This window comes from Phocoena sinus, chromosome 8, assembly GCF_008692025.1.
Source record: "Phocoena sinus isolate mPhoSin1 chromosome 8, mPhoSin1.pri, whole genome shotgun sequence".
Lineage (NCBI taxonomy): Eukaryota > Metazoa > Chordata > Mammalia > Artiodactyla > Phocoenidae > Phocoena > Phocoena sinus.
The window spans coordinates 109,257,978-109,518,002 of NC_045770.1; the positions used below are offsets into that span (position 1 = coordinate 109,257,978).

Sequence of the window (260,025 nt, forward strand, 5' to 3'; positions counted from 1 at the left end):
CTTACTTCACTCTGTATGACAGACTCTAGGTCCATCCACCTCACTACAAATAACTCAGTTTTGTTTCTTTTTACGACTGAGTAATATTCCATTGTATATATGTGTCCACGTGTCAATATGTATCTTATTTATCCATTCGCCTGTCGATGGACACTTAGGTTGCTTCCATGTCCTGGCTATTGTAAACAGAGCTGCAATGAGCATTGTGGTACGTGACTCTTTTTGAATGATGGTTTTCTCAGGGTATATGCCCAGTAGTGGGACTGCTGGGTCGTATGGTAGTTCTATTTTTACTTTTTTAAGGAACCTCCGTACTGTTCTCCATAGTGGCTGTATCAATTTACATTCCCACCAACAGTGCAAGAGGGTTCCCTTTTCTCTATACCCTTTCCAGCATGAAATGTATTCTTTAAATGTAAGAAACTGTCCATGACCTGAAGGAAAATCTGCAAGCTGAGCCCCAAAGAGTATCACATGTCCCAGGGGAGAATGGATACAAAATGCTCAAGACGAAGATGTAAATGACTACGTTGCAGAATTCCACGGTTTCAAAAAATGTTGAAAAACAACAATTCCCCGGTCCCCATGCCATGGGTTCGGGAGGGTGTGGACATCCGGCCGACATCAGACCTCCTTCGAAAACATCCTAAACCCAAAGGTACATGAGCAATACCTTCAAAAACCTGGTGAAAACAAAGTCTGACGCAAGAAGAGTACATGTGGACACAACATCGTTCAAGTAAAAGAAAACAGACAAACAGTCCCAAACAGGACAGAAGTCCAGAACTACAGCACCCCAGGCCCCTTGACAAAACGATAACAAGGTCCCTCCCATCAGGACTGACTCACATCAAAGAAGAGTGATAGGAGACGCACTGGTGGGAACCCAGTAAGACGGGGATTAATATTGAGTAATTCACAAATGATGATCACAGCAGAGCCCGTCAACAGACGCCTTGAGTGGAAGCTGTAAACCGCACAACCTTCTCCTCCCCAGCTAATTCTTCTCGTATCTTCCAAGGGAGCGAGGAGATCAGCCATGAAAGCTGGAATCACAAAATTGCTTTTGAAACTTGTTTCTCCTTTCCTTGGTCTACATTACTCCCATCCTGTCTCCCTGTTAAGGAGGGGCCGGACCCCCTCCTGATTTTCCCTTCTTCCCCAAGAAAGAACCCACGCGGATGCACTTCCAAGACACCCATGCCTGTGTGTATGTCCTGGAAACTCACGGTGCGGCTTCTGATGTTTTTATTTTAGATTCACATGCATGTTGCGCTAAACATTTTATTTCATTCCTTTCACTTGCCGAATCTTATATTGTGAAAATTCAGCCACGCTTCTTTGTATAAACCCAGTTCATCTTCCCGCTGGTCCGTAGTTTGCCGGCCTCAGCCTGTACCCCCCTCACTGACTGTCTTGGTTGTGGACTCCGGCAGTGACCCCACTTGCCTCTCCAGGACCCGGGGCCCCCAGAGAACCCTGCTGCGTGGTCGTGGCTCTGAGTTCCCGCCCAGGACGGCCGTGATTCCGTCACCTGTAAAGGGGCTTGGAGCCACTACCCGTCCCGGGGACCTGTGGCGAGCATCAATGAGGCACTTCTAAAGGACACTTAGAGCAGCCCCGACACATAAGAAATGTCACCTGTGTGAGACCCGCCAGCATTATTGTCCCCGATTTGTAAGGCTCTCGGGGGCCGTGTCCCCACTGTCTCTGGCCTCCGCGCCTGCCCCGCCCTGACCCAGCCCTGCCTTCCAGGGCCCAGGCCCCACATCTGGGAGGCTGACTCTCCTTCCACTGTGATCCCTGGGACTTTATGCTTCCATATCATTTCAGAATTGCTTGTTCAGCTCCTCACAGAGCCTTCGGGGAGTTGTTGGAATCGGCTGTGGAGGTCAGTTTGGAGAGAAGGGCATCCTTCTGTCCATCACCACGTTGTACCGATGCAAGTGTTCGCAGTGGCCGGGAGTTTAGTAGAGGACGAGCCTCGCTGGGGGCGATCCTCGTAGCTGACACTTGTTCTGCATGGGGTGTTCACCGCAAGCACAGCCCTGTCCTGAACATTCTCCCTTGTCAGCCTCTCTACAAGTCTGCAAGTTTCCTTGCTCAGCAACATCCGTTAGCATTTTACTATCTTAAAAAAAATGTTCCTTTGCTGTCATTGTTATTTGGTTCCAGGTGATAGAGGAGTGAAAACCCACGTGATCCCCCGACCAAGTCCCGTAGGATGCCCACAGCAAACGTGAACGGGAAGTGCCTTTCTGTCCCTCTTCCTTGGTGCCTCTGCTTCTAGTAAGTTGTCAATCTGGAGCCTGCGGACCATGGATGGATATCGGGTCTGATGTGGAGTCTTTAAACTTCTATGCAAGGATTTCCCTGGTGGTCCAGTGGTAAAGAATCTTCCTTCCAATGCGGGGTACGTGGGTTCGATCCCTGGTTGGGGAACTAAGATCCCACATGCCACAGGGCAACTAAGCCGGCACGTCACAACTACTGAGGTGGCGTGCCTCAACCAGAGAGCCTGCGTCCCGCAAAGTACAGAGCCCACGCGCTCAGGAGACCGCAGGCCACAACTAGAGAGAAGCCTGCACGCCGCAACCAAATTTCCCACATGCTGCAACTAAGACCCGATGCGGCTAAATAAATATGTAAAATGAATAAATAAATAAATAAAACAAATATTTTTTAAAATAAAATAAAATATACTTCTATGTAAAATTGTGAGCTTATATGCAGATCTGAACACTTGTGTGGAGAGAAGCTATTAGAATTTCAAAGAGGGGTACATGCACCGAAAGTACTCAAGAAAGGGTCTACAGGCGTGGTCCCTGGCATGGAACAGGAAAAGGATTTTAAAGCACGTTTCACCTTCACAAAGATGAGAAGTCACTAACATGTAGTACGTGACTGTACAGGAGCATTTGTACGGTACGGAAATGCACGTCTTCCGGGGTGCGGCTCAGAAGCTCTTTACCGATGGCTGACCCTCAGTTGGGCAGAGGCCACTGCTGTGTCGATGGCTCACCCGACGCCCCAGGAGCCCCCTCCTCACCTGCTCAGGCCTGAGACCCACTCTGCAGGACTCAGTGAACTGAGCAGTAATCAAAGGACCGAAGCTAATGAAGGCCTTCTCTAAAGACCCCCCGCCAAGTAGTAATAAGTCCTCCCCCACCCTGGGGAGGGCGCTCACCCAGGGGACGTTATAGGGGTCCGCTGGACGGGTCAATACATTGTTTCCTGCACTGGATACAAAATGTTCTATGTAACTTCCTCAAGGAGGAGAAGCTGCCTCTGCCTGGGGGTGAGCTGCCTCCCATCCTGTGGTCCAGCTCTTGGGAGGTCCTGGGGCGACATCGTGTGGCCGCAGGAAGAACAGCACAGCGTCTGTCCCCGCCTGAGCACAGACGCGGTATTTACACCCATGTTACATGTGGGACAGCCTTGTTCTTAAAAAGCGTTTGTCCGTGGGAAACCCAGGCTCCGCTGGCATCCTGAATTTTACCTGTCACCCTGCCACCCAGGAGATGGGCTGAGTAGAGACGTCTGAAAGGGCTGGGACCAATATCTTTGTTATCTCAAGCAGCAGCCTTCCTGCATGGACCACGTGGCAAAATTCTGGGGTAAGCACCTTAATCCATTATTTCAGCCAACACTCCGAATCTCCCATGGAGTCTTACACAGACGAGAAACCTGAAGGCCAGAAATAGCCCCTGGCCAGGCACTCCCTGTGGACAAGGAAGGTGAGGCTCCAGGCTCCTCTAAGGCAGGAGAAGCGGCTGCAAAGATGACATCAAACAGGAACGATCCAGGCCACGAGCTCAATGTCAGAGCCCAAGGCTGGGCTCTGAGTCCGCTGCTGCCTTTGCTGAGAAGACAGGAATACATCCAATCACACAGGAAGGCAGGGAGGGAGAAAGAGCAAAAATACAAAACAGCCAGAAAACAGTTAACAAGAGGACAAGAGTAAGCCCCTGCCAATCGATGGTTAATTTAAATGTAAACGGATTAAATTCTCAAGCCGAAAGACATGCAGAGGGTAATGAAGAAAAAGACAAGTCAGTCTAATTTAAAACAAAAGCCAGGAGACAAAAGTCATTTCCTAGAGATGGTGGAATTTTACACCAAATTAGAATATGGCAAAATCATTTGAATAGGACTCAGAGATGAAATGATAAAACTATAGAAAAGGTTGAAAAGGGACACCTGGAGACCTTAGACAAAACTTGACCATCAGAGATCATAATAGACAGAATCAGTGAAACAGAAAAGCACGGAGCAGGACAGAGATGACTAGAAACTGAATAGTTGACATTAAAAACATAATAATAATAAGGCTTTAGAGGTCCACGGCGTAGGTGACACGGCAAAGGTACCACATCACCAGAGAGAGGTAAACAGATGTGTGAGGTGGGGGGCAGTGAGGGCCCAGCCATAGTGCAAGTGGTGAAGGCCGCAGTAAGGGGAACTGGAATGTATTCTTTAAATGTAAGAATCGCTATGACCTGAAGGAAAATCTGCAAGCTGAGCCCCAAAGAGTATCACATGTTGCCCAGCGGAAAAAGGATCCAAAATGCTCCCGAATGAGACATACGGTGATTACGCTTTAGAATTCCAAAGGTTTTTTTAATGTTGAACAACAGCAATTCCCAGTCCCCGTGCCATGGGGTGGGGAAGGTGTGGACACCTGACCGACTCCAGCCCTCCTTCAAAAACATCCTAAACCCAAAGGTACACGAGCAATGCCTTCACAAACCTGGTGAAAACAAAGTCTGACCCAAGAACAGTAAGGTGGACACGACATCGTTCAAGTACAAGAAAACAGGCAAACAGTCCCAAACAGGACAGAAGTGCAGGACTACAGCACCCCAGGCCCCTTGACAAAAACGATAACAAGGTCCCTCCCATCAGGACTGACTCACATCAAAGAAGAGTGATAGGAGACGCACTGGTGGGAACCCAGTAAGACGGGGATTAATATTGAGTAATTCACAAATGATGATCACAGCAGAGCCCGTCAACAGACGCCTTGAGTGGAAGCTGTAAACCGCACAACCTTCTCCTCCCCAGCTAATTCTTCTCGTATCTTCCAAGGGAGCGAGGAGATCAGCCATGAAAGCTGGAATCACAAAATTGCTTTTGAAACTTGTTTCTCCTTTCCTTGGTCTACATTACTCCCATCCTGTCTCCCTGTTAAGGAGGGGCCGGACCCCCTCCTGATTTTCCCTTCTTCCCCAAGAAAGAACCCACGCGGATGCACTTCCAAGAGACCCATGCCTGCGTGTATGTCCTGGAAACTCACGGTGCGGCTTCTGATGTTTTTATTTTAGATTCACATGCATGTTGCGCTAAACATTTTATTTCATTCCTTTCACTTGCCGAATCTTATATTGTGAAAATTCAGCCACGCTTCTTTGTATAAACCCAGTTCATCTTCCCGCTGGTCCGTAGTTTGCCGGCCTCAGCCTGTACTCCCCTCACTGACTGTCTTGGTTGTGGACTCCGGCAGTGACCCCACTTGCCTCTACAGGACCCGGGGCCCCCAGAGATCCTGCTGCGTGGTCGTGGCTCTGAGTTCCCGCCCAGGACGGCCGTGATTCCGTCACCTGTAAAGGGGCTTGGAGCCACTACCCGTCCCGGGGACCTGTGGCGAGCATCAATGAGGCACTTCTAAAGGACACTTAGAGCAGCCCCGACACATAAGAAATGTCACCTGTGTGAGACCCGCCAGCATTATTGTCCCCGATTTGTAAGGCTCTCGGGGGCCGTGTCCCCACTGTCTCTGGCCTCCGCGCCTGCCCCGCCCTGACCCAGCCCTGCCTTCCAGGGCCCAGGCCCCACATCTGGGAGGCTGACTCTCCTTCCACTGTGATCCCTGGGACTTTATGCTTCCATATCATTTCAGAATTGCTTGTTCAGCTCCTCACAGAGCCTTCGGGGAGTTGTTGGAATCGGCTGTGGAGGTCAGTTTGGAGAGAAGGGCATCCTTCTGTCCATCACCACGTTGTACCGATGCAAGTGTTCGCAGTGGCCGGGAGTTTAGTAGAGGACGAGCCTCGCTGGGGGCGATCCTCGTAGCTGACACTTGTTCTGCATGGGGTGTTCACCGCAAGCACAGCCCTGTCCTGAACATTCTCCCTTGTCAGCCTCTCTACAAGCCTGCAAGTTTCCTTGCTCAGCAACATCCGTTAGCATTTTACTATCTTAAAAAAAATGTTCCTTTGCTGTCATTGTTATTTGGTTCCAGGTGATAGAGGAGTGAAAACCCACGTGATCCCCCGACCAAGTCCCGTAGGATGCCCACAGCAAACGTGAACGGGAAGTGCCTTTCTGTCCCTCTTCCTTGGTGCCTCTGCTTCTAGTAAGTTGTCAATCTGGAGCCTGCGGACCATGGATGGATATCGGGTCTGATGTGGAGTCTTTAAACTTCTATGCAAGGATTTCCCTGGTGGTCCAGTGGTAAAGAATCTTCCTTCCAATGCGGGGTACGTGGGTTCGATCCCTGGTTGGGGAACTAAGATCCCACATGCCACAGGGCAACTAAGCCGGCACGTCACAACTACTGAGGTGGCGTGCCTCAACCAGAGAGCCTGCGTCCCGCAAAGTACAGAGCCCACGCGCTCAGGAGACCGCAGGCCACAACTAGAGAGAAGCCTGCACGCCGCAACCAAATTTCCCACATGCTGCAACTAAGACCCGATGCGGCTAAATAAATATGTAAAATGAATAAATAAATAAATAAAACAAATATTTTTTAAAATAAAATAAAATATACTTCTATGTAAAATTGTGAGCTTATATGCAGATCTGAACACTTGTGTGGAGAGAAGCTATTAGAATTTCAAAGAGGGGTACATGCACCGAAAGTACTCAAGAAAGGGTCTACAGGCGTGGTCCCTGGCATGGAACAGGAAAAGGATTTTAAAGCACGTTTCACCTTCACAAAGATGAGAAGTCACTAACATGTAGTACGTGACTGTACAGGAGCATTTGTACGGTACGGAAATGCACGTCTTCCTGGGTGCGGCTCAGAAGCTCTTTACCGATGGCTGACCCTCAGTTGGGCAGAGGCCACTGCTGTGTCGATGGCTCACCCGACGCCCCAGGAGCCCCCTCCTCACCTGCTCAGGCCTGAGACCCACTCTGCAGGACTCAGTGAACTGAGCAGTAATCAAAGGACCGAAGCTAATGAAGGCCTTCTCTAAAGACCCCCCGCCAAGTAGTAATAAGTCCTCCCCCACCCTGGGGAGGGCGCTCACCCAGGGGACGTTATAGGGGTCCGCTGGACGGGTCAATACATTGTTTCCTGCACTGGATACAAAATGTTCTATGTAACTTCCTCAAGGAGAAGAAGCTGCCTCTGCCTGGGGGTGAGCTGCCTCCCATCCTGTGGTCCAGCTCTTGGGAGGTCCTGGGGCGACATCGTGTGGCCGCAGGAAGAACAGCACAGCGTCTGTCCCCGCCTGAGCACAGACGCGGTATTTACACCCATGTTACATGTGGGACAGCCTTGTTCTTAAAAAGCGTTTGTCCGTGGGAAACCCAGGCTCCGCTGGCATCCTGAATTTTACCTGTCACCCTGCCACCCAGGAGATGGGCTGAGTAGAGACGTCTGAAAGGGCTGGGACCAATATCTTTGTTATCTCAAGCAGCAGCCTTCCTGCATGGACCACGTGGCAAAATTCTGGGGTAAGCACCTTAATCCATTATTTCAGCCAACACTCCGAATCTCCCATGGAGTCTTACACAGACGAGAAACCTGAAGGCCAGAAATAGCCCCTGGCCAGGCACTCCCTGTGGACAAGGAAGGTGAGGCTCCAGGCTCCTCTAAGGCAGGAGAAGCGGCTGCAAAGATGACATCAAACAGGAACGATCCAGGCCACGAGCTCAATGTCAGAGCCCAAGGCTGGGCTCTGAGTCCGCTGCTGCCTTTGCTGAGAAGACAGGAATACATCCAATCACACAGGAAGGCAGGGAGGGAGAAAGAGCAAAAATACAAAACAGCCAGAAAACAGTTAACAAGAGGACAAGAGTAAGCCCCTGCCAATCGATGGTTAATTTAAATGTAAACGGATTAAATTCTCAAGCCGAAAGACATGCAGAGGGTAATGAAGAAAAAGACAAGTCAGTCTAATTTAAAACAAAAGCCAGGAGACAAAAGTCATTTCCTAGAGATGGTGGAATTTTACACCAAATTAGAATATGGCAAAATCATTTGAATAGGACTCAGAGATGAAATGATAAAACTATAGAAAAGGTTGAAAAGGGACACCTGGAGACCTTAGACAAAACTTGACCATCAGAGATCATAATAGACAGAATCAGTGAAACAGAAAAGCACGGAGCAGGACAGAGATGACTAGAAACTGAATAGTTGACATTAAAAACATAATAATAATAAGGCTTTAGAGGTCCACGGCGTAGGTGACACGGCAAAGGTACCACATCACCAGAGAGAGGTAAACAGATGTGTGAGGTGGGGGGCAGTGAGGGCCCAGCCATAGTGCAAGTGGTGAAGGCCGCAGTAAGGGGAACTGGAATGTATTCTTTAAATGTAAGAATCGCTATGACCTGAAGGAAAATCTGCAAGCTGAGCCCCAAAGAGTATCACATGTTGCCCAGCGGAAAAAGGATCCAAAATGCTCCCGAATGAGACATACGGTGATTACGCTTTAGAATTCCAAAGGTTTTTTTAATGTTGAACAACAGCAATTCCCAGTCCCCGTGCCATGGGGTGGGGAAGGTGTGGACACCTGACCGACTCCAGCCCTCCTTCAAAAACATCCTAAACCCAAAGGTACACGAGCAATGCCTTCACAAACCTGGTGAAAACAAAGTCTGACCCAAGAACAGTAAGGTGGACACGACATCGTTCAAGTACAAGAAAACAGGCAAACAGTCCCAAACAGGACAGAAGTGCAGGACTACAGCACCCCAGGCCCCTTGACAAAAACGATAACAAGGTCCCTCCCATCAGGACTGACTCACATCAAAGAAGAGTGATAGGAGACGCACTGGTGGGAACCCAGTAAGACGGGGATTAATATTGAGTAATTCACAAATGATGATCACAGCAGAGCCCGTCAACAGACGCCTTGAGTGGAAGCTGTAAACCGCACAACCTTCTCCTCCCCAGCTAATTCTTCTCGTATCTTCCAAGGGAGCGAGGAGATCAGCCATGAAAGCTGGAATCACAAAATTGCTTTTGAAACTTGTTTCTCCTTTCCTTGGTCTACATTACTCCCATCCTGTCTCCCTGTTAAGGAGGGGCCGGACCCCCTCCTGATTTTCCCTTCTTCCCCAAGAAAGAACCCACGCGGATGCACTTCCAAGAGACCCATGCCTGCGTGTATGTCCTGGAAACTCACGGTGCGGCTTCTGATGTTTTTATTTTAGATTCACATGCATGTTGCGCTAAACATTTTATTTCATTCCTTTCACTTGCCGAATCTTATATTGTGAAAATTCAGCCACGCTTCTTTGTATAAACCCAGTTCATCTTCCCGCTGGTCCGTAGTTTGCCGGCCTCAGCCTGTACTCCCCTCACTGACTGTCTTGGTTGTGGACTCCGGCAGTGACCCCACTTGCCTCTACAGGACCCGGGGCCCCCAGAGATCCTGCTGCGTGGTCGTGGCTCTGAGTTCCCGCCCAGGACGGCCGTGATTCCGTCACCTGTAAAGGGGCTTGGAGCCACTACCCGTCTCAGGGATCTGTGGCGAGCATCAATGAGGCACTTCTAAAGGACACATAAGAAATGTCACCTGTGTGACCCGCCAGCATTATTGTCCCAGATTTGTAAGGCTCTCGGGGGCCGTGTCCCCACTGTCTCTGGCCTCCGCGCCTGCCCCGCCCTGACTCAGCCCTGCCTTCCAGGGCCCAGGCTCCACATCTGGGAGGCTGACTCTCCTTCCACTGTGATCCCTGGGACTTTATGCTTCCATATCATTTCAGAGTTGCTTGTTCAGCTCCTCACAGAGCCTTCGGGGAGTTGTTAGAATCGGCTGTGGGGGTCAGTTTGGAGAGAAGGGCATCCTTCTGTCCATCACCACGTTGTACCGATGCAAGTGTTCGCAGTGGCCGGTAGTTTAGTAGAGGACGAGCCTCGCTGGGGGCGATCCTCGTAGCTGACACTTGTTCTGCATGGGGTGTTCACCGCAAGCACAGCCCTGTCCTGAACATTCTCCCTTGTCAGCCTCTCTACAAGCCTGCAAGTTTCCTTGCTCAGCAACATCCGTTAGCATTTTACTATCTTAAAAAAAATGTTCCTTTGCTGTCATTGTTATTTGGTTCCAGGTGATAGAGGAGTGAAAACCCACGTGATCCCCCGACCAAGTCCCGTAGGATGCCCACAGCAAACGTGAACGGGAAGTGCCTTTCTGTCCCTCTTCCTTGGTGCCTCTGCTTCTAGTAAGTTCTCAATCTGGAGCCTGCGGACCATGGATGGATATCGGGTCTGATGTGGAGTCTTTAGACCTCTATGCCACATTGTGTGTTGATGTGCATATATGTATACTTGTCTGAAGAGAAGCTATTAGAATTTCAAAGAGGGTTATATTCACCGAAAGTACTTAAGAAAGGGTCTACAGGCGTGTTCCCTAACATGGAGCATGAAAAGGATTTTAAAACATGTTTAGGGCTTCCTTCGTGGCGCAGTGGTTGAGTCCGCCTGCCGATGCAGGGGACACGGGTTCGTGCCCTGGTCCGGGAGGATCCCACATGTCGCGGAGCAGCCGGGCCCGTGAGCCATGGCCGCTGAGCCGGCGCGTCCGGAGCCTGTGCTTCGCAACGGGGGAGGCCACAGCATTGAAAGGCCCGCGTACCGCAAAAAGAGATAAAACACGTTTCACCTTCACAAAGATGAGAAGTCACTAACATGCAGTACGTGACTGTACAGGAGCATTTGTACGGTACGGAAATGCACGTCTTCCGGGGTGCGGCTCAGAAGCTCTTTACCGATGGCTGACCCTCAGGAGGGCAGAGGTCACTGCTGTGTCGATGGCTCACCCGACGCCCCAGGAGCCCCCTCCTCACCTGCTCAGGCCTGAGACCCACTCTGCAGGACTCAGTGAACTGAGCAGTAATCAAAGGACCGGAGCTAATGAAGGCCTTCTCTAAAGACCCCCCGCCAAGTAGTAATAAGTCCTCCCCCACCCTGGGGAGGGAGCTCACCCAGGGGACGTTATAGGGGGTCCGTTGGACGGGTCAATACATTGTTTCCTGCACTGGATACAAAATGTTCTATGTAACTTCCTCAAGGAGGAGAAGCTGCCTCTGCCTGGGGGTGAGCTGCCTCCCATCCTGTGGTCCAGCTCTTGGGAGGTCCTGGGGCGACATCGTGTGGCCGCAGGAAGAACAGCACAGCGTCTGTTCCGGCCTGAGCACAGACGCGGTATTTACACCCATGTTACATGTGGGACAGCCTTGTTCTTAAAAAGCGTTTGTCTATGGGAAACCCAGGCTCCGCTGGCATCCTGAATTTTACCTGTCAGCCCTGCCACCTTAACCCTAGACACAGAGTGCCTGAGTGGTTTTTTTTAAGAGTCAACTCTATGATGCTTCCTACAGGGACTCATTTCAGATTCAAGGACACACATAACCTGAAAATGAAGGGAAAGAAAAAGATACTCCATGCAAATGAGTAGGGGTAGATATACTTATATCAGAAAAAATAGATTTTATGTCAAAAACTGTAACAAGTGGGATTTTCCTGGTGGTGCAGTGTTTAAGGATCCTCTTGCCAATGCAGGGGACACGGGTTCGAGCCCTGGTCCGAGAATATCCCACATGCTGGAGAGCAACTAATCCTGTGTGCCACAACTACTGATCCCGCGCGCCTAGAGCCTGTTCTCTGCAACAAGAGAAGCCACCGCAATGAGAAGCCCGCGCATCGCAACGAAGAGTAGCCCCTGCTCGCTGCAACTAGAGAAAGCCCGTGCACAGCAACCAGGACTCAATGCAGCCAGAAATAAATAAATGAATTAATTTTAAAGAAAAGACCAAAAAAAACTGTAACAAGAGACAAAAAGGTTATTATATAATGGCAAAAGGGTGAATTTATCAAGAGGATATAACAATTGTAAATACAGATGCACCCAACTTCAGAGCACCTAAATATATTAAGGAAATATTAACAAATCTGAAGTCAGAAATAGACAGAAATGCAATATATTAATGAAATTCTATGCCCCACTTTCAGCAATGGATAGATCATCCAGACAGAAAATCAATAAGAAAACATTGGACTTGAATTACACATTATATCAGATGAACTTAATAGATATCTACTGAACGCTTCATCCACAGGAGCGGAATACACACTTTTCTGAAGTGCATGTGGAACATTCTCCAGGGTAGATCATATGTTGGGTCACAGTAAAAGCCTGAACAAACTTAAGATTGAAATCATATCAAGTACCTATTCTGACCACAACAATATGAAACTAGCAATCAATAACAAGAAAATGGAAAAATTCACAGATATGTGGAAATTAAATAAGACACTTCTGAACAAGCAATGGGTCAAGGAAAAAACCAACAGGGAAATCAAACAGTATCTTGAAACAAACAAAAATGGAAACACGACACAGCAAAACTTCTGGGATGCAGCAAAAGCAGTTCTAAGAGAGCAATTGCTGTGGTCTGAATGTTCTCACCCTCCCCAACCCCCGAGGTCCTTTTCTGAAATCCTAGCATCCAGTGTGATGGTATCTGACAGTGGGGTCTTTGGAATATGCTTAGGTTATAAGAGTGAGGCACTCATGAATGGGATTAGTTTTCTCATAAAGAGACCCCACAGAACTCCCTCACCCCTTTCATCATGTGAGGACACAGCAAGAAGGTGTCGCCTATGAACCAGGAAGTGGGCCCTCACCACCACCACACCAAATCCTCCAGCACTATGATCTTGGACGTCCCAGTCTCCATAACTGTGAGAAATACATTTCTGTTGTCAGTAGTATTTTGTTAGAGCAGCCCAAATGGCCTGATAGCAATAAACTCCTAAATATATTAAGCAAAATATATCTTCCTATGTTAGGAAAAAGAAAGATCTCAAGTAAACAACCTTTACATCTCAAGGAACTAGAAAAAGAAGAACCAACAAAAGCCCAAAGTTAGCAAAAGGAAAAAAATAACAAAGATCGGAGTAGAAATAAATGAAATGGAGGCTAGAAAGCAACAGAAAAGATCAACCAGACCAGGAGTTAGGCTCTGGAAAAGAAACAGAATTGACAACTATTTAGTGATATTAACCAAGAAAAACGTAGAGAAGACTCAAATAAAATCAGAAACAGAAGAGGGGCCGTTACAACAGATACCACAGAAATAAACAGATCATAAGAGACTACTGTGAGCAGTCACACACCTAGGCCGACCGAAGAAACATGCACAAGGTGAGAGCTGTGAGTTAAGTTTCTTTTGGTGCAAGATGAGGACCACGGCTCAGGAGACAGCCTCCCAGTAGCTCCGAGGAACTTTCCAAAGCAGTAGGCGGACAGGTCGGTATATATGCGATTTTTGTGAAGGGGGCACATGCGACCAAGTACACATTTTGGCAGAAGTCCGCTGCTACTTGTGAGGAGCCGAGGTCTCAGTTAATAATTTTAGTGCTTTTCTAGATAGGAGAAGATGCAAGAAATTGGGCTCGTAAGATCTTCTCCCGGAAAGTCTCTAACTCTGAAGGCCTGTCCTGCCAGTTTTTCCCAGAGCACGGAGGGCCTCATTCTTGATCTCCACCCTAAACTCCTTTCAGGGGGTGTTGAAGGTCAGTGACTACAGTGGCCAGTGATTTCATTCGTGTAGAACCAGATGGGGAGTGACTGTTTTTCATTGGCACCAACAAATTGGAAAACTCCAATGTGTATTTTTTCAATACCACCAAACAAGTCTATAGTTCTCAGTGGTCACTGACTGGGTATCCCACAAATTTAACTCACTTTCATTCCGACACTATCTATCTGGAGTTAGTGTCAGATGCCAGAGGCCAAGGGCTCAGTCCTACCAACTGCCCACTTTCAACTTCAGACACCAATATCAAGTCCAGGTTATCACCTGTGCTTCTAACTGATTGGTTACCGAGCAGAAGTTCAGCAGACCTCTCCTTGATGGATTGACGGATTGATTTGCTACAGCAGCTCACAGAGTTCAAAGAGACATGTTACTGACTAGATTATTGATCTCTCATAAAAGGGTATAACTCAGGAACAGCCAGATGGAAGAGATGCACAGGGCAAGGCGTGTGAAGGGCTGCATAGCTTCCATGCCCTCTCCAGTTGCCCACTCTCCCTGAATCTCCCTGTGTTCATCAACCTGGAAACTCACTAACCCTCGCTGTTGAAGTTTTTATAGAGCTTAGTCCGTAGCTCCCCTCTCCCCCTTCCCGGAGGCCAGCGGGTGGGCCTGCAAGTCCCCTCTGATCGCTAGACTCCCTGACAACTGGCCCCATCCTGAGGCTCTCTAGGGGTCCCATCTGAGTAACCTCGTTAGCACACACGCAGGTGCTAATGAAGGACAAACACTCCCATCCCCCAGGAAATTCCAAGGGTTTCAGGGGCTCTGTGCCAGGAACCAGGGACAGAGACCAGATGTACATGGCAATGAGGGCGGTAAAAGTCAGACCCCAAATATCTGTCAACAGCAGGACCAGCGGGGGCTGGCGTCACGGAAGGAAAACCCAGAGCCTGCGGCGTCCTGGCTCCGTCCCTAGCTGCCCCCTCCTCTCAGGAGTGGCTCCCCCACCTCTGAAATTCCTTCAAGAGCTGAGACGCGGGCCCCCCGTGCTCCCTCCCCATCCACCCCTCTGCCCCGCCCAGATGGTCCAGGTTTGATCCCACGGGTCTCCTTACCCCAGGGGCGAGGAAGGGCCATCAGCTCCTGGAAGTATTCACTGGCCAGCTGACCATTTCTAAGATGATTCCCCACCCAGACAGCTCACCTGCCCGGCGATGCACTTTGTACCCCACGCCTGCCGGGTCTCTGTAGGTCCAGATGCTGAGGCAATTGGATGAGCGTGTGGGGAATGAGCTCCTGCCTCACACTCACCAAACACAAATTGAGTTTGAGATCCATCATAGAACTGAATGTAAAAACAAAAACTAACGCTCCTATAAGGAAAGCTAGATTTTTTCAGAGGGGGCAGAAGAAGGCACTAACCCTCAAAGATAAAAGTGTTAAATTGGATCATGAAAGTAAAAAACATTTTCCTGTCAAAGGATGCTATTAAGATATCAAGACAATGATGAAGTAAACCAGATACTAGGAGAAAATTGATAGATAGATAAATAGATAGATAGATAGATGATAGGTGGGTAGATAGATACATATATGATGGATATAGTAGATAATAGAATAGGTAGATCGATAGATGATAGATAGATAATAGATAGATAGATGAGAGACAGATGAGAGATGGATAGATTGATAGATTGTTGATAGATAGATGAGAGATAGATGAGAGGTAGATAGATAGATAATAGGTAAATGGATAATAGATGATAGATACTAGATAGATAATAGATTAGATAGATAGATGATAGATAATAGATAGCTAGATATAGATATATACACACACAGTTTATTTAGCTGGAATTTATGAAGAATTTCAATAAATTAATCACAAAAAAAGAAAAGCAAAAAAAAACACAACACAATAAAATTGGCCCCCCAAAATTGAACATTTTTCCAAGAAAGTATAGAAATGGCCAATAGACACATGAAATGGTGCTCAACAACCCTAGTCACCCGAGAAACACAAATCAAGGCAAACATGAGACACCATGGCACACCACGAGAATGCCGAAGATTGTTTAAACCTGGAACTACTAGGGAAGATGGGGAACCACTGGTGCTCTCAGGCACGGCCGGCAAGGATGAAAATGGCGTGAGCGCTGCGGAAACTGTCAGTTTCTTATAAAATTAAACCTCCCCCCGCCTACGCCCCAGCAAGCCCACTCCTACATGCATAAGCCAAAGAAACAAGACACATGTTCACAAAAGACTCGTAAATGTGAATTATGTCAGTTGACTTGTGGAGTTTTTATAAAAACTGACTGAATAAACTAAAAAGCATAGGAAGAGTAATAGGAATTTGTGAAGCCGGGTCCCATGAAGAGAAAGAATACCGGATCTAATTCCTGTTTCGGGGGTGGTTAGCCAAGAGGAGGCGGCGGGCAGGAAATGAGAAAAGGGGGAAAAGTCAGGACACCCTGAAAGCGAAGTGCTTCAAATCTTGCTTTTCCAATTCAACAAAATATTAAGACTGGTGGTTTGGATGCAGGAACTATAAGTAGTCTTATTTTGCTGCTCAATACTTTTATTTACAGAAATGACACCAACTGATTTTTAAGTAGAGAAACATAAACATTAGAGCCAGGGACAGAGGATCTTTATCAATGAGCAGAAACTGGAAAAGCCGAAGATGGTGACTCACTGCCTACGGGTGACCGGATCTCAGGGGCTCCCTGAGCCGGGAGCTCAGGCTCTGTTTACGAAGAGAAATACCTTGAGGAAGAGGCCGCATTTAGAAACCAGAGAAGCAGACCTCAGCCTGAGCTACTGGGAGCTCATGGGACTGCAAAGAATTTAAAAATAACACTTGTGGGGCTTCCCTGGTGGCACAGTGGTTGAGAGTCCGCCTGCCGATGCAGGGGACGCGGGTTCGTGCCCCGGTCCGGGAGGATCCCACATGCCGCGGGGCAGCTGGGCCCGTGAGCCATGGCCACTGAGCCTGCGCGTCCGGAGCCTGTGTCCATAACGGGAGAGGCCACAGCAGTGAGAGGCCCGTGTACCACAAAAAATAATAATAATAAATAAATAAAAATAACACTTGTGCATTTGAAATAAGTAAACACATAAGAGGAAGTCGTCGTGTGTTGGGTATAAACACTGGCAGGTATACAGAGGCTCCTAACCCAGGAGGCTTCACACCTGAGCACCTGCCCTCTGTCCCCACCTGCCCCTCTGAACTACTCCACCCTCCACCCACCAGAACATGGGCTGCTGTGGCTCCAGCTGCTGTGTGCCCGTGTGCTGCTGTGTGCCAGCCTGTTCCTGCTCCAGCAAAAGGGGCTGTGGCTCCTGTGGGGGCTCCCAGTCCAGCTGCTGTGTCCCCATTTGCTGCCAGTGCAAGATCTGGGATGCTGACCACAGACCTCAGGTGGTTCCAGCCAATCCAGCCTCCCTGGCCATGAGTGGCGACACATCCCATACCCCCAGCGCACGCTTCTCGGTCCATCCTCTCCAGGAGTGATGCGGTCTGAATCTTCAGGACCAGAGATCCTGAGGGAGAAGGGGGTCCCCCTCACGCTCTCTGAGCCATCTGGGGATTCACTGCCACACGCGTAACTCAGAAGAATCTTCCTCCTGCCCGCTGAGCTTTACCATCTGCAGGCTCTTTAGGGGCTAAGCCACAGAAAACCCACCCATCATGCTCCGAATGGGGCACAGAGCTGTTCTAACCAGCTCCTTCCTGGCCTCTTACTGCTGGGTCCTGATTCTCATATAACCTCAGGGCTGGCGCTCACCGCCCGGAGCCTGAGGGCCCAGACCCATAAATACCCCTCCTCTCTTCCCTGACCCCAGCCCATTCTGATTCTTGGTCTAGGAAATTCTATTCTGGACTTTGTGAAGCCTCTAAATAAATTCTCAGCAACAAGCCTTGTCTCACTGTGATTCTTATCTTACAGCCTTTCTCAGAAGAAACATTTCTGAATGTCTGGTGCGCCATCAGTGGTAGCAGAAACCAGGGTGTGTTGGCAATATTTACTAAAATTTAGTACATGTACACCTTTTTATTCTGTACCTTGACTTCTCAGTATTTATCCAGAGGAAAGGATACTGGATGTTCACAAATTTTGTGGGCCAGGTCAGTTAACACAAAATTATTTTTAAGATGATGAAATTAGCAACCACCTAAAATTGAATGACTGAGACTTGTTTATATGACTTATGATATATTCTTTGGGTGGTTGTACAGACAACCAGTACAAATGCCTGTGGGATCTTTATAACCTGGGGATGTGGTTTTGTTATTAAGTAATGAAAAAAAGTCACAAAATGTTATAAGCATGTGATCACATCCATGCGTGCCCAACCCAAGAGAGATGGATGAGGTAAAGTTTCCTTAATCTTTTTTTTTTTGGCTGTGTTGGGTCTTAGCTGCAGGATCTTCATTGTGGCTTCTCTCTAGTTGTGGTGTGCAGGTTTTCTCTCTCTAGTTGAGGCGTACGGGGTCAGTAGTTGTGGCACGTGGGCTTAGTTGCCCCACGGCATGTGCGATCTTAGTTCCCTGACCAGGGGTCAAACCCATGACCCTTGCATTGGAAGGCGGATTCTTTACCACTGGACCACGAAGGAAGTCCCTAATCTTTTTATTTTTCATTTTAAAAATTAATAAACTTTTTAAAAATACACAAATTTGGGACACTATGAACATTCTTTTTTTTTTTTTTTTTTTTTTTTTTTTTTGCGGTACGCAGGCTTCTCACTGTTGTGGCCTCTCCCGTTGCGGAGCACAGGCTCCGGACGCGCAGGCTCAGCGGCCATGGCTCACGGGCCCAGCCGCTCCGTGGCATGTGGGATCTTCCCAAACCGGGGCACGAACCCGTGTCCCCTGCATCGGCAGGCGGACTCTCAACCACTGCGCCACCAGGGAAGCCCTATGAGCATTCTTTATTCTGGAATGGGTGGTGGTTACATGGTACAAAAATTCAGTGAGCTGTAAACTTTTAAGGTAGGTACACTTTCCCACCTCAAATCAAAAGCAAAACACAAAAATGAAAATAAATTATGCAGATGTTCTTAAGTCACATGAAGAAATAGATCACATCAAGCCCAATGTTGGATGTCAGAGAAAAATCCCTTGCCTGGTTTTGCCAGATACAACACCATGCGATGAGCAGGCACCTCTGGCCCTAAGCAAAGCGCTCGCCTCTACATTTAGTTTTCCAAATACGCTGCTTCTCCAGGAACTGCTGGCATTGTCAACACCAAAGAAGAGTGGGAAACTTTTCATGAGGAGCCTGAAACCTTTTGTGAGACCCAATCCTGTCTTCCACAAACTCAAAGTTACAAAAATCTTTGGAGGGACAAGAGTGGCACAGACCAAGAACACTGCAGGAAACACAAAGACTGCACAGCCAATCACCAAAAGGGAAGTAGGTGTCAGGGAGGGCTCTGCAGACAGGATCGGTGTGTTCCACGGGCAAGGAACACCGAGCCCAGTTGCCTCTGGGCTCGGGAACACTGACCCAGCATCATTTACTGGTGATCGCCATCAGCCAAGTAAACTTGTGGGGAGGGATCTATCTCATGGGGAAAGAAGAGTCTTTCAACAAATTGTACTGGGACAACTGGATACCCACATGCCAAAGTATCAAGTTGGGCCCTTATTTCACACCATACACAAAAATTAACTAAAAATAGACCCAAATTTAAGTGCTAACACTATGGAACTCTTAGAAGAAAACAGAGGTGTAAATATCCATGACCTTGGATTTGGCAAAGCATTCTTAGATATGACACCAAAAGCATAAGCAACAAAAGAAAAATGGATAAATTGGACTTTATCAAAATTAAAAACACTTGTGCTTCAAAGAATATCACTATGAAAGTGAAAAGACAACACAGACTGGGAAAAAATGTTTGCAAATTGTGTATCTGAAATGGGCTTTTATCTGAAATATACAAACTTAACTTTGCCTGATGGTGATTGCCAACAATTTCCTCTCAGGAAATTGGAAATAGAGGGAAACTTCCTCAACTTGATAAAGAACATCTACAAAAACCTACAGGTAACATAATACTTAATGGTAAGAAACTCAAAGCTTTCCCACGAAGATCAGAAACAAGGCAGAGATGTACTACTGTCTCACCACTGCTTTCCAGCATCATACTGGAAGTGCTAGCTAATGCAAGGAGACAAGAAAAGGAAATAAAAGGTATACAGACTTGGGAGGAAGAAATAAAACTGTATTTGCTCACAGATGACGTGATCACATGTGTAGAAAATCCAAAATAATCAATAACAACAACTCCCAAGGACAGACCCCCCCCCCCATCTCATGTCCCCTGCCTCTTGTCTGTAGAAAAGTTTTAGCCTCCTAGGCCTTCCCTAAGTTCCAAAGAGCTAATTTAATCAGAGAGGTGAGAAAATGCAGAAAAAAAGGAAAACAGTCAAGCAAGACAAAATAAGAGTTTAGCCATAAAACAAAGTCAAGAACTTCCGTTCTTCCTTAAGGGCTATAGATAATATCCTGAGCCATATCTCTGAGCTGTTTTGCAGATACTGAAACCCCCACCAGGTGGGAAAAGTTAACTGCATGCTGACCACCAGCACAGAAGCCCCAGACCAGCTGGAACTAAAAGGCTGATGATTGAGAGTCTCAAAACATCACCCTGTTACGTCACCATCAACCAATCAGAGACTTGTGCGTGAGCTGATCACCCACCCTGTGACCCCCTCCCTCACAGAGTCTTTAAAGACCCTTCCCCCAGGAATTCCCTGGCAGTCCAGTTGTTAGGACTCCACGTTTTCACTGCTGAGGGTGTGGGTTCAAACACGGGTCGGGGAGATAAGATCCTGCAAGCCATGGCCCAAAATAATTAACTAATTAATTAATTAATTAATTAATTTTTTAAAGAAAAGACCCTTCCTGAAAGCCATGGGGGACTTCAGGTCTTTTGAACACGAGCTGCCCATTCTCCTTCCTCGGTGCCCTGCAGTTAACGCTGCACTTTTCCTCATCACAACCCAGTGTCAGTAGACTTGCATTGCTGTGTGTTGGGTAAGTGGACTCAAGTTTGGTTCGGTAACCAATACAGAATTACCATGTGACTCATCAATTCTACACCTAGGTATATACCCAAAAGAATTGAAAGTAGGAACTCAAACAGGTATTTGTACACTCTCATTCTGGCAGCATATTCACAATTGCCAAAAGGTGGAAATAACCCAAGTGTTCAACAGGTAAATGGGTTAAAAAAAAAAGTGATCTATACACACAATGGAATATTATTCAGCCATAAGAAGCAATGCCGTTCTGATATATGCTACACCATGGATGAACCTCGAACACACTATACTTAATGAAATCAGCCAGACACAAAATGACAAATATTGTTATTATTCCATTGTTGTGAAATGTCTAGAATGGGCAAATTCATAGAGACAGAAATCAGACTCCAAACCACCAGGCCTGGTGGGAGAGGGAATGAGAGTTATTGCTTAATGGGGACAGAGTTTCTGTTTGGAGTGAAGAAAAAAATCTGGAAATGGATGGTGGTGATGATTACACAACATTATGACTGTACTTAATGCCACTGAATTGTATACTTAAAAATGGTTAAAATGGTAGATTTTATGCTATGTGTGTTTAATCACAATTTTAAAATTACTTTAAGATGACAGATGAATAATAAAGTAAACCAGAAAGTTTATTTAGAAATTAAGATTCTCTACGTAATCCCTAAAAGAGGGGATCCTAGAATCGGGAGTGAACAGGGGCTGTCTCCCCTCTACCCTGAGCTACATGGTGATGGAGACTCCTGGGGAGAGAAAGGGCATCAAAGGCACCTTCAGGTAAGTGAGGGTCTGGGCTTCATTGGGGACTCAGTAGAGAGAACAGCACACACCTAAGAACTGCAAGTGTCCCATTCCTAGAAAATTCCAGAAAAGCTAAAAGTTCTGGAAATTACTTTCCATTAATAACTGCAAAACAACCAAAAAAAAAATAATAATAGCTGCAAAACAAAATGGCAAGAGGTTAAACTTAGAAACATGAGAAAGAGGATGGTGGGCAGAGCCAATGAGAGGCCAGGGACAAGAATCATGCATGTGCACCAACGCTCGATGTGCCCTGGAGAAGTGGCACAAACAGGAAGTAGGAAGCCAGCATGTGGTCAGCTTGACCCTGGCAAGTACGTAAAGACTCCTAGCCCAGAAGGCTCCACACCTGAGCATCCACCCTCTCTCTCCACCTGCTCCTCTGACCTACTCCACGCTCCACCCACCAGAACACGGGCTGCTGTGGCTGTTCCAGAGGCTGTGGCTCTAGCTGCTGTGTGCCTGTCTGCTGCTGCAAGCCTGTGTGCTGCTGTGTGCCAGCCTGTTCCTGCTCCAGCTGTGGCAAAGGGGGCTGTGGCTCTTGTGGGGGTTCCAAGGGGGGCTGTGGCTCTTGTGGAGGCTCCCAGCCCAGCTGCTGTGTCCCCATTTGCTGCCAGTCCAAGATCTGGGGCTCTGACCTCGGACCCCCCCTACAAGTGGCTCCAGCCTGAGCCCCCATGGCCATGACCAGTGAGAAACCCCATATCCTCAGAGCCCAGAGCCTTGTCCATCTTTATTAGGAAAGGCAGCACCTGAGACTCTGGATCCTGACAGAGCCAAAGGGCCACCTCATGCTCTGTCCCCATCTTGGAGTCCCTCCCCCACTCCTTGTCTCTGCACTTCTGTCTGCTGCTTATCGGGGTTTGAACCAGAAACACCCACCGCTTTCCTCACTGAACTCCAAGGATCAGCTAGTGCTGTTACTGCCAGAGACCTACCTATCTCCCTGTCTCCATCACCTCTTTTCTGCTCGACCTGTAATACCTGAGCTGTGCTGGGTCAGGGCCCCCAGGAGGTAGCTAATGCCCCCCCTGCCCTGGGGCCGCCAGGTACCCCCAAACCATCTCTCCTCTTCCCTGGGCCTTGCCCCCCCAACACCTCTCACTGTCCTCTGTCTGCCAAGGTCTGCTCCAGACCCTGAAGAGCCCCTAAATAAACACATTCTCCAACACAAGCCTTGGGCTCACTGTGATTCTTTTTTACATTCTTTGTAGATGCAAAACCTAGCAAACACCCAGTGGGAGTGAAAACTGATGAAGTTTCATGATATTTACAAATGTTTAACTGGCATAGCCTTTTTGAGAGACACGTTTTCTCAGAATGTGTCCTAAGGAACAATTCCTGGCTGTCCCCCAGACAAAAACATAATAAGGCTGTGAGTCAGATCATTATTTATAGAAGCAAGAACTCAGGAGGTACCTAAAAGTACAGCCAGTGTGACTTGGTGATGTGAGAAAGTCTTCCACCCACAGGGTGGGCGGCAGGTGGAGGGCACAGACACCTGTGCATCCTTGCCACCTGAAAGGACGATTCTGTTGTCAGGAAGGACCTGCCAGGACACAGCCTTTTCTCAGCTTCTGTGCACTCGGGACCTTGAGTAATATTTCTGTTTCTCTGTTTGGCTGGGGCTCCTTCCTGCTCTGACACAGTCAGGACCAGTCTCTCAGGAGAATCTGAGCTTATCTCATTTGCCTTTTTAAACTACACGTTTTTTATGTTGATTCAAAAACATGGTTTAAAATAACATACAGGAGGCGGAATCAAGATGGCAGTGTGGGAAGACGCAGAGTTAGTATCTCCCCACAACTAGGGCACCTGCCAGCCTCTGGTGGGGGACTCTGATGCCCAAGAAGATGGGAGGAACCCTAAAAGTGAACCAGTAGGACATAGGGGGACTGAGTGGGGGAGGAGAAGTGGAGGCCAGACAGGATCGGCACCCCTGGGGCAGGGGAGATCAGGAGAGGCAGGTGGGAGGGACTCTCTGGGAAGAGAGGGGTAAGAGTGGAGGGCAATCGTCTGGCCCATTCGGGCTGGGGAGCCTGCTGAGCTCCCAGGCTGGTCCCCTGCCTTCCAAGGCCACCCCCCTCCCAAAGCTTCACTGGTCCTGGGGGCATAAGAGTGAGACCGAGGAGATCAGGTGAGGCAGGCAGGAGGGGCCCTCCCAGATCGGAGGAGCAGGAGAGGAGACGGGGTGTTTGCCCCATGCACTTAAGCCCAGGAAGCCTGCTGGGTTCCCAGGTGAGGTCCCTGCCCTCTGAGACCAGGGGTGGGGGGCACGCCTAGGCCCCTTCTGTTCCTTGAGCCTAAGCCCCACCCCCCACAGCCCCCAGGGCCTTTCCCAGCTCTGCGGGTCCTGAGCATAGATCCCACCCACCACCCAAACCTCACTCTTGCTTAGGCCCTGCCCCTCACAGCCAAGGCCTTTTCACCCCGCTTTTTCTTTTTTTTCTTTTCCTTCCTCCTCTTTTTTACTACTGTGGTACTGACGTACCTTCCGGTTGTTGATTCATCTGTATTTTTATATTCTTTCTAACATATCTGTTAGTTTCCTACTCTAATTTTATTTTTTATTTTGTTATTGTTCTTTTTTTTTTGCCACCCGACATGGCTTGCAGGATCTTGGCTCATGAGCCCAGGGTCAGGCCAAAGCTCCTGTGGTGGGAGCTCTGAGTCCAAACCACTGGACAAACAGAGAACCTCAGACCCCAGGGACTATTCATTGGAGTGAGTTCTCACAGGGTTCCTCATCTCAGCACAAAGACCCAGCTCTACCCAACAGCCTACAACCTCCAGTGTTGGAAGCCTCAGGCCAAACAAACAGTAAGACAGGACACAATCCCACTCATGAAAAAAAAAAAAAAGAGACAGCAAAAATATATGTCACAGATGAAGGAGCAAGGTAAAACCTACAAGACCAAATAAATGAAGAGGAAATAGGCACTCTACCTGAAAAAGAATTCAAAGTAATGATAGTAAAGATGGTCCAGAATCTCAGAAATAGAATGAAGGCATGGATTGAGAAAATACAAAAATGTTTAACAAGGATCTAGAAGAACTAAAGAGCAAACAAACAACACAATAACTGAACAACACAATAACTGAAATGAAAAATACACTAGAAGGAATCAATAACAGAATAACTGAGGCAGAAGAACAAATAAGTGACCTGGAGGACAGAATGGTGGAAATAACTGCCGAGGAGCAGGATAAAGAAAAAAGAATGAAAAGAATTGAAGACAATCTCAGAGACCTCTGGCACAACACTAAACGCACCAACATTCGAATTATAGGGGTCCCAGAAGAAGAAGAGAAAAAGAAAGGGTCTGAGAAAATATTTGAAGAGATTATATTTGAAAACTTCCCTAACATGGACAAGGAAATAGTCATCCAAGTCCAGGAAGCACAGAGAGTCTCATACAGGATAAACCCTAGGAAAAACACACCAAGACACATATTAATCAAACTAACAAAAATTAAATTCAAAGAAAAAATATTAAAAGCAGCAAGGGAAAAACAAAAGATAACATACAAAGGAATCCCCATAAGGTTATCAGCTGATTTTTCAGTGAAAACTCTGCAGGCCAGAAGGGAGTGGCAGTATATACTTAAAGTGATGAAAGAGAAAAACCTACAACCAAGATTACTCTACCCAGCAAGGATCTCATTCAGATTCGATGGAGAAGTCAAAAGCTTTTCAGACAAGCAAAAGCTAAGACAAATAAACACCATCAAACCAGCTTTACAGCAAATGCTAAAGAAACTTCTCTAAGCGGGAAACACAAGAGAAGAAAAAGACCCACAAAAACAAACCCAAAACAATTAAGAAAATGGTAATAGGAACATACATATAAATAATAACCTTGAATGTAAATGGATTAAATGCCCCAACCAAAAGACACAGACTGGCTGAATGGATACAAAAAGAAGACCCATATATACGCTGTCTACAAGAGACCCACTTCAGACCTAGGGACACATACAGACTGAAAGTGAAGGGATGGAAAAAGATATTCCATGCAAATGGAAATCAAAATCAAGCTGGAGGGCTTCCCTGGTGGCACAGTGGTTGAGAGTCCGCCTGCCAATGCAGGGGACACGGGTTCATGCCCCGGTCCGGGAGGATCCCACATGCTGCAGAGCGGCTGGGCCCGCGAGCCATGGCTGCTGAACCTGCACATCTGGAGCCTGTGCTCCGCAACGGAAGAGGCCACAACAGTGAGAGGCCCGTGTACCGCAAAAAAAAAAAAAAAAAAAAAAAAATCAAGCTGGAGTAGCAATACTCGTATCAGATAAAATAGACTTTAAAATAAAGACTGTTACAAGAGATAAGTAGGGACACTACATAATGATCAAAGGATCAATCCAAGAAGAAGATATAGCAATTATAAATGTTTATGCCCCCGGCATAGGAGCACCTCAATATATAAGGCAAATGCTAACAACCATGAAAGGAGAAATCTATAGTAACACAATAATAGTAGGGGACTTTGACACCCCACATACACCAATGGACAGATCATCCAAACAGAAAATAAATGAGGAAACACAAGATTTAAATGACACAATACACCAGATGGATCTAATTGACATTTATAGAACATTCCACCCAAAAGTGGCAGAATACACTTTCTTCTCAAGTGCACACAGAACACTCTCCAGATGTCATTTGTGGCATCTTGGGTCACAAATAAAGCCTCAGAAATTTAAGAAAATTGATGTTGTATCAAGCATCTTTTCTGACCACAACGCTATGAGATTGGAAATCAATTACAGGAAAAAAAACTGGAACAAGCACAACTACATAGAAGCTAAACAGTGTGCTACTAAATAACCAAGAGATCACTGAAGAAATCAAAGAAGAAATTTAAAAATACATAGAAACAAATGACAATGAAAATACAATGGGATGCAGTAAAAGCAATTCTAAGAGGGAAGTTTATAGCAATTCAATTTCACCTCAAGAAACAAGAAAAATCTCAAATAAACAATCTAACCCTACACTTAAAACGACTAGAGAAAGAAGAACAAAGAAAACCCAAAGTCAGTAGAAGGAAAGAAGTCATAACGATCAGAGCAGAAATAAATTAAATAGAAATGAAGAAAACAACAGCAAAGATCAATAAAACTAAAAGGTGGTTCTTTGAGAAGATAAACAAAATTGATAAACCCTTAGCCAGACTCATCAAGAAAAAAAGGGAGAGGATGCAAATCAATAAAATTAGAAATGAAAAAGGAGAAATCACAACTGACACTGCAGAAATACAAAGGATTATAAGAGACTACTACAAACAACTATATGCCAATAAAATGGACAACCATGAAGATATGGATAAGTTCTTGGAAAGGTACAATTTTCCAAGACTGAACCAGGAAGAATTAGAAAATATAAACAGACCTATCACAAGTAATGAAATTGAAACCGTAATTTAAAATCTTGCAACAAACAGAAGTCCAGGACCAGATGGCTTCAGAGGCAAATTCTATCAAACATTCAGAGAAGAGCTAACACTGATCCTTCTCAAACTCTTCCAAAAATTTGCAGAGGGAGGAACACTCCCAAATTCATTCTACGAAGCCACCATCACCCTGCTACCAAAACCAGAAAAAGATATCACAAAAAAAGAAAATTATAGACCAATATCACCGATGAACATAGATGCAAAAATACTGAACAAAATACTAGTAAACAGAATCCAATAGCACATTAAAAGAATCATACACCATGGTCAAGTGGGATTTATCCCAGGGATGCAAGGATTCTTCAATATACGCAAATCAATCAATGTGAAACACCACATTAACAAATTAAGGAATAAAAACCATATGATCATCTCAATAGATGCAGAAAAAGCTTTTGACAAAATTCAACACCCATTTATGATAAACACTCTCCAGAAAATGGGCATAGAGGGAACCTACCTCAACATAATAAAGGCCATATATGACAAACCCACAGCAAACATCATACTCAATGGTGAAAACCGAAAGCATTTCCACTAAGATCAGGAACAAGACAAGGATGTCCACTCTCACCACTCCTTTTCAACATAGTTTGGAAGTCCTAGCCACAGCAATCAGAGAAGAAAAAGAAATAAAAGGAATACAAATTGGAAAAGAAGAAGTAAAACTGTCACTGTTTGCCGATGACATGATACTATACATAGAGAATCCTAAAGATGACACCAGAAAACTATTAGAACTATTCGATGAATTGGGTAAAGTTGCAGGATACAAAATTAATGCACAGAAATTTCTGGCATTCCTATACACCAACAACAAAAAATCAGAAAGAGAAATTAAAGAAACACTCCCATTTACCATTGCAACGAAAAGAATAAAATACCTAGGAATAAACCTGGTTAAGGAGCAAAAGACTTGTACTCAGAAAACTATAAAACACTGATGAAAGAAATCAAAGATGACATAAACAGTTGGAGAAATATACCATGTTCTTAGATTGGAAGAATCAATATTGTGAAAATGACTATACTACCCAAAGCAATCTACAGATTCAGTGCAATCCCTATCAAACTACCAATGGCATTTTTCATAGAAGTAGAACAAAAAATTTCACAATTTGTATGGAAACACAAAAGACCCCGAATAGCCAAAGCAATCTTGAGAAAGAAAAACGGAGCTGGAGGAATCAGGCTCCCTGACTTCAGACTATACCACAAAGCTACAGTAATCAAGACAGTATGGTACTGGCACAGAAAAAGAAATATAGATCAATGGAACAGGATAGAAAGCCCAGAGATAAACCCATGCACATATGGTCACCTTATCTTTGGTAACGGAGGCAAGAATATACAATGGAGAAAAGACAGGCTCTTCAATAAGTGGTGCTGGGAAAACTGGACAGCTACATGTAAAAGAATGAAATTAGAACACTTCCTAACACCCTACACAAAAATAAACTCAAAATGGATTAAATACCTAAATGTAAGGCCAGATACTATAAAACTCTTAGAGGAAAACATAGGCAGAACATTTCATGACATAAATCACAGCAAGATCCTTTTTGACTTACCTCCTAGAGAAATGGAAATAAAAACAAAAATAAACAAATGGGACCAAATGACACTGAAAAGCTTTTGCACAGCAAAGGAAACCGTAAACAAGATGAAAAGACAACCCTCAGAATGGGAGAAAATATTTGCAAATGAAGCAACTGACAAAGGATTAATCTCCAAAATATAAAAGCAGCTCATGCAGCTCAATATCAAAGAAACAAACAACCCAATCCAAAAATGGGCAGAAGACCTAAATAGACATTTCTCCAAAGAACATACAGATTGCCAACAAACACATGAAAGAATGTTCAACATCACTAATCATCTGAGAAATGCCAATCAAAACTACAATAATGTATCACCTCCCACCGGTCAGAATGGCCATCATCAAAAAATCTACAAACAATAAATGCTGGAGCGGGTGTGGAGGAAAGGGAACACTCTTGCACTGTTGGTGGGAATGTAAATTGATGCAGCCACTATGGAGAACAGCATGGAGGTTCCTCAAAAAACTAAAAATAGAACTACCATACGGACCAGCAATCCCACTACTGGGCATATACCCTGAGAAAACCATAATTCAAAAAGAGTCATGTACCACAATGTTCACTGCAGCTCTATTTACAATAGCCAGGACATGGAAGCAACCTAAGTGGCCATGGACAGATGAACAGATAAAGAAGATGTGGCACATATATACAATGGAATATTACTCAGCCATAAAGAGAAATGAAATTGCATTATTTGTAGTGAGGTGGATGGTCCTAGAGTCTGTCATACAGAGTGAAGTAAGTCAGAAAGAGAAAAACAAATACCGTATGCTAACACATATATATGGAATCTAAAAACAAAAAATGGTTCCGAAGAACCTAGGGGCAGGACAGGAATAAAGACGCAGACGTAGAGAATGGACTTGAGGACACTGGGCGGGGGAAGGGTAAGCTGGGACGGAGTGAGAGTGGCATGGACATATATACACTACGAAATGTAAAATAGATAGCTAGTGGGAAGCAGCCGCATAGCACAGGGAGATCAGCTCAGTGCTTTGTGACCACCTAGAGGGGTGGGATAGGGAGGGTGGGAGGGAGGGAGACGCAAGAGGGAGGAGATATGGGGATATATGTAAATGTATAGCTGATTCACTTTGTTTTACAGCAGAAACTAACACAACATTGTAAAGCAATTATACTCCAATAAAGATCTATTTAAAAAATAAAATAAAATAACATATAAATGATAAAATGATCCAGATATTCCAAATAATTCCTAAAGGAAGACATTCTAGACATTGGGACCCATGGTCTCTCAGGAGAGAAGCATCTCAGGTTCTCAGAAAAGGCTGCAAACCTTCACTGACTCCACGAGCTCTTATTCAACACCTGCTGGATACCAGGCCCTGTTCTGACTCAGGAAACAGCAGCAAACAGCGTAAAGGACCTGCTCTCCAGGTCCTGACCGTCCAGTCGAGAGAGGCAGACAGGAAACATGTGAGCAGCCAGTGGGTGATGCCAGGCGCTGAGAAGGTGCCGTGGAAAAGGGAGGGAAGGCTGGAAGGACGAGCGTGCAGCCCGGGGCCACAGCATCGCGATGCTGAACCCAGATGCCACGTAGAAGACCACTAGGCACGTGGGGACGCAAATGAGGATGGCGGTCTTTCTCCACCTCAGTCTAGAGCAGCGATGCTCCCCAAGGGCAGAGGCAGACGGGCTCCAGTTCATGACAAAACTCTCCCCACGCACAGAATAATGAGGAAAAGTTTGTTTTTCATGAAGTTAAAAAAGGTTCAATGCAAAAAGCTAAACTTGACACTGAGATTCTACCTTTGCTCGTGATCAATGCTAAAATCTCCCTGCCTGACGCTGATGTCAGTGGTGGGTGCTTTTCCAAGTCCTTTGTCAGCAAAGTCAAAAGTTGTCAACAGAGGCTTCCCTGGCGGCGCAGTGGTTGAGAGTCCGCCTGCCGCTGCAGGGACACGGGTTCATGCCCCGGTCCGGGAATATCCCACATGCCGTGGAGTGGCTGGGCCCGTGAGTCATGGCCACTGAGCCTGCGCGTCCGGAGCCTGTGCTCCACAACGGGAGAGGCCGCAACAGTGAGAGGCCCGCGTACCGCAAAAAAAAAAAAAGTTGTCAACAGTAAGCCGGTCCTTAGCACCGTTTTGTAAAATTTTATAGACCCATGAAATTCAGAACCCTGGGAACCATTCTCTTGGGCCTAATAAGATATTAACTGTACCCCTGATGCAAAAACCTCTCAAATAATGTAGTGGGTTTCTTGATTTACTGGTGTGTCCACTTTGAAATAGGAAAATACCCTGTGGATATCCACAGAAAAGCATACAAGCTCTCAAATCAAACACTGCTGATGGGTGCATTTTAACTACCCTCTACATATACCAGTTCTTGGTTTGGCCAAGAAGTTCGTTCGGGTTTTTCCGTAACATCTTAACGGAATAGAATAGAATTATACTATTCACGTTTCTTTGTAAGCAACTTGATTTTTTTCACCAAAACATGTAGCATGGATGTCCGTCCTAGGAAGCAGGTGTAGGTCTGACTCTTTCGTGGTTTTTATGCCTATACATGCACACCTTTCACATAGCAGGAGCACATAACACACACAGGACTCACTTCTATATTGTCCTCTTCTTGGCCTGCCTCCTACCATTCCCCTAACCCATCCAACCACCATGCTAACCCTCCCCCACCCAGGGACATACCCAAAATACACGTGAGATATTTTGTATTGTTTGTAACAAAACCAGGATCCTATTATGCTCATTTCTCTGCATCTGCATTTATCACTAACCAGTGCCTAGGGTAAATGTCTCCCATTGAACTGGTATGGCTTAATCTAATCTTCGTACAGGGAATTATTATTGGTTTCCAATTTGGTGGTACTTTTTCTGCCAATGCTGACATAAATATAAAATATATATGTGGGGCTTCCCTGGTGGCACAGTGGTTGAGAGTCCGCCTGCCGATGCAGGGGACACGGGTCTGGGAAGATCCTACATGCCGCAGAACAGCTGGGCCCGTGAGCCACGGCCACTGAGCCTGCGCGTCCGGAGCCTGTGCTCCACAGTGGGAGAGGCCACAACAGTGAGAGGCCCGCGTACCGCAGAAAAAAAAAAAAAATATATATATATATATATATGTGTGTGTGTGTGTGTGTGTGTGTGTGTGTGTATGCTTATATTTGCTTTTATTTTTAGCAATTTCAAGGCTAATTGTGTTGCTATTACCTAATTGTATTAATTGATGCTTTCAAAAACAGTAAGCTGTAACAATCTGTATTCCCAGGCAAAATGTATACACGTACCCTTTTCCCCAGTTTCACCAGCAACAGGTGCTATCATTCTCGTTAATTTTTTCCAGACTGGTAGATATAAAATATCTCATTCTTACTTTAATTTGCTTTTATCTGACTACCAGGGAATTTGATCTACTTTTCATATTTTTATTGAACATTTCTCTTCAGTGAATTGCCTATTTTCTACCCAATTGTTTGTATTCTACTGGTGAATTTTTAAGAGCTGTTAATGTTCTACAGATCTTAGAACCGATGAAAGACCCCAGCAAGTTTTCAGGATACAAGATCCACCTACAAACCTTGACTGCATGTCTATCCACTCACAATAAACAATCTGAAATTGAGCAGGCAATTCCACAGTCCCACAAAGAGTACATTATTTCAGTGTAAATTTAACAAAGGAGCAAGCACTCTGAAAATGATGAAACATCATGGAAAGAAATTAAAGAAGATCTAAATACATTGAAAGACAGCACACGTTTTGTTATGTTTATGTGCCCCCGACAGTCATACGTTGAAGCCCTAACCCCCAGTATGGCTGTATTTGGAAGTGGGGCCTCTGAGGAAGTACTTAAGGTTAACTGAGGTCACAAGGGTGGGCGTTGATCCTATAGGATTACTGTCCTTATGAAAAGAGGCAGCAGAGAGCCCTCTCTCCCCCCTCCCTCCCCTCCCCTCCCCCTCCCTCTCCCTCTGTCTCTCTCTCCCCCCACCCCCAGGCATGCACATGCTAAGGAAAGGCTGTGTGGGAAACACAGTGAGAAGACAGCCATCTGCAACCTATGGGGAGAGCTCTCACCAGAAACTGAATCAGCAGGCACCTTGATCTTGGACCCTGGCCTCCAGAACTGTGAGAAAACAAATTTCTGTTGTTTAAGTCACTGAGTCTATGGTATTTTGTTATGGCGGCTCGAGCTGACAAACACAAAGACTTGATATTATTATTATTATTATTATATATATATATTTTTTGTGGTATGTGGGCCTCTCACTGCTGTGGCCTCTCCCGTTGCGGAGCACAGGCTCCGGACGCGCAGGACCAATGGCCATGGCTCACGGGCCCAGCCGCTCCATGGCACGTGGGATCCTCCCGGACCGGGGCACGAACCTGTGTCCCCTGCATCGGCAGGTGGACTCTCAACCACTGCGCCACCAGGGAAGCCCAAGACTTGATATTATTAAGATGGCAATACTTCCCAAATTGATCTACAGATTCAATGAAACCTCTATCAGAATCCCAGCTGGCTTCTTTGAAGAAACTGACAAGCTGATTTTAAAGTCCCTATGGGAATTTAGGGGATCCAGAACAGCCAAAACAATCTTTAAAAAGAAGAACAAAGTTGAGGACTCGCACTTGCTGATTTCAGAACTTACTACAAAGCTACTTTATTTTTTTTTTTTTTTTTATAAATGTTTAACTAACACACTTTTTTTTTTTTTTTTTTTTTTTTAAATTTATTTATTCATTTATTTATTTTTGGCTGTGTTGGGTCTTCGTTTCTGTGCGAGGGCTTTCTCTAGTTGTGGCAAGCGGGGGCCACTCTTCATCGCGGTGCGCGGGCCTCTCACTGTCGCGGCCTCTCTTGCTGCAGAGCACAGGCTCCATACGCGCAGAGCTCAGTATTTGTAGCTCACGGGCCCAGCTGCTCCGTGGCACGTGGGATCTTCCCAGACCAGGGCTTGAACCCATGTCCCCTGCATTGGCAGGCAGACTCTCAACCACTGCGCCACCAGGGAAGCCCTACAAAGCTACTTTAGTCAAGACAGTGTGGTACTGGCATAAGGACAGACACATAGACCAATGGAACAGAACCGAAAGAAAGCCCAGAAATAAATCCTCATATATTGGGTTGGCCAAAGTTTCATTCGGTTTTTTTCCATAAGATGTTGCTCTAGTAGCACTTAGTTATCTTTAATTTCATTTGAGACAATTTTGTTAGATCGTATTGTGACAGCTGTCATATCAGCGTTCATTTTTTTTAATACTTTCATTTTATCTTTTCCCTCTCCCCTTTTATTTTATTACTTTTATTTATTTGTTTATTTATTTATTTTTGGCTGTGTTGGGTCTTCATTGCTGCGCGCAGGCTTTCTCTAGTTGTGGTGAGTGCGGGCTACTCTTCATTGTGGTGCACGGGCTTCTCATTGCGGTGGTTTCTCTTGTTGCAGAGCATGGGCTCTAGGCGTGCAGGCTTCAGTAGTTGTGGCTCGCGGGCTCTAGAGTACAGGCTCCGTAGTTATGGTGCATGGGCTTAGTCGCTCCACAGCATGTGGGATCTTCCCGGACCGGGGCTCGAACCCGTGTCCCCTGCATTGGCAGGCAGATTCTTAACCATGGCGCCACCAGGGAAGTCCCTCAGCATTCATTTTTTAAAAACTTCAAATTTGGTGAATTATTGTGTAGCCATTTTAATATTGATGATGGAAGAAAATATCAACATTTTCAGCATATTATGTTTTATTATTTCAAGAAAGGTAAAAACAGAACTGAAATGCAAAAAAAGATTTGTGCAATGTATGGAGAAGGTGCTGTGACTGATCGAACGTGTCAAAAGTGGTTTGTGAAGTTTCGTGCTGGAGATTTCTCGCTGGACAATGTTCCACGGTCAGGTGGACCAGCTGAAGTTCGTAGCGATCAAATCGAGACATTAATTTAGAAAATCAACGTTATACCACGAGGGAGATCGCCGACATACTCAAAATATCCAAATTAATCACTGAAAATCATTTGCACCAGCTTGGTTATGTTCATCACTTTGATGTTTGGGTTCCACATAAGTGAGGCAAAAAAAACCTTCTTGACCGTATTTCCACATGCCATTCTCTACCTAAATGTAGTGAAAACATTTCATTTATAAAACAAATTGTGACAGGCGATGAAAAGTGGATACTGTATGATAATGTGGAACAGAAGAGAGATCGTGGGGCAAGCGAAATGAACCACCACCAACCACACTAAGGGCCAGTCTTCATCCAAAGAAAGTGATGTTGTGTATATGGTGGGATTGGAAGGGAGTTCTCTATTATGAGCTCCTTCTGGAAAACCAAACGATTAATTCCAACAAGTACTGCTCCCAATTAGACCAACTGAAAGCAGCACTAAATGAAAAGTGTCCAGAATTAGTCAACAGAAAACGCATAATCTTCCATCAGGATAATGCAATACCGCATGTTTCTTTGATGACAAGGCAAAAAATGTTACAGCTTGGCTGGGATGTTCTGATTCATCCTCCATATTCACCAGACATTGCACCTTCGGATTTTCATTTATTTCAGTCTTTACAAAATTCTCTTAATGGAAAAAAATTCCATTCCCTGGAAGACTGTAAAAGGCACCTGGAACAGTTCTTTGCTCAAAAAGACGAAAAGTTTTGGGAAGATGGAATCATGAAGTTGCCTGAAAAATGGCAGAAGGTAGTAGAACAAAATGGTGAATACGTTGTTCAATAAGGTTCTGGGTGAAAATGAAAAATGTGTCTTTTACTTATAAACTGAAGGAACTTGGGCTTCCCTGGTGGCGCAGTGGTTGAGAGTTCGCCTGCCAATGCAGGGGACATGGCTTTGAGCCCTGGTCTGGGAAGATCCCACATGCCGCAGAGCAACTAAGCCCATGTACCGCAACTACTGAAGCCTGTGCGCCTAGAGCCCGTGCTCAGCAACAAGAGAAGCCACTGCAATGAGAAGCCCGCGCACTGCTACTAAGGGTAGACCCCGCTCACCAGAACTAGAGAAAGCCTGCGTGCAGCAACAAAAACCCAATGCAGCCAAGAATAAAAAAAATTAATTTTTTTTAAGTGGGCAAATGATCTTCATAGATATTTCTCTGAAGAAGATATAGAAATGGCCAAGAAGCACATGAAAAGATTTGCAGCATCATTAGTCATCAGGGAAATTTAAATCAAAGCCAGAATGAGACACTACTGCACACCCACGGGATGGCCGTAATAAAGAAGGTCAGTGTGGTAACGACGTGGAAGAATTGGACCCTCCATACACTGCTGCTGGGAATGTAACTGGATCAGAACAATCCGGCCGTTCCTTGAAGAGCTGAACATCAGGCCATCATATGGCCCAGGAATTCTTCTCCTGGGTTTATAACTAAGAGAAATGAAAACATATGTCCACACAAAAGCTTGTACACAAATGCTCACAGCAGAAAAGAAAATGGATATAGACACAGAACTCACACCTTTCACAAAAATTAACTCAAAATGGATCATAGACCTAAATAGAAACCACAAAACTATAAAACTCCTAAAAGATAAGCAGAGAAATCTGGTGACCTTGGGTTGAGTGAGGACTTCTTAGACACAACATCAGAAATATGATCTGTAAAGAAATAAGCTGTACTTTGTTAAAATTAAAAACATCTGCTCTGCAAAAACACTATTAAGAGAATGAAAAGACAAGCCACAGCCTGGGGGGAAAATTAAAAACCTTTCCAAAACACATCTCAGATACAGGACTGGTGTCCAAAATATACAAAGAGAGACTTGCCTGCTAGCACAATGGATAAGGATCCACCTGCCACTCTCTCACTTTGTCCCAGCGTGAGAGAGCGGCATGGACATATATACACTACCAAATGTAAAATAGATAGCTAGTGGGAAGCAGCCACGTAGCACAGGGAGATCAGCTCGGTGCTTTGTGACCACCTAGTGGGATGGGTAGGGAGGGTGGGAGGGAGGGAGACGCAAGAGGGAAGAGATATGGGGATATATGTATATGTATGGCTGATTCACTTTGTTATAAAGCAGAAACTAAGACACCATTGTAAAGCAATTATACTCCAATAAAGATGTTTCAAAAAAAAGAATCCCCCTGCCAATGCAGGGGACAAAGTTCCGATCCCTGATCTGGGAAGATCCCACGTGCCACGGAGCAACTAAGCCTGTGTGTCACAACTACTGAGCCCACGTGCCACAACTACTGAAGCCCGCGCACCTAGAGCCCGTGCTCCGTAACAAGAGAAGCCACCGTAACGAGAAGCCCGCACACCGCAACGAAGACGAGCCCTTGCTCGCTGCAACTAGAGAAAGCCCTCGCGCAGCAACGAGGACCCAACGCAACCAATAAATAAATAAATAACAAAAGATACAAAGAATTCTTAAAACTCAACAGTAGAAAACAAACAACTCAATTTAAAAGCGGGCCAAAGATCTGAAAGTACACATCACCAAAGAGGATGTTCAGATGATAAATAATTACATGAAAAGATGCCCCATGTCATAGAGCGCTCAGGAGTTGCACATTTAAATGACAGTGAGATACCTCTCTATACACCCTGGTGGGGATACACAATAGTGCAGTCCCTTTGGAAACTAAACATGCTCTTACCATACTATTCAGCAATCACATTCCTTGGTATTTACCCAAAGGAGCGGAAAACGTATGTCTACACAAAAACCTGCACATGGTTGCTCATGGTAGCATTATTTATAATGACCAGAAATTGGAAGCCACCATGATACCCTTCAGTAGGTGATAAATAAACTGTGGTCCATCCAGACAATGAAATGTTATTCAGTGCTAAAAAGAAATGATCAAATAACTAATAAGGATCCACTGTATAGCACAGGGAACTCTACTCACTACTCTGTAATGGCCTATATGGGGAAAGAATCTTAAAAAAAGAGTGGATATGTGTATATGTATAACTGATTCACTTCGCTGTACACCTGAAACTAACACAACATTGTTAATCAACTATACTCCAATAAAAATGTTTTAAAAAAGAAAGAAAGAAATGAACTATCAAGCCATGAAAAGACAGAGAGGAGCCTTAAAAGCATGTCACTAAGTGAAAGAAGCCAATCTGAAAAGTTGACGTACTGTGTGATACCAACCACATGACATTCTGGAAAAGACAAAGCTGTGGAGACAGTAAAAAGATCAGGGTTTTGCAGGCGGGGGGCGAGGCAGTAAGGAGGTGAGATGAATAAATGGAGCACAGGGAATATTTAGGGCAGTGAAGCTATTATTCTGTATGATACCGTAACGATGGATACGTGTCGCTACACTTTTCTCAAAACCCACAGAGTGTACAACACAAAGAGTGAACTCTAAAGTTCAGGGGACTTCCCTGGAGGTCCAGTGGGTAAGACTCTGCGTTTCCAATGCAGGGGACACGGGTTCGATCCCTGGTCAGGGAACTAAGATCCCACATGCTGCAGGGCAACAAAGTCTGCGCGCCACAACTACTGAGCCCTCATGCCTCAACTGAGACCCAACGCAGCCAAAAATAAATTAATTGATTTTTTTGAATACATTAAAAGATAAGTTAAAAAAATAAACTATTGACTTTAGTTAAATGATAATACATCAGTGTTGGCTCACCAATTGTAACAAATGTACCACACTAATGCAAAATGCTAAAACTATGGGAAATTGGGTAAGTAAAGGGTGTATACAGGAATCCTCTGTACTCTTCACTCCATTTCTTCTGTAAACCTAAAACTGTTCCAAAAAAATAAAGCCTATTAAATGTTTTTAAATCTGTGTGTGTGTGAGCACATCAGACTCACCTAAGCTACTCTTCATTCTGTTTTGTTTACTTGTCATTCAACTCCACCAGAAACTCCATTCTAGTAGGAGCTGGTGCCCAATCTCCTCATTCCTCCAACTCCGTCGCCCCTTAAGTGTGATGTAAGACTTCTTGCTGCCCCGTGGTGCCCACTCCACCTGCTAGGGCATCTGTGCTGGCTGCACCCTCCCAAGATGGGGGAGGCAACCTGGGCTCTGGCCCCCGTGGACCATCACGCAGTACAAGGCAAGGGTCAGACGCCGTCAGGCCGTCAGGTGGAATCCACTCTGCTTCCCAGTGTGTCCACTGCTCTTCCAGGAGAAGAGAGGACCCATCCCTCCTTTTTCTTACCTCCTTGGGGACTAAGAGCGAGGACACTTGACTTGACTCCCCCTCTACTCTGTGGTTCTCTGTGGTCCAAGTCCTTCTCCAGACCCACTACACACCAATCCTTCCCCAGGCCAGGGTTTCTGACTCTTTCCCAGGTTCTCATTAAGCCCAGAGTTTCAGGGAAAGCCTGAAGCTTCATCTGAAACCCCATGCATGAGATCCCTCCCCGCCAACCCTCACATGGCTTGGAATCAAAGTTGGCAGTCGAGGAAAGGCACTACAACTCAAGCTGCCATCTTCATAGAATCCCCTCCAAATTTTACTTCTGAAGAGAGATGCAAATTTTCTAAATATTAATCAACAGGATCCAACAGTGTATCAAAATAAAACACACACTGTGACCAACCTGGGTTTATTCCAGGCATGCAAGGATGGTTCGATATCAGGAAATCTAGTCAAACCAGATGGATGTAGCGATCACCACCTGACCATTTACTAGGAAGCCCTGAGATAAGGGCACAACCAAACACAGTGTTGCAGACTGGTTAGTGACCTTCACTGTGTAATCGAGTAAAAGGCTAATTTCATGAGGAGAAAGGTGCAGTTCTACCAAGATCATCATGTAATTCGCAGGATCCCTTGTCAGGGCCAGAATCAGAGATAGAGACTGAAAAGAAAGGGAAGGAAAGGAGGGGAATTCCCATGCAAAAGGGAAGATGTCCAGCCAAGGGCAGCTGGGTTGGCGGCCCAAGGAGGAAGGTGGCCAGCAGGAGCAGGGGCCCGAGAGGATTCAGGAGCTGTGACATCTGGGACTCAGGCTTAAGTCTTCCTTTTCAGTAAAGTAATCCTCTTATGTCCTCTTCAGGGCTTAGAACCATCCCTTCAACAAAGTAGCCTTGTATCAGCAACAACTTGGTGTTTAAAGCTTTTTTTAAAATTTTTATTTATTGATTGATTTTTGGCTGCGTTGGGTCTTCGTTGCTGCGTGCAAGCTTTCTCTAGTTGTGGCGAGCGGAGGCTACTCTTCATTGTGGTGCGCAGGCTTCTCATTGTGGTGGCTTCTCTTGTTGTGGAGCATGGCTCTAGGCATGTGGGCTTCAGTAGTTGTGGCACGTGGTTTCAGTAGTTGCAGTGTGCGGGGCTCAGTAGTTGTGGTGCATGGGCTTAGTTGCTCTGCGGCACGTGGACCTTCCCGGACCAGGGCTCGAACCCGTGTCCCCTGCATTGGCAGGCAGATTCTCAACCACTGCACCACCAGGGAAGCCCCCAGCTTGGTGTTTAGAGAGGAACCTTCTTTCTCTCACGGAGCAAGGCTGAGGAGGGAGACAGACCAGCAGCTGAAAGAAGTACCCTCAGGAGGAATTGGCGTGAGTGGAGAAAGGAAAGAACAGGAACCAGAGGCGCCTGTGAGGTTCAGAAATACTCAAGGAGGGGAAGGGATTTTCTTCTAAATACGAGGATGGGAACTAGACCATTCTTATTTGGATATTAAAGGAAAGGGTACCCCCAGAAAGTTGACAAAGTCTCAGGTAAAATGAGGCAAAAATACCGACATACTTATTCGTGCCTAGAAATCAACCAAAAAGTCATCTTCAGGCGACTGGATGATGGGCAATCTGTTTTCTTCTCTAGCTCTTATTGTTTCCAGGAAGGATCATGCATGACCTTTAAACTCCACCCATGTAAGATTAACACTGTCAGGGAGAAGCGAGTGCAGCAAAGGTAAGAGCCCCTGGGCGGACCATGTCATCCTTAGGTCACCTGAGGTCAGCAGAGAGACCAGGTGACCAGCGCCCTGGGGCTCCTGCGGAGCCCTGGCAGCCTAGAGCTGAGGTCCTAATTACGGGGGCCAAAACAAAGGGGAAGAGAAAGGACAGACAGGAAACAAAGAAAGTGGAAGTGCACCTTGTGCACTCGGCATCTGGCCCTGGCAGGTATATAAGGGCTCCTGACCCAGGAGGCTCCACACCTGAGCACCTGCCCTCTCTCTCCACCTGTTCCTCTGACCTACTCCACCCTCCACCCACCACCCACCAGAACATGGGCTGCTGTGGCTCCAGCTGCTGTGTGCCCATCGTGTGCTGCTGCGTGCCAGCCTGTTCCTGCTCCAGCTGTGGCAAAGGGGGCTGTGGCTCCTTCCAGTCCAGCTGCTGTGTCCCCATTTGCTGCCAGTGCCAGATCTAAAGCTCGGGACCCAGACGTTGGGTGTCTCACCGTTTGGTGAAACCCGTATTCTTGTGGTTTCCCTGAATCAGCTCCTTTGCACACACCCTCCCTGATAAACCCACAACCTTCTACTTCTCACTTGTGTACATATCTTGCTCCATGGCTCAGCTCTCCCTCTGGGACCTGTCTCTACCTTCCTCACTCAGGAGATGTGTATTTTCTAGTCACTGGAGATGCATCTCCTTAGAATCAGGTGCCGCTGACCACTACGATTGGCCTTTCTGACTCATGTGCGTGTCAGTTTCTGCTCTTCCCGGGCCGGCTGAGATCTGCAGGGTCAGGTCCGTGTTTGGAGTGATGGCCGAGGACCCTGTGTCCCGCTGGGCCGCGTCCCCTTTCCCTGGAACCCTCCTCTCCCTACAAGAGCTTCCTTCCTTCCTCTGCCTCCAACTTCATCTGTTTATAAAAATAACAACCAACTTTCCCTCCAATAAAACTTCTGCCTCTTACGCCAACTGTATACTTGGTTTGACTCCTTCCTCGTAGCCTCTTTCACGTGTGGTGATGATTAGCATCTTCCTAGTAAATGTGCTTTGGATCCGTCAACTGTGCTGGGAGATCCAAGCCGGAATGCCCAGCGTGTTCACATACCGTCCACGGGCTTCTGTCTTTCCAGAAGCCACCAAATATCCTCACCCTCTCTGCTTCCAGGACAAGAGGCTCGGCCCCAGGGGGGTGGCAGTGGGTGCCCGCACAGGAGGTACCGATGGGCAGACGGTCGTGAGTGCTGACAGCCATCGGAGCAGGGACTTGGTGTGTACACCCAGTTGAGTAAGAGATGCCTGGCCTCCCGCCTCCCTGTCCTCCCAGGTCCCAGTACAGGAACGGTGGTCCTTGGAAGGACCCCAGAGCCAGCCACATTCAGGAGGGGAGGTGTAAAACACCCGGATCCCCTGCCCATCAAGCCACAGTCCACCTTTTTTTTTTTATCGAATGAAAGATTCTTTGAATTCTATAGAGTGCTTTACAATTTTCAAAAGTTTCACGCATAGGTCAACGTAACAGGATAGAGAGCCCAGAAATAAACCCATGCACCTATGGTCAATAAATCTATGACAAAGGAGGCAAGAATATACAGTGGAGAAAAGACAGTCCCTTCAATAAGTGGTCTGGGAAATCTGGACAGCTACATGTAGAAGAATGAAATTAGAACATCCTTTAACATCATATACAAAAATAAACTCAAAATGGATTAAAGACCTACATGAGACTTGATACTATAGAACTCCTAGAAGAAAACATAGGCAGAACACTCTGACATAAATCGCAGCCATATTTTTTGGATCCATCCCCCAAAGTAAAGGAAATAAAAGCAAAAATAAACAAATGGGATCTAATTAAACTTAAAAGCTTTTGCATAGCAAAGGAAACCATTGACAAAATGAAAAGACAACCTACTGAATGGGAGAAAGTATTTGCAAGTGATATGACTGAAGGGGTTCCAACATATACAAACATATCCAACATATATAACATATATATCCAACATATATAAGCAGCTCACACAACTCAACATCAAAAAAACCAAACAACCCAATTAAAAAATGGGCAGCAGAACTGAATAGACATTTTTCCAAAGAGGAAATGCAGATGGCCAACAGGCATATGAAAAGACACACAACAACGCTAATCCTCAGGGAAATGCAAATAAGAACCACAATGAGATGTCACCTCACACCTGTCAGAACGGCCGTCGTCAGAAAGAACACAAATAACAGATGCTGGCGAGGCTGTGGAGACAAGGGAAGCCTTGTGCACTGTTGGCGGGGATGTAAATTGGTGCAGCCGCTATGGAAAACAGTATAGAGGTTCCTCCAAAAACTAAAAATAGAGCTACCATAAGATCCAGCAATTCTACGCTTGGCATATCATCTGAAAGATACAAAAACACTAATTCAAATAGATACATGGCACCCCAATATTCATAGCAGCGTTATTGACAATTGCCAAGGTATGGAAGCAACCTAAGTGTCCATCAACAGATGAATGGACAAAGAAGATGATATATTGGGCTGGCCAAAAAGTTCGTTCGGGTTTTTCCGTAAGGAAAACCCAGTATACACAATGGAATACTACTCCCATCCTGGGGAGAGGGGGCAATATAGGGGTGCAGGAGTGGGAGGTACAAAATATTGGTTGCAAGATGGGCTCAAGGGTATACTGTACAATGTGGGGAAAATAGTCAATATTTTGTAATAACTGTATATGGAAAGTAACCTTTAAAATTGTATAAAAAATAATATTTAATTTAATTTTTTAAAAAAGAAAAAGTTTCACACAGATGATTTCATATAATCCCTTAATAACCCTTTTTTTCTCCTACCCCTATCTTGCCTCTCCCCCCTCCCTCTCCCCACTGGTAACCACTAGTTTGTTCTCTATATCTGTGAGTCTGCTTTTTTTGTTTTAGCTACTAGTTTGTTATATTTTTTAGATTCCACATATAAGTGATGTCATATGGTATTTGTCTTTCTCTGACTTATTTCACTGAGCATAATGCCCTCCAAGTCCATCCATGTTGCTGCAAATGGCAAAATTTTGTTCTTTTTTATAACTAACATTCCATTGTACATATACACCATATCTTCCTTATCCATCCATCTGTTGATGGACATGGGTTGTCTCCATACCTTGGCAAGTGTAAATAATGTTGCTCTGGGGGACTTCCCTGGTGGTCCAGTGGATAAGACTCCGAGCTCCCAATGCAGGGGGCCCAGGTTCAATCCCTGGTTGGGGAACTGGATCCCATATGCCGTAACTAAGAGTTCGCATGCCACAACTAAAGATCCCGCATGCCACAACTAAAAGACCCCCATGCCTCAACTAAAGATCCCGCATGCTGCAACCAAGACCCAGCGCAGCCAAATAATTAAGTAAATATTTTTTAAAAACCAAACACAATTGTACACAGTAAACTTACGCAACGTCATATGTCAATTGCATTCAATAAAAATAATTTAAAAATAACAATTAAAAAAAAAAAAAACAATAATGCTGCTGTGAACATTGGGGTGCATGCGTCGTTTTGAATTAGCGTTTTTGTTTCTTTCGGATATACGTCCAGTAGTGGAATTGCTGGGTCGTGTGGTAGTTCTAGTTTTAGTTCTTAGAGGAGCCTCCATACTATTCTCTCAGTGGCAGAGCCTTTGACTGCACAGTCCACCTTTGATTCAAATACAAAATTAAAATTTTAGAATTTAAACTGAAGAGTGACCAGAAAGTTACAGCACTGCTCACAGCACCACAAGAGACCCATCTCCCCACAGGAAAGGCAAGTTCAGTGTGGCACATTTGGGGGAAAATCTGAAGAAAGTAAAATTGTCTTGTGTTGGCATGCCATTCTCAAAACAGTTTACATGTACAAGGTTTTAGAAATTATGTCATTTCTGGGGAGGAGGGGACATGAGTTACTCAGGAAAGTTCTCCAACGAAATGAACACTGAATGAAAAGAGAGAGGAAAATACAACAGCCGGAAACATTGGCGAGCAATGAGTTCCAATAAAACATGCAGTAAGATCTAAATAACTGTTGATAATTAGGGGGAGAAATCTAATGTAATTTTGAAGAAAGGAATTCTGAGATAAAGGAGAGATGATGTGAGGGAGAAAAATAATCTAGAAATAAAATCTTAGAATTTTCAACATCATTGAGGAGGTGAGGGGAGGGAATAAAAGAATGCCAAAGATCTCATCTCACTAGGGAACATGGTCGTTGTTTATCCGATGATGTTTAAAGAAAATGCTGTTTAACATATTTTGGTCAAGAATTCAAATTTGGGGAAAAATAGAATTCAAATAGAGGAATTCTAGAAAGGTGCCATCAGTAGTGGACACATAGTTTTTGTATATTCCTATATCCCCACGTAAAAAAACAGACAAAGCAACTAGACAGGAAAACAAAAATTCATAGCTGAAATTTATAACACAGTGAGGTGAACCCCAAAGTACAAAATTCCAAGAGCCACAGGTCCTCACGGTATCAGTAGCCATGCAGGAGAAACAAAGGGACAGCTGACAGACCCAAAGACAGGAAACCATCAAAACAACCAACAGGTATTCATCAGAAAAGCACAGCACTGAGCATGTGAAACCACAAGGGTTTTTCTCACTCCAGCAGACAATGGGAGCAAGGACCCTCAGCAAGTCCTGACGGGCAAGGGACACAGAGCAGAGAGGCCATAAAACAGACAGAAATGCAGCCTGCTCATGAACAGTGGAAAGAAAGTACACGAGACACGGATGGACAACATAAATCAGAAACAGAACATTTGAGAAATGAGGTGACGGCACTCAAGGGAAAATTAGAGACCAAAGGAAAAGCATTTTAGAAATAACGACTAAGGGACTTCCCTGGTGGAGCAGTGGTTAAGAATCTGCCTGCTAATGCAGGGGACATGGGTTCAATTCCTGGTCGGGGAACTAAGATCCCACATGCTGCGGGGCAACTAAGTCCGCGTGCCACAACTACTGAGCCCACGCACCACAACTATGGAGACCACACACTCTGGAGCCCACATGCCACAACTAGAGAGAAGCCTGTGCACTGCAATGAAGAGCCTGCACGCTGCAACTAAGACCCAACACAGCCAAAAATAAATAAATAAACATTGGGGGAAAAAAAAGAAATAAAGGCTAAAATGAAAGGGACACAAGAGCAAACAAGCACAACAAACTTTAAAAGCCAAAAGGCAATGAAGAAAGATAAAAGAAGGATTCAAGAGAGAGGGATCGAAAAGAGGAAAAGAAGATCCAACACATAAATAGTAGGGGTCGTTGGAGACGAAAACCAAAGCTGAGTATAACAGTACCTACTACGGGGAGAAAAGAGAATAAGGGAAAAGCATTAATCAACCCAAGGAATGTAAGAGAAGTGAGAAGAATATAGATCAATTGACACAATATTAAATACAAGATAAGAAGGTGGATTTAAGCCCAAATGTGACAGAAATTACTTTTAAAGGAAATGAACAAAATGCACTAGTTTGAATACAAAGATTGCTAGACTTGATTTTTAAAAATCCAACTACATGCAATTTCAAAAGTGACATTTAACCATAAGGATATAGAAAGGTTAAAAATAAAAGGATTGAAAAAGACATGACAGGCAAAGAAACCTATCCCGATACTCAGTAAAAATGAAATAAAAGCCAAAATGAATTACTAGGGAAAGAGAATCACTTCAATAAACTAAGAGTTCTAACCATTTAAAATCTATGTGTACATAATGACATAGTCTTTGTTTAAAAAGTAAAGCAAAATTTGACAAACTACAGGGTGAAAAAAGATAAAACCATAATCATAGTGGAAGATTTTAGCATTCCTATCTTAGTAATTTATACACAATCAGACAAAAAAAATATCAGGGCAGATCTGGAGTATGTGAACCTCAAAATTAACAACCTGACCCACCGACTTAGAACACACATGCTTTTTAAGCACACATAGAACATTTTCAAAATTTAACAGGGCTGGCCATAAAGTAAGTCCACAAATCGCAAAGGGCTGAAGCCGTATAGGGCCCCATCTCCACCATGGAAATAAACCAGAAGCCAGTGACAGAAAGGCAACTGTGAGTTTTCCTAATGGTTAGAAATGAAGAAACAAGCACTTTGACTGATTCAGCATCTCACTGTAGGAAGAGAATGAAAATGGGGCGAAAGCGTCACGAAAACAGGCGAGTTACATGAGATATGCAGTGTGGTCCCATTTCGGGACGGGGCAGAGAAATAGATACATCTTCAAACCGTGAACCATGGTTACCTCTTCCATTTGGACAAGGTGAGAAGGGAGAAAGCAAGACGTTCGCTCTTTTCTCTGTATGGTTTTCACATTTTACACTGAGTACATAGTTTATCTCTGTAGTTGTAAAGGGCTTGTATCTTTTTTTTGTATGACCCAATTAAAATATGCATCTATAGAACATCCAAATGCACACATTTATGCATCGTATATGTGCCGAGAATCGTATGGAACCTAAAGATAACTTAATGAATCTCCCTGTTTCCTTATTTAACTTTTTTCTCCTTCCTCATCATCCCATCACCCCCAATCCCATCACCCTCTCCACCAACAGGCACCCAAAGTGTGCACGTCTTTCTAATCTGTCTTCCATAAGTTTATATATGTGCGTACAGTCATGACAAGTACATAGTATTTTTTCAGCATGTATCTTTATAAAGCTTGTCCTGTTTCTCACTTTTTAAAAGCAAATCTGGGGAATTCCCTGGGGGTCCAGTGGTTAGGACTCTGCCCTCTCACTGCTGGAGCCCGGGTTCAATCCTGGTCAGGGAACTAAGAACTCACAACTGAGTGGCGCAGCAAAAAAAAAAGGCAAACCTGGTGTTTTTGAGATTTATTTGTATTGGCACATGAAAACACAGGGTGTGGGGACTTCCCCAGTGGCGCAGTGGTTAAGAACCCGCCTGCCAATGCAGGGGCCAATGGTTCAATCCCTGGTCTGGGAAGATCCCACATGCCGCAGAGCAACTAAGCCCGTGAGCCACAACTACTGAGCCGACACGCCACAACTACTGAAGGCTGAGCACCTAGAGCCCTTGCTTCACAACAAGAGAAGCCACCGCAATGAGAAGCCTGCACACCACAACAAAGACCCAATGCAGCCGGAAGGAAGGAAGGAAGGAAGAAAGAAAAAAGAAAACACAGGGTGTGATTTCTGGCCACTCAAGAGTGTTCCCCGTTGCACTGGTACCCACATTGCAGGCATCCACCACCCTTTGGGGCGGCTCTTTGCAACCACAGAAAACACCACGATTAACACTCTTGACCTTAGCGTCTGCCTGAGGGCTTCTCGGGGTGTGTACCCGGGAGGAAGCCACCTGTCAAGGGTACGTGAATACTCAATCTCACTAAATACCTGCAGGGTGCCCTTGATCGGGACTGTGAGAGTGTTCCCTCTCTCCAACACTCAAGTGGGGTTTTGTTTCAATTTGCTTTACTCTAATTAAAAATGAGGGCAGGGCTTCCCTGGTGGCGCAGTGGTTGAGAGTCCGCCTGCCGTTGCAGGGGACACGGGTTCGAGCCCTGGTCCGGGAAGATCCCACATGCCGCGGAGCGGCTGGGCCCGTGAGCCATGGCCGCTGAGCCTGCGCGTCCGGAGCCTGTGCTCCGCAACAGGCGAGGCCACAGCAGTGAGAGGCCGGCGTACCGGAAAAAAAAAAAAAAAAAATGAGGGCAAAGATCTCCTCATGTCCTTGAGAGCCACACGTGGGTAGCCCTCCTGTTGATTTGCAGGGGTTACCACTACAGTCTAGACATTAACCCTTTAGTGGTTATAAACACAGCCAATATCTTCGCCCAGATATCTAACCATCCTTGGATGCTGTGCTGCGGTGACCTCCACTGAGCTGACATACATCTGTGGTTTTGATGTGGTTAGATCCAGCATTTTCCAAACTATTACTTACGCTCTGGGATCATGTTTAAGAATTCCTTTCCTACCCCGAAGAGGATAGACATGACCTCCGACTTTATCCTCTACTCTTTTTTACGTTTTCCCTTTCACTTTTACATATGCTTTTAGATCTTCAATCCATCTGGATTTAGGGGGTGTGAAGTAAGTATCTAATTTTAACTTCCTGTATGGAGTGAACCATCGTCCATGTTCAGTTTATTAAAAATTAAGTTTCCCAACGCACAGTCTTTTCTGGGTTCCTATTCTGTCCCTTCATCTACTTATCTGTTCCAGTGCCAGTAGCAAACTATTAGTAACTGAGAGTTTACTGAGTGGCCTAATATCTGCAGAGGGTCCCCTGCTGCCCGTTATTCATAATTGCCTCAGTTATTCATGAACTTTACACGTAAGTTTTACATCTATGGAGAAATTCCAAAATTAAATCCTTCTGGGATTTCTATTGGAATTGAACTGAATATATAGAGTAATGTGGGGAAATTAACATTTTATAATGTTAACTCTTTCTACCCAAGAACATGGTCTATTTCTCCATTTATTCAGTTCTTCTAGGTTCTTTAAAAAAAAAAAAAAAAAGATTTTTACAATTTCCCCTTGGAGGTCTCAGGCATTCTTTATAGATTATTTCTTAGATACATAAGATGTATCGGTATTTTAAATAATGGCTTACTTTCCATTAGATTCTCTAGTTATTTATGGTGAAAAGGAATGATTTGTTTTTGTTTCTTGATCTGGAAACCTTGAAAACATGAATTTGCTACCTGTTGGTTCTTTGAGGTTTTGATGTAAATTATCACATTCTCTTCAAGAATATAACGATTTTCTCTCCTCCCCATCGTACCTCGACAGCAGCCAGCCCCTTCTTGCTACCAGGCTTCGGTAGACGGTTTCCAGTTTCTGCCCTGAGTGTTACGTTTGCTGCCAGCTTTCAGTGGACAGGCTTTATCTGGTAACGGAGTCTTCTATTTTCTTAGTTTTCTAAGAGCAGTTATCACAGATATTCGCCTCTGGTCTTTCCAGCCCCCACAGGGACCAGAATTGCCTTGAGGATCCAGACTCTGGGTTCCCAGCCCTGGTCCAGGCCTGGCAGGTGCCCAGAGTCCCCCGTCCCTTCCCTTACCTCATTTCTGAGAATCCACCGCTCGACCATGGTCCCCAACAGCCTGATCTGCGTGGCTGCTCCAAGCATCAGCGCCTTCAAAATATGCTCTGGACACCAGGCAACCAGCCTCCTGCCAGGGCGGGAGGGCCCCCAGGCCACTGCATGGTGGGCAATTAGTAAATGACCCAACAACAAGTGCCCCTCCCCTGCCCCCACCAGGGAGCATCCTTCTCTTCCAGTCTCCACTCTGCTCAGCTCCACTGGAGTAAGAGCCATTCTCCAAGATCAAAATCAATGAGGAAGTGAAAGCAGACAGGTGACTGAGGGGGCAGCTTCTGATGAGAGAAGGGCGGTGGGTGGGGGAGCAGGCCAAGGTGGCAGTAGCTTGGCCAAACTCAGACCCACCCCAGACGGGGCTGTGCGGGAATAGGGACTGCTGACCTGCACAAACCCGGACCTTCACTCGCGGGTGTTAAAAACAAGGCAACAGGCCAAAAATCAAGTTGCTGATGCTACCCCCACGTCACCAAACCGAGACAAGACTTAATTACAGTTTCAGCTTCTCCCAGAAATGGAATCTTAAACCAGTCCATCAGGAATGGGCTGGTCACTCTGGTGAGGTCATCCACCTGACTGACCCCTGCCAGCCCCTAAAGGAAAGTGACCTTGACACACCCAGACACTCTTGGCTACTATAACTGCCTTGTCCCACAGCCTTCGGCCTAGAAAAGCCTTTCATTTTGTGCAGCTCCTTGGAGCCCCTTTCCGTCTGCTGGAGGGGATGCTGCCTGATTTATGAATTGCTGAATAAGGTGAATAAGATCGCTAAAATGTAGCAGAATTTTGTTTTTAATACAAGGAAAAGGTGGGCCAGAAAAAACCCAAACACCAGCAAAGGCGGCTGACAAAGAAACCTATGTGACTCAGCCTGGCACCTGGGGGGAACACGGGCCTGCCCTCATGTGGAGTGCACAGCAGTACCCCCTGTGGAGCCACGGGGCCCCCAGAAGTGGTCCCATGTCGGGAAGTAAGAGAAGGTCTCTCGAGGAATCCACCCCCAGCTCCGGCTTCACAGGACAATTCCCACGGGTTCAGCACAGATGAACGTGCAGTCACAACCCAAAATTAGACACCATAGGAAAACCCAAACCACCTGGGACAGGTGTTGTATCGGCCAAAACAACAAGCAGCAGATTTAGAACCCTGGAACCTCTGAGATAGGCGTTCTCAGTTGAAGGATAGAATGTGCCTGAAATATTTCAGCATTAAAAATTGGAAAGGTATCAGAATAGTTTCAAAAAGACCTGGCATCTTTGGGAAAAGACAAAGTCGAACTTCTGACATTTAAAACTCAAAGTAGCCTTCCGTGAGCTACAGCTGAAGGGGAAGCTGAATCCAGAGAAAATACCCAGAATGTTGCCCAGGAGGCGAAAGACAGTGACTGAGAAAGTCACCTCGGACACACAGGGACAGGTTGGCAGGTCCTTAAAGGTTCAACCATACGACCAACAATTCTACTCCCGGCATCTATCCAAGAGACATGAAAACACACGTCCACACAAAACCTTTAACGCACGTGTGTAGCGGTATTACCCAAAATAACCAAAAGATGGAAACAACCCAAGTATCCATCGACGGATGGATTCGTAAATATAAGGTGGTCTATCCACATGATGGAATAACATTCAGTGATAAGGAGTGAAGTATTGATGAAGTACTGAAACACCGACAGCATGGAGGATCCCTAGATACGACGTGCTGAGGGAAAGAAGCCAGTCACAAAAGACTTCATGGTATGCGGTTTCATTTCTGTGAAATATCCGGAACAGGCAAATCTAGAGACAGAAAGTAGCCTAGGATGGGGGGCTGGGGGTGTAGGGTTGGGGAGTAACAGGGAGTGACTATAATGGGCATGGGACTCTTTTGGGGGAAGATGAAAATGTTCTCAAATTGATTGTGGTGATGGTTGCACGCCATCACCATCGAATTGTGTGATTTTTTTTTTGCCACGCAGCTGGCGGGATCTTAGTTTCCCGACCAGGGATCGAACCCGCACCCTCGGCAGTGAAAGCACAGAGTCCTAACCACTGGGCCACCAGGGAATTCCCTGAATTGTGTGTTTTAAACGGATGAACTGTATGATATGTGAATTTTATGTCCGTAAAGCTGGGCGGTTTTTTTTTTAAGTCACGTGGGGACAGAACAGCAGGTTTGACATTTGTCCAATTAGAGATTAGAGAGTCCAAGGGAGGCCATTTCCAAAGAGAATCTCCCAAAATGGTGAAAAGCAAGAATGCTCAGGTTCGTGAAGCACACGGCACATAAAGCAGGTTAAACAATCAGACCCTCAGCAAAGCTCTTAGCAAAAGCGAACACAGAATGGCAGGTGCCCAGAGAGGAGGGGCCCCCAGATGGACCCCAGCAACAGCAGCAGAAACAGTAGGTTGGCCTCTTTAAAGCACTGAGCAAAATAACAGCCAACCTGGAAGCTTGTCCCCAGTGAAAACAGTACCAAGAGTGAGGCGGAAAATCCAGCCACGCTCATGGAAAATGGAGTCTGCTAAGAGATGCTCAGTGAGGGAGCTTGCCCAGGATGGGCTTCGGGAAGGAGGAAGGACTCAGGTGCAGGAAAGAATGGGGAACAGAGCTACTGGCAAACACGTGGGTGAGTTTAATCAAACACTGACTGTAAAAATAAACAAAAATGAGCCCAGAGGCAACAGGAAAACAGATGGCGCTCGGACACTGGACGCACCCCCACGCAGGACGGGAAAGGGAGCAGGGGCGAAGTTTCCTGAGTTCCTGCACTGCTCTTGGAGGCTGGTAGAAGGCCAATCGCATTTAGACAATGTGTTGTTTAAAAATACGTAGGGAGGGGCCTCCCTGGCCATCCAGTGGTTAGGACTCTGCCTTCCAGTGCAGGGGGTGTGGGTTCGAGCCCTGGTCGGGGAGCTTAGATCCCACGGGCCTCGAGCCCCCCAAAACCAAAACATAAACCAGAAGCAATATCGTAACAAATTCAATACAGACTTTTTAAATGGTCCACATCAAAAAAAAAAAAATCTTTAAAAACCAAGTAGGTATGAAATGAATAGGGTTGTCAGTAACACAGGGAATACGGTAAACAACTTCTAAATCAATCAACGCAAAAAGAAAAGATCTTTAAAACCCCATACACACAAGGAGAAGTGAAAACATAGGACAGTTAAGTGCAAAGAATGTAGGAACAAATGTAAATGTGTCAGAAATCACACCAAGCCACATGGATTCGGCTCATGGGTTAAAGGACACAAGCCCCTGAGTACGGGAGCTTTCCGAGTAGCTTTACACTAGTCAGAAGAGACACACATAAAACGTAAGCACACAGAAAGTTGGAAAGAAACTGGATGGGAGAAGGTACACCTGCCCCAATCAGCACAGCTCTGGCTCCGTGGGTACCTGCTAACGGGGCCTCCAGTTCTACCGGGGGGAAACCGGAAGCACCACGAGCAGAAATTTAAAACTCCAGAATCAAGTGGGAGGCTTTCAACGCACTTTTTTAGTCATTGGTAATCAAGCAAGCAAAGAGTTAGCTAAGGATGCAGAATATTTACAGCACCGTAGGTTGATGTAAAGGATTTACTGAGCCTGGAGAACACAGAGGATCCTTCAACACGTTTGGGCCTTTTAGGAAACATTCCCACGTGCCTGCCGAGGGCGTCCCCACAAAGACCAGATGGCCGGGACCCTGTGCTCTGGCCGCCTCACGTATCCAGCAGAAATGAGTCTGTGGCATCAGCCACAAAACCCTGGTCATTAGGAACATTTCGACCATTTCTAGATAATGCATGGGCCAAAGAGAAAATCAAAAGAGGAATTAAAAAATAGAACTGACTAATAATGAAAATAGTATGGATCAAAACTCGGGTTATGGGCTTCCCTGGTGGCGCAGTGGTTGAGAGTCCGCCTGCCGATGCAGGGGACACGGGTTCGTGCCCCGGTCCAGGAAGGTCCCACGTGCCACGGAGCGGCTGGGCCCGTGAGCCATGGCCGCTGAGCCTGCGCGTCCGGAACCTGTGCTCCGCAACGGGAGAGGCCACAACAGTGAGAGGCCCGCGTACCACAAAAAAAAAAAAAAGAATACAAAAGAAGGCAAGAAAGAAGGAACAGAGAAGAAATGAAAGAAATAAAAACAGCAATTTAGGGTTTCCCTGATGGCGCAGTGGTTAAGAATGTGTCTGCCAGTGCAGGGGACGCTGGTTCGAGCCCTTGTCCGGGCAGATCCCACATGCCGTGGGGCAGCTAAGCCCATGCGCCACAACTACTGAGCCTGCGTTCTAGAGCCCACGAGTCACAACTACTGAGCCCACGTGCCACAGCTACTGAAGCCCACACGCCTAGAACCTGTGCTCCGCAACAAGAGAAGCCACCGCAATGAGAAGCCCACACACCGCAGTGAAGAGTAGCCCCTGCTCGCCACATCTAGAGGAAGCCCACGCACAGCAACAAAGACCCAACACAGCCAAAAATAAATAAAAATTTTAAAAAACAGCAACTTAAGCCCAACAATATCAGCAATTACAGCAAAAACACAAATAATCTGAACACTCAAAGAAACGTCAAATGTCAGATAGGAAAAGTAAAAGTAAACTCAACTACATGTTATTTACAAAAGGCACACTTTACATATTGGGACCCAGAAAGGTAGAAGGTGAAAAGGTGGGAAAAGCATATACCATGTAAACACTAATTTTATAGAAAACTAATGGAGCTATATTAATACCAAACAAGGTAGACCTTAAGATAAAACTATTACCAGAGATAACAAAGAGCATTTCATGATGCTGAAGGAGTCAATGAGGCCAAAAAGAAAACCACCCTAAATGTCTATGAACCAAATAACAGCTTCAAAATATATGAAGCAAATGCTGACGAAACTAAAAGAAGAAATATACAAATCCACAAATAGGATTGAGAATTTTAATTTATATCATCTCATTAAAATTAAAAATTTTGGGCTTCCCTGGTGGCGCAGTGGTTGAGAGTCCGCCTGCCGATGCAGGGGACACGGGTTCGTGCCCCGGTCTGGGAGGATCCCACATGCCGCGGAGCGGCTGGGCCCGTGAGCCATGGCCGCTGAGCCTGCGCGTCCGGAGCCTGTCCTCCGCAACGGGAGAGGCCACAACAGTGAGAGGCCCGCGTAACGCATAAAAAAAAAAAAAAAAAAAAAAAAAAAATTAAAAATTTTAATTTTTATATCTCAGATACAACAAGGAGATAAAACAAATCAGTAAGGATATAGGCGATCTGAACAATGTGATTAGCCAATCTGACCTAACTGACATCTACTGAAATGTTACAGAGTATGTTCTTTGACAGAGAGGGATCAAACATGTATGCAATAGGAGAAAGATATCTTTTTTCAATCCCCAAATGTTTGAAAATTAAATCTCAGACTTCAAAATAACCCATAAGCATAAGAAATCACAGTGGAAATTAGAAGATATTTTGGACAGCAGTGCTTAAGGAAAAATCTATAGCTCAAAACGCATGTTTTAGAAAAGAAGAGTAGGTGAAAATCAAATAAATTTCCATCTCAAGAAGCTGGAAAAAGAAAAGCAGACTGAATGTGAAATAAAGTAGAAGAAAAGAAATAGTAAAAGTAGGAGCATAACTCAATGAAATTGAAATCAGATGTAAAATAGAGAAACTGAACATAGTCAAATGTTTGCTCTTCATAAAGACGAACAAAATTTACAGGGAATTCCCTGGCGGTCCAGTGATTAGGACTCCATGCTTTCACTGCTGAGGGCCTGGGTGCAATCCCTTCTCAGGGAACTAAGATCCCACAAGCCATGGGGCACAGCCAAAACAAAACAAAAACAAACAAACAAAAAAACCAACAACAACAAAAAACAAAATTTACACACCACCAGCAATACTGATCAAAAAAATAGAGAAAAAGATAAATTACAAATAACAGACATAAAAAGGTGACGTCACTACATATCCTACACCCGATAAAAACATAATAACTAGGTATGAGAACAAATTTACATGAATAATTTCAAAATTTAGATGAAATAGGCAAATTCCTTGAAAAACACAGTTTTATCACAACTGACATGAGAAGAAATAGAAAGTGTGAATAGTCCTGTATCTGTTAAAGAAAATGAGTCTGTAACTGAAAATTTTCCCATGAAGAAAGCGGAAGACCAACGTCTTCAACAATGAATACTTCCAGATACTTAAGGAAGATATCATGCCAACTGTGGGAGACAGAATGATGGACACCCAAAGATGTTCACGTTCTACTCCTCAGAGCCAGTGAATATATTACCTTACATGGCAAAAGAAACTTTGCAGATATGACTTAGTTCAGAACCTTGAAATGAGGAGATTGTCCTGGGTTATCAAGGTGGGCCCACTGTGGCTATCAGGATCCCTGTGAGCACAAGGGAGAATCTTAGGAGAACTGGTCTGTATCCTGACTATGACGATGGTACATGAACCTACACATGTGTTAAAAGTCACAGAACTACACATGTGTTAAAATTCGAGTCAATTTTGTCGAGGATGTTGAGAAATTGGAACCCTCATGAGCTGCTGTTGGGAATGTAAAACGGTGCACCGGGCCTTCCCTGGTGGTCCAGTGGTAAAGAATCTGCTTTACAATGCGGGAGATGGAGTTTCAATTCCCGGTCCAGGGAGCTAGGATCCCACATGCCACGGGGCAACTAAACCCTCGCACCACAACACTGAGCCCACATGCCTCAACTAGAGAGCCCACGTGCCACAGACTATAGAGCCCACACACCCTGGAGCCTGCGTGCCACAACTAGAGAGAAACCCACACGCCACAATGAAAGATCCTGCATGCTGCAACGAAGATCCCGCAAGCCACAACTAAGATCTAACGTAGCCAAGAATAAAATAAAATAAAGAAATAAAGCAAAACGGTGCACCTGCTGTGAAAAACAATTTATTGGTTCCTCAAAAGTTAAACACAAAATTGTCATATGATCCAGCAATCCCACTTCTGGGTATATCCCCCAAATAATTCAAAGCAGGATCTCAAATAAATACTTACACACCCATGTCGATAGAAGCACTATGCACGGTAGCCAAAAGGTAGAAACAACCCAAGTGTCCATCGACGGATGAATGGATACACAATGTGGTCCATCCATACAATGGAATATTAGTCAGTTATAAGAAGGAAAGAGGGACATTCCTGGTGGTCCAGTGGTAAAGAATCCGCCATCCAATGCAGGGGACTTGGGTTCGATCCCCGGTCTGGAACTAAGATCCCACATGCTGCGGAACAACTAAGCCCACGTGCCACAACTAGAGAGTCTGCGTGCCGCAAAGTACAGAGCCCATGCACCCTGGAGCCCACACACCACAACTAGAGAGAAGCCCACACACCGCAACAAAAGATCCCGCAGTGCTGTAACGAAGATCCCGTGAGCCACAACTAAGACCCAACAGAGCCAAAAATAAAAATTAATTAATTAATTAGATTAAATGAAAAAAATAAGGAATGAAATTCTGACACATGTTACCACAGGGTAATCTTGAAAACATCATGTTAAGGGAAATAAGCCAGTCATAAAAGGACAAATCTGTGGTATAGCACAGGGGACTACGTTCAATATCTTGTAATAACCTATAATGGAAAATAATCTGAAGAATTATATATATATAAATATATATATATATATACACATATATATAACCGAATCCCTTTGCTGTACACCTGAAACTAACACAATATTGTAAATCAACTATAGTTCACTTTAAAAATAAATAGCTTTTTAAAGGACAAATCCGTATAATCCCACTTACATGAGGTCCCTAGTGGAGTCAAATCCGTAGAGACAGAAAGTAGGACGGGGGGGGGGGGGGGCAGGGGTTGGGGGAGGGCAGGGAAGTGAGGGTTTAGTCGGGACAGAGTGTCGGTTTGGGAGGATGAACAAGTTCTGGGGACGATGGTGGTGATGGTTGCCCAACAATGTGAACGTGCTCCATGCCATCAAATTGTGCACTTAGACACGGCCAAGATGGTAAGTTTTACGTTACGTATATTTTACCACAATAAAGAGTCAACAAAAAAGTCAATTTTATGGCACAATGATTGTAACCATTAACTAAAATGGTGCAAAAAAGAAAAGCAAAAAGTCAAATGTGGGGGCTTCCCTGGTGGCGCAGTGGTTAAGAATCTGCCTGCCAATGCAGGGGGCACAGGTTCAAGCCCTGGTCCGGGAAGATCCCACTTGCTGCGGAGCAACTAAGCCCGTGCGCCACAACTACTGAGCCTGCGCTCTAGAGCCCACGAGCCACAACTACTGAGCCCGCCTGCCACAACTACTGAGGCTGCGCGCCTATAGCCTGTGCTCCGCAACAAGAGAAGCCACCGCAATGAGAAGCCCATGCATCGCAACGAAGAGCTGCCCCCGCTCGCCACAACTAAAGCAAGCTTGCGCGCAGCAACAAAGACCTAACGCAGCCAAAAATAAATAAATAAATATTTTAAAAAATCAAATGTGCCTATGAATCTCCCAGAGTTGTTAAAACACAGATTCTGGCTCAGCAGGCTTGGGGTGGGCTCTGAGGGTCTGCGTTTCAACAGGCTCACAGGTGAGGCTGACACAGCTGGTCCGGGATGACTATGAGTTACGAGTTAGGTGGCGCTAGGAGATATCTACTAGAATGTTCCTCGCAGCACTGCTTCATGTAGGAAAACAAGCCAAACGTCGACAGAGGGAATCTATTCATCAACGGAAACCTGCACAACAGCTACAATGGACGGACGAGCCTCAACTGCATCAACAAAGATGAACAGACTACAACGTGAAAAAAAGCAAACCGAAAAAGAACAGTTACTACGATTCTTACATGTAAATATCTTAAAGCGTGCAAGATAATACCATGTGGTGTACATGGGACTTAAACATGCAGCAAAATGATAAAGACAGAGCCAGGAAGACACTTGCCATCACGAGTGGAGGCCGTCTCTGGACAGAGGGGCAGGAGAGGTCCAGGGAGCCCGCGGGGGTCTGCACTGTTGCTTTCTAACCTGAAGCAAAATGGGAAAATGCTGACATGTTTGGGTCTCGGGGTTATAGGTGTTTGTTATATCATTCTCTGTATTTACTTGTACATTCTAAAAATGTCATAAGATACTAGGAAAGAAAATAATCTGAAATGTGTTAGTAAAAGCATAAGAAGGAGGACTTCCCTGGTGGTCCAGTGGTTAAGACTCCTCGCTTCCGCTGCAGGGTCACTGGTTGGATCCCTGGTCAGGGAACTAAGATCCTGCAGGCCCTGAGGAGTGGCAAAAAAAAGCATATAGAAGGATGCTGCTTCACTGCGCTGCTTTTAATAGCCAAGGTATGGAAAGAATCTAACGCATAAAAATGGAGAATTGGTTCAAGGATCACCGCACACCCACAAAATACAATACCACAGACATTTACAATCAGGTTGTGGGACACGGAAACGTGGATGAGCCTCAAAAGTATTGCCTTGAGTGAAAAAAGCCAGACACAAAAGAATACACACCTCCTGTCTCCGTGTCTATGAAGTTCAAGAACAGGCAACATTAACTGATGGGGATCTTCAGGAGGGCAGGGGAGAACGGGCTGGGAAGGGTCGCGAGGGAACTTTCTATGACTTGTTACGCCACGGATACAGGTATACTTATTTGTTGAAACACTGAGTTGGGAGTCAGCAGGAAAAAAGGAACCCCGCTTTTCCTTTGCCCGGAAAGCAACTTTAAGAAATGCCCGGGAGGGCGCGGTCCCGCGGCGAGGCGGGCGCAGGCGGCCGGCAGGGGGCGCGCACGGACCGCGCGGACGACCGCGCTCGCACCTGCCGGCCGGGGGCGCGGGTCCCTCGGGGGCTGCGGGCTGCGAGCGCGCAGGGCAGGCCTGGCCGGACCTGAGCCCTCGCGGCCGCGGCTCCTCCCCGGCCCCGTGCAGGGCCCTGCTCCACCCTGGGGACCCTGAGGCGGCGGCCGCGATCACCTGCCCGGCTTGGACTTTGACCCGCCTGGCGCGGCTGCCCCAGCCGGAGGCCGGGCCCCGCTGGGGAGACGTAACCCCCGCGAGGCGTTCCTGCCCCTCCACAGCCGCGCCCCGCGGAGATGCTGGCTCCCCGCGCTGACCTGGGCAGGTCTGGGGGCGTGAGCGGCAGGGACCACCGCCCAGACAAGGCGCCTAGACCGCTGGCCCTCCGCCTGGGCGGAGTAGGGTGGGGTGGCGAAGGGAGAAGGGATAGAGTCTAGCCCCGGACTGCAGAGAACCCAGGGCCAGAGCTGGTGGCCTTGGAAGTCACTGTCCTCACCAGAGTGGGTACCACTGCCCCATCGTTTTGCACGAGAAATGACCCTTAGGATTATAAAATAATCCTGGCCTGGGAATTCCCTGGGGGTCCAGCGGTTAGGACTCCGCGCTTTCACTGCTGAGGGTGCGGGTTCAATCCCTGGTCGGTGGAACTAAGATCCCTCAAGACGCGAGGTGAAGCCAAAAAACTGAAATGAAATGAAATAAAATAATCCTGGCCCAAACACACTCCCCTGGCCAAGCGCAGGAGGGGGAAGCTGCAGGCCACCGCCACCCCCCAGAAGGGGCACTAGGACACCATCCCCTTCCCTCAGTTTACTGCTGCCTGCTCAGGCCTAGAGCCAGAAGCTGCCCCTGGGGCCACATGCAGGAGCTAACCACATCTGGGCCGGGAAAAGAGCAGCCCACCCGGACGGCCCTCCCTTCTCCTCTCCACTGTGCTCACCCTGGGCCTGGCCCCGGGAGCAAGCCGAGCTGGGCATCCTCCCACCCCAGGCAACAGCTCCTCTATCCTCCCACTCCTGCGGGTCCCCGGGCCTTTGGGGGTCTGTCCATGCTTCCCCAAGGGCCTCAGTTACCGGCTCAGGCTACCAGGCCAGCTGGGGTGCTGAGTCTGAATCCTCCTACCCCCTCCCAGGACCCAGCCTCCTCCGCTTTTCAGACATGGAGTGAGCCCAAAGGTAGCAAGGCCACTGCCACACCCCACACTCCATCGCGGACCTGACCTGGCCATGCATGGGGGCTGGGCATCTCCCTGAGCTCAGGTTCCACCTCCAGCCAGGGCTTCTCCCCTAGGCAGGACCTTCCTCCTTTGGGGCCCACCTGGGGCAGGGAAAGAGGAAGGACCTGATCCCAGCTGCAGCCCCACCCCCCCTCCACCCCCCACGGATGTTTGTTATTCCTACGTGCTGGCTCTGAGCCAGGAACACATTCTTCCCCCCCCCACACACACACACCCCATATACTCAAAGTTACCTGGGCACTCCTCAGGCTTGCAAGGGAGGGGCCCCAAGCACTTACTAAGCACCTACTGTGTGCAAAGCTCTGAGACCAGAGATCCAGAGAACTGAACATGGGAAAGCTGAGAGGCCCTCCAGAGCCCTACCCATCCCCCTCCTGCTGCCCTCTCCCAGTCCCACTCAGAGCTCTAGGGTCCTGAGTGCCCACCTGTCCCAGGACGGTGCAGGAAGCAGTCCCCTGCAACGTTTTTTTGTGAACCTTCATTCAAACAGCCTCTCAGATCCCTCCCTCCATGGGAAGGGGCTGCACTCCCCGGGGGCCAAAGCCTCTCTCGGAGCCCTAGGGTGGCCCCCCCCCCCGGGGACCTGCCATGGCTGGGGGTTCCAGGCTGGAGGAGGAACTGCCCTCGCTCTCCACCTGGTAGCCCTGGGGGAGGAGTTTTAGGAATGCTTAGGCCGTCTGGTCACATCTCCCCCCAAAAATAATTACCTTCAAAGACTCCCAGGGCTCCTTGGCTCCCTGGGCAGGGGTCTTTTCCCCTTTCCCAGAGCTAAGCCCCCAGTGTCCGACACAGGAGCTCAGTACACATTTGGCCCATCGTAGATGCATGATAGCATGTCCCCTTCCGCCTCACCCCCTCCCCCTCAGCTGCTCTGGCACCCGGCGGAGAGAAAAGGCCTTTCCAGCCTGGGGTGGTCCCTGCTGCACCAGGGCGCTTACTTGGCCTCCAGTCACTGCTGGAGATGTCCCATCTTGGGGTGACCTCCCGGACGCCCACCGGCTCCAGGGTGTTCCCGCTCGACACTTGCCCAAGGTGTAATTACCTATGTTTGTTCCCGCTCTCGACAACCAGCGTCCAAGCGCCCAGTGGTTGTGTTCCAACCGCGGCCGGCTAGGGGCGGACCCTCAACTGCCTTTACGGAGCGGTGGGGGTCACACTGTCAGGGCGGGTCCCCTAGAGCGCTGCTTAGGGACCACTTTTCACTGTAAGCGACAAAGTCTGGAGGTCATCGGTGGGGCTGGGGGAACAGCGCTGCACTGGGGACCGCCCCCCACGCACACCACAGTTCATGAGACATGTGACCTGAGGCAAACTTTCTCGCCTCTGAGCTTCTCATTTCCTCCCAAGTAAAATGCAGACCCAGGTTCCCACCTCCAGGGGTCGTGGAGAGGGGAAGCGCGGATGCCGCAGGTAAAGCGCCGCGCAGGGCCGGGCTCGCAGTGCGCGCTCGTGCCGGGCCCCGGGCTAAGCAAGGCTCTCCCCGCGGCAGGCCCCGCACGAACAAAGGCTGCGGGGAGAGGAGGGGGCGCCAGCTCCGGCCAGGCCGGCGGGGAGAGGACCCTCGTGCTCGGAACCCGGACAACTGGACCCTCCGTGGGTGTGTGTGCGACGAGTCTTAGGGTCTCCGGGTGGGGCCGAGGGCTGGGACTGAGAGGTCTTCCAGGAGGTGGGGTCCCGGTCGGACACCGCGCGGCCCCTTTAAGAGCCGGTGCCGGGGTGAGGGGTGAGGGCAGAGGGCGCAGGGCGGCGGCGGTGAGCCTGGCCCCCCCGCCCCCTGCCGCCGCCGCCTTTAATCTGCACCCGAAGCCCGGGCTCCGGCTGACGTCACCTGCCCCCGAGCCGTGCACGCTGATTGGCTGCAGGTGACGTCAGGGGCTTTTTTCGCTCGGCATGACCTCATCCCCGCCGGCGGCCCCGCCCTCCGCCCCGGGCCTGTCACTCGCATCTGAGCGCGGCGGCCGAGCCGGCTCCGCGGCCCCCCCGCCGGACGCCGGAGCCCGAGCCCGAGCCCGAGCCGGAGCCTCACCGGCCGCGCCCGCCGAGACGCGGGGTGGGATGCGCGCCGCGAGCGCGCGTGCCCGCCCGCAGTGCGCGCGCCCGGGCCCGTGCGAGCGCTCCCCGCGGCGGCGGCGACGGCGGCGGCGGCGACGCGGCCCGCGCGCTCCCCCGGCCCCTGCCCCGGCTGCGCGGGCCCCCGCCGGGCCCATGGGCTGCGCGGCCGAGCGGGCGCTCTGAGCGCGGCGCGGGTCCCCGGGGCGGCCCGGAGGCGAGCGTGAACGAGGTGAGCGGGGGCGCCGGGCGGGGGCCGCGGGGACGCACGGGGCGCCGGCGGGGTGGGGGTTAACCGGCGCGCGGCCGGAGCGCCCTGCCCGGCCGGGGGGGCGCCAAGTAGGGAGCGCTCGGGGGGCTGCGCCGGGCGGGCACCCGGGTGGAGGAGACCGCCTGGAGGTGAGCGGCGCCGGCCCGCGGGGCGCTGGCCCCCAACCCGGCTTGCGGGGACACCGCTGACCGGGCCGAGAAGTCCTTCCCCCGCCTACCGCGGCGCCCAGTGGACCCCGGCCCGGCCCACACCCGGCCACCGCTTCGCCACCTTTCTCCGCGCAATTCCTTCTTTTTCTGGTGGGGGAGGGGCATGAATTAAGGACGAGGAGGACCATTTCGATCCAGCGTGGATCTTGTACGAGCCTCTGCGCAAGCCCCAAACGCCCCCGGACGGCCCCCTGCTGGGGCCAGAATTGGAGAAGATCGTCCTTTCCCGGGCTGGGCTGGAAGATGCGGAGGCCTGGGCCATAGGAGCAGAGGGTCTTTGGCCGGTGGGAGCCTCAGGACAGAGCTCGTTCCGCGTCCGGCGGGGAAGGACTAAAGATCCATCTCCCCGGTCTGGCCAAGCTACCATGGGCTCCCCCACCTCGGGGTGCTCAGCTGGCCTCTGCGGAATAAAGGCCATCCGCCAGCCTGCTGCAGACGCGGCGGGTGCTGGGGGAGGGGCTGGCACTGCCAGGCTGAGTGCAACCATTCTCGTTCAGCCTATGCGCCCACCTTGGGGTGGGGGGTATGTAATAGTCTGGCCTGGAGGGGAGGGAGGGGGCAACAGTGGGCCCAGCCCCCACCAGGTCATCCCTTCTGGGAGAATTTGCCTTCTAATTTCCTGCTGCAAAAATGCACTGGCTTCTGCAAAGTGGAGCGCTGGGGCCTGGGCTCCGCAGTAATGAGGGGGCGGGGGTAGGCGGTTCCATAGGATGGAGGAGAGAGGTGACAGGATCTAGTGTGGCGTCTGCAGTTTTCTTGTGCAGCTTGTGGGGGGTGGGGGGGATGCTGGAGGCCAGGGGAGCGGTGTTCTTCCTGCCCTGTGCCCCTGCTCCTGGGGGTCTGCGGAGGTCTGAGGGTCTGTGCACTCCCCATCATCTCCCTGAGACCTTCTTGCTCCCAGGGCAGCCCCGGGAATGAGTGTAGCATCCAGCGCCCTGTCCTGCTCAAGGAGGACAGATGTCCCATGTGTTCGCTCCTCAGATGGTCGGTAAGCACCTGCCAAAGATGGCCAGATCATGTGACCAGGAGCTGGGAGTTCATCTTGAAGTCTGACTGGAACACCTCCTGCTGTAGTCAGCCTAGGGCCCCAGAAGAGTTGCTGGGCAGGTTCTGGTCCCCTGCTGCCCACAGCCCTTGGGAAGGCTCCTGGGCCCCAGAGGCTGCCTCTGGGAAAAGCAGGTTCCATGCACAAAGATGCAGAAAGATGCCTGAAGTCACCTTCTGCTCCAGGACCCTTCCCAGCATCACCTCTCTTCTCAGGCTGAGACTGACCTTGGGGCCCAGAAGCTTCAACCAGGCAGAGAGCTCAGGGGACCATGGGCTGGGGGTGGAGGAAGCCAGAGAGTGTCTGCACATGTCCTAGATGTGCAGCTCATAGGGAAAGGAGAGGAAGGGGCCAAACCCACAGCAAGAGTGATGTGGGTCAGACTCTGACCATCGGGACTGTATAGGCTGAGGCCGCCTCTGCCTGAACCCCTCGGGACAATGACGGGTAGATGCTGGCGCAGGTATTTAACATGGCGGGGGGTGTGGGGGGGAATGGTGACCAGCAGAAGTTTTGCAGATCAGTGGGGCTAAAACAAGCCAGGCAGGAACAGAGGAAACCTAGATTCGTAGGGTCCCGAGCCTGCCTTTCCAAGGACCCACATGCCATGCCAAGCCCTCCTATCCCAGTTCAGCCCCGATCCCCGGGAACTGAGCGGGTAGGGCCTCCTCCCCACTGTCTCCAAAGTCCATAGCCTCCCCAGGACAGGCTGGCTCTGCTTGGCCTTGCCAAGCCCAACCGGGACAGATGAAGGCCAGCTTGGGTCCTGTGCCACTCACCCCAGAGAGCTGAGGGGGAGCAGAGAGCGGGGGCGAGAACATCTGGTAACATAAAGGGTCAAGCGAGCTGACCTGGTCTGTGCACGTGGGCCCCCTGCCGCTGGGAGGTCACCCCCTACCAGTCTCTCTCCTGGCCTTCTGAGTGTAGCAGTTTCTGCCTCCAAACCTTCCCCTGGGTCAGAGTGAGCTGACACCCAGCATCTTGGGTCCGTCCACCGTCAGCTCTTCCTGAGGCCCGCCTATGTGACCAGGCTCCGCAGGGGCTGGAGATACACTGTGAGTGAGAGCTGCAGTCTCTGTTCGCCCATCTCTGGGGGTCATGGATCCCTAGACGCTGAGCGCAAAGTACTCTGGTGAAGATGCCCTCGACTGGGAGTTTCCTGGTCGTGCATGTGCTCAGGGACGCGGATGTGCCACGTGGAGGATGTGGGAGCCCGTGTGAGGAGATGCTCTAGCTGCACCTGGGGTTCAGGCACCCTGGGATCTTGGGGCATTCAGCATACAGAATGCGAGAAAGCACGCGTCCAGGGCCCACGTGAATGTACACACGCGCTGTCATGGGAGTACTTGCACACAGAGCTGGGCTGGACTCGGGGAATGGGGTAAGTACCAGGCCCTGAGCTCAGCCAGTGTGCCGAGGGGCGTGTCCAGCCTGCATGTGGCACAGGGGCCAGGCAGCGCTGTGTCTGTGTACCTTCAGGGAGCCCGGGTACTGCCTGTGGCCTCCTAGGCCATGCCCAGCCAGGGCAGGGAGGGGGAGGGGCCTCCTTCTGCTGTTGGACTAGGAACTGCTGTCTCCTTGGCCCTGGGCCCTCTGATAGGGATGTGTGGGGCTGTGCCTCCCTCACACCTGACCCAGGCTCTAGGTACTCTCTCCCCAGGGAAGGGGTCTCGGCTGAGCCTGGGGTGGGTCTTAAAAGCGGGGAGGCCCAAGCCCCTACCATGTCTGTTGCCTCTGTACCCACCTGGCCTATTCTAGCCCCGCTGCTCTGCTCAAGGCTGCCCTGAGCATCTCCACCCCTCCCACCCTGCTGCCCAGCTCCAGGCCCTGATCCGTGTGTTGTACCTCAGGAGGTGAAGGGTCTACGCCGCAGGAGCTCCAGGTCCAAGGAGGCCCTGTGGGTGCGAGTGCCCACCCAGGAGGCCAGCTCGGTGTAGGTCTCTCAAAGGAGGGTGCTCTGGCCAGACCTTGGTCTTTCAGAGAAGGCCTCCCAGGGGTGGGAGGGAGGGAGCCTGTGCACGTGGCTGCTGGAAGGTGAGGAAGGTTAGGACCCGGTGGAGCAGGATGGAGAGCGGCTGGCCTGGCTGGGGGTGGTCCAGGCCCAGCTACTGGGCACCTGCGGGGGTGGAGCGGGGGTGGGAGCCAGCGAACGAGGAGGGGACCTGGCTCTGCAGAGCCAGCTGCTCCGTGCTGCTGCCACGGGAGCAGCGGTTGCCTGGCACCTCTGCTGTTGCCATGGAGACGATGGAGGTGCCAACTTGCTAATGAGTCCCCCTCGGCTGCAAATAACAATACTACACTGGTTAATAGGGCTGAGCCGGAGGGTTCCTTGGGAGGCGGCGGCCGGGCGGGGACCAGGTACCGGGCCTGGGATCAAGCTGCCCACCCCTCCAGCCTTGCCCCCACTCTCCTCCCTGGGTCTCCAACCTCACCTCCCTGCCCCTCCTCTAGCCTCCTTTCCCATCTGTGGAGTGGGCAACTCTCCACGTCCCTCCATTCATTTAAGGACTAGAGGGCGGGAGGCGCACCGGCTGGCCACGGGGAGAGCGAAGGCCTCTCCCCCTCCCTCACCCTCCCTTGTCCCCGCACCAAAGTTCCATTTGGCTTCTGTTGTTTTCAGTGGGAGGTAGCGCACCCCCACCTAACCCATGAGGATAGGACCCTCTGGCCCACGGTGTCCCCAGCCCACTGCATCCCTGTCAGGGTCCTGGGCCTCTGAACTGGGCTGTGGTCCACATCAAAGGGTGGGAAGCTCTGCCCAGGCCTGCAGGAGCAGTGTGTAAAAGGGGACCTGGTGGCCACGGCCTGCCACAGCCTTGACAAGATTCAGGTTAGAACTCAGGAAAAGCGTCTCAGAACAGCTCAGACAGGAATCGAATTGGGGACCCCTTGGCACACAGGCAGGGACCCCCTTAGTAGGCAGGCCCTGTGGCTGTGGAACTTGCTTGGCGTGGCCTTCAGGAGGGCAGCAGCCCCAGCTGCACCCCCAGGCCTTGCCCCGCAGTTGAGCTGGAGCGCCTGAGGAGTGGGGTGTCTGTGAACGGGACCCCAAGGCGCCAGCACTGTCCAGGGCCATCCTGGCAACCCCCTTGTCAGCAGCTCCGGTGGCCCAGCCTGGGGCTGCCCACACCACACGGGCCCGGTCCCCACCTGCCTTGCACCTCTGTGACCTTCGCCATCCCCCTCCCCAGCCTAGGAGCTCGCCCAAGGGGGTGGTCCAGAGATGGTGGCAGCTGTCCCCAGTGTCATCATTGCTGTTTGAAAGGTGACGAGGGTCCTCAGGTGCCGCACCCCAACCCTCTCTGCAGCTACAGGCTGGGGGCTTGCCGAGGGGGTTCCCTCTCTGTGGTCCCTGGAGGGAGCATCTGTCTCCCGGCCTCCCCCACCCCCAAGCTGGCTGGGGATGTGGCAGAGGGAAGACCCTGAGTGAATGGCAGCCGTGGACGCCCCGGGTTCTGTCCAGTCTCATTAATCGGGTCGATCCCACCCCTTCCCTGAGCCTCAGTTTCCGCAGTTTTAAAGCAAACTCATCGTCCTGATGCTGCATGCCTCCGGGGGGCACTCTGAGGCTTGGGGGTGCCTAGAGAAAGGCCAGGCCTGGCAGGTGACAGGGAAGATGGGTCTGGCAGGTAGGACGGGGGTGGCAGAGGCTTGGCACAAATTGTGGGAGGGGCCTTCCGCCCAGGCTCTGGAGCCCCCGTGTGCCCACCCACCTCCTGCTCCCTCTGGGCACCCCTGAGCAGGGGGTCCTACATGCGGGTCACCCACACTGACCTTTGTCCTCGGGTGCCCCCCACCACACCCCATCCTTGGACCTACTGGTCCCCAAAAGGGGCCCCCTAGACCCCCGGCCATTGCTGTGCCTGGGGTGTCCCGCTGCACTGTCACCCCTGCAGGAGAGGACGCTGGCCCGTGGCATGCCTAAACCTTGGCCTACAGAACTCCACTCCTGAACCCCCTCCAGCGCCCCGCCCTGGCCTCTGCCTCCATCGCCTCGTGGAGGCAGCCCCTCCCCCCCCCCCACCCATCCGGATTATCAGCTTATGCCGCGATCGGGCTGCGGGGGCTGGAGACGGAGGGTGTGCCAGGGACAGACGGGAGGGCTTGGCAGTGGGGGAGGGTGGGGGCATGTTCCGGACCCTGCCTTGCCCTGGGTGCGGGGAATTGGGAAGATGTGGAGGCCGGACTGGGGAGAGGTCTGCATCCCAGGGGTGGGATGACAGGAGATGCAGGGGCAGAATGAGGTGTTCTGGAACGAGTGAGGGTCCGTGGACCCAAGGGCCCAGGAGAGGGACCCTCAGGCCTCGTCCTGCCTTTCCAGCCCAGCCTGAGCCCCGAGGCCCTTCCCTCCGTGAGCCCCCCACTTGCCTTGCCGTGTCCTGCTGAGAGGCTGGCGCCCTGACCGGGAGGGTGCAGCAGTGGACGGGCCACTCCCGAGCACCCTTCCGTGGGTCACAGACTCCCGAGTCGAGACCAGAGGGGTCAGGGAGCTCAACCTGCACAGAGGAGCCAGAGGGAGGGAGGGCCCCACGGGCATACGTCAGGCCCAAACGCTCCGGTGCCCCTGGATCCGTTCCACCGCCAGACCCTCTGAGGCCGGCCCTGCCGATGCCCACCCCCGGGGCCTGCAGCGCCGCTCACAGTCTGCCTGTCCTTACAGGTCTGGCGCCATGCCCAGGCACTCGGAGCCCTAGGCCACACCCGGGCAGTGGGAGCGGCCCCTGCTCACTCCCGGGCTCACCCCTCCCCACTGCCCACTGCCACGCCATGGCCGGGGACCGTCTCCCTCGGAAGGTGATGGATGCCAAGAAACTGGCCAGCCTGCTGCGGGGTGGGCCCGGGGGCCCACTGGTCATTGACAGCCGCTCCTTCGTGGAGTACAACAGCTGGCATGTGCTCAGCTCTGTCAACATCTGCTGCTCCAAGCTGGTGAAGCGGCGACTGCAGCAGGGCAAGGTGACCATCGCGGAGCTGATCCAGCCCACCTGTCGCAGCCAGGTACCGCCTCGTGCCCGCCCATCCCCTCCAGGGTCCTCCGGGGCCTGGGCTGGGGCAGCTCCCCTTCCTCTGCCTTCGAACCTAAACTGGGCTCCTAAGGGTTGGAATCTGAGCCGTTGTAGAGCAGTTCCCCGCTCCCTCTTAGGGCTACAAGAAGGCCCCTCCCCCCAGGGAGGCCCTCCGCTGACAGGTTCAACACCCGTCCCCCCTTCCTTCCCTCCCAGAGCCACTGACCCCGTCTGGGTCCCCACTCGGCCCGCACTCTGATGGCTGGGTGGACTTGGAAGAGGACGGGCCCGGTGGCCGAGGGTCTCACGCAGACAGCTCATGTCCGCAGCCCCCTGTTCTTTCCCCTCCGAAGTCTTGAGGACCCGGAATTCTCTCTGTGGCCCCCAAGAATGTCTCAGGTCACCTGCAGAGAACAATCCTGTCTCTATTCCCAAGGAGTGTTGAGTCCGCACTGGGGAGGGACTGGGACCGCTGGGCCATGACCTGGGAAGGCAGTGGCACCTCCAGTGGGGGAGGGGTGGCCCGCCAGGCAGCCCAGAGCCTGAGGGAGGGGTCTTGGTCTCAGGCCCTAACCCCGTGCAGAGCTGGGATGTGAGAGGACCCAGATGGGAGTCCCCCCACCCCAAGGGCAGAACCGGCTCCCTATGGCTCCCGTGAGGAGAATCCAGTGATTAATAACCCCTAGCGAGGACTCCCGGCCAGGGCGCTCTCCCATTGGCTGCCGGTGACATCATCTGTCCCAGGGTTGGCAGCTCAGCTGGCTTAAGGGCTGAGTGTGCCTGGGGGGCGGGGCATCAGCTGCCATCTGAGCGGGAGCTGCTCCACATCTGGGCCCCGGTGGCATCCGAGGGGCGGGGGCAGCTGGAACCCCCGCTTCCTGCTGCTGCTGCCTGGATCACTGGGGGGAGGGGTCTTGCTGTAGCCCTCAGTTTCCCCATCACTGGCTGGGGAGGAAAGGAGAGCCCAGACCCAAAGGCCCCCCCAACTTAAGAACCCCCGAAGTGTGCCTCCCGGGTCCCTGAGGAAGAGTTGATTTCCCTCAGCCTCCCTGCGCGCCTGCCACCTGGCCCCTGTGTGCACCCGCCGGGAGCCCCACTGCCGTCCCCGTGTCTCCTCCACGCGGGCCTGGCCCACGTGTCTGTCACCTTCACTCGTGTGAGTGCGCACGCCGGGCTCGGCCGCGTCGGGGATGCGTGTCCCCCTGGCCCTCCCCGCTCCGAGGGTCTGTCCGTGTGGCTGTGGGCATTTACACCTGTCCAGGTGTGAACTGTGGCTGGGTGCCTGCCCCCACTCCCCTTGGGGCACCCAAGCGGCAGCCCCTCCCTTCCATCGCCCGACCAGGGGCAGCAGGGGGTGGGGCAGCTGGCGGGTGCCCGGCCACCCTGACCTCTGCCCTCTTGGCCCCCAGGTGGAGGCCACGGAGCCGCAGGACGTGGTGGTCTATGACCAGAGCACAAGGGACGCCAGCGTGCTGGCCGCAGACAGCTTCCTCTCCATCCTGCTCAGCAAGCTGGACGGCTGCTTCGACAGCGTGGCCATCCTCACAGGTGCGTCTGGAGGCCTCTCTCCCCGCCGCCGGCAGCTTGGCGGGGGCGGGGGGGGGGTCTGTCTCAGGAGTCGTGTTCTGGCTCTGCCTCTGCTCTCCTCTCTGAGCCCGGAGACCAGTGTGTGCTGGGGCAGTGGGGGCCTGGTGGGGATGAACCTCCGTAGCTCTGGAGTTCTCAGGGGCTCCAGGGACCCCTCTTCTGGGCCACCACACTTCAGAGCCCCCTCCAGCACAGGCCCATCCCCACCACCAGCAGGTGAAGAGGGGGACAGGAGGGAACCCCCGACACAGGCCTGGGGCAGGGGAGGTGGGGGAGGAATCTAGGCCAAGACCCGGTCTGCCTTGGAAACCACCCCCACCCCACCACACGCCACACACACACACACACACACGCACACACGGCACTGAGCCAGAACTTGTCCCACACGGGGAGGGGGGGTCCCCTGAACACTCCAGCTGGCACAGGTGGCCTCGCGACAGCCTGCTCGATCATGACTGCTGTCTGGTGGGCGAGTGGAAGTCCCCACAGGGCCTCCCATTCCCCAGAAGCAGCCTGGCCAGCCCCCCATACACACACACACACGCATGCAGGCTGCACTGTGGTTCTTACCCACTCCTTCCTCCTGCAGGCAGTGGCTAACATACTTCTGCAGAATCCACCCCCTGCCCAGGTGGCCCAGGGCCTGTCCCAGGGGCATGTGGCCTCCCTGCCTGGGTGCCCCTGGCATCTGGTTGCCCAGGGCCATAGCAGGCGGGGTGGGGGGGCACCCTGGCGTCACCCCCACCACCACACAGCTGGTGGGATGCTCCGGTTCACTCAGCACACCTGCCCTGAGCATCTACTGCGCACAGACGGGGGTGCTGGTCGGTGGGCACCAGGCTGGCCTTCATGTGCGGGGAGAGGGGCGGCTGCAGGCGGGCTCCATCGGCTGCAGGAGCCAGGCAGCTCTGGGCAGACCTCTCAGAGGAGGGGCTGCACGAGTGCGTGCTGCCCCCTACACGTGCGTCGTGTCCGGGACGGAGGGCTCTGCATGCCCGGTTCTGCGAGGTCAGAGGGTGTCTGCATCTGGCTGTGTGTGTGTGTGTGTGTGTGTGTGAACTCTGGGAACGAGAAGCCACAGAAATGCAGATCCTCTGATTTAGCCACTGCCGCTGGGCTCAGTTTGGGGACCAAGCAGGGGGGCAGTTTTACAGGGGTCCTGGGCAGAACGGGAACCCTCCCAGGGCCCAGATGGGAGCCCCTGTGTATGTATGTGTATGTGTGTGTGTGTGTGGACGCACGTGTGCCTCAGCCAGAAGTGACAACCAGAGGCCCTTCTGGGAGTCTGAGAAGAGGGTACTGGAGCAGCGCCCTCCCTTACCCCTGGGCTGTCCAGGGAAAGCCCAGAGCCTCTCATGGTCTGTCTCCCTGGGGCGCTGAGGGGGGTCACCTGGGACCCGGCCGTGCCCCACCTGGCTCACTCAGCCTTAGCAAGCACTGCCTTACCCTGCAGGGTTAGAGTATTCGCTCCCATTTCTCTGAGGGCCGAGCCAGGGAGAAGCCATGACCCCCCACAATATGAGGAAGGCTCACAGTGACACCAAATCAGGACCCGGACTTGGGGACGGCCTCCTGGCCTGGCCCACGGTGCCCACCTGAACCAGTGAGAACGGCAGGGCAAGGCTGAGGGGGTTAGAGGGATGCCGCCCGCCCACAAAGGGGAAGGGAGTCTCTTCTCGGGGGTCACCAGCACTGCAGAAGCCAGAAGGGAGGACCAGGCCCCCTCCGTGGGTGGGGCACAGCCAGAGAGAAGGCAGCTCCAGGACATCGAGGTTTGCTGGAGAGGGCCGTGGGGGCGGGCCGTGCCGGGGTCCAGAACCGGCTGCCGTGACCGCTGCCGCGCCCCTCCCCCCACAGCTGCTCCGCTGGTGACGTCCGGTGGGGGCGGGCATGGGAAAGGGAGCCCTAGCCCTTTAAGCGGCGGGCGGTCCTGCCCAAGCCGGCTGCGCCCCGGTGCGCGTCCCTGCGGAATGCGGGCTGGTGATGTCGCCGCAGGCGGCTCAGCCCGCGCGCGCCGCCCTCGGACCCTGGTCGGAGACGGCGGAGGGAGCAGCCCCTGCGCGGAGGGTGGGTGCGGCCCCAGCCTGGGACCGCGGCGGGGCGGTGGGGGCTCCCGGGCGCGCCGCCCCGGTCCGAGCAGGAGCGCGCGGTGCGAGAGGCGCGCGGTGGGAGAGGCGGGCGGGGCCGGGAGTCCTCCCAGGACGTGCGCTTTTGTGCGGATTCGGGGTTTCATTGTGAAGCCTGGGAGCTGCGTGTGGCTTCCCCCGACCTGCAAGGCAGAGAGAGCAGGGGGCTGGGGGTGGGTCCCTCCGGAAGGAAGGTGCCCTGGAGAGCCCTCGGCGAGGCCCTGAGAGTCCGGGCTGGGGGACCTGCAGAGGGTCCAGGGCTGCTGGCACCCTCCCTTGTCATCCATCCCCGGAACCTGGGGTGGCCCTGAAATCGCGGAAGGACTGGAGTCTCAGGCCCTACCAGACCTGGTGTCTACAGGGGGTTTGTAGGGGGCACCCCAAGCTGCCTGGCTCTTCCTGGAGGGGGTTCCTGGGGGTTCCAGGAATTGCAGCAAAGGTTGGCAGGTCTCTGCACCTGCCCTGAGACTCTCTTTAGGTGGGAGGCTCCTGATGGAATTCCCCCACCTCCATACTTGTCTGTGTTCGACGCTGAGCGCGCAGAGAGTAGGGGAACCGAGACATAGGAGTCTTGGGAGAGACGGTGCAGACCCTGCCCGTCCCCAGCGGGCGCTGTCCTCCAGCAGGAGTATCCAAGGGGCCCCTGGCTCTGGACTGTGAGTTGGGGCCCACCCTGGCACCCAGCTAAGCCCACCTCCCCTCCTGGGGACCTGAGAGCCACGGCATTGCCAGTCACCTGCCTCTCCCTGTCCAGCCAGCAGGTTTCTGAGGAAGGGACCCCTTTCCCTCCAAGGCTTATACCTCCACACCCCTAGCCTGGAGGTCCCCCACCTCTGTGGCCCCCCCCAAGGTCAAGCCTTTGTTGGGGGCACAGGGAGTGCACACGTCAGGCATTCTAGTTGGGTACCGAGCTGGACCAGGGCGAAGGCTGAGGCCACCAGGCATCTCTGTCCTCCGGAATCAGCCAGGTCTCTGGTACCAGCTGTGTCTGTGGGGCAGGGCAGGAAAGCACAGGGCACCTGCCTGGCTCCCCTGCCTCCTCCGCGGGATGGGGTAGGCCTTGGCCCAGTGGTTTCTTGGTCCTCTTCCCTGAGCCTCACAACAATGCCTGGGGCGCACAGGACCAGGACACCGAGGCCCGCGGTCACTCGCAGAGTCAGACGTGTGCCCGTGGGCCCCCCTCAGCCCTTTCTGGCCAGCGGAGGGTCTCCCTCCACCAATCTGGCCCAGCGCACACGTGCGGGAAAGGCTGCAGGACACGTGCCAGCCACGTGTATAGCGCGTGGCCTGCGCGCTGCCGGTCCCCAGCGTTCCCAGCTCTCAGCCGAGCCTCTGCTCCTCCGTAGTCCCCTGCTGGGTGGAATGGAGCCGTAACCTGAGCGCAAATGCCCCTGCTGGCTGTGCCAGCTCCAGTGGGTGATGTCATGCCCAGTGTGGGGGGGCGAGCTGGCCCTCAGAAGCCCTTGCCTCCCGGTCCTGGCATCCAAGCCTGGCCCGGGGCTCCCGGCCAATTGGAGGCAGGGAGGGATTGCATCAGCCCAGGAGGAGAGGCAGGAAGGCCCAGCCTGGCCCAGGCCACAGTGTGAAGGGGCTGGTGATACCCCCGCAGGAAGACCCCCGTGGCCTCTGAGCCCGCCCCTCTGTGGGCCCTGCGCGTGCAGGGCCCATCATTTTTATGGGCCCTGACTTTTATGGGCATCACAGCGGCGTCCTCAGCGAGGCCAGCCCCTGATTGGCGTGAGGAGGAATTAGCGCAGGGGCAGGTGATGTAAATGTGCCGGCCCACGCCCCCGCTGCGATGAGAATGGCCTTCCAGTACCAGCACGGAGACCAGGTGCTCAGGCCAGAGGCTCGCCGATTGGGCTGGGCGTCCGGGTGGGTGTGGCTGAGCCGCGGTGGTGGGTGGGTGGCCTGGCTCCCCTGCCCCAGCCGGCCCACCCCATGACGCACGTCTCTCCGCTTCTCCTCCTGCAGGGGGCTTTGCCACCTTCTCCTCCTGCTTCCCCGGCCTCTGTGAGGGCAAGCCTGCTGCCCTGCTGCCCATGAGCCTCTCCCAGCCCTGCCTGCCCGTGCCCAGCGTGGGCCTGACCCGCATCCTGCCTCACCTCTACCTGGGCTCCCAGAAGGATGTCCTGAACAAGGTGCGTGCACCGCCGGAGCCCGAAGCAGCTCCTAGGCTGGTCTGGGGGAATGACGGATGCACACAGGTGTGGGGGAAGCACGGGTTGGGGGCGCGGGAGGACCCAAGGGGGCCTGGCAGGACCAGAGCAGGGCTCGGGCAGGGCCTGGCCAGGCTGGGTGGAGAGGCAACTCCCTGCCCCTTTGGCAGTGCAGCCCACATGCCAAACTGCTGATGTCACTGGGCCTCTGGCCAGCCCTGAAAGAACCCCGTGTTTTAAAAATGGTGACGAGGGAAGAGGGTAAAGCCACCGCCCAGGCAGCCCAGCCGTAAAATTCCTGGGAGCCTACAGCAGGCCAGGCCGCAGGTGGGGCTCTCAGGGCCCGCCAGCCTCCTCACCACCCCCTCCCCAACTCTCCCCTCCTCCCCGCATGGGGCCTGCAGGCTCCCGAGCCCAAGGCTCCAGGAGCCAGGCTCCCACCACGAGAGCATCCTAGCTTTCGGGCCTCCTGTCCAGCTGCACCCCCTTGCAACCTGTTCTCCCACCCTCCCAGGACCTGATGACCCAAAACGGAATAAGCTACGTCCTCAACGCCAGCAACTCCTGCCCCAAGCCTGACTTCATCTGTGAGAGCCGCTTCCTGCGCATTCCCATCAATGACAACTACTGTGAAAAGCTGCTGCCCTGGCTGGACAAGTCCATCGAGTTCATCGGTGAGGTGGACAGCACCCTCCTGCCCAGCCCCGGGGGAGGGCTGGAAGCAGGGGGCCAGGAGGGCAGAAGTGCTGTGTCCCAGGGTTCCTGAACCTGGGGTCAGGGAAGGACTGCAGCCCCAGCCCTCACCTGGTCTCCCTGCCCTCAGATAAAGCCAAGCTGTCCAGCTGCCAAGTCATCGTCCACTGTCTGGCCGGCATCTCCCGCTCTGCTACCATCGCCATCGCTTACATCATGAAGACCATGGGCATGTCCTCCGATGATGCCTACAGGTAGCCCCTCCTTCCCTCCTGGGCCTGGTCCCTCCCCTCTCGACCACTAGCCACTGGATGGGCCCAGCAGTGAAGGGCACCCACCTTTGGCTGCCCCAGCTGCGGATGGGGGCCTGAGCCTAGCCCCGGCACACTTGGGTCTGCACATCAGCTCTGTGCCCCGGAGTGGGCAGTGGGGGCAGGGGAGAGTCAGGTGGGCAGCCTGGCCTGGTGGGAGCCCTGCCCCCACTGAGCGGCTCTCGCCCCAGGTTCGTGAAGGACCGTCGCCCGTCCATTTCGCCCAACTTCAATTTCCTGGGCCAGCTGCTGGAGTACGAACGCAGCCTGAAGCTGCTGGCCGCCCTGCAGGGCGACGGGGCGTCCCACCCTGGGACCCCGGAGCCCCTCCCGGGCCCTGCCGCCCCACTGCCGCCGCTGCCACCACCTACCTCAGAGAGTGCTGCCACCGGGAGCGCAGCGGCCACCACCACCAGGGAGGGCGCACAGGTGGGGGGTGGGGAGACCCCCACCCCCGCCCCCGCCCCGGCCACCAGCGCGCTGCAGCAGGGCCTGCGTGGCCTGCACCTCTCCTCTGACCGCCTCCAGGACACCAACCGCCTCAAGCGCTCCTTCTCGCTGGACATCAAGTCGGCCTACGCGCCGAGCCGGCAGCCCGAAGACCCCGGGCCCCCCGACCCCGGGGAGGCCTCCAAACTCTGCAAACTGGACAGCCCATCGGGGGGCGTGCTGAGCCTGCCCTCCCCCAGCCCCGACAGCCCGGACGCGCCGCCTGAGCCACGCCCCAGGCTCCGCCGGCGGCCCCGGCCCCTAGCCGGCTCCCCGGCGCCCGGCCTCGGCCTGAACTTCGGTGACGCCGCCCGGCAGACTCCGCGGCTCGGCCTCTCAGCCCTGTCGGCGCCCGGGCTGCCCGGCCCTAGCCAGCCGGCCGGCCCTGGCGGCTGGGCGCCACCGCTCGACTCCCCGGGCACACCGTCCCCCGACGGGCCCTGGTGCTGCAGCCCCGAGGGCGCGCAGGGCGCGGGCGGTGCGCGGTTCGCACCCTTCGGCCGGGCCAGCGGGCCGGGCGCGGGAGGCGGCGACCTGCGGCGGCGGGAGACGGCGAGGCCCGAGGCCCGGGACGCGCGGACCGGCTGGCCCGACGAGCCGGCCCCGGAGACACAGTTCAAGCGCCGCAGCTGCCAGATGGAGTTTGAGGAGGGCATGGTGGAGGGGCGCGCGCGCGGCGAGGAACGGGCCGCCCTGGGCAAGCAGGCCAGCTTCTCGGGCAGTGCGGAGGTCATCGAGGTGTCCTGACCGCGGCCGGGAGCGGCCCCTCCGCGGGGACCCGGCGCCCCCAGCCCTTCCGCTGCCCTCCCTCGGCTGGGCCCGCTATAAATACATATTATATATAATGCAATGAAAGGTAAATGGTTTTACTGCGATTTTTATCGAGAAGTAAATATTTCCATTTTTTATTTATTGAAGCTGTTCATTCTGGCAATGACTTGGTAACAGTGCGGGCGGTCCTCGGAGCTCTATTTTTACTGTCTGGTATTTAAACTGAAGCCCACGTTTCTAAGCAATATGAAGCCACCTGCAGTTGCAAGCTGGGGTGCCAGGCCTGGGGGTCCCCCCTCCCCCCTCCCCCAGGAAACACTGCTGACCGTTGCAAAGAGGCTGCTGAGCTTTCGTGCACTTTTTACATAAGGGGAAAAAAAGATGAAAAAACCTTTGCCACAAACTGAGCCGCAGACCCTCCCCGCCTCTCCCCCGCCCCACGACCTCCTCTCCTCCCTCTTCCTTCTCTGCTCCTTTCTGGGCCCTTCACCAAAGCCATGGGTGGGAGGAGGTGTCCCGGGAGCGGAGGAGGCACGGCCAGCTCCAGGCGCCACGTCTCAGTGCCCTAGAGGGCACCCCCACCGCCCATGGCCCCGGGCCCGTTGCCTGGCAGGTGTTGGGGGCCCAGGGTGTTCAGAGGACTGGGGTCTGGAAGAGGGGAGGAGCGCGGTGAAGGGGGCTCCCGAGTGTCAGATGACGTGGGTCCACGGGGCAGGGACTGCAAGTGGAATGCCCCCACCCCTGCCCGAGGGGAGGCTGCTGCCCTCTCCTCTGCTTTGGGGGTGCCCCCTAGCGCCAGCTGCCAGTGGGAGAGCCAGCAGGAGGGGCAGCTTGGCCCCAGGGGGTGGCAGGCTGGAGGGGCTGGGCCGCCAGTGCTGGCTCGGCTGGTCAGAGGGGCCAGATAGATTTAGGGGCTTTTTCTGCAGGTGGAGGTCCCTCCAGGAGGAGTGGCTGCCTTGCAGAGGGAGGGGGCAGTCAGCGCCTGGCAGACCCATATGCCTCCGGGGGTGGGGGCCTTAGCTTGGGAGGGCCGCCTCCACGTAAATATCCCTGATGTGAGCAGATGCAGGAGGTGTCCCCCACGTCTGCCCAACCTCCATGGGGACCTCGGAGGAGAGAGACCCCTGTACACCCCTCTCCTCTCCTCTGAAGCCTCCCCGGTATCTTCAAGGTGACATGCCAGTCCCTACTCCCAGGTGGCTTTTTGGCCCAGGTGGGCCAGCCTGGGGGTGAGGGCAGGAGAAAAGCCCCAGCTACCCCTCCTCGGTCAGTGGGACCCAAGGCTTTGGGAGGCAGGAGTGGGTGTCCCCCAACCTTCAGATGTCCTAGAGTGTCCAGGAGTGGGGGCTGGTCACCTTGGGGAGAGGCCAGGGGCTTGGCAGAAGGGGTGGCCTGGGCAGGACTGAGTCCTCAGGCAGGCGTTGTGGGGCGGGGGGGGGGGGGGCGTGCCTGCCCCCAGCTGCCCTCTAGCTGTTTCTTCTACTTGTTCTTCTTTTGACCCCCGCCTTATGTCCCATCATCCCCCCTTTGAACAAAATTTCTGTTCCTGTTCCCTCTGTCCCCACCCCGTCCCCCAAGAACATAAGCTATCATTGTTGTATTTGCAATCTATGGACTAGAGGTTTAACTATTTATTACTATTGGTTAATTATTATTATTATTATTGATTATGTAAATTTGCCTCCTGTCTGTCTATCGCGTTGTGTTTCTGAGGTGACCCCGGGTGTGGAGGATGCACTGGTCCTCGCTCCGCGCCCTACCCCTAAGCTGTCCAGGAGACAGTGCTCAGGGCCACTGGTTGGGCCCCACCACCCTGGGGGCAGGTCCCACGGCCCGTTCTCCCCTCCCTCCGTCCTTGTCCAGGGCTGAAGCCCCTGTGGCTTCTGTCCTGGGGCGCGTGGAGGCTGTTGCTCTTGAGATGCTGGTCGAAGTGAGCAGCTGTGATGAGAGAAGGTCCTGTCTCGGCCGCCGACCCCTGCCCCCCGTGCTGGCGGCACTGGGCACCGGGCAAGAGCCCCTCCCTGGTCACTTCCACCCACTGTCCCAGGCAGGGAGGGGAGGGGGCAGGGCCCCAGCTCTCTCCAAGTCTCTCTTGGCCCTCCCACCCCTCCTGCCGGCCCAGTGCCCCGGCATCAGGGGTCCCCCAGAATGGACCCGGCCCCCTCCTATTATTTGCTGGAAAGTCCAGCGGAGGAGAGATGGCAGGTCCCCCCGCATGGCTCCCGGTCCCTCTGGACGGGGCCGCCCCACCTCAGAACCCCTTCCCAGTGCGGCCGCTCTCTCATCCCTGTCCTGTCCCCTTCTTTTGTATTTGGAAACGACGTGTTGTAATAAATCCTGAGATGGATGTTTTCTCCACGCCTCCGGCTGCCTCCTTCTTTGGGCTGGTGGGCGGTGGTGTAGAGGGGCTTCCTGGGGCCAGGAGGCTGGGGTGTGGGGCCTGGAGAGTCAGACTGCCCCCGACTCACTGCTCAGAGCCCCGAACCCAGAACCCAGTTGGCCTGCTGTGGCGGAGGGGCAGGTGTACGACGTAGCATGGCCTTTTTTGCTGTTTCAGGCTGCTGACAATTTAAATAACTTAGAACTGTATAAAATGGAGACTCAGTTTTGCCCCTCAGCTGCCCCCACCCCACCCTCCAGAAATAACCACGGGGAATAGTTCCACAGCTCCCTGCACACCTCCGTGTGTGTGCATGCGTGAGCTGTGTGTGGGTACACGCACGTATGTACCACACCACAGCTTGCCTTCCCAACAGAAATGGGGGTCTAGCTATACAGAGTGTCTACAACTGGCTTTTACGCTATTGTTTAAATTACTTATTGAAGGTTCAAGGCCCGAAGGCACACAAGGGTACCTGGTGGGAAGTACTGATGTGTGTCCCCAGCCACCGGCTTCCTCTCCCTGGCACCAGCGCCCCCCTGCAGGCCTCCCTCCCTCACTGCCAGGGCTGTAGAGACTGCAGTGTCAGTGCGGCGGGGCTGAGGCTCCCCGGCCCACGTGTGTTTACAGCTGCAGCTCCGAGCATCCGTGCAGTGCTCTCACGGGACACGTTTTAGACCTGACTCCTCTGGGCCATTCCAAAGTTTGCCCGGCCGTTACTATAACAACGGCTCTGACATGCTGAGCGCTTGCTCTGTGCCAGGCGCCCACTCTCAGCATTTCCGGGGACCCTCACCTCCCAAGTCTCTGGGCAGCCTCCCCAGCAGGTCTGTGCCCTCAGCCCCAGCGTCCTCTAGCTAATGCAGTGCAACCTCCCCGCAGGGGGTCTGACCCTTCTGGAGGTTTGGCCTGCTTATCCTGGGGACCCTCCCCCTCTGCAAGCAGGCAGGTGGCCCAAACCAGTGACACCGGCCAGACCTGTGACCACACACACGCGTGTGTAGTAAATGTGTGATTTCAAGAAGCAAGCGAATGTGAAAGGGCCAGGCCGGGAGGGCCGGGGCTGCCGAGGAGGTAGGGTCCTTGAAGCCTGCATCTGCAGGAGTCCTCAAAGAGGCCGAAAGCTAGAAACACCGACTGCCTCTCTGGCAAGGCTATTTTTAGCTCGAGAACATCTATTTATAACTCTGGCAGCCCCCTGGAGTCAATGAAAGGAGGACTGGAAAAAGCTGACGGCCATTTGGAGCAGTACCTAACCCTGAGGGAGGTGGGGTACCCAGCAGGGGCCCTGGGGCCAGCGGAAGACTCTGAATCCCCCAGGCTCCCAGGGCTCAACTTGCCCAAGCGCTGAACAAGCCAGGTAGTGAGGCTAGATCTGAACCCTGGGGGCTGGCCTCCCCCCTGCTCTCGGCCACCACAGTCTGGTCCCCACCACACCAGGTCTCCTAGATGCTAGGCACCCCTGCTTCTGCCTCTGTGTCTCCCCCCTAGGCCAAGGGCTTTAGGCACTTGATGGCTTTGGGATGCGGGGGTGGGGGTAGATGGGTGGCATGGGATTGTGTGCGGTTGGCCTCAGCTTATAGACAGCGATGCCATGGGCTACGGATGCCCACGGCCCCTGCCTGGGCCTGTCTTACTTGTGGACGCCCCCATAAGTAGGACACACATTTGGTGGCACACATCTCGGCAGCGACCATCAGGGAACTTTGAAAAAACAAGGTTAACTACCGGGCCTGAAGGTACACAGTACGCCTGGGGTCACACAGAGAGGTCACCGGTAGAGAGAGACAGAGTGTGGGCCTGGGGTTCTGCTTGTATTGGGTTCGAGCGGGGGGTGCCTAGGGTTTCGCGGGTTCACTCTTTATTGGTAAATTAAGACATAAGAGTGGGAATAAGGGAAGGGAAACACGGGGTCACACAAGGGGTCAGTTATCTGGGTCACCCAGGGCTTTCTTCATGGGGACCCTCACGGGTGGGGCGGCCTGGCTTTTTAGCTGTGTAGTTGGCATTGTGTTTATTCCAGATACATGCCCTTTTTTTTTTTTTTTTTTTGTGCGGCACGCAGGCCACTGTTGTGGCCTCTCCCGTTGTGGAGCACAGGCTCCGGACGCGCAGGGTCAGCGGCCATGGCTCACGGGCCCAGCCGCTCCACGGCATGTGGGATCCTCCCGGACCGGGGCGCGAACCCGCGTCCCCTGCATCGGCAGGCGGACTCCCGACCACTGCGCCACCAGGGAAGCCCCAGATAGATGTCATTGAAATGAATGCCTTAGCAATCAAAAGCTTAGTGTCAGGCACTAACTTTACAATCAAAAAAGCTAATTATCAGGCATTTACACTACAGGGGTGGGTGGATGGGTGAGTGGGTAGATAAATGAGTGGTGAGTGGATGGGAGGGAGAGTGGATGGATGGATGGATGGATGGATGGGTGACTGGTTGCATGGATGGGTGATTAAGGAGTGGATGGGTGAATAGGGGTATATGAATGGCTGGGTAGGGGGTAGAGGGATGGGTAAATGGGAGGAAGGCAGGGAGGGAGGGGAAGAAGGCGGGTGAGTAGTAACCCTCCATCACACCTAGTGCACCTCTATTAGTCGGCCGTATATTAAAGCTGTGTGCTTACCTCCATCCTCCCACCGGACCATAGGCATCCTGTCCTTGCTAAAGAAGGTGCCCAGTGGGGCTTCTCTGGTGGCGCAGTGGTTGAGAGTCCGCCTGCCGGTCTGGGAAGATCCCACGTGCCGCGGAGCGGCTGGGCCTGTGAGCCATGGCCGCTGAGCCTGCGTGTCTGGAGCCTGTGCTCCGCAACGGGAGAGGCCACAGCAGTGAACGTTCAATGAATAAACCATAAACTACCAGTGTCGGAGCTGCACACCTCTGTAGAGACCCAGTCAACCCTCTTCAAGGCCCAACTTCTCCAATGTCCCCCAGAGGGTCAGGGTCAGCCTCAGTGGCCCCTGAGGCCCAGTCTAGCTCAGACCCTGCTTCTGTGGATGGATCTGTTTAGGCACTCCTGAGGCTCAGAACTGCTGGGGCTCAGAGCAGGGCAAGAGTGAAGAGGATCGGTTCTCAGTAAGGCTGTGGGTGGTGGTTTGGCCTCCGGAGGCCAAGCTGCATGTGGAGAGGCTGGGGCATGTGTAGGGAGAGGGCAGAGGTGGGACTGTGCCCTGCTGGGAAGCTGACCACCTCTGGCCAAGGGATGGGAAGGGACGCATGGCTCTGCGTGGCTCTGGACGGCAGGTAGGCTGGGGGTGGGGTTCATCTCTTCTGGAGAAAAGTGGTCCATCCTGAGCAGGGGAGAGGCCCTCTGCCATCCAGGAGAAGCCATGGAGACTTCGAGGTCTGAAGAATGGAAATGGGGAGTTGGTGTCCCATTCTCCCAGAAAGGAAGGGGGCTGGGTGCTGGGCAGATAATTGGGGGTGGGGCTGACTCCCAGCAGGGCTTCTTGTGGGTGCCTAGCCCACCCAGTCAGTGGGGGCTCATGAGGCTGAGCCCCCAGAGAAACCTCATCGTTTTTGGCAGGGGCAGGGGTGTCGAGACTAGTAAAAGGCAGTCCCAGGACCTGCTTCTGGCCCAAGGGTTGGGGGTCTCCAGACATGGGGTCTTTTTGAAAGAGTGGTGGGGCCCTGATTATGTGATGATGGTTTTAGAAAGGGAGAAGGGGTTGGGGGCAAGAAAGAAGTGGCTCCCCCTGAGGACGGGACCAAAGTTGGTCTTGGGCAGAAGGGAGGGAAAGAGGCTGCCATAGGCGACCAGTTCCCAGAGCAAGAGCTGGGGAGGGGGACGGGGAGGACAAGTGAACCCCCTCCCCCCCCCTCCAGAGACAGAAAAGCTGCGGGTCAGGGTAATGCCAGGGCCAGGCTTGGCCAATTCTAGGCAGGTCCCTGGGGGAGCTCCCTCCAGGCTTTCAAACTTCCCGGCCTGGGGAACTGCGGGGGGGGGGGGGGGGGGAGGGGCTGAGGAGGGGGGGAGGCTGCGGCAGGCGGAGCTCGGTTTCTCAGTCTCTGTGCAAACACCACATATGAGACCAGAGCTGCGAAGGCCTTTCCTCAGGGCAGCCCAGCCGGGCAACTCTGGGAACAGAGGGAAAGCTGCCCCTTTCGCCGTCAATTAAGCGGGGTACCCCGCCCACCCGCCGCAGCACGTGCGCTCCCGGGACTCCTCGCCGGCGCCTCAACCCCAACCAGGGCGCTCTCCCTGCTTGCACACCTGGGGCCTCCGCGGGGGCCCAGCAGGGCAGGTGACTGTCCGGGATGGCGGTGTTGGCACCATGGGCATCCGGGCGGGCGGAAGCCAGACTCAGCCTGACGCAATTGGCGGACGTAGCTATAAATAGCCAAGGAGAGCTTGAAATAGACGTGGGGGGAAGGGAGAGGGTGGGTGGTGAGGGGCCGGAGTCCTGGAGAGCGGCGGGAGGAGAAAGGGTCTGAGCGCCAGACACCAAGGGAGGAAACAAAGCCCCACTTTAGAGCGCGCCCGTCCGGTGGGTGTTCACACCCGGAAACATTTGCGGAAGCAGGGTGAAGTCCAGCCAGCCCAATGCCCACATTGGCGGGGGAGGGCGGGGTGGGGGGTGGGGGTCTGGGACAGGATGGTGACCAGTGTCGGCCACAGCTCACGGCCTGGCTCTCAGCCTTCGGCTCCCAGGTGACCTGAGGGCAGAGCGGCCCCTCCTCCCTATGCCTCCCAGGACCGGCAGAAATGAGATTTCGTTCCTCTGCCCCTTCCCCAGTCAAGCCCCTGGCGCTGGAGACCCCTCCAACACCACCACCCCCCCCCCCCACACACACACACTCCGCAGGGACCCGGCATCAAGGGAAACTAGGCCTGGCAGGAAGGAGGCTCCGCCCCCTGCACCTTTACCTGAACCGTCTACCAGAACCTCCCTGGCTCAGCGGCATTGCCCACCTGCCCCAGGACACGCTGCAGCTTATGGGGGTCCCACGTATCTCGGGCTCTGGACATCTAGGCCAATACTGGGCAACCACAGGCCTGCAGGACTAAGACCCCACGTGGGCCCAGAGGTGGAAGAGAGAACCCCAGCCTCCCTCCCCGAGTATGTCCCCCCCACCCCCGCCCCTGCAAGTGATTTCACACCTAGTTTCAGACCGCACTCTCTCTGAGGTTCCCCACCCAGGCGCCAGTCCCTCCGCTCCTGGCCTCTGCTGGAGGTCTGCCGTGGGGAGCTGGGCGGCAGGCGTTAGGGCAGATCAGGAACAAGAGGGCGGCGCGGGAGCCGCTGATAAGGCCCTTCCCCGTGAGGCAACCCTAACAGGAAACTCCAGGAAGGGCAGGATTTGGGGTCGAAGGACGGGCTCGGGGAGGGTACGGTCAGGGGCCTCACCTCACCCATCCGGTGGCTGGCTGCCCTGCTCCTCCCCGAGGGGAAGGATGCGGCTGCACCGCCAGTGGGGGGACCGTGGGCGCGGCCCCACCGGCCAGTGCGGGGCTGTCCCGCTGGGCGGCGACGTCAGCCCAGGTGTAGGGGCGCCCAGAGCCTCTTGGCTGGGGCGGGAGCAGCCGGCCTCTGGGCCCTCCGGAAGCGCCCCCATCACACTCCAGCCCCTGGGGTCCCCCTCCTGGGAGCCCAGACCCCACCCTACCGGCGCGCACAGCCGGGCCAGCCCCGGGCTCCCGGGACCGGGAGGCTGGGTGTGGTGGGTGCTCCGCGCGCTCGCACTGAGCTCACGCCGGGAAGGCCGCGCCCACCCCCGGACGCCGCCAGCCGGGCCCGCCGCGGCGTCCTTCATCCTCAAAGCGCCGCTGCCCCTGGGCTCCCGCCCCTCCGCGCGCCCCGGGCCGCGAGTGGAGGGGGGCGCCGTGAGCACCTGCTTCGCGCCAAGCCCGAGGGCATCGCGCCCCAGCCCCCGGTCCGGCCCCAGGTGGGCAAACACCTGCCGGGCGGGGACGAGGCGAGCGCCCTTCCCTGCGTCCCGGGCCGAGCCACACGAGAGTAGGCCTGCCCACTCAGGGGGCGCACGGTGAGCTCCTCTCCGGCCTCGGGCTCCCACCCCCGCGCTCCCGGAGCCGGGCGAGCAGCCCGGCAGCGCCACCTGCTGCCCGCGCTCGGGGAGGGGCGGCCGGTTCGCGGGCCGGGACCCCCAGCCTCCACACATCCCGGGAGCCCTGCTGGCTGGGAGGAAAGCGTGGCTTGGGAGTTCGGGTCTTCAGCGGTCTCCAGCACCACGGCTCCCTGCCTCCACCCTCCTTCTGAGGCCTCGCCTTTGGCCCATCTGCAGCCTCACCTGCTCCGGGCCTCCCAGCCCCACGGCCACACCCTCAGAGACACCTCTGCAGTCAACAGCCACGGCTGTGTCTCCGGCCAGATTTCATCCTTGGCCTTCAGACCTGGAAAGGCCCAGGTGCTGGGTGCCACCTACAGTCTGGCTGGCATCGCGTCTCCCTCCCCTGCCCCTTGCCCACACCCCCTCCCCTCCCTTCCCCACCCTCACCCCACGGCCCTCCAGTAAGCAGCACAGGCTATGGCTCTTGACTGTTACTTCAGTTCCACTCCCTGCACCCCTCATCTGGATGGTGACGCCCACGTCCAGGCCTCCAGTCTCTGGTCTCCTCCAGCAGCCCCCACCCGCACTCACCTCCACTGAGCGGCCTACCAAGCACCCTCCTTCTGCAAGTCCTTCTCTCTCCCTGGAAGGTGCCCCTGCCCTGGTCTGCAAGTGTGTCCATGGCTCCCCCAGTCTTAGGTGCATGGCCTCACTCAAATCCCCCCCATTGCTGAGAAGATATACACACTTGTCCCCCTCCGTTGGGGGTCTGCCTCTGCCCCCACTGCCCAGCAGGGCGTGGCACTGAGAGTCCCTGATCTCTGCCTTCATGTTAGCGTGACATTCTCCTGTGTGTGTGTCTGTGTCCAAATATCCCGCTTATAAGGACACCAGTCATATTGGACTAGGGCCCACCCTCATGGCCTTATCATAACTAATTTCATTTGGAAAGACCCTATTGCCAAGTAAGGTCACCTTCTGGGGCACTGGGGGTCAGGACTTTGCCATATCATTTTGGGCGGGACACAGTGCAGCCCGTGGCGGGTGTCAGCAGGTAGACGCGCACACTTCAGGATGACCAGGAAGCCCCTCAGACCTTGCTCACGGCACTGCTCAGCAACCTGCTCTGGGAACAAGGCTTTATGGCCGCAGAGCCGGCCTCCCCTGCTGACTAAATGGGGTCTTCACAGATCAGAGCAGGCACCAGGTTGATCAGTAAAAGCCACTAGGTGGGGCTTCCCTGGTGGCGCAGTGGTTGAGAGTCTGCCTGCCGATGCAGGGGACACGGGTTCGTGCCCCGGTCTGGGAAGATCCCACGTGCCGCGGAGCGGCTGGGCCCGTGAGCCATGGCCGCTGAGCCTGCGCGTCCGGAGCCTGTGCTCTGCAACGGGAGAGACCACAGCAGTGAGAGGCCCACGTACCGCAAAAAAAAAAAAAAAAAAGAAAAGCCACTAGGCGCCTGCAGACTAGGAGATCTAGCATTTGGAGACCCCCGATCTCGTAGCCCCCTCCCATTGGATGGAGAAGGGTGAGCCAAAGCAGGCTCGCGGCAGGGCTGGGAGGACGGCCCAGTCTCCTGGCTCTTTCCTGGGCCTGCTCGTTTCACGGCTACCAGCCAGGGGCCATGGGTTAGGGGTGCTTAGACTGTCCTGCCCCAGCCAATCCAGGGACTCGAGCTGGGGAAGGCTGGATGGAACAGGGCAGAGGCTGGGGGGGAGGGGAGAGGCCAGGGGCCACCGGCATTAAGCATTAGCATGGCCCCTGGCCAGTGGTAAGTGCCCCAGAAGTAATCCCAGGTGACAGTGATTCCTGTTGTCTCTATGGATACCTGGCCCTGAGCAGCAGTGCCCACCCCCTCAGGGCCTAAGCCAAATGCCCCACAGAGGGGGCAGGGGGAGGGGCACTGGAGCCTGAAGCTCTCCCAAGGCAGCTCAGCCCTCCTGCCACCGCCAGACAGAAGGGCCGCGGAGCGGGCTGCTCCCACGGGTGACGTCCTCCACCGTTCTCAAGTCCCAGGGAGGAGAGCCCCTCTGTGAGGCAGAATGTAGTGGGAAGACGGTGGGCTTAGGAACAGAGGGTTCTGGAATCCCAGCTCTCCACTTGCTCACTGGGGGACCTTGGACAAGTTCCTATCCCTCTAGGAGCCCTGGTCTCCTTCCTGCAATCACTGCCCAGAAGGGCGTGAGGCTGAAGTGAAGAAGTGTGTGTAGGGCAGCCAGCCCGGCAGCACCGGTCTGCAGGATTGGCTGAAGGCTTGGAAGGACCGATGCCTTGGGAGGACCTTGCAGCTCCCAGGGGATTGGCTTTCTGAGGTGCCTTCCCCAAAGCAGACCCCCAGGCTTGTCTGAGACAAGCAATGCTGACCCTTTGCACCACGAGGCCAGCCCTCTCTGCTGCCCTCGTGCTGCTGTCACCCTCAGCCTCACTGGGGACTGTCCCACACGCGAGAACCAGCTCAGGAGGCAAGAGGGAGCCACTGTTCTCCAGCCTCCGAGGTGTAGGAGAAAGTGTATCCTTCTGGCCAGGCAGCCCGGCACTGGGAAGGATGCTCTGGACCTCCGACTGGCCACGTCCCCCATCGGCTGTCGGACACAAGGGAAGTCAGCCAGAGGCGGGCCCTCTGCCCACAGCATGGGCAGTGAGTGGGCCCATGGGATGGACAGACAGGGTCAGGCCAGAGACAGTGAAAGCAAAGGAGGACCCAGCAGGGCGCGGCTTGCGCCCGGGGTCACTGTTGAGAGTCAGCTTTCTCCGCGAAGACTTGCCATGTGGTCACTGTTATCCTGGAAGCCTCATCCTCCGCCCCACAATGGAAGACAACTCCTTCTGGAGGATTCCTGCAGGTCCCCAGTCTACAGCAAAGCATAACTGGGAAAACCAAGCCCCTCGTTTCCCTGCCCAGGAACTCCCTGCTGGCACACAGCTCCAGGCGCCCCTCTGGGCAGAATCTGGGCAGAAGGCGGGTGGCTGGTGGAAAGGACAAGGTTGAGGGTTGGCGTCTGCATCAGTGTCCTGTGACTGCTGTAACAAAGGACCACAAACTGAGTGGCCTACGGCAACAGAAATTTGTTGTCTCACCGTTCTGGAGGCCGGAAACCAAAATCTTTGGTGTCAGCGGGGCTGGTTCCTTCTTAGGGCTTTGAGGGAAGGCTCTGGCCCACGCCTCTCCTTGGCCTGTGTCTCTTCACACCACCTTCCCTCTGTGATCAAATCGCCCCTTTTTATAAGGACACTGTTGGACTAGGTGCCCATGCTATTTCCATTACGACCTTATCTTAACTAATTCAATCTGCAATTTCTCCGTTTCCAAGTAAGGTCCCATTCTGAGGTACTGGGGGGTTATGACTTCAACATACCTCTTTCGAGGGGTTGGGGGGGCACAGTTCAACCTGTAACAGCCAGAACGCCTTGTCCCCGTCGTTGGCGTCATCATTCTCCAGAGCGCTTAGCACTGCCTAAAGTATTATATGCCTTGATTTTTTTCATTGGCCGTGTACTCCCATTAGTCTGTAAGCTCTATGGGGGTTACTTCTTGTCCGTCTTGTCTGCCGTTGCATTCCGAGCACCTACGGAGGGCCTGGCACACGGTTGGCACACAATACTTATTTGCCAAGTAGATGGATGAATGGAAAGAGGGCTGAGTGGAAAACCTTGCAGTTCCACCTCCCTGCCAAAGTAGTAAGACCACAAGCAGAACTGAACCTCCAGGAAAGTCACAGAGGTTGGTGCCACCGCCAGAGAACTGCAAGGCGCAGAGGTCCTGTCACGTTCTAGTTTCACTCGTACGTGTCGTCTGTGCAGGAGATGGAGGCCTGTCGGTGACTGACAGTGGGTTATTGCAAGTTTAAGGCCCTGATTATGTGGACAGCGACAGCTGTCCTTCCAGATGTGGTATCCTTCCTGGAGCCAGTCAGTACAACAGTCCCCACCCTACCCCCACACCAAGAGCACCAGGAACGGTGAGCTGTCCTTTGCCAGGGTTAGGGGTGCACCACCACCATCTCACTGCAGGGTCACATCAGTGCTTACGCCCTCCACCATGGTTTAGTCCACGCAGAGTCTGATTATGTCAGGATGCCACATCGTTCCGTCATATGGACAATGTCCCGTTGATAGGCTGCAGAACCCAGGACTTAGTGATATTCTAGACACTAAAATAACGTACGTGGTTGCCAAGGGGATAGATCCCATGAAAATTTAGGAACTTGCCACACCTAAGTGAAATTTTAGAGGTTCAGTAATCTGGACATCCCCTCCAAAGTGAAGGACACCTTGAGCACCTCAACACTGGGAAGAACACACACATTTTGATGGATATATCAATCAGGCAATTGTCTTTAACTTCAAGTAACAGAAACTGGAAAGAACAGCGACTTGAGATTTTTTCAATTAAAGAAGTCCAGAGGTAAGAAGTTCAGGATCGCCGCGGAGGTTCCAGAGTTTCAGCAAGAACTCAAATTCTTTCCATCTTTCTGCTCTGCCGTCGTTAGCATGCCTCATGGTCCCAGATGGCTGCAGAAGCTCTAGCTGTCATTTTCCTATTATTGGCAGGAGCTAGGAGACTGGGCCAGGTTGGGGTGGGGAGGAAAGACAAAAAGGATTTCCTGGAAGCCACCCAACAACTTCCACTTCCATCTCATTGGCCACCCTGTCTACATGGGAAGCTGGGAAAAAGAAGGAGGAGGGGGAGGAGGAAGGGAGAAGAAAAGCTATGAACATTGGGCAGCTAACATATCATCTCTGACCAGTGCTCACTGAGGGTGCTAGTCTCATCTAGTTCGCAAGAGACCTGAGGGTTTGCCAGCTTTGAATATGCTCCAGACTGAGGAGAAGATATAGCTGAGGCTGCAGTACATGCAGTTCTACCAGTTGGCACTTATGACTCAATGGATCCAGTGGTGCTTGGTGGAGATCGTGGAGCTCTAGCGGGTGAACGAGATAGAAGGGCCCCAGGGTCTTGGAGCAAAGCCACATCCTCTTACAAAATAAACCATGATTCTTTGAGATGTGAGTTTTGACTTGCCACTGGGCTCCACTTCAGACCGTACATAAGACCACGGGACGTCTCATGACTATGTGATCTGAATGGCCCATTATGGACTGGGTGACACAAAGCCATAAAGTGGGGTGTACCCAGTGGTAAACCACCATCGGGGGAAGGGGGATGGACCTTCAGCACAGGTAAGCAGCCTGTGCAGGGGGATCACACTCCCGATACGCTGAGTCATAGCTCCCTGCTTCCCCATCTTCAGCCTACACCTGTGACCTTATGAAGTTTCTTAGGGCACTATTATTCCCATTCCACTAATAAAGAAGTTGAGTCACAGGGACATTAAACAATTTCTCCAAGTCACCCAGCCAGTAAGTGGAAGAGCAGGGATCCGAGGCCCAGGCTACCGCGGCGACGTGGGATGGGGGACTGGGGGGGGGGGGCGGGTCGCGGGGCAGGAAGCTGGATGCAACCTGGGGGGTGGCCCGAAGCTTGGGTAACAGTTTAGGGAAGATTACAGCAGCCGGAGGCAGGCAGGGTCCCCAGGGGCTCATACTCCTCGGGGAAGAATGGTCTGGGTCACTGTCCTAGGTAGAGATGCAACCTGCAGATGGCCGGCCGCAGGCAAAGTCCTAACTACCCTGGCCACTTGTCCAGCTGTGGAGACGAAGGCCCTGGCCCATATCTGCGTGCTTTTCCTCCCTGAGATGGGACATGCGACAGGACTTCCCCTCGTCCCTCTGTCTTTCCTCATTATTTCTTCTCAGGTGGCTGGTGGTCAAGTGCGCAATTTCCCCCCACAAGCTTCATGATCGGCAAGGCACCAGAGGGAGAGAGGCAACCTCCGCACAGCTGGCGGCAGCTGAGGAGACTCGGGTGGGGCCGTAGGGTGGGGCGGGACCAGGGCCAAGGGCAGCGCACTGGGCGGGGGGCGGGGGTGGGGTGGGGTGGGGACGCAGCGTGTCATCCGTCCCAAGCGTCCCATGTGTCCCAAGCACCGTCTCCTCCATTCTTGATCTCAGCCAGCGGCTTCCACCACCGATGTGGTCCCTGGACAGGCACCCGTCCCTCCAGGCATCTGCCCTGTAGGGCAGCCAAAGCCCAGCGCCTGCCCCAGGCTCTCTCCTTCCTTGGGGAAGGAGCCGCCCCACAGACCTCTGTTTGTCTCGTTGACCGTCCCCGCGTCCAGGGCCCCATGGCTGCCAGGAGGCTGGATGGAGGGGTGTCGCGGGCTGGTCTCCGCCGCCGGGACGGGCAGAGAGTGGGGCTCAGGTCACGGGAAAGGCCGCCGGGATGCGAGGGCGCGGGGCTCAGAGGGTCTCGCTCCCTTGGCCGAGCCGGGAGCGCCCAACACCGTGCCGGTCCTGTCCCCGAAAACTTCCCCTGCTGCCAGCTGACGGCTCAGCCTGACATGCGAAGCTTACTGAGCCTGGAGAGAAGCCAGTGGCCGAGGGGACCCGAGGAGGGGGGAGGGGCTGCGGCGTTCTGGCGACATGAGGCGGCCAGGGCGTAGGGGGCAGTATGGGGAGCAGGGGGACAGCGAGATGGAGGGGGACATCCCGGACGTGGGGAGACATCCAGGGTGTGAGGGGACAGTGGGGTGTGAGGGGACATCCCGGGGTGTGAGGGGACAGCGGCTTGTGTGGGGACATCCTGGGGTGTGAGGGGACATACCGGGGTGTCAGGGGACATCCCCGCGCAGGCTCCAGTAGGTGGGTGGGGGACAGGGCTGCAGGGGCGGCCCGGACTACGTTTCCCAGCAGGCAGCGCGCTCACGTCACTTCCTGCGGCGCCCGCGGCGCGCGTGTGGGAGTGAGCGAGCGAGTGTTTACTTCCGGCCGCCGCCGCCGCGAGCTGAGGGCCGAGAGAGTCGGGCGGCGGGCGCGGCGGTCCCCGCGCAGCCATGGACTGGCTCATGGGGTGAGTCGGGCGGCGGGGCGGCGGGGTGGCGAGGCTGGCGGGCCGGGCCACGGGAGGGGCCGCGGGGCGCGCCGCGGGCGGCACCGGTCAAGGGCGGCGGGCCGGGCGGCGCGGGCCGGGCCGGCGAGGGGCGTCCCCGGGTTGGGCGCGGGGCCGGGGCTCCCCGGAGCGGGGTCGGGGCCGGACCGGGAGCGGGGCCGCGTCCGGCCTGCAGTCGGCGCCCGCGCGGCGCGGCGCGTCCCGGGAGCCGACCCCGGGCAGGCGGCCACACCTCGCCTCTGGGTTTCGGGCGGCGGGGGAGGTCGGACGGAGGCTGCTCGCGCCGGTCGCCGCGGCGAACTTGCTTCGGGAAGAGATAACTTTGACGCCGGCAGAGAACAGCCCCTTGATAAACGAGGGAAAAGAAGCAAAACAACCCAACTCTGCCAGCGTCCGCCGGGGCGAGGTCGGCGGGGCCGGGGTGCGATCGGCGTCTCCGCGGGCGGCTGCCGCAGGGCGGGGTAGGAAGGAAGCATCAGCACCGGAGCTTGGGCTGGGCTCTCCCTCTCGTCGGCGTGTGTGTTGGGTTTGCTGGAAGTTAGATAAACGTATAGAACGTCACGTCGTCTTCAATAAGTCATTCTCCCTAAAAACATCATTTTTTTTCCTGTCCTTTCTCTCTTTTTTTTTACTTTTTGAGGATCGAGAAGGGCTGGCACTTTTCACCCAGTAACGTGGTCCTCCATCCGATCTGTGCCCAGCTCTGGTTTGTATAGCACCCCTCCGGGAGCTTGGGGTGGGAGTGAGGGAGCGGTTGCTGGGTCCTTGGCCTCGACCGGTGGAAGGGCTTGTCTGGACACTGAAGTCCGGGAAGGGAGGTGAAAGGTCCGATGTACGTTTCGTGTCAGTGTCTGTCAGGCCCTAACGGGGTGTAGGCAGAGTGGAGGGTGCTGTCGGCGTAGTCAGGGACATGAATGAGACCCACCCTTGCTGGCAGGTTGGGTGGAGTTTAGTGAAGGGGGAGACCAGACAGCGTGAAGGGTGAATAAAGAGGCCAGAGAGTTGCTGAGTGCGACGGGGTAGACCTGGAGCCAGAGTGCAGGGCTGAGGGCGGCATGTGGGTGATGCAGGCGGCTAGCCGCGGGGCAGGGCCGCTCACCTGGCTTCTTGCAGAGGCAGCACTGCCGTCCCAGCCCCACTGCTTGTTAGCTGTGTGACTCTAGGTGGTTACTGATTCTCCAGACCTGCGTTTAAAAAGTCATCTGTAAGGTGGGAATCATGGTCCTTGCAGCATGGTGTCGTGGAAGGGTTCACTAAAGCGTTTGCCACAGTGCCCGGCATTGGTGGATGCTGGTTACCGTTAGTAAGGAGAGATGCTTGTCGGAGGCCTTCGTAACCCACGGGCACCAAGACTTGAGGGCAGACAGCTGTGTTTGCTTTATTTTGAACCATAGATGCGTGCTTTCTGTGTTTATCAGGAGGGACTGCTTTGGAGGCTGCCTGGCCTCCCGTGAGTCGGTTTCAGGGGAGTAGGCTGTTGATTGGCTGAGTTGAGTTAACAGGGCTTAGGGTCGGAGGGACCAGCCCGATCAGCTGGGTTGCCGAGGGGGCAGCTGATTGTATTTTGTCTGTGTGTGGTTATTATGTGCTCGTGTCCATAAGAAGCAGGTACTCTGTGCCTGGAAACTGACCAGCAGTCCGTTTTTTTTAACTGCCTGAGGTCTGTGCTTTATGGACTGTATTGTCATCATTGTGAACAACCAGAAGTTTACCACAGCTAGGCTTAGAAGGGTCTGGTTCTCCAGGCGCTTGTCAGGACTGTCTGGGTAAGATCAGCGGAGCACTTACCTCCCTGTGGGCGGGGGAGGCCGGGCCCAGTGTTGGAGGAAGACAGCTTTGAAAGGGACAGGCTTGGAGCTGCTGCTTCTGTGGTCTCTGGGGAGGGAAGGAGCCGACTGGATGTAAAGCAGGCAGTAGGCAGTTCTGAAAGGGAACTAGAGATCTACAGAAAGGGGTTAGGATGGAGTTTGCTTATCTTCGTGCATGTGTTTTTAAACTTGGAGGATTGCATCTCAGACTTGGTGAATCATGAATTCTTTAACATTTCCTTAACTATGAAGCACCCCCCCTTAAAAAAAAAAAAGTGGAACAGTCTCAGTAGTCAAGTTCTGATCTTCTCGAGAGCATGTTTCCAGGGTGGTGTCTGAGTATGCTAGAGCTGGGAGGGCCCGGGTGGCCCTCTGTCCCTCCCACAAGTTTACTGAGCATCTGCTGTGAAGTATGGGGATGCAGAGGCCCGGACTTCACAGCTGCAGAGGGAGAGAGCGGCAGAGATCCCAGCTCTCCCACCCTGGTCCACCTGCCACTCCACCTGGCCCCTCTCGTGAGGAGAGCCAGCTGGCGGCGCGTGAAGGGCCTGGCTCCTGCCCGACGCCCTTTACATGCTTAATGCTAGGACTTCAGTTAATCCTTTAGCCAGGTTTCAGCCTGGAAGAATTGAGGAAATGTGTGATTTTTTTTTTTACTGTTTCTTGATATTTTTATTAATTCACATCATTCCGTGTCAACCGGTTTGTTTGGAATAGAGTTCTCATGTTTTTAATGTTTTTTGTTCTTTTGAGAAGCAGTTTCTCTGCATTTGTCCATCACGGGGACAAAGTATGGACTCAGCTGTAGGCAAACGGTGCGTCCTCCTCCTCGTCTTCTGATCACTGTTATGACCGGAAGAGTGGGTTACAGATGTTCGAGTGAGACCACACCTTCCCTGTCACTGAAAGGGCCTTGCTGAGTAATGCTGGCAGCCTTATCTTCAGCTCTCCCTGCCGTGTGTGAGGAAAGGGAGGCCTGCAGGAAACTTGCTCAGGGAAGCTAGAAAGAAAGCCAGCATGTTACAACTTGCTGCTGGACTTTGCCGGGGCTCACTTGCAGGAGAGTTTTGTGACGAGCAGCTCGCATCCGTCGTCTTACTGTATGTTTCCTCTGCTTGGCATTGAGCGCCGAGGTGTGTGGTAATTTTTTTCCTCTTTTTTTACAAAAGTAATTTCTAACTTGAAAAGGGTTGCGCTTCTTGTGTAGGTCACCTCTGGGGTCCTTGGCTCTACCCGTTCTGGACAGCAGCTGACAGGGTGGCACCCTTGCCCAGAGCAGAAGCTGCATGAGCTGGGGCAGCGAGGGAGCCACCCCGCAAGTGTGACAGTTTGGAGAGAACTTCTGTCCTGCCCTCAGCTGGCAGTGGCAGCCATCTGTGAGTGGACGATAGGCGTGTGGTTTACATTTTACCCGACAAGGCTGGGTCCAGGAGCTTCCCAGCCAGCATCTGGGAATATAGAAGAGGAAGCACACTTCCTCTGCTCCTGACTGGTGGGGGCCTACGGGGTGAAGTTGGCAGGGACCTGCCCACCCGCGCCCTCTGGCCCAGCCCGCACCCTGCGAGCCCCTTGCTGGGGCCGCTCGGGCCTTGACGTCAGCACCTCCTTTCCTCCCCGGCGGCAGACTGAGGTGGGGTGAGGCGCAGGGTAGGGCTTCCTGGCTCTGGCCGGAGGAGACAGGCCTCCCGGCCTGGCGATTCACTCCACAGGGCGGTGGAGTTGGCGCTCCCGGGCAGCACCCAGGGTGTGCTATACGGTCGGGGGCTTTCGGGCCTGATGGGTCTGCCGGCAGGGATCTTGCACTCAGGTGAAGGGGATCCACCCGTGGATGCCACCTCTGCGGGCATTTGAACCGGATGTTGATGACTTTCCCTTGGCACTTGGCCTCTGGGGAGGGTGTCGCGGTGGCTGGCAGTCAGATCCCATATGAGGGCACCCAGGCTGAGCTTGCTCGATTCTCTAGGGTTTGGGTTTTTTTTTTAACAGTCTCCTTGAGGTATAATTTACCTACCATAAAGTTTACTTGCTTTAAGCGTACAATTAAGTAGTTTTTAGTAAAATTACAGAGTTGACCATCACCACAGTTTAGTTTGAGAATGTTCACCTCACCCTCGAAAGAAATCTCGTGTTCAGGGTGCCCCGTTCCCTCCCTGACCCTAGGCAATCACTGATTTACTTTCCATCTCTACAGATTTGCCTACTCTGGGCATTTCGTGTGGAAATGGAACGGAATCACAACACGTGGTCTTCTGTGACAGTTCACTTAGCTTAATGTCGCGAAAGTTCATCGGTGGTGTTGCTGGTGTCAGCTGTCCTTTTTGTGGCCAAATGATATTCCATGGTGTGGAGATATGCATGTGTTGCCTCTCCACGGACACCTGGATTGTTCCTGCTTTTTGCTGATCCTGAAAGATGCTGCTGTGACCCAGCCTCTTCCAGCCGTGAGCCGGACCACTTCCTGCCGCGAGACCTCCAGTCCCGACTGCGTTCACCGTCTGTCCTGGGCCAGACCCCGAGCTCAGGATCAGTGTCGCCGACGGAGAAGACAGTCCCCGCTCTGTCAGGCTGGGCAGCAGGAGCAAATGATGTGGCGGCAGAGGGCGGGCCGGGAGGGCGGCTCGGGAGGGTGCACAGGAGTTTTCCAAGCAGAAAGGAGGAAAGGTCACGGCCCAGGAAGGAGGAACGGCACGTGCAAAGGCATAGAGGCACGAGGAGAAAAACTGCGGCCAGTGGGCCCCGGAACCTGTGGTTGCAGGGCACACGCAGGAGCAGCTGCTTTCCAGGCAGGCAGTCACTGTGGCCTGGGCGTGTGGCAGTGCTCGCCTGGGGCTAGGGTGCGTTCAGATTCCTCTAAAGAGGGCCACGGTCACACGGAGCCCTTGCAGAATGAGCCCCACGTGCCTGGACACTCTTGGCAACGCGTCATTTCTCATTTGTCCTCCTGCTTGGGGTGTCTGCAGGGAACCCTGCACAAGTGTCCCCGGGGACCCATCTGAGCACTGCAGGGAGGCTCTGCGGGGTGGGCAGGGCCCGGGGCAGCCACAGTGCCCTGTTCCAGCCTCCGTCCTGGCTTCTCACCCCCGGGCGTCGCTGTCTGCTGGGCTCACCGAGGCCTCTTCTCAGGACGCTGGGAAGGCCGGGCGGCACTGGGGCGCTGGCTGCTGGACTTGTTGTCCAGACCTCATGGTGGCCTGGGAGGGGTTCGCTCGAGTGGGTGCTGGAGGCTGCCTCTGTGGGGATGCCTGTGTCGATGTTCTCACTGTCCCAGCCTGTCCCACATTGTCCTTGCTGTGGTCCTGGAAACTTAGACGCACCCAAGCACACGTTCTTGATTTTGTCAGGGACGGGCCTACGTGGCCTGGGAGGGAGGCCGAGCCCAGGCATAGGTGTGCTCGGCGGGGCACCCTCCGTGCCTGTGTTGGGCGCGTCGGCCCCGCAGGCTGGTCTGGGAGCTGGTCTCAGTGCCCAGCGGTGACTTCTGTGCGTGTCCCCCGCCAGCAGTGGCCGTGTCCGGAAGAGGCGGTGGCGCGGGCCGTTCCCAGCTGACTTGGCTGGAGGGCCTGCCGTTCTTTGTCTTCCTCGTGTTTGTTTTTCTTTCTGCACAGGATTCCTCCCGGCCCCGGGTACCCCCGGTGGTGTGCAGGGCTGTTCTATGGGACGGAGCCTGGGGACGTGGGACTAGGAACAGTTGGAACCGGAGGATAGAATGCGGATACTTAAGGAGAAGACAAGGAGATCGTTGGTGGGTGGCTGGGCCACGTGTGACCCGTGGTCCTGTTTGAGCGGAGCCGTGTGGCTTTGGGCCGTGGCCACGTTCTCCTTGTCACCCGGTTTTCTTCTCTTTGAAGAAGTTTCCTTTGCCGGTGGGAAAGAGGTGCTGTGCACGGTCACCTGCGGTGGAATATGCATGCGTCCTCCCTGCAGTGGTTGGCGTGTGTGTCCCGGGGACGATGCCGCACGGAGGCGCAGAGCTCCCACGGAGGGGTCCTGGCCATGCTGGGAAGCAGGGTGGAATCCGGTGGGTGCGTGCTCGAGAGCCATTTTAGTAGGGCTTCTGGAGTGTCTTTGAAAAGGTGCCATTTGAGCTAAGACCTGGGGAGGTGCGAGATGGGAACAGGGCTCGGGGGCTGGATGGTGTGGGTTTGAACCCCGACTGCAGCTTCACGAGTCATGCTGTTTCACCTCCCCAAGCCTCAGTTTCATTGTCTGTGAAATGGGCATAGTAGTAACCTTCCCAGCGGGTGGTGGTGGGATTTTATGAGGTGTCCACCGTGGAGAAGGCCCTCTGTCCCCTCAGAGTGAGGTGGGGCTTACCTGGCAAGGCGGCGCCTGCATGAAAATGAGTGCAAGGGCTCCGCACCCTGCGACCCCCGGCCGCCTTGTCACTGTCACCTCTGCCCTGCCCTTGGGAGTGCTGCTGTGGCAAGGACCCAGCCCTGTGTCCCGATGCACCGCTGCCCTTAGCCCCGCAGCCCAGGCTTATGCAGTAGGTCTGGCTCTCGGGGTGACTTGTGCGGAAGGCGAGGGGTCGAGGGGTCAGGGGCTTGGCGCCCTGGAGGCCGCTTGACCCCATTCCCTGCCGATGGCGCCTTCCATCTGTAACCTGCCCGCTCCCGGTCCCCTGGTCGTGCCACACCCCCCTTCCCCCGCCAGGTGCCAGTGCTGAGTGTCGCTCTGGGGCTGATCCCCGGGTGGCGGGAAGGGAGCGGCCTGAACTGGCTCACCCGGTCCGCTCTCCCGCCCCCGGGGTGCTGCGGGAGCTCCCCGGCCACCCCTCGCGTCTCCCCTCCCGCCGAGATGGCGAAGCTCGGTATGGAAGGTGGAAGGTGCTGTGGTGGCCTGCTGTCGGTCCACGCCTTCTGCACTGAGAGTCTGTCCTGGGCTGCTAGAGGGCCATGTGCAGAGGGCGCAGGCCTGGCCTGGCCTGCCAGGCTGGCTCTCCAGCAGCTCTGTCCTCCTCAGATCCCGCACTCGTATCCCCTTGTTGGTGCGGTCCAGCTCTGGTCGTGACAGGCCCCTTTGGCCTGTTCCCCGGGTTCCTTAGGACTGAGGGTTGCAGAGGGGCGTAGAGGAAGCGGTTATCACCTGTCCCAGCTGCTCATTAGTGAGACGCTTCCAAAACAGATAGGCCTCTGGGCTGTGGCAGTTTTTATTCCACGGGGTGGGGCTGCCTCCCTCTTCCTGCCAGCCTGCAGGCTGATGGGAGCCGCAGACCCCCGGGCAGAGACTCTTCCTGCAGGCTTCTCAGAAGTGATGCTGGGGGCTTCTCCCACGGGGAGTGATGTCTCCCACGGGGAGGGCGTTCTCGGGGCGCGCCGGGGGCTGCAGAGGAGGCCTCCACGCTGGGTTCTCCAGCTGAGTGTGGACTCCTTCCCTACTTCCAGGCTGGCTCAGCAGGTGTCACGGCCCGAGCAGGTCCTCAGCGTGGCCCGGGGGACACCCTCGGGGAGGAAAAGTGTCTGGAGGCGTGGGGCTGCACCCACTCTGGCCCTCACCGCTCAGCCAAGGCTTCTGAGTGGAAGGAAAATGTGGAACCCTTACGACAGGGGCTTCGGAGTGGCCGACCTGCTTCCACAGGCCGGGGCTCGCTGCACCTCCAGAGCGCTCACCGCCCGCTCAGAGACCTTCGTGCTTTTCGGTGGTTTGGGCCAGGCCTCTCGTCGGGGCAGCTCTCCCCGCCGGGCCCTTTCTCTGCACCCCTGTGGGCTGCTTAACCCGGCTTGGCTTCCTTGGCTGCTCATCAAAACAGCCCCGTGACTTGTTTACAAGGACTCTTCTGATTCAACGGATGGAGACGCCGGCCCAGTGGCCCCCGGGCAGGGAGGGGGACGGAGGTGATGTTTACTGAGTGGGGTCCCCCCAGCCCAGCAGGCGGACGGGAGACAGCCGGGCGCCCCCACCGCTGCAGCTTTATCTCGGCGGGGCCTTCCTAACGGCTGCGGGGGGCTGGGAGCGGAGGCGTGTTGAGTGGGGTGGACAGGAGGACCCAGCTCGTGGCCTTCACAAGGTCCCTCACCCTGCCACCCATGCCCCGTAGGAGTGGGAGGGAGCCAGTTTCCTTGCCGCGGCGGGTGGAGGGCATGGCCCCACACGATCCAGAGGCCACTGACACAGGCTGGGGGGGCCGCCAGTGAGGACAGGTGAGATTGGCGTTCTTCGTATGTCCCCGTGTGCATTAGTGCTGGTTGGGACCGGAGGAGAGGTGGGCGTAGCGGGCACTCGGCCTCTGCACTCTGCTGGCCTCGGCGGGCAGGGGGAAGACGGCGCTCTCGGGGTGTCGTCAGCCCGCTGGAAACTGTCTCTGGCTGCTCAGAGAGGGGGACCTGAGGCGTTGAGTTCTCTTCTCAGACTGTTTCCTGTGGCCCTGCGTTGATGCCGCGAAGGGACCCAGAGACACTGAGCCTGGCGGCACCGAGTTGCTTTCCTTGCCTACCCGGCTGTGCCCGTGAAGGGCCAGTGCTGACTCGTGCCCACTTCTGGCTCCAGGGCCTGGTGCGTTGGCAGCTCGGGACCCGGTCCCTACGTCAGGTGAGGGACCCTCCCGTTGCCCTCCCCACGAGCGGGCTGCTGCCAGTGGGTCTCCACCTGGAGTGGCCTCACCTTCCAGGGACGCTGGGCAGGGCCTGGAGGCGTGGTGGGGCATTGCTGCTGGCCCCTCGTGGGTGGGGGCCAGGGATGCTGCCCGGCATCCTGCAGTGCAGTTGAGGAAGGCTGCCGGGTCAGTCTGCGTCTCCTCGCGGGAGGGCTGGGGCGGGAGCTGCTCGTGAGCGCGGGCCATGCGTGCTTCCGTCGTGCGTCGTCGGCCTGCTCTTGGCTCAGTGGTCTAGCTTCTTAGGACTGGGGTGAGTTCTTTCTACTTTAACGGTATTAAATCCCAAGTATTAAGAGGATAGAACGTGTTCTTAAAGAGACAGCTAAGAGGAGAGAGAGGAACTGGGAGTTGCTAGAACCCAGTCAGGGGGGCTGTCTCACCGGCCCCTCCCGGCTAGCTGTGCTTCCCTTGGGCATGTGTTCTGCTGGCAGATGAGGGCACGGTAGGTGCAGCTGTGCTGGGAACCTGACCAGGGAACCCAGACGGGTCGGCGCTGTCTGCGCAGCAGGAGGCCCGAGTGAGCAGTGGGACAGCGAGTTGCATGTGTGTGTGTCTGGGCCAGGAGAGCCCCGGGACCTGTGTGTGCGCCTCTGGGCTGCGGCCTGGGCAGGGCCGTAGGGACAGACCAGAGCTTGTGCGCCCTGCCCTTTTCCTTCCTGGCCGCGTGTGAGCCCACACACGTGCACACACACACACACACAAGCATGGGGACTGTGCGCGCCATTTAGTTGATTCTGTCGGGAAAGGCATTCCATCTATGCTGCCATCACGACGTGTTCAGGAGGCCCTTGCTGGTCGGGGCCGTGTGTGGTTCCCGAGGCCGTGGAGAAGATGGCAGGCGGTGGGCGCAGGGGTGACACGGAGAGCTTGGAGCAGTGTCGTACTCCAAGGAGCCCAGGTGAGCTTGGGATGCCCCCAGGCCCCTCTCGGGAGCTCTGCGCGGCAGTTCAGGGCTGAGCCGTCCCGAGTGAGCGAGCAGCTGTAGCCTGGCGCCCGCCGACCCTGCAGGACACTCACCCGCACCACCCCCTTCACAGTCCCACTGCGCTTGTTCTCTCTTAGCTGTTGAAGGTGATGATTGAACAGAAAAGGAGTCACAAGAAGGAGATCCAGGCCTTGGATCACCCCCTGGGCTGCCCCGCCTTTCACTCCCCCCCGCAGGGCTGGCGTCCTCTCAGAGGAACTTCTTGCTGAGAGTGTGGGGCGGGTCGTGCTTGGTGACTTTCCTTCTGTGTCCTGGATGAGCTGCGTGGCATCCAGGGGCCGGAGGGGCTTCAGCGGGCGTGCAGGGCTGAGCCTGCCCATCTTCCTGAGAATCACTGACACGGGGTGTGCACTGGGGACCACTGGGGCCGCGGCTTTTTCGCAGGACAGGGCTCACTCCCTGCCACGAGAGGAGTGTTTTCTGTTGGCCGAGGGCCCTGTGCCCTGCTCGCCTGACGAAGCATGTGGCAGGTGCTTCCCTTTTGGGGTGTTCGTCTTCTCTCCCAGACCCACAGGTAGCTTCGCTCCCTCGGCACGGGAGCAGGCAGGCAGGCACCAGGGCACCCCGAGCCAGGCTGTGGGCAGCTGGCCGCGGGGCATCAGCCCTGCAGGGTCCGGTCCCAGGAGGGGGTGCCGGCGAGGAGGGCTGAGCACCCACTCCGTGTGCCGTCTGCAGGTCAGGTGATCTTGGGGTCACGATTGCTTTTTGAGCCCGGGCACCCGGATCAGGGGAGGGGGCTCCCAGCCCCTGCCCTGCGGACTGGTTTTGGCTGGGATGTGTTTTCTGGGAGATGCCTGCTGTGTGGCAGGTGTTCTTGTGACCGCGGTCAGGTTTACTAGCTTCAGGGACGCAGACGTGCTCACGCCCCACAGAGCGTTAAAAGCACCGAGGGCATGCGTTGGTGGTCTCGCGGGTCGCACCTGTCATCACGCAGGCTGTCCTTGCTGCCTCCCTGCCCGGCCTGCTCCCTGCCTCCGAAGCAGGGCGTCGGATTGGGTCTGGGTTGCCACCTGCAGCGGGCCCTGGGTCTCGGGGTGCTGTTTGCAGAGCGCTGCACCGCCCCACATCCGCTCTGCGCTGTCCGAGTGAGACCCCGGCGCTTCCCTGGACGTGGGCACTGCAGCAGCGACTGAGAAATGCCTTGTGATAAAAACCCTTGTTTTCTAGTACATTCTCGTGTTCCTGCTGGAAGGCCTCCTACCTTTTTGGCTGAAGAAGTGCAGGGCTCAGCTGAGTTCTGTCAGGGGCTCCCGGCATTTATAATTCATGTGAAAATAAATGTGTCCTCTTGTCATGACCTTGCTGGCTTTCATGCACTTCCTCCCAGGCCAGCCTAGTGCAGCTGAGTTTTAAGGATGCGTGATTGTCAGCCCCACGAGGCAGGAACGATCCGTACATCCTTGCTCGTGTGAAGCCGTGGCGGGGTTGGGGGGGAGCTGTGCTTCCTCTTGGGGTGCTTTGTTCTTTTCTTGTGTGTCACCTCCTCATGGGACTTGTGGTTGTAGGTGGGAGCGTCGGTGGTTTGCCGGCCCCTAAGTCTGAACTGTCACCAGGACAGCAGTGGGGCCTGTTGTTCACGGCAGATGTCCCCTCTCTCCTGAGATGGCTCCACGCCAGGGCGCAGCGCCGCCACCCTGATGGTGGAGCCCGTGCCCCTGGGGGCGTCAGTGGAGCTCATGTCCCATTCACGCAAGATCCAGGGCCTGCCCAGACACCAAGCTGGAGTCCCTCCCCGCCTCGCTCCACCGGGGCCCCGCGTGGCCGTCCACACAGCACGGGGTTGGGGGGACGTGCACAGCGCCAACCTGGAAGCAGGTCTGTGCCCCCCGGAAGCCCTCCCTTCTCTGCTCTGCTCGGGGACTGGGGCGATTCCAGTTTACCTCCCAGCTGGAGACCTCCCTGGGCTGCACGTGTGCTCCGTGGGACCTGCGTGGTCGTTTTCTGGATGGAGCAGCTCTGCTGTGTGCCGGGGGTGTGGGGTTGCAGTGGCAGGGGCCCGAGGGGTCTGCTGTCGGTATCCGCCCTGCCTCGGGTCCACCTCCTCCTGCGTGCGGGTCCTCCCTGCTCCCATCAGCACAGGCAGGACCCGTGGGGACAGGGCTGGCCGAGGGCCGGTGTTGGTGGCAGTGCATGTGGTGGTCAGAGACACTGCCTCTGCCATCTCACAGACTGGCCTCTGGTCCCCCGTCCACCACCAGCTGTGTGACCTTGGCTGCTGTGTCAGGTCTCCAAGCCTCAGGCGATCCCCTTGTGTGGGGGCCTTGGCACCTCGCTGGCGGGCGGCGGTGTCCTGGTGTCTGTTCCTGTCGTGCCTGCCGCGGTGACTGTGTGGTGGGAACAGGCACTGCTGTGAGGGACATGGTGGCTGCGTCTCCATGGTTCCCTCGCCCTGCGTTTACCCGTGGTGGGGGGATGTCAGGGCTGGGCACACAGCTGTGCTTCCACAGCATCCGTGGACCTTCAGGAATCAGCGCCTGTGGCGCTACAGGGGGACGATGATGGTGCTGGGCTTGGGCTGGCTGTCCCCAGGGGAGGGAGGCCACGGGACTGGACGGTGGGGTGGGGGTGTAGTGAGGGAGCTGCCCCACCCTGTGACTCTTCCCAGAGCCGGGGAACTATGGGACCACAGGTCACTGGTCTTTGAGTCGGCTCTGATAGTTCAGGTGTAGGATCAGGACACTGCACCTGCAGATGTCCCCAGCTTTCTGCTGATTCGCAGTAGTTGGGGTCACAGGATCCTCCTGGTCACACAGCAGATGGGAGAGCAGTGGTAATCACGGGCCCCTGCTGGCCTCCGGGAGCTGCGTGTACCTGCCAGGAGCAGTTCACAGGCACCACTGCACTGCGCTTTTCCATCTCTCGTCTCTTTCCCAGAAGTCTGGGTCACTTGGTTTCTAACAAAAACAATAAAATGTCCCCTAAAATGACGTTTGGAGGATCTGGGGTGGAGACCGCACTGTTTGGCCTGTGCGCCTGGTCCTAGAGCCTGACTGCTCACACACCCCACGGTCCTGGCTGCAGGGCCTGATTCAGAAGCCAGTTGTGGGTGGTGTGACCACATGAGGGTCACAACTTCACTGGGCTCCCTCCAGGCAGGCCCATGGTTCCCTGGGCTGACCCAGCTCCAGGGCCACAGGCTCTTCTAGACCCGGGCACCTGTGGGTGGAGTTGGGGAGTGTGTCTTTGTCTTTGACTCAGATCTTCCGCAAACCACCAGAGTACTGACCGTGCTGTACTCCTGCTTAAAAGACCCTCTGGACCTCCTTGCCTAAGGGATGAAGTCCCCATTTCCTTCCATCCCTGACCCCCAACCCATGGGTGCCCGTTGCACTGCAGCCTGGTCAGGCCTGTGATGTATCCTCTTCAGCCAAGACCCCTGGCCTGTGCTCACGCTGTCTCCTTGGCCTGGAGAGCCTCCCGTCTGCCTGCCTGACTCCTGTGTGGCTTTCTGGCCATGGGCTCCTAGAACATTTGACCTCCACCTTCAGGGCCCAGTCACAAATGGGGGCAAGGATGGAGCTTCCCAGCTATCTTCTTAAAGATGCTTGCCCTGTCTGTTAGAAAGAGAAATTGAGAAAATGATCCCATTTGCAATAACATCAAAAAGAATAAAATATTTATGAATAAACTAAGCAGGTGAAAGATCTGTATGCTGAAAACTATTAAGACATTGATGAAAGAAATTGAAGAAGACATAAAAGATATTTTATGTTCATGGATTGGAAGAATTAATATTGTTAAAATGTCCATACTACTCGAAGCACAATCTACAGATTCAGTGTAATCACTATCAAAATTCCAATGGCATTTTTCACAGAAATTTAAAAAATAATTCTAAAATTTGTATGGAGCCACAAAAGACCCCAAAGCAATCTTGAGAGAGAAGAACAAAATTGGAGGGATCACCGTCAGTTATTTCAAGCTACATTATAAAGCTACAATAATCAAAACAGTATGGTATTAGCATAAGAACAGACATAAAGATCAATGGAACAGAAGACAGAGCCCAGAAATGAACCCATGTGTATATGGTCAACTAATTTACAACAAAGGAGCCAAGAATATACAGTGGGGAGAGGACAGTCTCTTTAATAAACGGTACTGGGAAAACTTGACATCCACATTGAAAAGAACTAAACTGGACCACTTTCTTAGGCCACACACAAAAATGAACTCAAAATGGATTAAAGATTTGAACATAAGACCTGAAACCATAATACTTATAGAAGAAAACATAGGCAGTATGTTGACATTGGTCTTTGTGAGGATTTTTTTTGCATCTGACACCAAAAGTAAAGGCAAGAAAAGCAAAAATAAACAAGTGGCACTACATCAAACTAAAACCATCTGCATGGCAAAGGAGACCATCAACAAATGAAAAGACAGCCTAGGGAATGGGAGAAAATATTGGCAAACCATACATGTGATAAGAAGTTAATGTCCAAAATATACAAGGAGCTAAAATGTACAAAAGACCCAAATAGACATTTCTCCAAAGAAGATACACAGATGGCCAAGAGGTATATGAAAAGATGCTCAACATCACCAGTCATCAGGAGAACGCAAATCAAAACCACAAAGTGATACTACCTCACAGCTGTCAGAATGGCCGTCATCAGAAAGAGAAGAGGCATCAAGAGTTGGCGTGGATGTAGAGAGAGGGGAAGCCTTGTGCACTGCTGGTGGGAGTGTGAATTGGTGCAGCCACTGTGGAAAACAGCATGGAGGCTCCTCAGGAAACTGAAAATGGAATTACTCCATGATGCAGCAGTCTCACTTCTGGGAGTATTTCTGAAGGAAATCATTACCTGGAAGAGATTTCTGTACTTCTACATGCATTGCAGCACTATTCACAATTGCCGAGGTATGGAAATAACCTACGTGTCCATCGATGGATGAACGGATAAAGAAAACATGGTACGTGTGTATGTATATGTAGATCCTTCAAGAGGGAAAAGGCCGGCCACCTGGGGACACACAGTGCCCACGTCACTGACAGAAGGCACATCCAGACCCTGTCAGATGACAGAGAAATGGGCAAGAGGCTCCGCGAACGGACAGCTCCCAGGAGAGGACACGGTCTCGCCCTGGTCAGAGGAAGGGGCCCGGCCACGCTGCTCTTCGCCGCGGGCGAGGGGCTGCCCAGGGCTCAGGGTCACCTGTCGCTGCTGACTTCACGTAACTGGGCAACCAGACCTACGTAGATAGTCTTTCCTTTTAGCGCTTTTACACTTAGTGTGCTCACGCTTAGGTCCCACCCCTCCCGAGCTGTGGGCCGAAGCCCCGCTCACGTTCAGGCACACGTGCGCCCTCAGCTCCTGAGGCGCCGGGCGGTGTGGACACAAGGGGGAGAGCACGGTGCCAGGGGAGGCCCGGCCGCCGCCTCTGGGGCCAGAGGCAGAGAAGCTGCAAAACAAGAGGGGCCCCAGATAAGCGTCGGCTGAGTGACTGGCATGGCCCACGTCTCTTACAGAAGGATTTTGAAAGCAGCCTTCGTTAATGAAGATCAGCAAGACCCTTCCTTTTCATCTCTGCTGATTCTGGAGCATTTAGTTGAAGTTGCCTAAAAAGAAGGCCCACTCTCCCCGCTGCTGTCTGCAGGCTCTGCCCTTGCTCCGTGTCGCTGGCCGGTCATGTCAGAGCCCCTTTGCCTGGTTGTGATGTCGGGGCTGCCAGCATCCACTGGGATCTCTGCACAGGCTTTGCTCCAGTGAGTGTCCTTTTCCATCAGACCTCGCGTGAACACCTGGGCTCTGGTGGCCCTCCCGATAGAAATCTGCTCTGTGTCATGGTGGGGCCCACACTAGTGCCTGTGGCGTCCCCCTCACAGATTCCAGAATGTGCTGGGCCCCACTTGTAGCTTCTCCCTCTGTTCCATGTCTAGTGTCTTCTTGGTGCCCCAGTCTGTCTTCGTCCACTCCTCCACTGGGGTGGCTGGAAGCCGCCCAGAAAGGCCCCCGTCCCCAGTCTCCTGTGCTACCGCAGTGTTCTGGCCTCCCTCCAGCCTCTGTTCCTTCTGTCGGCTCCCCTTGCTGGCCATCCCTTTGGAGGCAGGGCAGCAAGGTCTTGGGTCTGTGAACCAGGGTCTCCTGTGGCCGGCCTCGGGGGGGGCCTCTCCTGGCCTCTTGCTAGCATCCCAGAGAGGCGGCGGGGCCCTTCCTGCACGCCAGCCTGCCCGTGGCCAGAGTGCCCGGCAAGACAGGTCTGCCTGGCCACCTGCCTTGGAGGAGCCCCTGCGAGGCACCTTGTGAGGCGAGTAGCTGGACACCCAGCGCGAGGTTCCTGGGTCAGGTGTTAGAGGGGATCCCCAGGCTGCCTTCTTTGTGTATCCCGTGTGGCTGTAAGGACCCAGCACTGCAGAGCTTCTTGTGAGCCAGTGGGGTCTGAGGGCATGAAAGCAGCCACTTTGTAAAGGGGACCGTGGCATGTAGTGGGCACTATGGCAGCTCAGGACACTGCGACCCTGCCCCCTCTCGCTCGCTTACCCACACTGGGTAACTGGGGATTCTGGGGAGAGGGAAATAAACCCTTAGTCCCATCAGAGCTGACGGACAGATGAGCAAGGCCCCATGGGACAGCTGACCACTTCCTCTTGCGCTCCAAGCATCCTCTGGGCCCGCAGAGGGCCCATCCTCGCACATGGCCCATTCTCTGCCCACAGAGGTGATGGGAGAGAGGTGATGCCAGGCTCTCACAGTGGCCATAGGCAGGCCGGGAGCTTGGTCTAGGAGACATCTGACACAGACCTCTCTGTGTGCTAGCCAGGAAACCTCCCTTCTCAGAGCTCACAGTCTTTGTGTGGTCCCCACTCGCCTCCAAGGTCAGAGCTGGGCACTTACTTTTGTTTACTTTGTGTCTCATTTTCTCTTCATTGGGTGAGAGGGAGAGAATAGGTGTGAGCCTTCACCTTTCTGAGGTGTAGACGCACTGATGAAGGCTGCGTGCCAGTGTAACCCGTGTGAGTGTATCATAGTTTACCTGAGATGGTTGTTTCCTGTGAGGTGGTCATAAACACCGTTGTGGGTCCATCTCTCTTTGCTACTTGTTTTTTTTTTTTTTTTTTTTTGCGGTATGCGGGCCTCTCACTGTTGCGGCCTCTCCCGTTGCGGAGCACAGGCTCCGGACGCGCAGGCTCAGCAGCCACGGCTCACGGGCCCGGCCGCTCCGCGGCGTGTGGGATCTTCCCGGACCGGGGCACGAACCCGCGTCCCCTGCATCGGCAGGCGGACTCTCAACCACTGCGCCACCAGGGAAGCCCGCTATTTGTTTTGTAGGAAGCCCGTTGGGGGCCCTCCCTTGATGCTACATCTTGTCACACGCTTTGTTACCGGCTGCCTGCTGGGTGGCCCAGGCCCTGCCCTGGCTGGCGCTGTCTGTCCTTTATGGTCCTCCATTTGATGGGTGACGTGTCAGTCCATTCTCACCGTGTTTCTTCTTAGTGGGGCTGAGCCTGTTTGATGTCTTTTATTACCTTTTATGAGCTTTCCTCTGTGAACTGCTCGGCAGAGTCTCGGGATGCTGTTCAGGTTCGCGTGCTGCGCTCACTGCCGGGAAAGGGATTTTTTCTTGCCCGTGCTTCCCGCGCAGAGGGACTTCCCTCCGGTGCCAGGAGCTGGTGCCACACTCAGATGTAGTAAGACCTCGGAAGCAGCTGGGCTTGGCGCCTTCTCTTTGCACAGCAGGGAGATTTCACTTTTCTACCCGCAGACACGCTTGCCGGGGCTCTTCTTTCTCTCACCGCGTCAGTTCCGTTCATTTGGAAAATGCTCCCTCCCATCGTGTGCCCGAGGCTCCCGTGCTCTCCTGGCCAGGCCCAGGGTGCCCAGGAGCCAGTCGGCCTCCGGCCCGAGCCCCACGCTCTGCGAGTGGGGACACGCTGGACTGGTGGGCAGCTGCCATTTCACAGACGGAAGGAGGCACAGAGTCGGGCAGCTGCCCCGTCCCGAGGCCGGGAAGTGACGGCCCCCTCTCTGCTCGGAGCCCACCGAGCCTTCTCTCGAGGCCTCTGGGCTGTGTCTAGGGGCCCCCAGGAGGAGGACCGACCCACCTCTCGGCCCTGGGCTCTCTCTCCAACACAGGCTCTGGGCCGGGGGTGGGGGGCGGTGGGGGGCACGTGGAGCAGCTTGCCGGACTTGCTGGAGGAGAGAGGGGGGCTCCGCAGGTTGAAAGCGCCGCTTTTTCTCCCCGCGTGTGGCTCCTTCGTCCACCAGAGGGCGCGCCGGAGGCCGCCAGCGGGGCCTGGGGCCCGGGGCGGGGCTTGCGGCCACTGGCCACGGGGAGAGAGGAGAGGCGCGAGCTGGAGCGAGCTGGAGCGAGCGGGCGCTGAGTGGTCCCTCCTACTGCCTGCCGCCCCTCACGTCCGCGCGGGCTGCTGGCTGCTGCCGGTCCGCTGGGTGGCCCGTATCATATGGCGGACCGGCAGCGGCCGGTGGGCTTGGCTGGAACCGTCCGATCGCCTGGGAAGGTGGGAGCCGCGGGCGGACGCCGGGCCTGCACGTGATTCCCACTCCCACCTGCGCGGGGGCGGGGGGGCGCCCCGCCTCATCCCCTCAGGTGCTGGGCGGCCTCAGTGTTTCAATCTCTGAGTGTCTGGAAGGTGAAACAGGTGTTTTGTCGTCTCAGGCGGTCCGCCGCCGGCCTGTTCATTTTACCCTGCTTCCCGCTCCCCCGCCCCATGCTGGGATTTTGTTTGAGGGATTCTAGACAGCCTGTGCCCACTCCGTCTGGTGGCACCCGTCAGGGTGGCGGACTTCAGGGGAATGTGTCCATTTTGTGTCCGTGTTTGGTTCCTTGCTTAGCTCTGAGCTCTGGGGAGGCCCAGCTCTGGGCCCACCGCCACTGTCTGGCTGTGTTTGAGCACCTTTCTAAGGGGCCGCCAAGAGGAGGGTCTGCATTTTGCTGCTCGCTGACCTTGAGTGAAGTGTTTACTTCTCAGGGTCCTCATGAAAACAGCAACCCCACACGGAGCTTGCTTTCTACTTGGCCATTCTGCCATGATGGCCTGAGACCTGGGACAGGGGCACTGCCAGGACCAGGGACTCTGCCTGTGGCCCCAGCAGAGGGGGTGGGGACCTCTCTGAGACACACAGGCCTTCTCCAAGGGGTGTCAGAATCTCGAGAGAGGATAGGGTGTGGCTGGTGGCAGTGCGGTCCCACAAACGCGAGGTGCCGTGTGCACCGGGGCTCGCCAGGGGCCCCCCTTTTTGAGCAGGCCTCCCATGTGTCGCGCCCTCCCTGTGCAGGCAGGAGCCTGGGTTAGCAGCCTTGGCCGGGCTCCGGGTGGAGAGTCCAGTGGGCGACAGATATGTCCTTTGTCCTTGATCTCTGGGCACATCTCCACAGAGACAGTGGTGTCCGTTTGGAAGCCTTGGGCTGGGACTTGGGTTATATCCCATGGCCTTGGACAGGGTGCAACTCACCCTCAGTGTTGGGTCAAGGGGTTTTCTTCATTTTATTTTATTTTTTTAAAAGAGAGAGGTGAGTATATGATTCAGTTTTTTTTTATTTTATTTATTTATTTTTGGCTGTGTTGGGTCTTCGTTTCTGTGCGTGGGCTTTCTCTAGTTGCGGTGAGCGGGGGCCACTCCTCACTGCGGTACGTGGGCCTCTCACTGTCGTGGTCTCTCCTGTTGCGGAACACACGCTCCAGACGCACAGGCTCAGTAGTTGTGGCTCACGGGCCCAGTTGCGCCGCGGCATGTGGGATCCTCCCAGACCAGGGCTCGAACCTGTGTCCCCTGCATTGGCAGGCAGACTGTCAACCACTGCGCCACCAGGGAAGCCCCCAAGGGGTTTTCTGACTCCCTGGCATCGGAAGGTGGGGGATGAAGAGAGGGGTTATCCTGAGGTGCTGCCTGGGGCGGGGGGTTGGGCAGGGGCTGAGCTGTGCCGGGAGACTGTCTAGATGAGGCCAGCCAGCCTCGCAGGCAGGGCAGGGCCTGCCTTTGTGAATCTGCCTTAGCTGGGTGGGAAGCCTCCCCACAGACGGGCACAGGAGGCGTGGGCATCAATTGGTAGCCGAGCGTGGGGGCCGTCAGGGAGGGGAGAGCCCAGGGGGCCCTTGACGGAAGGGGAGCCGGGGGCCACCTGCCAGTATCCTGGGTGGCGCCTGGCCCTGACGCCTGAGTAGGCTGGGCTGGACTTGTGTGTGGAACCTACCCCCTGCCCAGGCCCACTGGAATGAGAGCTGAGGGTTCCGGAAAGGCAGAGACCCACGGGAACAGAGGTGGGAGAAAACAGCAGACAGAGGAGGAAGTTGGAAAGCTGGTGAGCAAGTGGAGCGCAGGCTTGAGGCAGCTGGAAACTGAGCGGGCTGGGAAGTCTCTGCTGAGGAGCCTCAGGCTTCTGGATCTGTGGGACCTCGGAGCCTCCGAAGGAGCCGGTTGCAGGTCTGGAGGTGCACGGGAGAAGCAACCAGACACCCTGCTCCCTCCCACCTACCTTGAATCTGAGGGTTACTGTCCGGAGAGCACGAGTCCAGCACTGCACCAGGGCCGCCAGCATGCAGGTGAGGCCTTGAGGACATCCCGCAGCCACAGTGGTGAGCTTCCCCAGCCCAGTCTTGGACCCCAAGACCTGGCAACCGCAGTCCACCCTCCAGGTAGAAGAGTGCCTGGAGTCTGACCCGCCCAAGAGAAAAGACCTGCAGACGCTGACAGTGGAGGGGCCGACGGACAGCACCCGTGCTACCTGCTATAGGGAGGCACACGGTACCGCAGTGACATGCCCTGAGTGCCGCCCGCGCACCCAGAAATGTCAGGGAGCTCTTCAGTGCCACCTTTAAGTATGAGTGGGTGGCCAGGGCCACCAGGTGTTTTGTGGAACGTGTGAACAGGAACGGCAGAGACCAAATCCTATAGAAAGAGAGGGAGCAGACTCTGAACAACCAAGTAAAATGAGACTGTCGTTAGTTTCCTCAGAGACTTACAGACCATGGAGAACGCCGGCAGGTAAGAACTGACTGGTACAAAGAAGGAACATCCAGAGAATTAAAAAGAACGCTTGCAGGTCAGAGGTGCGATAGCAGACTAAAAACCTGATAAAGGGATAGGAGATAAAATTTGGGTGTATTTCCCAGCAAGTAGAACAAAACGTCAGGTATGGGCACCGGGAGTGCCAGAGCGAAGACCTTAGAGCGCCAGCGCAGGGGCCCTGCGGCCGCGAGGGGGCGCCAGAAAGAGCAGGAAACAGAAAGAGGGAATTTTAAGCAACTCAAAAATTTTCCAGAATCACAGGAAGTGAGTTCACCCCACGCCCCACACAGTGAATGCTCCCTGTTCCCACAGCAGGGGACACGGTTGTGACATTTCAGAGCACGAGGGCTAAAGAGAGGACTTCAGAAGAGAGGGACAGAGAGGAACAAAGCAAAACAAACCAGGAATCCGAACAAAATTCCAACCTGGAAACTAAAAAATAGTCTTCAAGAGGCTGTCAGAAAAGGACTTGCAACATGGGCTTAATTTCACATCAGCCAAACCGTTAATCCTGTGTGAGGATAGAATAAAACTCGCATGTGAATTCTGAAAAACACAGTGCATCTCATCAGCCCCCTTTCAGGAAGCTTCTGAGGAGACCCAGTGCCGAAGGGAGAGGGAGGGGGTCTTCGGCCTTGGGAGGGACAGCAGCCCTGCAGAGGGCTGGGGAGCTACCTGGTCACCTCCGGGGGTGCAGGGAGGGGCCGCAGCTAAAGAGACCCGGCTGAGACTTTCATTCCGGGCTCCCTGTCAGGAAACCACTCAGAAAATACTGAGGGTGGTTCAGGTTACTTCCGAGGCGTTGGATCCAATCGTATGTCTTGTTTGGGGCCTGTCCTTATACAGATCTCCCTCAACTTACCGTGGGAATTACATCCTGACAAACCCATCCTAAGTTGAAAATGCATTCAGTACACCTGACCTCCTCGCCTGCCTTAAATGTGCTCAGGACACACAAGTTAGCCTACAGTTGGGCCAGATCATCTCACACAAAGCCTGTCGTACAATAAAGCGTTGGATGCCTCGTGTAATCGATTGAATATTGTACTGAAAGTGGAAGACAGATGGTTGTGTAGGTCCAGAATGGTTGTGGGTCAGGTTCACCCTTGTGATTGCGGGCTGACTGGGGGCTGCACTGCTGCCCGGTCTCACTGCTGGGAAAAGGTCAAAATGCCAGATTCCAAGTACAGTTTCTACTGAACGTGTTTTCCCTTTGCACTGTCATCAAGTCAAAAAAATCACAACTCAAACCATAAGTCAGGGATGTCTGTATTCTTAATTTTCCCAATTAATAATTCCTGGCTTCAGTTTTCAGACACGCCACACTAAACCTAACTCCGTGTGGTCGGCGTGCCGTGCCTGGGGTGGCTGTCAGCTCGCAGACACGCGTGTCCACGTTGCTCCCCCAGCATCTTTCCGTCCTTCCTCATCCTACGTGCAGTGCTTACTTTTTAAAGACATTTTTTGGGAAAAGGCGTGACCAGTGGAGGGAAGCTCACCCATAATCCTGTATTTCATCACGAAGTGAGTTCTGATGACGTCGGTCACCTGGACCCTGGGTGCAGGCAACCACCTTTGTGAACACCTTTGTGTTCACCTGGCGGGCGCAGGTCACAGGCTGGACATCCTCTAGGCCTGTCTTGGTAGCGATCAGCCCCGCTCTTGTCTCCGAAGTTACGGGATTGCATTGGAAAAGCGTGTGTGTGTGTGATGATATGAGTGGTGTTGAGGTGTCATTTACGTTCCACGGCGTCCTCCGAGTTGAAGCGCGCCCCTCGATTAGGATGGGTTCTCGTGGGCAGTGGCGTTCCCTTCGAGGCGCCGCCTCCCCGTGCCCTCCTGCCGCTCCTCTGCTTTCTGGACCAGTTCTGCCTCTGGTCTGTGGTCACCGGCAGCCGTGTGGCAGTTCATTCCCTTGATTGCAGAGCAGAGTCTGTTGTGCGGCGGGGCCAACTTGCAGTGGTGGGCGCTGCCGTCTGCACCCCTGTCCCGCGAGCGCCTCTTCCCTGCGGCTCCTCTGGCCTGAGTGCTGCCCTCCTGCGAGCCGGGCCTCCCCTGGAGGAATCTGAGGTCTGGGCTGCAGCATATCTCGCTCTGGCTTTCCTCTGACTTTCTGACACTCCCACGTCGGATGCCTTCCCTCTAATTTAGAGAAGAAAACAGATCTCCAGTCGGAGGCGAATATGCCATGGGGACTGCTTGACTGCCGGCCGCCCTTTGACCTTGGTGAGCCGGGGGTCCAGAGGAAGAGTCCCCTCCTTCTCCTGTGTGCCCGGCTGCGTCCCCTTGTTTCTCCCATAAAAACCCCCAGGTCCAGGCCCTCACCAGGCCTGATGGCCGCAGTGGGAGGTGGACAATGCAGGACACCAACCCGGCAGGGCGGCCGGGGCTCTTTGATGATCGTTGACCCTCACGGCCTTCTGAGTGCTGTGACCCAGGCGCGGCCAGGTTCGTAAGCGTGCCGTGAAGCTGCTCAGCTGGCTGAGCGCATCTTATGCTCATGTGGGGCGAGTGGACATCTTCAGGTCTGCAGCTCCGACAGTCGCTGCGAGTTCTCCCCGGACCCCTGACGGGTGGCGTTCCTGGCGGTGGTGAGGGGACAGCCTGGGGCCTGCGGGTGGGGGGCTGTGGGCAGGAACTCAGTCTCCGCCTCCACTGGGCTCCTAGCCTGACCTCTCTTGGGGTCCTTCCCTCTCTGGAAACTTCCTACAGCCCTTCCATGTGCAGTGGACCTCTTCCATCTCTCTCTGACGTTTTTCTCGGGAAAGGCTGTTTCTTGATTGGATTTTAGTGTTTTGGGTGGGGGGAGATTCCCAGTGTTGGTGCTGGAGTGCCTGTGGGGACAGGCCTGTGCGGGGACAGGCGCAGGCGTCTCCCTTCTGTGTGCACTCCGGGCCTCCTTCCTGTGGACTGAGCCTGGGCTAAATCTTGCCTCCGAGCCTTTTATACCAGCGGGGAGGGCGGGGCAACTTGGCAGGACCCACATCACCCTTTATCACCCTTTTCTTAGGCGGCCTGGGCTCCGTGCCAGCTTGGCTTGTGAAGACTGGGCGGGGGGGCAACAGTGTCCTAGTCCCTGGCCATGAGCTGGCCTCTCTGTGGGCGTGGAGCGCACTGGGGAGCGTTGCTCCTGGTGCCCCCAGGCCCTCGCTGGTCACCACCTGGCTCTGCATCTGCTCGTCTGGCAGCCAGCGCTGCAGGGGTCAGATGTGGCTGCGCAGTCTGGGCGCCCCTGGGGTCGGTGGTGGCCAGGGGCCCGGCAGACCGACTAGGCTCCACCAGCCACTCCCACTGGGTGGCATTTGGCTGGACCTGAACCTGAAATGCCACCATGACGTGTGGGGCATTTCTCTGCCTTGTAACTTTGTGCTGCTCTCCTGGCCCTGAGCCCTGCAGGGGTGCAGCCTGCCTCCCCCCTTCCCTTTCCAGGCGCTCTTCCTGCCTGGCCTCCGCCCTGCTCCAGCATCTGGGCGTTTCCACGCTCACCCTGGCAGCCGGGCTCCGGGCTGGCGCTTGACCTCCACCCTGACCCCACAGGGTGCTGTGCAGGGGTGTTGGACAGGTGTGTGAGGGATGTAGGGTTAGCCCTGGAGGGCGATGGGCCGGAGTCCGGCCCCGTTCTCCCCCAGCGCCAGCAGACCTAGCCGCACTCAGGCTTGGAAGGGGCGAGCCCAGCAGGGGCTTTCTCACGCCAGAGGGGAGAAGGTACAGCGGCCCTTTCTCCTCTCTGGTGTGAGGTGTGTTGGCAGTTTCCCGGGAGCGGTGGTGGATTCGGGGCTTCTGACTGCAGCCGCTTCCTCTGCCAAGCCGGGCTGAGTGGGAGGCGGGGATCCGGCCCTTGAAGTCGGGCTCACCCACCTGCCTCCTGAGCAGCTGCCTGGGCTGTTTGTGACGAGCCGCCGAGGGCCCTGCGTTCTGCCTGGGCAGCTGGGCTTTAGCCAGGCATAGAAATAGGCTTCCTTCCCTTCCAAAGGTGCCTGTCCCCTCGGGGGAGGGGGTTGGTGTTAAGAGCAGAGGGTCTGGAGCAGGTGGCCTGTGTCAGATCTGGACTTTGCCTCGGCTGTGCCTCCGTTTCCTCCACTGCAGTATGGGGACGTCAGGGTTCAAGTGAGTGAACACTGGGAAGTCACTGGAGCCCTCGGGGAGGCCACAGGAATGGAGTTGGGGCACCGAGGCCCAGGAGTTGGGATTCCGGGAGGTCATTTCCTGTCTGTCGTTGCTGGTGCACGTGCACGGGGCTCCCGGCCAGCGCGGTCTCGGGAAGCAGAGCGAGGCTCTGGCCACCCGGCTCGGGATGTAGCAGGTCCACTCGGAGCAGGGGGAGGTGAGGAGATGGCCTCAGCCCGCTGTGGGAGGGGCTTCTCCTTCCTCCTCTGTCCCCTGGGTGGTGTGGGATGAAGACCTCTGTCCCTGCACCAGAGGGTGTCGCTGCAGAAACCCTTCCACTCCTGCCTCTCCCACCACTGCCGCGTGTGTCCTGAGTGCTCTTCCGTTGGTCCCAAGCTGGTTTCTTGGAGTGGAACTCTAGTTTTCCCCTCTGAGATCCAGCGTGGTTACCCCATGGAGTGGTGACCCCGCGGAGTGGTGACGCCATGGGGTAGCATTGGCTGCGACGTTGGCAAGGCGTCCCAGCACTTCTGACTGGAGTCACAGAAGCACCTTTTTCAGTCACTCCCGGGACCTTTCCACTCATGAGAACAGTGACTTTACCCCAGCAGTTTTCCCATACTCCAGGGCACGAGCTGGCTAGGCTCTTTGGGGCATCTGGATGTGGCCCCAGCGTGGATGGGTGGCAGTGGGGGATGGGCTCAGGAGCCTGCGGGGGGAGGGGCGGACACTGTCTGCAGGCCGGTGCGCTCCTGGTGCTGAGGAGAGAGACAGGGCAGGCCTGTGAGAAGATAGCCTCTGTGTGGCCGTTCCAGTCCCCTAAAACCTTTGCCTACTTTTTCATTCTTGAAAACATAGACGAAGCTATTTGTTACCGTGAAATGGATCAGTCCTACAAAAAGGAGCTGAGAAAGTGGTAGTCAGCCTGGTAAGTGCCGTCCAGTGTAGAAATAAGACATCCCAACACAGTCGTCTTCTTTTTCTTTCCTGTGTTTCTACAGTGAATCATTCATAGCAACATAACACATGCAGAGAAAGCACAACTCCGAGTGCACGTGCGTGCGCGGGTTTCAGGTTAGCGCACCACGCCCTGCCCATGTCACAGAACCGGAAAGGAGGCAGCACGCAGAGGCCCTGCGACCCTCCTGTCCCCGCCTGACATCTGGCACCTGGTTGCCCTTGGGTGTCCCGTGAACGGAATCCCGAGCCAGTGACCCTGTGGGCGGTGGCTTGTTTCACTCTCTGCAGGCCTGCGGGACTCACTGCTGGTGCGCCAGCAGGAGTTCCTGCTCTCTTGTTGGTGTGTGGTGTGTCTGCCTCTGGTCAGCTTTTACGGAGGTGTAATTTACATTCCACTGAATCTGAAACGTAAGCTTTGTTGAATTTCAACAGAGGTGCGTAGCCTCTGCCCACCCACAGGGACAGTATAGAACATTGGACGTCCCCTCAACACACCCTTGGGCCTTGGCAACCACTGACCTGCCGCCTGCCTTCTCTTCTGGCTAAAATCCATCTAGAGGGATCCCCGAGTGTCTGGTGTGTGGGCTCTGCCCCTTCTGAGCTGCCTTGAGGCTCACCCCGGTGCTTGTGTGTACTGCACTTTCTTCCTTCTGTGGCTGAGAATTGGGCTCTTTCACAAATAATACAGATGGCTCAGCCGGAGGCCATCTCCGCTGTTTCCCACGTGTTCGCAGATCATGAATCGCGCTGCTGTGGGCACTGATGGCGTCTTCGTGTGCCCGACGCCTTCGTCCTTGCTGCAGAAAGGAGAAGAGTTGCTGGGTGGCTGGGGAAGGGCATGTGTGGCTCTGGAAGACTTTCGCCCTGTCCTCTCCACCCCCTCCAGCGGCTCTGGTTTCTGCACGTCCCGCTCAGCCCTTGTTAGCCTCTGTGGTCGGACTTCGGCCGTCCTGGTGGGTGTGGGGTGTAGCTTCTCTGGGGAAATGTCTATTACAGTCTCTTGTCCATTTTTCAGTTGCATTTTGAGAGTGCTTTGTCTGTTGGGGACAGAAGTCCTGTATCAGTGTGTGATTTGCAGACCTCCTCTCCCAGTCTGTGGCTTGTCTTTCCATTTTCTTACTAGTGTCTCTTGGGGTACAAACATTGTTACTGTTGACGCTGTCCAGCTCCCCGTCACCTTCCGTGGACTGTGCCCTTGGCGACTTGCTCTGTTACGTGCAAGGACTGAGCGTTCGTTCCCGCTGCTTCCGAACAGAATTCCCAGTTTGGCACATGGCCCTTTCTGCGTGTCTGGGGCTGGCCTCCTGGAGGGGTCGGGGCAGGCAGGCAGGGTGCCTGGGTGGACGTGAGCACCTGAGTCTGTGTCTGCCTCCTTTACTGGAGCTCATGCGTGTAAAAGAGGTGCAACTGGGAGGGCGGGGAGAGACGCATTCTGACACCAGCCATGTACCTGTGAAGGAGTGGGAGGGCCGTGGCCCCCAGCTGCATGAGCTTGTTCACAGTGCTGTCAGGGGCCGGCGGGGCAAGCCTGGGGTGGGGGGCAGGGGCACTGGGGGTGGCCAGGGGAGGAAGGGTGGGAAGAAAGGGCACCATTGCCCAGCAGCTGTACTCGCAACTCACACGTGTGCTCATAAACACGCACATACACTCACAACACAGACTTACCCACATAGATGCACATACCTCGCGCACATGCTTGTAAGTACACACACTCACAGCACACACAACTCACACATTCATACCCATTCGCATGTGCACACATGTATACACGACTCACACACATACAAATACATACACACACCACTTGATTTTGTTTTTAAAAACGCTAGTTTTTCCCCCAATTTTTTAAAAAAATAAATTTATTTATTTATTTTATTTTTGGCTGAGTTGGGTCTTCGTTGCTGTGCGCGGGCTTTCTCTAGTTGCGGCGAGCGTAGGCTACTCTTGGTTGCGGAGCACGGGCTTCTCATTGCGGTGGCTTCTCTTGTTGCGGAGCACGGGCTCTAGGTGCGTGGGCTTCAGTAGTTGTGGCGCACAGGCTTAGCTGCTCCACGGCATGTGGGATTTCCTGGACCAGGACTCGAACCCGTGTCCCCTGAGTTGGCAGGCAGATTCTTAACCACTGCGCCCCCAGGGTACCTTTTGTCTCAGATATTTTAGTTTCCATATCTACAAGTTCAATTTAGATCTTAAAAAAAAAACAAACCACGTTTTTAAAAAAATCTCCTTATCACGTGTCCAGTGCTTCTCCTGTCTCTGGAACAGATGGGATACAGTCATGGTGACTTTTTAACACCATTGTCTTCTGACTGTGTCATTGAGCCATTTTGGGGTCCTTTTTGATCGATTGCTTTGATTCCTAGGAATGGATTGTTTTCCTCCTTTCCTGAGGTTGTTTGGATGCAAGGCCTTGGGGTCTTTGCCTTGTTCGGTGCTGGGTATTTTTGTGTGTCTGTGTTCCTTGGACTCAGTTGGAAACGATTGAGTCTTTTCAGTTCTTATGTTTGTTCTGTGTTGGTGGGATTATGGCGATGTTTCATTTCAGGCTGGTTTTTCTCACCACTGACACAGAACCTCTGGAGGTCTCCACCTGGTGCCACTCTGGCTGGTGGGGAAGGAGCTCTTTTTGGGCCCATGCGAACCTTGAGGAGGGTCCTGCAGATCCTTCTGGGTGGCTTGTCCCTCCCGCAGCAGTTCCTTGTACATGTGCCCTGTCCCGAGCTCAGCCAGGGACCCCATGGGGCCCCTCAGCACGTCTGCCGAGTTCTCTCTGCAGCGCTTTCCGCTCAGTGTCCTGTCCCCCTGGGGCGCTGCCCCCAGACCTCTGGCTGTTTGACCTCTCAGTCTCCCCGCTGAGACGCCTCAACTGGGATCCCTCGGGGCCCTCCTGGGTCCCCTTCCCACCATGCCGATCCGTCCAGGCGGGAGCAGACCACTGCAGCGTCCCCTCGCCGGTTCCCGTCTTGCAGGGATCACTGCGCTCTGTTGCCTGGCGTCCAGTGTCTTGAAAACTGTCGTACATTTGTCCAGTGTCCTGTTGTTAGAGGCAGGAGGTAAAAACCGGTCCTCATTACTCCCTCTCGACTGGGAGTAGACGTCCCAACTGGCAGTTTTAAGGGCTTTCTGGTTTAAAAGGTGCACAGGCTACAACATGGATGAGCCTTGGGGACATTATGCTCAGTGAAATAAGCCAGAAACAGAAGGACAAATCCTGTCTGATTCCACTCACGTGAGGTCCCTAGAGGAGTCACATCCATAGAGACAGGAAGTAGATGGTGGGTGCCCAGGGTTGGGGGAGGGGAGGGGAGTGAGTATTTAATGGGGACAGAGTGTCCATTTGGGAGGCTGGAGAAGTTCTGGAGGGGGATGGGGGTGATGGTTGCACAGCAGTGGATAATATACTTTATGCCCCTGAGCCGGGCACCTGAAAATGGTTGCAATAGTAACGTTTATGTCGTGTATTTTGCTACAATAAAAAGAGTATTTAGAAATGTTTGTTTTTTCAAGCAGCTGCCTTTGTGAAGCCCTCAGTCCTGCCGTCTTTTGGCTGTTGTCTCTTGGTTCCCTCACAGGAGCAGTGTTGAAATTAGCTGGAGACCCCTGCCGCTCCCCTTCCTCTTGCATCTTCTGAGTTACGTCGTGTCTGGTGCTCCTGTCATGCAGGGTTGGCTCTCCAGGTGGGATGTGCTTGGTGCTCACACCGCCCTCAGCAGGTGTCCTTAGAGCGTCGCGTGTGTCAGGTTCGCCTGGAGAGCTTCTTCACCCACATCCCGGCTTTTCTGCAGAGTTTCCGGTCAGCCGGGCTCGTGAGCCTGAGAACTGGCATTTCCGACAGGCTCCCAGGTGATGCTGGTGATGCTGGCCCAGGAGCAGGTAGCGAAGCAGCCGTGTAACTGTGTGGAGGCCTTGTGGGCGCAGGAGCACGTGAGCTGCACACCCCTCGCGGAGCGTCTGCCGCCTGCACGGCCCGGTTGATGCTGGGGCAGGACGGGTCTTTGTGTGGGGCCTCCACCCACAAGACGCCAAGAGCACCCCTCACTGGGAAAACTGCAGACATTCTTACACATGCTTTTTCAGAACATAGAGGAGGAAATACTACCTAACTAATTCAGTGAGGCTAAAATAAGACAAGAACCTAACAAGAAAAGGACAATTGCAGAGCACTGTCCTCCGTGAACACAGATGTAAAACTCCCTAAGAAAGTATTAGCAAAGCGAATCCGGCAAAAATACATAAAAAGAATAACAGGTCATAACCCAGAGAGGGTGTTTTCCCAGAAGTCTAAGCTTAGCTGACCTTTGAAAATCAGTCAGTATAATTCACCACATTAACAGAATAAAGGAGAAAAGAATCTCAATTAGATGTAGAAACAGTGCATGACAAAATATTCACGTAAGCAATCAGCAAACCAGGAATAGAAGGGAATGTTCTCAAGTGGCAAAGGGCACCAGGAAAAAATCTAGAGCTCGTGTCAAATGTTCAATTGAAAGACTAGACTGAACATCTTGGAGGAACCAAGGAACCAGGCAAGGACGTTCTCTCTCACGACTTCTGTTCACCACTGTGCTGATGGTCCTAGCTGTGCCATGAGGCAAAAAAAAAAAAGAGAGAAGAAGAAAAAGAAAGAAAAAGTATAAGTATCGGAAAGGAAGAGGTAGTTTGTTTGGGAAATAACGGTCATATATACTTATAAAATTATAGGAAACTGCAAAAAGTCTGCTAGAGCTAAAGAAAAAAGGTGAATTTAGTAACATCTCAGGATACGGGATACAAGCTGCTTGGGCTCACGGCTCCTGTAGCTGCTCTTCTCCAACCTGTGGCCCTCAGCTCAGTGCTTGGCCAAATCCCCTTCCATCTTCTGTTTCCCATGGCACTGCCTTGCTGTTTCTTCTAGCCTAGACTTCATTTCAGTAACTTTCATTTGTGGTTCTTACTTTGAGTTCTTTTGTCTCTCTTTTCAAATCTTTCTTTTTTGTTTTTTTGCGGTACGCAGGCCTCTCACTGTTGTGGCCTCTCCCATTGCGGAGCACAGGCTCCGGACACGCAGGCTAAGCAGCCATGGCTCATGGGCCCAGCCACTCTGCGGCATGTGGGATCCTCCCGGACCGGGGCACGAACCCGTGTCCCCTGCATCGGCAGGCGGACTCTCAACCACTGCGCCACCAGGGAAGCCCTCAAATCTTTCTTTAAATCGCTTTATTTCTGAGGTTTTCAAATTCCAGTTTATCGAGGTACAGTTTTCATCTGTTTTGTGTGTGTGTTTTTGGAGTGTTTTAGTTATTACTCTTCCTTTTTCTTTTCTGTTTTCATTGGACTCAACCTTGTAGCTTTTCCCACTTGCTCTTAAGTGCACCAAATTTTCCTGCACCTTCAACTAGGGTTCTGGGCCCGATGGCTTTGCTGCCTTCACAACACGGGAGCCTCTTCTTCTGTGGTTTCACAAAGCCACTCAGAACCTCCAGGTTTATCACCATCAGTGGGGGAGGTCGGAATGATCCCCGGGGGTTGGATCAGAGATGGAGGCGTCAGGATGAACTCACGTCTAGCCTAATGTGGTTGCAGTGTACACGTGAGTGGGGATGTAAACATATAGATTGGCACGCACACCCGTCTCCTTGCTCTGTCAGCTGAGAGGGTCTAGGAAAGTGACATCCCAGCAGCAGTGGGATGACCAGGTCAGTTCTCAGTATTTATTCATTTTATTTTTTTAAATTTATTTATTTTTGGCTGTGTTGGGTCTTCATTGCTGTGCATGGGCTTTCTGTAGTTGGGGCGAGCGGGGGCTACTCCTTGTTGCGGTGCACCAGCTTCTCGTTGCAACGGCTTCTCTTTGTTGCAGAGCACAGGCTCTAGGTACACAGGCTTCCGTAGTTGTGGCCCACGGGCTCAGCAGTTATGGCTTGCGGGCTCTAGAGCGCAGGCTCAGTAGTTGTGGCGCACGGGCTTAGTTGCTCCGCGGCACGTGGGATCCTCCCGGACCAGGGCTCGAACCCGTGGTCCCCTGCATTGGCAGGCGGACTCTTAACCACTGCACCACCAGGGAAGTCCCAGGTCTCGGTCTTTAATTTTCTCCAATAGAGGGACCCAGGGCTTCTTGAAGAAGAGTGGCTAGCTGTGGGACCAGGGCAGGGAATATAACAAGATGAGCCTAGAGGCACCTTCTGCTCAGTTATTCCAACTGCCCGGAGGCTGTGTCCTCCCAACCCAGGGCCTCCAAGTCTCACTCGCTCACTGGGTGAGCGCGGTGCCTGGGTTCCTGCCCTGGTCCTCACGTGCATCTGGGGCTCTGTCGGCGTCCCCAGCTTTGCCCGGGCAGTCAGCCTGCCCCACTACACGTCAGGTAGTCCTCTCGGTGGCTTCGGAGTTGCCGCCGCACAGAGCTGGCCTGAGCCTGGACGGATGGTTGGCCGGGCCCTCTGTGGGACACAGCGTCGGGGACAGAAGCCTGGGCTGAGGCCGGGGTGCTGTGCTGCCGCTGGACGGGGCTTCTGGACAAGCGTGGCCGTGCTGCCCCCATCGGCAGCAAGCTGTCCCCATGGTCAGCCAGAGATGAGGGCTGCGGAGAGCATCGTCCTCTTTCACACGTTTGCTTCTGCAGTCCCTGGTGGTCTCCTGTGTGTGGCCCAGCTGTAAAGGAGGCCTCGGCCCCACAGCTTCTTGTACCCCCTTGGGAGGCCTCTGGCCGTGTCCGTTGGGGTCTCCACCGCCCACTGCCTACGCCAGCTCGGCTCCTGCTTGGGGCGCCCCGGCCTTGTCTTCCCAAGGCTGTGGATGCAGACACCACACGCCCGCGTCTGCACTCTGCAGGTGCATGGTCAGCCGTTCCCTGCAGCCCAGCTGGGGCGCCCGCCCAGCCCCGCCTGCTCAGAGAGCTTTCCCGGCCACATCGGAAGGGCCCTCGTGCCACGGCGGGGCCTCACTGACGGGTCCTGTCTGTGGGCTATGCCTGTCCCCTCGGCAGTGGCCTCGCCCCACGCTGCGCCCGCACGGCGCCACTTTGAAAAGGCGATTGAGACACTCCCTCGTGTAACCAGACTTGGCCGGCCTCCGCCTGTAAAAGGAGCAGCTGTTTGTCCCTGCCCGGCCAGAGCCCGTCTTCCTCCCCCGCTGTCCTCATTGGCTGGCGTGGCTGGCTCCGAGTCAGGGCGAGTCAGGGCTGCTCGGAGGGCAGGGCGGCGGGGAGCAGCGCCGGTGCCGGGGCTCCCACTTTCCCAGCCTGCTTCCGCGCTGCCCATCATGCTGGGAGACCACAGCAGTGTCCCCACAGACCGGGCTCTGCTCAGCCAGCCCCCGAAGACCGGGCTCAGCTGCAAGATGGTGCTTCAAGCAGTCGGCAAAGTGCTCAGGTGAACGTGGCAGGGGCGGCGGGGCTGTGTGACTGTCCCTAGTCCCTGCCCCAGGGCTCGATCTCGGGAGGAGTGGCCGTAGTTGTCCTCTGGGTCAAGTTGCCGTGGTGTGCAGACCCCTCCGGTGGGACTGGGGGGCTGATGGGCCCCGGGCGGGCACGGCCCCACCTGTGGATGCCTGGGAACCAGCTGGACACGGTCAGAACTTTGTTTGGCGTGAGGTTCTCCCTAGAGTCCTGCGCTTCCTGCTATTTTGGGGGGGGGGGGGCCTGAAAGGGAAGTGTTTGGCCCAGAGGGTCTGGGTAAGAACAGGGGGCGCCCATGACCGGTGTCCGTCTTTCTGATGAACCACGTCTCAGACCGCAGCAGACCTGCCTCGTGCCCTCCCGAGCCTGCTGGACAGAGCCTTCGCTGCCCCCGGCGTCTGGCCTCTGGTCCCTGGGCAGGATGGCCAGAGTCTGTCCACCAGCGGCCTTACCTAGAGAACTGCCCTGGGCCTTGTCTGCTGTAGGGGCGTTACCAGAAAAGCAGGTTCTGACCTCTTTTCTCACCTCTTTCTCTGACCTGCTGCAGCAGAGCCTCCGGTGTCCCACACGAGGGGTTTGGAGAAACTCCAGCGCCTCTTCTGTCTCAGGGTGGAAGCGTCTGTTTCAGGCATTCGGGAGAGCACTGGGGGGCCCGGCTCAGCCCAGCGGGGAGGGGAGGGGGCCCAGGGTAGGCTCCTGGCGGGGTCAGGAGCGCTGTCCCTCCTCACCCAGGATGTGTCACAGTTTAGACTGAAATCAGGTTTCCTTCAACGTAATAATCTTGTATTTGCCTGTAATTTGGGGGGTCGTAACTTTTAAGTGAAAGTATCTTTTGCTTTTCTAATCCTGTCTTTAATTGCAACCAAGCTAAGCAGGCCTCTTGGTCAGGGTCTGGGGTGAGGGCCAAGTGTGGCTGGTGGTGGGACCAGCAGTGAGCTCTATGACCTGTGTCGCCGGCTTCCTATGGTTTGCACCCTCCTCTCCCACAGGGGCCGCCCTCTGCCACCCAGGGAGGACTCACGGGGAGTCTGCCCTGCGATGTAAAGGTGTGGGGCAAGCTGGCAGTGCCCCCTCCAGGTCGTTGGTTCAGATCAGGAACGGTGACGTCCCCACAGCGAGTGGGGGCCGGTGCGTGCCTGTGTGCACATGGCATGGTGGGAGGGGCCCGGACGCCGAAACAGGCTCCACGGAGGACAGGAAGGCAGGGCCAGCCCTCTGAGCTGTCTGCGAGAAGGAGGCCAAGGCCGTCCCCCTGGGGGATCCGAGAAGACTCTCCAGTGAAGGTGGCGGTCCAGCCAGGTGTTAGAAGAAGAGCAGCTTATTAGCTCACGGGTAGGGGAGGATGCGGGCTCTGAGCAGCGTGGCCGCCTTGTGGCTGCGGTTCTGGACGGAGCAGTGCCCCGAGCACCTGATGTGCATGGACGGTGGGTCTCGAGTGTCTGCAGCCCTCGCTTGTCTGCCCTGGTGGCTTCCCTCTCAACGGGCCTCTTATTTTGTAGGGGACGCACGGCTGTGAAAACGGGCCTCTTATTTTGTAGGGGACACAAGGCTGTGAAAGTGTTCTTTGTTCAGGTGTTGACTGCCAGGCTGTTAAACCGAGAGATGACCTGCGTGTCTCTCTCCACAGCATCTGCCTCGTGCAGCCCGTGGGGATTTGACAGGCGTTCTGGGGGGGTCTTCCCAGCCCTCAGCCTCTGAGTTTCTGCTCTGGGAAGGGGCTGGTCACCAGGGCCAGTTAGGACCTGTGAGAACATGGTCCAGGCAGCAGGGTGGGGTGGGGGGGTGTCTCTAAGTGTCAGAGTGCGGTTTTCCCAGTCCCACTGCATAGAACTTGGGGGCTTGGGAGGGTGGGCATCCCTGTTTGTGGGCTCCTCCTTTCTAAGACCACCTGTGGCACCGCCCAGTGTTCCATGGGACCTTCCCGGCATCTGTGTTTTACTGAGTCCACATTCACACATCTGCAGGAGCCTCATAACCCCACTCCCCACCCCAGACCTTCGACCCCCTCTGTCCCGCAAGGCTGACTCCAGGCCGCCCCACCTCCAGGCTTGCCCACCCTCCTTCAGGCCTCCAGGCTCCCTTGACTTTCTGCAGGTGCCCCTGCCGAATCTGCCCTGCATCCCCTCCTGGTGAGAACCTTGGCCGCTCTGGCATCTGTGCCAGCACTGGGGAGCACTGGCTGGGGGGGCTGGGGGGAGGACAGCGGTGTGGGCGGGCCTGAGGAGAGAGGGGAGCCTCCCCCACCTGCCGGTCTCGTCCGCTGATCCAGTGTCGCCTCACTGGCTGCAGCCAAGCCGGCTCTGTGCCTGGAGCCCACCGGCCCCTTGCCCGGCACTAATGATGCCTGCAGGATTCATTGTTTGTAAAACCCGGAAGCTGCTTGCTACTCCCTGGAGGGCAGGCCTGTGCCAACCAAGGCGTCCTTGTGGTGGCCCCCAGGGGTGGCCGTGCCTGGGGTCTGGAGTCTGGGCCAGCCGAGTTGCCTTTGGATGGAGACAGTGAACTGAGCTCGAGGCGTGGGCCTTCGGCGTTCGGTGGGTTCCCTCGGCCGCCACCCACCCCAGCACTCGGGGCTGTGTGCAGGCGGGGCCCGCGGTACATCCACGTTCCTTGGGCTGGACCCCTCCCACACACTTCAGCCGTCTCACCCGGTGGGCTGGGCTGCATGGCCGCCGTCTGTGTCTGTGTCCAAGCCACACTGAGCCGAGGGGCCATCCCAGGGGACTGGGCGGAGTGACCTTGGGCGGGGTCGTGTAGACAGGAATCTGCCAGGCCAGGCACATTGGCGGAGGGACCCAGCTGGGTCCATGCCTCGGGTGTGGGGACCCTGCACCCCTCCCCCCCCTCGCAGTAAAGGCCTCAGGAGCAGGGGAGGCTGAGGGGTGAGGCTGTGTGGGCGTCCACTGGGGAGACCGTCAGAAGGTGTTTCCTGCGGAGCCGCGGCCCCTCCCAGGTGTTTGGCGTCGGCCGGGTGGGACTCGGCCTCGGAGCCCACAGTAAGAAGGGGGGGGGGGGTTCTCCGCGTGTGCCCACAGCCGTATTCTTTCTCCCAGGAGGGCACGGTGGACCTTGGGTGGGCTGAGGCCTGGCGTCCACCCTCCTGCCCGCGGCCCAGGGGTTCCACAGTTGTCCCTCCACACCGGGGCCATGCCCAGCCTTCCCTTTCATGGATTTGTGGGAGCCCCAGCTGGTAAGGGGGTGCCTGGGCCTAGGCTGGACAGGGCCCGTTTAGGAGCCTGGTGCCTCTGGGCGGAGAGTCCTGTACTCTCTGCCGACACGGCCTCGGGGACCGAGGATGGGTGCCGCTGCTATGTCACACAGCAGCCTGTCCCACTTCCAAGGTCACCACGTGTCGTCTGAAACTCTGTGCTGTAAGGGGCCGAGCGTCTTGGCCAGGAGCCTTCACCTCTCTAGAAAGGACAGGACTTGGGGTGGTGGCACTCAGGTGTGGCAGGCCCTTCCACGTCCCCAGACTCGCCCCAGGCCGGCTTGTCACTCAGTCCTGCCACCACCTGGCCAATGGCCGTCGTCTCCTGGGGGAGGGTGTGAAGGAAGACTCGAGGACAGGGCAGAGAGGTCCGGGCCGGCCGACCTGGCAGGAGAGCCGTTCCCAGCCGTGCTGGGTCTGGGGGCCCCAGGCGAGCGCTGGGTGATGAGGCAGGGCCTGGGGGCCCCGGGGCGCTCCTGCCTGTTGGTTGTAGGAGGGCAGGTGCGGACGGAGGAGTGAGGCGGGGTGAGGAGGTGGAGGCCTCTGACCACACAGATCGTGGCCCAGAGCCCCCTACGCCTGTCGCACGGAGCAGAAACCCAGGTCCTCCTGGGGCTGCCTCCCCCGCCCCTCTGAGAACCAAACATGGAGGGTGCCCTCAGCCGGAGGGGCTCTTGGTCTCCCTGGAAGGGACGTGTGGGCACGAGGACACCACACCCTCAGCACAATGGCACCCCCGAGCAGGCCTGTGCCCGAGGCCCCATGACGCCCCTCCGTGACGGCCGCTTCCTGCTGCCGCTCTGCCCGTGGTCGCTCGTGTAAAGGCCACCTGGCCGCTGTTGCTGCCGTGTGTTCCCTGAGCGCGGGGCGAGGAGGCGGGTCTGGCAGTGGCTTCACAGCCCAGGCCCCCGCTCATCCCACCTTCACGTGTGGTGGCCGCAGCCTCCACACCCAGACACTGAGGCTCCGAGTAGGTGGCTGGCCCAGGCCAGGTGTGCACTGTGGCGGGGGACGGGCAGGTACACGCTTGGAGCACAGGCTAGGGGGTCGGTTAAGCCTGGCCGGGCTTATAGCTGGGAATCTGCCCAGTGGATGGACACTCAGGGGTGACCAGAGCAGAAGTTGGCTTGAGGTTGGAGGTGCATCCTGTGTGCTTGGGGCTGTGGACATGGGGACCTTCCAAGCGAGTGCAGGCTTTCTGACAGGTGGCGCGTGGCTCAGCAGCACAGACCCAGGGTCAGGAAAGCACCCCACCCACCCATCTCTGGGGAGCCCAGGGCGCCCTCAGCCCTTCTGGGGCCCTGTCCCCCTCTGTGTACACTGGGAGCGGCTGCAGGGCCCCCACAGCCCGTGCCCACACTTGTCCCCAGTGAACAGCCCCACCTGCCTGCCGTGGGGACCCCCAGAGTGCCCCCTGCTTGTGGTTGTGTTTGTGCAGTGTTCACACCCGCGCTCCAGCTCCAACCCACCCGGGCCCGTCCCCAGGACACTGTGGCCCCTGCCCAGCACTGGCCACTGCCGGCGCTGCACCCAGAGGCCAAGCACACATTGCCTTTTAAGGCAAAGATCTGCTGTGAGAAGCTGAAGGGAAAACATTTCCCTGGCATTCAGGGAGCATTTTTCCTTCCTGTTTCTCTTAAATAAACCACTAGCAACTTTTCAAAACAGAAGGGAAAAAACGGCAAGGTCAGGAGCTGCAGACCTTTCATCCCGTGTGACACCCCCCGCGCCGCCAAATGTGGGCCTCAGCAGGGCTGGCGGGGGTGGGAGGGACACAGAGCCCTTGGGACAGAGGACGACAGTGTCTAGTTTGCGCCCTGTGCGGGGCCGCAGTGTTTTCACCCAGACGCCGGAGGCAGCGACGGGAGCGCCTCTCCTTCTGCGGGCACTGGAGACCACGGGGGTATGAGCTGGTAGGACCCAGCCGCAAGCCCCAGCCCCCGGGCCCAGGTCCTCGGCCCACCCACCCTCCCCTGCAAGGTAGCGTCCCTCCGGCCTGTGGCTGCCCTTTGGGGTGGGAGGCCGCACTGGGCTTTGTGCCGGCCCTCAGTCTCCCTCGATCATCCCTCCTTGAGAGTCTACAGCCGGAAGTGGCCTCTTCTGGTCAGTGAGACTCAGGACAGTTTGACTGGTTTGCAGTTTGTTTTCTGGAAATTGTGGTGTCTGCCACTAAAGATTTCAGTCATTCAAGTAAAAGAAGCAAGAGACTAATCCGTGCTCTTAGGGGTTTTTTCCTTCAGTTTTTCAACCCACGCCGGCCCAAGAACCCAGTCTTAACCCTGAAACGTCGTGGGCCTACAGGTGCAGGAGAGAGCAGCCTTGCTCCACACTGGCTGACGTGGGGCGGCGGCGCCTGGAAGGCAGCCCCTCGGCACACCACTCACTTCGCCCAGCTCGGGCTCCGGCCTGTGGCAGACACAGTGACTCGGGCTGGCGTCCCGGCCGCGGGCTCTGGGCCACTCTGGTGGGCAGTTTTCCTCCTTAGGGGATGTGCTATCTCCTTGGCCTGCCTGGGCCGCGCACACCGTGGCCCCGGCTCCTGCCTTGGGGGCAACTGGCGGGAGGCTGGTTCTGGGGCCGCCGCCTTCTCCGCCGAGGTGGGGCTGAGGCTCCCTCAGCCCCAAAGAGCTTTGGTTCACGGGTTAGGTCCTGACACTCGCTGTAGGAGAACAAAGACGTTGCAAAAATACGTATTCGTGCATGTAAAAATAGCCATAACAGGCCCATTCTGTGCTCTGTGACAGCATGTTTTTAGTGGAAAAGAACTGTTTTCCTGACCAAGAAAGATTTGGTGAAAAGTGGCCATTTCATCAAATCTCTGTAACATCTGCTCACGCCTACTCCTGTCTCTGCCTGGAACCTGCACCGTGCACTACTTGGGAGAGAGCGCAGGCCAGCGGGCAGGTGTCAGGCGGGTGAGCCATGAGCTCGTGATGACAGGAGGCCTCAGCGGGGTGGCCTGGGGCGTCGGCATACAGCGGGTGCTCGGTAAGGCCGGGCTGCTGGATCATCTGAGCAGCAGGACGCGTGGTGGGGCTGCACAGAGGCTCAGGGCCTGGCCGAGTGGTGCGCATCCCTGTGTCCCTGCAGCGGGACCCCAGGCCCAGGTGGGGGCCAAGAGGGGCTGCAGGGCCGCGGTGTCACATGTGGCGGGTGAGCCGGCTGGTGTGGCCACCACCCCACACCCTTTGATGGGCCCGGAGCTCCCTGCCCGCCCTGGGTTCCAGGTTTGGGCCCCTGACGGTGGCAAGGGAGGGCACGGGCGCAGGGCAGCTTCCTCCCACGCCTGGGCCCACAGGAGCAGAAGCCCCCGAGGCGTCCCCCGGCATTGCTCGTCTCCCGGGCCGGCCCGCAGCCTCCACGCCTACATCTGCCGTGACCCCGCACTCCCTTGTCTCTGCAGGAAGTCCAAAGCCAAGCCCAACGGGAAGAAGCCCGTTGCCGAGGAGAAGAAGGTGTACCTGGAGCCGGAGTACACCAAGTCCAGGATCACCGACTTCGGGTTCAAGGAGCTGGTGGTGCTGCCCCGGGAGATCGACCTCAATGAGTGGCTGGCCAGCAACAGTACGTGGGGGCGGGCTGGCAGGGCCAGGAGGGCAGCCCCCCGTTTCCCACAGGACCCCCCGGAGCTGGTGCTCAGCACCCCCCCCAACCACCTGCGTCAGCTGGAAGCCGAGGCCCGGGGTGACCAGCCCTGCTGGGCACTCAGGGTCCCCTCAGATGCGGGGACTCAGTGCGGGTCCTGGTCGCACCGGGGGACAGGACACCAGGGCCAGGGGGGCACCGTGGGACAGGAGCATGGCTGCAAGGCCGGCAGTGCTGTGGTGGCGGGAAGGCCATGGCCTACGGGAAGGGTGGCGGACTCACCCCCGCCTGCCGGACAGGCTCAGGGTTCGTGCGATGCCCCGTGCAGGGCAAGGCGCCAGCTCTCCTCCCGAGAGCGGTAGGCTTTGTGGCCGTGAGCTGGTGCTGCCGCCTGCCTTAGCGGTGTCCCCGATCAGCTGGTGAGCATAGAGCAGGGTGTGGTCAAGGGGCTGGGCTGGAGGTTTGCTGCCCCAGGCTTCGGGCACCCTGCCCAGCTCAGCGCCGTCTGGCCCGTGCCGCCCCTCCCGAGGACGATGCTGTGCTGGGGCCTCGGTCTCTGCTCTGAGATAAGCGCCAGCCCCCACAGCAGGGGCCTGAGGAGAGGGGCTCTGGTCCCCCCGGGCCTGCAGGACGCTGCAGACGCAGAGTGGCGCCCCGGTGTGGTTTTCACGCCCGGCCTTTCTCTTCCCTTCCAGCCACGACGTTCTTCCACCATGTCAACCTCCAGTACAGCACCATCTCGGAGTTCTGCACGGGGGAGGCGTGCCAGACAATGGCCGTGTGCAACACGTGAGTCACTGCCTGGTGCGGCCCTGCCCCGGGGGCTCGGGCAGGCTGTGGCCGTGTCCCCGGCCGCTGCACTCTGCCTTCTCAGACCCCACGCTCGTGGCCTCCGCTCGAGGTCTCCCAGTGGCTCAGTGCCTGCCTCAGCAGGGTCCTCACCAGGCTGCCCCTCCTGTCCTCACGGGCCCAGGGCCTGGCAGGGCGACGGGAAGCAGAGCCCTGCAGAGGTTGGGACCCCGGTGGTGTGGGTCCCTCCGGGGCACAGGTGCTGGGAGCCAGCCAGGGGCTGACAGGATGCGTTCCTGGGGGCAAGGACCTTTCCCCAGGACGTGCCCGCTGGGCTTCCTGAGACAGCAGGGTGTGTTTCTCTGCTGTGGCTCCTGGCCCTACCGGCTGATGGCTCTAACCCAGAGCTCCTGCTCTGTGTGGAGGCCGGCCCTACCGCACCCCACCCGCTGCTGGTCCATGGGGCTGGGACGCCTTGGCACCTTCCCGTGAGGTGACGTCCTGCAGGCCTGGAGCAGGCTGTTCTCTTCTGGAAGCACGTGCCATTCGTTTCCTCAGGAAGCAGGCATCCCTGAGGGGCTCCAGGGTACCCCACTGCCTCTGTGGCAGCTCTTGGAGGCCACATGGATAGGAGAGCCACCACATGGCCCTGAGCTTGCCACCGGCCCAAGTAGCAGAAGCCACAGAAGAGGCCACAGGCAAGAGGCCAGGTCTGCAGGGGCTCATCCCGGGCGGGGTGTGGCTCGGGGGCACGGAAGCTCCTTTCTGACGTCTCCTCTGCAGGCCAGGGGCTGATAGGAGCACACGTGAGCAGCGGGCCTCCACTAGTGGGCACGTCAGTGCTGCCGTCCGGAGTTCACCCTGCCTGTAGGCTGCGGGCAGACCCAGCTCAGGCCCAGACATGTGGGCCCTCCTCTTGCTGAGAGCCCACCCAAAGCCTCAGCACAGGCAGAGGGTAGAGTTCCCCCGCCCTTCAGAGGGCACAAGTGCAGAAGACAGCTGCTCTTCACTCCTTACTCACCCGGTGAGACCCATTGATGGTATGCTCAGGTGTCACGTGTGTCCCCAGATAGCCACAGCCAGGCATGGCCCAGGGAGGATGGGGCAGTGTTGGGTGGGCAGTGCTGGGAGCAGGCTTGAGGTGAGCTTGGGGCAGGAGAAGAGCACGGGACAGAGTGGCCTCTGTAGAGCAGACATGGCCACAGCAGCTGGAAGCGGGCAAGGGCAGTGCTGCAGAGCCATGTGTGTGGCATCCTTGGAGGACGTTTGCCAGCTGTGTGCCTGTCCAGGCGGCATCACAGCTGGCCTACGGGCTGGCGAGTGGGGAAGCCGGGGCCCCTCCGTGGCACCACACGCCCTTCCAGTGTCGATGTGTTTGAGAAGAGGCTCCTTGAAGGAGCGTAGGATTTGGTGTCAGGCAGGCGTGTGTCTAGATGCTGGCTCTGCCGTGTGAAACCTGGAAATCTGGGGGTTTTGAGAATTCTGCTGTTCATTCTTTTCATCTGTAACCTACTCTGTAGGGTTTTTGTGGATTTATGTGAATTGATATGCATACAAATGCTTTCCTGGGAATCATTTGAGATCAAGGAGTGGAAACACATGAACTAGTTTAATAGGAAAAGGGAGTCTGTCAGGGTCCACAGAGCCACTTGCTCTCCCGGGACCATCCAGTCCACCCGCCTGGCGTGGGGCCGAGGCCCTCTCCACCCTGCTGGTGCCTGAAGGACAGAAACCAAAGGGTAATGTTGGAGTCCCAAAAGGAGAGGAGAAGGGCCGTGCCGAAAACATATTTGAAGAGATATGGCTGAAAACTTACCACGTTTGGTCGAGACACAAGCCTGCAGATTCAGGAAGCTTAATGAACTCCAAGCAGGATAAACCCAGTGAATCCACCGCAAACACATAACCAAACTGCTGAAGGGAACACACCTTAAGAGCATCAGGGCCAGCAGCACTGCACCTGTGGGGAGGTGGTGCCGGTGGCTGTGGCTCTCCTTCCCCCCGCTGGGGGCCAGGAGGGGGCTCCATGACATCGTTCAGGTGCTGAAAGGAAAGAGCGGCCCCCCGGGAGTTCCACGTAGTGCTCCTCAAGAGTGAAGGTAGAGTAGAGACCCTCCTCAGAGGAAGGGTGGCCAAGAGGGTCAACTCGCAGCCGGCAGAGCTGCGCAGGGAGCTCTTCACACAGGGAGGAAGTGGTGCTAGAAGGGAAGGCGGGACAGCAGGCTTCGCGGAGAGCAAGAAACGGGAGATGTGATGGGCCGCTCCGCTCTCCTTCAGCTCTTTAAAGCGTGTCTGGTGGGTGAGCAAAACCCATCACCCTGTCTGATGGGTCTTCAGCGTGTGTGGATGGGACACTGAGGCAGTAGTAGTGTCCTGGGGCAGGCAGAGAGCCCTGTGTGCTGGTTGGCTCTGTGATTCCACTTGTGGAGGTGATTCTTGGCTCCAGGTACAGCATGGAAAGGTCATATGCGTTTTATAATCCTTTGAGCAATCTCTTAAAAAAGTTACATAAGTGACATAGTCAAAATCATAATAGATAAATTAAAAGGAAATACTAAAAATAACGCAAAAGAAGGCAGGAAATATAAGGAGTGAAAACAAAAGGAACAAATAGTAAATGACGGTAAACTTAAATTCAGACAGATCAGTAATTACAGTGAATGTCAGTGGTGTGAACGTGCCAGTGACAAGACAGATCATAAGAATGGATTTCAGTGTACACAAGAAATACACTTTTTTTTTTTTTTTGCCGTGCCACGTGGCATGTGGGATCTTAGTTCCCCGACCAGGGGTTCGAACCTGCGCCCTCTGCAGTGGAAGCGTGGAGCCTTAACCACTGGACCACCAGGGAAGGCCCAAGAAATTCACTTTAAATGCAATGACATTGGTAGGTTAAAAGTGAAAGAATGCGAAAATACATACCAACAAAGATACACCAAATCAGAAGAAAACTAAAGTGGCTATGTTAATACCAAAGTAAACTTCAGAGCAAAAAATAACTAGGGATAAAGAAGAAGATTGCGTTATTTACAAAAGAGTCAATTCATCAAGAAGTACTGACCTTGAATGTGTATGGACCAAACAACAGAGCTTTTACACAAAGCAAATGGACAGAACCAAAGGGAGAAACACACAAAATCACATTATGGTTGGAGATTTCAACACTCCTCTCTTGGTAGTAGACGGAACTAGTAGGCAGAAAGTCAGCAAGAATCTGGAACTAATAACACCATCAGCCAACTGGACTGAATTGACATTTACACAACACTCCACCCTCGGCAGTAAAACGCACATCCCTTTCAAGTGCACTGGGATTATTCATCAAAATAGTGTAGATCATATCCTGGCTCACAAAACAGACCTTAGCAAACTTTAAAGAATCAGAGTGATACAGAGCAAGTTTTCTGACCATAATTACATTAGAAATCAATAAGAGGACAAATCTCCAAAACTTTAGAAATTAACATACTTTTAAATAGTCCATGGGTCAGAGGGGAAGTCTCAAGGGAAATTAGGAAATGTTTTAAACTGAACGCAAATGAGAACGCAACATATCTGAACTCGTGGAGTGCAGCTAAAGCAAGGGTTAGAGGAAAGTTTATAGGATTAAACCGCTTGTTTTAGAAGAAGATCTCAGTTCAATCTAAGCTTCCATATTAAGAACCTAGAAAAAAGAAGAGAAAAAAAAAAAAAACCCTAAATTGAGCAGAAGGAAAGAAATGGTAAAATAAGAACAGAAATCACTGACGTTGATTTCTGCAAACAGTGGGAAAAGTTCATGAAACCGTAAGCTGACTCCTGAAAGGATTGGTGAGATTGAGGACCTTTAGTAACACCAACAAAGGTAAAGAGAGAAAAGGTCCAGATGATCCATATAAGGAATGGAAAGGGGAAATGATGATAAACCCAGGAGATAATAAAGAAACATCACAAAACTCTCTGCATACATTAAATTTGACAGTTTAGATTAAATGGACCAATTCCTTGGAAAGCACAAAATATCACAATTTACCCAAGATGGGTAATGCAGTAAGGCAAGAAAAAGAAATAACAGTCTTTAAAATTGGAGAAGAAGAAAATAAAACTGTATTCGCATACAACACGATTGTCTATGTAGGAAAAAAAAAACCCCAAGGAGTCTAGCAAAAAGTCAATACACTTAGCAAGGTCAGCACACAAAAATCAATCATAGTTTGTATACTGGCAGGGTACAATTGGAACACGAAATTGATAAGATTATATCATTTACAGTAGCTCCAAACACGATGAAATACTTAGGTACAGACTTAAGGAAACACGCACAGGATCTTTATGCTGGAAACTACAAAATGCTGATGAATGGAATCAAAGACTGGCGTAAATGGAGAGACGTACTGTGTTCATGGATGGGAAGACTCAACACACCAGAAGTGTAAATTCATTTATTGCAGTCTCAGTTAAGATCCTAGCAGTGTTTTCATTGATATAAACAAGCTGATTCTAAAATTTATATGGAATAGCAAAGTCACTGGAATAGCTACAATGATTTTTGAGAAAAGAACAGTCAAGTTGGAAGAGTCCCACCGCCTATTTTGAAGATATACTATAAAACTGTGGTAATCAGGACAGCATGGTGGTGGTGAAGGAAGAGACACAGAGCTCAGTGCAACAGAATAGAGCCCAGAAATGGACCCCCACAAACATGGGCCCTTGATGTTTGACAGATACAAAAGGAATTCAGTGGAGAAAGGACAGACTTTTCAACCAGAGCTGTTGGAAAAACGAGTCATCTGCATGTCCTCTTCTGCCAGAATTAACTTGAAGTGAATTCTAGATATAAAACATGTAACTCGGGGCTTCCCTAGTGGCGCAGTGGTTGAGAATCTGTCTGCCAATGCAGGCGACACGGGTTCGGGCCCTGGTCTGGGAAGATCCCACATGCCACGGAGCGGCTGGCCCCGTGAGCCACAACTACTGAGCCTGCGCGTCTGGAGCTTGTGCTCCGCAGCGAGAGGCCACGACAGTGAGAGGCCCGCGCACCGCGATGAAGAGTGGCCCCTGCTCACTGCAACTAGAGAAAGCCCAAGCACAGAGACGAAGACCCAACACAGCCAAAAATAAATAAATAAAAAAAAAAAAAAAAAAAAAAATCCGATGTGCCTGAAGACAGGAACAAGTGGGATGTCTTACCGGTTGTCATGTACACTGGTACAATAAATTATTTAAAAAAAAAAAAAAAAAAACATGTAACTTTTAGAAGAAAACACAGGAGGAAACCTTCGTGATAGTGTTAGGCGAAGAGTTCTTGGTCATTGACACGAGCCACAGTCCATAGGCGAGAAAGAATCCGTAAACTGGGCTTCATCAAAATTTAGAACTTTTGCTCTGAGAAAGACACTGTTAGGAGAAAGGGAAGACAGACTGCAGAATAGTCCCATATCCGAGAAAGGACTAGTGCACGGAATGGATAAAGAGCCCTCACAGCTCATCAGTAAGAAAATCTGGTCACAAGTGGACAAAGGACTTGGACAGGTCATGGAAGAGGACCCAAGCAGGGCAGGTGAGCACCTGCGAGGCTCTGCCTCGCGAGCAGGTGGAGAAATAGGAATTCAGACCACGCTGCAGGAGCGCCTGATAAAACGCGCCGGGTGCCGGCGAGGATGGGGGCGTCCTGGCAGGACAGCCGCTCCGAGAACGTGTCGACGGTTTCTCAGGCAACAAGGCGTTCACCTACCGTGGGCCTAGCTGTCCCACTCCTGGGCGTCCACCCTGGAGAAACGAGAACTAGTGCTCATACAAACACCTGCCTGGGAGGGTTTTAACAGCCTGACGCGTAATTGCCCCAAACGGGAGGCCACACACGTGTCCTTCGGCAGGTGAATGTCTGGACAGACTGGCGCGTCCACAAGGTGTCCATCTCGGTGGCATGGATCGCAGAGCCCGGCCCAGGACATCGTGTGGTGGTCCTGAGGACACGTCACTAGTGTGCTGGGCACTGACCAGCAGGCCGGGGGCCAGGGTGGGAGCTGTGCCCCGTTGTGGGTCCTCTATTTGGGTTAAAGTGCATAAGACTGCATGCCCAAACCAGTCAGCTTTACTGTGTGACAGTTCAAAAATAAAATGAGAACGAAGAAGAGGAACGTTGAAAGCAGAGTGTTCCAGCTGTCACGCAGGCGGGGCGACCACAGTGCCCCGAAGGGGCTGGTCTCTCTGGGCCTGACATCATGAAAACGTTTCCCGTTTTCTAGCTCCGGTGGTTTTTTCTGAGTGTGGCACCCGGGGCCAGTCGCATCCAGCACCAAGCAGGGTGGGGAATCGCTGGGGCCGGTGTCTGACCTCTGGCTGGGGCCCCTCCCAAGCTGGTCCGGGGACCCCAGGGGCTGTTGTGAGGAGAGGGACGATTCATTTGTCCTTCCGCTGAGCATGTCCTCAGATGGTGCCGATGTCCGGGCAGGGGAAGGACGGTCAGCAGGGCCACCCTGTGGTGGGGAGGGCTCTGCATCCCTGCTGGGGGCCGGCAGGGAGCTTGGCAAGCTTCTTGGGGCTTTGTCTGACCAGCTCGGGGGCCTGGTGGGGCAGCCTGGTCTCCCTGCGGGGCCGGCAGTGCCTAGGGGCAGCCTGGGAGCAGGCGTGGCAGGGAGGGCTCTGCTGAGGTGGCACTGCAAGTGTAGTCTGCCTGCTAGTGGGTGGGGTGGGGCTGGGTGGGAGGAGCAGGGGTGGCAGTGGGCGGGGCCTGATACCCAGTGGCAGTCAGGGCTGTGTCCCCTTGTCCACTGAAGGTTGGCCTTTTTCCTGGTGGCCTGTCCATTTGTGTGTGGGCTGTTTTCCCTGTCTTGCAGCCTGACCCCCACCCAGCCCTGCCAGGGGCACAAATAAGCTAACCGGTCCTGGGGGCGGGGAAGAGCCTTGGTTCCTGCTAGAGGCAGTGCGGGGCAGGGGTGCGGCAGGCAGCAGGGCTGCCTTGAGGTCACGTGGGCAGGCCATGCCTTTCTATTTTGGCTGGAGTCAGGCTGGCCACGGGAGATGGGGACCTGCTGTCCTGACGACAGGCCTGGCAAGGTGGTGGAGGTGGGTGAGCCCACGTGGCTGTCACCCTGGGGGAATCAGGAAATCAGGGCAGGGTGCTCAGAGCCAGCCTGGGGTGCTGGCCTGGGATAAGGTGGGATGGTGAGGTGTTGGGGGAACCTGGTCTAAGCCAGTTCTGAAGCCAAGTAACGTCATCTAAATGGGGGCGGGGATGCCGGGCGGAGGTCTCCATGAAGACCTGCTGGCTGGGGCAGGGGTGTGGCAGGGTTGGCGGCTAGGCCACGGAAGGGGGTGCTCTGGTCACTCGCTCGCTCACTGGCAGATGCAGCCTGTGTCCCTCCAGCCCCCCTGTGGGCTCTGGTGCAGCTCTTGGCGAGCCAGCCTTAAGGTACAGGGCCTGCTGTTGGGAAGACTGGAGCCCTTGGTGGGAGGGATGCTGGTGGCTGCAGGGGGAGCCCACCAGGGGTTTGTGTTTGTTCTGCTGGAGGATAGGTCATGTTTACATGAGCTAGGAGACGCGCTTGGTTTCACGGCTGGGCTTAAGCAGTGAGAAGAAAACCCAGGTGTCCACACCCCGAACACCCTGGCCCAGTCCAGCCTGAGGACTGTCTGCCCTACACCCACCCCCGTGTACGGGGCAGGTTGAGGTCTTCGGGGGGCATCCAGGGGCCAGACTCCCATGTACAGAGGCCTCCTCACCACCCGGCCCAGGGCAAAGGTTTGGCCTCTACTGGTGGCAGCAGGGACGCTACTGAGGCTCGAGGCCCAGCTGACAAGTCACAGCAGGGCCTCCGGGGAGGGAGAGGCACAGAGCGGGCACCTCTAACATGATGTGTAAAACAACACGCGTTCCTGTGAGAGAATGAAGCCTGAGGCCACGTGTAGAGCAGAAGGTGCGCGTTGGTTTCCTGATGCTGTGCACAGCCAGCTCTCCTGGCCGCGGGCGTCACCGCCCCCCTCTGTCCCCACAGACAGTACTACTGGTATGATGAGCGGGGCAAGAAGGTGAAGTGCACGGCCCCCCAGTACGTCGACTTTGTCATGAGCTCCGTGCAGAAGCTGGTGACCGACGAGGACGTGTTCCCCACAAAATACGGTGCGTGGCCCCTCCCACCCCAGGCTCTGGGACCTGCGACCTCCACTACCCCGCCTCCCCCCTTGGCCGGGCCCTCGGGGTCCCCTTGCCGGGGAGGGGGGCGCTTGCAGCTGTCGAGCGGCACCCACAGCTGTGTACAGCCCTGCGCAGGCCCGGCGGGGTCCCAGACCCATCCTGAGCTGCCGAGGGCAGCACCTGGCCGACAGGAGGTGCCCGTCTCCCGGGTCCCCCCTCCTCTGCGGCCCAGGCCACAGAGAGCGCCCTGGGCGCCTGTCCCGGCTTTAGGCCACGCGCGGCGGGGTCGCGGGCCCCTCGTCACAGAGGCACCCAGTACAGCTCGGCGAGCAGCCACCCTCGCGGCCCCGCCCCGGGTGCTGGGTCACTCAGGTGTTGCGGTGGGCGGCTCCGTGAGGGCTGCGGGGTCGGGGGGCGGCGCCCTGGGGCCAGGGCGGGCTGACGGCCCCCTCCCCGCAGGCCGCGAGTTCCCCAGCTCCTTCGAGTCCCTGGTGAAGAAGATCTGCAAGTACCTGTTCCACGTGCTGGCGCACATCTACTCGTCGCACTTCAAGGAGACCCTGGCGCTCGAGCTGCACGGACACTTGAACACGCTCTACGTGCATTTCATCCTCTTCGCCCGCGAGTTCAACCTGCTCGACCCCAAAGAGACGGCGGTCATGGACGACCTGACGGAGGTGCTGTGCGGCGGCGGCGGCGGCGGCGGCGGCGGGGGCCGCGGGGGCGGGGACGGGGCGGGCGGGGCGGCGGGCGCACAGAACCACGTGAAGGAGAGGTGAGCCCGGCCGCCCGCGTGCGGAGAGGCGGCGCGCGGAGTGTGGGCGCGGGCGCTCTGCGCCGCCGGCACCGAGGACTTTGGGACTCCGCTCGTCTGCTCAGCAGACACTTAGGGACCGCCCCCGTCCAAGTCCCCTTCTGTGGGTCCGTCTCTCCCGGTCTTCTGCGCCTGCCCCGCCACCCGGCTCGGCCTCCGGGGAGACACGCGACAGGCAGGGCTCCTTCCCCCGAGGTGGGGACCGCAGGCTTCGCTTCCACCGTGTTTCGTCTTGGATAGGGCTAGGGGTGGCCTTCTCCTCCTCTCTCCCGCTTGGTCTGGACCTCGGCTGTTGGTGGCTCAGGGCGGGTGGGGAGGGGGAGGCCGCAGAGCACCGAGCTGCGGCCCTGCCTCCCTGCGCTGCCCCCGCTGCCCAGGAGGGGCCCCCTGGGCTGGCTGGCTCGGATCCCGGTGCCCTGGCGGGCGGCCAGGGGCAGGGGGAGAGCCTGGCTTCCCTGTGCGGGTGTAATAAAAAGACTTCTCTCAGGTCAGCGCCTGCGTGTGTCCTCAGCGTCTCGGTGCCCTCTGGTCTGGCCACACACCCCGCCCCTCTGCGCCCCTGGGGCAGCGCCCTCCCCTGCAGCCCGGGCGGTGGAGCCCTCTCACTGACCAAGGCTGTGCTGGCCAGGGGCAGGTGCCACCCTTCCTGCAGGGGCCGACCACAGGCTCCCCCGCTGAACGTGTCTGCGGGGGACGGGGGCCGTGCTTTGTGTCTTGAGTCTCCAGGGGCCCTTGACCACTCACTCCCTGTGCTGTGCCCTCTCCACGCAGGCGGCAGGGACCCTAGAGTGTGGGCTGGAGTCGGCTGGGGGTGCTTCCCAGCCAGCCCGCCCGTCCCAGGGGCTCTGCTGCAGGGACCACCTCTGGACAGGGCAGCACTGCCTGAGGGGTGGGCATAGGGAGAGCTCGAGAGAGGGGTGTGTGCCTGCAGTGCAGGCTGGGCAGGGTAGCCATGGCGCGAACAGCCCTGGAGCTTGTCCAGCCCCCTGTGGGCAGAGGTGAGGGGCTTCTGTAGGGCCCTGTCCCCCGACCCTGTACCTTGCATCTTATGCCTGTTCTACCATCGTATTTTGGAAGTAGGTAACTTTCCTAGGTCCACAGGTTCAACGTGGAAAGGAATTTTGTGCTAGGATGGATCAAAGTCTCACTTTTACCTGATTCAGATGATTTCGATGAGATTTGGGGTTTGACTTGAAACCATAATGGGTTGAGACTTTTGGAGACCTCAGGAACGGGGGTGTTTTACACGTGAGGTAGATGTGGGACTTGCTAGAGGGCAGTCTGCGGTAAGCAGAAAAATGCGCACCTCCCCCCGCCAAAAGAAAGAGTCCACAGCCAAATGCCTGGAAACTGTCAACATGTTACCTTCCGTAGCAAAGGGGGCATGAAGCTGCAGGTGGAAGTAAGGTTGCTAATCATCTGAACTTGAGATGGAGAGATTATCTGGGCCCAGTATAATCACAAGATTCCTCAAAACTGGGAGGGGGCGGCAGGAGAGGGAGAAGCAGAGAGATGGCAGGGTGAGAAGGGCTCATCTGATGTTGCTGGCTTTGAAGACCGAGGAAGGGGCTGCGAGCCAGGGGCGCAGGCGGCCTCAAGAAGCTGGAAAAGACAAGGAAATGGATTTCCCCAGGGCCTCCAGGAGGAACGCAGCCCTGCCAGCACCTTGACTGTAGCCAGTGAGGCCCATTTCAGTGAGACCCAGTTCTCGACCTCCAGATCTTAAGGTGGCACATTGTGTGCTTTAAGCCACTTGGTGTTTGGTAACTTGTCACAGCAGCGGCAGGAGACTCATACGCCTGTGAGACGGGCCATGGGACTCTCACAGGGTCATTTTGAGGGCCCACAGAGATGATCCACTTCACCCAGGGCCTGACTCCAAGGATGAGTGTGACAGACGGCAGTGCTTGGGCTTGTGACTAACAGCATAGACCCCGCAATCCCACCTGAGGCCCCGAGGCCGGCACTTGGCTCCCCTCCCTCGTGTGTGTCCGTCTCTGCTGCCCTCCTCCTCCGCAGACGTCCCTGCCTGGAGCTCACACAGGTTTTCTCTCCTCCTGGTCCCGGCCACTGTCTGCTCCCTGCCAGAGCCCCCACCCCTTGCTGAGTCACACCGAGGACCTGGGCTGGTGGTGGGGAGCGGCGTGGGCCCAGGAAAGGCGAAGTGTGACGGGGGAGCGGAGTGGACTTGGTGGCCGGGGGCGAGGGCAGGAGGAGTGGGCACTGAAGCCCGGGGAGAGGGGCGGGCAGGATGAGGCCAGCCCGCCTCCAGCAGCGCGCTCCCTGGGGCAGCCTCATGATGCCAGGAATCGCTCCGTCTCGCAGCCGGGGAGCCTGGGGCCCTCTGCCGCAGCTGTCCGCTGAGAGCATGGACAGAGGCTAGGGCGGGCTCCTGGCAGAGCGGAATGAGGGCTGGGCCGCTGCTTACACACCCCGTCCCTCGTGTGTGCCCCCGCCCACTCTGCCTCTGCCACCCGGTAGCACTCAGAGCCCCTGTGGGGACGCGGGTCAGACTGTCTCCCCCCACCCCCATCCATGATTGCTTTGGCGAGCACACCACGTTGTTTGTTCACCGGGAACCCAGCTCCCAGGCCAGTCGGGCTGGCTACCTGAGAGTGGGGCCTGAGAAGTCATCCTCTCACCACCACATCCTTTTTGTTTTTCACAAGTACCCATTTAAGTGTCTACTTCATAGAAATGGTGTGAGGACCATTCGGCTTAATGCCCAGCGTAAAGTGCTCAGAACGTATCTGGCACGTAGCGAGTCCTCATGTGTTGGGTTTTATTTCATATTTTAGTAAGTATGTGACACTAACAGTTTTTGAGCCTGCTTTGGTTCAGATAGTGGGATCGCAGGAAAGTGGCCCCTTCCCGCTAAAGGAGTGCGGTGCTGGGCATACGGAAAGCTGGCCGTCTGCTGGGTGTACTGTGGTATTTCCCTTTGGGGACTCCATCGTGTGCCCGCTGAGGTTGACACATCAGACTGCAAACGTTGAGAGGGCCAAGTGGGAGAAGAGGAGGAGGCCTGTGCGTGTCAGCGGCTCTTTCAGTAAAGCACACGCAGAACCACAGGTCAAGGAACCCTGGTGGCTTGGCCAGGAGCCACGTAACCATGTTCCCTGCCTAGACGTAGCAACCAAACCCCCTCCTTCAACTTGGCTTTTAAGCTAAAGTTAATAGGACACCATGCAGTCCAGAGACAGCAACAGGACCTGGTCCCAGAGTACCTTCTGAGGCTTCCCGCAAAGGTGGGGTGCTGTGTCCGGGGCTGGGCAAAGGAGGGCCCCAGCTCCATGTCAGCAGACCCTCATTCGTGTCCTGGGCCTTGTGCCCTTCCAGCAGAGCTCCTGAGCTCACAACTAAGCCAGTGAAGCACGGCACGCTGCTGGCGCTCTCCAGCAAGGGGGTGTACGAGGCAAGAGCGTGAACTCTTTAGGGCCGATCTGTCCGCCCTCAGGGACGGATGGCAAGGGTGGAAACAGTGTCACGTGGGGCTGGGAGGCTGCTACCGGCATCTAGTGGGTAGAGGCCGTGGATGACGCTGACATTCTGCCACGGGCAGGACGGTCCCCACCACAGAGAACCACGCAGCCCCAAGGTCGGTAGTGCTGCGGTGGTGTAGACGGCTGGGTGCAGAGTGGCCAGGCCACACCCGATCCCCTCCACGCGTGGGGGAGGAGGTGCACGCGTGAGAGGCTGGGGGAGGCCTCCGAGAGCGCTGTGGTCTCTGCTGGGACCCTTCGTCGGGCTGCTGCCCGTCCCTCCGCAGGGCCGCGTGGTGACTGCCAGGTGCTGCCCTCAAGACGTGCGGCTGGGTGGTCCGTGGCACTCAGGAGGCTGGACCTGTCCTTCATGCTGCAGCGGCAGAGGGGGTGGCTCCCTGGCTGGCGGGCGTGGTGGGCACGGCTGGGACCACACGGCCCTGCCAGCCGCCGTCTCCAGGGGCTGGGCCACGCTCCCCGTCTGCCTCTTCCCATGGAAGGAGTGGAAAGAAGGTTCATCCTCCAGGAAGAAGCCCAGGTGCTGGTCTCGGGCTGAGGTCTCGGGGCGGCAGCAGAGCTGCAGTGGCCGGGCGGGGGGCCGTACTCGCCAGGCACCCCATCCCCAGCAGAGCTCCGTGTCAGCCTCTGGCGGTGCTTCCCTGTGCTCTCTGCGTCCCACCTGGCCCGGCCCGCGTGATGCCCGCGCAGACCCGCGGCACAGGGCCTGTCCTCTGGCTGGGGCGGAAGTAGCACCACGCACACCTGGCAGGGTGGTCCCAGGTCCCCGCCCGCCCGCCCGCCCGCCCGCCCGCACGGAGACCGGCGTGGGTGTCTTTGCTGAAGGAATTTATTGTTCGGGACTAACGTTGCTCACAGTTACTTGACAGGGGTACATGGGGTGGGGCTTGTCCGTTTCCGGGACGCCTGCGTGTGTCCCGGGTACAAAAGAGGAAGGCTAACGAGAGGTATTGCTTCCTGGTCCTCCGCTTGTACCGCGGCTTTTGCTGTTAGAGGGGTTTCATTTTTTGTTATGTATTGAAATCCCAGCCTGTGGTAGGGGGTCAATGGAACAGAAGCATTAAAATCTATGCACGACGGGAGAGGCAGCAGGGCGGGCGGGAGAGACGCCAGATGCGAAGTGGACTTGTCCCAGCGAGGGCGCAGCCACACGTGCCTCACGGCCCCTCCGGGAACAGAGAGCACGCTGCCGAGGACGCCGCTACCGTTCTCTCTGTCCTTTGTTGCTTTTTGTTTTGTTTTGTTTTTAACTTTTTTTGTCATTTTAGTAAAAAAAAAAAAAAAACCCTGCAGTGGCCCTGCCATCTTGCATGCGGTGTATAGGCGGCCGGCTCGGGCCTTCCTCCCGTCCCGCACTCGGACACAAAACCAAGATGGCCCCCAGCCCGGGCCTGGCGGAGGGGCCCTGGCCGTGCCCGGCCCCCACAGGACTGGAGTCGCTTCTCCACGGTAACGGCACAGAACCGGGGACGGAGCGAACCGTGCCGTTCTCTAACTATATTTATATGCGTGTGTATAGTAAGAACCGGACTCAAAGCCTAGCCCTGCCCCGTGGTCCGTCCCCCCCACCCCCCGCGGCCAACACCCTTCTCCAAAAACAACCAAGAAAAAAAGTTTATAAAAATATCTTGCAGGAATTCTTTAAAGTTTACAGTAGCTTGCCGGCGCTGCATCGGCCGACTGCCCCCGCGGCCCCAGCACCCCGACCGCTCTGTCCACGGGGCACCTTGGCCCAGACCCCACCCTGCCCAAGACACACACACAGACAGACGGCAGGACGGCGCTGCTGCTGCCCCTTCCCTGAACGGAGAAGTAAAGAAACTCAATAAGTTAAAACAGCAAGTAAATAATACTGATCTCGGCCTGCCCTGGGGCGGGCGGGTGGGCAGGTGGGCAGGTGCTGCGGGGCCCCCGGGGTTTCTTTCCACCTGCAGCCCCCGGGCAGCTGGGGGGTGGGATGCGGCGAGACAGGTGGGCGGCGCTGAGGTGCATGGACGTGGACGAGGAGGGAGCAGCAGGGAGGGGACGTGCCGAGGAGAGGCCGTGCCGGCCGGGCCAGACGGCTGCTTCACCCCCTTGGGCCTGCCCCGGAGGCCGGCCGGACCCGCCGGGGGCACTGGTCACCGCGCGTCCAGTCGGGTGGGCCCGAGGCGGCCTCCCGTCGGGGCCGGGTCCTCCTCCCCGTGGCCATGCGGAGCTGAAACTGGGCAGAGCTGGCGGGCGAGCAGGGCCTCACTGCCCAGTGGGCGGCAGCAGCAGGAGAGGAGAGAGGGCAGGTCCACGGCAGCTGCCTTCGGTCAGCCGGTGTCCGGTGCAGAGCACGGAGGACGGCCTCGTGGAGATGACATGTTAACTTTTCGGGATAATTCCTGGTATCAGAGCGGAAACAGTGGCGTTGTCAGAGACAGGCAGGGAGAGAGACAGCGAGAGAAAGAGAGAGCGGGCGCGGGCGGCCCAGACGCGGCTGTGGCCCCCGGTGCCCCCTTTCCTTTCCTCCCCGGCTTCACAACAGTCTAGACGGACAGACGGACGCGGCCCCGGGTCCACACCGGGCGGGCGGCGGGCGGGCGAGCGGGCGGCGAGGCGGCCTGGGGGCCACTGTCGGGGCCGTGCAGGGGGAGGGGGCTATGTGTCTAAGGCTGCTCTCGGCGGGCGGCGGGCGGCCCCGTCCTGGCCGTGTCCTTGCCCGCTGGGTACTCGGCGTCCCCTCCAGGGCCGGGGCCAGCGGCCGCGGAGTCCCCGAGTGGGCCGTGGGCACTCCGCTTGGCGGGCGTGCTGGGGGCCTGGGCCGCCTGCCCGTTCTTCTCGTCTGAAAAAAGTTGTTTAATTACGTCAAAGAAGTTACTCAATGGGCTGCCTGGGTGCACAGAACAGAAGACAAAAGAAAAAAAGAAAAGAGAGAAAAGGAGGGAGGGAGGGAAGAGAGAGAACAACAGACGAATGAACGAAAGGCCCGTGAGGGGGTCCGAGCGGGTGAGCGGGGCCGCGGCAGCAAGCAGGGCGGGCGGCCAGTGGGGGCTCGAGGCCTCTGGGCTGCGGGGCGGAAGCTGGGGCCAGTGGGCACCTTCCTCCCTCGCCAGGCCTCCCGAAGGGCCGGCCCTCCCTCCACCTCAGCCTCGGCCTCCCAGTCAGCCCCGCAGCCTGGCCAGCGGGCCGGCCCAGCTCTGGAGACAGATGCGTAAAGGCCAGGGCCGAGCAGGACCCTGGGGCTGGCGGCCGGGGAGGCTGGAGCCAGCAGGCCTGCCACACTCCTCCCAGGAGGCCTGGAGCCCGGCCCCCAGCCAGCCCGGGTGGCACAGCGTGGACACAGAGGTCAGCAGTGGACAGACGGACGGATGGGTGGGTGGACAGGCATGGAGCTGGGGTGTAGGGGGGCTGGGCAGGCAGCCACAGTGGGGGCCCTGGTCCCAGAGGACATGTCTGGAGGGCAAGAAGGACGGGGCAGAAGCGGGGCCCCGCCCCACCCGGGGGCCTGTGCTCACGGTCCAGGTGCGCGACTGGGGTCACCTCAGTTCTACCTCCTAAACCTGGCCCCCACCTGAGCAGGAACGGGCAGGGCCCTCTCCCCGCCAGCTGCGGCAGGGCGAGCGGCCGGCGCACCTGCGGCCAGGCAGCTCAGGGCCTGGGCAGGAGCCGCTCCCCGCCCCCCTCCAGTGGGCAGAGAGGGCATGACGCCAGCCTCCGGCCCAAGGACTAGGGGCCACCCTGACCCCCGGCCAGGGCCCAGACGTGGGACCCTTGCTGGCCTTGGGGCTTGGGCACCCTTTCCTGCTGAGCCGTGGGGTCCCTCCGTGGCCTGCCCTGATCCTAGGGCCAGGCCTGTGCCCGCCCTGGAGGGTGACTGAGGCTGCCTGTGGCAGGGGCTGGGGGGCTGGGCACGGCTGGGTGCCGTGGGGGCCAGCGAGGCCACGTGTGCATGTCCAGGCCCCTCGTGTACACAGGGATCCCAGGACAGCCCCCGGGGGTGGCGGGGCAGCACCCAGCCAGGAGCAGGCTGCAGGGGGTGCAGGGGTGAGCGGTGGGGGTGACAGGCTGGGGGCGCCCAGGTGAGCGTGAGGGGTTCTTACCACATTTGGAAAGCCTCCCCGTCATCATTTCCATACAGTTAGTGGTGTCTGGAGCACAGAACGGAGAGAGGGGGGAGGGAGACGTGTGAAAAAGGCTTCCAGCTCAGACCTCAAGCTGGATGCGGCCTGCAGCCTCGGGCCAGGCCCTGGGGGAGGGGGCGGAGCCTGGAGTGGGGTTGAGGAGCTGTGGCCAAGGGGTGGGGCTCAGGTGGGTAGAGCCTGCAGTGGGCGGCTCAGAGAGGAGGGGCTCAGCAGAGGGCCAGCCTGGAGTGGGGCCCCGCTCCTGGGCACTGGAGCGTCCAGCCTGGCCCGCCCTCCCTTCTGTCCTCTGGGCCCAGGACACACGCCTTGGAGCCGAGAGGACCAGGTCCCCGGCTGCGGTCTACGCTGCCACCTCCGTGTCCTCACCCTGGCTCTCTGTGGCTCCCGTGGCCGCAAGGCTCCCATTCGCCCCTCAACTCACGGTGGCACACCCTCTCCCCTCTCTGCTGGGCTTGGCAGTGTTAGGGCTGGGGGTGGGGAACGCAGCAGAGCCTGGGGTGGAGGGCGGCTGCCTCACGGCCCTCACTGGGGCCTCCCCTCCCTGGGCTGGGTTTGGAGTGGCCACCAGATCTCTCAGCCTGGTGCCCGAGGGGCCCCCGCTTCTGCCCCCTCCTCCAGTGGCTCTAGGACTGAGCTTGCTGGACAGGAGTGTCCAGTATGGCGGGGAGGGTGTTGGGAAAGGCTGACCCCTCGGGGAGGCCTGGGGACGGGGCCAAGGGATGGGCTGGGGTCCCGGAGTGGGCTCCCCAGGCCCAGGGCTCCCTGAAGGAAGGCAGGGGAGATGGGCTTGGCCCAGGGCAGGCACCCAACAGTCTCCAGGGACGTGGGTTTGGGCCAAGGGCTAAAACGGGGATGGGGCCCTGCAGAAGGGCCGTGCCCGCCCTGCTTACTGCTGGGCCTGGGACCTAGAGCAGGGCACGTTCGCCGACAGACAGGATGGTATCCCTTAGGGTGGGACTCTGCCTGGCCAGGAGCAAAGAGGGACCGTGGCGCTGGGCGGGGTGGGTGCTGTCCCCTGGGCGGCACACCAGGCCCCTTGCTTGCCTCCCTGGACAAGCTCTGTCCTTCCCCAGCCTCGGTTTCTCCCTCTGAGCACTGCTCTGCTCCGACGTGGAGGCCTTAAAGGCACCGGCCCCCGGGCCAGCCTGGCTCCCAGGGCCAGGGTGTCGGGGCCCCTCCAGCCCCAACCCACCAATAGGGCAGTGAGGCACACGCTGGGGGAGAAAAGGGGGGCAGGTGAAACACACACGATGGAATGAGGATGGCAGGGGCGGGTGGACGGTGGGGCGGGTCTGGCCTCTAGGACCCTACACAGAAGCACAGACGGCTGGCCACGGCGGGGCTCTGAGAGGTGGGGCTGGGCTGGACCCTGTGCTCCCCAGACCCCACACCCCGACACAGGCCTTGTGGTGAGCTGCCAGCTCCCGCTGAGCGCACGCGCGCCGCTCGCCCTCCCTAACAGCTCATGCACGTGCCCCCGGGGCTCACCCGCACCCACAGGGCTGCAGCCGCTCCCCGCCAGCTGCCGAGCGGCACAGACCCTCAGGCTCCTGGGCCCCTGGCGCCTGCAGGCCTGGGCAGCCCCATTCCTGTGTGGCCCCCCTCTAGGCCCAGCTGGGGAGCCCCTGCTTTGATTGGACCTCAGGGCCCCTGTGTCCTGCCCACCACGGGGAGGGTGGGTGGCGGACAGCCCCTCACATGCCAGCCAGTGTGGGCACCAGGCCCACAGCCCTGGAGAGTGCTACGTGTGGGGGACCCTTGAGGGTGGCAGGGCTCCCAGCAGCACCTTGGTCACTGCTCTGCCGGAGCCTGCTCTCGCTGGCCTGGGGCCAGGCTGCCCTGTGTCCAGCCGTTCGGCTGGGTGCTGGGCCTGCGGGGCCTGTCCAGGGCCGGGAGGTGGCCGCTGGACACACGGGTGGGCACAGGGTGCCTCCTCGGGGCCAGTCTGGCTCTCGCAGAGGACCTGCCCGCAGCCCCTCCCTGCCCCAGCGGCGGGGCTGGACACCTTACCTGCCAGCGTCAGAGGCTACTCTCGTAGCTGGTGGCCACCTTCTGGCCCTTAAGCCCAGCACCCCAGCTTAGTCCCGGAGCTGGCGGGGGGGGGTCTACAGTGGACAAGAGGCGCCTTTCAGTGTGGCGTGCTGGGCCTACCCCCCTGGTGTGCAGAGACGGCCGGCCACCGTGCCGGGAGGGCCCTGCTCCCGGGGGTGCACGCGGAGGGCCCACACCCCATCGCCAGCCCTCAGGGCGGCCCGAGCTGAGCCCCTCCCTCACCTGACAAGTGCTGGGCAGAAGGCTGCTCGTGTGTGCTCAGCAGCTGGGTCTGAATGGTCTCCACGACCCTCTTGAAGCGGCGGCTCGGGCCTGGGGGAGGTGGGGGGTGGGTGAGGCAGGGGCAGGGCTGGCCCGGAGCCCCGCCCCCGGGAGCCCCCGCCCTCGGCCTCTGCCAGCAGCTCACCTGACAGGAGCGTGAACGTGACGGAGTAGACGCCGTTCTCCTTCTGCGCCGCCCCGCCCTCGGTGTAGGTGATGTCCACCTGGAACTTGACCGGCTTCTGGAACACCGCCGGGCCCCCCGTTGCCTTGTGCTCGGCCCGGAAGCTCGTCTGGGAGATGACGCTGTGGCTGAGGCTGGGGATCTGCGGGCAGTGGGTGGCGTGAGCGCGGCCTCGACTGGAGTCGCCAGAGGAAACCCCAGAGGACAGGGAGCCGGCCGCCGCCCGCGGCCCCAGCAGCACTGGCTCCCCAAGAGCCTCAGCCAGACGGAGCTCCGCACGGGTCACAGATGGGTCGCGACACGGCAGCAGAGCAGGGCTCTAAGGGGCGGGCGGGGAGGCCAGTGGGCAGCTGGAGGCCCCGCAGGCGGCAGCGAAGCCTGGGGCTAGAGCCCGCGCCCCGTATCGAGACAGAGCCCCCGGGGTTAAGGCCCCCGGCACCGCCGACAACAGCGCCCGCCGCTCTGCCGGCTCCGCGGTCTGCGGCCCCGGGCGCAGGCGAGGGGCCTCTGCGTGACTGGGCCGCGCAGCGGCCAGGGAAATGTCCGGCAAAACAAACCCAGGAGGCGGTCTTGCCTCAGAGGGGTCGCCCCCAGGACAGGGCTCTGTTGCTTGGGAGAGCACAGTGCTGGCTCGCCGGTTAGAAGGGGCTGAGTTCACATCACGGGGGGAAATCTTGGTGTCCCAGGAGAGGCCTGGGGGGCTCCAGGGAAGGCCCAGACCCGGGGCCCGGAGGAGAAGAGGCTGCAGTGGCAGGGCTGGGGGGACTCAGCGGGGCCAGGGTGCCCACGCCCGGCACAAGGCCGAAGTCCCCACCTGGTGCTGAGCTCTCTCGTTCCTGGAGACCTCTGGGAGGAGTGCCAAGCTGGCCCCCAAGCCCTAAGGGAAACTTCGCTGCGCCCAGGGAGGCAGGGTGGCCAAGTGTGTGGGAGGGGCTGAGGCTGCCACCCCGGCAGGTCCCGCCCATACCGAGGCGGGGTCCCGGGCTTAGGCTGTGGGGATGCCGAGGGACCCCTAACCTGTGATCCCGGGGGGCCCGGCCCAAGGCAGGCCCCACGCAGGGCAGGGCGGGTGAGGCCTCCTGACACGAGTGACTCTGGAAGACACTCTTCAGGGCTTTCTGCCCCACGCACCCGAAGATCCCAGCAAAGACAGATGGAAACCCACCCAAGGCCCAAGCACAGCCCACCTCAAAAGCCACCAGTGGGAGGCGAGGGACTGCAGGAGGCCGGCAGCGTGTGGGAGTGGGCAGGGGCACACAGGACACGGAGCCAGCCCTCCAGGACCGTTCTTGAGGCCGTAGGCGCATCCACCAGACCCAGCAGAGCCCCCCCGCCCCCCGTGTCGAGGCTTCAGGTTCCCTCCTCAGAGCCGCCTCGCAGCCGCCCACGCTTCACCCCCGTCTCAGCGAGGTGCCCCCCCCGAGGCCCGCCCCATCCCGGGCCTGTGCACAGCCCGTCTCCCGGCCACAGTGTGCCTGCTGCCCTGGCCCTGCCCAGGCGGGGCCCCAGGGGCAGCAGCCGCGCGGCGCAAGGCTCACCGACAGGAAGGCGTGGACGATGTCGGCTTTGATGGAGCTCAGCGGCTTGTCCTTGATGACCGCGAAGACCTGTTCCTCCTTCTCCAGGCTGATGAAGTTCCCAAACCAGGACCTTTTGGCGAGCCTGGGGGCGGGGCGGAGGGCTGGGCAGGTCAGGGTACGCTGGCCGAGCCCCGAGCGCCCCCCTCTGGGCTGCGGGCCAGCTTGCTGTCCCAGCCAGACCCTGCCCTGGCCCCGACTCCCCGCCCTGACCCGCCATCCTGACCCTGACCACCCTCCGCCCTGCCCTGACCCTCACCCGACAGCCCTGATGCTAACCACAGAGCCCTCGGCCTTGCGCCTCACCCCTACCACCCCTGCCTGCTCGGGCCTGGGCTGCGCCCACCGGAACCCCACCAGGGAAGAAAGGAGGGTGGGGGTAGGGTGCCCTGTCCTTGAGCCCACCCTGACCCCCACCCTTGCTCCTCTCTGTCGAAGCCACCATGTTTCGGGGTAACTCGCTAAACCGCAATCCTGCAGCTTCCTGGAGAAAAGTGCCCTGCCTGGGGCTGTGTGGGGGGCAGGCCAGGGACCCCTGCACAGGTGTGTACAGGAGAGACAGGGCTGACATGGTGCAGAGGGCCGGGGCTGGGGGCCCCGGGTGCTACCTGCCCCTCCCCGTGGCGGACCACCCTCTGTCCTTGGGGACTGGTAGCTACCTGGCCATCTGCAGCCCCGCTGCCCCAGCCCAGGTCACTCTGGAACACAGCGGTCGCTTCGACCCCTGGGGGCCCAGCCAATGTACGGGGCAGGGCAGGGGCCACCCCAGGGGTCCCGAGGCCGGCAGTGCCCTCCCGCACGAGACCCCTCATCTCACGGGCATCACGTGTACGCCTCCCTGCCCTCTACGCCATCACCCTCCGGTCTCGTCACTCCGCCCTGCTTCTGGGGCCCCCCTTCTCTGCGTCGGGGCCCTGCCCTACGGCGCACACCAGTGTGGGGGAGACCCCTGGCCGGCCCCACCATCCTGCCTCCGGGGTTCAGCCTGTGCGGGCCCCTCCCTCGTGTGGACGAGGCCCGGGACTCGCTCCTGACCAGGAGAACGGGGAGTGGGGGAAGGTGACGGGGGTCGCCTGCGAGCTCAGTCTCTAAAAGGCTGGACTTCCGTCTGGCGAGCGGGTCTCCACCTCTTTTTGACGAAGCCGACGGACGCGGCGGGGACGGACGGATGTGACAGCGAGGCCCATGTGGCCGGGAACCTGAATCCTGCCCGTGACCCCACGAGCTCGGCGAAGGATCCTGCCCCAGCTGGGCCTTGAGATGAGCACCGCTGGCCAACACCCTGAAGCAGGGCCCAGCCGGGCCGTGCACGGGGCCTGACCCCAAGCCACGTGCCGTTGGGAGCGACTGCTGACCGTCGCTGTCACCCAGGCAGCTGTAGTGCGGAGACGGCGAGGGCCCTGCTGGCGGACGCGCCCAACTCAGGCTGGGCCCGGTGTCTTGCTCCGGCGGCGCTGGCAGCGTGAGCCGCGGGGCCTGAGGCGCGGCTGCTGTTTCCTGCCGTGCACCTTGCCTTTTCCTGCCCGTTTCCAGAGCCGGCTCTCCAGCCCGTGGCGATGTGGCGGCAGCAGGCAGCTTGGCGACGGAGGCCGTCCGCTCTTGCGGCTGGAGCCGGCCCCAGAGACCTGACGGAGGCAGAGCCGCGGGGACACACATCCTTCCCGACGCCACGCCGTGCTTGGCCACCTTCGCCTCCTTCCCCACATCCTGCCGTGTCTGTGGCTGCTGGCGTGCTCAGAGCTCTGGGGTGCAGGCCACCCGCACTGCTCACCCCAGCACCGCACTGCGGCCTGAGCCCAGGACGTGGGCCGGGAGGCGGCTCTGAAGCCCGCGGCGAGCGCTTCTGCCCCTCCTCCCTCGATGAACAGACAGAGAAACAGAAAAGCTCCGTGTTGTACTTTGGTGTCTGGTTTGCAAGCAGCCTGGATGAGCCGGGAAGGCCTGTGACAGTTAATTAAGTCTGGGCGTCCACTGGGCCCGTCTGGTAAAGGTCGGGTGTGCTTCTTGAGAGCAACTTTGAGACGTGGTGACGAGCAGACTCTGGACGTGGCGGGCCTTGGAAGGTCCTGAGAGCAAAGGCTGAGGCTCCTGGAGGGGAAGGGATTCTCAGCACTGAGATGGAGAAGCCGCCCTGATTTCCGCCTGCGAAGCCTACGGTCCCCAGACTCGCCAGCCCCACGATCCCACGGGCCGGTTCTGGAACACGCGGACGCACACGCTCCACTGACACGAGGCTGCTGACCGCTGGTGGAGGGAACGTCTCAGGGCGGGCGAACACGTCCTTGGGAGGAGTGGGTGCTGGGGGTGCAGCGGCCCCCCAGGGCCACCCGTCTGCTCCTTCCCATCAGCCACGTGCAGCGGGTGGCGACGCTGGCCGGGGCCCTCAGGAGGGGGACGAGGCCTCCAGGACTCGAGAATGGGCAGGGGAGGCTGCAGGCCACCTGCACGGTGGTGTCAGCTGCTCTGGGTGGCTTTTTTTTTTTTGAGTTTTCTGATAAACCTAACAATTCTGTTACAAACGTGGCTGCGAGAGCTTCTGATGACAACAGGAAACGGTGACTGAAGGGAGACAAACGGTGGGATCACGGAGATCCCGAAACCCCACACTTCAGGCTGGCTGCCCTTCAGCTCCACCCCCGCCCGCTCCTGCCGTGTCCACAGGCCCCGTGCGGGGTCACGACGACAGGGTAACGGCAGCTTCTCCTGCCGGGCCGAAGGCTGCCGGTGAGGTCACGACAGGGCCCTGCCCGGTGTCCACTCCGCACTTCACGTTCACGAGGCGGTGGGGAGCGAAGGCTGGCGCCTCTCTGGGGTCTTCACCCCGGACACACGGGACTCCTGTCCAGACGTCTGGCTGGGCTGCAGCACTGCCCCGCTGTCGCCTCAAGGCCCTGCTTCCTGCCCTTGCAGGACGGTGAGCCGGGGGCTCGATGCGTCCTGACCTTGGCCAAGGCCACCCTGCCCTGGACACGGTTCCTGCCGGCCACCCCTCCTCACCTCCTCCCTGAGACCCTCCATCCCTACGAGCCGCCAGGTGTCCGGCCACACTGCGGGCTGGGCTCACCCTGGGAAGCCCCAGTCAGCACTGCCCAGCGCCCCCCCCCCCCGGTGGAGGCCCCCCTGCAGGCACCGCATCCCTGGTCACCAAGGGCTGGGGGCCGACACGCTCCCCCATGTGGAGGCCGGGGCTCTCAGCAGGTGTGGACAGTGCTCTCCCCTGCCACCCCCAGTCCCAGGCACCCCCAGGCTGTGGCTTCTGAGCACATCTGGGAAGAGCAGCTCCCTCACGGCCCAGGCCCTGCCCCCCTGGCCTGGCATTCGAGGTGGAGACACAGAGACCCCAGCGCTGAGGGGCCCCAAAGCCCTCAGCGGATCCCCCGGCCTGACACACGGGAAGGTCCGTCACAGACCCCCATGCACTTAGAAGGCGGCGACAGGGCACACTTGACCTCGGGCAGGGCCACTTACTCTGGGGACGACTCCGGGGTCAGGTTGGACATCTCCTCGGGCGTCGGAACTGCACACGGAAAGGACGGGGAGAGTGTGGTGACCACTCCACCCTTCCCCCACCAGGGCGCCTGCGCCGCGGGTGGGGTCTCGGGAGCCATGGCACTGTCTCCAGCGCCCACAGGCACAGGTCAGCTCCCGTCTCCGACGCGGCCGCGGGAGCCTCGGGCCACAGGGAGCTGTCCTGCCTTCTGGTGCTGAAACCGGGCCTCACCGTCTCTGGCCTCCAACCAGCCCTGCTGTCCCGGGATGGACGGCACCGCCCGTCGACCGCGCTGGGTGGCTGGTGGGGCCTGGTGGCCTGGAGGTACCAGTTGACCCTCGAAACCCAGCACACAGGGGCAGGCTGCCTACCACTGCCCCAGCCCCGTGGGCTTCCTCACCACACCCACCCATGCCCGCCCACTGGCCCGCTCTCCTCTGTGGGGCTCAGGCAGCCCGGCCTGAACAGGCCACTGGGCCAAGGGGTCACAATAGAGGCAGGAGGAGTCCCAAGGCCGCACCCGCCGGGCAGGCATCCCTGCACTGTGGGGTCCTTGACACACAGTGGGCAGGCTTGGGGACACGTGGACACTGGGGGTACCTCTCGCCAGCGCTTTCAGGAGGATAAGCCACCAAGGGGGAGGGGAAGACCCTCTGAAGCCGGCCCCTGCCTGCCCCGCTCGCCAGAACGGGCAGTGGTCCTCTGGCCCCCCCCCCCCCGCCACCGGCCCCCCCGAGCCCCGCCCACCCCGCGTGTCCCGCCACACTCACCTTGCAGTTTCCGGCGGTGGAAGCGGGGTGACCCCAGGAAGCTGTTCTTGATGGAGTGGAGCCGTGTCCTCCAGGGCACCCCTCCCACGCTGGGGCTGGACGGCGGCGTGGGGTTGGGCGTGCCGGCCGGGCTCTCCTTGGGTGTGTGCACGGGCGTCCCCTTGGGGGTAGGGAGGGGACTGCCCCTCGGAGAGGGGTGAGGGGTCACCTGTATGGTGGGGACAGATTTGGTGTTGGCATCAGTCCCGGTGGGTGGGAGCCGGGCAGGGGCCGGCAGGGTGGGTGAGCCCGGGGTCAGGGCCAGCTGGGGGCTGAGGCCTCCCGCAACAAGGGGCCGGGCCTGGGTGCCCGCCGGGAGCGGGTTGGACTTGGTGCCCTGCAGCGGCTTGTCGGTCAGCTTGGCCTTGCTCGGCAAGGTCTGGGTCTTGGGGTTGGGCCGCGGGGCGGCCTGTGGAGGGAGGACGTGTCCGGGCCGCGAGGCGCTCCGGCCGGCTTCGAGCTCCACGGAGGTGGCCGGGGGGCAGGCCACGAAGGGGAGCTCAGGGGGCGGGGGAGGCAAGACAAACTTTCTAACAGGCTACAGGGCAGCGCCGAGGGCAGGAGGGAGAGCGCGCGGGCCCCCGAGAGCCAAGCGGCCCCAGCGCGTGCCCCGCCCGCCCCGCATGCACACACAGCACCCGGGGACCCCAAGGCAGGACCAGCGGGGGCAGGCAGGCGTGGGGGTGGGAGCGTTCGCCACAAAAGAACACACGAGGAAACAAACAAAACAAAACAAAAAACGTGCAGTTAGCGAAGGCAGCCGGAGCCCACAGAGCAGCAGCTGCCACCACGCGGGCAGCCCCAGCAGCAGGCGGGGTTGGGGGGGGCCCACCGAGCCGCCCCCCACCCGGGTGCACACTGCCGACGGAGCTGGGGCGGGTTCACTTACCCGGGGGCTGCTGAGTGGGCTGGTGGAGAGGCCTGAGGAAGCGCCGCTGATGGACCTAGACCTGGGGACACAGGTGCAGAGGGCGGCTCAGACCAGGAAGGGGCCACCTGAGGGGACCCTCCAGGAGGCCTGGAGCCCTGGTTGAGAGCCCCGAGGCTGTCCCAGTCTGCGGCACACCTGGCCGTGCCTGGGGCTGTCCTGCTCTCCCCACCCCGCCTCTCACCAGGCCCAGGAGAGCCCACCGCCCCTTGGGGGCCCCATCAGAGCCCCAGTGGTGCAGCTGGAGACCGTGGGACTCCTCTTCCCCCACGCAGAAGGTGCCCTGTGTCCAAGGCCCGAGGCCCCAGGTCCAGGATGGCACGGAGGAGCCCTCGGCAAGGATCTCTCAGGGCCCGGGGTGAGAGGACACAGGGCTTCCCGTGAGCCGATGCCAGCCCCGGTGCCCTGAGGCAGCCCAGCTGAACCCCGAGCCTGAGCTGTCACAGGCCCCGAGTCCTGCACTCCGCCCGGCGCCTCACACCCTGCCGTTCGGGCCACCAGCCGGCACCAGCCCAGCCCCTCCAGGCCCACGGCCCTCCCCTTGCTCACACCACAGACACCTGGGACGGGCGTCGGCAGGGACGCGGACTCGGTCCACCCGGCCCCATCTGGCCTGCAGACCTGGCCTGGGCCTGGCCAGAGAGGCCACCGGCCCAGCGTGCCCAGCGGAGACACGCATGTAGCCGCCGCCCCCTCAGGGCAGGAACTGGACACCTCTCGGGGCAGGGCCAGGCCGGCGGGGCCTCGCTCCACCACCCCGCGTGGCCTCGGGGGAAAGGAAACGCCCGCTCACCCCTGGGCGCCGGCACCTGCCATCCTTAGAGCAAGGAAACCGGAGGGGTCGAGGCAGCCACAGAAGAGAAGAGGACAGAAAAGAGTGAAGGGCGTCCACACCGCCCACCCGCCAGCCCGGCCACACTGCCCACACCGCAGCTGGCCCCTGGGCCTCGGGCCGGAGCTGAGCCCATGCTGGCCGGTCCCCCAGCACCTGTGGGCCGGGGCCCCATGGCGATGACCCTCCGACTCCCACCCCGCGAGCTGACACAGCCCGGAGCTGGGGGGCAGCGCTGACCCTCTCAGCACCCCTGACCCAGCCTTCCCGAGTCCAGGACTGCCCTCAGAGCCGGGCCCGAAGCTTCCAGATGCTGAGAACGGGGCTGGGGGGCTGGTCGGTGCCAGCTGGCGCCCACCCCAGCGGCCACAAGCCAGCCGTGAGCTTGCTGCCCGGCACAAGGAGAGCGGAGCAGCAGGAGAGAGAGGGGAGCCGCGTGCACGCCCTCCTGTCTAACCAGGCGCTCCCCGGAAACTGAGCTGAGGAAGGACGGCGCCAGCACGAGCAGCCAGGGCGCGGAGCAGAGCGGGCGAGGCGCAGGCAGGTGCGGGGGGAGGCAGAGGGGGCCCGGGGGCGAGCGAGGTCCCGCCACTGTCACCGCCGGGCAGGAGGCCCTGCAGGGGCGGGGCTGGGGCTCTGGAAGGCCAGACCCTGTGCAGAGACCCCTGGGACCGGCACACCTCCTGCCCCTTCCTAAGGAGCCTGCAGCCGCCTGGGGCTGCCACGTCTACTCTGGCCCTTGCGGGAGGTGGGCCAGCGTGGGCTGGGGGAGGGGAGCTTAACGAGGGCCACGGAGGCCCACTGACCACAGGGCGAGGGCCGGCCGGAAGGGACCTCACAGCCTGCAGCCCAGGGGCCCAGGGCAGGCAGAGTCTCTGGGTCTCCCGGCCCCTCTCGGGGCCGGCCACGGGCCTCATCCCAGCAGCCCCGCTCCTCATTCTGGGCCTCAGCCTAGCCTGACCCGGGCCCTTCCCCGGCTCGCTGGAAGGTTCCCTTGCCAAAGAGGAGAGGGCCAGATGCACCTCAGGCCCAGCCCTGCCACCAGGCCCGCCGCTGTCTTTGGGACTGGGGGGCGGGGGATGGGTGGGCAGGGTGTATACCTGTCTTCTTTGCTGAATTGGGGGTGGGCTTCAGCGATATCCAGGCTTTTACTGAACATTGCTTTACTACAGCGGGAACAAAGCGAGAAAAGAGAGTTACTGACGCAGCCCCAGCAGGCGGTCCAGGAGGCCAGACCTCCACACGGCTCCGAGCTGGGCGCCACCCACCTGGCCCCAGGCCAGGGCGCACAGACGTGAGGGGCGGGGTCAGGCAGGAGAGCACCAGGGCCACAGCACACCCGGCCCTGGTGACGTGCTTGGCAGGGTGGCCTGGCCGGGCCTTGGAGGATGCCTAGCACTGCCGCCAGCCCCGGGGACCCCTCCAGCCCCAGCGGGTGTGGCCTGTTGTGGTAACAAGTGGCCAAGCCAGAGAGGAGGCAGAGCCTGAGAAGCAGCAGCGGGTGGGGAAGTGCCAGGGAAAGGACGGCTCACATCTGAGCCCACCCCACCACCCCCGGGCACCCCCGGCCCCCGAGGCGCCCAGGCCGGGAAGGCAAAGCAGAAGCCGCGACAGGGGGCCTCCCACGCCCAGCCCCTGCCCCTGTGCCTGCGCCTGCCCAGGCGGCTGCGGGGTGTGGGTGGCTGGTGCCGGGAGGGCTGGCGAGCCTTCAAGCTGCCCTGCAGGTGTTGGACCGGAAGCCAGGACAAGGCTCGGGAAAGGTGGGCTGGGGAGAGGTGACCTCTCCCCGGGCCGCTGGAGGGAGAGGTGCACCCCCAGCGAGCGGGACACAAGACACAATCAGGGCAGGACCACGGCCAGCAGAGACCTTCCCGCTGCTCATCCCCCCACCCAGTGCACAGAGCCCGCGGCGGGTGGGCCACGCGGCCTGGAGGCCTGGAAGGCCCCGGAGGCCAGGAGCCCAGGTCAGAGGCTGAGCCAGCCTGCTTCCCCGGGGAGGGCCTGGCACCACCACGGGGCTGTGGCCTGTGAGCTGGGCAGCCAGTTGAATCCTGATGGTGGGGCCCAGTAGCCCTGCGGGTCCTCGGAGGCCTGGCCCAAGGGGCCGTCCCCAGATGGCTGAAGCCCCTGCCCGGGCAGGAAAGCTTGGTGTCGCCCAGCCAGCCCCGGGTCGGCAGAGGCTCTGCAGGACCCGGGTGCCCTTCCTTCCTCCAGAGGGCACTCTGTTTGGACAGCCCAGACCTGCTGCTCACCCACCGCCCTGCCCCCGAATTCCACGTCCCTGAGCCCTGCACTGCCACAGGTGACCCAGACGTGGGCTCAGCGTCCATCGCGGATAAGCCTAATGGGCTGCAGCTCTGGACACAGCTTCACCTCTGAGCAGCCGGGCTCAGCTCGCTGAGGTCCGGCTCAGCCAAGCTCAGCGTAGGTCTGCTCAGTTTAATCCGCTCCAGCCCAGCCCAGCCCAGTCCTGTCCAGGATGGCCTGACCCAGCCCAGTTTAACCCAGGCCAGCAAAGCAAAGCCCTGCCCAGCTCAGCCCAGCCCAGCCCAGCGTACTCCAGCCAGTCCAGCCCAGCTCAGCCCAGCCCAGATCTGCCCTGCCCAGGGCAGTCTAGCCCAGCTCCGCTCAGAGCAGCCAGTGCAGCCCATGCAGCCCAGCCCCAGGGCCGGGGGTGCAGAGAAGAGCCAGGCCGGGCCCAGCACAGCCCGTGAGGGGCCCCGTCGCTGGCTGGGCCGGGGCACCAGGAGGCAGAGCGCTGGGCCCTCCCAGGAGGCACGCACCTCTGGCCGTGCTGGGCCATCTCGATGGCCCGCCGCGCAGGCACCGGGGAGCCGCCGTCCGTCACGCTCAGCACCTCCATGGACTTGCGCTCAGGCCGCCGCTTGCCGTGCCGGTTCAGCATTGGGGAGTCCACGCGCTTCCGGGGAGGGTCTGTGTGCAGATGGGGGTCAGGGCCGGGCAGCCTGGAGGGGGCAGCGTGGGCCGGGCCACCCAGGGACCTTATACCTATCTCGTTCCTGGGCGGCAGGTCCTCGTCCTCGTGGCTCGGATACCTTTCTTTCCGGTCCAGGAGGAGGAAATAAATCATCTTCTCCTGGTTCTCCCTGCAGCGGGCGAGAGGCGCCAGGAAGGGTGGATGGGGGTTCCCGGAGGGCGGTGTTCCCACCCACAGACTCCACCACGGCCCCGCCCCGGCGCGGCTCCCAGACGCACTCCTCGGACAGCAGGTCCTGCAGCAGCTTGTTGCGGTCCCGGAAGCAGCCCAGCGAGTGCATGCTGTCCAGGACGTCGGGGTCGATGTCCTCCAGACTGGGCAGCGAGCGGATCTGCACCTTGCGGGGGATGGGCTGCTCCGGCTCGGGCTCGTTCTTGCCTCCTCTGTGGGTGACAGGGCACCGCCACCACCAGTCACTCACCTCTGGCCCAGCCCGAGGCCCCTCCGCGCCCCCTCCTGGGGCCCCGAATCCTGCTGCCTTCCCTGTGCTCAGCCCCTGTACACTCCTGCATCCTGCACGTGCCCAGCGCAGGCCGGCCCAGAGGCCCCAAGAGCCGGCCGGGTGGCCCGAGGCTGCAGGCAAGCCTGCGCTGCCCCCCCCCCCCCCTTCCCTAGCAGGCCCTCGAGGCCACAGCGCGGGCAAAGCGGGCGATGAGGGGAGGAAAAGCTACTTACATATACCAAATGTGTTTCTGAATGTGCTCTAGCTACAAGGAAAGAGAAACAGGGAGTTAGTACGCGGAAGAAGCAGAGGCCACGTTAGGAGGCCATGAAGGAGCAAGGAGGTGGGGGCCTGAGTGTGGAGAGAGCAGGAGAATGGGGGAGGGGAGGAGGGAGGGAGGAGGACCCGGGGGTAGGGAGAGCCTGGAGGCGGGGGAGGGGCTGGGGGACCACGGAGAGCGGGGAGAGCGCGGGGCCCCAGGATAGCACCCCTGACCCTGCCTATCTCAAGTGGAAGAGAAAACGCCACCCTAGAGACAGCAGAGAGCTGGGGAGAGTGGGGGCTGCAGGCACGGCAGAGGGAGTGGGTGGGGGGTGGGAAGCAGGAGCCCCCGGGGCTCAGGGCGGGAGGCCTGAGGGAGGACAGCAGGGGCAAGCAGCCAGGGCTCAGCCCACCCGTGCGGGAGGCGCTGGGTGCAGGTGTCAGCAGGAGGCTGGGGCGAGCCCCGCCCTCCACCCTGACTGGGGGGCTTGCCTGGGGAGGCGGCCTCTTGGGCAGTCCTGCTGCCCCTTCCCCGGGGGACCTGACATCCTGGCACGAGCCGAGCCCAGAGGAGGCCAGAGACGGCTGGCTGGGGCTTCCCTCAGACCCCGGCCCCCCCAGGCCACCGGAGCCGGTCATGACGAGTCGGTCATGAGGCCCCGACAGCCGGAGTGGCTCCGCGCTCCTGGACCGCGCGGCGCGCGGACGGCCCTGCGCACGTTCACGCCGGGCGCGCGCCCGCGGCCTCCACCCCGCGCCCCTGCGCCCAGCTGCGAGCTCGGGGGGGACGCACCGTGAGGCGCCGCGCGGCGTCCACCTCGATCATGCCGCGCAGCAGGCTCTGGCAGTCGGGCGGGATGAAGTGCGGCATGTGGAACACGCCCCGCTTCACCTTCTCCAGCAGCTGCCGCAGGTTGTCGTCGTCGAAGGGCAGCGCCCCCTGCCGGCGGGACCGGGTCACCGCGGGGGCGGACCGACGGCGGGGGCGGGGCGGGGCGGGGCGGGGCGGGGCGGGGCGGGGGCGGGGGGAGCCTCACCACAAGCAGGGCGAACAGAATCACGCCGCAGCTCCACACGTCTGCCTTGCGGCCATCGTACTTCTCTCCCTGCGGACAGCACTGGGGTTGGTGCGGGCGCAGGGCCGGGGTCTTTCCGGGGATCGAGGGGCCCAAGGGGAGCGTCTGGGAGGAGCTGGCCCCTGGGCGGCGCCAAGGACAGGAGGCCAGGCCCCGGCCTGGGGGTCCACGATCTCCGGGGCAGGGAGGCCCCCTAGGCGGGACAGGGACCAGGGCGGGGGCGCGTGGTGGGTTGGCTACTTACCCGGATCACCTCCGGGCAGGCATAGTGGGGGGACCTGGAGGCAAAGGCAGCAGTCAGGGCAGGAGACTCCGTACCCACCGCGCGCCCAGCCGTCCCGCCCCCTGCGCTTCTGGACCGGCCCCAGGACCGCAGCAGGTGGAGACGGAGGGGTCCTCCCCGCTCCCCCGCTGCTCCCCCCCCCCCCCCCACCGCAAACTCTGCCTGGGACGGATGCCCCACTGTGGGATCCTCAGGCCCACCAGGAGGCCCCAGGGCTTTGGTGCCGATTCCCTCACAACCTAATCCCCCTGCCTGCTCCTGGGGGAGGCCCAGGCCTGGGACCCAGGGGCCCACCTGCCCTGCCCAAGGAGATGGTCACCAGAGGCTGGACCGTGAGGCACCCCCATGAGAGTGCTTGCAGCCAGGAAGCTGGCACGCCAGCCTCACTCCCAAGTACGGCAGGGGGCTCCCAGGGCAAGACCGGCCTTTCTGAGCCTGGCCACAGAGCCGAGGGATGTAATGGGCCAGGCGGGTCGCCTGCAGCCCCTCACTGCACCGGGGAGACGGTGCCAGGAGCAGAGCCGGGGCCCTGCCTCCAGCCCAGGCTGTGGGGTGCTGGGGGGCCCTGGGGCTGCGGGGCCACCTGGCTGTGCAGCCGCGGGGCCAGGCTGTGGGCGGGGCAGCAGCCCCTGGCCTATGGAGAAGCGGCAGCCGGTCCGGGGCTCAGCTCACCCGCAGCTCGTCTCCAGCAGGCTGTCGCCAACCTGCAGCGACGCCATCCCGAAGTCCGCGATCCGGATGTTATTCTTCTCGTCCAGCAGAAGGTTTTCTGGTTTCAGATCCCTGTGGCTGGGAAGGAAGGCGGGATTGAGGCTGACAGGGGTGGGAGCTGCCGCCCCTCCCGAAACCCCGCCCTCACAACAGGAGGCCAACGGCAGCGCTGCCTGGTGATGTCACCAGCAGCCAATCGGAAGTCTCCTACGGGGCAGACGGCTTCAAGGTGGCAGGATAGGACAGGGACTCTGCCAGCAAGGGCCAAGTTCTGCTTTGCTCCCTGAGGTCGCGATCCCCCTTCGCTGCTCCCACCACCACACCTACTCTGGGCCGAGGCCAACCTGGAGCCCCCAGACCGAGGGTGCCCTGACCCCAGGACCCCTGAAAAAACCAAGGAGACTTGGGTGGGCACCTGGCAGAAAGCTTTCTGATGCCTCTGGGCTGGGGGGCCAGTAGAGGATACACTGCCTGATCCAGGGGGAACGGGGGGAATGCAAGAGTGGGGGGAGGCACACCTGCAGGGACGGGGGCTAGCTGGTGGGGGACAGGGCACCTGGAGGGGCGGGGGACGCACCATATGGAGTGACTGTGGCAGAAGTCTAGCGCAGAGATGATCTGCCGGAAGAACTTTCTAGCCTCTTTGGGGGTCAGCCGCCCCTTCTTGACAAGGTAGTCGAAGAGTTCCCCACCAGACACGTGTTCTAGCACCAGGTATCTGCGGGGGACGGGTGGGCGTCGGGTGGGCGCACCCAGCCAGGGCACCGCTGCCCAGAGGCGGTGGGCCACCATCCCATCCCGGCGCCATCCTCCACCACATCCCGGCACTGGGCACCCTCAGCGGGTGGGGTCCCCGCCCGCCTCCAGGGAAGCAGGTGCAGAGGAGCAGGGCCACACTGGGCCCCAAGACGAGAGGGGCACTGCAGTTGCTGACCTTCTTGCGAGCCTGAGGCTTGGCCCTTCCAGGCCCTCCCTGGCCACCCCGGGCTGGGCTCCCAGAGGAGCGGGGGGACACATCAGACACTCAGGCCCTCAGGGAGCCCTGGCCAGCAGGGCAGACCACAAAAAGGCATGGGTGGGGGACGGGGCACAGCTGGTCTCGGAAGATGGGGGGCGGGTGTGGGACGAGGGACTGGGTGGGTGTGGCCAGGAGGCAGGTGGTGAACGCCCCCAGCTTTCCTCAACACGGCTGGGGTGATGCCGGAGGGTAGGGGTGAGCTGCTGGAGGCGTGGGCTTCCCATGGCGCCCCGGGTTCCACGGGGACCCCACGCCCCTCTGCGGTGAGCAGTGGGCTGTGTCCAAGCTGAGCCTCCCTGGAGTGGAATCTGAGGGGCTGGTTTCTAGGGGTGGGCGGGGGGGTGGTCCAAGACACGTGGACACGGATGCCTGCGGGCCTCAGGGGAGCTGGGCCTGGAGGGCTGAGCACAGGCCCCGAGGAGCCCCTGGTGGGAGCCAGGGAGGGGTGGTTCTGGTGGGCCGCGGTGGCTTGGGGAGGGGAGGTGCGTGACAGGGGACGTGCGGGACCAGGGCTGGTGAGGATGAGGGTGTGGGCCTCGGGGGGCTGTATCAGGAGCTGGTCTTGCAGGAATGGAGGGGCTGGAGCGGGCGGGGGGGCAGCCTGTCTGCAGAGAGGAGGGGTTGCGGGGAGGAAACGGCTGGAGACACAGGGTGGGGACACTGGGTGGGGTTCGAGCAGAGGAGGGGCCAGTCCCAGGGGACCTGCCCTGCTCCTGAGCGGGAAGCCACAGCACAGGCCCAGCGGTGCCCCAACCTCGGTGGCAGAGGTCCCCTGCCCGCTCCCCTGCCTCCAGGCTCCCTGGGCTGCCTTGGGAACCCCGGGAGGGCGCTGGGCCCACCAGCACCAAGGCCGGCCACTGTCCACCATGCTCCCGGCATCCTGTCACCCCGCCTCTGCTCGGCTGCGCCCCCGCCTGGCCTGCTGTCCGGGCCCCTCCCTGCTTCCTGCCCCTCCTGGGGGCCTCTCCCCCTGCCTGGCACCCCCACCAGTATCTGAACAGAAGGAGGCAGTGTGACCGGTCTCCTGTGTGCAGAGGTGGGCAAGGCCTGCCCAGCACCCACCCATACCCCAAATTCATGGATGTCATCAAGACACTGCCAGGTGGGTCCCCACGTGGGCCTGTGGCCCTCACGGCGGTCCCAATGGCGGCTTCAGCTCACCAATGTCGGGGGCCCGGGACCACCACCTGCTTCCCACCCCCAATCCCGTGGCAACCGGGGCCCTGCTCTTCCCAGGGCCCCCATGGGGGGCGGCTCTTGTCATCCCATCTGCAGTTAAACACTCAGAGTTGGGCATTCATGCAGCGCTGGGTCCCCGGCTGGCGCAGGAAGAGAGGGAGGCCCGAGAGCAGGCGCTGCTTGTCGGAGGGGCTGGGGCTGAACCCGGGCCCCCTGCTCCCCCAGGGCCACTTCCTGCCCCCACCTCCCCTGCCCGGGACAGCGCTGCAGGGGCTAAGGCCAGCCTGCATCAGGGGCCCAGTCAGGGCTGGGCTCGAGGCCTTGAGGGCCCCTGGGGCAGTGGGCCTGCGGGGACCGTGCCAGGCCAGCCCCCTGCCCACACCCCCTCGCCCAGCTGCCCGTCCCAAGGAACGCTCTGGCAGAACCCCTCCCTGAGGGATGCGGCCCAGCAGCCAGGCCTTTCCTACGGCCACACACGGGGCAGCGGCAAAGCTGACTCCCCCGAGGGGACCCTGTGAGCAGCCACCCACATCCCCAGGGAAGCTCGCGGAGGCCACACAGCGGGGGACGTGGGGGGCTGCCCACGCGGGGAAACGTCTGCCAGCCTCAGTGGCCTCGGTGGTGACAGGAGGTCAGCCACGCTCAGCATCCCGACAGCAGGCTGGGTGAGGGGCCTGGGTGGCGACAGTGCGGTCGGCCGGCCTGGGGACCCCACCCACGTGAGGGAGCACACAGGGGCTCCAAGGGGCTTGGCACGGGGTCCGTGGGAGCCCCCAGCAGAGCGGCAGGGTCCTGAGGCTCGCTGGGGCCGGGAGAAAGGGCCTGAGGTGCTCCTGCCCCTCGACAACCCTCTCCCCCGAGTCTGCTCCCCACAAGGCCCCATCCTCAAGCCAGTGGCTCTGCAAGTCCCCGCTGGCCAGCCCTGGACCCGGTCAAGGAGCAGTGACCGCCATGGCCTGTCCTGCAGAGCCCCTCCCGGGACGGCCCCCCTCTGCCCCCCGGCTCTCCGGACCCAGCAATACCTACAAATATTTTTTGTTTTCATAGACGTCGTGCAGCTTGAGGACATGGGGGTGCTCGATCAGCTTCAGGATGGCGATCTCCCGCTCCACCTGCGGGGAAGGGGGCGCCGTCACGGCAGGCCGGGCTCATCCCCCCACCCGTGCGCCGCCCACCCGCCCGTCCAGGCTGTGGGGTCACAGAGCCCCCAGGATGCTGGGCCCCTGGGGCAGGTCCAGCCTCGCACTGGCATCTCTACCCCGTGGGCCGCCTCCTTGCCCTCCCCCAGCTGCGCTCGGTCCCTGCCAGGCCTCCGGGGGGGGCCCGGTTACACCCCCGGGTCCACTTCCACTGAGATAGCTCCTGTCTCCCCACTCAGATATCTTGTGGCATCTTGACCTTAGCGCCCCAAACTGACACGTAAGACCCCGCCCCCAAGCCGGGCGCTGGCCAAGGCAGGATGGGAATCTGCCAAGCCGCCACCAGCACGGCCCACACCCCATCCAAACAACCGCCACCTCCCCTTAAAACCAGCCCGTGGCGCATCCCCCAGGGTTCCCCAGCTGGGCCCACCCGGTCCCCCCCTGCCCCCACCGGCCAGAGGGGTCCTCACTGTGTCACTGGCCGGCGCCCACCACGGCCCACCTGCTTTCCTGCCCCCCCTCTGCCCCTCACCCCTGCCCGCTGAGAGGACAGCCGTTCGGAGAGACGAGCAGACAGACGGGGAACAGAGCCTGGGCAGCCCCTCCCCGCTGAGTGTCTGGTCCCACCCGGGAGTCCTCCAGTTGCATGGGGTCTGCTTCAGTCCCTAAGGGGACCGGACTCCACCAGGGCTGGGGGGATGCTGAGGTGGGGGGAGCGGGGAGGAAGAGGGGCTGCGAGGCCTCCTGGGACCCCGCACTTCCTCTTCTCCCTCAGAGACAGGGGTCTCCTGATTCTAACAGGGGAAACTGAGGCCAGCCAGCCCTCTCAACAGATGGGGCAGCAGGAACCCCCTTCCCAGGCAGCTCGCCTGCAGCCTGGCTCCACCCCACCCACTGGGCCTCCCCACCTCCCCGGGCCGCCCCCAAGCTCACCTTCATCAGTACAGACTCGCTGAGCTTCTCGCGGTTGACGATCTTGACAGCCACCTTCTGGCACGTGACACAGTGAATCCCCAGCTTCACGAGGCCTGGGGGCGAGGGGAGCCCTCAGACCCCGTCCGGCCACCGCCCAGGCCTGACCAGCAGGGCCCCTCCCGCACCCAAGCCCGGCCCCTCACTCAGCACCGGGATCCTGTGCCCCTGCCCCCGAGCCTGTCTTGGGCCAACCCCAGGCCAACGTCTGCCCTCCCACGCTCCCTGGTCGCTGGCCAGAGGCTGTCCCCAGTGTGGTCACTCTGACCCACGCCACATACTGGCCCTCTGCCCCTCCAGCTTGGGCCTCACTCCCCGGCCAGCGACACCTGGAGTCCCTCCCCCAGACCTCGGCCAGAGCTCAGCCCCTCGGCAGGGGAGCCAGGGTGCCCTCATGTCCCACAGGCCCCTCCCCCACCCGTCACCCTCTTCTTGGCCTTCGGACCCCTGGACAAGGTGCCCCCGACACCTGTGTCCAGCTCCCTGCTCTCCCCAGGACACCAGCACAGGCCCAAGGCCCCTCCCCCGGCAGCTGCGGCCCCGCAGCCCGCCTCCTTGCATCTCCCGCGGGACAGGACACTCCGCCGATTCACCTCTGCTGTCGTCACCACGCTGCAGGGAGCCGCGGTCCTGGTCACTGCCCCCTGGCCTCCTGGCCTCCGCTGGACCTTCTGTGGCCTCAGACCGAGATGCCCTGCACCCTCCCCTCCCAAGCCTGGGCCCGACCTGGACGTTCCCCGAGGTGGCCTGTGTTCCCCGATGGGCACGGAGGTGACCACCATAGTTCGGGCCACCCCTGGCATTCGGGCGCCTGGATGCAGCGTAGGACGGCCTGCTCCCCACGGCACTGCAGCCTGGGTTTTGAGGGATGTGGAGCGCTGGACGCCCCTCGGTTTCATTCACACTTTGCCGACTCTGCTGCTGCTGCTTTAGTTACGACCTTGACACAGCCTCACGGTTCCGACCACTCGGGTTTGCACTTGCCCCTTTTTAGGCTGCTGAAGGGTGGCTCTTACCAATTTGCAAAGCCCTTTGTACGCGAAATGAATTCTTTGCCATGTGCATCGAAAACACGTTCCCCTAAGGGGCACGTCTCTTTATCAGGCCTTCGGGGCCACGAGCGGTCACACCCTCCCAGCAGTGTCGCCTCCTCCTCCTTCCTGCTCCCCGTGGGCAGTGAGCCCGCTGGCGGCCGGGAGATGACCTGTGCCCCCCAGACACGGGAGCCGCGGCAGCCGGGGCTGGACGAGGGGCGAGGGACCAGGCCCGGCGGAACCCCTGAGCCCTGAGCCCGGGGGCCCGAAGCTCCTCGGCTCAGGGAAGGACAGAGGTCCCGCAGGGGGGCCCGCTGAGCCCCGGCTCCCACCCGGGAAGGGCTGCGGGCTCCTGGGGGCTCTCCCCAGCTGCCTTTGATCCAGAGCCCGAGCCCTGTGACTGCAGGTCAGGAGCCGAGCACAGAGAACAGGCCCCGGGCGGCAGGAAGAGCGCCACCGGCATCTGTAATTCAGAGCCGTGGCCCAGGACGGCTCTCCACAGCCTCCAGGATGGGAACCGGGCCTGGCACTGACCCCTCCACCCCGACTCCAGGCAGGTCTGGGCCCAGACGCAGAAACGGAAGGCGAGCCAGCCTGAGTGAGAAGCAGGCTTCTGCCTGGCAAGGCCCCCAGACAAGGTGCACAGGCCTCGAGGAGCCGCAGCAACGGCGGCCAGGCCACTCCCCGGGCGCACAAGTCCCTAATGCCCAGGACAGATGGCCCAGAAACGCCCCACAGATGAGCCTCACACCCGTGCACACACACCCCTACACGCGTGTCCTCAGGAGGCCGGGGTCAGGGGCACGTGGGGAATAAAGGGAAGTGAGCTTCAACTCAAAAGGGAGCTGGACAGGGATGCAGGCGACCCTCCGGAAGTGGAAAACTAAGTGGCCTCTACCACCACCCCCATCACTGACCACCACAGCAGCCAGTCTGCTGACAGAGTGTTGGGGCCATGTGACATCGGGGACCTCACTTCACAGATGAGAAACTCCATCACCAGCTGGTGCACAGAAAGGCCAGGAGGACAAAGGACCCAGTGGACAACGTGCCCTGGACGAGCCCCATGCCATCAGGGCGTGAGCCTGCCAAACCCTCACAGCTGCTAGCGGGCCTGTGGGCTGGGCCCCCGGCCAGGACACGTGGCTGGGGTGCAGGGGGCTGCCCTGGGCCGCGTCCTAGAACTCTGGTGGCTATCTCCCTGCCTTCACCTTCCTCCGCTTGCTGCCTCTTTCCCCGAAAGTCCTCTGCCCACAGACTCCTACACACCCCTCAAAGCCCAGCATGGAGGTGCCCCTCCTGGGTGAAGCTTCCAGGCCGCCCTGGCTGTGCTGGTCTCCTGCAGCCCCGGGGTCCTCTGGGGTGGGATGTTTGGGTTCCAAGCAGTCCTGCCACTTCCCTGGAGGCGGGGAGCAGAGTGCACCCTCGGGAGGGCCTGCTAGGGAAACCCAAGACCGCCCTAATTACCCCACCCTCCAACAGCTCTGGCTCATTTTCCAATTGTGATTTCACCTCTAATTATTGCCTTTGCAGCAAATACGGCGCATGTCAAGTGAAGGCAAGTACAGAGCGTCACAGATAATTGCGGGAGGAACAGAGGCAATCCCCCCCCCCCGGCGGGTGCTTGAGGGTGCTGCGCTGTCTGCAGGAAGGGGCTCCTCAAGGGCGTCCTGAGGACCTCAGGCCCACCCACGAGCTCCCCACCACACCCCAGGCTCAGGCACAAGGACGCATGTGCAGGAACACGGGCCCCCACCTCCCGGGGCTCCTGAGCACGGCTGGGAGAGTCAAGGGGATCCAGGAACCGCCAACTGAGAGCAGACCCTGCCCCAGGACGCCCAAGTGTGCGGGACCTCCCCGCACCTAGGCCAAGGGCACGGGGCAGCAGGACGGCCCTCTCGAGCACCCCGGCCCCTCCACTCATCTACTATGGCTCGAGGGCCAAGAGGCGGCCACAGTGCTGGGGGCAGGGAGCTCTCCAGGCCTGGCTCAGCGCCCTCTGCAGCCCCCGCTGGCCCCTGGTTAGCCGTCAAACCCAGGGCACCAATCTGGTCGGAGGAAGGAGGCCAGGGCCCCGGGCGGCCCGGGAGTGGTAAGGAGCAGAAGGTGCAGCCCGCGGGGTTCTCAGACCTGCAGGGGTCCAGCATGGGAGGTGGCTGGACGAGCCTGTGGGGTCAGAGGTCAGGCAGGGGTGGTCCTGAGCAGACGCCTCACCCTACAGCTCTCTGGTCATCCTTGGCCTCCCTTTTCTTCTTGGTCAGGTACCTTCAGGGAAAAACCCTGCTGCAGAGCCCTGCACCCAGGGGGCTGCCAGCTCGTAGGAGTGAACAGAGCACGAGGGACCACCGCCCAGTGGGGAGCCCCCAGAGGGGGGCCCAGACTCCACTGCCCAGAGGCTGCCATTGGGGCTGGACAGGGGTCCGGGCCAGGTGACACTGCTGCAGCTGTGGGGGGTGGGGTGGCGGGGAAGAGGACCCTCTGCGCCCCAGGCTCAGCCCTGTAGCCCAACAGGGCAGTCAACACTGGGGGTGTCAGCGGGGCCGCCTGAGGACTCCCCTCCCTACAGACACAGGGGGGTCACTCCCTCTAACTGCACGCCAGCCTCCAGCACTGTTTCCACCCCCAAGTAATGAGCCTCTGTGGGTGCCCAGGCCCACCTGCGAGAGGAAGGCCCTGGTCTGGTGCGGGCGGCATCAGGCTCCCCTCTCGACCTCTCAGGGTGGTCCGGCCAAGGCCTGCTGCCCCATCCCTGCAGCCCCCATCCCAGCAGCCCCAGCCCTGCAGCCCCCAGCCCAGCAGCCCCAACCCTGCAACCCCCAGCCCTGCAGCCCCCAGCCCAGCAGCCCCAACCCTGCAGCCCCCAGCCCTGCAGCCCCCATCCCAGCACCCCCCAGCCCAGCACCCCCCAGCCCAGCAGCCCCAACCCTGCAGCCCCCAGCCCTGCAGCCCCCAGCCCTGCAGCCCCAGCCCGACAGCCCCCAGCCCCACTGCCCCAGCCCCGCAGCCCCCAGCCCCACTGCCCCAGCCCCGCAGGCCCCAGCCCCGCTGCCCCAGCCCTGCAGCCCCAGCGCTGCAGCCCCCATCCCAGCAGCCCCAGCCCTGCAGCCCCCAGCCCCGCAGCCCCAACCCTGTAGCCCCCAGCCCTGCAGCCCCAGCCCTGCAGCCCCCAGCCCCGCTGCCCCAGCCCCGCAGCCCCCAGCCCCGCTGCCCCAGCCCCGCAGGCCCCAGCCCCGCTGCCCCAGCCCTGCAGCCCCCATCCCCACTGCCCCAGCCCCGCAGCCCCCAGCCCCACTGCCCCAGCCCCGCAGGCCCCAGCCCCGCTGCCCCAGCCCTGCAGCCCCAGCGCTGCAGCCCCCATCCCAGCAGCCCCAGCCCTGCAGCCCCCAGCCCAGCAGCCCCAACCCTGTAGCCCCCAGCCAGCCCTGCAGCCCCAGCCCCGCAGCCCCCAGCCCCACTGCCCCAGCCCCGCAGGCCCCAGCCCCGCTGCCCCCAGCCCTGCAGTCCCTGTGGGCAGACAGTGCGGCTCCCAGGGGCCTGCCCCTCCGCCCTTCGTCCTGAGCTCAGAGCCGCCCCAGGCCCTCGGCTGTCCCTGTCCGTCTCCTCTCCAGGTGCCAGGCCACTGCACGGCCTCCCTCAGGGCATGCTTGGAGCACCTCCTGGAGGGCCCTTCTCCCCGCCCCGGGGCCCCTCAGGTCCTGAGACCCCAGCTGGCCCCACCCCACCCCTTGGGGGCCCAGTGAGCACCCTGCACCCATGGCTTTCCTGGCCTCCCCCCAAGTGGCAGCTGCAGGGGGATCAGGAGCAGAGGGAGGTCCCACTTCTGTCAGTAACGTTCCTCTGTCAGGTTCCATCTCTGATTACCATCCCCCCACCCACCCAGCCCACAGGTGCTGCCCACCTCATCTGAACCCCCGATGGCGATGGGGGCACCGTGGCTCAGTCTGTCAGCCCCCCACCACACGGCACTATGCTCACCCTTCCGGAGGGGCGGCGTATCATGGGTGGGAGCCTCCCTCCCAGGATTGGGGTGCCTTTCCTACACTTATGGCCCCTGAAGATGGCCTGCGGGTTCCCATCACCCAGGGCCTTCCCAGCACCCTCTTTAACAGGCCGGGAGGGAGGTTCTCGGGGCCTGGGGGCACGCTCAGCCGTTGTCTGTGGCAGGAGAGCTTCGTGACCTTCTCCCCCGCGGATGACGTGTGTCTCACACACCGCGTGACAACACAGCAGTGTGACCTCGAGCCTACCCTGGCTTGAGCTCCACGCTGCCAGCCAGCGCTCACCGGCCGTGTCCTCTGCACACCCACCACGTGCCAGCCTGGGAGTCCTCGGCACACAGGAACCGGGGCACGAGAGGGGTGCGCGCAAGCTAGCGCACACACACATACGTGGGTCCCGTGCGTGGTTGCCGCCACCTGCGCCTCCACACCGCCGACTGGCCGTGTGACCTCGGTGACACAAATCCCACGGGCTCTGCACAGCGGCTGGGTCTGCCCCGGGCCCTGCTGGCAGAGTCCTGCAAAGTGACACATGCAGGACGCATGCGGCTCCCACACAGACGGGAAAGCAAAGAGAGTAAAGACTGGTTTTGCCATTTCTCGTTTAAATCACCAGATCTAAATCATGCTGCCACCGTGAGCACCATCCCTGGGGCATGGAGCCAGCTAAAGGAAGAGAGAAGGCCCCTCCACCCCCTGGGCCGGGCTGTCCCCTGCGTGGGCCCCTTCCTCGGTGGCGTCAGCTCTGCAGGGCCCTGGAGTTTTTGCCTAAAAGGCCCTTCTCCCCGCCGCCCCGCCGTCTCCATACTGCCAGACGCACCGAGCCGCAGCTTCACGGGTTCCGGGGTCCCTCCTGCTTGGCACCCTGCCCTGTCTCTCCTGCCAGCCCAACCCCACGGGGGAGTCCCCTGCCTCAGGGGCCAACCCCGAGACCCCCTCCTGTGGCTTCTGCCTCGCGCCCCCCAGAAGAGGGCGAAGGTTCAGATAAAGGGTGGGGGTCAGCCTGTCTCCCCGGAAGCGGGCCCCCAGGCTCTGGCGGAGGGGGAGGGGCGCCAGTCCGGAGTCGGCACGTTTCTCTGTTACTTCCGCGGGCGCCAGCGGGAGGCGGCCTGGACACCAGAGCCCGCTCTGCCGCAGCGCAGCGCCAGCTGCTGTCCGTGGTGCTGACAGAGCCGGGCCGCAGCCTCCGACGAGCCCAGGCCTTCGGGGGACAGGAAACAGACCCTGGGGGGCAGGGACGGGACACACCGGCTCCTGCGAAGCCCCCGTCCGTGTGCCCACACTGGTCTCCTCGCGCTGGGGACGCAGGCACGGGTGACCAGACGGGGTGGAGGGCAGGACGCGCCACAGCCCAGCTCGGGTCACCTGGCAGCGCCAGTCCCCCGTCAGGCTTCTGCTGAGCCCAGAGGAGGGCAGGGCAGCCTGCCTGGACCCCCCAGAGGCCCTCTGAGCACCCCGGGAGACAGCAGCATCCAGCCGCCAATGCTCACAGGACCACCGAGCACCACTAACGCCCGGGGCGGTGACCGGCCCTCCTCGCGCATCACTCCCCACTGTGCCTCTGGACCACGTGGCCAGCTAATGTGCCAGGGCCACAAGCACAGCTAACGGCGACCCACTTTCCGCCCACTGTGGGGGCGTCGGGGGATGCTGTTTTCCTGGGGTGGACAGGATGGAGCAGCCCTGTCACCCTCCCGCCCAGGCTTTCGTTGGACGATGGGGGAGGCGGCTCCACACCGGCTCTTGGGAAGAGTCAGCAAAGCTGGTCACCCTGCTGCCGGGCCTGCTGCCCGGCCCTGCTGCCCGCGGCTGGCATCAGGGGAGCCTTAGAGAGCGGTCGGGGCGAGACGGGCTCGGCTGCCCTCACTGAGACGGGGCAAGAGAAGGAATGGGGCTGAGTCCCCAGCCTGGGAGGGGACGCGTCTCCTGGCATCAGTGCAGTGGCGCCTGGCCTCCCGGTGCAGGTCCTTCCTGCCACCTAGGCACTGGCTGCTCCGCCCGCCTCGGTGGACTGCAGCCCCACGAGGACCCCCGGTGGCTCGTGCCTCCTGGAAACCGGCCCCCGGGCAGTGTGGTCGCCCCCACGCTGCACCAGAGCTGGTCTGTGTGGCCAATGGAACGTGGCAGAACAGATGGCTTCCTGTCTCCAAGGTCAGATGCTAACAAGAGCACAGCTTCCTTTGGGGTCCCTGGGGTCCTGCTCGGGTGGAGACGGCTGCCTTGTCTCTAGGCAGTGCCCCTTGGAGACGGCCACATGGCCTCCAGGTGACAGCAGGGGCAGGGGGAGACTCCAGTCCAGCCCACAGCTGGAACCGCGTGAGACCCCTGAGGCCCATGCACCCAGCTCGGCTGCCCCGGACGCCTGCCCCTCAGGGGTGGTGAGAGAACGTTTGCTGTCTCAAGACACTAGGTTTTGGGGGCAGCTTGTTACACAGCAACAGAGATCAAAGAAATACACTCAGCCCTACAACCGCCAGGCCTCAGAGGAATGCCCAGGACGGTGTCCAGTGTGAGCTGAACACACGTGGGGGACAGCCTCACAGACAGGACACATGGCCTCAGCGGCAGTCGAGCCTGGTGGTCCCAGCCAGTGCTCTCAGATAAGAACCCGAACCGCCCCAGGCCTGAGCTTCCTCACCTGAGGAAGCAGGAAAACTAATCCCCCAACAGGCCCCTGGCCGGCCCGGCCCAGCCCCACAGGACAGCAGGAGGTGCCTGTGAAACCCTGGGACCGGAAGAGGGGCGGCCTCTCCCCCTAGGCAGCCTACCCAGAGGGCGTCCCAGGGCCAGAGCCTCAACCCTGGTCTGTCTCGACCCCCTGCCAGCTGGCCGGCTCCTGCCATCGCTGGGGGAGGGCAAGGGCCTGCCCGGCTCCCAGGACTAAGCCCTCCCAGGCCCGGCCAGGTTCGGAGCCCTACGGACAGCAAGGCGCACGGATGCTGGTGGTGGGTTGAGGATGACGCACGGCCCTCCCCACTCCCAGGGGGTGGTGGGTGGAGGGGGCTGTATCCTTGTCTTTTAAACCTTGGGGAAACTCCTGCCACCGGGAGGCCGCTGAGAAAAGGGGACTCCTCGGCCCATCCTCTGTCTCCTACACTGACCCCGTCTCAGCCCCCTCCACTGTCTGCCTGCGTGGGCGGGGGACCCTGACGGGGGGCAGGAGGCCACCCCACTAGGGTGACGGTTAACCCCACCTGGCTCTCCTCCCATCACCCCCCCAGTCGGGGTACCCAGCTGTGGGGGAGGAGCCCTGGTAGCACCCGGGTCCAGGCTTCCAGGAAGAGCATCCCCTCCCTCATCCTGCAGGACCAGGGACAGCTAGGCAACAGCCAGGCGACGGCCAAGGGCTCCCGGCCGCAGCCGAGCAGCTCTTGAGCCCACAGGTAAGGAGCGACAGTGCAAAACTGGGATCTGCTTGGGGCCCCAAACCCAGTGTGCAGGGGTTGAATGGTGGCCCCAAGAAGATGTGTCCACGTCCTAATGCCCAGAACCCATGAGTGTGAGCCTGTCTGGGAAAAGGGCTTTTACAGAGGTACTTACGTTATAGATCTCAAGAGGAGATCACCCTGCATGGAGGGCGCGTGGGCCCTAAATCCAATGACAAAGTTCTTATAAGAGAAAGACAGAGGGAGATTAGACACAGGCGCACGGGAAGATGGAGGAAGAAGCCGTGGGGATGCTTCTAGAAGAGCCAGCAAACCACCAGAAGCCAGGGGAGGGGCCTGGAACCATCCTCCCTCAGAGCCTCAGGAGAACCACCGCAGACTTCCGGCTCCTGGAGTTGAGGATAAGATTCTGTTGTTCTAGGGACCAGGGTTGTGGCAGTCGTGTGGGGCCCCAGGGAACTGTGCAGGGTCCCTTCAGCTAACACGGTATTTACCTGAGTCTCCTCTCACCCCAAACCTCCCGGTACGTTTCAGAAGGGTTTCCGTTCACTCCAGAGGCCTCTATGTAAGCACATACCTTCACGTCACTCAGTGTAACGGGAGCCCCTCCCCAGGCCCACATACACGCGGCAAAGGCCTCTGTGCCCGCCGCAACGGGCAGCTGCCAACAGCGCTGGAGCACCCAGGGGCCCTGGAGAGGTTAAGGACGGGACTGGGGGTGCGCTGTCGGGTTCTGCTGCCTCTGTGAGTGCTGAGCAGCTCTCACGGCAAGCCTGGCTGGCACCCCCCTCGCCCTGCCTGCACCGGCGACATCTGGGGCACAGGCCCTGGGGGCTGCAGACCTGGTCAGCCTGGCGCCATGGCTGAGACCCTCGGGCGGGCGGGCTCTGGGCAGTGGTCAGGCTTGGATGTGGCCCCTGCTCCAGCCACGCCACTGTCTGGTCAGGACGAAGGTTCCTGTGTTCCACTTGAACCCTGATCCTTGCAATGGCTCCTCCCTTTCTCCGAAGGGGACACAAGGCCGGGTGAGGCCTGCAGGACCCAAGGTCCATTCACTGCCACTGCCCAGGGAGTCAGGGTGAAACAGCCCCGGAGCCGGGGCTTTCCCAGCTGGTGTAGACACAAGTTCCATCCCCATCACACCCTCATTACAGGCTGGGGGAGTCGAAGGTGTGCTGGGCAAAGAATGCCTGCAGCTGCCCGGGGCTGCAGGAGGGGCAGGTGGTGGGCGGTGGCACGTGAAGCCCCTTTCAGCACCACGGACAGGAGCCGGCGCGGCCCAGGGACAGCAGTAGACTTACTCCGGACCACACTGCAGCTGGTGGACGCCAGAGCCAGGGTGCCCTTGGAGGACAGTTGGCGATCCTGGGGCACCTCCACCGGCCACAGCCCTGGCTCTTCCCTGTGCGGAGCAGGAGGCCTGCCTGCGCCACACCCTGGGGACGTGGCACTGTTCTGGCCTGTAAACTCGGGACACCAGGGGCACGCACACCCTTCTTCTGCACGGCCCCTCGTGCATCAGCCCCAACCTCAGGAGATGCCGCCGCCCCCCCCAGGTTCCAGCGCCTGGACATGCAGCCCCACCCAGACCCCCCACAGGGTCTCCCACGGCTCGGGCCCACAGAAGGGCCCTCGGAGTCCAGGAGAACAACCCCCCTCCAACCCTGGGGTGGGAGGTGCTACAGGAGCTCCCACCCCTCAGAGGGAGTGCACCAAGGCAGGGCCCGGAGTTGGGCCAGGCAGAGGATGGAGCTTGGTGGCCCAGGGCCCAGGTGGAGCCCTGGGAGAGTGGGGGGCAGGGCCCAGGCGGCTCCACCCGGGGAGGGACCCTCACCCCCTCCAAGTCTCTGAAGCCGGTGCTCAGGGAGGTCCAAAGCCCCCCCCCCCCCCGCCACAGCAGGGGCTGGGGGGACTGCCTTCGCCACCTCCAAGGCCCGAGGAGGAGACTGTGCTGGGAGAGGGTTCACGTTGCTCTGGGCCGGTGAGGGTGGGAGGTGGGGGGATCGCGCTGAGGCAAAGCCCTCCCACACCTGCAGCCCCTCCGCCCCCCCAGCGGCCCGGGCACCCAGCTGCCGGCGCCCTCTCCATCCTGCCTGACTTCTGTTCACACCCGACCACCAGGGGCCCCATGGCTGGGCTGGGGAAGTTTGGGGACTGCAGGCTCGGCCTACAGTGGGCCCGATGAATAAACGAAGAATCGCCACAGAGAGGCCAGCAGCGCGGCGGGGCTCCACCTGCGTCCGCGGCTGCGCCCCAGTAATCCCTCCTACTGGACGGGAGAGCGGGCCTTGGAGGACGTCTGGGGGCGCTCTCCGCAGCCGCCCCCTCTTCCTCCCTCACGTCTGCTCCTCCAGGTGCAAAGCGGGGAGGGAGCACAGCACCACGACCTGCCCCGGCCCCCCGGGTCCCTGCCCAGGGGGCACCCAGGCCCAGGGGGTCCACTTCAAACACGCGCCGCCTGCGCGCCGCGGGCCTCCGCCGACTCAGACCCGCGCGGGAGGGGGTGGCCTCTTTGAAGTTGCCGCCCCGACATCAAAGCGCGCGCGTTCCCTCATTAGCGGTCCCGCCTGGTTCATCCCACGCCTCCCTCCTTCCCCGCCCGCCCGCGAGCACTCAGCCCTAGCTCTCGGTGGGCTGATAAGGCGCCCCGGTTCTCTCGGCCTCTCCTCCTGGGGTCGGAGCTCCCCAACCTCCTCCTCCGCCCCTTCCGGTTGGCGGGGATGCCCCGATCGTGCGCCCCAGCTCTGCGCTGCATCCGCCCCCGGTGCGCCCACGCTTCCGGGCTCCCGGTGACACCCCGACACCCCTCACCGCGCTCCCGGGGGGACGGGGGGAGGCGCGCTCTCAATATAGATTCCGCTGTTTCCTTCGCCCACCAGCGCCAGGCAGGAGGGAGGGGGAGGCGGTGGCGGCGTCTCTTGGGAGACAACTGTTCACGCTCCGAAAAGGAACCTCTCAAATTAAATTAATTAAGCCCTGACATATTTCACACGCACTGAAGCCACTCAGCCGCCTCCGCTGGGCTCCCTGCCTGCCCCGCCCACAGCACCCAAACACAAGGGGACTGCTGCCCCCTCCGTGGGACAGGCCGGAAGCCCCAGGGCAGCCCTTGACCCACGGGAGGAAAGGGACATGGGGGCCGCTCCCCACCCATCCCCAAGAGCCCTTCCCACCTGCACGGCCATTCTGCGCCCCTGACGAAGCCTCGGGGAGCTATTCTGGTACCTGAAGGCCCTTCCCCCGCTGAGCCGGCCATATTTGGCCAGCGGTGGGCACAATGACCGTGGTCAGGGCCGAGGCTTTGAAGCCTGGTTCCCCATCTCTGCCTGGGGTGGGGGCTTGGGTGGCCCCTCCAGCCACAGGGGTGTACTAACACCCTCTCCTGATGCCAGTAAAGATTAAACGAGAAAACACCCCATCCCCCTTTCTCACACACACACACCTCAGTCCTAAGCATCCTACACTTCCTCCCTCCCCCTCCCAGAGGCACCTGGGATTGCACCCACGAAAACGTACAGCTGAGGGTTCTAACCCTCAGCACAGCCAGGGGGTCTCCAGGGTGGGGCCAGCCACCCTCGCCCCACAGCCCAACGCAGCCCTCAGCGCCTTGGAATGCTTTCAGGCCCAGAACCGCTGAAAAAAGATGATCACCCATGCCTGCCCACACCCCCCTCCCCGCAAAAACACCACCAACAAGCCCCCTCTCAGCTCTGCGCCCGGTGGGAAACTGCTGATGGGAACCACCAACGGAAGCCCTGGGATGAAGAACTTCATTTGCCAGGACACAGTTGGAGGGTTGGGGGTGGGTGCCGCAGTGATCCTGGGGACACAGACCCTCCTTCCCGAAGAGACACTCAGGCCAGGCTCCCAAGGTCAAAGCTGAGAAGGGGCGGGATGCTGGTCGTGAAGGGGATGCCAGATATAGAGGCCTCTAGGCCCAGTAAAGGGGCTCTGGAAGCAGCTAGGAACAGGAACATGCCCTGTGGCCCGGAGGTGCCCGGAGGTGCCCGGAGGCACTTCCTAAGCAGGCCACACAGAGGCGTGTGCTCAGAAGCATCTCCACTGGAAACAGACTGGGAGTCAGAAGACGGAGCTGGAGGGAGGAAGGCTGAGCCCAGAGGACTCTGCTGGCCCAGGTGATGGAGGAGACGGCAGAGTTGGGCGGAGTTCTGGGGAGGAGGGGCCAGGACAGATGCTTGCGGGGAGACCCTAGGAGGAGTCTGGGCTGGGGGCCAGTACCTGGAGAGGCTGCCAGGGCCCTGCTGGCCAGACAGACCCAGGTCCCTTGCAGTTGCCTCCTTCTGACCCCACCCTCTGGATTAAAAAAGAGGGAGCCTGGTGGTGGAAAGGAGAGATCTCAAAACATTCCAGAAACCTCTTGAAGAAGGAAGACAGGGGGCTGGTGATGGGGGACAGGGCAGGGGCCGGGCCTGCCGGCCTCCAGGGTGCCCTAGAGAGACTCCAGGTGCCAGCGTCAGCCAGGAGCAGAGGGCAGTCCTGGGACGGGGCTGCAAAAACAGACGGGCACGTATCAAGGGCACAGATGTGGGGACAGCCCGGGTCAGCATCCCCTCCCTCCAGGCCAAGACTGAGACACAACCAGGGACAAAGCCCAGGACCACAGGTGCCAGGAGGCTGCCCTGCTCGTCCCTGTTGTCACACGCTGAGTGCTCAGCCCCTGCCATCAGCGTGCCCCCACCAGACACCCCACGCTCTGAACTCCAGGCAGGAGACCCCCTGAGGAGAGAGACCCAGGCAAGAAAATATTCCTGCTTCTCACACAGAAGGCAAACAGCCAACCATGCCACTAGAGGGAGCCCGAGAGAGAAACAGCGCTGACTCGGTAGAAACAGACATTTTAAAATTATGTTACTGTTTATTGCGTTGACTTGCCAGGATTTAATCAGCTGCTACATCTATAAAACAAGAAATCTACAGAAAGGATGAGAAAGCAAGAAAGAGCTCTAAGATATAATAGTAATGGCTAGAGAAAGGAACTGCTGAGATAAGGGCTAAAAACATGAGAAAATGCCCAATGAGGCGGAGCAAAAAGCAAAAAGAAAAGGTGAAACAATAAGAGATGATCAGTCCAGGATGCCCAATGTTTGTCTAAAGGGAGTAGCTAAGAGTGGACAGAAACAATGCCCTGGAGCAGATGGGCGTGCCAGAGCAAAAGGCCCTTGGTCGGCCCATGCCCTGGCTGCAAGCTGACCCACGCCCAGGCACGGCCTCTCGAAGGTGAGATCCCAGGAGCCTGCCTCATTCTTACATTTGCTCGACAAGTATTCACTGGGCTTCTCCAGGGACAGGCATTCAAAACAACAGCAACAGAAAGAGGTTCCACACTGTGGAGCTTACACCCTCGAGACATCTGGCTAGAGCTGAACAGAAACTCGCTGAAGTATCCACTTAGTCCTGACCCGGAGGAAGTCCTCCCACCCTACAGGCCTGACAGAGGGAAAGGCAAGCCCTTTCTGGGGAAGCCTTACCCACTGCGCCGCTCTTTTCAATAAATAACGCCTGGCACACGATAAAGATGATGACATACACAAAGAAGCAGGAAAAGTGACCTACCGTCAAGAGAAAAAGTAGCCACAGCAGAAGCAGGCTGAAGCTGACCCGAACAGCAGAAGTTTCTGAGAAGGATTTTGCAATGATATATCTATATCTATATATTTTTTTTAATTAGACGAAAAGATGCACAAAAGAATTCATTGAATGGACTTAACAGCAGACTGGACACAACAGAAGAAAGGACTAGTGAAATCTAAGGCCGATATAAAGCATCCAAGCTGAAGTATGGAGGAAAAGAACAAACAGAAAACCAAACAGCACGAGACCTGGGGGACAGCACCCAACAGTCCAACATACTTGTAATGAGTCCCAGAAAAAGGGGGGGGGGTGGGGGGACAGGGTGGAGGACATATTTTAAGAGATAACAGCCACGCATTTCCCCAAATTATTAGATAGTTCAGCCCAGAGGTCCATGAGGCCCACTGAACCAGAAGTATGACAGAAACACAGAAAACCACACCAGGGCATATCACTGCCAAACTGATAAAACTGAGAAGAAGAGAAAATCTTAAAAGCAGCCAAGACAAAAAACGCACATCACATCACGGGGAGTACCAGTGGTGCCTGACTTCTCACCAGAAACAGTGCGACCAGGAGGCAATGGCTTAACACATCCTCGGTGCTGAAAGAAAACCTAAAGTTCTATAACCAGCAAAAATATCCTTCAAAAATAAGGCAAGATAAAGACATCTGTAGTTAGGCAAAAGCTGAGAGGATGTGTCGTGAGCGCTGTCACAGCACTAAAGGAAACTCTTCAGGTTGAGGGAGCCCCAACCCACAGGCAGGAAAGGGCGCCCCAAGAAGGGGACACATGAGGAAACTGGAACACCCTCCCTGGACAGAGCTTCTCTTTAAAGAATCGACTCAGCAGATGTAGCAGCAAAGTACTGTGGGGTCAGCACCGGGCAGAAGCCAGACACAACAGGGGCCCAGAAAGGAGGGGCTGCGTCAGGAGGCCCCTCCCCTCTGCAACGTGGGGCAGTGCCAACTCCATGAGGACTGTGGGACTGTGGCAGGCAGGCACGCTGCAGCCCCTAAGTCAGAAGGTCTCAGCCTCTGTGGCCTCAGGATCCCCTTACACTCATAAAAGTTACCGAGGACACCAAAGAGCTTTTACGTATGTGGTTATATCTACTGATATTTACTGGATTAGAAAGGAACACTGAGAAATTTTACAAATATTTATCAACTCCTTAAATATAATAAACCCAGGATTTCCCTGGTGGTGCAGTGGTTACGACTCCACGCTCCCAGTGCAGGGGGCCTGGGTTCGATCCCTGCGCAGGGAACTAGATCCCACACGCATGCTGCGGCTGGGAGTTCGCGTGGCACAACTAAGGAGCCCGCCCGCCGCAACGAAGACCCGGTGCAAATACATAAACGAACAAACAAATATTTTTAATATGTATATATAATAAATCCAGTATACACAAACATAAATCATTTTTATCAAAAATAACCATTTTTTTCAAAGCTATAAAGAGCTAGTGGGAAGAGCGGCACCGTTCTACATCTTGGCAGATCCCTTTAGCATCTGCCTTCAAAGAAGACACGTGGGGAACCTCTGGAAATTTCCCTGTGTCGAGGCGAATACCATCGTATAATGATATCCTATAATGTATGAAAACGGTTTGGGCCTCATGGACCACCCCCCACAAGGATCTCCCCAAGGGGTCCCTGGTCTAAGACTTCGCGGACACTACTCTACAGTAACCACTAAAGAAATAATAAAAGAGGTGCAGTGAAAACACTAAAAGAGGAAAGAAAGTGGAATGACTAGAACAATACCTAGTTGACACCAAAAAAGCCAGGAGAGGAAGGAAAATGTACAAAGAACAGACGGGACAAGTAGAGAACAAACAGAAAGACAGCAGACTTAAACCAAAGCATGTCAGTAATTACACAAAATGTCATCGACCTAAACACTCCAACTAAAAGAGACTCAGGGGAAAAAGGAAACTCAAACCCAAGTACGTGTGGTTTACAAGTGACACTTCAACAGTAAGGACACACACAGGTTGAAAGTAAGAGGATGATAAAAATGGGCCATGCAAAAAAAAAAAAAAAAGGGGCCACGCAGACTCTAAGCATGCGGGAATGGACAAGGTCACCCGGGCTGACCATCAGCAGAGGAAGGCCCGGCTGACCGGGGGCTCTCCAGCTCACAGGCTGGCAAGAGGAGGACGGTCCAGAGAAGCGGAATGGGGAGGAGGGGGAAGAAAAGGGCAAACGTGGGGCTTCGTAAGTGAAGTCAAGGAGGATGTCCAACTGCGTCTGATGCTGCTGACGGGGCAGGGACTGCCAAGTGACCACTGACTTGGCACTGTAAGGGTCATGCATGCGGCAGGGTGGCCGGGTCAAGAGGTAGAGGGAAAAGATGTGGGTTCAACGGGAGTAACACTTTCGAGGAGCTCTGATGTAAATGGGGGCAAAGAAAAAGGCAGGTAGGTCAGACTGGCGTCTAATCTCCCATCAGCACTTGAGGTCGGGAGCTAATGGGAGGAGCGTGAGTCCACAGAGAAGGTGCCTCCCGTGTCACCTTTCCTGGGAAGTCACCTGACAAAAGGAGGTGGTAGACCAGAAGGAAGTTAAGATCCCATCCAGAGAGGAGTCCTGGGAACTCCCCAGAGGAGGCCTCTTAGAGAAACATGGCAGACTAGAGCAGGACAGAAGGCTCCGGGAAAGAGGTTACCACGAGAAAAAGGGAACTTGACAGATTGGATGGCCTGCCCATAAATACGTGTAATGAGTTTTATAATAATAGTGCAATGAAGTGGCTTCCCTGGTGGCGCGGTGGTTGGGAGTCCGCCTGCCGATGCAGGGGACACGGGTTCGTGCCCCGGTCCGGGAAGATCCCACATGCCGCGGAGCGGCTGGGCCCGTGAGCCGTGGCCGCTAAGCCTGCGCGTCCGGAGCCTGTGCTCCGCAACGGGAGAGGCCACAACAGTGAGAGGCCCGCGTACCGCAAAAAAAAAAAAAAAAAAAGTGCAATGAAAAACGCAACTGGGAACTCCAGGAAAATCAAAGGACTCTTCAAGAAAGTCATGGTGATGCAAATGGAACGTGTCAAGAACATAAACATTCATGGGGTCTCAGGAAAGAGATTCCGCTGAGGGACTCCAAACCCCTGATTTCCCCAACTCCTTAAAGACCAGGCTGGCGCACAGGCACAGCTTCCTTCAAGCGGGTCACATGACCAGGACAGGCGATCCCGGCACACTACCTAGCCCAGCATTGACCAACAATTCCCGAGTGACATCTAGGAAAACTCTCTTTATGATTTTTCCCTTTTGAGAGTCAACCAACAGTCAATCCCACAAGGCATGGGTGGGGCTGAAGGACAGAGACACCGTTCTTAAAAAAAAAAAAAAAAAAAAAAAAAAAAAAGGTAAAAGTACCTGCTAGAAAGGAGGATGGGAGGGAAAGAGAGGTGAGGACAGCAGTACGCCCATCTGCTACAGCTAATGGACAAGATAGGCATTTACTGTGGTACCTGCAAGTACAGAGAAACCCAAGGATGCCCCGGGAAGAGCCACAGGTATCCACCTCGGGGGGGTTGGGGGGAGATGCAGCGGTCACTGGGGATTGCCTAACTTGACCCGTCAAGACCCTGAGGTGTGAGTTCACCCCCAAAGCAGTGCAACTGGAAACGGTTCAAAGAGGTAGCCTTGGGGGCAGCGCTCAGCAAGCCATCTGCGCCCGGGCCCCTCCGAGCGGCCAGTGGACCAGGGTGCACTCTCGTTCCCGCCACAACATCGCAGCAACTGGACCAAATAATCTTACATCTGGTGAACCTAGTAAATGGTAAATTACACGGGCTTGTGCTGCACAAGGTTTGGGGTTTTTTCCTCACTTTGTTTAATTGCATTTCACTCCCACGGACACGTCGACGCACCACTGGGCCCCACCCCAGCCAGAACGCAGCCCTCGACAGTGTGGCCTCTCTCCCTCCCCTGCAGCCTGGCTTCCCAGCCGCGCCCCCTCCCCAGCCCCTCGGAGGCCACACTGCCCTGTCTGCTGGGAGGTGCCCCATGCACTGGACGAAGCCCAGGGCTACCACGGGAACCGGTGGTAAACTCTGCCCATCGTGTTGTTCTGGGTCCCAGCTGGCAACGGACTTCAAACTCTCGACTTGTCCAAATCTGTAAAAACTGAGATACAGAACAGAAGCGCTGAGAGCCCAAGGCTGGGCGCTCAGGGCTCCCACAGCTGCCTTCCCAAGCGACAGTGGCCGAGGGGAGCCGTGGCCACCACGGAGCCCAGGACAACAGGCAGGCAGCAGCCCAGGGAGCCCCCACCAGGACCAGGACCACCTGCGAGCATCACACGGATGTAGGCGAGTCACACCTTCCCTCTGAGCCAATACATTCTGCAAAGGAAGAGAGGACAGTGGTAGGGTGGGCAGTGGGGGCCACCCGACGGATGGGGGTAGGCAATGGGGGGGCCCTGTCTATGGAGACCTTAACGGCAAAAGTAAACTGACTAAAATTGGGTCTATCAGAAAGCAGTGTGGCCGTTCTTCAAACAATTAAACCTAAGGGTCACCATTCCCAGGCGTGTCACCAAAAGAACCAAAAGCAGGGACTCAAACACACCCGCAGCAAGCAAAGGTGCAAACAACCCAAGTACCCATCGACAGATGAATGGATAAACCAACGTGGTCCAGTGGTTAGGATTCGGCGCTTCCACTGCCGGGGCCCGAGCTCAATCCCTGGTGAGGGAACTAAGATCCCGCAAGCTGCGCGGCATGGCCAAAGAAGAAAAAAAATGCGGTCCATCCGCACAAAGGAATATTCTTCAGCCTTAAAGAGGGACACAGGTTGACACAGCTACAACCTGGACGAACCTTGAGGATTTTCTGCTACGTGAAAGCAGGGAGACACAGAAGGCCACATAGGCATGACTCCATTTCTGTGAAACATCTACAATGATACATAAACCCACAGAAACAGAAAGCGGATTGGCGGCTGCCAGGGCTGGGGAAGGGGCATCAGGAGCCACTCCTTACGGGCACCGGGTTCCTTTGCGGGATGAGACTGTCCCGGAAGCAGAGGCGGTGACTGCACCACACTGAACACGCTGAACGCTGCAGAACTGCACATTTTAAAATGGTCCCTTTTATGCCACGTGAATTTCATCTCAACTTTTTAAAAAAGAAAGACACGGGTCTACTTTTTGCCACCACGCACCGATGCCAAACGTCAGCGATAGAATAAACACCCTTTTCCCCCAAACGCAGTCCGTCACCCTCCCAGTTCCAGACAATCGCTGCTCACAGGTGGGTCTCTGTCCCGTGTGTGGAGGCGGCGACAGATGCCGCATCTACACGGAGGATGAGTCCTCGAATCCCGACACATGCCACCTTCTGCAGGAGGAAAGTTCTGGCTGCCACTCGGAGGCTCCCACCCGCCCCAGAGCCTCCCCTGCGCTCACGGCTCAAAGCAATGACACAGGGTGAACCTTGGGGTGTGATGTCTTTGGAAGGTGCAAACCTTGGTTCATACATGGAATACTTTAGGATCTTTGAGTCTGAAAGTAAAGTCTTCTTCTTTTTAAATGAATCAAATTAATTAATGAGAATAGTTTTAGATCCAAAGAACGAATCAAGAAAGCAGTCATCACTGACTGTCACTGATTATCACCAAACACACTTTGTCGTCAGAACCTTTCAGCTACGGCCTGCTCCAGATGTCAGGATGCGAGGGGGAACCGAGCCCCCAGGGAGGGGCCGTTCTCCACGGGGGTCCGGCAGGGCTGGGGCAGGCTGCCACGTGTCCCCACAGGTCACCAGGAGGTGCCACGGGCACGGGCAGCCCCACTCACATCCCAGGCCCCGCGGATGTGCCTCTGGCCCCCGAGGGCGGCCCTAGTCCCCTGCCCTGCAGTGCTGGACATTGGCTAGGGCTGCCCTTGGCCTTGGTGTCCCTAAGCCCACCCCAGGTGGTCACCTCCTTCTCTCTGCCTGCAGCCAAGGCTGGGACCAGTGGCCAGGGCACCTGCCCGGGAGTCACAGCTGCCCTGCCCCTCGAGCACCCCAAAGACAGCGTGAGGTGGAGGGAGGAGTAAGGCAGCCCTGAGCCAGGGTTCAGGTCAGGACCCCTCCTCCTGGCTCCCACCGGCTCCACCCAGGAAGGCACCACCTGGACTCGTGGGGGACAGGGGAACAGTGTGGGGATCCCCCAAGACAGGGCTCAATTCCGCACTGCAGGCCCCAGACGCCCTGCGCCCACTCCCATCCTGATGGGGGGCTCTGTCGGGGAGCTGGGGGCTGGGCCCCGCACACTGGGCTGGGGGCAGACAGCAGCACACCTGGAGGTGAGGGATGGGGCTGAGGGTGCCGCTGGCGGGGCAGGACGGCCGCAGGGCCCCGTGTCTCACGCCTCCTGCAGCTGCACCGCAGTCCCCTGGCATCTGCCTGGGCACCCCGCCCAGCCTGGCTGCCCCACGTCACGTCGTTCAGCGGCCTCACCCCAAACTTGGGCTGGCTCTGGTCTGCCCCTCCCCCACCTTCCAGGAACAGTTTTCTTAAACTGAAAACAGTCCAATTAAGTCCCCCCAGAAAAGGCGGGCATTTTACCAAACCAGCCACAAAATTCTCTGGCTCCCCTGCTGGCAGGCAGCTGCCCTTGGTCTCCAGTCACTTCCCCAAGGGTGGGGGCGTTGCAGATGCTGCCCTGACCCTGGAAACAGCCCCGGGGAAAGGGCTGGTGAGCTGCGCCCACACCGGGGCCTGGGCTGACCCGGGGTCCTTTCCCCCCTCCCCCCCAGGGGCCTGCAGGAGGCAGTGCCAGGGGCCAAGCTTACCCCGCACAGAGGGGCAGCACGACCGCCCTCACCCCAGGCCTTGCTGCCCTGGGACTCCAGCACAGTCTCCCCGGGGCGGGGGTGGGGGGCGGGCACAGGGCAGAGAGAAGAGGGGTCCCCACCAGCCGGCTCTCTGAGCCACTCCCCACCCTGGGGACAGGTCACTGTGTCTGCCCTGGAAGCTGCCTGGGCTACACTGCCCCTCCCCCCTGCCCTACCCACCCTCCACCCCTCCCCCTTCTGGTTAGTGCCAGGCAGGAGTTGGAAGCTGCCCGAGAGCCCACCTTCATGGAAAGACACACACACACACACGCACACACACACACGTGTGGCTTTGACATCCCCACCCACCACCACACACCTCATTCCCCCAGAAAGGTCAGGAGCCAGCCTGCAGCCTGGGCCCCCCGGAAACCTCTGCAGTGAGGGGACCTCGACCCAGGCCCCAGGCCTCCTGCTGTCCAGGCCCTGAAGGAGCCCCAGGCCTCCCAAGGCAGGGTGGTCAGTCTCACCCGAGTGCCAACCCAGGCCCTTGACAAGTCCTGAGAAAGGGTCCCTGGAGGGTCTCCGGGGATCAGCGCTGGGGCCTGGGGCTCCAGAGGCGGGGTCCCCCGGACTGTTGAGAGTGGGTGGTGGGGTCAGGGCAGAGAGCCAGGGCAAGCTCCGTGGAGGCACCGAGCTGAGACTGCAGGGGGACGTGGCCGGATGCTGGTGATGGGTCGGGGCCCCACGGGTGCTCGCAGGACGCTGGGGCACACCTGGCGTGCCGACCTGCTCGGCCGGAGACCCTGGCCTAGGCCTGAGCCCTGGGAGCCCCGAGAGGTCTCAGAGAAAGGGGCCCCAGAGCCCTCCGGCCAATCTTCGCGAGGAGGCTGGGTGCGGCGGCTGGTCCTGGGCGGGGCCGCAAGCCTGCAAAAGCAGCCGGAGCCCTGCGGGCGGGGTAGGAGGAGGGGCCCTGTCCCCGCCCCCCATTCCACCCGAGCTGTGCCTTGTTGGGGCTCGGGGCGATGCAGGGCCTCCGATGGCAGACTGGGTTGGGGAGCCCGCCCTGCAGTGGCCCAGGCAGGGGTCTCCCAACCTCAGCAGGTGACCGGCAGCTTCCTCACCCACGGCGTGGGCGGCACCAGGCCGAAGACTCAGCTCAGGGGTGCACTCTGTCCTGGGAACCCACAGCTGGGGCTCAGCTGGGCCTGAATGACGTGCACAGGGTCCTTCCCCCCTCTCACGCTCACACACGGCCTCACGCTCACGCTCCTGGGGAACAATCAGGGCCGAGCCCGGACTGGGCCTGCAGGTCGGGAGGCTGTCTGCAGGAAGCGCCTGCCTGGCCTTGGGGAGAAGCCGGCAGGTGCAGTGGGAGGGAGGGAGGCAGGTGCAGGGGTGGCGGTAAGGGCCCTGCTCAGGTGATCACCCCGGAAAGCCTGGGCCCCTTCCCTCCCCCCTCTCCACAGGCAGAGGGAGGCTGGCCAAGCGGAGGGGTCGCAGCACAGGGCTGGCTGGGACTGGTCATCCTGGGATGGCGCCCCCTGGCGGTCGCCTCTGCAGCCGGTGGCAGTACAGGGCTGAGGCCCCTGTGCTCCAGCCGGGTCTTCTCCCCATCCCCAGGCTCGCGGGGTGTCCAGGTGGGGGCACTGGTCTCTTTCGGATTTGCAGCCCTGGTCCAGGAGCCAGGGGAGAGAGGGAGGGGCGAGCAAGGGGGGCCAGGCGGCCACTGTGAGCCGGGGCAGGGCTGGCACTCCAGAGAAAAGGAAGCTCAGACTTGGGTTTCTGTCTAAAACCTGCCCTGTGAACGGGGGCTGCGCTGGGGGCCCAGGGGAGGAGCTTGCTCAGCCGCATCGCCGGAGCCCCGCCCTGTCCCTGAAGGATCCCAGCTGGTCTCCAAATCCTGAGCCCTCCTCATACAAAGCCCTCCCCCTCCTCTCTCCTGCCAAACCACCATCTGTTGCCATGACAACGGGAGCAGAAAAGGCAGGGGCACCGAGAGCTCTCCCCCACCCCCTTCCTTCCTGCTCCCTTCAGCTGGGCCCTGGACTCAGAGCAAGCCACTGGCTGCAGCCCTCACCGGCCTCAGAGACCCCTGCCCCCAGCTACTGGGCATGGCCTCAGCCGCCTCCTGCACAAAAGGCCAGGCGAAGGGCCCCCACTCCAGCTCCCCCCACCCCCACCCCCACCCCCTGCCCCGCCATGGTGCCAGCCCTGCCCAGGGCAGGACCTGTCTCGCACTAGGGAATGGCTGGTGCCCTGTCTGGTCCCTGACCCATCTCCCATGCTGTGCCCCCACCAGCGGGGCCCTTGCCCGTTGCAGGCTCAACCCAAGGAGCATCCCCAGGAGGCCAGCCTTCCCCCTACCCCATCATGAGACAGGCGTGGGCTCCCGGAGTCCTGGCTGCCCAGCGGGCGGTGCCCAGCAGGTGACCAAGCCAGGGAGATACGGCAGGCAGCCCCGCCTACACATCCTGCTCAGATAAACTCCAGGTAAACCAAGGAGACCACCGAGAACGAAAGCACCGCGCTCGTTCTGCGGCCGGGGCACGGCCATCACGGTGACAAGAAGGCACACGGCTGCAGCCACGTCACACCACACCTCTGCCAGGCGGACACCATGACTGCCCCTCTCACAAGGGCCCCAGGCTCAGAGAGGTTCAGTGACTTTCCCGGAAGCACCCAGCCCGAGACCAGGCGGAGTTCAGGGTTTTCCTTTTCCTTGTGTTTGTTGAGCCCTGGTTTGCTCCTTAAAACCTGCTTCCCCAGCAGTCTCCCCTTCTCAGCAGCTCCATGGAGGTGTCATCAACGCGCACACTTAAAGTGCCGGAGTGTTTCTCCCTGGGCCCTGCGAAAGGGCGTCCCCGCGCCCCATCACCCCGCCCTCCGCAGCAGCCTGGTCACTGTCCACAGCCCACCTTCCCTGGGATTTCGTGTCAACGGAACCACTGGTAGAGCCACGGCCAGAAGTGACTCAGAGCATCCCACGCCCAGACGGAGGGAAAGGCCCAGTGAACCCGGTCCTCGGATGTGAAGAGCTCCTTTAGAAACCCGCCAACACGGCTGCTTCAAAGGAGCCAAGGATGAGACCGGTGATTCCCAAGAGAAACACGAACGCCCAACACAACAGAACAGGGGCTTCAGCCAGGCTGGCCAGGCCTGAGCCGGACGCACCCTTGAACAGGCGCAGGGCGGGCTGAGACGCTCCCAGTGCAGTCACAGCCCCCCAGGCTCAGGCACAGGCCCCGGCAACGGGGCAGCCAGGCCGGGCTCGAGGCAGAGTCACGGGGCCCACAGGAGCAGGAGGGCCCCGGCCCTCCCCAGTCCGTCCTGCTCTTTCTGCCCAGCGGCCCCCGTGGGCCTGGGAGGCGGGGGCGGGAGGAAGCGGGGACAGCCCGAGGCTGCAGTGTGAAGCCCCCCTGCCCCGTGATACCACGTACACCCCGGCTCCTTCCAAGGGCAGCTGCCCTGGCACCCGCCCACCGTGGTGTGGCCAGGACAGGGCTCCTTCCCACCACAGCAGGGACTTGCTCGGGGCTGTGGAAGGAACGCGGTCAAGGAGGGCGGGGTGTGGGCCGCACAAAGGGCTGCAGGGACAGAACCGGGGAGGCCCCGGCGGTGCGCTGAGGACCACCCCAGGTCCCCACACCCCCAGGCTGGTGGGAGAGGGCAGGGGGGCCATGGCTTCCTTCCTGGACCAAGGGCCCAGCCAGCAGGGCACCCTCTCCCCAGAGTCACTGCCCCAACCTCAGCAGCCCGGTGGTTGCCATGGTGACCACAACAGGGCTCCCCTCCCCCCCTTCCTCCGACCCCAGTGCCAACTCCCCACCCCCGCCAGGACCCCCCCCCCATAGTCCCACCCACAGAAGCCGGGGCACAAGGGTGGACGCTTCTCCTTCAGCCGAGGTACCCTGGCCGACACGCAGAGCATGGAAATCATCGCCCCTACCTCCAGGCCGGGTCTCCCCCAGATGCAGCAGGGCCCCCGAAGACATCCCTTAGCCACACCACGGAAAGTCCACCCACGCAGCCAATGTCCCCAAGGGGCGTCCATCTACTGTGTACTCGGCAGCACGTCCCGAGAGCCCCAGATACCCGGAGGCCTGACCTGTGCGCCCCGAGCCCCCTCTGCGGGGAGAGGTGGAGGGAGAGGCCAGCACCTGGGCCCCTCGGCCCTCTGACTGCAGCCTCGGGGCGGGATGGCCAGGGGGACCCGGCGGCCTTGTCTGGGGGGCACGAGTGCTGGGAAACCATCAGTTCTGGGGTGCGCTGGGGGAAGCGCCAGCCAACAGCCAGCCGGGCCCCCTTCCTGCCCTGCCTGCCCACACTTCCGCCTGCTCTCGCTTTGAGAGCCTCTGGGAGGAGCAGGGCTTCCCAGAGGCCAGCGAGCGGGCCCCGCATCTCCGCTTCCCATGGTGGCAGGTGACCACGTGAGCTTTTTATTAACTGCTTTATCGTTCAACGCTGTAAAATTAGTCCAATGAAACATTTTGATTGAATTCAGTAACTATTCAGTAATTCAATCTGGTAAATTGTTGTCGTTGTTTTAAGCTGGTGCCCTAGTTTCAGAAGCCTTAGGACTGGGGGCTGATGCTGGGGTCGCCTGCCAAGGGCCTGCAGGAAGGAGGGTGACTGGCCCAAGGGACCCAGGAAGGGGAGGGGTCGGAGGCTTGTGGGGAGCAGGTGGCAGGGGGCGCAGCTGCCGAGAAGACAAGGGTGCCGGGTCCCGCACGCGAGGAGCCAGCTGTACGAGGGGGCTGGACTCCAGGGGACCAAGGTCACACGTGCAGCGTGGACGCCATGCTGTGACGTGAGCACGCACCACCAGCAGCTGTCCAGCCCTCCAGGGACATGGGGGGGCAGTGGAGGGACAGAGCCATAGTGACCGGCAGGAGTGCTTCAAGGTCAGCGACCCAGCGCCTGGTGGGGGGGAAGAGAAGGGGTCGCCAGGACAGGAAGGCTGCCTACAGGCCAGGCCCCAGGGGGCTTCAGCAGCAGACACGGACCACCCCCGCCCCCCCCCCCCACCCCCGCACCAGGCCTTCCCTCCTTCCTGCTCCACCCCCTCCAGGCCCCAGGGATGGTGATGGGGTTGCCTTGGTGACGAGGCTGGGATGCCTGCCCCGGGAGGCCCAGGCACACACACCAACAGCCTCTCTAGTAGCAGATGCAACGCCACACAACGCCACTCACACCTGCCAGGCGTGGGGGGCCCTCCGGGGCGGAGCCAGGCCCAGAGCCGCTCACAGCTAAGCCAGGTGTGGAAATACCTCCCAGAAGCCCCTGGGCCTCCCCTCAGCCCCCAGCCCGAGGGGCAGGAGCTGCAGGTGACCAGACGCCAGAGGCTGGCCGCGCTCCGCCCCTGCCCGCTTCCCAGCTCCCACCGGCCCCCTGGCCGCGCCTCCAGGCCCCGACACAGGACACAGCGAAGCCCTGTGCAGGGAAGGTGCCCTCATCTGCGGGCCGGCCTGTGGTCAAGCGGAGGAAGGCAGAGCCCGCCCGCCTGTGGCCACCAGGCACCCCCGGCAGCCCCCTGGCCTGGCACACCTGGGAGGGCTGCCAGGGTTGGCCTCGGAAGCCACATGGGCACCCGTGGTGCAGCGGGCAGGGCAAGAAGGAACAGGAGGGTGGGGCGGGGGCCGGCGGCGGGGCAGACAAGCCCTCTCCGGTCTGTGGCTGAGATCCCTTGTCTCCACCTGGGAGGGGTTGGGGGCCAGAGGACCACTCTGCAGTGTCAAATCTGCATTTATCATTAAAAAAAAAACCCGATCCACGTTTTAAAAACTATCTGCTGAGTTAGTTGGTTTCCCCAGCCACGAGGTAGGTCTGGTGTCCCACCCTCCCCCGGGCCAAGAAGCCTGTGTCCCCGACCCCGCTCACGGGTCGGGGAGCTGCAGGCCCCACCCTAGACTCATCTCAGAAGCCAGCCGTCCGATGCCCCTGGGTCAGGGCGCCCGGGCAGGAGGGGAAGGCGCTGGCACCGCGGCACCTGCCCCGACCATGGAGCTTCAAGACCGCTCATGGCGGGTGCCTGACCTGGGGGAGCCGGGGACTGAGGCAGCTGCTGGCTGCCCAGGGGCCCGGCCAGTGCTGGGCACCAGATGGACACCAAGGCGCTGGGCCAGGCAGGCCGTGTGCAGACTGCTCCCACCTGAGCCAGACAAGTTCCCTGCCCAGGTCCCTGGGACGGACGGAAGGATGGACAGACAGATGCACACCCTGCCTGCGGTACCAGCAGGAAGTGGGAAACACGCCTGTGGCCCGAGCTCCGCCCCCACCCAGCAGGATCAGGTGCCAGGAGAGTCTGCCCATCCCCAGAAGGGCGCCGGCAGATGTAACCTCCAGCGCGGGTAATAATAGAAGCTGCTTGGCGGTCAGCGGGCAGCTTCTCCGAAGGACAGAGAGGAGGAGGGAGGCAGAGACCCGCCTGCCCGCAGCTGCCCCCTCATCCTCCCAAACATCAGCCCGGTCCCTGACTGTTTCCAGGAGGCCCACCTGCCCGGAGCTGTCCACGGTCACGGAGCCCAGGCAGGACGCCCACCTCTGCCACCTCCTCCCCCGCTGGGGCTGGCACTTGCGGAGCAGCCGGAAGTGCCGGGCAGTGGGACCTGACACTCAAAGGCGCAAATGGGCACGAGGTCTCAGGATAGGAGCCCAGCCCGGAGGGCGTGCAGAGCAGCCCTGCCCTGGTGCGCCACCCACAGGCCCCTGCTCAGGGTCCCCTGGGCCTCTGCCCTGACCCCCCGACCCAGGCAGCAGACTGTCCCGCACGCCTCCCCCCGGCACATCCCCCCAGGGACGGGCAGGCAAGGCGCTCCATTACGTGTACATCTTTGCACCTGCAAACTTGAGGTTGGCCTCGGCGCTGGCCACGGAGCGCAGGCCTGGTTTATGAAGTCCCCAACCCAACACCTCCAGGAGACCGCCTGTCCTGAGGTGCACACACCACAGAACCCCACATGGTCCTGCCAGCACGGGATCCCCAGGCTCTCACTCTGCTGACCCCGCTGACTGACCTGTCCCCACCTGCCCCAGCCCCTTGAGCAATGGGAAGCGGAGGAGCACGGGCGCCCCCCGCCAACCACTCCATCAACACCCACTGTGAGCCTCCTGGAGCCGACAGCCCCCCGCACGCCCACGCTGTTTCTGGGGGCCGCTCCCCCAGGGTACAGGCCACTTGGTGTCCACGAGAAGAGGCACCCCCATGGGGATGGGTGCTGGCCTGCAGCCCCCCAGGCTCAGAAGGACTCACCCAAGTGGTGAGCTCCCGAGGTCCAGCAAGGGACCGCAGAGCCCCCAAGACGCTGCCTGGGGCACATGCCCATGGCCACCATGCCCGAGGTCCTGCGCAGGGCCAGAGAGGCTCCCCAGGGGCCATCTTTCCTCCCCAAGGCACACTGCAGCAGGCTGGGGGGTGGGCAGCCTGGGCCCCAGACCCAGCCTGGACTGGTATGGACAGGCCCAGGAGCCGGCTGGGGTTCGGCAGACAGGCCCAGGTTCGGCCCCGAACCCTGGCTGCCCAGTGGGTCGCTCTGCCCAAGACAGGACTGTCCCCAGCACAGAGCCCGGCCAGCTTCCCAGAGGTGCCCCCAGGTGTCCACCGGCCAGAGACCAGCACCTCCCCCAGCAGCACCAAGAGGGCTGCCAACCAGGCTTTAGTCAGTGCAGGACCCCATGCACACCACCTAGCATGGTGGGACTGGCACCCAGAGGCCACCCACCCAGGGTGACTCGGGATGCCACAGCCCCCTGGACAGAAGGGGCAGAGTAAGCCTGTGAGGTCAGAGGCCCTGGCTGGCCCCCCAGCCCCTGCCAGGCCCTGAGCACCTCTGGAGGCCCACGGCACTGACCAGCCCAGGCTGGCCCCCTCAGATCCAACTCTCCTGCCCCACCAGCCTGGATCCTGACGGGGGCATCACCAGCATCACCGACAGAGAGCCGGTCCCCACGTCCCCTTCTGCAGACACCAGGGCCGCGCACAGATGCCCACAGGAGGGTGTGCGTTGCACACAGGGTGGCGGGAAGCAGATCCCCGAGGTCAGAGGCCCTACGGCCAGCTGACGCCAACGACGGGCTGTGGGACAGGGGTCTGAGCACCCCTCAGGCAGAGGGACCCAGGAGGGGGAGGTACGGACGTGGGTGGCACTGAGGGCAGCAGCCAGCTCTCTGAGGATGCCGAGGACACCGCGTGCCCTGACAGGGCCAGCAGCGAAGCTGGAAGTGAATCTGGGAACCCGGCCCGTAGACCCTGGGCCACTGGGCGTCACCCAGAGGGGCCCCTGTAGCCCCCACCAAGCCCCCGCCACGGCTGCCCCGATGCCCAGGCCGACGCAGCCCACGACCGCCCACAGATGCCCTCAGTCGCCCCGCAGCACCTGCTGGAGGGTGTCCTATCTGTGCCACGTTACGATTAGTTATAAATCCCTTGGGATTTGGGGTTTAGAGTCAGCAAACCTCCAATCAGAGATGAGCTCTTGCCCCTAGAGCTAAGCCAGCATCTAACCCTTTCCATCTGCCCAGTCCAGCCCCACCCCCTCACACACAGGAAACAGTTCCTCCACCTCCAAGGCCTCGGTCCTTCCCAAACGTCTCCTGTCTCCAGTCTCCCCGCCGAGCTAGCCCAGGAGGCTGGTTTGGATGCGGGGCTTTAGTGGGGGTTGGAGCTGGGGGCCTGCCTTCCTGAATCCAGGCTCAATTCCCCCCAGTGCCCAGGCCTGGGGAGGGGGCTGCAGGCATGGACTTTGAGGTCAGAGGACCCTCCTTGTGTGCACGGGGAGCTCCACAGATCAGCGCATGGCAGAACCAGCGGGAGGGCAACAACCGTGCCTTCACACCCACCACATCTCTGTCCCCGTGGGTAGGGGCTCAGGTGGGCAGACCCCTGACTCAGAGGGTCAGCGCACAGCCCGGGCCCCAGCTGGTCTCCCCTCTCGGCTGCCCCAAGGCCATCACTGATGTCCCAGCATGCTGCAGAAACTCCTGCATTTCATCCACCCTTGGGCCACAAGACCCTTGAAATAAGGGGACCCAGGAGGGAGCCAGGAGATACAACTGGCTGGTGTGCACCAGAGCCTCTCACGGTGTGCCTGCCCCTCCCTGGGGAGCCCAGGCGATGCGGGGCACCCACAGCCTACAGAGCACGGGGCCAGGTGGCCGAGGCCTCCCTGGCTGCTCTGTGCCCCCAACGGCACCCACACCCGGGCGACGGGGGTCTCCAAGGGCTTCTGGATGGGAGGGTTCACTGCAGCAGCTCCTGCCACCTCGGAGACACCAAGCGGACATCAGGGACGCCAGGGACTGCCCCGGAGAGTCACCTTGAATCAACCCCAGAGCCAGAGAAGGTGCCGGCAGCCTTGGAAGGCAAGCAGTACTCACGTTCACACTCTGTGGGGCCCTGGCCCGCCCCCTGCCCTGGCAGGTCAGCAGCAGCCCCGGGAGAGCTGGCCACCAGCTCCTCCTGACCGAGGAGGGGAGTGGAGGCCGGGGTCTCCCCTGGGAGCACAGGCAGCTTCCCCCTGCCCACCTCCTCAGCACAGAGCCGAAGTCCCACACCGGGGAGACAGGTGCAGGAGCTCACCAAAGACCCACACACCCTCCCACAGGTCTGCTCAGCGGCAAAGGAGGGTTGAGGACAAACTGCTAACCGCAGCCTCCCTCCTGGGCCGTGGAAGCTGCAGACTTCAGCACTGCCGCGCTGGACAGCTCCTACAGGCGGGCCCAGGGAGAGGGCCTGGCCCCAGGCTGCAGGGCCAACTCAGGCCCCTCGGCGCCCGCTCAGGAACAGGGTGCAGCCAGTGAGCTGCCCCAGCCTCATCCCCACAAGCCGCCCTGGCAGAGCACAGCAGAGACGGGGCACCACCTGAGGGCTTGCCGCTGCTCTCGCTGGAGACTTAGGGAGGGGAGGGCAGGGGCCATCCCCTGCACAGTGCAGGGGTCCTAGGCTGCCTGCACACTGCTCACGGGTAGCTGGCCCCTGGACGCAGGGTCTCCTGGCAGCCCACGCCGTGTACGAACACGCTGGCCTTGAAGAGCAATTCTCCCAGGTCACCAGGGCCCACGGCTTCGCAGAGAAGCAGGCGCGTTTGGGGAAAGCGCGGTGCCCCCAGCGTGAGCCCCGCTGCAGGAGGAGCGTGTGCCCCAGCCTCAAGCAGCCTTGACACCAAGCGGGAAACCCCAAACCCCAGAGAACACAAGGGGTTCGAGCTCAGCGTCTCCTGTGTGAGGTCACGTGTCGGAGCCACAGGCCAGGCGTGGTGGCAGAGGGCCTGGGGGAAGAGCTGGAGGCGTGGGCCGGGCGTGGGCAGGCTGACTGTCCACCCTAGGCAGTGGGTGCTCAAAGTGGCCCTCCGTGACAGGGCCACTGCAGCCAAGAGGGTGAGGCTGCACACGGAGTCGGGCCCAGCGGGACGTAAGGAGACCAGGCGCCTGGCGGAAGCTGGTCCAAGCTCCCCAGGAGGGCCTCCCCCATTGAACCTGTTCCCTCACCTACACACCCCGCCCAGGGCTGCATCGGCTCGGGACTGAGGGACCAGAGAGTGACCGGCCAGCCATCCTCACCTGCCTTAGGTCCACCCCCGCAGGACAGAACCCAAACGGGGCACTCCTCACATGCCGTGACCCCCACTGGGCCTGCACCTCTGTGTGCGTGACGGCAGTGAAGCTTCTGGGCTGGGTGGACCCACCGCTCCCAGGCAAGGCCAGGTCTGTATTTCGCTGCTCACTGCACGCCGGTACCAATGACCATCACGTCAGGGTCGGGGCGGGAGTGAGGGCGGGACAGGCCACAAGCACACACGGTTTCCTGTCCAAGTGGGGCCCCGCCAGCATCAGCACCCCTGGGAAGTCAGAAACGCGCAGATCCTGAGGTTGAGGACCCCTGGGAGCAGCCCCGGCACTGAGGCCCCAAGGCCTCCAGACGCCGCACGTGGGGGGCCACGGGGACTCAGGTTCCAGGAAACAGCCCTTACCCGCTAAAAATGCAGCGTTTGACTGTATTTCTGCCAGGCTGGGAAATCAGGGTTAACTTCTCAGGGTACTAATGGTGCTTCTTTTAAAAAGTCTCTGTCTTTTAGACCCAGCCCGAAATCTTTACATTTCAGGGAAGTCTGGGGGTGGGGGGGGTGAAGCAAACTGACCCCGTGTCAGTGTAGCTGGGCTGGGGTGGGCTGGCGGGGTCCAGGGTGCTCTTTTCTCTACCTCTGCATCTGGAAATGCCCGTTTGCAGAGGGAAACGAGAAGCCGGCTCCCACGGCGGACCAGGAACGTGGGGCCTCCACCCCGGGTGGGCCCCCAGACCAGAGGCATCTTCCAGCCAGAACACAGCAGGTCGGGCGCAAGAGGTCAGCGGGGCAGGGCCACCGGCAGGGCAGGCCGCGTCGCAGGGCACCATGCGGCAGAGGGAAGGGATGAGGCAAGCCCCTCCCCAGCCCAGACTGTGCCCCCACCCCCGGGTCCCTCAGCCCCGCAGAGCTGGCGGCCCAGCTCTGCCACAGTCCGCATCCACTCTCCCCACTCACTGCCCCATAGACAAGCGATGCACGAAAATACCACATCCGCGGGGATAAGCAAACTCGATGCCCATCTGTCCACCCTCGTCCTGTTTCCTCCTCGGCCCCCTGGGCCTGGGCCGGACGTGAAGGCTGAGCCCACTCTCAGGCCCACGGCCCAAGGGTGACACAGGCTGCCGGCCCCCTGCCTGGTCCCAAGCAAACACATTTCCTCGCGGTCTCACTCACCCTCACACCTGAGTCACAACAGGGACACGGAGGCCTGCAGACACTGACTTTCCCACCCAGTCTGGGCTGGAGGCCCTGCCCCGGGGGCTCTGCATGCAGGTTGACCCCAGAGACCCTGGATGACCCCAAATGCTCTGTGCCTCCTGGCTGACTCCTGGGGGCGGCCAGAGTGAGCCTGGGACGGAGCGGCCCATCCAGCTCCTTCCTGGCTCCATGGGGCCAGCCAAGGGACTTTCTCTGAATGGTCTCGGAGGACCCTGAGCCCCTCACACACGCTCCAGGCGCACCCCTCTCCACGGGCATCAGGGATCCCCGCGTCCCCGCAGCTGCCCGCCGAGCACCTGCCCCTCACCCTTCAGAGAAGAAACCGGCCCCACGAGGCTGCCTGGGCTCCACTGCAGGCCCCTGCCAGACGACCGAGCCTTTGCAGCCCCGGGCTCCCCACCGCCCTGCCGGCCCGAGCCCCGGACTCCAGCTCGTGCCCAGCGTCAACACCCGAGGAAGCTGGACCCGCGCGCCTCATACACCGCTGGACCCGACTCAGAACAAGGCGCAGGAAGCACCCGGCCTCGGGACCCCCGCCCTGCCCTTCCCTGGGGCTGCTCTGGCCTCGTGGCCTGTGATCTAGGCCGAAGTCGGCCACGGGCAGGGACCCGTCAGGTTCCCAGGCGGCCACCCCCCAACACGTAGGCCCCCCACTTACCCTGCTCTTCCACCCAGGCCAGCGGCTGCCAGCAACTCTAGAGTCGCCCGGGGCACCACGGCCAAGGCCCCCCACAGATGCCACATTCCTGGCCGGGCAGCCTCCCGCCGCCCCCGAAAAGCACCCACGGCCCTGAGACGGAGCAGGAGCCCGCCACGTCCCCAGCCTCAGCTACGCCACTTGGGCCATGCAGGCAGCCACTCAGGCTGCCCTCCCACCTCCGCCCTGGGGCCAGGAAGGCCAGCCCTGGGACCCAGTCTGAGCCCAGAGTGGGCAGCAATGACGAAATGCCCCGTGGTGCGCCCCCACCCCCCAGCCCAGAACCACAAGGCCCCAGAATCTTCCATCCACCCTCGGCCAGGCCTGTGGGCACGGTCTGCGGGAGGCCCAAGTGGGGGCGGCCAGCCCTGGGGCCCTGTGGGGACGAGGATGTGACAGCACCTGCGGAAGCGCCTCTGTCCTCACAGGTCAGCGCCCCCAGCCAGGGTGTGTGTTCCCGGGATGCCGTGTCAGCACTCAACAGGCATCGACCTCGGTGACCCCTGAAATCCACCCCGAGGCACTGTCACCCCAGGGCACAGGGAAGAAACCAAGGCCCAGCAGCAGCCTCCCTGGGCCCTGAGGGACGAAAGCAGAACGAACAGGAAGAAAACCACCAGAAGAGAAGGGCCGTTTTCTCATCCTGGGGTTGGGGGGTGGTGCTCCCAGCTGCCCAGCTCCAGAACACTGGGCCCTCAGAGGCTGCAGGACAAGGCCTGGGCCGCCTCTCAGGGCCCAGCCCGCACAATCCCTGCTTTGTCCCTGCAGCCTCTGCCCCGACCCAGCCTCCATCCCATCCAGAGTCTGAGGCAGCTAGCTCGGGGCAGCCCCACTTGGCAGCCGGCACCCTTCTGGGGTGAAACCTCGGGCAGGCGGGCGGGCAGCTCGGCCATCCCTGGCCATCACCCAGGGCCCTGGGCAGGTTCACGGAGGCCCACCCGGGGCCCACCACCCAGTGGTGTGTGGTGGATACGTCAGCCAGCCCACAGGAGACAGTGGGGCTGGCCGGGCCTGGCACCGGGGAGAGCTCCGTTGGAGCAGTTGTCCGAAGGCACCAGCTTGCCCCATGTCCGAGAGGACTTCCTGCAGAATCCAGGGCAACGCAAGGTACCACCCACAGGGAAGGGGGTCCTTCCCCTCCCCTGAGACCCTAGATGGGCCCTGACAGATGCTGGCCTCCTGCTGGACACCAAGCACAGCAGACGTGCCCCCGACGTTGCTCCCATCCATCATGGCCTCACAGAAGCACCCCTGCCGTCGGGGGGCCTGAGGCTCAAAGTCCCTCGGCTACCGAGCACCAGAGCCACGGGGGCTGTCCCTGGCTGTACCTCCGGGACCAGAGGCACAGAACCACCCCATGAGAGTCCAAGGTGGGGGGCCTGGGGGCCCTGGCTGTATCGCTGGGGAAGCCAGGCCACGTGGGCAGCACACAGGGCCACAGGCAGGCAGCGAGGCCTCTCAACCACCTCAAACGCCCTGCCACGTGTGCGGCCGCCACCGTGCTCCCTCTCTGCGTGGCAGCAGGCCCTGGGGAGCACCAGCGTGCCCCACTCCAAGGAGCCCAGGCTGTGCGGGGGCACACAGGCAGGAAGGGCCCCGGGCCCGGGGAGCTCCAGTCATAGCCTGTGGGCGCAGGCAGACGGAGGACACAGCCTCCTCTGTGGGCACCGCCACCCGGCCAGGCCCCCACAGACACCGGTTCTGTGTCCACTGGCCTCAAAGGCACAGGTCTCTCCACCAGAGCACTAGGTGACCAGGAAGTCGCCCTAACGCTCCTCGTAGCACCAGCCACGCACCCTCCCACTGCACCGCTGACTCGGGAGCACGGCTGACGCGGGCCATCCTCAGCGCGGGCCTCTGACCTGGCAGGACCTGTCTGCTCCGGGCACACGGAAGGTGCCGGGCACCGAGCAGGGCTCACGCGCAGGCAGAGAGGATGCAGTCAGTGCTGCTGCCAAGCCCACCTGCCTCTCAGAGGCCGGCCTCCTCTCCCTCCCCTGACGTTTCCAGGCCCAGTGGTCGCCCCACAGATAAGCCCCAGCGATGAACACCAGGGGAGGAAGTAGCCAGAAAAAGGCGCGTGTGGGCAGGGGAAGCGCACGCTCGCTCGGGCCCCCATCCAGGCGCAGGCCCAGGGCAGTGCCGGTCGGCCGCTACCGTGGGCAGCAGGGGACCCTGCGTCCTGCGGCAGAGCCCTTGGCGGCCCCACACCGCCCTCAAGGCTGGTTGGGACGGGCCAGGAGGCAGGGGGAGCAAGCCCCGGAGGCCCCAGTCCACACGCGCCCCCAGCACGCACGGCCAAGCCTGCCGGTCACCAGCAAGGCTCAGGTACCCCTGGCCACCCTCCAGCAGACCAGGGTTGGGGGCACCTGGAGCCCCCGGAGTCTGAGACCCCTCTGCTCCTCTGCCCCGAGCACAGCACAGATGGCTGTATATCCAGCAGGGTCCCCCCGTGAGTCCCGCATGAGGACCTGCTGGAGACAGGCTCTGCTTGGACCTCGGGGCCGTGGCCAGCACCAGCCTGGCTTCTTCCAGAAAGAGCCAGGCCTGGCCTTGCCCCCCAAACCCGCTCCGGACAGACGGCTCTGGGGACAACAGCCGGCACGTGGTGGACAGAGGCTGTGGCCACAGGTGACGCACTCTTTCCGCATCATACTGGGGGCCCTGCGGGCAGGGGACTGCAGGCCTTGATGCCCCCTGTGGAAAACCCCCAGCACGGAGGAACCCATGGCCAGAGCTGCACTGGGCAGCAGCCGGCTCTGCAAAGAGCATGTCTCACCTCTGCCCCCTCGCCCGGGCCGTGCCCTCTGCCCCGCACGCCCTTCCTGGTACAAACACCCCTCCCCCCATCCCTGAAGAGCCACAGCCAGTGGTGAGGCAGGCGGGACACGTGAAAACTCAGAGGTGCTCAGAGCCACAGGGGACCACGGTGGGTAGGGGACACTCTGGAACCAGGGTCCTAGGGCTCTGTCCACCCCAGGACCCTCCCATCCCTACCTTCAGGAAAATGCCTATCCTTTGAGGCGAGACCCCCATCACCCCAGGAAGCCCGGTGCAGAGCTGCCCTCCATCAACAAGGACAGCCTACCCAGGGTCAGCTCTCAGCTCGGGGAAGGGGTTTTCCTGGGGGAGGGTCTGTGCCTCGGGAGGATGACTGAGCAGCCTCTGTCCCACCCAAAGTCACTGATGGGTTGCTGAGCCTTTCTAACCACTCCAGTGGGGCAGGGAGACAGGTGGGGGATCCCCACTGCCCCCCAAGGTCTGCCCACAACTATTTGAGAATATGGTCATAACGTTAAACCAGGCTCGTGCAGTGAGCATCTGTGGGCTTTCCTACCGTCCCCCGGGAGCCACTGCCCCGGACCCAGTTCAGGTTCTGAGCCCGTTCCCTCACTTATAAAACAGGTTAGATGGACTGAGGCCAGCCTGAGGCATGGCGGTGGGGGGGGGGCTCTGGACTCAGCAAAGGGCAATGTGGCCTGCGACCATTTGGACCATGAGGCACAAAAGGCGGTCCACACGCGACCACTGGAGGCCACCCCACTCACTCTGCTCTGTCCACCTTCACTGTGCACCCCAAGTCCAGCGCCTCCACCCACATGGGGAGGCCCACTCCTTCTCCGAGCCTCAGCCCTCCATGGCACCCCAGGCCGGATCCTGGGCTAGCCCCTGCCTGCCCCATCCCCAGAGCCGACGCACTGCAGCCTCTCGCTGGCTCAAAGCTGCCTCCGGACTTCCCTGGTGGCGCAGTGGTTAAGAATCCGCCTGCCAATGCAGGGGATACGGGTTCGAGCCCTGGTCCGGGAAGATCCCACATGCCACGGAGCAACTAAGCCTGCGCGCCACAACTACTGAGCCTTTGCTCTAGAGCCCACGAGCCACAACTACTGAGCCTGTGTGCCACAACTACTGAAGCCCACGTACCTAGAGCCCACAGTCCACCACAAGAGAAGCCGCCACAATGAAAAGCCCACACACCGCAACAAAGAGTAGCCCCCGCTCGCCACAACTAGAGAAAAGCCCGAGTGCAGCAACGAGGACCCAATGCGGCCAAAAATAAATAAATATTTTTAAAAATTAAAAAAAAAAAAAGCTGCCTCCTTATGCTCAACCTTCTAAAACTGATACGGTCCCCCACGCCCCAGGTGCCTCCCCGCCCACCTCGGCCTCCAGCTCTGCCTCCTCGTCCTGCTCTGAGCTGGGCTCCCTTCCATCTCTGGGCCATGGGTCACCGCAGGGTCTGCCAGACTCTCCCTCCAGCTCACCTGTCTCCCTCTCACACCTGTCTCTCCTCCCAGCTCACCCCTCTCTCCTGCTCACACCTGTCTCTCCTCCCAGCTCACCTGTCTCCCTCCAGCTCACCTGTCTCTCCTCCCAGCTCACCTGTGTCTCCCTCGCTCACCTGCCCCATCCCACCCAAGGAGTCCTCTCCAGCCTGCCTGCCACCAGCACCCACATTAATTCTCCTGAGGGTCCCTCGAGAGCCTGGAGGGGGCTCTCCCCCTGCCCACCCACCAACCTGCGAGCTCAGCCAGATGAGCAGCAGGGAGGCCCCTCACCGCCCCCTTCTCTCTTTAGCTGGACCGACCCCTTGCCTGAAAGCCCTGTCTCAGTGCTGCCCCCCGCCCCCATCTCCTGCCCACTGGAGAAGGGTTTCCGAGGGCGGGCTCCACATCTTACCGTGGACCTTGGCTCCAGGAAAGGCTCCCAGAGCCCACCGTCCTCCCCATCGAGCCCCGGGGTCCTCCCGGCCTATGGGTGCCGAGCCCCACTTGGGCTTGCTGCGCCCTGGCTTGGGCAGGGCCGGGCACTGCTCCGTTTCCTGATGGGGCTGGAGGGGTGAAGACGGCACAGCCCACACCACTCACCTCCTGGGCCTACTCGGTCCCGGCTGGACCCTCTGGGGGTGTCCTCCCCACCCCCCAGATGAAGAAGCCTCTCCTGGATGAGGGAGGGGCCCGGCGGAGCCTCAGCAGTGAACGCCACAGGGCACAGCAACACCTACCCCAGCAGGCCCCAAAGGCCCCGTCCCTCGACCAGAAACCACGTCGCGGCCGAGGCGGAGGCACCCTTCCCAGGCTGCTTGCAGAGATGGCGCCAGGCCGTCAAGGAGAGCTGGGCAGAGCAGATGACTTCTCAACCACGGCCTCGCCAGCCCTGACGGGGAGGCCCAACCCAGCAGGAGTGACGGACCCGCTCCCTGAGCCCAACGCCAAACAAGCGAAACAGAACCAACCAGGGGCTAAAAAGATGCAACAGAAGTGTGAGCTGGACCCTGCCAGCCCCAGCCGGGCGGAAGAGGCGGCTCTGCCCACACCTGCACTCTGCACCTGGCGGTGTCCCCCATCCCGCATCTGACTCCCCAAAGGCGGCATTTTGGGGGAGAGCAGCGGGCCCGCCTCCCAACAGGCCCCCACTCGGGACACGCAGCCAGAGTGCCCGGATCAGCTGGGTTGAGAGGCCCAGCTGCCCCACGCGGCCCACAGCCGCCGACGTCTACCCTCCTCAGCTCCCCCTTTACAGGACTTGGGCAGAGGGCGGGCAAAGAGCAGGGAGAACGGAGGTGTCCATGACACGAGAAGGGCTGGGCTGGAGTCAAGGGACAAACCACGGGCCCCACCGCACCCTGGGCCTGGGGGCCGCACGGCTCCGGGAAGCAGCTCCCAGCAGCACCGATGGCTGGGGAGGGAGGCGGCACACTTCCACCGAGGTGTCCTGGCAAGAAGCCTGGCCCCCAGAGAAGGTCAGGTTTATCTCGGGAGCGAAAGGACAGGCCTGGGAGAGCACAGCTTTCTTGGCTTTTGGTGCCAAAGAGCAGCCAGCAAGCCGAGCAGCCGGGCCCGGCACACACACCACGAGGCCCCTACGTCCACCAAACTCCAGACGACCCTGCCACAGAAAGGACGGAGAGACAGGCGCCAACAGGACAACCTCCTCCCCAGCCTTCCTGGGAAGCAGGTGCTCCAACCATCAGGATCCCGAGTGGTAGCTCCAAGCACTCAGGGAGGCCAGAAGGAACAGAGGACGGACAGACCCCCGGAGAGGGGGCCTCAACTAGAGACCTGATCCCACTCACAAGAGAAGGGCCTGAGGAGAGAGGCTGCTGGATGCAGGGGCCACTACTCAGAGCTGCTTGTAAACATCACACACCGCATCCTCTCGGGTTCCTTACCGTTAATTACAGTGGAACCCTCCTGTAATTAACTGTGCGACAGAAGAGCTCAATGAAGAGTACGGAGACCAGCCCCTGCCCTTGGAGACCTGCGTACAACTCACGGCTGTCATCGCTCGCATGCCGATGTTTCCTTATAATAACATTTTACTGGTAGATAATGAGATTATCTCACTGCCTCCTGCATTCTGCTGCCCCAAGCCCCTCCCCCACCGAGAATTTCACCAACTACAGTTGTTCCTCCCAGGAAACGTGCACATTTTGAACTCAGCTGATCACGGGCTGTCTGCCACCTCCTCTTCGAACCTGGCCCGCCACCCCGACTTCCAACAGCACTGCACTACTGCCCCGGGCCCCACGGTGCGAGGGCTGCCCGCCCAACAGGGGGCGGCCGGGTGGGGGGGGCTCCCACTGCCTCTAGCCCAGACGCCTTCACGCGTTCTGCCTTAGTTACATCACAGCCCCTGCCCCCCACCCCAGCCCGGGGCTTGGCCCACTTTCCTTCCACCTCCAGGCTCCGCCTCTGGGCCACCCTGGGGGGCTCAGGGAGGGCCTGCAGCAAGCCTGGCTAGAGCGCTCCCTCCTGGGCCCCAGCCCTGCACCAGTGGGGTGGGCCCAGCCCTGCCGCACCCTCCTCCTCCCTTGCTCCGCTTGCCTGCCTGCCCTAGGTCTAAGGGACTTCCCAGAGAGGCAGGGAGAAGGAGGCAGTGCCAGTCGGACCTCTGGGCCGCCAGGAGAGGCCCATCCAGGGAGAAGAAAGAAAATGGCTGAGCCCAGTGTCCCACAAAGCGACTCTGTGAACGCCCGGCCAGCCAGATGAGGGCACTGGCCTTGGGGCTGCGATCTAACCCGATCGCCAGAAGACTGCTGCCCAGCACCAGCCCCCTCCTCCCATAGGCTGGGGTCTGTTCCACCGCCGGTGTGGGATCCGTGGCCCAGGATCCGCGGTCGGGCCCAGTACCGGTCTCCCTCTCCCGCCCCTGGAGGAGTGCAGCGTCGCAGACATCCTGACAGGTTGGGAGAAGAGAGGCGCTGTCCAGCCCTCTGAGTGGCCCGGGCACTCTCCCACTCCCACCGTGGAGGGAGGTCCCGGCCTGGCCAAAGTGGCCCGGTCCCTGCAGGACGCGCATGGCGGCCTCGCTGCTCGCCGGCCGCGGGAGTTGGGGGTCGCGGCCGGGGTCGCGCGGCCCGGGGCGCAGCTGCTCGGGCAGCACGCCTATTAGCGCGGCCGCGGCAGACGGCAGATGGGCGCCCGCTCGGCCCCCTCCTCCCGCGGCACAATGGGCCCGGTCGCTCGGGCGCACAATGCGGCGGGGGCCGCGCACCTGCAGCCTGCAGCCGGGCCGAGGGGCGCTGGCCGGGCCAGTGCGCCGCCGTCCGCGCCGAGTGTCCTTGGACCGCGCCCGGCCGACCGCAGCCGCGCGGCCTGCGGGGCTCCGCGGCGAGACCGGGCGCCCGGCCTCCCATTGTTCGCGGCCGCGGGCCGGAGACGTGGGCCGGGCCTGCAGCATCCCGCTCCGGGCGGCCTCCTTCCCGGGCCCCAACTCGGCGCGCCGGCGCCAGCCTCCCCGGCGGCGGGCCTGTGCGCCCCCGGCCCTCCCGGTCCCCCGGCGCCCCCGGCCCCCATCGGTGTTTCCGGCCCTCTGGGCCTTCCGTGTGCACTGTCTCCCCGGCCCCGGCCCCCGCCGGCCCGCACGCACCTGTCTGCCCCTTGCCCAGCGTCTTCTCCAGCCGGTAGGGCCCCACATACTGCGCGTGCTGCGCCCCGCCGCCGTCCTTCCCCGTCGATGTCATCGCTCCCGGGCCCGGCGCCGGCGAGGTGGGCGCCCCGGGCGGGCGGCGGCAGGGAGGGGCCGCGTCCGTGCGCGTCCGTCAGTCCGCTGGGCCGGGTCGGCGGCGCCCGGCGGGCCGCGCTCGCTCAGCGCCCCACGCGCCTCCCCCGCGCCGCCGCCCCCCGCGCCTGCGCCCGCTCTGCTGCGACCGGCCCGCGCTGCCTCCGCCTCTCCGAGACGACCGGGCGGGCGGGGACACAAGGCTTCCGCCGCCGTCGCCGTCGCCGCCGCCGCCGCCGCCGCCGCCGCCGCCGAGGCCCGCGCCCCGCGCCCCGCGCCCCGCGCCTCGCGCCCCCCGCGCACGCCCGTCAGTCAGTCCGCGGTCGCGCAGCCGAGCTGAGCCGAGCCGCCGAGCTGAGCCGAGCTGCCGAGCCGAGCCGAGCCGAGCCGAGCTGATCCGCCGAGCTCAGCCGAGCTGCCGAGCCGAACCCGTACGAGCGCAGCCGGATGCAGCGGCGGCAGCGAGTGGCTCTCGAGCCTGCCAATCAGCGGCACTGGCCAATCAGCGGCGCCTTCTGCAGGCGCACCTCCCGCCACCCCCCACCCCCGCTCCCCGCCTCGCTCCGCCCCGCCGCGGAGAGCGCTCCTGGGAGCTGGTCTCCGGGAGGCGAGGCCGGGGCGGGGTCCGGGCGAGGTGCGGGTGGGGTTGGGGCCTGGGCGTCTCGAGCCCCTCACCCGCCGCCCACCGCCCTTAGTCCCCCGATCCCGCCCGGATGCCGAGCTGCGGCGGCCCTCTCTTAAAGTGCCTCCCGGGACGGTGCAGGCGGCGGGCCGTGGGGGTGGGCAGTCAGCTGCCCCGGCTCCCGGCGCCGTCCCTCTTGGCCGCGACCACAGGGGTGGAAAGGAGTTACTAGCTCCTCCCCACCCCCATCCCGGGGGCGGAGGCGCTGCGTGGCTCTTGGCCCAGACGTGACCTTGTGCGTCCCAAGGCCGTGCCCGGTTGCTGCCCTCCTCCGCTCTGTTTTCCCGGGTACACCACTGTAACCAGCACAGCGGGGTCAGGAACTCAACCCAGGCCACACAGCAGGCCTTTGTGCCGGCCCACCTTCTTCCTCGGTTGGGCCGAGGGTGCACCGGCACCGACGCCTCGAGGGCTCGACGCCTCGAGGGCTCGGGAGAGGCGTCTGCAGTGGAGCCAGACCTGGACGGCCCCTGTTCCTTGCGGAAAACACGTGCTGCCTAAGCCAGTGCCACAGAGGTGGTGGGAGAAGAGATGTGAGGGCCGGGAGCAGGGAGCCCCGAACCCTGCACGTGAGGGTCCCACACCCTTTGAGCCGCTGGGTGCCCTGCCGTGGCTCGGATCTGCCACCAAGTCCTGGGTGGCCGAGTTTCACCTGAAGTTTTTCTGCGGGCTCCCAGGGCTCCACGGCTAGCCCTCACTCCCGTCAGGCTAATCCTCTGCTCCTGCCCGCCCTGGGGGGAGGGCTGAGAGAACTCTGGAAACTCGCAGGTCTTCCCAGCACCCCTCCTGGAAGGGCCTGTTTGCATTTCTTTCTCCCCTATCTGAACTCAGAACACCTGTCTGCTCCACTCGGCCCTTGCAGGTCCCCCCTTGCTTCCCACGCGTTTCTTAAAAGGTTGCAGATTAAGAGTCTTTAGGTGCCTCCAAAGGTGTGCAGTGCAGGTCAGGGGAACACTGCCGCAGACAGCGCCAGGCTTCAGGGGGGTGGTGCGGTTTAAACTGGATATAAGAAGAGTTTGGGACCTTGGACTAGGGAAATTTTCCAGGGGCTAAAGGCAGACTGGGAGTCGTCAGGTCAAGGGTGGGCAAGAGATGGGCTAGGGCCGTGGGCAGGCAGAGGAGGGATGGCATCCCGGTACCTGGAGGAGGGGCACCTGCCAGGGAAGGAACATGCCCCTGGCCTCCCCATCTTCCTCTGCTGGAGCTGTGCCTGCCACAGTCACCTGGGCCTCCCCAGCCTGCAGGACTTACCAGACGCATCATTCTTGTGCCCTCAGCAGCACTGGCCCAGCTGACCATTCTTTTTTTTTTTTTTTTTTTAAATAAGTAAATTTATTTATTTATTTATGGCTGCATTGGGTCTTCATTGCTGCGCACAGGCTTTCTTTAGTTGCGGCGAGCGGGGGCTACTCTTTGTTGTGGTGCTCAGGCTTCTCATTGCAGTGGCTTCTCTTCGTTGCGGAGCACGGGCTCTAAGCATGCGGGCTTCAGTAGTTGTGGCTCGCGGGCTCTAGAGCGCAGGCTCAGTAGTTGTGGCGCACGGGCTTAGTTGCTCCGCGGCCTGTGGGATCTTCCCGGACCAGGGCTCGAACCCATATCCCCTGCACTGGCAGGTAGATACTTAACCACTGCACCACCAGAGAAGTCCCAGCTGACCATTCTTATCTGGATACTCTTGGGCTAAAGTTCCTGGCTTTCAAGAGTCCCACGTCCCCACCCCCACCTCACCCTGTGCTCCTGGGGTCTTCTTCCCTCTCTGGCCACTTCTCGCTTCTCTGTGTCCGTGCAGCCCATACCCATCATCATTTCTCAGGGCTCCATGGGGGACCCCTCTACTGGCCTCTCCATGTTCTCCAGGTGACCACATCCACTCCCATCTCATCCCTGAATCACCACTGCCAGCCCCCCTCGCTCCAGGGCTGTGGGGCAGGCTCCCTCCTGCACCCGTCCTGGTATCCGTTGCACAAACTCTCAAATTTAGTGCATGCACAGCAGAATAGCTCGTCTCCCCATCTTTGTGGGGGTCAAGAGCACAACCCCTCGTGGTCAGGCTTCCATCTGCCTGCTCCAGTGCTGGCCTTGGTGCAGAGAATGTCACGGTGGGAGGCCTCGCTGGAGGATTACAGCAGACCCTTAAAGGAGAAATAACACAGCCACTACAGAAGTGCTTTCAGAACACGGAGGAGGAGGGAGCACCCGCTAACTCTTCACGGGAGTCCATCTTAACCCTGGTACCAAATCCAGGTAAGGAAATGACATGAAAAGGAAATTAAAGTCCAATATACTTCATGAGCCCAGAAAAAAATCCTTAACAGAATATTAGCAAGTTGATTCCAGCAATATATTAAAAGAATAATACATATGACCAAGAAGGACTCATTCCAAGAATGTAAAGTTCCTTTAACATTTCAAAATTGATTGATGTAATTCACAATGTGATTGGTCTGAAACAGAAAAACCACACAATCGTTTCAATAGATGCCCCAAAAAAGCGTGACAAAATTCGCCCATTTATGGTTTAAACACACACACATAAACATGTCAGTAAACTAGGACTAAAAGGGAGCTCCTTCAGTTGATAAAGGGGATCTTCAAAAACCCACAGTGACATCGTACTTGATGGTGAAAGACTGAGTGGGAATGAGGCAAAAGCATCTACTATCACCACTTTACTAGAGAACCTAGCCTATGTAATAAGGCAAGGAAAACAAGTTATACCTTGTATTTTTATATGATTGGAAAGGAAAAATTGAAACAATCTTGATCCACAGATGACACTTTTGTCTGCAGAAAATCCTAAACTACAAAATACTCATAGAACTAACAAGTGAGTTTGGCAAAGTCACAGGATACAAAGCCAAAATATAAAAATCCTATCTCTGTGTCCTAACAATGGATAATTAGAATTTGAAATTACAAGAACAATACAATTTATAAATAGAATTAAATAACATGAATTACTTAGAGGTAAATTTAACAAAATATGTGTGAGATATGTACCCAGAAAACTATAAAATACCACTGAGAGACTAAAAAAGACCTAAGTAAATGGAGAGTCGTACTGCGTTTGTTACCAAACCAAGCTTGGGTCCACTCACCCCAATGTGCAGCAAAGCCCATCTACTAACAGTGGGTTGTGGTGAAGAAAATTGCAGTTTATTGCAGGGCCAACGAAGGAGAATGGGCAGCTTCTGTTCAAAAGACCCAAACTCCCCCACAGCTTTCAGGGAAGGGTCTTTAAAGACACTGTGAAGGAGAGGGTCAGAGGGTGGGTGATCAGCTTTTGCATAATTCTCTGATTGGTTGATGGTGATGTTTCAGGAATCTCAATCATCAGCTTTCCTGTTCCAGCTGATCTGGGGTCTCTGTGCTGGTGGTCAGCATGCAGTTAACTTGTTCCACCTGGTGGAGGTTTCAGTATCTGCAAAACAACTCAAGGATACGGCTCAGGATATTATCTATAGCCCTTGAGAAGGAAACTTGACTTAGCTTTATGGCTAAACTACTATTATTTTGTCTTGCTTGACTACTTTCCTGTGTTTCTGCATTTTCTCACTTCTCTGATTAAATTTGCTCTTCAGAACTCGGGGAAGGCCTAGAAGGCTGAAGTCTCTCTGCAAACAAGAGGTGTGGGACTTGGAGGGGGTCTGTCCCTGAAGCCCCTGCAGGGCCCTGCTCGGTTTCACGTTCATGGATTCCAAGACTGAATATTGTTAAGACGTTGATTCTCCCCAAATTGATCTATAGGTTCAATGCGATTTCAAGCAAAGCCACCCAGTTTTTAAAAAGACATTGACAAGCTGATGCTAAAATTTATAAAGAAATGCAAAAGGCAAAGGAAATTCCAAACAATGGTAAGGAAGAAGGAAGTTGGGAGACTTATACCACCTTATTTCAAGACTTAAAAAGGTACAGCAGTCAAGACAGAACAGCGTTGGCTTAAAGATAGACACATAAATCAAAGAATGAGGCTAGAGTTCAGAAATCAATCCTTGCATTTATGACAATAGGCTTTCAACAAAGGTGCAGAGGTCATTTAATGGAGAAAGGACAGTCATTTCAGCAAAAGGTACTGAAATAATGAGACATCATATGTTAATAAAGAACCTCAAAGCTTACATTATCTATAAATATCAACTAGATTAATATTTATTAATATTAACCAACAATAATACAGGCATAAATGTAAGAACTACAAATATGAACCTACTAGAAGAAAACACAGGAGAAAATCTTTGTGTCCTTGAGTTATGCAAAGATTTTTCTACATAAGATGCGAAAAGCACAGACCATAAAATTTTTAAAATAATAATTGGGTCTCATCAAAATTTAAAAGTGTTTGCTTTGGGGACTTCCCTGGTGGTCCAGTGGTTAAGAATCCATCTTGCAATGCAGGGGACGCCAGTTCGATCCCTGGTCAGGGATCTAAGATCCCACATGCCGTGGGGCAACTAAGCCCATGTGCCACAACTAGAGAGAAGCCCGCACACCACAATGAAGAGCCCACACACTGCAACTAAGACCCGATGCAGCCAATAAATAAATATTTTTTAAATCTGTGCTTCAAAAGACACTGTAAAGAAAATGAAAAGCCACAAATTGGGAGAAAATATTTGCAAAACACATCCTCGATAACAGATTTGTATTTTGAGTACATAAAGAACTCTTGCAACTCAATAAGAAGAAAACTTGATTTAAAACTCGGGCAAAACACTTCAACCAAGAAGAGAAATGGATGGCAAATAAGCACCTGGAAAAAAAATGGTCAAAGGGATTAGTCATGTGATCCAGGAAAAGTAAAACCACAACTACAGACCTATTAAAACAACTAAAACTCCCAATGCTGACAACACCTACTGGAGAGAATTTGGAGCGCCTGGAGCTCTCGCATGTTGCTGATGGGAATGTAAATATACAGCCACTTTGGAAATCAGTTTGGCAATAATCTACAAAGTTCAACATACACTTACCACACAATCCAACAATCCCACTCGTAGGTATTTCCCCCCCAAAATGAAGACTTAGTCTACATGAACCAGCATACCAATGTTCATGGCAGCTGTATTTGTAATAGCCAAAAAGTGGAAGCAACACAAATGTCCTCCAGTGGGTGACTGACTGGACAAGCTGTGGTCCATCCACACAATGGACAACTACTCCACAGTAAATAGGGTGCCCGTCAGGACTCAGGTGAACCTCAAAAACATCACGCAGAGAATCTGGTCTCAAGAAATAGTGTCCTGTGTGATTTTATGTATGACGTTTTAGAAGAGGCAAGACTGCAGTTACAGAAAGCAGACTGGGGTTGCCAGGTGCAGAGTTGGGGAAGGAGATTGCTGGCAAATGGTGGAGGGAGCCTTGCGGGGTGCTGGAAACGCTCTAGGGCCCAATTGTGGTTATGCCACAGTGGCTTTTGTCAACCTCATCGAATTACAGGTCGATTTTTAAAAAAATAAATTTATTTTTATTTTTGGCTGTGTTGGGTCTTCGTTGCTGCACACGGGCTTTCTCTAGTTGCTGCGAGCGGGGGCTACTCTTCGTTGCGGTGGGTGGGCTCCTCATTGCGGTGGCTTCTCTTGTTGCAGAGCACAGGCTCTAGGCACGTGGGCTTCAGTAGTTGTGGCACGTGGACTCAGTAGTTGTGGCACACGGGCTCTAGAGTGCAGGCTCAGTAGTTGTGGCACACGGGCTTCGTTGCTCCGCGCCATGTGGGATCTTCCTGGACCGGGGCTCGAACCCGTGTCCCCTGCATTGGCCGGCGGATTATTAACAACTGTGCCACCAGCGAAGCCCTAAAGGTCGATTTTACCACATGTGATTTTTACTTTAGTAAAGCTGACCGGCACAAATGGGATCCGCCCTGCGGGGCCGAGGTCCAGGTGGGGAGAGAAAGCCCATGACCTCTGCCCATTTTCGGCACCCCACGGCTGTGGGCATGTGAGCAAGAAAGGGCTTCCTGGAGTAGGGGGCTTGGGCTGCCTGAGGACCTGAGTGCACAGCAGAGAGGGCAAGGATACTCGACTGTCACTGGGTCGTCCCAACTCCACTGCAGCCTAAAGGTTCCTTGAGGCAGGGCCGATGCTGCGGGTTCCCAGCTCCCATAGCCCCAAGCAAGAGCCCTCAGGAGGACGAGCTGGAAAGGGAAGGCTCGCTCAGCCCCCGTGAGACACACAGGGCAGCGAACAGCTGTGGCCACAGGTTGGGGTTGGGGCACAGGCCACAGCAGCTCCGCCAGGAGGCACTCCAGGTGCCATGCGGTGCGTCTGGCCGGGCTGTGACTGCTGCAGGGGTGCACTCTCCCCCTCCCACCGTCCTGCCCGCTGGCATCCCCAGGCCCAGGGACACCGGCCCTGGCTCCAGGACTCCAGCACTTGTTTTCTGAGGCTAAGGGCAGACAGCGTCATCATTCATTCATTCCACATTGCCACAGTGTTCGTGGGTTCATGGCCACAGTGTGGCAGCCCCTTCCCCAGATGCTGACCCTCTGCCCTGGAGAGAGAATCACACAAATAAATGATTACAAAACCTGGGTGGGGGACTTCCCTGGTGGTCCAGTGCTAAGACTCTGTGCTCCCAATGCACGGGGCCCAGGTTCAATCCCTGGTCAGGGAACTAGATCCCACACGCTGCAACTAAAAGATCCCGTGTGCCACAACGAAGATCCCGTGTGCCGCAACTAAGACACGGCGCAGCCAAATAAATAAATGTGAAAAAAAGAAAAAAAAAATGATGTGGGTGGACCGCATAAGTGAGCTGGGGAGACATTCACAGCCCTGAGTCACCCCCATGGAGGTAAGTGATGCTGGGTGTGAGCGAGGCCCCCCAAGGAAGGTGTGCAGCTCTGAAGACAGGCCAGAGGGACACAGAGAGATGGCACGGTAGGCGGGCCTACAGAGGAGCTGGAGGACAAGCCATGGACCCAGGATGGGAGGGGCGGGAGGAGGGGCGGGAGGAGGGGCGGCAACAGGGGGAGTCTGCAGCTGAGCTTTGGAGGGAGGGGTGTGGAGGGAGGCGTGGGACCAATGTGTTCTAAAGGCTCTGTCGGGAAAATGAGGCTCAATTACCAAGGAATGTGTGCTCATTGAGAGCATTTCAGAGCACAAGTGTGCTTCTTTCGTTAACTTTATTCCTAAGTATTTTATTCTTTGTGATGTTATTATAAATGTGTTTTCTTAATTTCATTTTCAGATTGCGCTTGCTAGCATATAGAAATACACACGGTTTTTTGCATTGCATCCTGCAAATTTGCTTAACTTATTAGTTCTGGTAGTTTTTAGTAGATCCCTTAAGTTTCCCATATTCAAGCTCATGCCATCTGCATACAGAGACAGCTTTACTTCTTCCTTTCCAATCTGGATGCCTTTATTTCTTTTTCTTGCCTTATTACCCTGTCCAGAACCTCCAGGACAGTGTTGAATAGAAGTGGTGATGGGCAGACATCCTTGTCCTGTTCCTGATGTCAGGAGGAAAGCACCTAGTCTTCTGTTGTTAGTATGGTGTGAGCTGTGGGTTTTTTGTAAATGCCCTTTATCAAGTGGTAGAAGTTCACTTCAATTCCTAATTTGTTAAATGTTTTTAATCACGCAAGGGTATCAGATTTGGTCAAATGCTTTTGCCAAGTCTACTGAGATGATGTGGCTTTTTAAAAGCCAGTTGATGTGGTGTATTACATTAATTGATTTTCGAGCACTAAACCAACTTTGCATTCCTGGGATCAATACTACTTGGTCATGGTACATAATATTGGTGGATTCAGTCTGCTAACATTTTGTTGAGGATTTTTGTGTCTATATTCATAAGGTAATTGGTCGGTAGTTTTCTTTTCTTGTGATGTCTTTGTCTGGTTTTGCTATCAGGGTGGTTCTGGCCTCATAGAATGAGTTGGGAAGTGTTCCCCCCTCTTCTTGGAAGGGTTTGTGAAGGATTGGTATTAATTCTTCCTTAGTGTTTGCTCGGATTCACCAGAGAAGCCATCTGGGCGAGGGTTTGTCCTTGTGGGAATCTAAATTATTAATTCAGTCTCTTTGCTTGTTACAAGTCTATTCAGATTTTCTATTTCTCCTGGAGTCAGTTTTGGTTGTTGTGTCTTTCCAGGAACTTGTCCATCTCACCTAAGTTATGTAGTGAGTTGGAGCACACGTATATTCATGGTTGAGTCCTTTGCTGTCTTTGGTTTTTCCCTTGGCCTCTCAGGGGCTAAGACTGGGAGTCAGATCCCACCCCTCCTCTGCTCACACCCTTCCCTGGGCCCCTGTCACCCAGCTTAGAAGGCGAGGTGGGCTTCCCTCACCGCCTGTCTCGGGCGTCCTCTCCCACCAGCGGCCTGCTTCACACCGCTCCTCCCACCATGACCCCTCGCTGGCTCTGGGTGCCAGGCATACTCGTCCTCACGGCCTGGAAGGGCTTTTGCAACTTTTTCATCAAGTGTCAGGGTATTTGCTTGCCAGGGAGGCCATAACAAGTGCCACAGCCGGGGCGGCTTAAACAACAGGATTTATTGTCCCCAGTCCTGGAGGCTAGAATCTGAGATCCAGGTGTGGGCAGGGCTGGGTCTTCCTGAGGCCTCTCTCCCTGGCGTGTAGACGGCCGTCTCCTCCCTGTGTCCTCACGGGTTCGTCCCTCTGTGTGTGTCTGTGTCCTGACCTCCTCTTCCTATAAGGACACCAGTCCTGTGGGGTTAGGGCCCCACCCTAGTGACCTCATTTTACCTTCCTCACCTCGTTAAAGGCCCAATTCCAGACACAGCCACGCTCTGAGGTGCTGGGGTTAAATATGTGAATTTGGGGACACAATTCAGCCCATAACATGAGGCCCACTGTGGCATGCCTCTTGAAACTGGCAACTTTTCCTTCCAAAAACTCCACATCCTTCTCACCTGCTCACCGTTTCTTTTTCCATGGCAGGTATCATCTTCTGAGGTCCATTCTACGTTACCTCTGGCCCGGTCTCCCTCTGGAACTCAGCCCTGTGAGGCAGGGTCCTTGTTTTGTTTCTGGATGGATCTCAGGAGCCAGAGCCCAGCCTGGCACATGGCGGGCACTCGGCCAATGAGCCACTTTCCTCCCCACAGGTTCTTTTGTAGCATTAGCTTCAGGGGCTGCAGTAGGTGGAGGCACCATAACTGTGAGTATTAGCCGGGGTCTCCGGGGGACAGAACCAACAGGAGATCTGTGCATCCTTTCTCTTTCTCTCTGTATCTCTATCTCCGTCCCATCTCTCTCCTCTGTCAGCAGGCTGGATATTCAGAGGACCGGGAGGTGCAGTTCCAGTCCAAAGGCAAAAGAAGACCGATGTCCCAGCTCAAGCAGCTAGGCAGGCGGAGTTCCCTCTTACTTGGGGAGGCTCAGCCTTCAGGCCTTCAACTGATTGGATGAGGCCCACCCACATCGGGGAGAACCATCTGCTTTACCGAGTCCACTGATTCAGACGTTCATCTCATCCAGAAACACGCAGACTCTTGTTCAACCAAATGTCTGGGCCCCCTATAGCCCAGCCAGGTTGACATATGAAATTCACCCTCACACTGTATAAGATGTATAATGCCTTCACTTACAAACAAAGATGCTGGTCTGGCCCATCTGCACTTGCATGTTTCATGTGCCTCTCTGATGGCTTTCCTAGGTTAGGGCTTCCCTGGTTAGGGCAGCGGGTACTGCCTTTTACACGCCTTCTATCCACCCCCAACACGGCCCTCTCTCTAGAACAGTTGTGTTGATTTACTGCCCTCTCTCCTCCTGTTCATCCCTCATCATCCACATGTTAGTGAACCACCTTCGTCCACCCTCACAGAACTGGGTCATGTTTTGACACCCGGCGGTTCGGATGCAGGGCAATCACCCTCTTCATTGGCGGGGACGGTTCCGGTCACTGGTGAGGCTGGAAGTATTCTTTCTTGCATTTAGTCACCATTTGCATTTTTCTTTTGTGAATGACTTCTACATGTCTTTTGCCTACTTTTCTTTCGAGGCGTTCAGGTTTCTCTCACTGATTTGCAAGAGACCTTTTAGTATTTTTTAAAAATACATTTATTTATTTATTTTTGGCTGCGTTGGGTCTTCGTTGCTGCACACGGGCTTTCTCTAGTTGCAGCGAGCGGGGGCTACTCTTCATTGCAGTGCACAGGCTTCTCACTGCGGTGGCTTCTCTTGTTGCAGAGCACAGGCTCTAGACACGTGGGCTTCAGTATTTGTGGTACACGAGCTCAGTAATTGTGGCTCGCGGGCTGTAGAGCGCAGGCTCAGTAGTTGTGGCACACGGGCTTAGTTGCTCCACAGCATGTGGGATCTTCCCGGACCAGGTATCAAACCCGTGTCCCCTGCATTGGCAGGCGGATTAACCACTGTGCCACCAGGGAAGTCCCCCTTTTAGTATTGAAGACATCAACATTCCCTCTAGCATGCTTGCTGCAAATGTTTTTTTTCCATGCTTGTGCTTTGACTCTCAATCTTGGTTACAGTGTTTTGCGGGCTAAGTGCATTTTCAGTGTCTGTGTCGTCAGGTATTGTAATCTTCCCCTTTACAGTTCTGGCAAAGTGGAGACCTCTGGGCTGTCACTCCAGAGTAGGGTCCTCCTGCTGTCAATGGTCGTAACCTCGGAGTCGGTTCGGTTGGTGCCCTGCGACATCAGCCGTGGCTCATTGGACCAGGATGCCCAGCTGCCCACGCGGGGCCAACTGGGGTCTCCCTCCTGACCATTTGGGACTAGGATCCAGAGGTGCTTACCAGGATCCAGAGGTGCCCATTCCACCTGAGGACACAGAAACCTGGGAACTGTGAGGGTAGGACGACCCCCAGGGGCCCTGAGATGCTGGAAAAGTCAGATCACAGAGAGACGGGGAGGAAGAGAGGGCTGCAGAGGTGAGTGAGAGGGCCGGGATGGGAGAGGCACAAGCGGACGGGGTGGAGGGCTCCCCGGACCTTGACGGCTCCCCAGGCCTGGCCCACGGCTTAGGAGACTGGCCTGTGTCCCAGGGACATCTCCTGCTTCTTAGCTGGGTGGGTCACTTGCCCTAGCAAAGCCTTGACCAAGCCACGCGGGGGCTGGACGCCAGCGCTCAGGCTGTGTCTGTCAGCCTTATGATCTGCTGTCCTCCTGGAAATGAAGACCTTTGCGAGCAGGCAAGCCCTCCCACCCGTGCCCTCCCCCAGCTTGCCCTGGGGGAGACCCCAAGAGAGAACTTTACTCTTCCTGGCTGGGCTGGCTGCAAGTCACTACTTCCTGGGGTCACCACTCTTCCCCATGAGCTCGGGGTGGGGGTAGGGAGAAATGACAAAGGTGAGGGGCTTGGAGCAGGTGACCCGGCGGCCCCAGGGCCAGTCCCAGGTGCCTCCCTGGCTGCACCACACTGAGATACACCGAGGTTCCCAGTGTTTGGCCCTTGGAGTGTTTGGCCCTGGGGGTCTCAGTGGCAACTCCCGCGTCCAGCCCCGCCCCCATACTTCTGTCTGCTGGGGGAGGGGCCGAGCCCCTGCAGCCTCAGGACAGCGGCTCCTCCAGGCCCCGTCCAGCCTTCTGCTGTACACAAGGGCCTTCCCCCTCTTTGGGCACCTGAAGAGCTGAAGAGGGAGCCAAGGAGCAAGGAGGGCTCAGGAGTCTGTGGGTGCCTCTGATCATTGGGAGCTGACCCAGGAAAAATGGGGAGGCCTGTTCCTGAGTGACCCCAAGGCCCCAAGGGGTACAGGTTCCAGCGACAAGGATCTAGCCTGAGGACACAGAAAGACTTTCTAGTAATTCAGAGGTGGGGGGCCGCCCTGGGTCGCAGGAGGCTCTGAGCCCCACCCCCAGCTTGGTGGGGGGTCCACCCACGGGTGGGAGGGGGTGGAGGAGCCTCCGGAGTGTAGGGACCTCTTTCGCTGCCGGGTCAAGATCCAGGGACCCCTGGCTTTGCTCCCCATCTGGGGTGGGGGGGTTGGGGGGGGAAGTGCGGGGCGGGGTTCCACTCTCCCCACGAGTGTATTTCCATCAGCATTCGAATAAGAAATGGGGAGTTAAAAAGCAAGCGGTTGGAGCTGGTTGCAGGACAAAGTGAAGGTACTTGACACCGCTGAACTGCACGCTTAAAAATGCTTGAGAGGTTACATTTTACGTATATTTTTAAACACAATTAAAAACGTGAAAAACAGGCCGGAAAAACGATGGGAGTCATATTCTTCAAAGTAGCGCTTTGTTTCTTCCCCCTCCCTCCGCGGGACTTCTTGGGGGTGGGGGCGGGGTGGGCGCGGGGTGGGCAGTGTGCGGCAGGTCATACGCGCAGGTGCGGCAACACAGCGTAGGGAGCCTGGCCTCTTGGACCCAATACGGGCGCTGGGTGCGGGGAGGAGGGAGAGGGGACGGAGGGCGTTTCCAAGCCGGCTCTCCCAGCACTGGCCGCCTATTTTTGGAGCATTAATCCCATTCCTCGAGAGACAGCCCAGCCACACGCCCCCTCCTCCCTCGCTCGCGGGGTGAACCGACGCGGAGCGCGCAGGAGACGGTGCGCCCGCGCCACCACCGAGGAAGGAGGGAGCAGGCCACGCTGGAAATTACACTTACTAGGCAAAGCGCAGTAAATGCAGGTGCTGCGGTTGCCAGGGGGTGTGCGCCCTTCCTTCTCCCTCGTTCGTTCTCGAGCTGGCCGAGAAGAAACCATGCCCAAGCGCCAGGGCAGAAAACGCTCCGCGAGCGGAGTCCCCACCTGACTGATAACCGGACAGACTGATAAAACGTAATGACGCTTATAATCCGGCGAATTGTGGCTTAATAGTCGATGCATTTTCAGTAAGACTGTCTTTGTATTTACTTGTTTAATGACATGGGGCTCCAGGGACCCTGGAGAGGTCCCAGCCCCGGAAGTGCTGCGGGAGCCAGGGAGCTGCCCCAACCCAGCTTCCCCTCCTGTCTGCTCCTGGCTCCTAATGGGGCCATTTATCTATGTTTTCAATTTGGTTATTATTATTCGCCTTTCCAGAATTAGGAGTACATCAAACATCCTCTCGCCCCCAGAACCGGGTCACATGTCTCCAAAGTGCAGGCAAAGCTTCCCTCAGATGTAAGCAGAAGAAAAATATCTAATAATTACGTTGAATGTTAATAATTAAAGTCAGTATAACTCAGTGGATTGAGTCCCTGTTTCTTGCAGTTTGCCCGTCGCATCACGAGGTAAGCCTGTGCATCAATTCTCTGTACGTGAATAGCTGGCAGACTTGCATTTTTGTAATATTAGTGTTTCCCATGAAGTTGGTGTTTAATATGGGATTTTTCTCTTGTTTTTTCAGGACCCTTTCAACACCGCGATCAGTCACTTGGTCTTTACCTGACCCGTTTCCTGAGCCCCGCGTGAGGGGGTGAGGCTGCCTGTGTTTGGCGCCTTGGTCATCTGTTGACTCCACCCCATCACACGCTCATCGGGAAAACTCCAGTCCTGTCCCACGGAGCCATGTGCCAGAAATTCAGGAAGCAACTCACTGCAGTAAGAGCCCCGTGCGGGGAGCTCGGGCCACAGGTTAGGATTTGGAATTCATTTTGGTCACCTGAAGGTAGAGCCTTTCAGGGTTGGGTGCAGCTGTTGGAGACCTTTGTAAAGTCCTGGAGACCACTTTCTTGGGTATACGCCTCTGCCATGGCCAGGCCTCGGAGCACAGTAGCCGCGATGGGAGCTGGTCAAGCCTGCCCGTCCCGGGAGAGGCCTCAGCCCAAAGCGTAGGGAGGGTGGGAACCGGCACAGCGGCTGCAGGTGCGGCAACGGGGAGATGCCCTCGCTGGGCCCCAGCTGGTGCCCAGGAGGTTGAGTCCTTCGCCCTCTCCCCACGGACTTGGTTTCCTCGGCTCTGGCCGGTGCCAATCCTATGTGGTGGCCACATTAGGGCGGATGAAGATCCCTGACACCCGGAGCATTCAGCCCCTCTAGCCTGACCTTGAGGGCAGACCCCGGGGAGCTGCTCATTGCCAAGGTCATCAGCCCCTCCTCTCTTCCCCCTGCCGCACCTCTGGGCAGCCTTGACCCCACCCAGCGCTCCCTGTGCTCAGAGCTCCCGTGACCCCTGTGGCTCTGTGGCTCCCGTCCCCTTGCTGTGTCCATTCTCCTGCTCTGGGTCTGTCTCAGCCTCTTCACATCGCCCCTTCAGCCACTTGCCCCATTCACTCACGGGGGTGCTGGGGGGCCTCTGGTCCCCAGTCTCCTGGCGCCTCCTGTACTGGGGTCCACAACACCCCCTCCCCTCGGTGAAGAGTCCAGCCTGACCTAGTTCCGGGACCCTCCTGACAGGCCGGCCCCTTATCGCACTCTGGCCCTGCCCCTGCCCGACGGCTCTGTCTCCTCCTGTCACTGGCCCCTGACACCACACACTTGCAGCCCTAGCCCTTCTGTCACCTGCTCGGTCCCCTCTGTGAGTGAACAGATGGCCGGGTTAGAGGGCTTGGGAAGGAGCTACAACCCAGGTGAGCGGCATGGTCGCAGGACTTCTCTGCGGAAGGGGGGCTGGCCTGCGCGAGGCTGGGGGCCCACCCGACAGGGCTGCAGGCCCCGCTGAAGCCTCTGCCCAGGTCACGAGATGATCCCGCCTCAGGAACAGGAAAGGGGCCCAGTTGTGTCACTGAGCACCTCCCCGCTGTGGCCTAGATTGTGTCCCCCAGGTTCCTAGACTGAAGCCCAAACCCCAGCATCTCAGAAAGTGACTGTATTTGGAGGTGGGCCCCTTAAAGAGGGGATGAAGGTAAAATGACTGAGGTACCCTGGGGTGACCCTAACCCCACAGGACTGGGGTCCTTATAAGAAGAGGAGGTCAGGACACAGACACACACAGAGGGACGACCCCGTGAGGACACAGGGAGGAGACGGCTGTCTACACGCCGAGGAGAGAGGCCTCAGGAGGACCAGCCCTGCCCACACCCGGATCTGGGACTGGAGACGGTAAACGACGTGAGGGCATCCGGGCCAGGGCCGTGAGGGCGTCTGGGCCAGTGTGCTGTGACCGAGGCACCTCCAGCCCGGCCGCGGCCATGGTGCTACAGTCGCCTCCAGAAGCAGGTGGTTCATGTTGAGACTGAGGACGCCACAAGCGCCAAGAGGGTAAAGAAAGCTTATTCCTCATGGAGCAGGTGTCTGGGGGGAGCAGAGAGGCCCGATGCCTTGACTGAGGGCCGGAAGACTGGGTCTTCACCAAGGTCACGGTGGGGCAGCTGTGAGTGTCCCCACGTGGCAGGAGCGTGCACTTGAACCTCCTGCCGGCACCAGAGGGCAGCGGAAGCGCTCACTTCCTTCCCAGCTCACCCAGATGTGGGCGCGAGGAGCCCTAAACGCCGTCAGCGATCAGACACCAAGAGATGGAGTCCCATCCCTGGCGCACCTGGACAGCACCTGGGCCAGAGCCACCGACCAGGCAGCTGGCATCTCGGGCCAGCGTGGAGGGGTGGCCAGAACAGCCTGTGCCTGGGGGCCGGGCTGCGGGGGAGGCAGCCACTCACACCACCTCCCCGGTCCTTCCCGCCCCCCTCCCTGACCTAAAGAATCCTGTCCCTTTTTTCAAATTACGTCGCACTTTCAACTCCTTTCCAGGAGCTCTGCTTTCCTCTCTACATGGCCGTGGGGAGGACACGGGGATGGACCCGCCCGGCGGGCAGGGGAGGGAATGGGCCACGGCCGTGGCTGAGGTCGGGAGGGACAGTTAGCTCTTGAATACGCGTCCGGTCATCCGTGTGGCCAAGATGAGCCCTGGGATCTTCCAGACCAGGCTCAGGATCTGGCCCCAGGCCCTGCGGCAGGAGAAGGGCAGAGGCTGGCAGGGCGATGCCCAAGGAGGGACGTTCGGGGGGGAGGTGCTGGGGACCCATCCCACCCTCCACAGAGGCATTTTCCCTTCACCAACATCAGTGTCATAGGAGGGGCCGGACCTAATAAATGAAAACACAGAACGTGCAGCTAAATTTGAATTTCAGATAAACCACGAACAATCTTTCAGTATAAGTACGTCCCGTGCAATATTTAGGGCATAATTATGCTGAAAAATTATCCATTGTTTACCTGAGTTTTAACGTAAGGGTGTCCTGCCATCTGCCTGGCGACCCCGTGAGCGTGAGAGGTATGCGCAGGTGGGCAGGGGGAGCGGCCAGGACGCCAGGCCTTTCTCAGATCCCTGGGCCAAGGCGGTGGCCTCGTGGCCTTGAAGAGTGTGTCCTGGGGGCCCAGCTGCCTGTGGGGACGCTGAGGTGGGCCAGGGGAGGGGGCAGAGCAACACCCGCCCTCACCCTCAGGTCCAGTGGAGGGACGGAGGGGCAAGGCCCAGAGGGGCCCCCCTTTTGCTGGGGACAGCACCTCGCGGAGGCTGCGGACCCCCAGCTGCCTCCCCCCTCCCATCCCTGCAGCTGTGGTTTACAGGAAACCCAAGGGCGTTTCCAAAGGAACATGCTCTCTGCGGCTCCAGGCACCTAACTCGGAGCCCGGGGCGTGGGATTCACGGCAGAGCGACGGCACCAGAAGCAGGGGTTACTCGGCCTGAAGCTCGGCCCAGCCAGGACGCCCCCCACACCCCCAGCAGCAGAGCCGTCGTCCTGAGAGGCCGCCACATGCGCCGTCATTGGTTTTAAATGAGGAGAAAATAGGCCAGCGGTAAAACGGAAATAAAGTGACTCGGGATTAACAGACCTGAACCTTCAAGTTCATGTGAGCAGATGACAACGGGGAGAGAGCAGTCAGTCCTGGCAGCTCGGCAGCATGAAATCGGGCTGCAGGTGGTTTGCCGCCGTCTGGGGGGAGTCTCCTCTTTGACTGAGTCTCCGAGCACCCCCGGGACCCCTGACACCCTAGGGCAGACCCTGGGCTCCCTTGCTTTGCTGAGGGCATGAGGCAGGACGGCCCAGTGTTTAGATGCCCCAGGTCAGGGGTCAGCCTGCCGGGTTCAAATTCCTCCTCCCCTGCTGGAGCCGGTGGGGCCCCGTCCCCTCCTGACCTGCCCCTGTCCACGAGTGAGGGTGGTGGCAGTGATCCCTGGGTGCATGGTTGTAGGGCAACTAGATGAGAGGGTGGGTGTGGCCAGTGCCCAGGCAGGGCTGCTGCAGGGTCCTGGCAGTGCCCCTTCCTGGGCCTGTCTCTGTGTGCAGTGCCCTGGCAGCCTGGCGCCTAAGAGGCAGGGGCAACCCAGCCCCAGAGGACGAGGCCAACACGGCTATTCCTGGGTCACTTGGGCTGCACCCCAGCTCCTGGCACTGTGGGCTCCTGGCCGGGCCCCAGGCAGTCTCTCGTCCCCTCATGGGCATGGGGCCTGCTGGGCAGGAATCGTTGCCCTTCTCTGTGTTGGTCAAGGGTCTACCGGCTGCCAGGGTGTCTGCTGACCCCGAGAATGTGGGGAGTGGAGAGTCCATGGCCAGAAGGAGAACTGAGTGGGCAGCTTAGGTGTCCGGCAGCAGCTGTGGTGGGTGTGCCTGGCAAGGCAAGGGTGGGGCTGGGGAATATGCACACAACTGTCCCTTGCCAGTTCTCAGCGCATCCTAGCAGGGATGCCACCCTTTCCTTCCTGTTTACACCACCTCTCTCCCCGCATGCGCCCAGTAGCCACTCCCCGCCCCCATCCTTTTGGTTCTTCCCCACACCATCCATCCCCAGCAGAGGATAATTCAACGTGTACTTCTGTGTCCACCCTATACACCCCAGGTAGTCTCCTCAAGGCTGGAGTCTCATCTGCCTTTTCCGTGGAGGCCTCAGTAATGCTTTCTGGAGGCACGCGGTTTTGTTCGTTTGCTTTTTATTTTTTCAAAATTTTAAATTTGTAGTAAAATATACATAACCTAAAATTTGCCATTTTAACCATTTTTAGGTGTACAATTCAGTGGCATTCAGTGCATTCGCAAATGTTATGCAGCCGTCTCTGCTATCCTCTATGGTTCTTAATCGGTCAATCTGAGATGTTATTCACTAACTTCTGTTGTGTCAGATAAGGATCAGCTCTGTTATTACCCCTCACCTGTCCCTCACCTGTCCTTCCTCATGTACTCAGTACAGAGAGAACTTTTAAACTTGAATCAATGGTCAGTGTTTACAACATCCTGTCTCCACACCATCCACTCTAGTAGAAGGTAGTGTAACTTCATTACCTTCTTTGGACAGCCTTTTGTTTTTCCTGGAGTTTGTTATTGCCACATAGTCCACGTACATCAATTGCTCTCCTTTTGTCTTTAATTCTTTCCAGGTGCTCTGCCCTACTGTACAGCTGTCTACTGCTGCTGCACCAAATTGCCACAAATTTAGCGGAGAACACCTTGAGAGACGTGACTAATGAGAGTTCTAGAAGCGCCCTGTGTGTCTAGTTGGAGCAGGTCCTGCCAGAGTGGACAGAGGTCCTCCCACGAGCACAGTGCCAGGCCAGGGGCCGAGCGTAAGGAAAGAATGGTGTCCAGAGGCTCCTGTCCAGACCTGGAGACAGTGCCCACCTGGGAGGAGTTGGCAGCAGCAGGTGGCATCTGTCAGATACACGACATTAGGGCAAAGGCCCAGAACCAGGAGCTGCTCCCCCGGAGGTCTGCCTCCTCAGCCACGCCCTCCACGGAGGGCAGGACTGTCCGCCGTTGCTCACTGTTCTGCCCCAGCGCCCAGCAGGCCCTCAGGCCCAAGACTGACTAAGTTCTGGATGGAATGCTCGCCTGCACGGGACCAGATGTTTCTGGAGAAGGCCAGACTCGGGCGATCCTGGAGAGAGAGGGGGCTGTGCATTCCTGCAGAGAGGGAGGGGTCCCAGGATGGCATGGTCCCAGGTAGAGGGCAGATGAGCCAGGGCTGGACGGCAAGGACAGCCAGCACAGGGGGTGTGGCCAAGGGGATGGCTTGGGTCAGTGACAGAGGGGTGCTTGCCCTGGGGAAGGACGTAAATCTGATGGGCCGGGCCCCCCAGGATGACATGTGGCTAGGCGGGGGCTGGGTGTTAAGATGGGGGTGGGCAGCTGAGACAACCCAGGTGAAGCCAGAGATGGCAGGAGGAGGGGCCACCAGAAGGTTCTAGAAGCCAGTGGGGCACCAGCTCATGTTTGGGCCAGACCCTGGGCCGTATGGCCATGGGGGGTCCAGGCAGGACATTCTCTACCTGAAGGGCTGTCCAGCCCAGCGCCCGGTCAGTTCCCACGGCCACGGCCAGGCCCTGGCTGCCCCACAGGCCTGCGGGATGGGAGCCTACTGCCCGGGTCTCGGAGGAGGGAGGAAGGACAAAGACAACAAAGGCGGCAGCCGGCACTGAGCCCGTCAGAGTCAGGCCCCATGGAGCAGGTGGGCCTCGGGGCCAGGCCCGGCGCCCGCCACAAGCCATCCATCAAATCGAAGGTCCCATTGAAATTCTAATAGGAAAGGGGCGGGAGGCAGGGACTTCCCTGGGGCCGCCCTCCCGGCTCAGAGCGCCCAGGACAGGGTCACAGGGCCCCGGGAGGGGCACACAGAAGTGAGGTCACTCCCCCAGGAAACTCAGAGCACGTGCTTTTGGTGGCTTTCCCGGGGACCCCCAGGAAGACTGCAAACTGCCCCCAGCACCGGCGGGAGTCTGAGCAGAGGACTCTGCCGTGGACAGGCAGGCGTCCCACTGCGCGGCTGGATTTTCGGAGGGGCTCCCGGGGCAAACAGCATTTTGTTTGCATGAGTTATAGATGCCCCTTCCCTGGGAGGCAGGATGTGACTCTCCCCCCAGCGCCCCACGCCCTGCACGGGTATCCACTCAGGACACCCCGCTTGGCTTCAAGTGCTCAGTACTTTCTCTTAGATTTCATTCAATTCAGAATGTGGGCTGGGGGAAAGGTGCCAGCGATTGAAGCCTCACACCCCCACGTGCGTCCAGCGAGCAGGAAGGGGCCCCGAGGCCAGCAGGCTGGGGAAGGATGGCATGAACCGAGGGGGGGCCGGTTGCAGAGAGGGTCCTGCAGGCGAGGCAAGGACTTGGACTTCTGTTCCAGGGGGACATCCGACTAATCTCCAGCCAGAGACGCACAATTCAGACCATGTCACCCTCTTGCTGGACCTCCTCCTACCAGGAGGGGGGCGGCTGGCCCTGTGCCCCTTCTTTGGGCCCTGCCGCCCCAGATGCACAGAGAAATGACCCTGCCCAGCTCCTGTGGGGGGGGGGGGGTGACCATCCCCACCGCCACTGCTGATCCACCGCCAGGAAGCGAAGTGCGAGGGGCCTCGAACCTGCTGCCGACGGTGCAACCTGGGATGGAGGCGGACGAGGACGCGCAGGCGTGGGGGCAGCTGGTGCCCACGGACCCCAAGGAATAGTGGTCAGTGCCGGACAGAGAGGGGCAAACCCATGGAGTGTCCACAGGGAGAGCCCGCGGGGGAGGAAGCCACTCCCGCATCCTGACAGCCGTGCGCAGTGAGGGTGCCACGGGGGTGAGCGCAGGCGGGGGTCGCTGGAGGGAGGCAGGCTTGTGAAGGCTCTCGGAGAAGCAGCGGACCCCTAACCCCACCCCCTGCACCCTGGGACCCCAGCAGGTGCCTTTGGGGTTTATTCCCCCGGAGGGTAGCGGGGAGACTCCGGGCGCAGCTTGGGGTGGGTGGAGTGGGGGGAAGCCCTGCCCTAAGAAACACCGAGACTGTGGGTGACAGGACCCCAACACCCCCAGTGGGCAGCCGGCGGACGGTGCCGCCGCTGAAGACCAGGCGTGGAGCTCCCGGGGTTGCTGACGGGAGGGTCCCCTGGAGAAGCTCAGGGAGAGGAGATGGGGGATGTGGGGAGGGGCCAGGGCTGCTGGCGCTGAACAGGCCCTGAGGACGGGGCCAGGACGTGGCCCCCACCACGTGGGGGTGCTCAGGAGCAGCCCCCCCCCCCCCACACCCTGGGGAGAGGGCTTTAGAGCCTGGAACGCGGCAGAGCCTGGGTCACAGAAGGCGGGTGCGGGTGCGGGTGCGGGCTGGGGGGAGGGGCCCTCGCGGCAATGGCTGGATGTCCTGTGATAACTGCCGGCAAAGGAAGCCCTCCAGGAAGTGAACCCGCCAGCACCCACGGAGGAGCTCGAGGCACGGCCTCCCCAGGGCAGCCTTCAGGGGAGACCACGGCCCTGGGGGACCCAGACGAGCCCCCCCCCATCCCCGGATCCTGACCCTCAGAAGCAGGGAGGTGGTGAAATGCGTGTTGTTTCCAGCCGAGACGTTTGCGGGTAACTTGCTGCACGGCAGCCGATGCAATAGCTCACGGAATAAAGAATGTTAGCAGCGGGGCTGGACCCACTGTGAGTGTCTGAGGCTCTAGGGAAGGAGGGCCTAGGGGGGTGGCTGCCCTCGCCTCCCCCGCAGCTGGGTCCGGACTTGCACAGGCCCGGCTGCTGCCCCCCTCGCTGTTGCCTCCGCGAGTCCACAGCCAAGCGCCGGACAACACCTGGGGTCCCTGTGGGGCAGCGGGGGCCCGTCGGGAAGAGCGCTCAGGGCAGGAAAAGTGGAGACACCTGGAAAGTTCCAGCCCTGTGTCTGCCTCACTGCCTGTGACCACCGTGACCTTGAGAGCGTTGTGACTGGTGTCCCCACGAGAAGTGAAAGCAGGGTCTCGGAGAGACACGTGCTCACCCGTGTTCACGACATCATCATTCACACGCCTGAAGGTGGATGCAGCCCACGTCCGTCAGCAGGAGAACAGACATGCAAACTGTGGTCCATGTACCCAGTGGGGCATTACTCAGCCTCGAAAAGGAAGGAAATCCTGACACAGGCCACCGCAGGATGGCCCCTGGGGCACGTTATGCTAAGTGAAAGTAAACCAGACACAGAAGGACAAACGCTGTCTAATTCCACCCACGTGAGGTCCCTGAAGGAGTCAGATCCATAGAGACAGACAGGAGATGGTGGGGTCCGGGGCTGGGGGAGGGGAGGGGAATGTTTAATGGGGGCAGAGTGTCTGTTTGGGAAGACGGAACGTTCTGGGGATGATGGTGGGGAAGGTAACACAAGCATGTGAATGTGCTCCGTGCCCGGACATGTACACCTCGAAACGGCCGAGATGGTAAATTTTATGTTGTGTGTTTGTTGCCACAATCTAAAATAAATGAATAGTATTTTTAAAACAGAGCACAGTGGCTGCTGAGTTTTGACGGTGTCCTGAAGACACCTGATTCAGCTGAGTGACACAAACCACTGCCTGGGCCTCACGCTCCCCCTGGACTGAACCACGGGGGGCACCGTTTCCAGTTTGAGGCGTCTGTGGAGAGCTGGCTGTTTGGAGAGGCCACAGCCCTGGAGTCAAGAATCCAGGCTCCAGGCCCCAATGCCTGAGCACCAGGCCAGGCTTGCACATTTCTACCTGCAAGGCTTTGGAGAGGTTCTGCTGGGGGACCTGCTGTCCTCTTCTCTCATAAAAACCAGGGTCATGGCAAGCCAGCCTCAAGAGGCTCTTGAGAGAGCTGAGTGAGTCGATACGTGTAAAATCTTTTAAAAGTACCTGCTACTATCAGACGGTACAGAAGTGTTAGCTCTTGTTGTATCGTTGAAGCATAATTGTGTGCTGAGTTTGTGACGTCATCACAGAATCTCTGATGGCCTGTTCCAGGACGTGGCCGGACACAAGCTTGGGAAATAGGAGGGAAACAACGCACTTACGCCCCGGACGGGGTATGAGTTTGCTCAGGCTGCTGTAACCAACATCACAGACCAGGGGGCTTAAACAGCACACGTTATTGTCCCCAGTCCTGGAGGCTGGAATCCCAGATCCAGGTGTGGGCAGGGCTGGGTCCTCCCGAGGCCTCTCTCCTCGGTGTGTAGACGGCCGTCTTCTCCCTGTGTCCTCACCGGGTCGTCCCTCTGTGTGTGTCTGTGTCCTGACCTCCTCTTCTTATAAGGACACCAGTCATTGGATTAGGGTCACAGTCTTATGACTTCATTTACCTTAATCATCTCTTTAAAGGCCCCACCTCCAAACACAGTCACATTCTGAGGTCCTGGGGTTTAGGTCTGCTGCTCACGACTCAGCCCATCACAGATGGAGAATGGCACTGGAATTAAGTATGGTTCTAACCGCTTCAGAACCTTCTAGAGGTAAAGGCTACACTGCCTCCCAGAGGCCCCAGGAGGTCAGGGACCAGAGGTCGGGGTCTCCGTGGACGGCCCTGGGAGGGGGCTCATTCGTCCACCACAGGCTTTTTGTTTAGGAGACAAGAGGTGGCGGATGTGTCCCTCCACCGTGACGGCTCTTCCCGTAGATTGGGGAGGGGGCCCTGCTTATTGGAGAGCTAAGGGGAGGGGCAGGGCAGGGGTCCCCACTCCTCCCTGGGAACCAACCTGCCCAAGCCTCTTCCGTGCTGTTCCAACCTCCAAGGTTTCCAGCATTGGGCTCTACCCTTAGGGAAGGACAGGGGCAGCTGTGCCTGGGGGGCAAGTCTGTACATTCTGAGGGTCGTTATTAAAGAGACCCCTGAGCTCCTATTCTCCAACAGCAGCTTTACCGGTAATAAACAGAACGTTGATCCCCCAAACCTCACTCTTATTTCTCAGCTGGCGCAGAACTCCACGGGGAGAAGTGTGGCCTCCTCAAACCCTATCAGAGCGAGTCCAGAATTCCTGGAATTTGAAGAACCAGATGAGAATTCTGTGGGCATCCCATTTTTCTCCTGGCCCTGGAAGAAAACAAAACTCATCTACAAGGAAGATTATCAGGCTCGTTTCTGAATTTTCCACAGGAACATTCCATGCCAGGAGCAATGTCTACAGGGACCTCAGAGAAAGAGAGTGTAATCCAGTAATTCTATAACCAGCTAAACTCTTGTGCGGGGAAAGGCCACAGACTTTTGAAATGTGAAATTTTTGAATTTTTCAAATTTTGTAATTGGAAGCTTTATTGTGATATAATTTATACAGGATAAAATGCTCCAATGTAAACTGTCCAGTTCAATGAGTTGTAAAAAAAAAAGGTACGCCCCCTTTGTAACTACCTTCCCGGTCCAGACCCAGAGCATTTCCATCAGCCTGGAAGGTTTCGCTGCGCTCCTTTGCCGTAAATCCCTGCTGCCCCATCCCCAAGGCTGCTGACCATTGACCTGACTTCTATCAATAGATCAATTTTGCCTGTTCTAGGATGTTGTGATAGTGAAATCAAATGGCCTGTTCTTTTTGTGTCCATTTTCACTCATTATCGTGTCTGACATTTGACCCTTCTGTAGCATCGCAGACAACATTTTCAAACATCTCAAGAACAGGAGCCTCCCAGAGACTCTGTGGTGATTCCTCCACTTGCTGAGAGCGCTCTGGCCAGGGAGGACCCTATTATGTGCATCACTTTATATCCAGCCCCTCAGATAGGGCCCCAGCATCCATTGTATAAATGAATGATGAAATAAAAGGAGATGCTGTTGTAAAATGAGTGAGGTTGACCCTGAATCAACTTAAATGTAGAATGACTAAACAAAGCAAAGGGGCTTCCCTGGTGGCGCAGTGGTTGAGAGTCCGCCTGCCGATGCAGGGGACACGGGTCCGTGCCCCGGTCCGGGAAGATCCCACGTGCCGCGGAGCGGCTGGGCCCCTGAGCCACGGCCGCTGAGCCTGCGCGTCCGGAGCCTGTGCTCCGCAACGGGAGAGGCCGCAACAGTGAGAGCCCCGTGTACCACAAAACAAACAAACAAACAAACAGAAACTTACTACGGGACTTCCCTGGTGGTGCAGTGATTAAGAATGCAGGGGACACGAGTTCAATCCCAGGTCCGGGAAGATCCCACATGCCACGGAGCAACTAAGCCCGTGCGCCACAACTACTGAGCCCGTGTGCTGCAACTACTGAAGCCCATGCGCCTAGAGCCCGTGCTCCACAACAAGAGAAGCCGCCACAATGAGAAGCCTGCGCACCGCAGTGAAGAGCAGCCCCCTCTTGCTGCAACTAGAGAAAACCCGTGCGCGGCAGTGAAGACCCAACGCAGCCAAAAATAAAAATAAATAAATAAAAATTTAAAAGTTAAAAAGCAAAACAAAACACTTACCAGAGAGTGTCAGGCAGGGTTTCAGACAAGTCAGGACTCACATCCTTTCTCCAGATGGTCCTCACGCGGCCTGTTGGGTGACAGCTGTGGAGCGCCCGCGGCTGTCCAGCCAGACCCACAGGAGAAACCGCCAAGTTTTCCTGTGCGTGGGTGGTGACCAAATGTCCACATGTCACAGTTGCCACCAGGGCGCAGTGATTATAAGACAACATCCACTGCCACTCACAGATCTAGAGAACAAACTAGTTGTTACCAGTGGAGAGGTGGAAGGGGGGAGGGGCGATGTAGGGTTGGAGGTTAAGAGGTACGAACTATTAGGTATACAATAAGCTACAAGGATACATTGTACAACACAGGGAATATCGCCAGTATTTTATAATAGTTATAAATGGAGCATAACCTTTAAAAATTGTGACTCATTATATGGTGCGATTGTAATTTATTGATATACAATATAAAAATCAAATATACTTCAATAATAATAGAAAAAGACAACATCCATGGCAAGGCTGCACCTGACTTCAGAGATGTTAAATGGTGAAAAAAACATGCCTAGGAATTGACAAAATATAGTGCATCCGGAGAAAATGCCCACTGGAAACTTCATTGGCGTGGCTCACAGATTAAAGGAGGATATCCTGGGACTTCCCTGGTGGTCCAGTGGTTAGCACTCCACGCTCCCAATGCAGGGGCCCTGGAGTTCGATCCCTGGTCAAGGAACCAGATCCCGCATGCTGCAACTAAAAGATCCCGCACGCCACAACGAAGATCCCACGTGCCGCAACAAAGACCCAGCACAGCCAAATAAGTAAATTTTAATAAATTTATTTATTTATTTTTGGCTGTGCTGGGTCTTCGTTGCTGCACGCGGGCTTTCTCTGGTTTCAGTGAGCAGGGGCTGCTCTTCGTTGCGGTGCGTGGTCTTCTCATTGTGGTGGCTTGTCTTGTTGCAGAGCACAGGCTCTAGGTGCGTGGGCCTCAGCAGTTGTGGCTCGCGGGCTCTAGAGGGCAGGCTCAGTAGTTGTGGCACACGGGCTTAGTTGCTCCACGGCACATGGGATCTTCCCGGACCAGGGCTCGAACCCGTGTCCCCTGCATTGACAGGCGGATTCTTAACCACTGCGCCACCACGGAGGTTCCTAAATATTTTTTTAAAGTAAATTAAAAAAGGACGAAATCCTGCGATCGTCTCAACAGAGACTGAGGATTCTTTTGAGCAAATCCAATGTTCCTTCATTTGATTTAAAAAATGACTAGCAGGGCTTCCCTGGTGGCGCCGTGGTTGAGAGTCCGCCTGCCGATGCGGGGGACGCGGGTTCGTGCCCCGGTCCGGGAGAATCCCACATGCCGCGGAGCGGCTGGGCCCGTGAGCCATGGCCGCTGAGCCTGTGTGTCCGGAGCCTGTGCTCCGCAACGGGAGAGGCCACAGCAGTGAGAGGCCCCCGTACCGCAAAAAAAAAGTGACTAGCAAACGAGGTGAGTCACAGAAACCTGTCCCTCTGAGGCTGGGTGCCTATATCCAGTGCTGGGGTCCTGACCTCTGCTGTAAGAAAGAGAAATTAAAAGGAAAAATTAAAGTATGTCATCACACATGGTATAGTTGGGTATACAGAAGAATCCACAAGAGCCAGTGCTACCAGTTGAACTGTGTCCCCAAAATTCACATGTTGGAGTCCTAACTCCCAGACTTCAGAATGTGGCTGTGTTTGGAGCTGGGACCTTTACAGAAGTAGATTAAGTGAAAATGAGGCCATTAGGATGGGCCCTAGTCCAACGTGACTGGTGTCCTTATAAGAAGAGGAGATCAGGACGCAGACACACCAAGAGGGACGAACAGGGAGAAGACGGCTGTCTACACGCCAAGGAGAGAGGCCTCAGGGGGACCCAGCCCTGCCCACACCTGGATCTCAGATTACAGCCTCCAGCACTGGAGACAACGAATGTGTGTTGTTTAAGCCGCCCCGTATGTGGCATGTTGTTATGGCAGCCCTAGCAAACTAATACAGCCTTGATTGATACAAAATCAATATACAGGGTATATAGTTCCTATGTGGGGTGACGAGGACGTTCTGGAGCTGGATGATGGCGGTGGCTGCAGGACGATGTGAATGTGTCTAATGCCACTGAACTGTTCCCTTAGAAATGGTTCAAACGGTAATTTTTATGTTATGTTATTTTACCACAGTAAAAAAAAAAATCAATACACAGAAATCAATTATTTACGTGCCTGCGACAAACTGTTGAAAATAGAATTTGGAAGCCGACGCTTATAATAAGCATGAAAAATATCAAATAACTATGAATCTACTAGAAGATGTGTAAGACCACTCTGGTGACAGTCACGACATTTTGAGGGAATTTAGAGATTATCACTAAAAGTTGAGAAATACGCTATACTGATGGACGTCGAGACTCAGTACTGTTCGGGTGTCGGTTCTCCTCAAAGCAGTTATCTGTTTGACACCGGGTTTCAATGGGATGCTTTTAATGTCTAAGAAATAAACAGGGCAGTTGCTGTAGGTTTCCAGCTTCGTGAACGAAGGATGTGCTTTTGTGCTCCTGATTCACTGAGAGTTTTCACCTTTGAGCTCCTAACGTACGGAATCGCACTGACGGACGTGGTAGCGCGGAAACACCCTCGCAGGCCGAGAGGAGGCTTCCTTCGGGTCGAGGACCACTTACTCTTTTGATCCCTCACTTGGTTTTTTGCTGGTGTTTTATTTAGGTAAGTTTAGAACACTACGTACCTCCACGGGGACGTGCCTGAGAGATTCCAAACAACGACCAGGCATTTAACTCTGGGAAGGGGAGGGCGTGCGGCTTCGAACCGTTGTCTGCGTTGTGTGTGATGCCTGTCTGTGGCTTGTACAGCAGAAACAGATGTGAAATGGAAACCCGCACGGTGTTTGCATCCACAGTCTCCTGTGACGCTGCCTGTGGTTTTCCTCCACGTTCTTTTTTCCTTTGTGTGTGTCTGTGTGTAAGACTGCAGGTGACTGTTTGTGTCTGTATCACCAGGTGTGTCTGTGTGTTTGGTTGTGCGTGCTTGTGTATTTGTGTCTGTCTGTGTGTATTACCGTGTGTGTACGTGTGTGACTGTGAGTGTGTGAACGCCTGTCGGATGCAGGGGGACGCTGCTGCGGGCAGGCTGGTCCCAGGGCCAGGACTGCTGTCCATCTTTCACTGTTGGCCACTCCCACGTAAGGGGGCACTGCCCGCTGCTCGGACCTGCTCTGTGGGTCTCCCTGGTGTTGATGGCCGGCGGACGGCCACCACGTCACATACTGCCGGTCATCGTCTAGTTTCCTTAGAGAGTCAGTGCCCCGAGGGCAGTGGTCCCTGTTGGTCTGTCTGTCTCTGGCTCACAGGAGATGCCCCCAAATATGTGGGGAGAAATGAACGAGTCCATTTCATCCCACAGTTCCTCAGTTTCATTTAGACCTTCAAAGTGCTGGGTAGAAACTTGTGCATGAAGTTCTCCTTTAACTTTTTTTTTTTTTTTTTTGCGGTACGCGGGCCTCTCACCGTTATGGCCTCTCCCGCTGCGGAGCACAGGCTCCGGACGCGCAGGCTCAGCGGCCACGGCTCACGGGCCCAGCCGCTCCGCGGCACGTGGGATCTTCCCGGACCGGGGCACGAACCCGCGTCCCCTGCATCGGCAGGCGGACTCTCAACCACTGCGCCACCAGGGAAGCCCTCCTTTAACTTTTGACATCCCTTTAGTTTCTGTCATTATTTTACTTCTTTGCCTTTTATCTTTAATAAAATTCATTTTTCCCCAAAGTCCAGCTTTGGGTTTTCCTGGGCAGGTCTACTTGTCAATTTCCCGTTTTCTCAGTTTCCTTCTGCCTCATCGAGCCCTTTCCTGGGAGCATCTGCTCTGTGCTTTCTGGCTTCAGCATCCCCCCGACCCCCGTTCTCCAGGAAACGCCCACGGTGCTGCTGTGAGGCCATTTCCAGGCAGCTTTAACCAGGAAGTTGTTGACAAAGGTCTCTCTAAAGGGTCCCGGGAAACCGGGCCCTGCGTTACTGGGGCGCAGAGGGAGCTCATGGGTGATCCCGGCGCCCGTGCAGCACTGGGCGAGTCCACCTTCCCGTCCCCAGCCTCCTCTGCTTACTGTGACCACACGTTCGGCCTGCCCTCCGACCAGGTAACTCCATCCCCAGGGACCTACTTACCTATTTACCTTCCACTTCATCAGCTTCTGTGAGCGTGTCCGGTGTCTCACTGTGAGGGTGGAGCTCACCCGAAAAGTCCTAAAGGGTTTTGCTTCCTACGTCCTGAAGGTGAGCATTTAGCTGCACGCTTCACTACTGTTACGTCTTTTTGGAGGATTATACCTTCAGTCCGTATAAAACCTTCCTTTTTCTAGATCAAGTCTTTCCATCTTCATTCTGTTTTAATTAATACTTGTTCAGACGTAGAGTGGCACGACCACGTTCTCTTTGTGTGTGTGGATGCTTTAATCTCTGTCTTTCCCTCTACGTTCAAAGGTTCCTTTTCATTTCGCTTCTGACTGTATCTCTTATGAACAGCATACAGAATTGTCCACTAATCCCTCTCCCACCCCCTCAAATCTGGAAGGTTCTTAGTAGGGACCTAAGCCCTTGATGCTTTTCTGTGATCGTTATTGGCTTCGCATTTACCTGGCCGTGTGGTCTTGTATTTCTTATTTACCGTGGTTTTTACTGTTACCCCTCCCCCCGAGCCTTTCACTGTATTGGCTGAATTTTCTTTGCTCCACTTTTTGTCTTGATGACCGTTTGGAAGTTCTCCATCCAATTTCTGTTCTCCTGGTGGCTACCTTTAAAACCTATTTTTAATTTATTTTATTTTTAAACTTTATTTTGTATTAGAGTTGATTTACAACGTTGTGCTAGTTTCAGGTGTACAGCAAAGTGATTCAGTGACACATATACTCATTCTTTTTCAGGTTCTTCTCCCGTATAGTTTGTTACTGGATATTGAGTAGAGTTCCCAGTGCTATACAGCAGGTCCTTGTTGATTAGCTACAAAATCTTAACATAGGTTGGAAGATATTTTTCTGTGGATACCTGGAATCAGTCTCCTGTCGGGGGTTACGGAGGAGCTGCCACTCCGGGGGGACATTTTACTGACATTGTTTAGGAGGGTCAGAGTGCAGTGATGACAACGCACACACATTTGGTCAGCTTATTATGGTTTTTGGATCCCCTTATGCACCCGGGGTGGGGTGCCCATCACTCTCTTTAGGTGAGAGGAGTCAGCATCTCTGCCCTCCTTGGAAGCAAGAGGAGAAGCTGCTCTTATGCTGGGTTTGAAATGCCCACATCAAACCCACAGGTACACACGTGTGTGCACACACACACAGATGCACCACACGTTCATAGGTACAACTATACACCCACAGCATAAATGTACACGCCCCTACACACACACACATAGATGCACACACACGCTCACACACGTGCACACATCGGCCCCAGGGCTGCAGGGCTCGGCCCCTTCTCCTCTGTGTCCCCGATGCCAGGAGCAGGGGATGCCCGATGACACCCAGTGGAAGATTGGTGACAGGCACCGAAACCGCACTGGCAGAAGCGGTGCTGAACCCACGGTGAGATGGTTCCGTCCTTCCAGGGATGTCGTGTGAGTTTCCACAGATGCTCTGAAAAGGAAACAATCTCCTGTTGGTGGCCGAGCAGCTGACAACAGTCCAGCCTTCCAGATGGCCGTCCGCTGCTGGCCCAGATGCCCCAGAGGCCCACAGGGCCAGTGGTCACAGAGGGAGTCTCAGCGCTGGGGACAGCTCCAGCCACATGGACAATTGCCGGCCTGGGATGCATTGTGAAGATGGGGCCCAGGGACTGAGGGGGGGGGGGTCGCAGGGGGACCAGGGCAGACAGAGGACGAGGACCTGTGCAGGGGAGAGGCTGGAGCCTGCGGCCGTGGGTGAGTTCCAGGGAAGGGAGCCGCCAGCACGGGACAAAAGAGACGCAGGAAGACCACCCACAGCAAGTGGAAGGAGAAGGAAAAGGTCCTCTGAGGAAGGAGAACGCTGGGAGGAGAGAGACACAGAGACTGGGAGACACAGAGCCAGAGAGAAGAGACAGGGAGACATACAGAGACAGAGAGAAGAGAGAGGGAGGAAGGAGAGGGGGGGTTGACGCGGGCGGGTGGGGGGCAGAGGGAGGCTTCCAGACCCGGAGCAGCGGGAAGACGCCCGCCCACCACGGTGAGGGGACGGGAGGACGCGTGGGGACCTTGACGCCCAGTAAGCCGACGGCAGTGTGGCTTCTCCTCACCCCAGCTTTTTTTCATCCTCGTAACCGGCCGCTGTCCTCCTGCGGCCACCCCGCCTCCCCGCACAGGGGGCCGTGTCCCCGGGGCCGCTGGCTCCGGGTGCTGCCTCCGAGGGAGACGCCAGGGGGCGGCGGAGACCCGGGAACAGAGGACGCAGGAGTTCAGAATCTCTCCCCCAAATTCTAACGACATTTCTCAAATGAAGATGAAATGGAATAAAAACCATGCCTGGGAGGGAGGCGAGCCCACCAGTGAGGACACGAAAGAAAACCTGCCTGTGAAGGGAAACGGGGGGGGGATGACAGCAGCGGAGGGCAGGGCCCTGGGGGCCCCCAGAACTCCGGGCTCTGCGGGTGTCCCTGCTTCGACTCAGGGCAGACAGACAGGCGCCAACACTGGGGCAGGTGCAGAGTTAGAGACAGCGAGGCGCTTACACCAAACCACGGAGCAACGATCAGGGTCTGTGTCATCATCATCGTCGTCATCAATAAGGAGACCACCGCCCTCCCTGGGCCTAGGGGTCTGGGCCCGGCACACCGAGGCCCCTGCAAGGAGCTGGCTTGGTGAGCGTGAGATACAAGGTCCTAGTGGACCACCTGACTTGGAGCCTGCACTGGGCACAGCTCCATCCAGCAGGGATCGCCCCGAGGAGCAGGGTCACGGTGTCGCGAGGCGGAACCCTGTCCCCCCTTCCCCCCCCCCCCCCCCCCCCCCCACAGCAGGCCTCCGCGGGGCCGTCCTTCGCTGGAGGAAGAAACTTTCCATCTGGGTTTGATCTGCAACACGAACACTCTCTACCGCCTCCTGAAGGCGACACCATCAGCAGAACCGGAGTCAAGGTCTGAGGCGTGGCCTTGGCGGATTTTCTCGCTAAGTCCTCCCACGTGGGCTCCGAGCCGGAGCTGGCGGAGGTGCGCGGCAGCCTCTGCGGCCCACGCGGGTGCGCCCCACGCGGAGCAGCAGCGAGGGGCCGGCAGTAATTAGGAAGCGGTGGTTCTGGCTTTACTGCAGGTTATTTGACTGTAAGCTAATACACATTAACGTTTGAGGACGGCCGTGCTTCCGAGCTCCTGGGCATCAGCGGTCACTTCCCCGGCCCGCGGACTGGCAGCTGCGGAGGCCGCGGAGTCACGAGTAGTGCGTGTGTTTCTGAGCTCCGTCCAGAGTGGAAGTAAGGACTAGTGGCTCCTGAAGAGATGCGCCTCCGAGCGCTCCCTGGGCGGGGCCTAGCTGGGGGGGCGGCAGCCGTAAGAAGGCACGGGAAGGGGTGGGGTAGGGAGGGGGGGGGGTGGGGTGGGGGCGGGGCGGGGCTAGGGTGGGGCTGGAGCTGGGGTGAGCTGGAGTGGGGGTTTGGTTGGCGGGGGATGGTGCTGTGGCCTTGACCCAGCTCTGGCCCGGGCCGGGCCTGCAGGGCTGAAGCTGGGTGGCACAGGGAGCTGGGAGCGGCTGAAGCTGGGTGGCACAGGCAGCTGGGAGCGGGGAGGGAGGCCGGGACCCACAAGACCAGCCCCTCGCTGGGCTGACCTGTTCGCTTACAACCAGGCAGGGACCACCTGGAGAAAACTGGCCAGCAGGTTCGCTCCATCTTGAAGATGTATTAGGACACGTATTAGAAACAAAGACCCGGCTTTGTTACGATGGAGTTTCGTTCCCAGAGATCGTGTTGTACGGAACTTCCACTCCAAACACCTCTGAACTAGTTAGCACTTGGAAAATTGACACCCAATGTCTTGCAAGAGCCACTAGTTATAGGAATTCTGGGTTTTAGCAGATTCTCTTGAGAGCCCACGAGGTTGCTCTCCAATGTAGCTGTTTTATCCGTTGACATCCCTACACTGGGTATCTGATTTTTGTGTTTCTTAGGGCACACCTCTAAGATACTCTCAGGGGCTCAAAGAGAGAGTTTTGGGCTTCAATTTAGTCTCGTCACGTAGAATCCATCTCTTTACAAACAATTCGTCTGTTCATCTATCCATCCGTTCACTACTTGTGTGGACTTGGGAAGGGTGCTTATGTCCCTGAGCCACAGTTTCCCTACTTGTATCATGGGGCTGTGTGGCTCTTGCAAAGACTGGGGGGATTGCAAAGTCCCTGCCGTAGGCCCTGCTCGGTGAACGCTGGCGTGAATGTTGGCTGCGTGATTTTCAGCCTCCTGTGCACCTGAGGGTGTGACTCAGAGATGACCAGCTTCCGCGCAGGACTGGCTGTGAGCCCACATCCCAGGGAGCAGTTAAAGCTGCCCAGGAGTGTGGCGACAGCCTTAACACAGGAGGCGACATGGGGCAGGGGCTTTTTGGGCTTTTTTCAACATCTTTATTGGAGTGTAATTGCTTTAAAATGTTGTGTTAGTTTCTGCTGTATAACAAAGTGAATCAGCTATTCGTATACAGATATCCCCATGTCCCCTCGCTCTTGCGTCTCCCTGCCACCCTCCCTGTCCCATCCCTCTAGGAGGTCACAATGCACCGAGCTGATCTCCCTGTGCTACGCAGCTGCTTCCCACTAGCTATCTATTTTACATTTGGTAGTGTATATATGTCAGTGACGGGGCAGGGTCTTGATGTATGCATATGAGTTTTCCAGGTAGCAGGTGTTGGAGAGGGACTTGCAGGCAGAGGAATCACGAATCACTTCTAGGGGCAGGTCCCTCACACCACACGGAAGAACGAGCTCAAAGTGGATTATCAGGACGAATCTTACAGGAGTGGCCAGTCATCCTGACATCAAACCACCATCACTGCTGTGGAGGGCATCACAGTACAGCAGAGAGAGACACAAACACTTTAAAAACAACAAAGAGAGAACAGAGTAGAACAACGGTTAGTATAATGAGTTGCAATCCGGGCCACGATAAGGCACTAAGTCCAGAAGGGAGCCCGCTGAAGGTTTTTCGATGTCAGGGTCAGCATCTTTTGCAGTGTGAAATGTCTCTGATCATGTCATCAAGGGTTTAGGTAAACTTTCTGAGTGGCTCGTACAACAGCAGGCGTGAAGATTGTCTGTACATGAGCTGTTATGGTGATTTCTCTGAAATTTATATCAAGTTGTCTGATGTAGGTTTGCATGACTTTGGGAAAAGGGTATTTTTAGTTCTTAACATTTCCAAGTCAAAGGGATGGGAGGGAAACTGGAAATGTTGGTTTGGAGTCATAGCCAGATATTAGAGGAAACTAGGAGAATTCAGGATCTAGTCCAGATTATGGGTAAATACCAAAACCTCAAAGGTAATTTAACAGCACTAGAACCTGATATCCACAAACGTATTACTGAAACATAACTTTTCTCTCTAAAATTACCCTCATTTCTACCACAGTTAGCCAAAGTAATTTTTTTGCAAAGTAAGTCTGATTTCAATAAACTCAACCCAATTATTTACATAAGTGGAACAAGAAGAGCAATTGTTCATATTTTTATGATCATTTAAATTGGCTTTGCTGGAACTGTTCATAAAGAATCTCAGATTGAACTTTTTTTAAAAATTTACTTATTTGTTTATTTTTGGCTGTGTCGGGTCTTCACTGCTGCACTTGGGCTTTCTCTAGTTGCGGCGAGCGGGGGCTACTCTTCGTTGCGGTGCGTGGGCTTCTCATTGCGGTGGCTTCTCTTGTTGTGAAGCATGGGTTCTACGCACACGGGCTCTAGAGCACAGGCTCAGTAGTTGTGGCGCACGGGCTTAATTGTTCCACGGCATGTGGGATCTTCCCGGCCGAGGGATCGAACCTGTGTCCCCTGTGTTGGCAGGTGGATTCTTAACCACTACGCCACCAGCGAAGCCCCTCAGGCTGAACTTTTATTTATGTATTTATTTTTATTTTTGGCTGCGTTGGGTCATTGTTGCTGGGCGCGGGCTTTTCTCTAGTTGCGGCGAGCGGGGGCTACTCTTTGTTGCGGTGTGCGGGCTTCTCATTGTGGTGACTTCTCTTGTTGCAGAGCACGGGGCTCTAGGCATGCAGGCCTCAGTGGTTGTGGCACGTGGGTGCAGTAGTTGTGGCTCGCAGGCTCTAGAGCACAGGCTCAGTAGTTGTGGCGCACGGGCTTACTTGCTCTGCGGCATGTGGGATCTTCCCGGAGCAGGGCTCGAACCCATGTCCCCTGCGTTGGCAGGCAGATTCTTAACCACTGCGCCACAAGGGGAGCCCCCAGCCTGAACTTTTAAAGTCCTCTCGAGGCCAGGAAAGCCAAGCAAGAACTTGACATCAGATTTCGCCTGCAGTACCTGCAGATTGGGTTCCATTCCTCTTTTCTCCAGGTCCCCAAACATCTTGAGGTTTATGCACCTGCCAGGAAGTGACTTTCCCTACTCACATGTTTAGGCTGCTGGGAACCCTGTAAGCCAGGTCCCAGTCTGTTTTCCCAACGGGCTTTTGGCTCCATGAAGTCAGGCTTAGTTCCTTAAAGCTTTCTGGTCTGAGACAATGCATGTCCCTCTCAAATATGACATTCCAGTCAAAGCCTTGGTAAAAGAACCAATGTTTCCAATTATGTCCTGTTATAAGGAGAACAGAGTCTTATTGAAATTATGCAAATAATTATATTGCCATGGAAACAAGAATACCCACTCAGAGTTGCCAAATTCTGGAGGGATTGGGTAGGGAGAAAAGATCGGTATTTCATCTTTGTCTACAAAGGTATACTTTATCAAACTGCTGCAAGTCCTAGATAGCTTGAGAGGAAAGGTTTTCTTAAACCTGGAAAAGCAAAACGTAAAATGACCTGCAATGTTTAAAACAAAAAGTCATAAAAGGGATAGTCCTCCTCACCAGTTCATTCAGTTTCATGGAATTAATTCTTTTTTTTTTTTTTTTTTTTTTTTGCGGTACGCGGGCCTCTCACTGCCGTGGCCTCTCCCGTTGCGGAGCACAGGCTCCGGACGCGCAGGCTCAGCGGCCATGGCTCACGGGCCCAGCCGCTCCGCGGCATGTGGGATCCTCCCGGACCGGGCCACGAACCCGCGTCCCCTGCATCGGCAGGCGGACCCTCAACCACTGCGCCACCAGGGAAGCCCCCCATGGAATTAATTCTTGATCTTGACCTGTGGTTAGTAGTTTTATGAAGCCATCAGTTTCTTCAGTAGAGTTCTGTAAATTCTTACCCAGTTGAATGGTATGATCTAAAAGTTTATCAGAAACCTGTAGTCTAGAGAAAGTGTCAGAGCCCTTTCCAGGAATCTCTCTGAAGAGGAAACATTAATAAAGACCAGAGTAAAGCAATGTGTATAAATGAAAAAAGACTTAAAATGGCTGGTTAAAGATCTGATCCCAATGCAATTGACAAGGAAATTAGGTTATTTCACTGACATACAGCACTTTAAGATAACAACTAGAATTATGACTGCTGACATTATACCAGGATACACCAGATTTCCAGAAATTTCACATAGTTTCAGAAACATATTTAACATATACCTACACGGACACAACATAAAGGAGGCTTAGTATTACTTCTTATTTGACAATGCTTCCCGTGTAATTTAAAATATCAAATAAGCCTAATTCGTTTAACATCTCCTTTTTATAAGGAGAGAGAACAAATCTTTGCATTATTTCAGGGGCCCTCTGAAACATCTCATACCTCAAAGTTAGTTCTAAGTCAAAAAGACTTCATTTAGAATTTGATTCGGGGAATTTTGCAACAAATACCAAAAGTTTTTTAAAAAAGCACTTGGTCAAATCGGATCATAGGTAACTGTGAAGCAGTGCTTAGTCATCCATTTTACCAAAATAACAATTAAAGGCTTCAACAGGCAAATATAAAAAGTTATGTATATTGTAAAAAGCCTGAGCTATACAATATAGAATCTTTGTTTTTCTAGACAGATTACATTAAAAATAAAGAAAACCTTTGTCTACAATTTCTCATTAAGATGAGACCAATAATCTAAGAAAACGTTTCCTTTCAACAGAGAAAACAAAGTTTAGTTTTGTACCAGCTTGCTTTTGATATTAAAAATCATTTACTTAATTGAATTCATTCCAATGTTAGCCAGTTCTGACCATATATAAAATTCCCTTCTAAACGTTCGCTTTTTTGTTTCATTTTGTTTACAAACTTTCTATAACTTCCTATATCCATATTGTTTGTCCCCTGTTTTCTTTCCCATTTAGAAGCTACCAGCTTTAGGACAAAGTCACTTTTTTTCCCTTAACAAAATGCATTTCCATTCCTTAGACTTTTTTTTTTTTTTTTATGCGTTACGCGGGCCTCTCACTGTTGTGGCCTCTCCCGTTGCGGAGGACAGGCTCCGGACGCGCATGCTCAGCGGCCATGGCTCACGGGCCCAGCCGCTCCGCGGCATGTGGGATCTTCCCAGACCGGGGCACGAACCCGTGTCCCCTGCATCGGCAGGCGGACTCTCAACCACTGCGCCACCAGGGAAGCCCTCCTTAGACTTTTTAAAACAAATTCCCTTGCATGTGAAGATGTTTTTCTTATTAATTATGGTAGTTTTAATTACATATATCAATTAGAATTTTAACCCTTAGAAACCTTAATTTCTAGTAAAAATTAAGAAGTAGGCAATTATGGACTGTCTTTTACATTAGCATTCTGTAGATTGGCAAATTATAAATACTTTTTACAATTTCTAGAAACATGGACTTTCTCACAGATAATTACTCAGGGTGGCACCAAATATATTTACCAATAGCCCCAAATATCTTTAGTTTCTCTGTAAAAGGAAGCCTATGTTCAGTAATTAATGTTTCAGCATCTTATTTTGGGGGGAATGATCTAGATATTTAATAAATTTCTGTCATTTAACTTAACAAAACTCTAAAGTTTCCAGTTACCAAAAAGAATGGAGAAAATATTTTTAAGTATCATAAAACATAAAGAATTCGCCTAACAACTCTTATCTCATTTACATTTAATTCACTTATGAAGATATCATCACACGAACTATTTTGTTTTTGGCTGACAAATTTTATAGCAAAGATAACATGAACTTTTTGACTTTTAGTAAACCTAGGTATTGATACAATAAAAGTATTATACTTAATGTTGATGCTGAAGAAATGTCTATATGAATTAAACCAACAAAGTTAAACTAGTTTTAATAACAAATATTAATTTAATACTGAAAATTTCCCAGATCACATGAACCTGAAATTCATTTGGGTTAGTTTCTATTATATTTCTAAAAATTTATATAAGCACTTAATTTTCTTTAAGTCAATTATATAGAGCTCTTTGACAAGTTAATTTTGGCAATACCCTCCAGAGGTAGAAACATACCATATCCATAAGTACATACGTAGATATTCACACAGTCACCCAGACAGACGCAGACAGAGATCTCATAGTTTCCATTTTAAAACTTTCGTCGTGAATCACGTACAATACAAAACTCACTAGTTTATAAATAACAGTTGGAATAAATTAAGTCTACTCACTCAGACGGCTAAAATCTTTTATTATCTGTGGAGAACACTTTTAAGATTTGTATTTGCCCTTGACAAAAGGCAGGTCACCAGGGGGAACAATGCTGTGATTAGACGGCTGTCACTCTCATTCCATCCCCCAGACCTCTGAGGAGGGGAGGCGGCTGGGGGGTCAGTTCAATCACCAGTGGCCAATGATTTAATCAATCAGGTAATGAAGGCTCCAAAGCACTGAAAAGGACCGGGCTGTGAACACACGGAGGTCTGGGAGACTGCACACCTGGAGACGGCATGGGAGCTCCTGACCCTTTCCCCACACATTGCCCCAGGCATCTCTTCCACCGGAGAGAGTTACATCCTTTTATAATAAACTGATGATCTAGCGAGTAAAATGTTTCTCTGAGTTCTGTGAGCCACTCTAGCAAATCAAACCCCAAGAGGAGGGTCTTAGGAACCTCCAACCTGTACCCAGTCGGTCAGAAGCACAGGTGACAACCTGGATTTGGGATTGGCATCTTAAGGTGGAGATGTGAGACTGAGCCCTTCACCTGTGGGGTCTGATGCTAACTCTAGGCAGGTAGTGTCACAATTGATTAAATTTGTGACACACCCAGGTAGTGTCTCACAGGAGAATCACTTGGGGGTGTGGAAAGAAAACGCACGTTGGAATACCCAAGAGAAACAAAAATATGTCCACACAAAACTTGTAATGTTCACAGCAATGATATCCATAACAGCAACAAATGGAAACGGCCCAAACGCCCAGCATCTGATGAATCAATAAACAAAACGCTGTGTCCACACAATGGAATGTTGTTTGGCCATAAAGAAGCGTGAAGCAGAGATGAAAGCAGGCTCTCAAACAGGTACTCGCACACCTGTGTTCACAGGACCATCATTCACGACAGCCGAGACGCAGCAACAACCCAGGTGTCCACAGATAGATGGACGGGTGAGCAAAATGTGGTCTGCGTGTACCGTGAAATAGTATTCGTCCTTAAAAAGGAAGGAGATTCTGACACAGGCTACCACGTGGATGACACTTGGGGACACTATGCTCAGTGGAAAAAAAAACAGAGACAAAATGTCACAAACCGTACGGTTCCATTTATATGAAATGTGCAGAATAGGCAAATCTAGGCGACATAAAGGAGATTCGTGGTTGCCAGGGGCTGGGGGCCGGGGAAGGAGCGGTCTATGACCGCTAAGGGTGCGGGGCTTCTTGGGGGTGGGAGATGTGCTCTAAAGTGGATGGTGGTGATGGATGCTTCACTCTGTGGATCCGCTAAAAGCCATTGAATCGTAGGCTCTAAATGGGTGGGTTATATCTCAACAAAGCTGGGGGAAAGGGGGAGGGGGAGGGAAGGGAAGCAAACCCAGGCTTGAGGGCCTGGTGGGTGGAGCCACGGAGGCTGGGATGACCCAGCGCCCGGTGATGTGGGCGGGAGCGGGGGACGTGGGAGGAGGGAAAGACTGGGGTCTGGTGACCAAGAGCCACGACGACAAATACTGAAGAAGGGTTGCTAACTGGCCGCCAGAATCTCTCCTTCCCTCTTCCTTTAACTAGTTAGGAAAGACCTTCCCTAGGGACTCTGTTCTCTATACAAAGAGAGTGGCCAAGTGCTGATGAAGGAGTGGGTTCTGACCAGCCCTGAAGGGAGAAGTGTTCTGGCCACTACTTTTTCCTGGCAGGACTGATCAGTGGTGGCCAGACACACCCCCACCGCAATGCACTGGGTGGGCAACGCCCTGGGTTGGCAGGGCCGTCGAAAGACCCGCCAGGGTTGTGAGAGACATACGCATTCCTCTGGGTTTGGTGTCTGTCACAGGAGAAGATCTTTATTGTGCATGTTTTAAAGGTCATATTTGTAATTTCTTACCCCGCTGGCCTTCTCTTTGACCCCAGCCTGAATTCTGCTCTCTGTGGCTAATGCCTAGAGGCAGGAAGTGTGCCCTGGTGTGGTTTACAGGTAGGCATGTGAAAAGTGGCTTCTTTTGTGAAACCTCACTTTCTGCAAGCTGTAAGCTGGGTGCCCCCTTGTGTCCTTACTCAGCTCTCGCCCATCTGGGCATCCATTAAGGACACGTGCCTCCTGGGTGCCGGCCCTGGGCCTGAGGACTCCCCTGAGCGCGGTGTGGGCTTCGACCTGTTCCTGGAATGACGTAGGTCATTTTTTTTTGCGTAGAGAAGATGCAGGTGCTGGCACGCTGACCATGGAGGAGGTGAGGGACACTCTCTGTGCCTCTGGATCCCGGGGACGTCCTGCATCCTGGGAGCAGGATAAGACACCCTGAAGAGCGGTGTCACTCTCTCCACAGACCTTGCCCCGAGCAGCTTCAGCTGGGCTTCCAGAGTCGCCTGCCAGACGGGGTTCGTGTTGCACTGAACAATAAAACACCCTGAGCATAAAGCACCACAGTGCTGCTTCCTGGATGGAGAAGAGAAGCCGGTGCTCCACGCCACAATGGGACTTCCTGGTGACACACAGAGTCCGAGAGGCAGCGGCCAGGCTCTTGGGGACCAGAGCCACAGTGGACCACGCTCTCCAGATTCCAGGTGGAAAGACGCGGCAGAGGTGGGTCATTTCACTGGGCCGTGTCAGTGCCCAAGCAACCAGGACACAGAAATAACCTGTGATCAGGAATAATATGGAGGGTGAGTTTCCTGGAGCCGCCCCAACAAAGTCCCACAGATCAGGGGGCTTAGACAGCAGACACTCGCTGTCTCCAGTCCTGGAGGCTAGAATCCGAGATCCAGGTGTGGGCAGGGCTGGGTCCTCCTGAGGCCTCTCTCCTCGGCGTGTAGACGGCCGTCTTCTCCCTGTGTCCTCACGGGGTCGTCCCTCTGTGTGTGTCTGTGTCCTGATCTCCTCTTCTTCCCAGTCCTATGGGATTAGGCCCACCCCTAATGGCCTCATTTTACCTTAATCACACCTTTAAAGACCCCATCTCCAAGTACAGTCACATTCTGAGTTCCTGGGGTTAGGACTCCAGCGTATGAACTTGCAGGGACACATTCAGGGGTTAGGGGTAGGGTTAGGGCCCAACATCAGGCCATGACTTAAGACATTTGGTACCAAAGTAGTGAAGCCCCATGGAATCCCGAGCGCCAAAACGTGCGCGCCTGTGTTGGCCGGGGGGCCTCCGGGCCCCGTGCTGGCCCTGGCAGGGGCACCTCGCGGACACCCCGTGAGCAGCGGCCGTGCGCGGAGGTGCTGCAGTTTCAGGTGGCGCGCTGCATCGCCTGGGCTGGGTGTGTGGGGAGGCTGGACCTGCACCTGAAAAGAGCGTCTTTGGCCAAAGCCCCCTTAGCAGACAGCAGATTGCCGCTTGTCTCTTGGAATTGCTTCCAGGGGGTGACGTCGGGCCCGTCCTGCCCCGGGTGTGGCATCTCCCGGCCTGGCCAGCCTTCTCCAGGTCGCTGGTCACCGCCTCCTGTCCCCTCTCACAGCAGCTCTGTTCCTGGCCATCAGAGAGGAAGGACACAGACAAGAGCCATTCTTCCCTGGAATGCGCCACCGTCCTGCGGAAGGACCCACTGGAATCTTGATTTTATGCCCAGGAAACCGCTCCCGCGCTGACCCCCCACCAGCTGCGAGACGCTCCACACCAAGCACGGGTCACCTGCGCGCCCCTGAAACAGCACCCGGGGGAATGTTATTTTTGTTTTGTTTTGTTCTGTTGGTGGTACATGGGCCTCTTACTGTTGTGGCCCCTCCCGTTGCGGAGCACAGGCTCCGGACGCGCAGGCTCAGCGGCCATGGCTCACGGGCCCAGCCGCTCCGCGGCATGTGGGATCTTCCCGGACCGGGGCACGAACCCGCGTCCCCTGCATCGGCAGGCGGACTCTCAACCACTGCCCCCACAGGGAAGCCTGTTAAAGTGCCTCCGTCCCTTCTGTGGAGCCAGAGAGCCCGCAGGTGATTGAAGGCGATCAGATAGTGGATCTTCACCCATGCCCGGCTGGCACCCATGCGTGGCAGCGGCGGGACCCTGGCCCCCTCCCTTGGGCTCTGAGGCTTCTTCGACGCAAAACCTACCCACAACACCAGGGCGCAGAGTGGGGCTGTGTCTGAGCGAGAGGTCCCTGCTGCTGCGTTTCTCGTTTGCTCTTCTTTTCCCCGCTGTGATAAAATACACGTAAGATGGAACATCTTCAGGTACGTTGTCTTCGAGAGCGATCACGTTGTGCAACCATGTCACCACTGTCTCCAGAACCCCCCAGCCCCCCAACGGACACGCTGCCCCCGCAACACTCACTCCCCTCCCCTCCCCCAGCCCTGGGCACCCACCGTCTGCTTCCTGCCTCTATGGCTGTGATGACTCTGGAGACCTCACGGGAGTGGAATCACACAGGATTCGTCCTTCTGTGTCTGGCTAATTTCCCTGAGCACAATGTCCCCAAGGCTCACCCATGCTGTCGCCCGTGTCAGGATCTCCTTCCTTGTCAAGGCCCAGTAACGTTGCGTCATGTGGATGGACCGCGTCTTGTTCACCCTTGTGGTGCTCTTGAACAGCCTCTCACGAATCCCAAAGGTGGACCCAGGGCCGTGAGGTGTCAGTCAGGTGGAGAGGCTCCTTGGCGCAGGAATTTTGCCCCCGGGGTGACTCACGCGCTGAGCACCCCCCACACCTAATTTAGCAGAGATCTGGATGAGCTCTTGGACTTGGAATCAGTGCTGCAATGGGGCAGGACCTTTGGGGGTGGCGGGACGGGGTGAGCGTCGTTGCACCCGGGATGTGAACGCCGATGGGGGTTATCCTCCTTGGAGCCGGCGTCCGTGCTCTGCCAGGCCCGTGTGCTTGCCGGCTGCTGGGGCCGCTGCTGGGGCCGCCCTCCCCGTGGCCCAGGCTCTCCCAGGTCAACAGGGACACAGAGATGACCGTCTGCTCCCTGGGCTCTGCTCTGTGCTTCCTTGCTGGGAGCCCAGTGTCTTCAGTCCCGTGAAAGATGTCACTCAGTGTCAGCCTCTCAGGGCTCCGAGCTGACATCCCCCCGCCGCTGGGATTTGGCCTGAGCAGCCTCTGTCTCCAGACCTTGTGGGCATGGACACCCCTACCCTGGGCGTCCCCCCGACACGAACCCCGTGTCACCCCCACTCGGGACACCCTGCCCTCCTGCACCAGCCCTCCTGTGTCCCAGCCAAGGTCACAGGACTCAGGGAGCACAGAACAGGGCGTGTGTGAGGTGAGAGAGCACCCATAGGTAAAGCTGCAGGTCAACAAGGGCAGAGGGGCAGAGGTCAGGGCTCGCACGACCCGGGGGGCGGAGGGGCTCCTTGTCCAGCGAGACTGAACAGGGGTGTACTTAACGTGGCAGTGTGACTTTTCCAAGGGAAAAACGTGTGTGTGTGTGTGTGTGTGTGTAGTGTGTGCACACGTGTGTATGTGTGTTTGGGGTGGGAGGGAGTAGGTCACACTTGGAAGGAGGACCTTGAGGCAAACGTGCTGGCTCCGGTGTCAGAAATCCTGACCCAAGGACTTGGGATGGGCAGGGCCAGGGTCTCCCACCCCTGGGAGGCGTTATTGGTGGCCCCAAATATAGTCCACATCTGAACCCCCAGAACCTGAGGTGACCTTTTTTGGGAAAGGGGTCTTTGCAGCTGTGGTCAAGCTAAAGGTCTCGAGATGAGGTCATCCTGGGTCACCAGGGGGGCCCTAAATCCAACGACAGGTGCCCTGATGAGAGAAGAGGCGGAGCGAGGAGGAGACCCGTGAAGACCAGGCAGAGGCTGGGGTGACGCGGCCATAAGCCCAGAGGCGCGTGGGGCCCCCGGCAGCGGCAGAGGCGGAGCGCGACACTGTGACACCTCGATTCAAACTTGGGCCTGCAGGACGGGGAGAGGATGAACCCCTGGCCGTATTCCACGTCAGAAGACCCCAGACACGCCCCCAGGAGTGCCGACCGGCCAGAACGAAGATGATCTGACGGATACTTGATGGCCCACGTGTACGTCTGCTCACAGAGGGAGGGTGAGGCCCCGCATCCCGGCTCCTCTGATCACGTGTTGGGGTGCTGGTTTTCCCCAACAGTTTCATGATAACACAGAGCTCACATTTCCTGACCCTGAGCCAGGGCCCCCAAGACGCTCTGCAAAAATGACCGCATTTGACCTTTGTGGAGAAAACCCCATGGGGTAGGTGTTCTCTCATTTTCACGGGTGAAAAATCAAGGTCTAAAGATTGGCACCGGGTCATGCAGCCAGTGGTACAGAGCCCAGGTCAGAACCCACCTGTCTCCCCTTTTCAGTGAAGTGGCAGAAAAACACAGAGGCTGGTATGACCAACTCCCAGTGACCAGGGCTGACATCACTGTAGATCTTTGTGTCTTTGTAAGAGATTAAACAGCGTGCCCAGCCCCAAGCTCCCTTTCCTGCTGGTGTGGGCACTGTGGTCCCCGCGGTGGGTCTGCTGTGCTCTGCTCTGTAACATCTCTGGGCCGCAGGTGCAGAGTGGAGCCCGTCAGCCTTCTCTCGCCCGAGGCAGAGTGTGTGGAACACACGCTTGCCTGTGCACGCGTCTTTGTGAAACGCGTGTTGTTGGCGCTTCCTTAGACCACGTGTGGAGGTCCAGCTCATGTACAATGACGGCACGTATTTAAACTGTGCTTGTTGATAAGTTCTGGCTTTTGCAAATGACCCCGGAAGCATCGTACAATCAAGATAATGACGTATCACTCACCCCCGGAAGCTTCCTGTGCCTTTGTCGTGCCCCTCCTGTCTGTCTGTCTCCACCCTCTCTCTGCCAGCTCCTCCCCACTCATCCGCTTGTGTCCTCACAGAGGAGTTTGCATTTTCCAGAATTTTACTGCAGGCGCTGCAGGATGTTAGTTCCCAGACCAGGAATGGAACTCCTGAGAGCGCCGAGCCCTAAGCACTGGACTGCCCGGGAACTCCCCAGAACTCTGAATATATGGACTCATACACACTGGCAAAATCATCTTGCGATTCACCTTTGCTGCCCTGTGTGCCAACAGCCCCTGCCCCCAGGTCACCCAGAAGTACCCCGCCGGGTGGACCTTCCAAGGTTTCTCTCTCCACACTTTGGTGCACATTTGGGTTTTCTCCAGTTTGGGACCATTACAAATAAAGCTGCCGTGAGAATTCTCCGTGGGACACGTGCTTTCGCTGTCTTAGGGAAAGAGCCTGGAGTGGAATCACATGGTGGGTGTAAGTTTAACCTTGGCGGAAACTCAACAACAAGCAAACAAACCTTTTAAGAAGCTGCCCGACCGTCCCCCCAGTAGTTGCGCCGCTGCGTTGCTTCCCACCAGCCGCGCACTAGGGCTTAGTTCTTCCCCGTTCTCTGGGCGTGGGCAGTCTTTTTTGTTTTAGAATTTAGCCATTTAATAGTGTGTAGTGGCATCTCATTGTGATTTTAATTTGCATTTCCCTAATGCCTAATACGTTGAACACCTTTTCACATGCTTATCTGCCCCTATATACCTTTTTTTCATAAATTATTCAGATCTTTTGCCCATTTTTAATTGGGTTGTTTATTTTCTTGTTACTGAGTTGAAAGTTCTTGACATGTTCTGCATACAAACCCTTTACGAGATATATGATTTGCAAATACTTTCTCTTGGTCTATGGCTTGTCCTTTTATTTCTTTAACCATTATTTCTAATGGTCTTTAGAAGAGCAAAAGTTACTAAGTTTAATGAAGCACAATTTACCATTTTTTTCTCTTATGGATTGGGCTTTTGCTGTTGTATCCAAGAAATCTTTACCTAACTCAAGAGTACAAAGATTTTTCTCCTGTTTTCCCCAGGAAGATTTATATTCTTACATTTTACCCATGGATCTATGATTCATTCTTAGTTAATTTTCTATAAGATGTGAGATACCAATCAAAGTTAATTTTTTTGCATGCAGATATCCAATTGTATATGGATACCCAGCGCTCTCTGTGAAAAGACTACCCTCTCTTCTGACATGCTGGAAGCTCGGAAGTTGCCATTCTGTCCTAACAAAAGTAAAAAGCTGAACAAACAAAAATCCAAAACTCTTCTTTGATCCATAGAGGAGCGAGGTCACAGGGCAAACTACTGTCCCCCAAATTGGAGAGACAGACAGGCGCACACAGGGAGTCGGGGTTTACCAGTGCAGCTGTCTGTGTGGGAGCCAGCACTGGGGTAGGAAGTCTGGACTGGAATTGATAAATGGCTGAAGGCTCGGTGTGGACAAACCTGAGGGATGAAAGCTCCAGGGGCACTCGGTCAGAGGGTCCCCACCGTAGTGTGAGATTCACCTCCAGGAGCACCACCCGGTCCTCACAGTAGACACTGGAGAAAAATTCCTGGTGCTTCCGTCAGCGGGGGGGAAAAGGATCCATTCTGAAATGGATGGAGAAAGACACACTACGCTAGCCTGAAACAGAGGAAAGCAGGGGTTGCTGTATTAATTTCTGGCAGAGCAGACTTCAGAGCTGGGAAATTTATCAGGGAAAATGATAAAGCATCAATTCTCCATGAATACATAATACTCCTTAATGTGTACGCACCGAACAACAGAGCATCAAAATACACGAGGCAAAAACTGATGGACGGGCTTCCCTGGTGGCACAGAATCTGCCTGCCAATTCAGGGGACATGGGTTCGAGCCCTGGTCCGGGAAGCAACTAAGCCACGTTGCAACACGCATGCCTCGGAGCAACTAAGCCTGTGCACCACAACTACTGAGCCTGCGCTCTAGAGCCCGCGAGCCACAACTACTGAGCCTGCGTGCCTAGAGCCCGTGCTCCGCAATAAGAGAAGCCACCGCAATGAGAAGCCTGCGCACCGCAACAAAGAGCAGCCCCCGCTCGCCGCAACTAGAGAAAGCCTGCGTGTAGCAACAAAGACCCAACACAGCCAAAAATAAAATAACTAAAATAAAAGTATATAAATATTAAAAAACCCCCAAAACTGACGGACCTGCAAGGAGAAACCGATGAACCCACTGTTACGGTTGGAGACTTCACAGCCCTCTACCAGAAATGGACAGGTCCAGCAGGCAGAAGACAAGTGAGGACACAGCTGGACTCAACAACACCAGCAATCAACTGGATTTATCTCTGAGTATTTAATGTTGGGGACGCTTTTGTAAATGCTATTGTTTTGGATTTCAGTTTATGAATGTTCAGTTTGGACTGCTAGTATATAGGGACACAGTAGATTTTTGTTTACTTCCTTTAACGCTGCAAATTTGCTAAACGCACTCACTAGTTCTAGTAGCTGTTTTGTAGATTTCGTAGGATTTTTCACGTAAACGATCATTCCGTCTGTAAGTAAAGGTGGTTTACCTTGTTATTTTTCAAGTGGGATGCCTTGGTTTCTTTTTCTTGCCTGATTGCCCTGCTACTAGCTCCATTCCACGCTGAATAGACGTGGTGAGCGCAGACATCCTTGTCTTGTTCCTGTCTGAGGAAAAGTATTCAGTCTTTCAACACTAAGTAAGATATGTCAGATGCATGTTTTTTTGTAGATTCCCTCTATCAGATGGAGGGAGTTCCCTTCTGTTCACACGTGCAGAAAGTTAACGTATGGAGTGGAGTTTGGAGTTTGTCAAATGCGTTTTCTGCCTTTATTTGGACAACCATCTGTTTTTTGTTTTTTGCTTTTGTTTTCAGCTCATTAATGTGGTAGATTGCATCTTATAATGATTTTCAAAAGTTAAACCACCCTTGCACTCCTGAGTTAAATGCCACGTTGTCACGATAAATTATCCTTCCTGTATGTTAATGAATTCAGTTTGCTAAATTTCTGTTA

At 57.2% G+C, this 260,025-nt stretch overlaps 3 protein-coding genes across 14 annotated transcripts; 2 read left to right on the forward strand and 1 right to left on the reverse strand.

Moving 5' to 3' along the window:
- The first annotated feature begins 62,789 nt into the window (after nt 1–62,789).
- DUSP8 (dual specificity phosphatase 8) lies at nt 62,790–79,664 on the forward strand. Of its 3 annotated transcripts, XM_032641522.1 has the most exons (7): nt 62,790–62,875; nt 68,829–69,166; nt 70,584–70,722; nt 74,862–75,028; nt 75,561–75,720; nt 75,870–75,993; nt 76,242–79,664. In XM_032641522.1, the coding sequence occupies exons 2-7, from the start codon at nt 68,936–68,938 to the stop codon at nt 77,284–77,286; spliced, it is 1,866 nt and encodes a 621-aa protein (XP_032497413.1). In that variant the 5' UTR covers nt 62,790–62,875; nt 68,829–68,935; the 3' UTR covers nt 77,287–79,664. The 3 variants fall into 3 exon arrangements, with proteins under 3 accessions (XP_032497413.1, XP_032497412.1, XP_032497414.1); XM_032641521.1 differs by lacking the exon at nt 62,790–62,875 and having other exon boundaries at nt 66,326–69,166; XM_032641523.1 differs by lacking the exons at nt 62,790–62,875; nt 68,829–69,166; nt 70,584–70,722 and adding an exon at nt 72,701–72,828.
- A 12,823-nt stretch (nt 79,665–92,487) lies between these two features.
- On the forward strand, nt 92,488–142,442 carry MOB2 (MOB kinase activator 2). Of its 2 annotated transcripts, none has more exons than XM_032640036.1 (5): nt 92,488–92,607; nt 132,055–132,215; nt 132,932–133,025; nt 141,002–141,126; nt 141,601–142,442. In XM_032640036.1, the coding sequence occupies exons 1-5, from the start codon at nt 92,591–92,593 to the stop codon at nt 141,918–141,920; spliced, it is 717 nt and encodes a 238-aa protein (XP_032495927.1). In that variant the 5' UTR covers nt 92,488–92,590; the 3' UTR covers nt 141,921–142,442. The 2 variants fall into 2 exon arrangements, with proteins under 2 accessions (XP_032495927.1, XP_032495926.1); XM_032640035.1 differs by lacking the exon at nt 92,488–92,607 and adding an exon at nt 125,293–125,417.
- Nucleotides 142,443–146,282: 3,840 nt separating this feature from the next.
- Nucleotides 146,283–211,381, reverse strand: BRSK2 (BR serine/threonine kinase 2). Of its 9 annotated transcripts, none has more exons than XR_004351071.1 (22): nt 210,907–211,004; nt 169,741–169,835; nt 168,692–168,777; nt 166,046–166,186; nt 165,430–165,546; nt 164,719–164,752; nt 164,436–164,504; nt 164,192–164,338; nt 163,371–163,402; nt 162,914–163,078; nt 162,707–162,804; nt 162,481–162,631; nt 160,798–160,863; nt 158,827–158,887; nt 157,899–158,106; nt 157,107–157,155; nt 153,600–153,723; nt 152,023–152,203; nt 151,839–151,928; nt 151,575–151,669; nt 149,523–149,570; nt 146,283–147,824 (listed from the first exon to the last, which is right to left on the reverse strand). XR_004351071.1 is itself a non-coding variant. In XM_032640031.1 (21 exons), exons 1-21 carry the CDS (start codon nt 210,998–211,000, stop codon nt 147,805–147,807), a joined length of 2,076 nt encoding a protein of 691 aa, XP_032495922.1. In that variant the 5' UTR covers nt 211,001–211,004; the 3' UTR covers nt 146,283–147,804. The 9 variants fall into 9 exon arrangements, 6 of the variants coding, with proteins under 6 accessions (XP_032495922.1, XP_032495919.1, XP_032495924.1 ...); XR_004351072.1 differs by lacking the exon at nt 146,283–147,824 and adding an exon at nt 148,174–148,264; XR_004351073.1 differs by lacking the exon at nt 160,798–160,863 and having other exon boundaries at nt 210,907–211,381.
- Nucleotides 211,382–260,025: the final 48,644 nt, after the last annotated feature.

What these genes read in the sequence shown, in the direction of transcription:
- DUSP8 (XM_032641521.1), top strand. Translation starts at nt 68,777, where the DNA reads ATGCCCACCCCCGGGGCCTGCAGCGCCGCTCACAGTCTGCCTGTCCTT. An exon ending in AGCCCACCTGTCGCAGCCAG is followed by an intron (nt 69,167 to 70,583) that starts GTACCGCCTCGT and finishes CTTGGCCCCCAG; the next exon opens with GTGGAGGCCACGGAGCCGCA. An exon ending in TCCTCCGATGATGCCTACAG is followed by an intron (nt 75,994 to 76,241) that starts GTAGCCCCTCCT and finishes CTCTCGCCCCAG; the next exon opens with GTTCGTGAAGGACCGTCGCC.
- MOB2 (XM_032640035.1), top strand. Translation starts at nt 125,308, where the DNA reads ATGCTGGGAGACCACAGCAGTGTCCCCACAGACCGGGCTCTGCTCAGC. An exon ending in TGAGTGGCTGGCCAGCAACA is followed by an intron (nt 132,216 to 132,931) that starts GTACGTGGGGGC and finishes CTTCCCTTCCAG; the next exon opens with CCACGACGTTCTTCCACCAT. An exon ending in CGTGTTCCCCACAAAATACG is followed by an intron (nt 141,127 to 141,600) that starts GTGCGTGGCCCC and finishes CCCTCCCCGCAG; the next exon opens with GCCGCGAGTTCCCCAGCTCC.
- BRSK2 (XM_032640028.1), bottom strand. Translation starts at nt 211,000, where the DNA reads ATGACATCGACGGGGAAGGACGGCGGCGGGGCGCAGCACGCGCAGTAT. An exon ending in CCTGCCCGGAGGTGATCCGG is followed by an intron (nt 164,505 to 164,718) that starts GTAAGTAGCCAA and finishes TGCTGTCCGCAG; the next exon opens with GGAGAGAAGTACGATGGCCG. An exon ending in ATGGCCCAGCACGGCCAGAG is followed by an intron (nt 160,864 to 162,480) that starts GTGCGTGCCTCC and finishes TTCCCGCTGTAG; the next exon opens with TAAAGCAATGTTCAGTAAAA.